Source organism: Doryrhamphus excisus, linkage group LG14 (genome assembly GCF_037039965.1).
Source record: "Doryrhamphus excisus strain RoL-2023G ecotype Guam linkage group LG14, RoL_Dexc_Guam_v1.1, whole genome shotgun sequence".
Lineage (NCBI taxonomy): Eukaryota > Metazoa > Chordata > Actinopteri > Syngnathiformes > Syngnathidae > Doryrhamphus > Doryrhamphus excisus.
The window spans coordinates 11,361,668-11,650,025 of NC_136370.1; the positions used below are offsets into that span (position 1 = coordinate 11,361,668).

At 40.6% G+C, this 288,358-nt stretch overlaps 6 protein-coding genes and 1 long non-coding RNA gene across 11 annotated transcripts; 2 read left to right on the plus strand and 5 right to left on the minus strand.

Annotated features, from left to right (window-relative positions):
* Window positions 1-2,768: 2,768 nt before the first annotated feature.
* Window positions 2,769-8,145, minus strand: qrsl1 (glutaminyl-tRNA amidotransferase subunit QRSL1). Its single transcript, XM_058090006.2, has 11 exons — window positions 7,986-8,145; window positions 7,625-7,784; window positions 7,165-7,263; window positions 6,976-7,072; window positions 6,069-6,230; window positions 5,820-5,995; window positions 5,486-5,598; window positions 4,638-4,830; window positions 4,368-4,485; window positions 3,432-3,637; window positions 2,769-3,171 (listed from the first exon to the last, which is right to left on the minus strand). Exons 1-11 carry the CDS (start codon window positions 8,007-8,009, stop codon window positions 2,960-2,962), a joined length of 1,560 nt encoding a protein of 519 aa, XP_057945989.2. The 5' UTR covers window positions 8,010-8,145; the 3' UTR covers window positions 2,769-2,959.
* On the plus strand, window positions 8,121-11,607 carry rtn4ip1 (reticulon 4 interacting protein 1). The gene is made up of 9 exons (XM_058090008.2): window positions 8,121-8,616; window positions 9,051-9,202; window positions 9,383-9,451; window positions 9,528-9,652; window positions 9,817-9,865; window positions 10,401-10,537; window positions 10,661-10,844; window positions 11,002-11,094; window positions 11,342-11,607. The coding sequence occupies exons 1-9, from the start codon at window positions 8,385-8,387 to the stop codon at window positions 11,465-11,467; spliced, it is 1,167 nt and encodes a 388-aa protein (XP_057945991.2). The 5' UTR covers window positions 8,121-8,384; the 3' UTR covers window positions 11,468-11,607.
* LOC144901681 (uncharacterized) lies at window positions 9,066-9,825 on the minus strand. The gene is made up of 3 exons (XR_013629732.1): window positions 9,517-9,825; window positions 9,373-9,436; window positions 9,066-9,183 (listed from the first exon to the last, which is right to left on the minus strand). It is a non-coding gene; the product is annotated as an uncharacterized LOC144901681 (long non-coding RNA).
* Window positions 11,608-12,817: 1,210 nt separating the features above from the next.
* Window positions 12,818-44,223, minus strand: crybg1a (crystallin beta-gamma domain containing 1a). Its single transcript, XM_078796342.1, has 23 exons — window positions 43,819-44,223; window positions 32,757-32,898; window positions 27,403-28,736; window positions 25,460-26,529; window positions 21,920-24,978; window positions 21,745-21,790; window positions 21,542-21,671; window positions 21,264-21,441; window positions 20,481-20,620; window positions 19,500-19,626; window positions 19,374-19,409; window positions 18,033-18,190; window positions 17,840-17,966; window positions 17,578-17,723; window positions 16,469-16,595; window positions 16,360-16,386; window positions 15,847-15,959; window positions 15,031-15,163; window positions 14,809-14,948; window positions 14,293-14,416; window positions 14,052-14,210; window positions 13,219-13,381; window positions 12,818-13,061 (listed from the first exon to the last, which is right to left on the minus strand). Exons 1-23 carry the CDS (start codon window positions 44,133-44,135, stop codon window positions 12,973-12,975), a joined length of 8,085 nt encoding a protein of 2,694 aa, XP_078652468.1. The 5' UTR covers window positions 44,136-44,223; the 3' UTR covers window positions 12,818-12,972.
* Window positions 44,224-47,537: 3,314 nt separating this feature from the next.
* On the plus strand, window positions 47,538-48,629 carry ccr6b (chemokine (C-C motif) receptor 6b). The gene has a single exon (XM_058090672.2). It carries the CDS (start codon window positions 47,538-47,540, stop codon window positions 48,627-48,629), a length of 1,092 nt encoding a protein of 363 aa, XP_057946655.2.
* Window positions 48,630-54,283: 5,654 nt separating this feature from the next.
* pxdn (peroxidasin) lies at window positions 54,284-92,731 on the minus strand. Of its 3 annotated transcripts, XM_058090952.2 has the most exons (24): window positions 92,414-92,731; window positions 83,562-83,633; window positions 82,897-82,968; window positions 79,201-79,272; window positions 76,883-76,954; window positions 75,022-75,093; window positions 74,382-74,551; window positions 72,426-72,543; window positions 72,104-72,273; window positions 70,588-70,860; window positions 70,148-70,423; window positions 68,124-68,236; window positions 66,345-66,501; window positions 65,726-65,834; window positions 63,846-64,003; window positions 62,043-63,049; window positions 61,060-61,324; window positions 60,828-60,984; window positions 60,610-60,744; window positions 60,265-60,473; window positions 58,761-58,872; window positions 58,553-58,685; window positions 57,634-57,747; window positions 54,284-56,383 (listed from the first exon to the last, which is right to left on the minus strand). In XM_058090952.2, the coding sequence occupies exons 1-24, from the start codon at window positions 92,599-92,601 to the stop codon at window positions 56,249-56,251; spliced, it is 4,359 nt and encodes a 1,452-aa protein (XP_057946935.2). In that variant the 5' UTR covers window positions 92,602-92,731; the 3' UTR covers window positions 54,284-56,248. The 3 variants fall into 3 exon arrangements, with proteins under 3 accessions (XP_057946935.2, XP_057946932.2, XP_057946934.2); XM_058090949.2 differs by having other exon boundaries at window positions 60,828-61,324; window positions 92,414-92,728; XM_058090951.2 differs by lacking the exon at window positions 79,201-79,272 and having other exon boundaries at window positions 60,828-61,324; window positions 92,414-92,728.
* A 4,756-nt stretch (window positions 92,732-97,487) lies between these two features.
* Window positions 97,488-231,963, minus strand: myt1lb (myelin transcription factor 1-like, b). Of its 3 annotated transcripts, XM_078796004.1 has the most exons (22): window positions 231,483-231,963; window positions 193,055-193,165; window positions 186,572-186,617; window positions 184,503-184,536; window positions 150,890-151,290; window positions 143,834-145,006; window positions 139,596-139,730; window positions 134,022-134,112; window positions 127,797-127,904; window positions 126,780-127,006; window positions 124,046-124,323; window positions 115,441-115,668; window positions 110,905-111,026; window positions 109,957-110,025; window positions 108,715-108,777; window positions 108,539-108,622; window positions 104,623-104,844; window positions 103,099-103,193; window positions 102,630-102,733; window positions 101,466-101,609; window positions 98,885-98,947; window positions 97,488-97,835 (listed from the first exon to the last, which is right to left on the minus strand). In XM_078796004.1, the coding sequence occupies exons 3-22, from the start codon at window positions 186,615-186,617 to the stop codon at window positions 97,698-97,700; spliced, it is 3,825 nt and encodes a 1,274-aa protein (XP_078652130.1). In that variant the 5' UTR covers window positions 193,055-193,165; window positions 231,483-231,963; the 3' UTR covers window positions 97,488-97,697. The 3 variants fall into 3 exon arrangements, with proteins under 3 accessions (XP_078652130.1, XP_078652132.1, XP_078652131.1); XM_078796006.1 differs by lacking the exon at window positions 115,441-115,668; XM_078796005.1 differs by lacking the exon at window positions 101,466-101,609 and having other exon boundaries at window positions 231,483-231,962.
* Between the last annotated feature and the right edge of the window lie 56,395 nt (window positions 231,964-288,358).

Sequence of the window (288,358 nt, forward strand, 5' to 3'; positions counted from 1 at the left end):
TCTATGCAGAGAAAACCAGTGGTGGATCTGCTTGAGTTGAGTTACCACATCCTGTACAGAGAACTCAGGAAACCGAAACCTATAGGATTTATTTCACATTTAAAAAAAAAAACCCATTGAGCTTCCGCATCCGTAAGAAAGTAAGTGTAATTTGTTTTCTTGCTTTGTAATCTAACTGACAAATGAGCAGGTGCAACACAATGGGACTTTTTTTAAACTTGTGAATAACCGTCTTAATTCTACATTATTCACTTGTCACAGTAAACGCTACATCACACACATAATTCATGTTACTCTCAACAGGGGTGATCGGTACTTAATCGGACTGATAATAGCGTGTTATTTATAGCCACAATGAGCTGGGATTTGGAAGTACGATCTTTTACCAAGAGAATGATGGAGATTCTTTTTTAATAAATATAATTTGTTTTCACTGCTGAACACAGAGAAAAGGTTTTATACACTTATTATTCCAGCAAGCATATTAAGGCCAATTATGGCTTCACACGGAGAAATGGGTTAGGGGTTATTTGTAGTGGGAGTCACCAGAGACGAGGTTGTAACACTTTATTTAGCACCTTTCCAGCTCACTAACTGGATGACTGGGCGAATTTCATCTGACACTTCCTATAAAAGGTAACTTCTCTGTGGCGGAATTACTGTAAAAAAAAAAAAAAACAAGACAAAAAGACAGAAAAAATACTGTATTTGTGTATTTAATTTGTGTTGGTCATATACCTATATTTGTCAAGAACTGCTTTATAAAAGCCAGTACTGTACTACTTTTGTGCTTTAACAACAATGATTCATGGTGTCGTTTGTGTTTGCCAGTTAAAGTCCATGATGTCCTGACATTCTGCACGGTGGCCACGGAGCTATGAGTTTGCATGTTCTCCCTGTGCGTGCGTGGGGTTACTCTACTCTGGGTACCCTGGTTCCTCCCACATTCCAAAAATATGCATGCTAGGTTAATGGGCAACTCCAAATTATCCATAGGTATGAAATGTGAGTGTGAATGGTTGTTTGTCTATATGTGCCCTGCGATGTGTATTCCGCCTCTTGCCCAAAGTCAGCTGGGATAGGCTCCAGGATGCGACCCTGAACTACGTTTTTTTTCCCCCTCTTAGGCTGTGATGAAAACATACATACATACATACAGTGAAGAAAATAAGTATTTGAACACCCTGCTATTTTGCTATTTCTCCCACTTAGAAATCATGGAGGGGTCTGAAATTTTCATCGTAGGTGCATGTCCACTGTGAGAGAGATAAACTAAAAAGAAAAATCCAGAAATCACAATGCATGATTTTTTAACAATTTATTTGTGTGATACAGCTGCAAATAAGTATTTGAACACCTGAGAAAATGAATGTTAATATTTGGTACAGTAGCCTTTGTTTGCTATTACAGAGGTCAAACGTTTCCTGTAGTTTTTCACCAGGTTTGCACACACTGCAGGAGGGATCTTGGCCCACTCCTCCACACAGATCTTCTCTAGATCAGTCAGGTTTCTGGGCTGTCGCTGAGAAACACGGAGTTTGAGCTCCCTCCAAAGATTTTCGATTGGGTTCAGGTCTGGAGACTGGCTGGGCCATGCTAGAACCTTGATATGCTTCTTACGGAGCCACTCCTTGGTTTTCCTGGCTGTGTGCTTCGGGTCGTTGTCGTGTTGGAAGACCCAGCCACGACCCATCTTCAATGCTCTGACAGAGGGAAGGAGGTTGTTCCCCAAAATCTCACAATACACGGCCCCAGTCATCCTCTCTTTAATGCAGTGCACTCGTCCTGTCCCATGTGCAGAAAAACACCCCCAAAGTATGATGCTACCACCCCCATGCTTCACAGTAGGGATGGTGTTCTTCGGATTGTACTCTTCATTCTTCTTCCTCCAAACACGCTTATTGGAATTATGACCAAAAAGTTCTATTTTGGTCTCATCTGACCATAAAACTTTCTCCCATGACTCCTCTGTATCATCCAAATGGTCATATGCAAACTTAAGACGGGCCTTGACATGTGCTGGTTTAAGCAGGGGAACCTTTCGTGCCATGCATGATTTCACATCATGACGTCTTAGTGTATTACCTACAGTAACCTTGGAAACGGTGGTCCCAGCTCTTTTCAGGTCATTGACCAAGTCCTGTCGTGTAGTTCTGGGCTGATTCCTCACCTTTCTTAGAATCATTGAGACCCCACGAGGTGATATCTTGCATGGGGCTCCACTCCGATTGAGATTGACCGTCATGTTTAGCTTCTTCCATTTTCTAATGATAGCTCCAACAGTGGACCTTTTTTCACCAAGCTGCTTGGTAATTGCTCCGTAGCCCTTTCCAGCCTTGTGGAGGTGTACAATTTTGTCTCTGGTGTCTTTGGACAGCTCTTTGGTCTTCGCCATGTTACAAGTTAAAGTCTTACTGATTGTATGGGGTGGACAGGTGTCTTTATGCAGCTAACGACCTCAAACAGGTGCATCTGATTCAGGATGATACATGGAGTGCAGGTGGACTTCTAATGGGCAGACTAACAGGTCTTTCAGGGTCAGAATTCTAGATGATACACAGGTGTTCAAATACTTATTTGCAGCTGTATCACACAAATAAATTGTTAAAAAATCATGCATTGTGATTTCTGGATTTTTCTTTTTAGTTTATCTCTCTCACAGTGGACATGCACCTACGATGAAAATTTCAGACCCCTCCATGATTTCTAAGTGGGAGAAATAGCAAAATAGCAGGGTGTTCAAATACTTATTTTCTTCACTGTACATACAATAAAAGTTTCTGATGGCTTTGTCTATGATTTTCTACCATCTCAGCTCCCAGACAGACACACATGTTGAGCTCAAATTTCAGTGGCTGGCTCATCTTTCACCCCTGCCCCCTAGTACTTGTAAAGCTTTCTTTTTATACTTAATTTCAACTTCATAACACAACAGTTTTTTTCTATTTGGACCATCTATTCATCTCTGTCCTCCTGCAAGGTTAAAAGTGAAACTCAAATCCTGCCTGTTGGATTCCTCAAAGTCACTGATGAAGGGAAACCCAACCCTCTGTTCGATCCACTGGGTGACATATAGTAGCTTCTTGTCTTGGAAGGCGGGGCCTATGAGCTGTAAACCAATGGGAAGGCCTCGTTTGGATAAGGAAGTTGGCACAGAAACCGCAGGGAGACCTAGAGTGGACAAAAAGTGAGCTGAAGTACAATTCATGGAAGGGCGATTAGGATCTTAATGGCCGTTACTGGTTTATTTGAAGAGTATTTAACGGAGTACAAACGTCTCAGTGAAGATAATTTCACATCCAACATTCCAACAGAGGAAACTAATAGTGAAGACAGGTATTGTCCCGATTAAAACTACTGACCGAAGAGTAAGATTCAGTGTTTATTCTGCATCTATTATTAAATACACGTACAACGTTCCTTTCTCTCACCTGCCATGTTGGCCGGCGTGGTGAAGACATCATCCTGCGAGCTGCGTGTTCGGTTGTCTTCTTGCATGAAGTCCGAATAACGTGTGGCGTCAGAGAGAGTGGTGGGTGTCAGCAGCACGTCAACACCCGAGCTGAACACGCGCTTGAAATCATCCGCTATTAGCCGACGAACCTTCTGGGCTTTCACAAAGTAGTGCTGGTAGCTCCTGAGAAAGCGGGAATCAAAAGGTTAGAATTGTGGAGACTATTAACAAAAAAAGACATGAAAGTGATGGAAAAGAGGAAAAGACTTTCCTATTTTAGCATTTATTAGCAGGGCTGATACAATGCTATTCACACTCAAGTACATCACTTTTGTTAGGCATTACACTGTTCTCAAATATCTTAATTTCTATTTTTCTATACACAAAATAAGAAAAAAAACAAATTAAGAATAAAGACAATAAATCGATCAATCAATAATAAATAAGTAAAATAATAATAAAACAGCAAATAAATCTGGGAGCAGCGTCGTAACTTAAACAACATGTTTGATGAGATGCTTTATCTTGATGTGTATTTTCCGTTTTATTCCAAATCATTTCCTGCATTTATTTGTACCCAGCGTCATAAGCCTTTAGCTTCATTGCTAATCCAAAGCAAAACAGGGCGGGGTAACAGGGTAGGGTAACAGTATGGGCGGGGCAAAATCATGTTAATTGTGTCCGGTGTGCACATGGCTTTAAGCTGTCATTTCAACATTAAAAACTTTGGTATCAAGGTGGGGGCCTCAAACTAGCGTCTTGCGGGCCGCATTTGGCCCGCGGGCCGCGAGTTTGAGACCCCTGATGTAAAATGTACATCTTGAGAGGACAACAAAAGCACTTTCGCTTGTAAAACACCCCATCCTCATCTTTCTTGGATAAGAAAATACAGAGAACGTTACTGTTATCTTACTGTTTGAGCAGGAAGTAGTTGCCAGATAATATTCTCCCTCGCACAGCATCATTGAAGCCCTCATGTCGGGTGGTAGCATACATGGCCTCAGTGGAGCTGTCTACTTGGCTACGGTGACCTTAACAAGGGTGGATAGGAATGCATGCTATCATGATCATTATAATTACAACCAAACATCTAGCTAGCAATATAAAATACGAAGCCCAAATACAGATTTCCTGTGCAATTCAATGTGTGTGGTGTATATATACGCCACGTTCTGGTTCTTACCGTACTGCAGCCCATCGAAACGGGCCATGTTAGATGCTACCTCAGCACAGCACAGGACGTGGTAACACGCAATGGAATATTGGCTGTGGGGGAGGGACACTTGCTCCACTCGTGCGCCTGCTTTCTCAAACATGTCAGCGACACGGCTCCACTGTGCGACAGTCTCCTCGGATAGTCCCGGGGCGTGGAACTCCTGGACCCAGAGGGGAAGAACACACGGTTTCATTAATATTAGGGGTGTCAAAAGATTAACACATGACAAAATATCTTGTTCAGAAAAACGGTCTCACAGGCACTAGGACTGGGACAATAATAATAATAAATAATAATAATAATAAATGAATGGTCACGGTGGTCTAGTGGTTAGCGCGCAGAGTTTGTGTGGAGTTTGCATGTTCTCCCCAAGCATGTGTGGGTTTTCTCCGTGTACTCCGGTTTCCTCCCACATTCCAAAAACATGCTAGGTTAATTGGCGACTCCAAATTGTCCATAGGTATGAATGTGAGTGTGAATGGTTGTTTGTCTATATGTGCCCTGTGATTGGCTGGCGACCAGTCCAGGGTGTACCCCGCCTCACGCCCGAAGACAGCTGGGATAGGCTCCAGCACCCCCGCTACCCTCGTGAGGAAAAAGCGGTAGAAAATGAATGAATAATAAATGAATGAAAATAATTTTGCCGGCTTCAGTATTGCCATGTTTTAAGTGCCAAAACCTCACATTCCTAAAGACTTGGTTATTATTCTCCTGCTATATTACAGAAAATGGGGTATGGTTGACATTTTTGTGAGAAAAGTCGCTTGGATTTGTATTTCATGACTTCCATGTTGGTATAACAAAATTGAACTAACCTTTGGAATACCAACACAGAGGTTTTTTACGTCAAAATCTTCCAGCAGTTCTGTCGGCGATGGAGGAGGAGGAACTGTTGTGGAGTCTCGTGTGTCGAGGCCTTGGAGGATATCTGTACAAGGTAAAGTAAAAAATCTGTGACATATATAATACATAACTCATAACCACATTGGGTAACTTTATATGTTGAAAAAGATATCACATCAATGAGAAAAAGCTACTGATAATGAATATTTTATCGTGAAATTTAATTAAAGTAAAGCATATTGTACTGATATGACCCTGGCTAATGTACCCAAGTCATATTATGCGTTAAAACAGTTCTTAAACTACCTAAGACAATGGCGGCATCACTGGCTGTGCGTGTCAGAATGCCTGGGACGTCAAAGGAGTTGACCAGCGGTATGAGGCCGTGTCTAGACAGCAGTCCGTAGGTTGGCTTCAAAGCCACAACCCCACAAAGCGCTCCTGGGTTACGAGTAGAACCACCTGTGTCCGACCCTAAAGCCCTGCCAGGAACACCATATTACAAATCGCTCTGATTCACTTTTAATCTTGAGACTGAACCAAGTAAAGCCTCACAGATAGCTGGTGAAGGAGGCCACCGCTGCAGCGCTTCCACCTGAACTTCCTCCGGTGATGACCCAGTCAGTGTCTGGTACCGCTCCTGTTCGCTCATGGTAGGGAGCAGCGTAGCTCCAGGGGTTCCTCACTGGTCCAAATACACCATCAGTACTGCCTGAACTGGGAAACAAAGACTGCTAAAATAAATAAGAGCATCTATCTGTGGCGTTTGGTTGCTACAAAAGCTTCAATGTAAGGAAAATAAACTTCTATAGCAGGGGTCTCAAACTCACGGCCCGCTAGTTTGAGGCCCCCGCCTTGATATGAAAGTTTAATTTGTTTTTTGATTTGCTTATTTATTTTTTCATCTTATTTTGTGTTGAAAAATAAAAATTAACATTAAACATTTATTTAATAATTTAATAATAAATAAAAATTAATTTGTTCATTTGTTTCATTTGTTTTTTGATTTGCTTATTTATTTTTCCATCTTATTTTGTCGAAAAATAAAAATTAACATTAAACATTTATTTAATAATAAATAAAAATTAATTTGTTCATTTGTTTCACTTGTTTCTTGATTTGCTTATTTATTTTCCATCTTATTTTGTGTCGAAAAATAAAAATTAACATTAAATATTTATTTAATAATTTAATAATAAATAAAATTTATTTATAATAATTTATAATAATTCATTATAATTTAATGTTTTATCAGAGCTTTTGCAAAGAACCAAAGCACTGAAAAAGTGGAGGGTATAGCAGAAGCATTGAAGACTATTATATTATATTATATTATATTATATATATATATATATATATATTTTTTTTTTAACCTGAGGCGGCCCAGACCCTAGCTCCAGTGGCCCCCAGGTAAATTGAGTTTGAGACCCCTGTTCTATAGAGAGTACAGCAAAGCTCATACCCCATAGCAAACTCATCCATGTTGGTCTTCCCAAGAAGAACAGCTCCTTGGTCCAAAAGCTTTTGCACCACTGTAGCATTGTACGGTGGCGTATAGTCTGAAACAAAAACAATCCCAACAATAGAGATCATTTAGTACAATTATATGATCAGACACATGAAATAAACTACATTATATGCATTTGTATACCTTTTAACATCATTGAAGCGCATGTTGTCTTGATGTTCTCTGTGCTGAAGTTGTCTTTGACTGCAAAAGGAACTCCATCCAGAGGTCCTTTTAGAGCACCTAAAGAACAGCCCACATGATTGTTATTAATGCGCACACAGACCTCGGTTAACAACACACCGCCATTAATTACTTAAATACTTGCTTTGGTAAATACAATATTTGCATATGTGGGGCTGAAAAATACACAGACGGTCAATGTTTCCCCCACGCTGCCTTCTCCACCTTTTGACCCAGTGTCAAAAAAAAAAGGAAAGTCATCACCATAGAAGCGAAACCAGACATAAAACAACATGCTCTGGCATGCCTGGTATTGTTGAACATGTTAAACTGACAATGATAAATTGCATTTTTGATTACTGTTTCATTTATGGTTTACAAAGGAACTTGGTACAATATGATACACAGATACTTCATTCACCTTGCTGGAGTCTGGTCTCCGCTTCTTGGGCCTGCTTCAGTGCCTGTTCCTCGGTAACCGTGATGTAAGCATTTAGATGTTCTGTTTGCTTGATCCGATTCAGGCACTTCCTACACAGCTCAATTGGAGAAATCTTTCCCTCTCTGAGTGCAACGGAAACCTAGAAAATAAAGTGAACTATCATTGTGGTAAAGTTATACTGTAATTGTAACTGGCCCATGAGGCAGAAAGTAAATATTTTGAATCATAGTTTGTGACAAAGTACATACAAATCCAGTACACACGTTGTATAACTAACATATATCGTAATCATAAAATGTAATTCATAAATGATAAACAACATTAAAAATAAAGCACTTACCTCTCGTAAAGTGAGGTTGAGCATATTTTCGATACTTGAAGGGACATAGTGTCAAATCAACAACCTTCATACGACGTGCGGCACCAGCGGGCTGCCATGTTTGTTTGAAAATTCCTGCAATGCAACAACGCTTTGTTCCATTGGCTCATGATTGAGCAATCTTGGTAACGATTGGTGGAGGGTCTGCGCTCGGGAACTTTCAGGAAGTGGTTGATTTTAGATGAGCAGGTCTTTTTGACAGGACGAATAGCTTAATTTTCGTTCTAGGTGTATTTGCGCGAAAGGAAAATGTTTACAGTAAGAAAGAAGTCGGGTGTTAAAAAACTGTGATTAATTTACAGGTTTAGTCGTCCACTTTCTAAAAGATATTTCATTCATGAATATTTTCTCACTTGAAACATGGCAGTGCGCAGGTTGTTTCGCCGCAACATTTCAACTTCGGCTTTTAGATTTTTCAGCACCTCCAGCTGCTGCAGGACTGTCATGCCTGCATGGGTGATTGATAAATATGGAGGCAATGATGTCTTACGACTGAGCAAAAATGCCAGTTTCCCAGTCATCAGCTACCCCAATGAGGTTATTGTCAAGGTGTTTGCTGCAGGACTCAACCCCATTGACGTTAGCATGAGAGGTGAGTTACAAGTTTTTGCTTTCAATATTCAAATATTGGCTGGCGACCTGTCCGGGTTTTACCCCTACTATCGGCAAAGTCAGCTGGGATAGGCTTCAGCATACTCCTGCGATCCTAATGAGGATAAGCGGCATCAAAAATGAATATTTGTAACGTGGCAGCAAAACAGTTTTGTCACTTCCGTCCACATGCCCGCCTTTTTTATAGCTGTCTCGGGCAATGCCTGTAACATAAGCTCCAAATCCCACATTATTTTAATACTCTGTAACAGGTATTACCTGAGACTATGAAAAGAGGGATTTGTGTGTTTTTTGACCTTGGGCAAAGGTAATATTACAACATTTTTCTCATAAATGTATTCTCATTAATTGCCTTCAAGAAAAGTCGGATTAAAAAAATGCTCCTCACTGAATACAGTACCTGTTCCATGCTAGGTGGTTATGGCGCTGCATCACTGTCTATGAAGAGAGACCCTCTGAACATCAATCAAGCGGGCACGGAGTTTCCCCTCATCCTGGGTAGGGATGTGTCTGGGGTCATCATGGAGTGTGGCCTGGATGTAAAGTACTTTAGAGAAAGGGATGAGGTATAAACAAAGTCATATGTTTATGATAAGACACCTAGTTTGTGATAAGGAATACATACTATATGAACCAGGGCCATATTGTTTTTTTAATCTACAAGATGAATCAGATTGATTCACTGGAATTGGTAAACACATCTTCCAGTTGTTGCTGTCCAATGAAAACCATGTACCTGTATTTAGGTGTGGGCTGCCATCCCACCATGGAAGCAGGGCAGCTTGGCTGAGTTTGTGGTCCTGAGTGCCAACGAGGTAAGGATCATGTTGACGATGTAACAGTAATGGTGTTTTGAAATAAGAGACGTGTGTGTTGGTACCTCACGGTCAGGTGTCCCTCAAGCCAAAGTCACTGAGCCACACAGAGGCTGCAGCCATCCCTTACGTGGCAACCACCGCCTGGTCGGCGCTCGTCAACACAGGAGGGCTCACTAAAGACAACTGTGCCAACAAGCGGTGAGTGAACCCAAACAGATATATATACTTCTTTGTGACTTTGTGATATTGTAGAAAAAGTGTATTAGTACTATGAACCTTTGCTCTCTCAGTATTGTCAGTGATAAAGATAAACAACAACAAAAAACAATGGCTTTTGTTTACCTTTTTCTTCTTCCTCACAGTATTTTGATCCTTGGAGGTTCCGGGGGAGTAGGAACATTTGCCATCCAGGTAAAGAAAGCTACTGATTGCTATATAGTCTTCCCTCGCTCCCTCATTCTATCGCATTAAAACAAAATTTATTAAATACTAAATGATCACTGTTTTGTGGTTGACTATGGCCTGTTACTAATCAAAAATAATAAGACTAGTTATATGTAGTATTCTAGTCGCTAGGCATCAGTAATGTTAAATTGATGACACATGGAGTCAGCCATGTCTTGTCCAACTTGACACAGCTCTCCTCCCATTCCGTGTGGAAATGGTACGTTTTTGGCTTTCACTTTTGTGACAAACGAGGGACGGCTGTACACGTTTTATTGGATGTAGTATATATCTGTACTGTACAGTGGATTTAGCAAAAACGAAGCACAAAGGATTGATACTATTTCAGTTTAAGTTGGAGTAAATTAACTCAAATTGAGCTATAAAATAATCTAAAATAAACCCTCAAAATAGGGTGGAATTGAACTCGGGTGTCCTTGCTGTGTGGCCTGTGTACTAACCTCTGGTCCATCATGCATAAATATTTGTATTTCATTCTAAGATGCTGAAGGCGTGGGGAGCCCATGTGACCGTCACATGCTCCCAGAATGCCGAGCGGTTAGTCAGGGACCTTGGAGCAGAACATGTAGTGGACTACACAAACGGACCTGTCGAGGTGCCACTTGCCGCACTGGAAAAGTGAGAGACTCCCATGAAAGCACACATATTCAAGAGAATTTGGCTCTTCCCTCTATTCTATTATCCCCCTCTGAAATGACCCCTCTCTTCATCCCCATCATCCTCCTCCTCGTCATCATGAAGGTTTGACCTGGTCCTGGATAATATCGGGGGCGACACCGAACGCTGGGCACTGAATCTGCTCAAGCCTTGGAGTGGTGCCAAGTATGTCACCCTGGTTACCCCCTTTCTCCAGAACACTGACACCCTGGGGGTCGCTGATGGGATGTTACAGACGGCTGCTACTGTGACCAGCAAGGCTCTGAAGGTAGGAAAAGGCTATTGTATTTTAATATAGACTTTTTTTTTACACACAACATGACGTTAAAAACATGTTAATACTATTTACAAACCTTGTTTCTTCACATAATACCTCAAAGAGTACCATTTTAGTTTAGTCTTTATGACTTTTGACTTTGTTACAGCACCTTGTTAAGGGGGTTCACTACCGCTGGGGATTCTTTGCACCAAGTGGTCCAGCATTGGATGAAATCAGGGATATGGTGGATGCAGGACAGGTATGAATCACTCACTTTGATTGCAACATACATAAAGAAAGATGTGGCATGGCAGTACCATTTGTCCATTCTGAGAGGCAAGCATATGATATTGTGCATAATAAAACATATACAAATTATAGATTACTCTGCTTGTTGTTCATATAAATTTGTAGTTACAGTCCAGATATTTTATTATGGATGCAAGTATTATATTTGTCAGTTTATGGATGCATGACTCACACTTCCTGTGTTGGCTCCTTGTCAGATCCACGCAGTAGTAGAAGAGACCTTCAATTTCTCACACGTTCGTCAGGCCTTCGAGAAGATGGAGAAGGGTCACGCCCGAGGAAAGACTGTAGTCCAAATTAAAACCGGGACAGACAATGTGTAGCACTAACAACGATGGATGAGGTCACTGAAGTCTCATCGTGTTTGACTTGACTGATGAAATTGTGTTAAAGACTATTTAAACTTGATATATGCTTGAAAATAAAACAGCAATTTGTATTTTTACCACTACACAGTCTATGATAGATTATTATACATTAGCATTGAGCAACAGTTTTAATTGCAGCTTCACATACATGGTGATAGTGCAACATCCACTGATCCAAAACTCATTAGTGGTGACCAGAGCCAGCTGACCCATTAGGCAAGGCTATATAGGCAAATGCTAAAGGCACGGTGGCCTCCAGGAGGCGCCAAAAATCAGGAAACAAATCCATGCATCCACTCTCACCCAGGTTGGGACATGGTTCTGACCTACAGTAAATACTAATACATTGTCATACAGTGTTACCTGGTGACTATACGCACAAATACACCTGTTATTCCCATCCATTTTCTATGGCGCGAATCCTCACTAGGGTGACAGGGGTATGATGGAGCCTATCCCAGTTGGCTTTTGGGCGAGAGGCGGGGTACACCTTTGACTGGTTGCCAGCCAATCACAGGGCACATATAGACAAACAACCATTCACACTCACATTCATACCTATGGACAATTTGGAGTCACCAATTAACCTAGCATGTTTTTGGAATGTGGGAGGAAACCCACGCACAGCGGAGAACATGCAAACTACAAGCAGAGAATCGAACCTAGGTCTTCCCGATCTCCAATATACTAACCACTCACTCATCGTGCGGCCACACCTGTTAAACATCCAGTATAAATAAAAAGGACTGTTTTCACCCACCACAGTTGCTGAAGCAAGCTTAATCTAATCTGTTGTTGAGGTGGCCACAGCATGGTTAGCTTGGTTTTTACACTGGATGTTCTTCCTGATGGAACCCTTTCATTTCTTCGTCTTGGGACCAGCACTGGACATCTCCAATGGCTGGGTGTTGGGGCTTTGGCAGGGAATCAAAGATGCATACTTTGCAGGAAATTGGGCATCGTTTTACATGCCTAAAATGATACAACAGAATAGAAAGAGTAGTGTCTTTTATGTTGACATATTTACAACAGATGAAAAGAGCATGACTTAAAATGAACAACCTTAAGCACAGTGAGTGTTAAAACTGTCAAAACAGTGTCAAAAACGGAACATGAATAGCAAATCTTAGGAGTGTAGACTTCATCACACCCATCAACATGAGGAAATAACACCGTGTATTGGAAAAGTACCATAAAGTAGAGAGAGGAGGTTTGCAGCATTGAACCAGGGCTGACAAGGCACTATACTGTATGAAATGAATATCTATAAGACTAAAAAAAACAAACAATACGCATCCAATCAAGTAGAAGTATTAAGTTAACATTTAATGAAAAACCAGAACACGGTGACCCTCCTTAACAAGGGTCCAAATGCTACAAGAGTGCAGAGTGTTTGTGCAAAGTTCCACTCAGAGCCTGTCTGAGTGGTGGGAGTCCACGCCAGAAAAGGGTCGCTCATGTCACAAGATCTCCAGTGTCCATCTTTGGTTTGTTTTTCCCTCCTCAAACGTGTTGAGGATCACTTGGTTCTTGTCGTACTGATGACCTCCTGTGACACACACCATAACTTTAGTATGTAAAGAATGTAATGAAAATATGCCATAGAAGGTCATGGAGTGTGCAACTATCTGTAGGGAAAATAATGATGCAAAGAAAAGCGATCCAAATCCATGTGAAAATGGTACATAAAGACAATGAAGTCTGACCTTTGACCTCTAAGACCAGGTCCGGTTGAAAGTGGCTGCGTACTAGACCATCTGAGGTGATGTTCCACAGCTGGTTGTCTTTGCCTCTCTCCGGTGACACACACAGTCGACTGCCTGCCATCACCACGTTGCCTGTGGTCTCCAGGCAACAGTCCTCTGCCAGCTGGAAGTAAATAGGAAGTAGTGCACTGAGGTAAGTTATTGACGATCTGATTCCTCAACTACATTGAGGCAAACTAGATTACTGTACACAAGTATGAAAAATATGGCCAACATCTGTTTTGTGGGTTTAACCATTTCTGGGACACCCGTTGCATCAGTACAAAAGACATCCGGCTGAAAAGGGAAAGACTAAAATAACTCTAATGCTATTTCCTGCTAACACAATGAAGTTTAAAAAGAAAATGCTTTTCCAATACACTTTCAAATATTGAATAATTGTGGGATTTTTGTTGTAGTGCTTGAAATGATCACTAGTTTGCAACAAATCTGACTAAATACTGTCATTAACAAAAATATTAAACATGCATAAACCTGTAGCTTAGTCATCACATCCATTGTTCTGGTTGATTGCAAAATACATGACTTTAATGAGATACATTAATTTTGCTTGTGCAACTTGAAAGTATGAAGACCTATTCTCTTTCAATAGCAAGTACTGGACTGAATCAACCAGTGGCACTGGAAAAGCTTGAAAAGTGCTTGAATTTGATTTGGCATTAGAATTTGTCTTTATGGAAATCTGCTAAGTCGAAGGTCTTGAGCTTTAACAGCATTGCTAGTCGTTGTCTAATATATGAATGTATATCATAGTGTATACTGTAGATATGCACCTTGCAGGTAAGCTGTCCATCACGATAAAGCCAGATTTGCTCCACACCATCCGTGTCCTCCACAGCATGCACCCTCATCAGCTGGATATCTTCCAGAGCCCCCATCAATGACATCACACATCCCGTCTCCTTATTCCGTAAGCGGATACAAATCTGTTTCTGTTGGTCAGAAGCATCAGCAACATTTAAAAAAAAAAAATTCAAATTATTTTCATCCAGAGAGCACTGCCTGCTTTCATACCTGCAATAAAGGACGCAGTGATCCGATTCCTTTCCACCCGCTGAACTTGCACCAGTCAACCACTTGTCCTGGCTGGAGCAGAAGCTGTCGACCGCGGTAGTTGCTGCCTTCATACAAAACCCACCTGTAAGATATATATACTAGCTTAAGATACTGGACTATGTGCGAATAGTGACAACTTTTTATTTAGCTGGGCTCCCCCATTAATAGTTCCTCACATATTCAGCACAATTATTACTTTTAATAAGCCAAGGCAGATGCTGCCATGCTTAAGCTCAGCTCGCACCATTTAACAGAATGTCATGGGGCCCTGTCAGAACCTTAGCAGGATCAGGAACATTAAAAATCCTTTGGAATGCTCTCCTTTACTGTTTCTCACCTTTGCAACAGATTTCAGATCCTCATATTTGTCAGTTAATGTATATACCAGTAAACAAGCAATCCTAATCCATACAATTGAAAACAACCTTCCAGTACATACAATATACGTACATAAAGAACTAGTTGAGTACGTACTTTCCTCCTTCCACCACCAGGGAGCGTATGTGAGCCTCCAAGCCTGCCTGGTGCAGGTTCACGGCCCCATTCGTCAGCACCGCCCTCCGCCCTCTACAACCTAACTTGCTGAACAGCAGAATGGAGGGCATGGACAACTCCTAAACAACAGAGCTTCATTACTCACATGAAGGATGACACAATCCTTCAACACACGTGCATGCAAACACACGCAGTACTCACATGCCCGGTGGTCTGCATGGAGCGGACCCTCATGTCTGAGGACAGGAAGCCCATGAACTCAGTGTCGGGGTATTCTCCTTCCTCAAGCAAGTACATGTTGTCAGTGAAGTTTTCTCCTTCATATGCAATCCAGCTGACAGAGTGAGACAAAGGTGCATTATTGTAATGAAGGTAAGAGTTTAGTTTATGCTCAACAACATTACAATAAGGAAGATACAATATTATGGTTACACTTGCAATTAATTGTACTGAATTGAAGGTTTTTAAGGTGTGAATCCCTGTCGGGCCATCCTTGTGTGGGGTGAGTGTGTGGGTTTCTTTACGTACTCAAACGTCCTCCCATATCCCAAAAATACATATGTTTGGTTAAATGGAGAATGTGATTATGTATGGTTGTTTGTCTCTATGTGTCATGTGACTGGCAACCAGTTCGTTCCAAAGTCCGCCGGGGTATGCCCCAGTTCACCTGTGACCTTGAAGAGGACAAACGATGTAGAAAATAAATGAATGAATGAATGCAAGTAAAGGTGGTCTGTTTGTCAACTGGTGTTTGACTCCAGTCTCTACTGGAGTAATACTGGTACTACTTCAGATACTATATGTTCATTTTGTCTGGGGATTTACCTGGTCAATACCATCTTTATGCTTAATGACGGTTCCAACAGTCAAGCGATTGAATGTTTAGCACATAGTGTAATCTTCCGTGGCACACTAAGCAGTAACTGGTTCTCTGGCAGGTGTTTTGTCTTTATAAGTCGTGATTTTCGTGTTTAATACAGACTGTATTAAAATTATTAAGATCTGTTGCTACAGTACCTGCCAGCCAAGACTTTACAGGACCTGGTCACAAAGTCCGCATCAAGTGTAGCCATACTGTCCTCCAGGACCACCAGCTTCCCCTGGAAGTTGGGCTCAGAAAACAGCTTCACCTGGACAGCAATACAGCACACAATTTAGGGGGGTGGTTACTTCCTATGCATGTGGACCACACTGATTTGAGCCTTGTACGATGCTCACACACCCCGGTGGATGAAACATACATGAAGACATTTTGGATAATTCTCAGCATTATGGGGACAATTCGGGTGAGGCCCTTTTCTGCTCTAGCATTCATCACAGTACACAAAAGCAACTGTAGAATTAAGAATACAGTAGAACATTGTGCGCCGTAAGGGACGTGTGACCTCACAAAGGTTCTTCTTGATGAATGGGGAAAAATTCCCACAGACTCCGAAATAGTGTAGAAAGAATAAAAGCTGCTATAGCTGCAACTTTCGATATGAATTTCATATTTTCTGATGCTGTAAAGGTCAGGAGAAGTCTGCATACCTTGAACTTTGACTCTATCCCTGTGTCCTGTAAAACAAGACAAGAGGAGAAATGATTACAATGACTGTAGGATTCTGAACAACTAAATCTGTCCAGGAGTTGATCTAACATTGAGGATTGGTTGGATGGATGCAATTTGGAAGGTCTTGGCGTCCCAGTCTTCTGGACATGTATACAGGCCTCTCTCCAGGATGTAGAGCTCACCGCTGAATCCAGGATTTTGAAATGCCACCCAACTGCCACAGAGGAAGGTTCACAATTAGTAGCATTATGAAGAAAACCCTCACTCTCGTAAAAAAGAAATACAGTGATCCCTTGTTTATCGCAGTTCTAGAGCCGACCCGAAGTGACTTTCTGAGAAGTTGGATTCCTGGTTTCTAAATTAAATAAGGTTTTAACATTATTAGAGCTCTCCAGACATGAAATAACACCCCTATAGTCACCTTTACACACGTATTACCCAATATAAATTGTCTTTCACTTGTCAGGAGCAACTGGGGGTTCAGTATCTTGCCCAAGGATACTTCGACATGGGAGACGATCACTACACCACCTGAGCCATGCCGCCTCAACGCCCCAATTTTGACTAATATCAGGCTGCATTCAACAACAAAACATCATAGCATATTTATTTAACATATTTACGCATATGTATTCATACAATAAAATAAATGTGTACGCCACCTTAGAATGATGAAGAAATAATAAGCTAAATTACACTCAGCCAAAGAAACAGATCACTTTGTTTAAAGAAATTAGAAAAATGTCAATAAAAAAAGTGTGATGTTGACAGTAGATGGCTTGGGTATCTGCAATATCGGGATTTCCTTTCCCATTGGTATCAACAATATTCAGCCTCAGGAGTAGAAACCTATTCTCATCTACAGGAGATAATGTCATGGGGAGATCAGTTACACTATCTTATTTTCACCTGCATCCTCAGGGGACGTTTGTGTGAACCATCAAGGTGTGTCAGGTATTCTCTCATGTCAGTGAAGAAACCTTTAGTCATGTTTGTAAGATGAGCGGCACACACCTCAAACGGTATGGCAGGTTTAAACACAAACTGATTTCTGTCCTACGACAGTGGACCATAAAGTGAAGGAGAGTCAATATGGTCTAGTTAGTATAATGGAAGACGGAAAGCTTTGTGTTCACAGTGTATATGACAATGTATAGAAATGTTCTTTGCCTCTCGTAAAACAAAGAGATACTCACACTCCACTCAGAACGTTGATAGACTGGGTTTTGGTACCCTGGCCGACCTCCTCCATATTGATAACGGGACCCATCAGGTCCACACTGAGGCCCAGTGCATCCATGTTGGGCTCACTGAACAATTTAATGTGCGGAGACAGGAAATCCTGTGGGAGATAACACAAAAAAGGGTGAATAAAATAACTAGAATTAAGAGAATAAATCAAGATGATGTAGTTTTTGTGATGTCGTTACAGAAAAAATTAGCAAAAATCAAGCTTACTGTACAAATGGGCCGCAGAGAGAGGAGACCATCCTCAGCTCCACCCCAGTCACTACAGTGAGGATACTCCCCTTCCTCCAGGATGTACTGTTGACCCTCAAAGTCTGCCTCTTGGTAGCCAACCCAGCTACCAAACACAAAACAATATTCAGGCATTGCAGACAAATCAGAATCCATGAACTCTAATACTCACAGACCACCGAGTATCTTGAGGGACCCCACTGCAGAGGTGGTCTTCTTAGTTTCACATCGACTGTCTGGTTCATCTCTCTCTTCCTCACTCAAGTTGTACAAGTCACCATCCACTTCTAAACACGCTCCCTCAAAATTAGGCTTCTCAAACAGTAGAGCCTGAAAAAGCCAAAAAGGAAGGAATGAACATGCTAGTCTGCTAGTTTACACAGTTCCATTTTCAATGGAAAACCTGAGCAGACAAACATGCAGTCGAACACACAACTACAAGTACTGGGTGGCAGTAGCAGTAATAACATCCCTCCTCCACAGTTTGCATTAATTTATCAAATATGTCAAAAAGTCATGTGTTCTTTAAATTTCAGTAAACCTGTACGGACAAGCAGCACAATTTAAGCCCCATGTTAATGATTCACAGCTTGAGAATTCTGCATGATCATGCTTCCTGTCAAATGTCTATTGCAACAGGTATGGTGCTCTAAAAATTAGGGATTATTGTAGTTTGTATGCATAATATTTATTATGTCATATAGAGAGTGAAACACATAGTTTAATGTAAACAGATAAACCCATGTTTATGGAATATGGCTCGCTATTAAAGATATTACTTTAAAGGTATGATAGTCAGCATATTCACATGTACAGGACAAGGATGTGAGAGTTTATGCTTGTTAAGTTACACAACCTGACTTGGATTGGATTGTCTTCATGATTGTCTTATATTTAACCACAAAGCAGAATTTATTACTAAATATACTATAAATGTTGGATTACAAGCTGCTACCTTTATCACACACTTTGGATCCTGTGATTCAACCAGTGACGCGGCTAAATTATGGCTAAAAGAACTACAGTTGCTATGATAATTAGAGCGCAGATTCAGCAAGTAGTGCAGTAGTGAAGTGGACACAAATATCATGTTTACGCAGTGATCATGTTTTAATCTGACAAATCTTTAGTATGTTTGATCAAGTGTAGAATTACTACTGATTGGTCCGTGGCAGCTGTTGCACTCTAATGAAAAAAAGTATATGTCTCATGCCTTGGAAATAAAGAGTGATGCTGGGAACACTTAGTGTAAGTAGTAGGATTGCAAGGTTTATAATGTGCCTTTCTGTGTAAATACCGTATTTTTCCGCATTTTCTCAAAAAGACGGTATCGCGTTTTACAATGTGGACATCTGCTGCTTATCGACATGTATGGCCTATATACTGTATGTATTTAATAAAATAAAACACTTATTTGGTGGTTGTGGGTTATATTTAGGTGCACTCCGAATTTATGGTTTTCGGCACAATCAAAACCGCGATGTGGTGACGGACAACTTCAATACAAACAAACCTTGACTTCTTTGGGATGTTCCACCCGTATTGCTCCCTGAAAAGAAACAGAAACAGCGATAGAATAAATACAATACACAAAATAACAACAATGTGAGACCATATATCACATATTTAATTGACTTACTATCCGGAGGGGCCTGAGTGAGCCAACAAACGGCTGAGGGAAACCCCAGGATTGAGGGCAGGGAAACTCGCCCACCTCCAGCACTCCTAAAAACCCTCCAAAGCCAGGGTCACTGTACACAAGCCAGCTAAACATACACAGACACAAGAGAAAGTATAAAATTACCAAGGTCAATATACGGCAGTAACTTTTGGTATCATCATTAAATCTGTCCAAACAAATGTACCATTAGTGTAGCAGGCATTAGAAGTGAAGAAACAAGGGTGGCCTAATAATGTTTTCTAAGACTATGGCAGTGTTGATCATGACTCTTTACTCCAGTCGTACTCGAAGTAGTAACAATGCTATGCTCAACCTGGTAGACCATAAACAGAATGATTTTCTTGCATTCAACCGTCTTCTTTCTCTTTGGGCTTTTCCCTTCAGGGGTCGCCACAGCAAATCGATCTCCTCCATCAAACACTGTCTTCTGCAGCTGTCTCTCTCATACCAACTACCCTCAAGTCCTCCTTCACTACATCCATAAACCTCCTCTTTGGTCTTCCTCTATACATCCTACCTCCTACCTCTAAATGTATATTTTATATTTAATATATTCACTATCTCTCTTCTGGCCATGTCTGAACCATCTCAGGCTGGCCTCTCTGACTTTATCTCCAAGGCCTCTAACATGTAATGTCCCTCGGATGTACTCGTTCCTGATCCTATCCATCCTGGTCACTCTCAATGAGAACATTAGCATCCTCATCTCTGCTCCCTCCAGTTCTGCTTCCTGTCTTTCCCTCAGTGACACTGTCTCTAGACCAGTGGCAAACAAATACAAAGCAAAAAACTAACTGAAAGAAAGAGTCTTTTTACAAAGCGGTTCTGTCTGTATTTTTCCAAATTGGCATGTGTGGGTAAATGTAAGTAAATAATGCATTAGTGAGAATTACACCCCCCAGTGAGACAGTTTCTGTTACGCAAGCGACATCAACTTACACTCCAGAATGGACCTTGATGGAACCAGTGGCCTGTGGGATCCTATAGGAGCCAATTTCCACTGTGTCGTCACAGTAAGATGACATCCTTCCCAAGCCATTAACTTCTGTGAACAGGTCGATTCTTGGTTTGCTGTAGTCCTGCAGCACATAGGATAATACATTGAATTTTCACACAGGAAGCTAACTAAACCTTAAATAGCAAAATTCAAGCAAACAAATGTTGTAATTGTCAACATGTAAAAGATGTTGAGGAATGAATTATCAGTAATACATATGGAGAAGGTTTAGAATTAAATAAGCTCTGCTTCTTCTTACTGCTTTTCAGACATGTTGTGATGTTCCTTGAATTGACTTATTAACCATGTCTGAAAGAAATATGTCTGTGCATAACACATGAATACCAAAACAAAATGTTATCTCCTTCATCCATATTGACAACTGTTTGGACATTTTTGAGGGTTGAATGCTTTAAAACTTGAGTTTACTAATTGTGTTCATAGTTAGACATGTACAAATTATCTATTTCAGAAAATGTCAAGTGAGAAGCATTGTTTGGTCAATGAGCATGCACAAAATAATATTGTTTTGTTATCGTGGCACATTTATCATACTGTAAAAAAAACTGAAATAAAAACCAGAAAACACCATATGAAAGATATTTCAAGGAATGCACTGCTAAAACAATTATTAATTATAATTTCTTTGTGAAATTTAAAGTGGTGAACCGTATGTACAATACGAATGCAGTGAGGCTGATTTGCATGTTTATATAGCAACTTACCTTTACTGCCAATCGAATAGAACCAATGATCATGGGTGTCGTTGACACAGGCTGACCCTTCTCATCCATGGTCATGGGGGCTCCATCGTCTGCCCACATGTTTACTATATGATCTGTTTGACCTTCCTCAAGGGCAATGACACGACCCTGGAAGCTCTTGTTTTCATACAGGAGCCAACTAAACAGAGAATTGCAAAAAAATGTATTTAATATGAGTACATAATAGATGAATCAACTTATGACCAAGAATTTAGCTATTTAGCCATTACACTGCTTACCATCCTCTGATGACTTGCACGAAGATGACAGGTGACAGTTTCATCGCTGTGGCATCCTCGACATCACAGCAGAGTTCATACACGTTGTCTCCAAACTCCTCATGCTCGTGTATGAACATCTGGATCACAACACATTACAACTTGAAATGACAGCACTGGTTTGATTATGTGTGGAGATAAATGTGATAAAAATCTATAGCAACATCTTACCTTTCCGGGTCTTTTGTGAAACCCTCTCTCCACACGTGTCTGGAAGAAAATGTCATAATATGAACACACAGCAGAGCCAAAGTTTTGAGGTTGTGTTCAACTGTTATGTATAAATAACACAATACAATCCTGAAGCAATGAGATTGAAGCACCCATTCAAATGCTCACCTTGGACTTTTTCTTTCGAGGAGGAGTCTTTGGGATGTATTTGCTGGGTGGAGGTAGCACAGCATTACTGACTTTAGGCATCAAAGTCTGATCCATAGCACCACGTCCGTCAGAATTCTGTGTTGTTTTGGGTGCCTCCGACAGGTCCTGGGCAACCTCACTCTGTCCCTCGTCTCGGAGGTTTTTCTCCTGATGATCAGTCAGTTTCATTTGTGGGAATGAAGGCAGAGGAGGCGCGGCGGGACAAAGTGTTGACTCACTGGCTGTACCATTACCACTACCCGCAGCAGCGCCTGCGCCTGCGCCTCTCCCCGTCGCACCCTTCCTATCTGATTCAAGTTCAGGAAAGGTTGTTTCCTGTTTTCCAAGCGAAGGCAAATTGTGCTGTTGTTTGGATGAAAAAGTGTCATTTGGGTCAGAGGCTACTTTTTCCTTTCTCGTCTTACTGGAGCGAGGGGAACTCAGTAAGCTAGAGAGGATTGATATCCTTTGTAGTCGGGATGTTGTCTTCCCAGGCTGCTCGCCATTGTTCTGCTCCATCTTTGCCCCCTGTTGGACTTCATCTTTTCCTTTTGTCTCATTTTCCTCATTACATGAGGATGTGGAATTGTTTGCTCCGTGGGGGCTTTCCAGGGTCCGCCCTTCCCGCTGAGCTGCTTTTTGTTTTAGCACCATTGCAGGAGAAGGGTCCTTTAAACCTTTTCCTTTCTTTTTCAAGCCAAACTGGAATTGTTCAGGGTCAAATGTTGTCTCAAAATGATCCTCCATAATGGGTGGCATAGCGAAAGGGGGAGATGGGGACTTCATACGGGGGTGCTTTTTAAGAGGCACCGAGAAAGGAATGCCTCCTGCTTTAGTGCTCCTGATGAAATCATCCAATTCATCATGCTCACTAGGCGAGGCATCAGGGCGCTTTCTGTTGCCCTTTTTGTGTTTGAGATGATGTTCCACGTCTAACCAGCTGGATGGCGTCTCCTTCTTTGTTTTCTTTTCATCATTTTGATCAGGCAAGGAATCCAATATTTTAGTGGATTTTGTTTTTTGATCTCCATCCTCCTGTTTGAGGTTCTGCTGGGCAGCCATCATCTTCTCACCCTCTTGGCTCAATATTTCCACTTTGATATCAGACACAGTATGTTCTATTTTACTGGTGGACAAACCATCTTGTGCCATGACGTCTGATTTAGCTTGAGTTACTTCTTCCATACTGTTATTTGATGGCTCTGATTCAGCAGCCGATCCCTTTGCTTGATCATCAATTTGATCTTGTTTTGCTACTTTACTCACAGACTTTGTGTCTTCTTTGTTGCAAACCTGAGTGATGGTTGTCCCATTGGAACTTTTCAACAATGTAGCCTTTGTTTCACTATCTTTAGTCAAATCAGGTGTCTTCATTTCAACATGACTGGGTTTCTCCCGATGGTCATTGTTACTCCTGGCTCCCTCAGCATTGGGTAAAGGTTCCAGTTGTTCTTTATCTGTTGCTTTCATCTGCTGCAGAGGTTCTGTAATCTCGCTTGGGGCCTCATCCTTCACAGAATCCTCAGTATGTTCTTTAGAATTCACCATCTTGATTGTACGATCACAGACTACTGCACTTATTTTATTTTGTTTCTGAGATTCACTCTTCTTCTCTTTCGGGGTGTTTACTGTTTGTGTTTTCTCTTCTGAAGCTGGCAGTACATTTTCCTGATCTGATGTTACATTACTTGATTCCTTTGGTTTCTTTGCATCGTCAGTGCTTAGGGTCTTGAGCTCACCGCTGGAGTCATCGGGCATCAATGAAGCATCATTCAGCTTTTCACTTGACTTGGATTCTTTCTCCTCTCTTTCAGATTCTTCTGCTTGTAAAATAGTCTCTTTGTCCAGATGACATTCAACATTCTTGGGGGCCTCACTAACAGCTTTAGTGTCTGTGTCTGTTGTCGCTGCTGATTTCTGGTGAACCTCTTCTTTACTTTTCTCTTCTCTTGCAGTACTTTTTATTGAACATATGGCAAGTGCTGAGAGGAACATGTTATTTTCTGGAACTTGCTTTTCAAATAATTCACAATTCTGCATTTTATTGGGAGTATTTAAAGAAATGGATGGTGTGGTTAAAACTGATTGATGGCCCTTTGATGCAGATTCCATGAGACAGACATTTGCATTTTCTTTAGATGTGACTGTAACTGATGGTTGGACGGAACCACCTTCTTGGTGAGACGTCGTAATGCTGTCACACTGAATTGTGTCACCCAAGACAGGTTTCACCGACTGTGGTTCTGAAGCCCCTTTTTCCTGATTAAACTCCACTTCTGCGTTAGTTGGAAGCTGGGCTGTCACTGAAATGAGTCCTTTGTCCTTTACATTTTTGGACATCTCTGGTGTTTGCAGTTCCAGGGTAGAACTGTCACCTTGTAGATGACATTGTACATTTTCAGACGATGTTTCCAATATCAGCTGTTGCGGGACATCATGTGCCTCTATCTGCCCGTTTGTCTTCGCACCGCGTGCCTCTTTGGCCAGCGATACATTAGCTGTCACTGCTCTTAGTGCTTTACCTTTGTTTTCAAGTTTTACTTCAACAATTGTTTTCTTTTTATCAAGGATTACTTGTTTTGAAATGTTTTCTTTAGGACTACTTGGGGCCTCTTCGGCCTCCTGCACCTCGGTCCCTTTCTCTTTGGTTTCATTGGTATCTGATTTACATGCCATTGTCTCACTGGGTTTTTCGTTTTGAGAGACAGACTTAACGTCACATGTACCATCAGTGGCACTGCCTTCAAAACAGCTTGTAACAATACTATCTGTTGGTTTGACAACAGTCTCTGTGTTTGGCAAATTGTCAGTTGGGGTATTTTGAAGTTGTTTGGATCTAACATTGTTGGAGCCCCTTTGGCTCCTTGTAGGGAGCTTGCTTGGAGATGAAGGAACAGAAGTGTTCGATGGAATCTTTAGGTGTTTTGTTTTGTGGTTAGAGTCTTCTTTATCTTGATTTGTGACAATCGGTGTGTCATTATTGTCAATGCTGAGGCTTGTCTTTGAGATGTTTCTCAAAGGTTTAAGTGATGGGATGCCTGTTGGGCGCACACACAAACACAAAAATCACCTTCACAAAATGACAATCTACCATACAGTTTTTGTGTAATCTTTCTTAATCTTTCTTAAAGCAACAATATTGATCCAAAGCCTCCTCAGTTTGCAAAATTTACGCTGTGTTCTGACTGAAATTCAGAGAAAAGACAAGATGATATCCAGTTTGTATATATTTTTGCACAAGAGCTTTTTTCCTTCTTATTCGGTACAGTATCATCAACTTTATTTCTGACACAGAACTTTCAAAACAAACACATCAACAAGACATCCCTTATGATATATAAGTTAAGACGCTAGTCTTTCCATAACCTATAGAAAATACATCTAAGTATATCTAAATGTTTTACTGATGTCTAATTAACTACTATTACCTAACCTGAGCATGAGTAAGAAGCTCTGGAAATACAGAAGCAATGTTAAAACTATATTGAATATAGTTTACCATGGTGGCAACTCTCATACCTTTCTTTGGACTTCCAGAAGGAGAAGGCGTCTCACTGGTAGGTCTTTCCACACGTGCTGGTTCTTGCTGTTCTGGGCACTTCTGGGCTTGTTTGTTCCTGTCCGAGTCCGCCTGAGGACATGTGACTTTTCTATGGTTGGCTTCACTCGTTTTAGGAACGTCATTGTTCAATTTTCTAGTCGGATATGAAACGGGCAGACGGCTTTTTGATATCAAGGAAGTATGTTTGTCATTTTTTTTGGAATCTAGATTTTGTCCATCCAGTGGCTGTCCCATTTTAATGTTCTCTTCTTGGTGTTCCTCCAAGCCGTTTACTAAGTTCACACACTCTGGGTGTTCAATAATGACGTCATCCTTTGTCTTTTCTTTCATTAAATGTTCTCTGTCACTCGACTGAGCTTTAACCCGATTTGCCTCATCAGAACTTGGCTTCTGGACACCTTTTGTTGTAGAAACCAGAGATTTCAATGATTCACTGGCTGTTCTAGCGATTTTTTGTAATTTGGAAGTGGCTGTGGAGTCAGGAGCAACTAGTGTTTTTTCTGCTGATACTGCTTTTATGTCACTGTCTGATATTTGCCTTTGGGGGATTTTAGACTTTGTGAGACCAGTGGTACATTTGTCTTTTAGTGGTGTTATCACCGAAACAGTTTTCCCATTGCTTTGTTGCTTCAGCGGTGGTATATCACTGGATGCAGCAACTTTAATGTCCTCTGTGGAGCCCTTGGCTTTTGTTGTCACATTTTTGGCCTTGCCTCCTGCTGCTGTTGCTAAGGGCCTTGCTACACTTCCAGTAGCACGCTGGCTCACCACTGTTACTTTATCTCCTGGTTTAGAGGTTGTTGCTTGGTTTGCTGCATGACCTCTTATCCTTGATGCTACATGTTGTGATTTTGCTCTATGCATATCTGGAGTTGCAGATGTATCCTCAAAATCAGATGTCTCAGAGTCCGTTTTTTCTTTCACTAAATGTCCAGGAGTATTTGAGTCTGCAGACTCATCTCTTGGTGCAAATGATGGAACATCTGCATGCTTGCTTTCCTCATTATTATTTTGAAGGTGTTGTAATCTGTAAGGAAATACAATGGAGTAAATGAATAGAAATGTGAAGATACATAACTGATGTTAGTATATTATACTAAAAGGGATTTGTGCTGTGCAAAAGACATGTTTGAGCCATTGCGCGCTCTTTTGCACTAGTGCCTGTATGAGACATGCTAAAATCATGAAGATATGAAGATTTTTTTTGCAAACAATACTTATTAATCAGAGAGACAATTTGTTAATAGTATACCAAATATATACAGCATATTTGGAATCGGCCTATAGCATGCTTGTCTAAAAAAATGAGTATTGGACATTACACAGTAAATCATTTTTACATTCATTATATTTGGTGCTGAGAGGTCTTGACCTTTGCAGATGAATACCCCTGAAGTGGCTTCAGCAAAAAAAAAATTATTTTTTCAGGCAAGACCATTTACTGTATAACCGAAGGTGCTCAGTCGCTTAAAAAGATGAGGGTGTAGTCTCAAAGACATTATTTTTTAAGTGTTGTAGATCAATATTAAATAATTCCTCTCAATAGCAATGCAAAAAGTGTGCAGACAGTATTGAGTAGTATATAATATGAAAATACTGTACATTGTAGACACAGGAATTGGTGACCTTTGTTTCCACTCAAGTTGCAGAGCAGGAAAGTTCTGGTCTGGTAATTATTGTTTTGAGGCATTTTAAGCAATGACTGTTTTACAAAATGTCGACACAACACAGTTAGACAGTCACTATATCAATATTTTAGCATCTCACTGTTCTCTAGCACATGGGAATCCTAAGATCAGGTTGCACGCAACCTTTTCTCTCGGTAGCTCCCCTGCATTCTATTTCTCTATTCAAAAGGGATTTTCAAAGCGAAACCACCAAAAATTGTAAAGACACTCACCGTTGTGTCTTTGTCGGCTCGGATGTCTTTGAAGCTGAATGCGTGCTGTTATCCTCCCCCGCCTGCTTGTCGGGGTGCAAACTTAGCTCAGGACTGACGGATGCTACACGGGCCACATCCTTGGACTTCGAAGGCAGATTCACAGTCTTACGTGTAACGCAAGCTCCTTTCGACTTTTGTTTGTCCTTAAAGGGGTGTTTCTTTGAGTCTGTGCCAGTGTCAGGCTCATCTGACTGGCTTAAAGTGGTTTGCAAATCCCTGGGGGTGGATGTCAAGGAGATGGACAATTCTGGCAAAGTTCTGGCGGGAAGTGAAGTCTGTGAAGGGGTGGACGGGCTGTTTGTGTCCTCCTGAGTAACTGACTCATCCTCAGGAAATACTGTGACAGGTATGGCCAGGACAGGAGGTGAAAGTGGTATGGAGCCCTCCTCCTCCCCTTTTTTCGTCCTATCCTCTTTGCTCATCTCCTCCCTCTCTTTTTTCTCCACCTCTTCCAGGTAAACTTCCACTAACATGGCCTTGTAGAGTTTAACAGGAGAATCACCAGGGGGTACCTGGTCTTTCTCCAGTGAAGGACTCTGTACTGAATTCTCACTCCCAGCATCTTGAGAACCAGAGATGAGTTGAGGCGTTGATGACTGAGAGCCCAAAGTTATGCCTTGGAGGGTCATGCTGTGGCTCTTTTCTCCAAATGTCACTTTTGTTTTATTTGTCCCTAAGGTTATGGATGTTAGATTCTGTGATTTAGGAGTCGAATCCTTGATTTTTAGCATTGGGGTATCACTTAAACGTTCTGCATTTTTCACAGTGATTTCCTCCAAATTCATCTGGAGCCTCTTGCTTACTTCCTCCACCACTGACTCTGTAAAGCCGACCTCTGAGCTTGAATCAGCACATGGCAAAGTGGTGGTTGCAAAGTCCAGGACAGTGGGGGTCACATTCCCTGAATTCCTTTGACTCCCGCCGCTGTTCACCCTGGACTCAGGAACCTCCCTTACACTGCTTCGGCTACTACTGATAGAATCCGCAAATGGAAAATCTCCTTCACCCGTCGACAGAGAACTCACGCTGGGACTAGAACTTTGGCTGAGCGTCTCCATTCCCGCTTGGAGTTCTGTCTCTGCTGGCTTACCATCCTTTCGGGAAGGCGTAGGAGTCTTCAAGCCATCTTGCTGTTGAAGTGAGGGTGACTGTGGAGACAAGGGCGACGCTGGAGAACCAGGACAACTTGCACTGACTGAGGTGTCTGAAATCTGGCTGCTTTTGCTCCTCCGTTTCTTGGGGTTGAAAAAGTGACTGAGACGATCCAACATCCCCTTTTTCTCCTCGGAATTCTGGAAAAATACACACAAGACGAACGCACAAGATAAAAGTCAGTGTCTTAGAACAGATCATTCAACATTAGGTCAACATCAATCTTATAACAAATTTTTATCCTATGTTTTGTCCTGTTTCAGGTAACAATAAACAGGAAATGTTTTTTGCATGATGATGAGATCCTCGACTCACCTTAGAACAGAAATATTTTTGGCTCCTTCCTTTTATTGTTGATACATGTGCAATCAAATTAAAACAGTCCAACAGTCAAGGTACAGTTCAGCACCATTCAACTATGCAGAGGTTTTGTTTTGAGTATTTATATTGATTGATTGAAAAGGATATTTAGTTTAACGCATTAATGCTTGTGGCTTGACCTACGATAATAAACAGAGCAGTATATTTGGACCTTTACGATTTGTGTTTTTATTTGGATAACCTATGCCAGCTGTCTTTGGGCAAGAGGACTGGTTGCCAGCCAATCACAGGGCACATACAGACAAACAACCATTCACACTCACATTCATACCTATGGACAATTTGGAGTTGCTAATTAACCTAGCATGCATGTAAACTCAGAGATGCCCAAGCGGTGATTGTGTGGCCAACTTGCTCACCCCTGCGCCACCGTGCGGCTAGGCGGCATATTGATATTTACTTTAAGCAAAATCATCGTTGATATAAATATACACTGTATTTGCGCTGTACGTCCCTCATCTCTGCATGCGGTGAAACAATTAAGTCAGCAAGGAATAAGCAGTAGCTGTTGGCTTTAAGATGCTTCAAATTCAGAGCACAAAACATATTTTTCCAATAAGGAGTAAAATGTTTACCTAAAAAATAACACTGTTCAATGTGTTTTGGGGTTGCTGACATTTCAAAATGTCCTCTTAAACCAGGTACTTCTTCATATTTTATTTTTTGTCATGAGCGGAGGATCTTAGCATATAGCAAACTGTATATATTTCTAAAAGAGAATGGTCTACTTTACTATTTTTAAGTAATTTTTTGTGTATGTGCATCTTACATGAGGATTTAAAACATCCTCATGTTAAGTTTTTACTGTAATAAAACAACTTGACACACAAATTTGTCTTTCATTGGTCTAAACTTCCTTTGTGGAAAAAAATATCAGTATATATTTTGTATATCCTTATTCAACCTAACTACATATATGGGGATATGACTTTTGGTCCATATGGCCCAGCCCTACAATCATTACTACAATTCCATTACTATGCATTTTCTCCAAAATATACAAAATACAATTCAACATCTAAAGATAGTAACCCAAGTGGGATGAATAATAAGTAACTCAGTGGACATAAAACATAATATAAAACTTGAAACAAGGCTCAAGGTTTACATTCCACCGTCAATGGTCAACACTTTAACACCAGCACTGACTTTCAAATGATTCAAAGCTCAGTTTTTGATAAGCATATAAAATACGGTCTTAATTTACATAAAGGTACTCCAGTAACAAATATAAATATGTGTGACAATGACAATGTATATCAACTGTCATTGTGCAAGTGAAAAGGTGACATAATCTTTTCATATCAAAGCAGTGTAGTGTAGCAGTGTATTGTAGCAGTGTACTGTCAGCGACAACAGCTGTGACTTCAAACGAGACAGTCAATGAGTTAGCGATCTCACAACATTTGTCAGATTATCCCCATTCAATGCAACCATTATAGTCCCATTTCTGACTGTGATCCATAGTCACAACCCAGTGAGAAAACATGAAGTTACATACCATTTCACTTCCTGCCACCAAGGGTAGAATGGTCCTCTACTGATTGTTATTCCTTCAGAATAATCCTTCACATTTTTGGCAAATATCAGTTTGCCCAAGTTATCATACTTCTAAGTGGAACTATCTGTACAGTGTATGTAGCCAATTGTGTCCGGTCCAAGTGACAACAGGTTTGTGGCTCCGTGAGCGGAGTGTCTGACTTGTGGGAATGGTCATTTGCATATGCAGAAGCACTGACAGTGTTATGAAGAGAGACGGTTGGAGCGGTTCACAAGTAATTCACAAGGCAGTCATATGAAAAGGGTGTGGACATGAAGGAAATGCCACAATTCTGAAGAGAAAAATCAATACAGAATAATGAACTAGACTGTTTATCAAGAGGCTTGTGACACTATCATGTGGCCCACAAAGCTAACACATTTGTGTTGATCTCTGAACAGGTAAGTCAAACACTGAACAAACCTATTTTTATACACCGGGGGTGTCTCAAGGGAGATTTCAGACCCCTGTTTGTTTGTTTTTCTATTGTCGTAGAAATACAATTTAAACAAAAATGAGAAAAAATGAAGTAAGAATCCAAATGTAAAGCAAAGAAGCTACTAATAACTATTAATAACTAATAACAATAAATGGAACAATTTCAATATATCTAAAGGTTAAAAAGATAAAGCTTCAACGCCTGATGTCTGACTTTAACACCAGTTGACTAAACAAACAGCACCTCGGGTTTCCAGTTCATGTTTAAATAGAATAAAACAGATAAAACCTGTGTGGCCTCCACTGGAGCTTCTTTGTGTCTCTCGCTACGCTACGTTTCATCGTTGACTAGAGTCTAGTATTAGTGAGAAAATATGTACAATCATAATAATCACAATAATAACACAGGTCACCGTTGTAGCCATAGCCTACAACAAGCTAAAACTCAACTCTGAACCCCCAACGCCACTTCCTGTCGACCATCGATTCTACTTCCCTACAAGGTAAACTGTCTTAAATGGCTTATTTTCTCTGATTATATGCACCTTATTGGTAATATGAATGTAAAGGTAACTATATGGGTGTTATTTCATGTCTGTGGTAATTCCATTTACTTTATAATGAAGTAACCACTTTTTCCCAGTCGGGTCTAGAACCAAATTGATCCCATTCAATCCTGCATGTTCATGGATAAAAATGCTATTTTTATTTGTATTGTTTTTGGTGTTTGAGTCAGCACTAACACCCGGACTTATAAACACAAGTCAACATCATTTAGGAGGAAGTACAAAATCATTACAGACTGCTTTATGCACTCCTTCCTTATCTGTCAGCAAAAGCCCTGCATCTAAGTAGTTGATAAGGCACGCACACGGGCCGCAAGGAGCTCATATTAACATTTATCTTGTGCACACCAGCCAAATCGTCCACACAACAACAGGTGGGATGTTGAGGGTTTTACTCCACAAACACAACGACAAGACTGCACCCACACACACCCACACACACCCACACTCAGTATAAACTGGCCTGAAGTTACACACAATACATGGAGTAAACTAAATCTCTACAGCAACAAATGTCAACAAGAGTAAAGACTTGTAAAAAAGTCATCCAAAGGCAAAGTTACCAGATTATTCCTTATAAACAACATACAGTAGCATGGAAAAGGTGGGATCAGGTCAGTGAGCAGGTTAGACAGGATCCTGTTGTAAAATAGCCCGGGGACAATGACATCCCACAGGATAATGCTCATCTTGACTTACACTGAACTATGATAGCCTGTTTACATGGCATCAATCAAGTCATGCATGTTAGCCACTGACCCCTGCATGTAGAACTCAGCAAAAGCTGTCTAAATGTCACAACAACACAAATTCTGAGGAACCAGCGCTGTATTATAGAAGAACAGCATCAGTACTCAAATTTGGGTGGTGGGTTGAATTGGACTGGGTTGGAGTTTGCTGAAACTATTAGACATGTCAATACATCACAGTTAGTCACAAAGTACACACTGTAAAGCATTGTTTTGAAGCATTGAAGCATTTGAAAATGTTTAATTTGTTGGTCATACTAAATTTGCATTTTAATTTATTCATCAAAATGAGTTCACTTAATCAAGTAGCTCACAATCATACATTTTCACTAATATTTCCATGCAGCAGATTCGACGTGTTATCACAAATCCTTCCTATCATAATTCAGTAACCTTATCTGCAAGCATCCACAAGTTACACCACACTTTCAGCCTCCAGGGTGAAGCGTGAAGAGATCATGCAGATGTTCTGCTATAATTACTGACCTTAAAGTATATAGATGGTGAGGTAGGGCTTCCCGGTTGAGTCATGTTGAAGTAGCTCATGGAGTTGGAGTCAGAATAAGGGTCCCAGTCTGACTCGGTCTGGAGAGAGCATGCCGTGGAAACACTCATCTGGTCGTAGCTCCTGGTAAAAGGCGGCAGGAAACAGAAAGGGAGGTGGAGGGGGGCAAAGGATATGAGGTCATTCGCTTTTCTTCGTTTCAATGTTCAGAGGATCTTTACAATGATCCCACACGGGCATTTCTCCAACTGTACAGTACATGGCGTTAAGTAATGATGAAAGTTCTGTATAGTGCACTGACCCATTTCATTGTTCTCCTACAAATGTAAAAACACTTGATGCAAGACACTTGATGGACAATGTTCAGCGCCAAGTAGCACGCCACGCTTACAGAGCAATTAGAGAACCTATGTGGATTCTGACCTGTGTGTGAAGTATGAGGAGTGTTTTTTTTTTAAACGGATCCTAATTTGCTGCCACAAAGCACCGATGCACAAACTACACCTAGAATCACTTAAACAAGATAACATCAATAAACCCCAATATTGAAACTAAATGTATACAGTGTTTAAGAAATATGATTTTGTAGTCCTACTACATAAGCCATACTCACGAGTACTAGCATATATTTTTGCATTGGGTTAGAGATTTATTTTGATGATTAAAATATGCTATTTCATGGCAAGCTATATACAAAAAGGTTTTGTTTTGTTATCAGTGCAAAACATTATTCAGGACTAGAACGGGAGTCAGTGCAATACTCAGTTTTCTCCACAAGGGGACAGAAGCAGATTGTTTTACACTGACATAGTAACTGACGTTGGATATTTTATTATGATCTTCAACAAATGATGTGTCATAACATGGATAGCTGGCCTTTAGGTGAGCTGACTAACAACTGGCAGTTATTATGTAAATAAATAAAAAGGTAATTAATTTGATCAGTCATATAAAACAAAATGTCCAAAACTGGAATCTTACTTGAGCGCAGATATTCTATCATATTTACATTCTTTGCTGGGGCTGAGCTGCAGACTGACCTGACCACACCTCACCTGATAGGAGCCTACATGGCTTTAAAAAAAACAAAACACACAAGCTCTACATACAGTAGATCCCCACTTTGTGCAAAGGGGATTGAAAACAAGCAATTGGTGAAAATCTGCAAGTGATTGTCGAGCCCCAAAATTCCCTCCAAACACTCATGCTATCATTGCTGACTCTATACAATGTGAAGGTAATGTAATGTAACCACTTGACTCATCAATGTAGCAATACTGACACCTACTGACCAGAATACTACATATAACTTCCATCCATCTGTTTTCTATGTCGCTTATCCTCACTAGGATGACAAGGGTATGTATGCTGGAGCCTATCCCAGCTGCCATAGGGCAAGAGTTGGGGTACACTCTGGACTGGTCACCAGCCAATCACAGGGCACATATAGACAAACAACCATTCACACTCACATTCATACCTACTTACAATTTGGAGCCAATTAACCTAGCATGTGTTTGGAATGCAGGAGGAAACCAGAGTACTCGGGGAGAATCCACGCATGCATGGGGAGAACACGCCAGCTTCCTGCAAAGATGCCCTAGCGGAGATCTCCTGTGTGGCCTCCATGCTGACAACTCGGCCACCGTGCAGCCTTACATACGTATAACTTGCTTTTCAATATTTTTTGACTAATAACAGGCCATAGTCAACCAAGAAACAGCTATCATTTGTTAATTTATTTTTGAGGGAGCAATGTTCAAACCGCAATGTTGCAAGGAATGACTGTAATAAGTTTCACTTTTCATGCATTTCACAGAAACTATGGTGCTTTCAAGCGCCACTAAACAAAGTGCGAAATCTTAACGCATCTCAGCAAAATATTTCCAGAGACGCCAAAGGACATAAAGTATGTAAAAAATGTGTTTTGCTGTACATTTTACCTATAATATCACATATATTTTGGTTGATACAAAGTCCATTACAATTACTATTATACAGTAGGTCTTCCACAATGTGGACTAACTGTTGATTAATGCCTCAGTAGCTAGTACTACAGTGTTAAAGTGTCCCTTTAGATACCTCCAACATGTGAATTGATTTATAGCTTGGCGTGGGATTTCACATGTCGTGGCGTCACTGCAGCAACGTATGGATGCACGCTTTGGTGTCACTCTGACTCATGCATTTATTTAGCACAGGTGCTGTATAACCGAGTTGATGGTTTCATTGGTCAGCAAACCATGAAGTAGTCTGATCTGAATTATATTTTGTAGTCATTTAGAAAATGAGAAGACGAGGCAGGGTAGAGATGAAGACAGCGTTTGAATTTTAAGTTCAAATAACCTGTTCCCTTCTATTTTCAAAGAAATCAGATCATTCTAAAAGTAAAACTAAAGTCGACATTATTCATGCACAGCTTAGGTGAACTGTAGCTTTTTGTCAACAAGCCAGCACAAACCAGCCCCGACTTGTCTGAACCTTGTTGCTACTGCACAGCCAACAAATGTTCTGTTAGCACATGATACATAAACTTCATATACAGTATAATGGTCACTGCTACGGTACTGACATACGAAGGCACCATATCGATACAGAAAATGTTCAGAGGGAAACGCTTGTCAAATTATTTCCCTTCATAGGATGAAGGGAGAAACTGAACAACAGACAAAAGGAATGAAGAATACAGGTTAAAGGCCAAGTCAGTGATGAAACGTTGCAATGCAATCCTTCTAGACTCCCAGTAACGTATGCATGACGTCATGCCACAAACATTATACAGTCAACTGTAAAAGGCTTCTATATTGTAACTGTTCTTTACTGCTACCTTTTCCTGTGAAAAGGCCTTTAATTGAATAAAAAACGGTGCGTCTTATAATCTCGTGCACCTTATGTGTGCACTGAGTTCTAAAATCAGTACAAATGTTGTTGTGCTACTTCGGTAAGCGCTCTGCTTGATTGACTATCGGACCATTTCAATACGTATGCTGGCAGCGATGACCAATGTTGGGCAAACCTGACATAGGACACTTTACAGTATTTACTGTATGTCTTTATGATGTCACAGCTTGTTCCATGGTTAATGACTAACTTGGAACTGCGTATGTAATGACAGCATTAAACCAAACTCGAAGGAGTGTAAAGCTTGGAAATGTTTCACACACATTTTCCATGTTCATACAACATTGGAAGATGAGGTAGAAATCTAATTTGACTGCTTAGGCCCAATAATGGTTATAACTTCCTGAATTACGTCTGATAAGAGAAGAAGGCCTCACGAGTGTGTGTTTACAAAGAGCCAACTGAGTGCTTGGGAGTGCTTGGAAACTGACAGTTTGCCAGATGCTGGGTGTGTCTGAAACATTCAGTCGACTGCAACCACTTCACCTCCCCTGGAACTAATACGCTTCAGGAGAGAGGAAAGTGAGCCAACATGCTTATAAAGGCAAAGAAAAACTTCTCTAGAATTGCACACTTTTGATAAAACCCAAACTATATCCCACTTGCAAGTAACTCTATCCAAAGAAGTATTGGACACAGTGGTAACTTACTGTGGTTAGTATAAATTCACTCCATGTTGTCTTCTTCATTCTTTCTATTCCAGGTGGGTGGGATAACGTCTCTCCAATGTGATCAGGGGTCAAACTGGTGTTGATATTAAAAATATGCTACTGGATAAGAACTGGAGCATCAGGACTAAAGGAGCAAGTATGATAAGAGAATGGTATGCAATGAATGCAATGTGCAATATGCAATGTATGCAAAGTGTTTTCAGACAATGTTGACACTGGGAATATTTTTCTAAATGTTGGTGTCTGTATGCAGAACTTTTCAAAAACATAAATAAAACCCTGTAATCATTCATAGATCCTTCTTGTGTCTATAGGCCCTGAGTATAAAGGCATTTTATACACTTTCGTGAATTAAGATTTTACTCCACAATCACAATTGGTATGTTAATTTGGGTCCCTGTCGGTGCAGGCTACTTTAAGATTAGATGGTTGTGGTGGTCTTCAAATCATTGCCAGTCAGTGACTGTAGATAACTAGTAATTGTATTTAATTTACTGTATACGTCCATCCATTTTCTATAGCTTTTCTTTATTAGAGTCACGGTCAGAGACAGGATACACCCTGGACCGTAGGACACATATACACCACCAACCATTCACACAATGGAAATTATAGTCTCCAAGTAGACAATCATGCATTTTTTTGCAATAACTAGTACCCAAAGAAAACGGCTTCACTCTAGCACGGTTTTTAATAAATATACCATACATTATTAACTAATGAATCAAACATGGGTCTTATATGTGTCTTAAATTGCTCATTTATTCTTGTGATGCCTTTCTACTTCACAGAAAATTCACTTATTTATATCTTAAATGGCTTATGTTAGAGGGCTCTAATGTTGTTAAACAACCATTTATAAATCCTACTTTGTGGAAATTCACTTTCACAATTGGGTCTGGAACCAATTAACTGTGATAAACCAGGGGTTGCTGTATATCAACAGAAGATCATTGGTTGAAAGTTGATTAATTGATCTATGAGTTTATAATTCTCTTCTGCTCACTATCACTCAACATGGGCGGACTTACACCCTTGACACTCCAGAGAAGCAGACAAAAATATATTTTCTTTTTTTTAAAAAAAGGTCAACATTTTTAGTTCAATGTGCAGTGAAAGCTGCTTCAGTTGTTGTACTGATGGCTGTCATTTAAAAAAAATGGAAATGCAAAGTGAAAGAAGCAAATCAGGAACAAATGTGTGTTGAGAATGCATACTATTTCGAGGGGTTTTCATTTCATTGTGTTGTCCAATGGTAATCTACAGTATTCCTGAATAAGAAGACCTTTCTTCTGCTACAAAAAACTCCTTATGTTCTGGCTTAATCTCACTTGAACCGTGTAAAAACAATAAGAAAAACACTCCTTTTGCAGACAGAGGTGTGTTTGTGTGAGAGCTGTTTGGCTCTGTAAGAGAATGGAATATGCAAACTTCCAAAGTAGGAACTGCCTGTCAGTAACGCAGTTCGATGATTCCCAATATGATGAGGCATGCCGCCCTGAAGCATGTCATCCCTATAGCCATGTTGACACATAGTTTAGTTAAAAAAATAAAAACAAAACAAGTTTATACAACTCCACATCATGCCATGTGGAAGGAAGAACATATCATACATGTTCCTTAGGCGTGGACCTTAGCTCAACTTGACCTCCTCAATCAACATAAAATTCCTAAGAAAGAAGCAATGCAAGTGGTTGCAAATGTACTCACAAGAAGTACAGTAATATGGCAGTATGTAAAATAATTCTAAGTTGGAAACTAAACTTGGGTGCTAATTCAACAGGACGAAACATGTCACGTCACATTTCACAACCTGCTCCCTGGAGCAGTGTCATCCGTCACAAGTAGGGTATTGTTTGCAGCCTTCCGTTCTTCTCAAACTTCAACAGAAGTGCAGTGCAAGTCTAAACAAATCCAATTACTAAGTGCTAATAATGAACAAACAAACAAACAAAACTCTCAAACTCTCAAAAAAGTACACGGTTGGATTTAGGACTGTGGGTATTTTGCCAGAAAAAAATAACAAACTCCGGGATTACAAATATCATTCCAATAAAAGGGATTTCCTGTTTGGGACGGGGGGTGGCAGGGAGGACTTTCCATCTTAGTGCAGACTTGCCAACATGGATGAATTTGTGGTTTGTGATGGTTTGTGGCAGTGGTGGAATGAAAACATACACAACAAATATGTGCATCCTCCTTAGATATGGCACCAATAAATGCCCATCCTGGTTGTCTTGGCCACCATCTATTATTTGATCCATCATTCATTCATTAATTTTCTATACCGCTTATCCTCACTAGCATCACGGGTATGCTGGAGCCTATCCCAGCTGTCTTTGGGCGAGAGACGGGGTACACCCTTGACTGGTCGCCAGCCAATCACAGTTGATAGAACCATGCAATACCACTATAGAGGAAGAAAGCACTTGCCCAGTGCTGGTCTAGGGTGACAACAAAATGGAATTCCTTCTGTAAAGTCATTTTGGAGTACACAACAAAAAATAGCAGGGAATGTTGACTGGGATGCATGAGTGCAAGTGGAAATATTCAGATATTATGTTGCCGTGTTGCAGCGATCTCTTAGTGTTGATCCACAACATAACTTAGCGTTCTTAATACAAATGCAATATTAACAAAACTTCATTTATCGACTAATTGAATCCTGTCTCAATCCGCATGAGAAATAATCATGAGGGAAAATTTGAAACAGGATAGAACAGAAATTATGATGCCCAGATATATGTTCTTCACAAAGAAAGATCCAAATCAAATGTCTTGACCTTTGTTTACATTCTGTTTCTACCTCTATGTAGGAAGTAAAGACGTTGTTTGGTTGGCTTCCAAGTCAAATCTATTATGACTCCTTGCTTCAAGACGCGCCAATTATACATTGTCAATGATCAACAAATTTTTGTAACGATTCCAAAAATAGACTTATCAAGCCCGTCCCCTGATGGATGTTGTTCCTTTGACTCAGTTTCTGATGTCACTGTTGTCTTTAGGTGAACCTATACTATTAACAGCTGTTGGTTTGAATTTCAGAAAGGCAGACAAGAAACCTGTCATGCGAGTACGATGCCAAACCCAATTTTGGGAGGCACATCAAGTGAATTTAACTGTGACTCACGCAGCAGACAGAACTAGGACGGCACACACACGGACACATACCTGAGGGGGATGATTAGAGGTGCCGCTTGGTTACTGACACAAGAAATAACCTCATACCAGACAGTAAAACGGGATTATAATTGCATAACTATGCACAATTATTTTCTTTTCTTTTCCTTTACATCTTGTTTTGTATTTACAGCTCCTGTTGGTTTACTTGTCTGAGGAAAAAAATCATTTGTAGAAACATTGTAGAAACAAAATTTCTGGAAAAATAAAACCAAAAAGCATAAAGTAACAAGAAAGTAACAAACACTTGCTGAACGTACGGACAAAGCCCCGTTAGTAAAGTGATTGCATGTGACATGATGTCAGTCAGTAGAATGTCAGGATAGATTCATATCTGTGGACCGCTGTCCTAATTTTTTTTTCACTGCTTCAATTTTTTTTCAGACGTACAGTATGTGATAGAACTGAAATTTTCCACCCTAAGGTTTTCAATGTATGTTTTCTTATTGTTTGTACTTTTCTTGGACAATTGCATGTTTTTGGAATGTGGGAGGAAACCGGAGTACCCGGAGAAAACCCGGAGAACATGCAAACTCCACACAGAGATGCCCGAGTGGGGAATCGACCGGGTCTCCTCGCTGTGCGCCTGCGCGCTTGTTTAATGTATCGAATCACACTTATTGTACTCTGAAAAAAGCATAAAATATACAAGTATATTTTTCCACTTTACAGCGTATTTAATTTAACGTGCTGGTTTTCATGGGCTGCTGAGTCAACATGTACAGGATAAAGCATATCATATCACCTGTACCACTGAAAGAAATGATGGCTGTTTAATTCCTATATGTGGCATGAATGGACAAGGAGAGAACACCAACCTGCACAAGCTTTTTGATAATACTGTCCTGGGGTACTGGCCAAGGTTACATACCAAGGATTCTCTTAAGCCTGCGATTACAGTGACTTTTGCTGAGAAGCGTAATAAGCTTGTATGATGTACAAAGGATTCAATAGGAATTGTAATAAATAATACAAATTAAAGCATGTAAAACCACCACCAAAATCACCTGTGAGAGTGTATCGTTGTCAGTCAATTAGGAAAACTGGGCTGTGGAATACTTTTGAAATAGTATATCTGTAGTAATAAGTATATCTGGACTTACATTGCATTGGTTTTAAAGTAAAATGAAATTCATTTAAATATTACCCCCACATCCTCCCAGATCCAATTTACGGCCTTCAGTAGAAAAACTTTGGACATCCCCGATCTAATCAGAAAAATTCCAAGAGGTTTTCCTTTAGTACTGCATAGTGTTTTACCGAGAGGTCACACCTCCAAGCACCAACATAGTCAAATACTCCAGGATTTAGAAGCTGAAACAGGTTGAAAGTGAAAGTGTTTATGTGCATAATGGACTGAGATCCCTGGAGGTTAGTGGTCTGAAGTGTAGTCCATGGTTACATGCACACATCTGTTCACGCCTACTCATTCATGTACTTAAGTTCTGTATTTAGACCCCTTTATTATTGTGTTAGCACCTTTTAAGCAAGAATAAAAGGGCTTGTCACTCATAATCACCTGATATTATTTGGCTTAGAAAATAATAAGATCTTGTGTGTTGTGAAATTAATTCACCCTGGTTTGTTCCGGCAGGTGTGAACACACCTTTGTGTGGTGTAGACCATTACAGGATTGTTTGTGAGATGAACATGACCCCCACAGTATTTAACTCAGCTATTATTATTCCCAGAAAGCTTTTGTAGACGCGTTTGCTTTCTATGTCAGAATGCGGTAGGGCAGGCAAACTACCAGTATGTGTTGCACACGTTAATGTAGGTATGCAAAATAGTCTAAATGACACTTGAACTTGTGCTTTCTTCCTGTAGTTATAATGTGTAGAACGCACAAAAATCATTAGTGAAGAAATAAAATCCTGTTTTGTACTTTTGCTAAAATTGGATGACTCATGTCAATAAATTCCTACTTGGTTTCAAATTCTTAAACATTGGTATTAATCAATAATACTTTCTCATGTGGCTTGCTGTAACTCATTCATTAATTCATTCATTTTCTACCGCTTTTTCCTCACGTTGAGCCTATCCCAGCTGTCTTTGGGCGAGAGGCGGGGTACACCCTGGACTGGTTGCCAGCCAATCACAGGGCACATATAGACAAACAACCATTCACACTCACATTCATACCTATGGTCACCAATTAACCTAGCATGTTTTTGGAATGTGGGAGGAAACCGGAGTACCCGGAGAAAACCCACACATGCACGGGGAGAACATGCAAACTCCACACAGAGATGGCCGAGGGTGGAATTGAACCCTGGTCTCCTAGCTGTGAGGTCTGCGCGCTAACCACACAACCACCGTGCCGCCTGCTTGCTGTAACTAATTTATCTAATCAAATAGCCCTGCGATTGGCTGGCGACCATACCTGCAACCCTAGAGAGAATAAGTGGTAGAAAATAAATGAATGAATGAATGGTTCTGTCTGCGCCACACTTAAGTGTACCTTATATAGCTTTCACCTACGCCTGTTACAAGTCTGTCATTTTGTTGGCTTTGATAAATTGACATGTGCATGCACATTTGTGTGTGAAAAAGGGACAACAGCCACAGCTTCAAGAAGCACCCCATAGCTATCTCACTTAGCCAAAGTCAAAACACATTTTCATCAAACTTCCAGCCAAACCCAGGAACGTATAGACTGGGCCCGAGTGCTTCAGATTCAGGCGAGTGTCCAGGTTCCCACTGACAAGCTGCCCAGCTCAGACAAAAGCTGTTGATCTTTGGCAATCTCTGGCATGAGGAGAAGGGAGAAACTAGCCCCGGGAAACCAAAACAAACCGTATTCTGCATTCCTCATCACCACATACAGGAATTACTACCTCATCATCATTCATTCATTTTCTACCGCTTTTTCCTCACGAGGGTCGCGGGGGTGCTGGAGCCTATCCCAGCTGTCTTCAGGCGAGAGGCGGGGTACACCCTGGACTGGTCGCCAGCCAATCACAGGGCACATATAGACAAACAACCATTCACACTCACATTCCCCGTGCAGCCTTTAATCAGTTTTGCCCATTTAAAATGTACATATCTTCTGAAATTGTGAATATTTATTTCATTCATTCATTCATTTTCTACCGCTTTTTCCTCACGAGGGTCGCGGGGGTGCTGGAGCCTATCCCAGCTGTCTTCAGGCGAGAGGCGGGGTACACCCTGGACTGGTCGCCAGCCAATCACAGGGCACATATAGACAAACAACCATTCACACTCACATTCACCGTGCAGCCTTTAATCAGTTTTGTCCATTTAAAAATGTAAATATCTTCTGAAATTGTGAATATTTATTTATATGTGAATATTTTTCATTTGACTATATTTGACAAAAGTCATCCATGAAAGCTATTGTGTTTGTGTTTATATAAAAATAAGCTATTCACACTGACCAATGCTTTTCTAATATATTACTCTAACTACCAAGCCCAGGCGGCATGGTATAAAGTGGTTAGCACACAGGCCACACAGCTCGGAGACCTTGGTTCGATTCCCCCCTCGGCCATCTCTGTGTGGAGTTTGCATGTTTAGCAAGGGCACTGAGTTGGAAGTGAGCCACTATCCTACCAATGGGCTTCAACAAAACATGTTTTACACATGGTTCAGTCCACAAACTGGGGGTTTGAAGGTTTGAGTCATAAGTCTTGTCCTGTCCGAGTAAGCTTGGGCAAGATACTGTCAGCAACCAGAGCAATCTAACCTGTGGCTTAGTAAGAAGTATTTTTTTTACAGCGATGCACGATGCCCTGACATGTGACAAGACGCACATTTGAGCATTCTGAATTAACATGGAGAATTAGCAATGGGGCTGCACAGTGGACTTGTGCATAACATGTCGGCCTCACAGTCAGAAGACCGATGGTTTGAATCTCATAAAACCCACCTGTTTTCTGAATTTTTGTTTGGATACATGTGCACCGGGAATGACTGGTGACCCATCTAGGGTGTACCACGCCCCACACCCAAAGTCAGCTGGGATGGACTCCAGCTCACTGACCATCCTAATAGGACAAGTGGTATATACTATGGAGGAACGGAATGAGCTATGCTTTCACTGCAAGAAATGAGAGGAAGAATAAAGAAATCAATAATAGTGTTCATTTCTGAGTATTCACACCAGTGGTTCTTAATGTGGGTCAAGAGGCTGCTGTCAGACATGATAACCAATAGTTTGTTATACATTGCTTATGACTGTATAGATAATGTATATTGATGGCATGTGACACCTCATATGACAACATAATCAATGCCACAACAGTCAATGAGGAAGAAGTTAGTGACTTACATGTTGCTGCTGAAGCTGTCCAGTTCATCAGGAAATAACTCATCTCCTCCTCTGTCTTCTTTCTGTTTGGATTTCTTGCGTTTTAACTTGAACGACAACATCCGCCTTCCCTTCTTTTCTTTTGGAGTAATAAGCAAACCATCACCCGGCAATGTGGTGCTGTCACCGGGGCTGACAACACCTGGGCTGACCGGTGAATTCTTGGTGGTGGTTGCTCCATCTTTGACTGAGTCCGCCCGCTTCAACCCCTTGGCGTCTTTATCTGGTGATTTTATCTTGAACAGATTCTTGACTTTTAAAGTGCTGGACTTACTCATGGTGAACTGAGGCAAGTTGCCCTACTTTGTCGGTTGGAGGAGTGAACTACTGGGCGAACCTGCGGGGCGGGTTACCGTTCACTTCTAAACAAGCAGAGAAGCTCCCGCTCCCCAACAGGTGAGCATGAAATGGGCGGAGGTGGAAAGAACTTCAGGCTGTAACCTTCAAAATAAAACCCAATTGCACAGACTTATTCCACTTCAAAGTACATGCAAAAACAGTAGCGGTGAATAAAACACGAGTTTAAACACATATTTTATCGAATAAATAATTACATTGTCATAAGTTAAATATTGTACCTGCCTTTATTCAGCCTACAAATATACGTTTCAGGATATGCTTTTATTCCGAAGGCAAATAGCTTCCTCCTTGACAGCGTGCCAAGGACAATAAATCCCTTAACAATTCAACAATTTTTTTTAACGCTCATAATCCCTGTAATTATTCTATACAACGTTTTGATTGCAAGGCTTTCATTTTAAATACCCGTATTGTTGGCTGTTTTTTTTTTGTTTTGTTCTGCCTTTATGGAACAGGATCTTTCTGTTTAAGTGTGAGATTATGAAAACAGGAGGCAGGGGAGTTATGTACAGTACAGTATTTCTACAATGTTTTTTTTCAAAGTGCAACGCTCACTTTATCAAGTCACTGTTGTAATAGCTTCATCTGCTGGTCATATTAGGGAAGCACTTCACCATACTTACTGTATGAATGTAATAACTCTTTCAGTTTTTCAAAGACTATTGGTGTTTGTTCTTTCAAAAGTTTTTGTTTTTTTTTCTGATTGGTTTCTCTGACTGTTTGCCCTCTTCTTGATTTCTTGTGTTTTTGCATGTTTGTCACACTTAAATGTTTCAGATCACCAAACGAATTTCAATATTAGTCAATAACAACACAGCTGAACACAAAATGCAGTTTTATTATTAAGGGGGGGGGGGGGGGCAAACAAACTTACATAACCCAGTGTGGAAAAAGTGCCCCCCCCCCCCCCCCCCCCCCACACACACACACATATAAAAATGCATTTAATTGAGATATATTAAAATCTATCAGTCTGGAAAATTTTAGAAAGCAATTTCTACAGTTTTGGGACTCCAGCAAACCACAGTAAGAGCATTATCTACAAATGGTGAAAACATGGAACACTGGTGAACCTTCCCAGGAGTGGCCGGCCAACATTTAATGATATAAAGTTTCACTTAAAAACTGTATTTGGTGTTGAGTTGCATTCTCTGTGACTAATATTTACATTTCTTTGATGATCCAAAACGTTTTTTTTGTATTTTGACATTTTGCATTCTCATCTCGCTGTTTCACTCCTGCTCCATTTTGGTGAGTTTTTTTCTTATTAGCAAGTTTATTAGCATCTAAATTCAACCTACTTGTCAGGTTATATTGTAAGTGTCAATACATAAAATAAGTTCTGTTTATAAATCAATGTCATTTTTGTGAAGTACCTCTTCTAAAGGGGGAAAAAAACACAGTACAAATGAGATCACAAGCAGGAAGATGAAATAATCCCTCCTTCCTTTTTGACTGCATGCTTAGATCTGTGATAATAATCTCTGCTGCTCGACTGTTTCTTCATAAACACCTGAGTGCGTTCACTGGTGTGTTCTTCATCATTGACATCTGATTCAGAAAACTTCACTGGGCAGGAGTCGGATGGATTCAGAAGGTATGTTCCAGAAAATAGAATCAAATGTAGTGATTTGAAATCGTTAGCAATCAAAACTAAGCATTATTAATCTGTTTCATTGTATTCTATTACTTTGTGGTGTGTACTGCAGGTAGTGTCAATGTATTTAAAATATTGATATATATGAAAAATTACAGAGCAACTAAAGGTACACAATTTGTTCTCAAAATGTGCATTGTATAAAAGACAGCTTCCTTTTTCACTTCACTTCTACATGACTATCTTTGTTAAACACTAAAATGAGAACTTGATGAACTTTCCTATCAGGCATGAATGTGTTATGGAAAAAAAAAAAAAGATGTTTGCACTATTAAAGAGGGAAGCAAACGCCACAGCTCTCTGAGTGGCACAGATGAAATTTTGTTGTAATGTTTAATATCAATATTATGCTTTTTGTGAATTTTGAGAATGAGATTTTTTTAGGCCACTATGTTTTTTTCTGACTTCTAAAAACCCTCACTGATTGCAATCATCAGCATCTAAGATCAAACAAGTCAAAGTCTAACAACCTGCAGTCGCTTACTTGACTCAAGGGACAAAACTGCGTCACACACAACCAGAGGAAGAGGCAATCTGGAACAGATTGTGGTTTGCAGGTTTTGCTGACAGAAGTATTGTTTTACCAGAAATATGCGGTATCACCCAACCTCTATATTGAGGCTTTGTAACCAATGGCCCTCAGAGGGATAAGTGAAGCCCAGAAAATTGTCATCATAGTGATAATGATTTTGTATGGAATTGAAATTATGTGGGTGGATATGCACAATTAATTATCAACAAATTGCTGCCATTGAAAACAAAATAACAGATTGTAGGTTCTTTGGTATGAATGGTTGTTTGTCTATATGTGCCCTGTGATTGGCTGGCGACCAGTCCAGGGTGTACCCCGCCTCTCGCCCAAAGACAGCTGGGATAGGCTCCAGCATAGCCCCGCGAATAGTGAGGATCATCCATAAAAAATGGATGGATGGGGGCTCTTTGATTCATTCATTCATTTTCTACCGCTTATCCTCACAAGGGTCGCGGGGGTGCTGGAGCCTATCCCAGCTGTTTTCGGGTGAGAGGCGGGGTACACCCTGAACTGGCTGCCAGCCAATCACAGGGCACATATAGACAAACAACCATTCATACCAAAGAACCTACAATCTGTTATTTTGTTTTCAATGGCAGTAATTTGTTGAAAATCAAACAACCATTCACACTCACATTCATACCTATGGACAATTTGTAGTCACCAATTAACCTAGCATGTTTTTGGAATGTGGGAGGAAACCGGAGTACCCGGAGAAAACCCACGCATGCACGGGGAGAACATGCAGACTCCACACAGAGATGGCCGAGGGTGGAATTGAACTAGGTTGAGCTAACCACTCATTCACCGTGCAGCAGGTTCTTTGATTATTAGTCGTAAAATACTGAATGGATTTCAATAATTGGTTTCAAAATGTCTGATGAAAACCAAATGATTCTTTATGTATAAGCAAATATTTTCATAGTTAGAGCATTGAATACCTGTTTGTAACCTTCTAAATACATTGTACCATTATTAGAGCCCTCAAGACATGAAATAACACCCCCATAGTCACTTTTACGCTCATATTACCCAATATAACCCCAAATTTTCCATGTATAGTATTGTACTAGTACTGTATATTGCACATATCTGCTGTTAAAAAGATTTTCTTCCACAGGGTTGACCATAATGTCTACAGAGTCTTCATACTACGATTACGATTATAACGGCACTAAAGATGATCCAGACATCAGGCTGTGCAACCTCGATCCAAACCCCACGGAAGTCATCACACAAACTTACATGCACTCCCTCATCTGCGCCTTCGGCCTGGTCGGCAACATTCTCGTCGTGATCACGTATATATTCTACAAAAGAAGCAAGACCATGACGGACGTCTACCTCGTCAATGTGGCCGTGGCGGACCTGACCTTTGTGCTGGCCTTGCCTTTCATCATATACAACGAGCAGCACCGTTGGATCATGGGTGCTGTGGTCTGCAAGGTGCTGAGGTCAGCCTACAGCATCAACCTGTACAGCGGGATGCTCCTGCTGGCGTGCATCAGCGGTGATCGTTACGTTGCTATCGTTCAGGCCAGGCGCTCTTTCGGGACCCGTTCCAGTTCTTTAATGTACAGTCGCGTCATCTGCTCGGTCGTGTGGGTTAGCGCTGCGGCGTTAACAGCGCCCACGCTCATCTACACCGAGTGCTTTGAAGAGACCAGTTTCGGGGCCGAGGCGGCGTCTGTTGTGTGTCAGCTATCTTTCAGTACCGATGAGACGGCAAAGTTAATCAAAGTGCTTATTCCCAGTCTTCAGATGGCCATCGGATTTCTGCTGCCCCTGTTGGTGATGATGTTCTGCTACTCCTGCATTACGTGCACGTTGATGCGAGCGCAGAGTACTCAGAGGCATAAAGCCATACGTGTAGTTTTAGTCGTGGTTGTCGTCTTTGTTATTTGTCACCTTCCGTACAATGTGGCTTTGCTCAACCACACACTGTCCCTTTTTACAATGAGGGGTTGTAAGGCGGAAATGCTAAAACTCCAAGTTCTGGGGATTTCTAAAAATATAGCCTACCTGCACTGCTGTCTTAATCCCATCCTCTATGCTTTCATTGGCTCCAAATTTAGGAGCCACTTCAGGCAAATAGCCATGGATTTATGGTGCTTTGGTAAAAAGTACATCTACTCGGCTCGCTCGTCACGTGCCATGTCAGATACCCGCATCTCAGGCTTTAAGTCTTCAGATAGATCCAACTTGTCATCGTTCAGTGTGTGATAACTTTATAAAAAAAAAAAATACAGGATGCATTATGTAGTTAAGTTTATGTGAAAGGGCAGCTAAATATATGTCAAAAAAGGTAATTACCTTGGTTAGTGTACGCCTCGGTTAGCGTGTTTATACGCCCGAATTTTGCCTCAGTTTACATATATTTTCCAGTTAGTGTACAATATGGAGTGTGACTACAACTGTGTTCTTAATGTATTTTAAAAAAAAAAATAATCACAAAATGCATAACGGGCGGCACGGTGGTTGAGTGGTTAGCGTGCAGACTTCACAACTAGGAGACCAGGGTTCAATTCCACCCTCGGCCATCTCTGTGTGGAGTTTGCATGTTCTCCCCGTGTATGCGTGGGTTTTCTCCGGGTACTCCGGTTTCCTCCCACATTCCAAAAACATGCTAGGTTAATTGGCGACTCCAAATTGTCCATAGGTATGAATGTGAGTGTGAATGGTTGTTTGTCTATATGTGCCCTGTGATTGGCTGGCCACCAGTCCAGGGTGTACCCCGCCTCTCGCCCATAGACAGCTAGGATAGGCTCCAGCATCCCCCGCGACCCTCGTGAGGAAAAAAGCGGTAGAAAATGAATGAATGAATGAAAAAGGTAATTACCTTGGTTAGTGTACGCCTCGGTTAGCGTGTTTATACGCCCAAATTTTGCCCCAGTTTACATATATTTTTCCAGTTAGTGTACAATATGGAGTGTGACTACAACTGTGTTCTTAATGTATTTTTAATTTTGTTTTTAAATCACAAAATGCATAACACTGTCGCCTGTCTATGACGTCATCAGCTGGTGGCTAGCTCTTTGCTAACTAGCACAGTTGCGCCACAAGTCTCTGCCTTTCTTTTCATTATGGCTGTAAAATAATACACAATGAAGCCATCGCTTTGATAAAGAAGATGAAAAGTTCAGATGTCCAATGGCACAAATTGTTTTGGTTCGAAGAAAAATTTTAAAGCTCTGAATTATTTTTAATTTAATATGTATGTTTTCTTATTGGTTTGTACTTTTCTTTCTTTGTATTGATGTTCTCAATAAATTGGTACTTCTATAATTATAACTACATAATAATGGCAATTTATGTAATGGTCCACCAATCTCGGTATGGCTATACTGTAAATAGCGTAATGGGAAAATGTATATTTTACAGGTATAACATAGGTGACGCATTATCTTATAGCCTTTTGGGCATACGTCACCCTTGTAATACCTCTTACTTCCACTAGATGTCCTCAGTAAGCTTTGTTGGTTACTTTTAGGTTTTTGACTTGCATTCAGTGTGTTTTATTTTGTCATAAATGAAAATATTATGCTCATAGATAGATCTAGCTATGTATGTGCCTTAATATCCTGCAAACCAAGCACTGTACTGTATTTAATATTGAATTAAACAGCACTGCCCCAAAAAAAACCCAATAATGGTGATTAATTATGTGGTATGAGGCACAAATCTGTCCATTGTCCATGGAACTAGCCCTCCGTGGATTTATGTGTATTTTTCTTCATGCATCAGTCCCCCCTATCTGTCCAGTCATAAGTCCAAACTATTATGCAGCCATCTATTTTGCCATGTGTTCACCCAGCCGTTCGTCCATCGTTCCACTGTCCAGTCCATGTCTACATGTGCGCATCCGTCTGTCAGTCCCTGCATGCCTTCGATTGGCCGGTACTGTATATTGATCCTTGCATGTGTCCGTCTATTCCATTTCCTGTTCATCCATGCATCTACGTCCTTGTGTCCACCTAAGCGTTCTTTGTTCATAAAGCCTTTCAGTCCAGATGTCCATTGTTCCATTTTTTTTTCAATCATATGTATGTTACTGGGCTGCACGGTGGTCGAGTGGTTAGCGCACAGACTTCACAGCTGGGAGACCAGGGTTCAATTCCACCCTCGGATATCTCTGTGTGGAGTTTGCATGTTCTCCCTGTGCATGCATGGATTTTCTCCGGGTACTCCGGTTTCCTCCCACATTCCAAAAACATGCTAGGTTAATTGGCGAAATCCAAATTGTCCATAGGTATGAATGTGAGTGTGAATGGTTGTTTGTCTATATGTGCCATGTGATTGGCTGGCGACCAGTCCAACGTGTACCCCGAAGACAGCTGGGATAGGCTCCAACACTGAATGAATGAATCTGTCCATTGGTTCATGTATCTAATTGTCCATCTAGCTATCCATATTTCATCCCTCTATCCGTGTCGATCTTCTGCCAGTTTCTCTATTCTTACAGTACATCCTCCCATGTATCCGACTTCCTGTCCACCCAATAGCCATCATCCATATGTCCCTTCTTTGTTCATCCATTCTTACAGGCGTATAATTGTCAAAAACGCCTATTCATCCTTTACTTGCATCTCTCCATCCAACCGTCCACTCATCCATTGGACATGTTTCCATCGAGCAATCACTTTGTGTCTGTACACCCGACCATCCATCTAGGAACTGTCCTGTCCTGTCCATAGTACATCCATGTATCCCTCGTCCGTCGCTAATCCAACCATTTTTGTTGCATCCACTTATTCTTCCATCCATGCACCTCAAACAATGTATTAATGCCTAGGATATACGTATATGATTGTTTGCATATCTTCATAGAATAACACCTTGCAAAGGAGCCTTTCACTTATGATTTAGACAAAAAACTCAGTTACTCAGATTAAAATGAACAAAGCATTATTAGAGCCCTGTAGACATGACAAAACACGACTATAGTCACATTTATACTTTTTTTATTTACAACATATTGCGCAACTGCAGGGTCTTGAGACACATGCTAACTCGCAAACTAGACTAGCAAGCGACCTAAACGGTAGCCTTCAAGTTATTTCCTTTAAACTTAAATAGCCAAAAACTTACCACTTCCACATGGATAGGGAGGATAACTATTAACAGTTATTTAACCTTTAACATGAACATTAATCAAACGTAATAATATTTTCTGGGTACATGATACCATACAGCATCCATATCAAACTTGCGCGGGCCGAACTAACATTAAACTTTTATATCAAGGCGGGGGCCTCAAACTAGTGTCCTGCGGGCCACATTTGGCCCGCGGGCCGCGTGTTTGAGACCCCTGATGTAAAGCTTGTAGCTGACCTAAGCGTTCACCTCTCTCATTGACTTCAACAAAGCATTGAACATGCAGTATGTTTGGATTTCGGCGTCTCAGCAAATCCCGGTCATTTAGAGAAGTAATTTGTCCGCGTTGTAGAAATGTAATCCTTTTTCGTGTCAAAGTGCTCGTGCATGGGAACATACATTCCTTCCCCGAGCCAGCTTGGTTCCCCCCCATTAGTTGGCTCATTTTAGGTCCAAAGCAGAGCTGATAAGGGCTCCTGGCAGCTAGAGGATTATCATGCTGGGTCAGACTGTACCCCGCTGCTCTCCACCAAGGAATGCAAAGCAACCAGTCGCTCGGTCACGCACTGACGAGTCAACCATCTGCCAGTCAGTCAATCAGCCAGCAAGGCCCTTTTCAGATTAATTCGATTTTTTTTATCAGCTAATATTATATGTGTGAAGTATTCTTTGTTTCTTTCTCTGTAAAAGATCCTTTTCTCCTTGCATCTGTTGACTGTCAGTGACAGGATATGCTCTGTTTTGGCTATTAAGATTAATGGATCTGGGAACAGACTTTGGTATTTTGATACTGAGCTGCCCCAAGGGGGACAAGGGGGGGTCAAATGTTGCACTCTGTTTGGTGCTGAATTACAGATGTAGATGGAATCAGTGAGACAAACAAACAACAAGACATGCTTGATGTTGGGTACTAGATTTAGGAATATCAAAAAAAATGACACGGGTTGCACGGCGGTCGATTGGTTAGCGCTCAGGCCTCACAGCTAGGAGACCTGAGTTCAATTCCACCCTCGGCCATCTGTGTGTGGAGTTTGCATGTTCTCCCCCGTGCATGCGTGGGTTTTCTCCGGGTTCTCCGGTTTCCTCCCGCATTCCAAAAACATGCTAGGTTAATTAGCGACTCCAAATTGTCCATAGGTATGAATGTGAGTGTGAATGGTTGTTTGTCTATATATGCCCTGTGATTGGCTGGCGACCAGTCCGGGGTGCCCGAAGACAGCTGGGATAGGCTCCAGCATACCCACGACCAAAGTGAGTATAAGCGGCATAGAAAATGGATGGATAGATGGAAAAAAATTAAAGGAGCCTATCCCAGCTGGAGCCTATCCCAGCTTGGCCTATTTGTAGTCGCCAATTAACCTAGCATGTTTTTTTTTGGAATGTGGGAGAAAACCCACGCATGCGCGGGGAGAACATGCAAACTCCACACAAAGATCACCAAGGGTGGAATTGAACTTGGGTCTCCTAGCTGTGAGGCCTGCACGCTAACCACTCCAACACCGTGCAGCCGAGAGAGGAAATGAAAGGTGAAATATATGACCTGATATGAATGATGCGCATCTGTGTGAAACATACCGCTAATAATTTTGGTTGGCTTTGTTTCCTGGAAGACAGTTTAACATGAAAAACACACACTGTTAAATGCATATGAGAATATTTGTCATATACACCCCTCATATCAACAATAGAATACTTGCATCTACCAAGCAGGACTTGTAAATCACCAGCAATCACATGCTTTATGGACTGTGTGAGTTTGTGTGTCAAGAGACATGAGCGTGAATTGTGCTTACATTTCTCCCACACACACACTCACACACACACACTCAGGGTCATGGCTGCAGTCCCAAGACGCATCAACCAATTCCCCGACTAGTGGGACATCGCTTGTAGCCGTCTTTCATTGGTCTAACTGTGGAAATAAGAATGATGTTCCACCTGTCAGTGGAAAGAAATTCCTTAAAGCTCACAACTTCGATGCCTCGATGAAATTCCCATATGTCATTAAAGTGGGAATTGGGATGATTCGGTTTAACAGCCTGGCTGCACTAGTTTGTCCTGACAATAAACAAAAGAGACTTTTTAAATGTGAAAAAAACACCACCTGCATTTGTGATTGTGTGTGTGTGTGGGGGGGGGGGGGGTGAAGAAGCACACATGGTGTGGAATAGACATAATACTCAGCAAAGGAGGTCTCTTGTTGTGGGGGTGATAATGTATTTTCCGGCCTGTTTAAGAGAGGAAGTTTTTTTTTATCTGCACAGCAACTGGAAACCTCATTTTCTGGCTGTTTTCCATCTCGGACCTTTGTCTCAGCCGTGGACCAAAGTTTAATTTCAGAGGTGTGGGGGACACAACCGGCTTGAGTTGGGGAAAGGGAGTGCAACCACAAACGCACAGACCCACAAATGCTACGTTGTGTTAAATGAACATGTGTACGACTAACAGAGTAAGAAAAACACCCACTTGCAAGCACCCTTTTAATGAGGCTGATGCAAATGGGAAAATATGTTGTCTTGCTGGAAATTACATAACGATCATGTTCGTTGAACACTTGGAAGGGGGACGGGGTTTACACAACACATTCACCGAAAATCTCAAGTCATCAAATTAAAGTCAGAGTCAAGTCCAGAGTCATTAATCCAAGACGAGTTGCAAGTCTTTGATGATATTGTCGAGTCTAAAGTCATCATAATTATGATTCGAGTCGACATAAAAATATTTTTTAAGCCTTCATAAGTCGTACATAAGAACCAAAAGACATTAAAAACTGAAATGTGGCTTATTTTTTATTATTACTGTTGAGAGGCATACATTACAGTGCAAACCATTCTTTGGCAAACATACAATACAAATGTCATGATAGGTACTAGTAGACTGCACTGACCACTAGTGAAAGGGACAGTGTTGGTAAGGCATGTTCAGTCTTGCAAAACAGTGCATTCCATTGACACTCGGGAGTTAGTTAAGACGGGAAAAAGGGTAAAAAAAAAAAAAAAAACAAAACAAACCAACACCATTTTTTTCCCAGGTAACAGACGTCACAGTGCTTTGGCACCCAACTTTGAAACTTGGTGCCAAATTGCATTTTGCTGTTAATGAGCTAAGGGGACGCACATTTTGGATTATGAATCAAAACACTACATTCAGTACAACTAACACATATCGCAGGTCTTGTGAGACTACATAGGGCCTATTTGCCGGTGCAGGTAAATATATATAACTGTAAACTCACAGTTTCATGTAAAAACCTGTCCTGAATGGAACATTCCAGATGGTATTATTTCGGTTTAATGACAGATGCTTGCTTTGGACGTTGCCGCATAAAGAAAAACAATGGAGGGGAACACTGCGGCTGCTTTGCAACAAAACAGGAAGACAAAAACAGGTTTTTTTTTTGTTTTACATAAGTGAGCTGGTGCATATGCCTTAATGAGCGTCAGTCACCTAATTTAATACATGTGTACAAGCAAGTCTGATCGCATGTGGTAAGACTATGGAGGAAACATGTTTTCATTGTCACTCTATCCCAATGGTCTGCAACCCTTCCCACCTCACATATGGCTTCCATTATGGCGGAATGAGGGTCATAGGGTTAAAGAAGCCTGCGCTAAGCAGCGTGTTCTGCTCAATGACGTAACGCAGCTGCGAACGGAGTTTGGGCAATTCTCTCGAAAGGGGACTCTCAACCGGGGGCAATACACCCACTTGAAGTGAACACATGATCAAACATTTCATGTCAATTTGGCAATAGAATGTATGCAATTTGTAATCCAGTGCTGCAGGCCCAAGGCAGTAAAGGAGAATAGTCAACAGTAATCATTGCAGTCCTTCAGTTATGAGTAGTGTGGACTAAAGACACCAAGATAAATATTGCCGTGGTAGATTGAACAGCACCACAGATGAAACCACACCTTTAACATGGTTTCATACGTATATATATATATATATATATATATATATATGTTTATAACTAACATTTGGCTTTTGTAGAAAATATTACAGGAAAATACTGGGACAAAGTTCACAATATGACGGTCGGCAGTAATCAGTAGATATCTCTTATTTTTTTTGCATTAGAATTTTCCATAGGGCTTCACATTATGTTCATTTGTATAAAAAAAGAACAAAAAAAATGCATTGTTATAACAAGAATAAAAGACATAAAGCACCTTAGATAAAAAGATCTAACTATTTATAAAAAGGCATTTACATCGAATAAAATGATCTTCTCAATTGTGATTTTGCATTAAAAAAAGGCAGATACCAAGTGGATATAGTTTGCTTTATGATACAAAAGGCAATACTTTGAAGGTATTTAGTGATTAATTCATTCATAACAAGGGGTAAAATAGCACCAGTTTTTGGCATCTCTAACCTGAGAAATGTTTGTGAGCAAACAAAAATGGCTGCCTCCTCTCAATCAACTTCCCTTTCCTGCAAGTTGATGGCAAAGCACCCTGTTATGTGACACCAAAAGGGGGCCAAATAGCCTAAATTGTTGCACTGCAAAGGGAGCATTCATCCGTCTCTCGGAGCAGAGGAGAGTCCCGGAGGAGGCAACAATAACAAAAATAACCAAACCCTCTCCCCTGTTCAAAAATGAATAAAAGTGAACAAAAAAAAAAATTGAGGCTATTGGGTGTTTTGAGGCTACTGGTGGCCACAGACACCTTCAAGAGTCTCCTCTCCGTGGCTGTCTGACTGTTTCAGACACTAAGAGTGGGATTGACGGCAGGTCCTGAGGCTTATTCATGGATGCTGTTTGCTTTTTGCCCCTCGGCTACATCAAGACACACGGGGCAGCAGGCGCCTTTTAGCTTGACAGGCTGTTTGCACCGAGCTGGCGGACAAGACTCCACAAAGCAGGTGACCCTGGCGTCCTGCGGCGACAAAGAAAGGGCAAACGGGTAGGTTACCTGATGAGATTAGACCGGATGAAAGGTTCCCTATGGTCACGACTGGGAACAAAAGAACTAGAGCGGGGAGTGGAACCTCAAAAGTTGAAAATCGGAGGAATCTAAGCAAGCACTTCTTGGGAAAAATATGTTTTAAAACAGTTTGAGGGCGGCACGGCGGTGGCGAGTGGTTAGCGCGCAGGCCTCACAGCTAGGAGACCAGGGTTCAATTCCACCCTCAGCCATCTCTGTGTGGAGTTTGGGTTAATTGGCGACTCCAAATTGTCCATAGGTATGAATGTGAGTGTGAATGGTTGTTTGTCTATATGTGCCCTGTGATTGGCTGTAGGATTCCTTATTTATAAATGTAATATTTTTGCAGCAAGAACATCTAAATCCTGTTCACAACCTTCGAAACATGGTTTCTAAACATTATTATAGCCCTCTAGGTATACAATAACATTCCTATAGTCATCTCTACACTCATATGTCTACTATATTGTGTAATAAGAGAAAATAAGCAATTTAAGACATAAAAATAAATGCTTTTGTGGAGGTTTATACTTCAAGGTCACTGATTGGCTCATTTCACTGTCAATCAAATAGGGATTCCTTCTCAGAGAGATCGTCCAATTGTCATGACGAAGACAAGCGCCCAGGCCAGCCCACTCCTCCATAGACCGCCCCATGGGTGGGACAAAACAAAGCCCAGCATTTAGCCAATGACCGTCCACCTTCGTGCAGTGGAACAACCCACCCCATCGGAGTCAGTATGAGAAGTTAAGTCGTCATGTCAGTTACCTGTGATAAGTCGCTGCTTCTGAAGGAAAGATGAAGGTATTCTAGAGCATATTTAGTCAATGAACTATACACAATTTAGGGGAAATCGAGCTTCCCTTGACAATCTTGGAGCAATCGCCACAGCTGTATTATCAACATGACAACCCACTACAATACAATATACCATAAAAGACATTACGTATATAGGACGGACAAAATGACCATGTTACCATTACAGTTTGGATACAAAGTCAGATACAGTAATGTCACAGCTTGAGTCACTATGGAATTAAAATCCCTTTCTGTTAATTGTAATGGCATCTCATCTATTTTTTCGTTTCAATATTGTTAACAATTTAGCTTTGGTGGAGGTCTGTGCTCTATTAAGTGACATTCTAATTATAAGTGGCCATTCGAATCTTGTTTAAATGGCCTATGCTGCATTCCTAACCTACCTTGCAATGACATTGTGTGCATGGGTCCTCTTTCCACTGCTCTCCATCCGTCCGCTCATGAAGGTTTCTGTCAGTGCAGTCAGTCTTGCTCAGACGGGCTTCCAGTCGTTTAATCTGAAAAATGTGACAGATGTGACTAAGAATTGGGCTACTAGTTTCTTGCATGGTTGTTGACTTAACTGCTGCCAGTAATGTATTTTAGATTAAAAAATATACATATTGTTAAGTATATATGTTAAGTACTTTGACCAGGCCCGTCAGAATCCAGAGAGCTGGCCCATGTCACATTCATGCTGTATTTTTTTTTTAGCTAATCAGACATTGTATCTTCAGGCACTTAACATGGGCTCCACTGACTTTCATAAAGCAGGTGAGAAACACGATGGAATTCAAGAAACATATCCTAGCAAAAGTATGAAAGCATAGCATCTACAAAAGGTAGGGACCTCTAACTTAAAACGTATACTATTATTTCTTAGCGGAATAATTAATTTGTTTTACTGATTAAATAAGCTTCAACACAGTTTTATGATGTTGCAATGAAAGTGTTTCTGTATACTGATATGCAGTTTGATGCATAACACTTTGCACAGCATAGTTCAGAGGCCTGCACTTACATAAAACTCTAGTCACTTAAAACACTTTTGCACTGATGCCATTATTCATTTACAGTGGCAGTGATAATGTACGTCTGTAGCCACAGCAGCCCTGGGGTAGACAGAAACTGCCAATTCAAGCCAACCAATTCAGACCACCAACCAGGCATTCATCCACATTTATACATTAGTGTAAGGGACGAAAGATAGACGCAAGGTGGGTGAAGTGTCTTGACCAAGTGCAACTTCCTCTACCTTCTTGTATGCCATACAGGTACTATGATTACCCAACCTACAGAATGTCAATCAATCCAGACACGTACCTGTCTTCGTAAACTTTTGATCGTCTTCTGCATGTCAGAGACAAAGTCCTGGAAGTCGTTGATTGAGGGTTCAGTGCTTTTTTTGGGAGTCACAGTGACATTGATGAGGCTTTCTCGGGTTTGCTCCATGGGACTGCAAAATGTTGAAAGAAATTTAAAAAAGAGCTACTCGGTGAACATGCGTGTTTACTTAGCAACCCAGGATTACCTGTTTTGTTTGATGTTGTCGATAGGTTTACTGTCCTTGTAGCTGTACTCTGCTGACCTGCGCCCCCTAAAGTGGTAGGACAGTGCGTTGAACTGACCCTTGGTTCTGCAATCTGGGGGGTGTCAAAAACAACAACACACACCACGGTTGACTTAAAGCAACAAACAATAACGGTTGTGCATAGCAGTATAACATTTTTTATATTTAGTATGTTTCAACCAGGTTCTTCTGCAAGTATTCATCAGAATAAGTATTTGGACATGTAAAGGAAGTGAAAGCCTGTCCTGTCTTGGTAGTGGGACGTTTGTCATCTTGAAGCACTTCGGGAGTCTGGAAAGACGGCATATAAATCCCATCCATTACTAGAATTACTATTATTTAATAATCCTATGAAATAATTTGTAAAATAGATATTTGTACAGCGCATCACAGGAAACCAAGACGAATATTCCCACTCTGTTTTGGCTTTATTCATCTACATTTTCATGGTGCCAAGCATTCTGTAGACATTCTTTAAATATTCTGATAAAGCTAAGGAAGGAAGCACCATTACCTGCAGTACGTTGTATTGCCCTTTTATGTAGCAGACGCCATTGTTTATACGACTATCTAGAGATAACAAGACTTCCTGTCCTGTTCTGATAGTGAGGCATGACCACACTAAGCCACTGGTACATACAGTGCAGAACAGATGTATTACACTGCCACCCAAATTAAGATTTATGTCAAATCTGCCCTGAATTAACCTTGGCAACAACAAAAACATGTTTTCTTTCTGGTGATTACGTTACCTTCCACGCTGCATGGAGACTGGCTAGTTGGCTGAGACAAACATGCCATGGCTGAGATCAAGTGGACATTTTTTTTTGTCGTCTTTTGTCTTTTGTCGTTTGTATTTCTTCTGCAATACGTTTGTAACACTTTCTTAAGATTAGAATAAGTAAATGATAAAGGCTATTTAGGAAAAAACAACAATTAGAATAGAATATAATTAGATAGACTCCCTTTATTGTCATTGCACAAAAACACAGTAGTGAAATTGCCAACGAAATGTCGTTGCCTGGCTCCCATATAATAACAGACACAAAAGAAGATAAGTAATAATAAATAATAATAATAATAATAATGTGGAGAATAAATAGATAGAATAGACACCAAATATGAACAACATAATGTAAAGTGCAGCGTGAACAGTAAATTGCCCAAATTTAAATAATTTAAATAAATAATAATAATGTAAGTAAAGGTCTTGCACTTCTTCGTCAAAGGGCTTTGCTCTGCAGAATTCGCCTGCTGACTATTTGATCAAAGGAGGGACGTTTTCCTGACCTCTCAGTGACCAGGGAACTGCATTATTCAGTAATAATGTAGTTTTCCAATGTAGTAATAAGTAAGGGCCGTCCGGATGATACTTTTTAAATATATTAATGGAAGTTATTTGTTTAAATATGGACCTAGCTGAATGAATATGGTTTTAAATTGAATCAGGTGTGATTTGCATTACCTTCGCAGCAGTCTTGCCACATGCGCAGGTCAATCTGTGGGATGTCATCGCAGCTGCCATAGCCATGCGGAACCTCTGCTACCCTGAAGATATCATGCTGGACTCGAGTGATGTTATCTCCGTTGTCACACAGTACCCGAGACAAAGAGGCCTGTTTCAACTGGGTCAGCTGGGCGGGAGTGAACACGCCCGGGTTTTCATACCAGAATCTGCACGTGATAGGGAAAGTAAATGGGAGGTGTCGTGCATAGCAACATCTAATAACTAAACTACAGTTTCCAGCAAATCTTGTCCACATTTAGGTTTGTTATTCTTTCACATTTTCAAAACAATATTTTTGTCTACCTGTCTCCATTTCGGAGGCGTTTGAACTGAGATGCCAGCAGACACATGAGGGTAGGTCCGAGTCTACTGCCGGGAACCAGGTCTTCAGCCATCAGGGCAGGGAACAGGTCGACATTCAGTGGAGTTCCATACAACCTATCACACAGTAAACAATGTGTAAAGGTATAAATAGATAAATCCACAGATTATTGGGTTACATTGAAAGTTTATAAATTCACCTCTGCAATTTTTCTCTGACACTGGGATTCTTAATTTCGTTCCTCAAATCCTCAAAGCTCTGAGCGGATGTCAAGTTACAGAACGTCCTGTAATCATTATATGGTGGTATGCCATGATCTCTTCCACGTTGTATGTTCATGGCTGCCAGGTCCAACGCTACAGCGTGGGCCATAGAAAACAACCTCTCTGTCAGCTCTGTATTGAGTAGCTGCGAGGAGACTCGCATTTTACCCGCCACGCCAAAGAGCCCGCGAAGCAGTGGGTCAATGCCACCCTCGTTCACGATGCGAAAGGGGGAGAAGAAGGCCCGGTGCAGGGAGATGTGACCTTGGGGAATGGGCTGGAAGTCCTCATCCAACCTGTAGAGTATCGGGTTAATGAGGGTGTGCCCGAAGCGGAATGCCGCAGTGGCGAAAGCATTGAGGATGCCCGCGTTAATATTGGGGTCATAACCTGTGTACGGCCCAATCATCTTCATGCCTGCCTCGCCTAGGATCTAGAAGACAGAAAGAAGACTCATCAGCTGTGCTACTGGTATCAGATACAGTGGAACCTTGGTTTTTCTACTCTCTATTTGTACTTGAGGGTTGAGTTCAACAAAAAATATTGGTTACTGTGCGGCCAAAGAATGTGTCTTACAAACTAGTCGAGTGTCCCAAAAAAACGTTAAAACATTGTTGATGGTGGTTCCATTAAATTGAATTGAGTACAAAATACAAAGGTACAGTAGAATCAGAGTAGTATAATGTTGTAATGTACAACTGTTGCAATAGGTAGGAGTAAAGGTAGGAACCACTAACAGGTCGCGGGGGAACGGTTTCAGGTTTAAGGGAGACACACTCTTTAATGTTCAATCCCCTCCCCTTCTCGCCATGTTCATCAATAAATCTATCAAATTCAGTGATGTTATATGTTAATTTATCCATTTTATTTGTCATTATATGTGTATTTTGCATAGTTTTCTGCATGTAGAACTACAGTCTGATCATTCTCTGTAAAACGTTTGTTTGTGTTAATATTATTGGGTGTCTGATTAAACAGATTAGACGATTTCTTATGGGTAAAATTATTTGGTGTTTGTACGCTTGGGTTTTCCTCTGACCTTTTGGAATGGATTAATGACGAAAACCGAGGTTCCGCTGTACTGCATGACTGTTTTCATTGGATGAAGCCAAACAACAAAGCATACAACAGCAAAAGAAAGGAACTGTTACCTTTGGCAACCAGTGACTATATGTGATGTGTTGCATCTGGGCTCCTAGTATCTTCCTGGACTCATGGTAGATGGTGTCTCCATCCCAATGGGGGTTTAGCCTCAGTAGTTCTGTGGCTATGCGGTTGTGTTCCCTGAACCACACTGTGTGCATGGCGGTCAGACCCAGCTGCTCATTGGCTCGGTGGTCTCCGGCCAAGAAGCATGGAATTGGACTCTCGTTTTCATCCCTCATGCACTCGGTGGGTGGTCCAGTGGCAAAAGGAAGCAGTGGTTTCCCCGTGCGTTGGATAATCCCTTGTCGGAGTAAACCCCTCTGGCTGGCCAAATCCCGGATTTCCTCAGATTCATGTCGTGAACTACCGTATACGTTTGAGGCGTCGATGTAAGAAGTGAGCTGGTTAATTTGCTCCCTTGGGTACACGCTGTTCATTAGGAGGGATGTCATCCCACTGCCACACACGGGGCTGGAGCGCACAAAAAACATGCAGCGAGCGCCGCTTCGTAGCTGCCGCGCATCATTGGGAGGGAACTGGATGGGGAAACACGGTGGGTCATTGGTGCACACCTGCGTGCACAGCTGGCCGTCTGAGAAGCGAGACTGGCTGAGGGCCGCCACAGTGGAGTCCAAGTCATGGTCCAGAAACTGACCCCATTGCATCAGCATGTGGGTGTACTGCTCATCGGGAGTAATGGTCTCTGTTCCAATCATGGTGGTGGACACCAGCCTCGGCAGTGGCAGCCTGTAGCCATTGTGTGCCTGCTCAGTGGCTCCCCTTGGTAGGTTAAATCCATTATCGTAGACAGATTTCAAGAGTCGCTCAAAGTGGGTGAGCGAGGCACCCCACATGGGGTGCTGAAGGTTGTTGCAAGTGCCGTCGTGGGTGCGGTATTTCTGGTGGAAGCAAATATCTGAGCAGTTGTTGAAACGGCGGTGGGCCGTGCAGCCGGACAGGTTGGCGATCACGTCAAGAAAGTGTGGCGATACCAAGTCGTTGTAGCGAAATTCTGTGGGAACAGAAAAGATTTCTTGCCTATTACATCAATTATTGAACAATCATTCCATTTTTTTGTAGATCATGTAGATTCAGGTCTCGGTATTTGTGTTGAGTGATTTACAAGTCAATTTGTTAGTTTACCAATACGACCATGAACATGTTGACGTGTTATGACTAATTCCTTCATTTGATTTACTGCTTGTTTGGTTATTCTAGCTTGGTCTACACCAGAGGTCTCAAATCAATGTGTGTTTGTGGCACAGTTCAGCAAAGTCTGGGTGAGGCATTCATCCGTCTATGTCTGTTTTGTGATCTCAATTATAATAAATAAATATGTGACAAAAAGTAAAACATGCTAACGTGTCCTGTTCTCATCTCTGATTGTAAGTTAAATGCCTCAAAACCAAGTTCCTCATTAGTTCCTAAGAGAAGGTGGTGCACCGATGCAAACTCCATCCACAGGCAACTACTGCAGTAATATGGCAGTAAAGAGCTACAAGTAACAGTAGAACTATGAATGCAGTATTTCATAAAGGAACCAGCAACAGAAAAAACCCTTGTCAATTGACACAAACAGAAAGAGGCCACAGAAAGATGAAGGGTGATGAAGGTTATCGACTGTAGGACCCATGCATTAATAACACAACAACATGCACCCCATATTGTACAATAACCAGAGAATGCATGCAAACCAAACATTTTGGTGTAAATTTTTGACGTTTACCAAAAAAAACATGCTAACCACTGTACATGTATTGTTGCACCCCTCATAATTACTGCAGTCTGTTTGGTTTCATGAGACTCACCAGTGCCATTGGTGTCAACCATAAGACCCTGGTTGACGTGGTTCTGGATGAGAAGCAGAGTCTGCTCAAAGATCTCGCCAGCTCGAGCCTGCTCCACCGTGTAGGGGTCACGAGGATAACGAAAAAGAGCGAGGAGCTCACCTGGAGTACGGGGCTGACTAGAGGGAGAGATGTGAGAGAGGATGGAGAGAGGAGTCAATGTCGAAAAACAGGCAAGGCTAAATCTTATGTCTGAGAAGAAAATGCCTATTGGAAGTATAGAATGACAGCAGCGCTTACTGGCTTAGTGGCTTACTTCCAACAATAAACTGTTTTCAATGCATTTCTGCCGATACCAAACATTCGCTAGTTGTATCATACAGCACTTTGAGTTTCTGTTCAAAGGCAGCCTAAAATACATTTAGTTCTGATGGCCGGCTACACAGATGTATGGATGTTCTTCATGGTTACAGCAACAAGGGCACTATATAAGGGCATTCGATGTATTGTTTTCCAGAGTCAGTGTTTCTTCATTCAAAAACAAAACAGCAGTCTGTTAAACTGTGATTGCCATTAAAGACAGATGGAAATTCCCTTGTCTCATTTTTAGGTCGGTGGTTTGTGCTGCGTGTGTATTTCTGTTCTTCGTGCTTATGTGTTTGTCCTCTGCATCGTGTGTGCATGCCTCGGCCGAGTACAGCACCATATGTGCATGCCAAGATCAACACAACTGCTTACCAAATCTTTCAACAGGATGGAAACACTTATGAACTCCACTGAACCTGCCAACAGTGACTGAGATTGCTTCTTCTTTATCATCTCCACAATGATTAACTATGGCCAGATGAGAAAAGTGGTAACCTTGATGATGATTAAACTCACTGATTATGTTATGTTTTGAAGAGGATACTGTATGCCAGTATATTATTTGAATTATGACTCAAACTAAGGATATGCACCTTAGATGCTGCAAGACTTATATTATTATGAATCTTCACAGGGTCAAATATTTCATCATACACTCCACAAAAAGTAACAACTGTCCTGATCTTAAATGGTGCAATTATAATTATAATAAGACATATCTTCATTTACTGTCTATTTAGTGCCATGTATCATACTGAGGGGGGTTTCTAATATTCCGACCCTTGTTGTAATGCAGTCAGTATCAAAAAGTCAAATCATTAAAACTTCTCAGTATGCAACCAGGCTACACTGCAGTTTTCAGCCAAGCAAACCAAAACCGCAAAACTAAATATAGTGTTAAGTACATTTTTTGACAGCGCCTTAACCTTTTAAGCACCAGAGTCTTTTCAAGAAAATATTACTATTTCAAACGGTTGTAGGTTGAAAAAGTTTAGAGATAAACTACTATACTGTAAATGAGAAAAAATCATCAGTATGATCCAAAGTTTGTTATGGGATCTGATTTGCATATTATTCTTTCTTTCCCCACCATAGCGGTGTTTTGACCACCTTTGCTACATGCATTGTACGTTGTCTTTTAGGAGAAACACATGGATCCTATGAGATGTCCCATTCTGCGACCAAGAACATGGCGAAATGTGCTGCTGTGTGGACTGTCACGAAGGGCAAACGCACTGCCGCCAGCAGCCGTGCGGTCCCATCCATGTATGGCACTTCAAACTCATTAAACTCCTTAACTTTGCATATAAACACACCCACAAGTGCTGCTCATATATAGTAAATGTATAAAGATGTCTACCACCTCCTGGTGTAAAACAGTAACTAGATAAGGCATTATGGCGTGTTAAATTCAGCAATGCTGCTTGTCGCAATTTTGCAACTTTGGCGCTTAAAGGGTTAACACTGGATGTTATGAAATACATGTGTACCTGAAGTTCTGGAAGCTCATGTTGCATGAGTCTCTGACAGCTTACCCATCAAACAGACGTCTCCTTGTAGACTCGATGGCGCTGTCCACATTACGGATTGCCTGCTCAATGGATGTGCTCACAAAGGTGTCACCCTCTCTGCTTACTGCTGGAACTGTTGTTGCAAGAGAAAGAGAGATAGTGGATAGAGGACAATGCATGACTGGTGTTAATAACATGTACTGGAATGCAAAAAGTCAAGACACTGCGTGCAACTTCACAATCACAACATGCAAAAACAAACAAAAAAAAGTCACGTTCTCAAGCACGCAATTGAATTATTTGTTTTAGTGCAACCATCAGTCACTTATCAGTGCCATTTATTATGTTACATGACTTTATCTGCAAAGTCTGGCTCGCTACTTTGTTTGGTAATAGAAGATGACGTGGATCTGACTATTGCCGAGATTCATGTGGGTGAATTCTATTTTATTCTATTAAAACTAAAACTAAAGTTGGACCAGGATGCTTCACTCTGTGGAGAACATGACAGAAATAAGCACCATCTGAAAATATCTATTTTCCTTCATTTTTAATTCTGGTTACATTTTAATATTTAGCAAGTTTAGACGCTGTTTTTCCCTACTTTTCGACATGATAAAAAAAATAAAATTAAGAGTTCTACCTGTGACCGTTAGCACCATGCTAGCAACCTGATAGCCAATGGGATTGCGGGCTACACACTCGTAGCGGCCGGCATCAGCGGTGCCCACATCCTTCACCTCTAAAAAGCCATCAGTGCTGATGTGGAATTTACCACTCTCTGTCACCTGCACGCCGTCCTGGGAGAAAGACAGGGTGGAGTTGGTCAGGTCAGACAGAGGGTAGAAGTCATGACCTTAGTATAGGGGTAATGCATGGATTTGACCCAATATATCTCAAAGAACAAAACAACAGTATTTTTGCTCTGATAATGTCATATAATTGTCAGAATTGAATGATATATTATTTATGGGCAAAGAACTAGTATAGAAAAACAATGATGGGACTGTAGTAGGAGTGAAATTAATGGGTTAGATTAAAATGTGACGATGTTTCTCGTTTAGAGAACAGCTGTCTTGCAGGAACAGCTCATCTGTAATTCTATTAAACTGTGAACTATGCCATTTCTACTATAAATTATAATACATTTAATATAGAAGTGGCAGTGCGCAACAAAGGATTAGAGTCGTATATTCAGTGCTTTACGCACACTTATAAACCTTGCAACCCAACCTACCTTGGTGTTCCCAGCGCCAACCGTCCAACAGCTGTGGCGATGCTGTAGTAGTTCTACACTTGATCAAACTTACTTAAGATTTGTCAGATCAAAACACAATTGCTGTGTAAGACGTCTATCAAAACATGCGGTACCAGCGTCTAATTCACCACTTCTTGGTACAGCACTCTCAGCACCATGGGAACTTTAGTTCTTTTCGCGTAAATGTAAAGCTGATGTACTGCAAACTATTATATATATGTCTTTCAAAAACTACCCGTCAATATAAATGATTAGTAGTAGCGACAACTGTCATCATTATATTTTAACTTAACAGTTATCTTAATTGGGCGGCACGGCGGTCTAGTGGTTAGCGCGCAGACCTCACAGCTAGGAGACCAGGGTTCAATTCCACCCTCGGCCATCTCTGTGTGGGAGTTTGCATGTTCTCCCCGTGCATGCGTGGGTTTTCTCCGGGTACTCCGGTTTCCTCCCACATTCCAAAAACATATTAGCAACTCCAAATTGTCCATAGGTATGAATGGTTGTTTGTCTATATGTGCCCTGTGATTGGCTGGCGACCAGTCCAGGGTGTACCCTGCCTCTCGCCCGAAGACAGCTGGGATAGGCTCCAGCACCCCTGCGACCCTCGTGAGGAAAAGCGGTAGAAAATGAATGAATGAATGAGTTAACTTAGTTAAGATAACAGTTAACTTAACAGCATCATTCTTAGGTTAGGCACACAAAGTTATAAAGCATTTCAAAATAAATACTATGTGTCCTGTCCTAGATTTTGTCACTGTATAGTCTACTGAGAACTAATGTTAAAATATAGTTTCGTCCCATGAACCCTCTATTGTGTATCGTCTTGTCTCGTGAGCTGAGTGTATAGCGACACAGCCAGTAGATACTATCATGCTCTAATGGCCTTTGACCTCAGCTTTATCAGACATATTGTTTTACAAGCTGTTTTACCGATTCGATTTTGGACAGCTACTTTTTCCATCACATTCCCAATTATTAAAACCTCCTGCTAAAAAAAAGGACAAAAAATCCTATATAAATAACAGTAAAGGGTTTTAATGATGGTTACAATTATATACCTACAATTATAGACACAAAATAACCATGCCCCAGGCCCTGTCCTCACTTGCACAATGTCATGACCCCTCACGGCCTCATAAAACACGACTTTTAACATCTCACCTTGTTCCAGGTGAGGACAGGTTGTGGCTGGCCCTGAGCGCTGCAGGGAATCTGGACGTCCTGGCCAGACTCCACCGTCACATCCCTTGGAGCATTTGTGAAAACAGGCGTTACTGAATGAGTTAAAACATACACACACACATGCGCATGTGTTAATGATTATAGGCCATTACAGTACAGGTAGAGTGCATTTTGCAATCAATCAATGGAGACAGAAAAAAACAGGAAGTATGCTGTCCTGCTTATGCTCAGAGAACATGCCACATTTTACACAATTTACATTGTTCTGCTGTTTCATGGGCGCAGAACAACATTTAGCACTTAAATTTGGAGTTTAACTATATCTGTGTCGCCAAGATTACACAAATACCAATATACTGATTTCATGTGTATTGTGCCCTCTCAAAAGGCACCCACAAATAGTGAGCTAGATACAGTTTACAGGATTATTTACAAGTTTACGAGTTGCGCTTCAGGCCAACGATAATTTTGGTGAAGATCTGGATACACACAGGAATATTTTCACCTCTAATTACATCACCCATAGTAATTAGTGACCTTTAGCTAACCGTACAGAAATTTACTGCATGTTCATTATCCCCTATGACCCACAAAGTCATAGTCAAAACACATAATACGCATAATCTTTATTAAAAGGCATCTTGAAAATGTATTTTAAATTCAAAAGTGTACCTAAATAGAGTCTTTACTATATAAAATGTTATTAATATTGCAAACTTTGGACTGTATTTAAAAAAAAGTTCAAAGGTTGAAAGGGGGCTAATCATTTTGACCTATACCGTAGGTTACTAACTAACTTGCAAAAAGACATTTATACAAATTTGGCAGTTGTCAAGTGCATTAAAGAGTGGTTTGACACACTGCCTAACAATGCAATTGGAATTTATTGCAATTTATTAACTATAATAAAGTAAAAAATCCAGAAGTAAATATCCAAATCTGCACCTTGTGGCACACTGCAGATAAATATAACATATGTTGGTTACCACTTGACTACATCTAATTCAAGCACACACACACGCAGACACGCACACACAACAACAGTATTGAGCATTGTTACAGAATGACTCACTGTGTTGTACTGTCTGAGAGTAGAAATGACACTAAAAGCCGAGGGGTTTGGTGGAAGACTATGACTATTTCCCCCCAATCACTGCATTTAAACTCCTCCAGGGTTCTAACGCTGCAGCTGGGAACCACCTGGCCCTGGGAAAATTCTGCTAATGTTTCACAAAAAAGATTCTGATCTTGACTAATAACTAATTCCTAATACCGCTAATACTGTAAGAAGTTGATTCCTGCTTTCAGTGGAAAGCCATGGATTATAACGCACTATGCATGTCAGTCCAAAGTAGTATACCACAGTTGTCGCACACTGTCACCATGGTCGTGACCTTGTTTATAATTTTAACAGAGTGAAGCCATTACACAACATATACTTTGAGCCATGTTAACAGTCATTACTACATGGAAAAACATGGAGTCATCTCAGGATTATAGACTGCCATGCTTTCCTGTATAATGTCAAGCCTGTAATTTTAGCACCCCCCACTGCCACAATGCACCTCCCAACACACACACACACACACACACACACACACGCACACTACAACCATCTGCATGCAAGAAATCTTCAAACACACAACACAGAATGAATTACAGCAGAGTGAACCTCCCAAACAATAATATTTCTTTCAGCATGTACATACATTGTTGCGGTTTAATAGCAACACACGAGTTAATTAGTTGTTAATAGAGTGATTCCACCATATTGACATTACGGCACCTAACTTTGCCTTTTGACAAACATGCATTCATAATTCATCCCTCTCATAGTAAGTGTGGCATATCAAGATGCTGATAAGACAGTATTATTGCACAGATGTGGCTTAAGTTGTCCACAATAAAATGCCACTCCAAAAGTTGTGTTTACATTTAACCATTTTAGCCTTCAACCAACTTTCCACCAACCTTTACTTTGATGCTCCATCCAGTGCACTCACCTCTCTGTTGGATGCTGAGCTGCACGGCGGTACGCACAGTCCCAACTGGGCTAATTGCCTGGCACTCGTACTGACCCTCATCGTGGGCGGCCACACGAGTGATACGAAGAGTACCCGTTGACAGGACAGAGTGACGGCGGTCCAAAGGTAACGGGCTGCCCCCACGTGTCCAAGCAATAACCGGCTGGGGGTAACCTGTCGCCTCGCAGGGGAAGTCCACTGTATGCCCTTCAAGGACCGACTGATCCTGTGGTGTGACTGTAAATTGTGGTATAGCTGGGGACCCGGGAGAAATAGCAGTGAATCATTTGAACAAATGTAGCTCATAAGTGATTTGTGTGCAATAGAAGCAGTGTGAAGGGGGCTATTTCTCAATTGAAAAAAGGTAAAGAAAGGTCTTAATGGGAAAAACATTTGGTAATAGAGATATTGAGACCTACCTTGGACGATAATATAGGCTGTGGCGTGAATAGTATCAACATTATTGGAGGCAAAACAGGTGTACTGTCCCCCATCTGCCTGGACCACATTTTGAATGTAAAGCCCTCCAGAGGGTGTGATGTTGATACGAGCGTCATTTGGAAGGGGTGTCCGGTCTCCTTTGGTCCAGGAGATCCGGGGTTGTGGCTGGCCTGTAGCACTGCACTCCAAAGTCACACTCTCACCCACAAGCACCTCCGTGTTCTGGGGCTGAATCACAAAACTTGGTCGTGCTGGATAAGCAGAGGGAGAAGGGGAGCTGTTAATAGTTTCATACAAAATGCAGCTGATCTGCACCATAAGCAATTGTAAAGTTTGCTTGGCTCAACTCAAGCAACTCACTGAATAAATTACATTAAAAAACATACCGGCAGTGCTCCTCTTACTTCTCTCTGGCAATCTATGTAGTCCGTGACAACGCAACTCATAGTACAATACAAATTTGCTCTTACCATTTAACATTCACAATATACTTTTCTTTGTACATTTCTGCTCAATATTTGTTCCTGCTTGTGGCTCCACATCCACTGCTGCATTTCCTCAAACTACAGTGTGGGCCAAGGGTCAAATACGACGTGCACACATTAACTGTGAGTAAAAAAACTGAATATGAATAGTTACATTTTCAAATGTTATTGTTAATGGAATAAAATAATCTCTCTGCAAGGATTTTAAAAAATTCTAAAAATTCTCATCTAATCTAGTATCTTCTATCTTACAAGAAGAATTAGCTACACAATATCTGCCAGTTCATGGATGCTTGATTCCGGACAGCATATCATTATGTTTTATCTTTCATGCAACTTTGCTGATTAAAAACTTCTAATCTGTACCACAGATTGCAGTACTTGTCCTTATTTGGTCAGTGATTACAGTAGTGTCTGTGCAAAAATGTATACAGCGAGTAGCCTGGTGTTTATGACCATCACAACACAGGAAACACACAACCAACATCTGCTCTGCAGTGCTGGCCCTCGCCTCGATGACCCAAGAATCATTCGGAGACAATAGTGGTGAAAACAATATACACTGGTGCCAGCAGAATGTATTAGTGGATGTATGTTTGAATTTATAACAAATAAATAAGTTTGATGATTATGTTGTGCATTAAAAGTCTTTAATTTTCATTTATATTGTTGGCTAAATGAGAGCTGGTCATCTCATCTCATCACACGTACTGGTGGGTGGAAAAATAGCAGGTAGTGTTTCTACTCCATGACAGAACGCTCATGCTATGCGTTTCACCACTGCTTTATGGTCAAACAACAGCAGCATTGTAGTCTTACATGAACCTATAACCATCAAACTCATCAAATTTTGAGGGTCCAGGGTAGATAGATTACCAACTGTAATTACTAACTAACTGTGTTAAATAGTCTACCGAATGCATTACTTGTCTGTGGCTGCAACTGAAATTTCCCGACTGTATTAACATACACGAGTTGTCAAATCAGAACATTCAAAGCAGTCACTTACATGGAGCTCCGAAATATCGCAGCGTGACCTGTGAGGTCTTGACCTCCCCTGCCACATTTTTGGCCATGCACTGGTAGACTCCCTGGTCAGTCTCTCTTGTGTTCTGAATCATGAGCGTCCCATCCTCTAGCAGGTTTAGACGACTGTCATCTTGCATGTTAAGAGCATTGCTGATGGCACAGAGATAAACAACACAGACAATAGTGACAATTCTTACTTGCGGTGAATTTAAGTAGTTGTGATTGATCAGTGTAACACATATGGTAAGCTGTATCACTAAAGACAACAACAGGCAAAAAAGAAGTATAAATGAGTATCTTACTTGTTCCGGAGCCAGATAATCTGTGGTTTAGGGTTGCCCTCAGCCCTGCAGGTGAAATAGACTGTGTTTCCTGATGTCACGTCCACATCCTGGGGCTCTGAGGTGATCCTGGGCACCTCTGCAAAGATTTTGGTAATAGAAGGTTTGAGTATAATTATGCAGAGGTATGAATGCATGTCTGTGCATATGTACTTTTCCTATCTCACTGCCAGAGCCCTGGATTTTTACCACCACTCGGAGACAGTAATACAATCACAGTAAAGAAAGATCTTACTTCTTGGGGGAAGAATTTTGCCAACATTTTTGCCAGAATTCAACCATCCACTCCAAGCAACATTAACAATTGATCTTAAAATTGCCTGGATAATTTCTTAGGCCCTCTAAGCCCTTAGTCCACATCTTAACCCAATAAAGTATCTGGCATATTTATTATATGGCAAAGTAAGGTGAATTAATTATAAAGAGAGTGGCTGTTTTAACAGCTGATCTGCTTGCTGTGCATTGTTCCGAGAGAGGAGTGTAGAATGACATCCATCAAAGAGGAATTCCTCTGGTGACTTGCAACAGACAGAAACGAGAGATAGCGGTCATACAATCACTAAGGAAACGCAGGTTGAGGATTAAGAGTGTTTGGGCTACACAACACACCAGGGGTCTCAAACTTGCAGCCCACAAGACCATGTTTTGTGGGCCTCTAGGCACTTCAGCTTGCTTAACAATAGCCAACATGACTGGGGGTCACTCGATAGAACACTACCTATGCGCATGGTGCAAAAATAAAAAATGGCAGGTACTCTAAATTGAGTCTGAGGTGCTCTGATCAATCAGACACCGATTGGTATATCAGTGGAAAAAAAGCATTGTATCGATATCGGCCGATACTTGCTTTGTAATGCCGATCCCATCGGCCGATCAGTTCCGCCCCCACTGCAGCATCCAGCATAAGCATGTCTGCCATGTGTTAGTCTTCCTGTCTTTGTGAGAGTAATAAAGTTTTGCCTTGGTGACCCCTAATATAGCCAGTGACAGATTTAAACATTTACACTTTATCTATGTGATGGGTATTGGTATCAGGGGATTTCACTCATAGATGATCTGGATCAGTATAGGCAGCATAAAACCCTAACCTTGTTTTTAAATACCACATTTAACACAAATTCATTGCACATTTCATTGCACTTCAAGCTGTGTGTGAATATACCTGTTGTTTGTATTGCAACATTTTCAATATTCATTTCAATTAATTTCCTTTTCTTAATCCCATAATTCCACTACTAGATGGCATTAATTGTGAGCTATACTGAATGGCTAGTCGTGATGTGATGAATAGTTCAGGAGTCAAATTCCTCAATGACATTTTTCCCAGACCATAGACACAGCTGGTGTTATATGAAGTGTGAAGCAGCTGGATGTTTGACTAACTCAGACACAAAGACTGGATGCACCTGTGTGTGTGTGTGTGTGTATATGAGTAAGACGAGGTGACTTATGGCATGGCTGCCATCTGCAAAGACAAAGTCTAGAGGGGATTTACTGTATAATCTGTCTGCTTATTGTTTGTACGCATGTACACCTGTGTGCCTTGATGTTTGAACTACTTAGTTGGAAACAGGTTTCACCAACCTGATAATGATTATCAGCTTATAAAGACTTCATGGACACTTCATTCCAGCACACCTGCACAATATAATGAGTTCAAAGCCTTTTGACGCCGTCAATTCAAATCTTTTAACAATATGTTTATTTTGGTGGATGTTTTACTGTGCTGCATTACACACGTAAAGGGATTTGAAACATTTGGTAATGACAGGAGCTAACGTATCATTATTTCGGTCACAGTTTCTGATACTGAATCAATGGAAATTGAACCAAAGAAATTGTCAAGTGAATATGCAGACAGAAAATTCAATGACATTCCTAGAATGGCATACACATTTGCAGGTTTTGTCTCCGTACCGCAGCTGAGTTCCTCGGCAGTTAGCGTGGCCACTGATCTTCCCTGAAGGCGGGTCGGGTAGTCGCACGTGGCGGCAGCTTGGGCATTTCCTGACTCTGCGTACTGCTTCAGCAGGTCAGCCAGCCACAGCAACTCACAGTCACAGTTCAACGCATTGGAATCCAGGCGCCTTAATGCAAAGTGTACACAAAGAAAATATGAAACAAGTGCAATTGTAGAGTTCTCTGAAAACCAAACTGCTATAAAATTGTGATGTCAAGATTATTCAGACCAAGTACCAGGAATTTCTACTTAGCCTCAACTCAAGAGAGAAACTGGTTTGACACCATAACAGATGGCATTCACGTAACAGCAAAACCATTGTTGAACCACTGATGAAATCTAACTTCAAGCTGAATTAAATGGAACTAAAACGTAGCCAGATGTGAAAGAAGCCAAACCAATGAATTAATGTGCTTACGTGAAACACACTTTGATCACGTTAAGAGTCTAGCAGGGTGAACACTGATGCCCTTTGACTTAATGCAATGAGCATGTATGAAATCTACCTTCATGTTTATTATTATGAAATATCGTTGTTTAATTACTCCATTTGATCTTTAAGTGTGCAGGGTATCGGCATGGAGCTTTTCCACTTACAGTCGTTTCATGGCCTGTAGATTAGAGAAGGTTCCTGGGACTAGCTGGGTGATTCTGTTGTTGTGCAAAAACCTGAAGAGAAACCAGCAAATGTATCAGACGGAGGTAAATCAAGTCTCGAGTCAAGGGTCAAGTAAAGATGTGCAAGTCCAAGTCACGTCTCAAGTCAAGGCAAGACAGGAATAAAGTCTGAAGTTCTATAAGTCGTAAGCACTACAGTATATATTTAATATATATATGTAGTTTAAGTTGGAGTGATGTAGAGCTACATTGCATTACACAAATAATAAATTATCATATGTTTGTTTATCATATTATAATACGTTTTGTAATTTCCGCTGTGAGTTCCTGTTTGGGACTCTTTGTATTGTCATTTCCTATTTGGCGTGGCTTTCATGGCTTTCAGTGTCAGCTGGATTTGATGAGCTGTGCTTCTATTGAGTTTCGCTGGGTCTAAAGCTAGTGGTTGGTTTGTATTGTTTGCTTATAAACGTTCCTGCTACTTATGCTTGTGTCATGAGGACTCCTGGCTTTCCGTTCAATTTGCTACAAATCGTATTGCTATTCCTGCGGCCAAGCTACTAAGCTTGCTTTGTGTGACCTGTGAGCTGTCAGTTCCTTGTTTGCAATTTTGACTTTTGTCGAGTTTTTGCTAAGCGCCTGTTTTTTTTTCTAACGCAATCTTAATATTCTGTTTATAATAAAAACTGCTATAATTGACCGCCCAATATTGACATGATTTACATTGATGTAAATTGTGCACATATACCTAATGAAGATGAATGTACAATAAATGTAAACGATTTGTCAGTCTTTACTTTTTCTCGACCTCCGTGAACCATGTTAATTCATCACATTAAATATTATACAGATTTATTGCTGTATTGGAGCCTAGTTTACTATTGGCAGATGTTTCATCTGCATGTAATGATTAAAAAGGCAACACTGTGTTTCAATCCATGATTGCAGTTTGTTGAGCCTCGTGATGATGGAGGCCAGGATGTGTTGTCACTCTTCGGCCTAATCCAAGACTTGCATGCTGTAATCTCTTCTACTTCCTCTCTTTTTTTTCCCAGGCTGATTGTCCCAAAAGAATATTTTTGGAAGCAGCAAAACTAATTGGCTAAGAATGCCTCTCAATATTTCCTGACAGCCGTTGAACAAGTAAACTACAGAGTGGAAAAAGAACCCCACTTACATCCCACAGCTTTGACGAAACAAATTAAACTTCAGGAGACTAAATATCAGCCAGGACGTAACTTCTTCAACCATATTTCATTAATGTTTGTCTTTGCTTGCTTGAAGAAGAGATAAAGCACAGTCGTTGCTTCATGGCGGGCCGGCAGAGAGACATGTGGCTGCTGTGATTTATTGCTGCATTCTGCGGCCCATTCCCCCAAGTCAAGTGTTCAGACATCTTTTCCAAGGTCAAAATCAAGATTTCAAGACAATTTTCATGCATTTCTAGCCCATATGAAAACACAGACACCGAGAGGTGCAATTATAATGTACACAAATGCATGGTCATAGACAACTACAACAAATAGCGACACATGTAATTGCATTGTTTAATAAATTGTACCATACTAACGGAACTTCTCCTTTATCTGACTATTTGTCAAGTTTGATATCACTTATTAATTGTAATCATACAATTTGATGTCAGTTATTAATTATTCAGATGGTGGTGTTTGTGAGTGGTAAATACTAATGTTGTGCACATCATCCAAAACATCCTAAAGTAGACCATTGTGTGAGCTACTATAAGTCTACAATTCCAGCTGGGGGATTCCATAAATATTTTCCACATGGCATATGATACTTAGGGCTTTGCTGAAAGAACTGACAAGCCTGAACTTACAGTCGTTCAAGCTTTGGTAGATGACTGAAAGATTCTGGTTCCAGTGAGTCGATGTTGTTGAAATGGAGGTACCTGAAAAAGAACACATTATAGACAAAATGGTGCATTAGGAGTCCCTATCAAGCTAAATTACAAATAAACATCTATTACATTTCGTGTTCAGTGCACTTTTTGAAAGCTAAATGAAATGTAAAACAACTGAAGATTACAAAACAAAAAACATCCACCAAATACACCTGATCTGAAACAACATGAATCATGTCTGTAAAGATAAATTAGGTTGAAAAAGGTTGGGTATCTGCTTATATGAAAGAGGTAACTGAAACCCATAGCAGCTCCTGAAGCAAAGAGAGCAGCTTATGTAGAAATTGATGCAATATCATACTAAATGGCTCATTCTATAACATTTTGAGGAGACAATTTCTGATGTTTTATAAATTACATTGTATATCCAATAGTATGCACAGTATGTGTTGCCTAAAATGTGTTCTTAAAGCGAAAAACACTTGCCAACAGTAAACCAATTGCCTTAAATCTCACTGTTAGCAGCCGATTTCTGTGAAAAAAAATAATGTGATTGGCATATGCATTTCAAAGCCGATGTCTGCTGTGTCCCGTAAGGTTTCCAACAAAATAAAGCGTCTTGTACAGAGCTTGACACAGGCTACATCAATCCATGCCACTGCATTTTTGTTGAAAAGCTTTGCCCGAGCTGTCACTGCTTGTGTTTTGCATTGGCCGTTGTTCGCTGGCTCGCTAGCAGATAGCTAGAGTTATCAGTCTAGCTTTTGGTCTTTGTGACTTTTCACCGCAGCTACATTTTGTTTTTAACACAAACAAGCCATGCGGTTAGTTTGGAGTTTGTTCTTGCCCCACGGGGAAAGCCACAAGTGGGCATCACGTTCATGGGAAACATACTAACTTTTTCAAGTGTGACTGAACAACTTGTTGTCATTATACTAATTATCTCTTGTCCTCAAAACACTATTTGTGTGTGGTTGTTTAATGAACATAAACACATAGTGTGCCTAATTATCACAGCTTCAACTTTTAGTTGTTTGGAATTGTCCAACAGCGCCCCTGACCAATACCATTCATTATAAATAAATTGAAAAATGTTCCATTAATCAATGTGATTGGTATCAACCATTCTCACTCATGGATAATTGGTATTGGTAAAGGAATCAACAGCATTAAAACACCCCGACTGTTAAGAGATTGACCTACAACTTTCATTGCATCAAAAATGGCTTTACTCCAGTATAGCTTTTGCAACGAGTGTGTGGTCTTCTTTGCATTCCTTTTTCAGGCCCATATTTTGCCCACATTTGGGATGTGCGGTCATGCTTTGTTCAGATTAATGCTGGCGGGTCATGTAGGAATGTGCCTATGAATCAGCTCATTCCCTCAAATAAAGTACAGTATGTGAAGTAAAGCTTTGGCATCTGCTGCCTTGTGGGATGTCGTCAACATTTTTGAGAGCATGCAATCTGGCTCCGAACTTGTCACCTGCTTATGAAACCTTACATTATTACGCCACAATTCAAAACATCTGTCAGGCATGGTGCCTGATGTTGGGAATCGGATTTAGTGAATTAGCCATTTGTTCTCCGTTAATGCGGCTAAGTCAAGTCACAGATTACAGCAAGCCTGAGGAAATTTGTGTTAATAAACCACACTGACTTTTCATTACGGTCAAAGAAAAATATCAGTATACACCATTAGGGATTTTTCTTGTCAAATGCACAATGTTATCCAGCAAACGCTGAACTTTTCAATATACTAAAGGATTCTCAAAAAACAGCATGATAAGCAGTGGGAGAGTGGTCTTCAGTAGCAAGACAAATGCTCCAGCTCAACACTATGATGGCACTATCAGCAGCACAAACATCATGCTACAAGCTTCGCAGGGGGTGTTGGGCTGGGACGGGGGTGTTGCTGCATATCTGTCGTCCAGGTTAAAAGACATGCGAGTCATGCGAAAAGTGTCAAAGTGGGTCAGCGCGTCATACAAGGGTGGGTGCACACATGGCATGCATGGTGGAGGAGGGAAGGTGAGTAGCGGCGCGAATAAAGGAGGAATAACTACAGTGTGTACACGAATGAGTAGCGCTATCATGATACCTGTGAAAGGCCTGCATATCTTGTCATGGATTTACTCATGAACATGTCGGCCTTTACATTCTTCATGACTTTTGGGCAGCAGCTGTTTTTTGGGGGGGGGGGGAGGGGGTAGCGGGCACGGCAAGACAGTAGGCGGGAGGAGTAGCAGTAGGGAGGATAATGGAAAAGGTGGCGAAAAAAAATTGGTCACTTACAGTTGCTCAAGAGAGACAAGCCCCTTAAACGCTTGTCTGTCAATTGATTGGATTTCATTCTTGTACAAATAGCTGAAAGGAGAGATAACCAGTAACATTAGTAATACACTCACACATCTGGATCATCTGAATTCCGCCTGATGGTTAAGAAAAGATGGCAGATCAAACAAAAAGGCTGCAGTTCTACAAGTGAGGTTGGCCTTGTGCAGTATTATAAACGAGGCCTTCTGAGGCTGTTTTCAATTTGCACATACGTCTGTACTTGGAGAGGCGTTGCAGGAAATTAACCAAACTGGCTCAAATTCACTTCTTTTACTTTTTACCTCTTTTTAGACCACAGAGCAATGAAACACACTTTGCACACTCCCAAAATTGTAGTGAGCTGTGGAAAACTTGAATAATCACTGTATTTGCAAGCTGTTAATGGTCACAATACATTTGTGAAAAACATTACAACACTAAGTATCAATTAGCCACATCCCTCTATAGGTTTGAATCTCCACCAGACATGCGTGTGGTGTTTGCATGTTCTCCCCGTGCATGTGTGGGTTTTCTCTGGGTTCTCCGCCTTTGACCTACATTCCAAAAATATGCATTTTAGGTTAATTGGCAACTCTAAATTGTCCATAGGTATGAATGTGAGTGTGAATGGTTGTTTGTCTATATGTGCCCTGTGATTGGCTGGCGACCAGTCCAGGGTGTACCCCGCCTCTCGCCCAAAGACAGCTGGGATAGGCTCCAGCACCCCCCGCGACCATAATGAGGATTAAGCGGCATAGAAAATAAATGGTTGGCTCTATAGTGCTTGGGACCATATTTGGTGGAAAAAAACAAAACAACTCAGTTACAATGGATGCCACTTGACTCACTATGAGAGAGCTTCTGTTGGTTCATCTGTGTTTCATGTTTTTGTAACAAAAACTCTATAACCATTTTGTGAAAACAACATGTGACTTAACTGAATCCAATGTATTAAAAGGTGTCACGAGACACTGCAAGAAAGAGATAAGATTTTAACATCAATGCACTTTTAAGAAAACTAAAAATACATGACAATATACTGCAATCTACTAATTTAATTTCTCCTACATTACACTCTTGTACATTCCACCCACAGAGACAAAGAGACTGTATGACTGACAAAAGGTCACTCCGTGACTCACTCCGTTCATGCGGTTGTTCTGTGGAAACGAATGCACAGCGTGAACCTTCTTCCTGCCTTTTTGGAGGCGAAAAACGAGGACAACAGACACACATACACATGGCGATATATAAAGGCTGGCAAAATTGTCAAGTTAATATTCATTTATTGTATGATTAATTAAATAATTCACTATCGTCCCAGGCCCATGAGACTTTTTCTGAACAAAAAGTCTTGACAATTTCTTGGAGCTATGGCATAAAATAATAAATTGAAAGATTTCTAAAAACAAAAAAAGCTGCACAAGTAAATACGAAAGAAAAGAAAAGAACCGTAATGCAACGACTGTAAAAGACCCAATTCAAATTTGAACTGTGTCTTGGGAACTGTGTCTTGGCTGTGCTCTGTGACAACAACCCTCTTGACATATGGATGTTCCCCATCCATCCTACATGCCAAAAGAAATATGATACAAGAAAAACAATGGCTTACAGCTGTCTGTCCTTTCATGTCATGTCTTTATTTTGCACTTTCCACAATAGCACTCATGACGACAGATGCGTATCTCGACGCTGCACACGTGATGTAACGCATGGAAAAATAAACACCCTTTAATCATTGCAAAGGTGTGTGTGTGTGTGTGTTATCCATGCTATCAGGTTTCAGCTCAGATTGGAGGGAACAAAAAATGTTGAGTGATATGCATATTGAGATAAGTCTTCCATTTTCTATGCCGCTTATGCTCATTAGGGTCATGGGTTAGCTGGAGCCTATTCCAGCTGACTTTGAGTGGGAGGGCACATATAGACAAACAACCATTTACACTCACATTCATACCCATGAAGGTTTTAGAGGCTCCACTTACCTGGGGAAAACCATGCACACATGGGGGACATGCAAATTCCACACAAGAGATGCCCAAACAAAGAGTCACACCCTATGTCCTCCTGACTGTGCGGCCAACATGATAACCACTATTCCATGGCGCGGTATCCTACTACAGTGAATTAAACACAACGTGTTCAGTCATTTGACCTTTTCAGAATTACAGTGAAAAACGATAAACTGATTAATTGACCTTCTGTTTGTTTTGTGTTGATGTTTGGAGTTCCATTACAGCTGAACATAAGTGACCACACTGTTGTACATATATAGCACAAACTACACAACCATTACTAATGTTACAAGATTCAGACTCCAAGTAACAATAGTTTAACTTTACACGACTAATAATGACAATTTAAAAACTATTCCAACCTGTCTGTACGAACAACACCTTAAAAAAGGCATAAGATTTTCAACGACCAACAAAACATACAATCTACCCATTGCCTGGTTTTTGGCGGCGACAACCAATTACTTTGGTGTAATTTAGGCATAAGATCCAACTTACCCCAGGACTGGACTTACATCACAGTCTAAGAAACTCATTCTGAACCTGAGGACCGCCTGTATTAATACTAAGTTAAGTATTGATGGTGGAGGAACAGCCGTAGACCAGTAGGTGAGCTAGAGGTAAAGGTAGAGGTAGAGGGGTAACACTTCACACTAATCCCAAAGGTTTTAAACTGTGCTTTGAAGAGAGACCTGATCTATCATTGACACAGCTCGTAAAATGCCACAATACTGAGGAGTGAGGACATACTGTATGGTAGGACGGAACATGTACTGACATGCTGAAGGGTCACTGAGCTAAAAGGAGAGGGAGGGGGAAAAAAAAAAACCTTCCATGAAATCCTCAATCCGCTTAACTTTATTTATTCAATATATTAGATGCTGGGTGGGAGGGTGAAGTCCTTCCTACAATTGCAGGTCAAGACTTACTGATAAGTATGAGCGGGGGCTGGTCAACTGTCTAATTTGCATAATTGACAATGATGTATGAATAATGTACGTGGTAGAAGAGCGGAATAAGGCTGCTGGAGAGACAAAAATGGACTAAAAAAATATGAGACATAAACAAATATAAATGCACTCTTATGTTCTTTCTATTTGGGTTGTTTGTTATGTGAAAAAAACTCTGCTATCAGACCATAAAAAGTGACTAGAACACTTGCGTATAAGGCGTGTTTAGAAGCGGAGTTACGATGCATACGGCCACCTAATGTATGGAGTTGTTACAACAAGCGACATTTGCAGACAGTCTCACTATAATGTGCCCATGAGCAAGGGTGAGCGGGTACTGCCATATCTATTTGTGAGGGTCAAAATTTTTTTGCGGGGGGCCATATGGGAAACACTACAGTTGGTGTTTTTATTTAATACTCAATCTACTTGGGTATTATGTAGTAATATGTCATATGTCAACATGATGCTCACTAAGAAAAAAAGGAAGACTGGTGATAACAAAAGTGCACTTAACTGACACAAACACCTCCTCCATGTCATTTGGACAAAGTAGTCAATTTTTTTTACCGACTAAGCTCTTCAGCAGTCATCCATCACTCTCTTTCATTGCAAGTTTGGCAGTTTTTTGTTTTTTTTTGGCTACCTTGTCGCCAACACACATCACATGACCTGTAAGCAAACATGAAACTGATATAACGCCAACTTACAGATACTTGAGATTTTCCAGATCTTCAAACGCCCCCCTGGGGATCCTTCGTATATGATTGTTGTTAAGGAGGCTGCAAAAAACAAAATATAAAGTTATTTTTGAATTAGTTCATTTTACTGCATGGGGTATGTTTTCTGATGAATCCTAATCTGGCCACTGTATGTGTCGGCCACATATTGATCACTATTCAAGGGGGAAAAAAGCTTGTAGCTAAGAAAATTGTTATATATTGTTATATATTTTATAATTTGACAATTGCATTCATTGGCAAATTCCTTCCTTGTTTTTCATTTTATTTTTTATTACATTGTGTTTGCTGTCTGCACGAAAAATGAAACAAACCATTTATTTAAATGTAATATTTAATCTGTTACAAGCCAATCCAAATTTGCAGAGATTGAGTAAGCCATTAAACTGGACAGACACCATTAAGTTGACAATGTCCATTTGTGCATCTGGGCATTAATAGTCTTCTCTGTGGAAGTGGAAACATGAATTCTTCCACCATTACAACGCCGGCCTACATGTGTGAAAGTAGAACAGCCAGAGCAAGCATTGTGTGTTTCCAGGGAACTCATTTGGGAAAGTTTACATACAGCATTTCTGATTTTATATATTTGTAAACAGAAAACATGACAAGTTTACCTGCAAAACTAAACTTACAGTGTGTTGAGGTTCTTTAATCGACTAAAAGATCCAGGTTGTAAATCCTTGATTTTGTTGAATCTCAGGTCCCTGCAGAGCAAAAGAAAGTAGACAATGAATTCCGGAAAAACACAAAGACAATAAAAAGATATTGTTAAGTAGGAAAACACCCATCTGCGGGAACTATAGTCCACAAATGACCTGCTATGGAATGATCCTCGAGGATAATGGACAACATTACTCATCTCAGAAAAATTCTCTTGTCAAGGTACAAGTCAAGTACATTTATATAACTTTTGCCCAAAACATAATAACCACAAGGCTTGTCATAACTGTCCCTCTTGTTGAACCCCTAATTCAAAAAATGTGTGTAAAGACAGCGTCGGGGCCTGAAATTCTGTTAATCATCGGTGCTCCCAAAACAAATCCAATGAAATAATGAGTTCTTAAAAGGATACTTTTTTCGACATGAAGTTGTATAATATCTCCATCATACTTAACATACTTCACTGACCATTCGAAAATGTCATACAGCAATTGTGATGACAATTTTCTCCATTAAAATGTAATCAAACACACTTATATAAGTCTATTAAATAACACACAGGCAAGCTAATGCAATCTATTGGGTTGTGTTTATGCAGCAGCTCATTTCATTGTACACACAATAGACAAAACAAAATAAATACATTTATGGTTTTTTTGGTCTCTAGTATTTCTGAAATAATATGGGCCCAATAACAAAATCAACTGACTTCATAGCCAGTCAAATGTTTATAGTTCACTCTCTCTGTACAAGCCCCTACACATATGGATCCAATCCGAGTGAGACCAACTTTTTCATGTGCTGACTTGTTTCATATAGAGCAAGTGTAGAGATCCAGACTAGATGTAGATACTTTAGTTTGGACTCTTCAACAGCTACGTATATGAACAGTGTTATTTCTAGAGAGTATATTTTCTTTTGCATAGTACCATATCAACCAATGCCACAACCATTTCATCAGATTACAGCACTTCGAAAATGTCAAACTGTCAAATACGTTGTTAATAAAGATGAGGGTCCTCTGTGGGAAGGGTAAGGATCACTATGGGGTGAAGAGGACCACCACCCTTAGGAAAACAAGGCGACAGGCCCAAAATGTGGAGTGCACTTTCCGGGCATGCTGAGGCAGTGGCTGTCCCGCCTACCAGCCTCCAGCTGTGAGGGAAGAAAGCATGCACAGAACTACATGCTGGTTCAAGCAGCACCAACCTAAGACAGTCTTCAAGGCCTAAGCACTATTTCTGGTGAGGAATCTACCTTAAGGATAGGATAGGGTTCCTGAATAAGATGAAGCAGCGGGATTACATGCATGATTAAACAGAAGATTTTAATCAGCATGCAAGGCATATATGCATTGTTCTTGTTACTTTGTCGTGTAAAATTAAGCTTTACACTATCACTACTTACTACAACAGAACACAATAATAGTGTAAATACCGTGTTTGACATGATACAGCGTCTCAAGGGACACACAAAGGCAACTGAATTTTATCCTCCAACCTGCATCTGAAGCTTCCAGAGGCAAAACTTAAAGGTCCAAATGATTAAATTGTCTGGTGATGAGGAATAGAGGCCATCAAAGGTTCAAGTTTACTTTCACAGCCAACCTATCCTTGTATATTACTGTCCCCAAAATATGCCTCCTCACAGTGCATTCTGGGACATTCTCCGTTTTAAAACAATTAATGACACACAAATATACAAACATAATCAGAGATTGCTAAATCTTAAATATGTTTTTGTGATAACAGGTCTGTGGTGACTATTATTGGGTTGACAAATACAGTATGTCAGGTAAAAATAACTAAGAACAGACAAAACAAATCAGCTCCATATGAGTCTGATATTTGCGATTTGAATGAATTTGTTAAAAGTCAAGGTGCAAGGTGTCATGAGCAGCCACTAATTAAGACTGAATCCACAGCACATCTTTTTGTTGCAGTCAGTAGTGCACTCCATTTTGTCTCAGTTGCTTAAAAACATTTAGAATCCTCAATAAACTATGTACAGTCGATTATTACAAACAAAGTAGGTGATGTAGGGTTAGTATATCAATCACAGACTCTCTACTGCCAAGCAGTGGAATGTAACATAATTCTGAAGCTGTTGAAAAATGTATGTATGTTGTTGCTTGAAGGGAATAGACAGACTGGATCGGCAGGGATATTATTTGTCACAAGTGATGTCAATGAAACATTAGGACATGTTTGTAAAAATGTTGTTTTTGATCTCGAGTGACTGTGTGTCCTTGTAGAAAAGGCTGAATCAGGTCAGTGTGTTGTCTGCAGCAGCAGGGAGTGTTTAAGGCATCAGCTGTCTGTGATGGGAGGGAAGGAGAGACTCATTTGGCAGGAGTGAACTCGAAGTCTTGGTGCTATGACATTAGACCAAATATATCCCGTGAGTGCATGCATGCTCGCAGGGAGTGAAAAGTATAATCTGATCATGTCGGCATGCAGAATAACATTACACGTTCATCACTTCATAAGTAAAACTTTTGGATCTGCTAAGACAACTGCTGTTATTATCATTTTTTCTGAAACACATGACATGGGAAAGGGGGCTAATATAGTAAGTATCACAATTAGTTATAGGGTTGTTGCTATTGGGCTGATTTTTGCTCCAGAACATATTTATTGTGTGCCGCTTTGCCACTGTGAACTCTGACACACTATTCTGACCTCAGCTCAAACAAAAGGCCTGAAAGTGAACATTTTTCTCCATCAGTCATGAGCAAACCTCGTAAATTAGACAACAAAAGCCTCAGTACCGTATAGAGAAAAACCATGACCAGATCCAATGTTTTAATACAGCTCTGCTTCTTACTCGAAAAGAATAGTTTTCAATAGTTTTCCCCATTCCAATTAAAGGGCCTCTGTACTGCTAGAGTGTATAGGGTCAACATATTTTGGGTCTTCCACATGTCAAAAGATAATGAGAATGTCCTATTTAGCCTGGGCAACCCTAGCAATCTGATTGCAGAGCTTTGGGAACACTGCATCTTTATTGAATGAAAACAGAGGTCTAGTGAGTTCACAAGGGTGATTTAGGGACGGTTTATTCGACTTGCATACAGAGAATTAGAGTACTTATTGGTCAATGTGTTTAACGTGGCAGCAAAGCTACACAGCGGTGTCGTTAAAAACTGAAGGGAATACCAATAAATCTGTACTAGCAAGTTTGGGAGGCCTGAATTTACAGTAATAATCATTCATTGGTTGTACCCTAAACCAATGTGAAGAAACCTGGGCTCTTGCTCTGACTGAGAATAAATAGGTTGATAATTATGACTTGTGGTGATGTAACAAAAGGGCATGCATTGATTTAACTGTAATCCAGCAGTCTCGTCAAATTCCACATCCACGCTCCCACTACAACTGAATGCACAAAAAATAATTCATAATTCAACTTTACATAAATTAAAGTATGCTACTTAATGCAGTAATGATAGTATAATGGTAAAATAAAGACATTTAATCAGTATAAAACAATTCAAGTCATGCACCGAGTAATGGGAGACAAAATGGGCACAAGGCGGAGGCTGCATTAAACAGCTGCAAGGAGATCAAATCCAAGGTCACTTACAGTACTGGTAATCTTGTACATGTGAATGATGCATTCTTGTTTACTTTATAGTCAGTCACAGACAATGACTGCCATCATCCATCATTTTTCAGTGTTGCACGGAAGGCGGAGCCTATTCCAGTTGACTACGAAAGGCAGACTACACCCTGGGCTGCTCAGTAAATTGAGGGGGGAATGTGAGGGGGAATTGATCCCACTTGAGCCGCGCCACACTGCCAGTGGCTTAAAGTGGAACTGCACTTTTTTTGCCCATTGTTCACAATCCCTATGTGAAACTTGAACACATATTTCTTTCCCTTTTCTGTGCATTATAACACAAGAAAACAAGTTAATACAATGTTGTCATTGGGATACATCTATTTTGACTATGAAAAATCCTCTAACAACATTGCAACGTTTGATATATATATACTGTGATCATGTATTAACACGTACACTGATGATAACATGTAATAGCTGCAGTATCCTGCCATATTTTGATCATTTAAAACACCTGGCTGACCGCTTGCCTCAGCCTCATTCACAGACAGAAGAGTGGATACATACCCCTCAATTTCACTGCAACGACTTAACAAGATTCTCGTTTGCCGTCAGCATTTTTTACCTGAGGACTGGAGCACACATCTTGCGCTGGATGACACAGCTGTCCCAATGAAAGCGGATTCATTAGGCATCATTAGAGTGTATATGCGCTAAAACGTTTTCACAGTACGGACAGGTTCGGCATTGCTAATGGAGTGCATGCAAAGAATCAAACAGTCTGGAGTTCACAGATGGACCTTACGTTATATGGTATATGTGGATAAGCAGCATTGCAGAAGAAGTACTTGACTGGACCCAGACAGTGAGTAAAAGTGGATGCTGCCTAGCCTACATCGTACATCTGAATACCATGTGTTGACCTCTCCTTCTTTGTTTGTGGTCAAGAAACACGTTTGTGACACATACCCAAGTACTCTTTACCACAGACTGTGTGGGGCCAGGGTTGTGTGACTCATGAATACCTAAACACGAACATTGACTAAAAGAAGAAACGGAATCATTTAAAAGAGAAACAAAAAGGGAATAAATAAAACCAACCTAAAGATGAAGAATTCAGTTTATTCAGTGATGTGAAATGAGATCGGGAATTTGGTGAATTTGTTTATCCGTAACTTAGGAATTTTTGAAAAGATAATTTATGTAGTTTAGCTTTTCTAAAGATGCAAGCATCAGACAGAAGTGGTTGGAGTTTATGATTCCCGACCAGCAAGAGAAAAATACAGCACATAGGACTGTTTTGTGAAGTTATTGGACTATACGAAGCTGGACTATCGGACGCCTTTCCAATGTTACCTGGCCGAGAGAAGAGGATATCGATATACGATACACATCCCCATATGTTTTCACAAACAGAGTTTAGACAAAAGTCAAAGCCAAATATGTGTGCAAAGTTTTATTAAAATGTAAACAACATTATGGAAAAATAGCCGCTGAAATAAAATTGTGAATCATCGATAAGTAAACATAGAAAAAGTGAATCTAATGTTCAATCTTGAGCGCAATCATGCTGCATTCGCGGTATTCTCTCTTCACCCGGTTTAGCATCATCTCACGTTCCTCATGACTTGATGGTAAACATGGTTGATACCGCCTTTTTCCAGCAACCTTTATACCATCTTTTTTGCTGTTGACTCCCGCAATGCAGCCTCTCCTCCTTCATATTGCTGCAGGGATTTATGTGTAGGGAAAGCTAACAGTTGCTCGCAAATGTAAACAATGGAGTAAGCGGCAAGCTACAAACAGAATATTCATTATAATCGATGTATTACACTGCAATGAAGCGTTATCACCGTCTTTTGAAATAAAGTGAAAGTTTGACATTGAAGATTTCTATTCAAAAGAAGATGGTAATAGTTGGCTACATTGTGGCTGGAGGGAGCAGTGTAGTTTCTTTCAACAACTACCTTGAGTCTAATCTCACTGTGCAAATGAGCAAAGCTTTGGGGATTTCTGGCTTTGCATTCCATAATGCTGCAGAGACTGAGTGGTTCACAAAGCCTGACTGCAGCAAAATCCAAACAATGGAACTCCACTTTCCCTCCCTGACTCAGTGTTACTCGGTCACTGATTTGGGCCAGCAAGTGGACTGAGGGACATTCACATTAATTGCATAGTCACACTTGGCCATTCAAACCGTGCTTGGGCACCTAAAGTTGTTTGGCTAGTGTAAGCACTCACTTGCCACACTTCCCCCTTCTCTGGCATGACTGGTGGTGGTGGGCCAGGGCCTGATGCGGTAAGTCTTGCATGCACACACGCCCATGTACAATATATCCGAGTCAATGACTGTGAGGTAATCGCTGTTCACAAATCATAAATAGTAACCACCAACTTAACAGAAATGAATAGAGAGACCTTAAAGACTCCTCCCACCGGTTATAAATGACAGCCACCTAGCATAATAGGTGGATTATAACTGAATGACAGACTGACAGACCCAAATTAATCCACAAAGTCTGCAAATGGACCAAAGCCCAAAACCTCAGTTGAAAAAAATATGAAACACAAATTTGAATAGCAACCTAGTAAGATTCCTAATGCAACTACTGATGCACACTAATGTACAAATCCACAACTTACAGGAAGGTAATTTCATCTGCAGCCCAGCAAAAAAAACCTCTATCCAATATAATTTCAGAAAAAGGCATTCTTGAGATGTGTTACTATAGCGAGGAATCATAATTTACTATCATGCCTAGAGTCCGTTGAGAAAACAGCTGAAAAACACATGGCTGTCAGAAAAAAATCTGGAGAAAAATCAGTCTCTTGGTCCAAGTCCACTGCTGACTGATTTTGGCAAGCCAACATATTTTACAACAGGATAAAACACAAGTTTGAAGAGATTGCCTGACAGCGCCTTAATGAATTAAATACTGAAAATGACCACTGATAATAATGATTTTCTGGATTGATACAGCCACACAAACTATGTAAATACCTCTACTATCTATCATGCTACAGAGTACCTTATGCATCCATTCATTCAGTTTAACAGTTCATTTTTTTAATTTTATTTATAAATAAATGAACCAGCTACATGTGGGTATAAACTTCACATCACTACAGTAACGTCATTTATTGTGATTGATTGGTTCCAGATCTGACCGTTTAACATGAGAATACAGCATTCTAACTACATTTATTGGTCAGAAAAATGTAAAAAGTAAACCAATTGTTCCCCTGCATAGGGTCGTGTTGACTGTTATATTACAGCAATGGCGGAATGGCCAAGGAGCCATGTCTTGACCTGATGACAGACAGGTGAGGGAAGGCTACAACTTCAAAGCTCCCAAGCATGAAAGCATGTAGGAAATGACAGCGAGCACTTAGGTGGGATCAGCTGCGCAACAGTTTTAGACATCCTGCAAGAACACCTAAACAATCCTCTCATTGCTGTGGCAAAGGACGGGGAGGGGTGGGGTGTGGGGTGTGCCTGGGTTGAATGATGGGTCCACTTCAAGGCTGTTGTGGGCCGACCCCATATGTTAAAGGACAAGGCCATTTTCTGCAAAGTGGCTGCTGTGGTTCAAGCGGACTAAGATGCCCCTTTGTCCTCCAATTCCCCCTATTCCCAAGATGAATGTAGCTATTAATAGGTCACTGCATCGACAAGTAGATTACAGAGCCAATTCCACACAAAGGCACCAATGTATCTGAGGGTTTGCTTGATTGGCGGCTGTATTGCCTGTTGGATGAAAAAAGGAGCCATTGAGCTGGGTGCAAAGCATCGAAATCAGAAACAGGAGTTCAGTGGAAGTAAATTTTTGCCCCCTCGGGCCCAGTTTCCATGAATGTGCCTCATTATTAAACTTATTCTACTTTAAAGGGGTAAGTTCAGATTTTTTTACATAAAGTTTTATGACATTCCCATCAGCAGTGTAGTACATCATTTTTAACTTACAAGCAATTGGTCCCGTGAGCCCAGTTTTGGTCGGATTTCCGTGACAAGGAACCTAGTTCCGCTTAGTTGCTGTGTATTCTTGTGTATGACATATGGAAAAATATGGAACAACGAGTGTATACCCAGTAAGAATGAGGGTTACCTCCACAAGTCACTGTCGATACGACACGAGCCATGCATTTATTTCAGCAAAAATAAATAAATACATAGTATGGCTCAATTTTTGTCTCTCAAAGTTCAGATGTTTTGACATTCTCTGGTTATACCACACTCACATAAATTCCTTGAAAACTTATTTTTGAGCTTAACAGTTTGGTTTATAAACACCACACACCCCCGACTGCATGCATGCGGGTTAAGAATACGCTGCCATGCATAGATACCGAGGAAGGAGAACATTGCCCCCCGCCCTTCATCATGTATCCCAAACACAGTGGCAGCACACATAAGAAAGGGAAAGTCAACTTCCGAAGTGAAACCAGACGTTGCAAAAAGGCTAAGAAAGGGACAAAAACACCAATCAACATGTGCTGCCAACTACGTAACCATTATCAAAGATAAGGATCATATCCTTAGACATATTAAAGGATCTTGTCCATGTATTCTATGTACGATAAACTGATAATTTAGGTACTACAGTGTGTCATAGGAAAGGAACTCATTTGTAAACTGAGGACCTACTCCACTATAAATGCCGACTATAAACCCCTGCAGGGTTATTTATTGAACTTGTCAAGGGAAAAAAAAACACTATGAACCTAGTTACAAGCCATTTTACCCTTCAAAAGGTACAATGATGTACATTTGCTTCTGAGAAAGTACAACATCCAGGACAAATTCACAAGTGTCTGGCACTTCATTACATCATCACAGATGTGATGTCAATTGAACACAACAGGTAAGTACAAAACAATGTTTCCATTGCACGAACATGGATGTTCAAAACTTCCAGTTCCATTTAAAGCGCCTTCATAAGTTTGACCTCCACACAGGACTTGCACCTTCCACTTCCACCTTCCTTTGAGCAGCTGTGTGACCCTAAAAGCCTTGACCATTAACCTCTCCAGCCAAAAGCTAAGCTAGGCAGGTGTTGCTAGAAACTTCTTGGGATATATTGGAAAATATCCCAAACACTCCACAAAAGCCTTTGTTTGCATTTCGGCGTGATTGAAGTTAAAGTTAAGACTGAAGTTAAAGACACTGTGCAAGGTTAACAGATGGATGGGAATGTAGAAAAAAGTTCCCAAATCTGTTCCTGTTAAGAGTCGAGGGAAATACAAAGAGGGGGCTACTTACAGAATGGTGGTCTGAGGAGAGACAGCCGGTACAGTTTCCAAGTTCAGATGCATACATCGCACGGTGGTTCGGAAACATAAACACCGACTCGGACAAGAGAGAACCGAATATGGTCCGCTAGCGAGCAAAAGCCAAGCCGAGACGAGGAAGAGGCGAGGAGAGAGGAGCTGGGCAGCCCGCAGCGCCATTGCTAGCAGTGAGCCGAGCAGCACCCGAGCAGGCGAGCAACAGCACAGCCACTGCTGCCGCTCACGCGCCAAAGCGTGCACGCGCGGGTCTGGAAGGCCAAGCAGTCAAAGACACAGTGTGTGTTTTCAATCATACAACCGTACAAGCACTCAGGTATGTACGAGGGAGGATAACTCTCTTCCTGTCTTTTTTTTATTAAGATAAATTATTTGCCATTCCTTCTAAACCGTCACAAGATTTAAAAATTAGCTAGCTAAAAAAATGTATTCAGTCTTCCTTTACTGTCACTTGTTGCTGGGCAGATCTGACTGGCATCATTATGACCTCCCTATTGGGCAATTTAAGAAAATGTAGCCCGCCAGTCACACCTACGAGATTTTATGATTGGTCATTAAAACATAAGCAAGTTCGGTATACTCGACAAAACTATCAACTTTGTTTTTGCTCCCATTTTTCACGAGATGAACTCAAAGATGTGAAATATTTTTATGTACATAAAAGGCCTATTGATCACAAATCCATCTTTATCTGTTAGTGAGCATTCATAATCTATGATTCACCCACCTCACAGGTGAAGCATATCAAAATGCTGATTAGACACCATGAAGTGTGCCATGACAAGCGACTAGGGTCCGCAAACCAGTCAGTATCTGCTGTTACCACCATTTGCCCCAAATACCATATTGTACACCAATTGGATGATATATTCGGTGAATATGTTAAAGATTTAGTGGCCATTGATGGTGGTGGGGCTACGGTACGGGCAGGAGAATATTATGGACAACATGCACAGAGATCCTAAAGTCCATTATTTTTTACCTTAAGCTGCAGCTTGATAATGCACAGCCCCATGTTGCAAGGATCTGTACACAATTCCCAAGGGCAGAAAACATGGCGCCTTCCAAAAAATGATTAAGGGTCCAAAATTAAAGTAAACTTCTGGCCAAAGCATCCATCCGTTTTCTTTAGTTTATCTTGTTCAGCGTTGCTAGGAGCTGGAGCCTATCCCAACTGACTTTGGGTACACTACATACACCTTGAACTGGTTGGCGGTCTATCCCAGGGCCCGTACAGACTGTAAAACCATTCACACCGTCACCATTTAATTCCTGGTAAGCGTGTTTGACAACTGTATGTAGCCAGCACCAAATCTTTTATTGATGCAATACAAAACTTTGGCTTGGCTATTATGTAATTTGTCATTTTCAATTTCAGCACAAACTAGCACTATTTAACCTACAAATGGGATCCAAATAAATGACATAAAAGACATTTAAGTAATATGACTTTGCAAAATACAAAACCAACTGGCAACACACCCCTGCTGCACAGTATGGGATTACATTTGCATTGTTTATTTGTCCATCCTGTTTTCCAAACTTGTTGTTGGGATCCAACCGTGCTCTGATCTCAGTGAAGAACAGGAAACATCTGTGACTGTACTGCCGCTGACCCAATTGTGTGCATTGCAACACAGACACAAATAAACACATTTACGTCCCTTTGTTGGAAGCACAGACATCAATATGTCTCTAAACAAAGTCAAATATCCTGTTCTTTTTGTAGAATGCATTTCTGTACAATTGCTTTCATGATGGTCAAGCTAGGCTTTTAATTCAAACCACGATACGATGCAATAATGCATTATGGCACTCATATGTTATTTATTAGGATGCTCTGACATGTTACAGTCTATCTATACTGCTTACTCCATAGCTGCTTAATCATAACATTAAACAATTCACAAAAAACACTTCAGGTGGCCCTTCGTTTACATTGTGCGGTTACGAGAACGCGCTCATAAATTAATAAAAAATGTAATGTTTGTCTGTAAACACCAGAATCACTAAAAAATTGAAATGGGAGGAAAAAAGGTTTTCCTATCAGACATGCAGGCAAGGCACGCAGAACCACCACAGGGATAAAAGTGACACACTGTTGTTATTAATCTTCTTATTACTGTATTTTATACAGTATGTCAATGTGTTCTTTGTACTGTGCCGCGAGAAATCGTCAGAAGTGCCGTCAGGAATTAATGAATATCATTATTTTTAATGAACATTTATTATTATTTCCTGCAGATATTATGTCATTGTCGAGTGTCCGTAGTGTAAAGACTGGCAGTGCAATGTAATATTCGTCCGTGTGGCAACACGTAGCTGATTGCCTCGTTCCTTTTCAATAGACTTAGTGATGCACGTGAGGTGGTTAGTGTTGTGCCGCGAGATTTTTCCAATGTAAAAAACGTGCCGTGGCTCAAAATAAGGTTGAAAAACACTGACCTACAGGTTAATTTAGGTATCGCTATATATATGAATAGGTGTAGTTATTCTTCTATTCAATAGGAGCTGACATCATGATATATGTTTAATCATCATCATGTAATTTTAAATGATAGAGGGGCCACCTTGAGTTGTCTAGTTTGAGTTTGCTGCCATCTGCTGGTGAATCTGTATATTGACCAAAAATGCATTGTGAACAATTGCAGATACCATGAACTCTAACCCCGTTGGGGCTGTGAGATTAGATGCATCGTCAGTGTGATGATCTTCCGGGATGCCCTACACAGTAATCATTTCCACATCATTCTGGAATTCTTTGTTTGAGTTACAATGTGTTGCCAAGTATGAAAAAAAAACCCCAAAACAAACAAAAACAAACCAAGAACATGAGGCAATTTACAGGCCTCTGGCAACACATTTTTTCTTTATTCAGAGATAAGATGTGTCAACATCCAGCATGACAAAAATTGTACAAAGTTCACGATTTATAAATGAAATATCACAGCAACTTGTGATCTCACACATTTATAGCAAAATTAAAATGTCAACAAATCCATGCTGTGTCGTACAAAAATAAATCAAACTTCAGTTCCACAGAGAGCACAATAGTTTATACAAAATCCAGTCTTTGTTAATGGTCACTGAAACCCATCTCCAAATGAAACGGTGTAAATAAAATAATAAACTCTGATGATCTCCACAATATGTTTTTTTTTTAAATGAAAAGTCATCATTCTAAATATGTGACACCCTTTGTCGCGTTCCATATAGATAGTCATAGATCACTTTTCAAATTGTGTTATTTATGTACCAACATCAGAAGAGCAATTTGTGCTTTAATAATCCCTTTTTCCATTTTGACTGATAATGAGAATTAATCCAAAAAACTTGTACTAGCTATTACTCTACTGAAGCATCACTATATTGGCAAAAAGCTGCAGACACGATGCTGTGGGGAAAAAGGCGAATGCAGTCATGGATGATTCACGGGAGAGAGAGAGTGAGTCCCGGAAGAGGACGGCAAAGTTCATTCAATGAGATTCAGCTGCATTCGCTCTGGACAAGGCAAATTCTGATGACTGCTAACAACTAGAACAGGAGAATGGTGGGGTGCATACAGTCACGCAGGGTGTGTGATGCTGGATTGTATCACCCCTCAAAGGTCTTGTTTTTTTAACCAGGCCTTTGTTTTCTTCTGCTTTTTTTTTTTCAAACTTTGAATTGATTGACTATACTTAATTCCTTTGTACAGTGATTAGATATAAAGTGCTGCTGGGGGATAACTTTATCTTCCTAAACATAGCAAAAATGAACATTGATAATGTTTTTACAATAGCCTACAGTACTGCTATGATTATAGTCATCCTCTTCCCTGTTCTTCCTTTTTCAGTGGTACTAAATCCACACAGTGGCTCCAAACAGTTAGTTACTCCAATCGTGTGCCAAAGAGGTCACCTGGAAAATTGCACAACGCCGTTTCTAAGGATAATATCTTCAAGGACAAGTGCAAATAGTCTACTGGCACATAAGTGGGGACAGTGACCCTGTAAGTCCCGCTTTCTATAAATACTCTTTACAAAACCCTCCTTTTTGTCTCTCGGGTACTGCTTTTAGTTCTGTAAGAACATCAAAACATGGAAACGAAGGTGTCCCTGTGCAAAATCTTACAGAAAAAAAATGTGGAACGTATTTCCTTTCACTTCTACAACTCAGTAGTCAGGTTTCCTCTGCTTTTTTAAAAACATTTTGTATTAAAAGATTTGTATAAAAATCAATATTTTACATAGGTTATATTAAAAAGATTAGTGTTGCCTCGCTTTGCTTATAAACAAGAAATTGCATATACCCTACATTTTTTTTTTCACTTTGCAGATTGTATCTTGTAACTACAATAAAGAAATGATTTACGTTTTATATTGCTGAGATATTTCTTGATTCTAGCAACACAGGTCGGATTTTGATTTGATTGTGATGTCATCATTGGATCATTGTCATTACACAACATTTGTGTTGGAGATTTTGATGTCAACTTACATGCTGTTCCCATTCCAATTCATTTGCTCTCCTAAATAATGGGATTTCCACCATCGGGTTTCCGTGTAATGATGTTTACAATATAACTGCTCATACATACATTCATACACACGTCCGGTCAGTTTCCTCTGCAGATTCATTTACAGCACCAATTAAAAATTCCCCCATTTCAGCTACACATTTTTTTTTTGAGATGAAAAGAAACCACATTTGTCAAGCATTGTCAAAAAATAAAGCAATTTGCAAGCCAGTTCTTGCCCTTGAACACTCTACAAGCAAGACATAGAAGAAAACAGAAAAGCTAAAATCACCCCTTGAGGTGAAATATTATTATAGTCTCCTCCTCATGTTTTTGTCATTTTGTATCACTGTCCAGCTCAGCTTTTGTTTTTTTTTTCATCTAAAATGTGGTCAAGCAATAAAAAGAACGCATGTTCAGTTGGAATCAGCTTACTGTTCAGTAATATACACTAAAATGTGCATATGTGAGCAGCTAGAAACATTACATGACGCTATGTCAGCTCATATGAAAACGTACAAAATGTGAATGTCCTCAAAAACTATTTTGCTGTTTTTTTGTTCTTCCTTGAAGCAAGACCCCAAAAAGAAAAGGATTCGTCTCAATGTCTCTCGCTAAGCATAATACCTCTCTTTTTCTTAAAGAATTCAGAATATATTACACTATACATGATCGGTAACGGTGATGCACCAAGGAGAATGAAACCTTCATTGTCTCACATCTTGCAAGGATCATCAGGAAGCTCCTTTCATCCAAAATGTTACACTTGGATCCCTTGGACCGTCTGCTTGATGTTGTCCAACAAGGCTTTGTTTTCCGGACTGTGGTATTGGTCCTGGGCTGTGTACATGTCCGTTAGAGAGGTCACATAGGCATCAAAGTTCTGTTCGATTGGTTCCTGAAGGTCCAAAAACATGAGCTGTTAGAGGAAATTATTCAAATCAACATGAAGATTACTACACTACAGTACACACTAATGTACTAACAAAGCAGCAAGGAGTAGAATTGACGTTGGATGAAAAAGAGATAAAACTTTCTATGCACAAGTTTCCGGTGGTGGCACATAACCAAGGATGTTTAACTTCATTGTGCATTTGAAGCAGCATCACACAAAACATCCATCCATTTTCTGTACCGCTTATCCTCACGAGGGTTGCGGGTATGCTGGAGCCTACCCCAGCTGTCTTAGGGCAAGAGGCGGCGTACACCCTGGACTGGTTGCCAGCCAATCACAGGACACATATAGACAAACAACCATTCACACTCACATTCATACCTATGGACAATTTGGAGTCGCCAATTAACCTAGCATGTTTTTTTTGGAATGTGGGAGGAAAACCGGAGTACCCGGAGAAAACCCACGCATGCACGGGGAGAACATGCAAACTCCACACAGAGATGGCCGAGGGTGGAATCGAACCCTGGTCCTCCTAGCTGTGAGGTCTGCGCGCTAACCGTGGCCGCCCAAATGAAATCAATTAAAAGGAAAAACAAATACTAAGAAAGCCCCTCCCTCCCACCCTCCATACTGCACACACACACACAATCACACACAGTAGTGTCCTAGGTGTGTAGCCTGCGCCCTAACCCCTTTGTCCACCATGCAGCCATCACACAGAACAGCATGATGGCTTCCACCACACCAGAAGGCAAATCAGCAACCCTATTGGTCCCTTAGAAGGCTGTCCCAAATATATGCAGTGAGTACAAGTCATTTGATATATCAGAAAAAAAAGGATGATTTATTGTGCTTGATGACCAACCCCTGTCGCTGTTGACATTACTGGGGGGATAAATTGGAGAATTTACAAGACATGGCATTCAAAGATCATACATGTATTATCATGACATTTCAATGTTCAAACTTTTTTGTATCAATTGAATAAAAGGGATATTCTGTTTGTATTATGAACACATGGGAATAAAAAGCAATGAATGAAGGCTCACCTGCTGGTGGAGCTGTAAGCAGCTGTTAGTCCGAAGAAGAGGCTCTTTGTGTGCCAGTGGCTTCTGTAGAAAGAGAACGTCATTTACACTTTACTCATTAGAAATCATCTACTAATGTACATAGAATTTTGTCACTCACATTCACTACAATGAACAAACAAATTGTTTATATATATATATATTTTTTTTAAATATATCAATGAATGTTATATGAATGTGAGTGTGAATGGTTGTTTGTCTATGTGTGCCCTGTGATTGGCTGGCGACCAGTCCAGGGTGTACCCCGCCTCTCACCCCAAGACAGCTGGGATAGGCTCCAGCACCCCCGTGACCCTCGTTGGGAAAAAGTGGTAGAAAATGAATGAATGAATGAATGTTATATGAATGTGAGTGTGAATGGTTGTTTGTCTATATGTGCCCTGTGATTGGCTGGCGACCAGTCCAGGGTGTACCCCGCCTCTTGCCCCAAGACAGCTGGGATAGGCTCCAGCACCCTCGCAACCCTCGTGAGGAAAAAGCGGTAGATAATGAATGAATGAATGAATGACTGAATGAATGAATGAATGAATGAATGAATGAATGTTATATGAATGTGAGTGTGAATGGTTGTTTGTCTATATGTGCCCTGTGATTGGCTGGTGACCAGTCCAGGGTGTACCCCGCCTCTCGCCCCAAGACAGCTGGGATAGGCTCCAGCACCCCCGCGACCCTCGTTGGGAAAAAGCGGTAGAAAATGAATGAATGAATGAATGTTATATGAATGTGAGTGTGAATGGTTGTTTGTCTATATGTGCCCTGTGATTGGCTGGCGACCAGTCCAGGGTGTACCCCGCCTCTTGCCCCAAGACAGCTGGGATAGGCTCCAGCACCCTCGCAACCCTCGTGAGGAAAAAGCGGTAGATAATGAATGAATGAATGAATGAATGAATGTTATATGAATGTGAGTGTGAATGGTTGTTTGTCTATATGTGCCCTGTGATTGGCTGGTGACCAGTCCAGGGTGTACCCCGCCTCTCGCCCCAAGACAGCTGGGATAGGCTCCAGCACCCCCGCGACCCTCGTTGGGAAAAAGCGGTAGAAAATGAATGAATGAATGAATGTTATATGAATGTGAGTGTGAATGGTTGTTTGTCTATATGTGCCCTGTGATTGGCTGGCGACCAGTCCAGGGTGTACCCCGCCTCTTGCCCCAAGACAGCTGGGATAGGCTCCAGCACCCTCGTGAGGAAAAAGCGGTAGATAATGAATGAATGAATTAATAAATGATATGTGTCTAGACGTCTTTCAACAATATTCCACCAGGCTTGTAGTTCACGATAAACCAAGCTATGGTTAGCATCATGATTTTATTCCAGAAGGTCTGACTCTAACCAAAATGGATGTTAACCGAATCAATTTTTCCCATAAGAAGTCATGTGAATACAATTAATTTTGTTCCAGAAAACCAAAATATTAACCAAAAACAAACAAAAAAAACACAGCTAGGAGACCAGGGTTCAATTCCACCCTCAGCCATCTCTGTGTGGAGTTTGCATGTTCTCCCCGTGCATGCGTGGGTTTTCTCCGGGTACTCCGGTTTCCTCCCACATTCCAAAAACATGCTAGGTTAATTGGTGACTCCAAATTGTCCATAGGTATGAATGTGAGTGTGAATGGTTGTTTGTCTATATGTGCCCTGTGATTGGCTGGCGACCAGTCCAGGGTGTACCCCGCCTCTCGCCCGAAGACAGCTGGGATAGGCTCCAGCACCCCGCGACCCTCGTGAGGAAAAAGCGGTAGAAAATGAATGAATAATAAGATCATTACATGGTTTGTCTGGTATCAGGCCTTCGATCTTGGGCTGATACTGACACTCGGGGGCATGATACCTGGCCTGATACCAGGCAAACCATGTGATAACCTATAAGCATAACTCCCCATCCACCTAAAAAAATGTATACAGTGACAGAGGAAAATAATAATAAGGTCAGTTGCTCATTGATTAAAAAAATAATAAAAATGATCTCGCACATGCACAGTGCCACTTACAATACACAGAAGTTTTGTTGCAACAGGAAGCAGTTACAACCAAGCACAGACGCCGGATAGCCTTATAGGATGATTCTAAGTATATTCTTGTGTATTATTCTTAAAAAAAAACACTTTGTCAACATCTATCTTACGACAATACACTGGTTGTGTATGAATCTGTGTTGAATGTGTCACAACTAAATCCTCATCACACAATATATTCCATAGAAAATTGAAATGTTATGTGAATGCTGAGAGACGGTATATCCTTAGCATGTAAAGATGCCCCTAGTGTTGTATTTGATTGGTTGCTTAATGCGAATTTTATTTTTGAAAATAGCAGCATCACTTGCTTAATAATAGATCATAAGGTAATAAGCACAATAAAAAAAAAAAGCAATAAAACACATGGATGATAATGATATGCTCCAGCATCGGTGTGAATGTGTTTGCTCTCAGCATTCTCACAATCACGCCTCACATCTGTGCCTCGGTGTGTGTCATCTGTGGGTAAAACACGCAATGACTATGAACTGCAACTGTCTGGCTTGCTGCTCCTTGAGGCCCTTACCATATGGGGGAGCTGGGCATTAGCTAAACTGTTAACCAGTGACTGGCTGAGGTTGGCCAGCTCATGCAGGAGAGAGTCATTTTGCTGTTCAATCACCTTGTTTTCCTCCTCCATGGACTTCAAGTTGGACTCCATGGTTGTGATCTGAGGAGAAAAGACCTAGGATGCTTACAGTGGACGTGAACACCATCACGGTACAGGTGGTCCTCGTGTTATGTAATGGTTCCCTTCATCGACGGTGATGTAAGGCGAGTTTTGATGTAAAAACAGAGGGCCGCAAAAATGACAAGCCGTTTTATGAATATGAACTTTCTTTTTTCCCCAATTTTTGCCGTTTTTTTTCATTCATTCATTCATTCATTCATTCATTTTCTACCGCTTTTTCCTCACAATGAGCCTATCCCAACTGTCTCCGGGCGAGAGGCGGGGTACACCCTGGACTGGCCGCCAGCCAATCACAGGGCACATATAGACAAACAACCATTCACACTCACATTCATACCTATGGACAATTTGGAGTCACCAATTAACCTAGCATGTTTTTTTTGGAATGTGGGAGGAAACCGGAGTACCCGGAGAAAACCCACGCATGCACGGGGAGAACATGCAAACTCCACACAGAGATGGCCGAGGGTGGAATTGAACCCTGGTCTCCTAGCTGTGAGGTCTGCGCGCTAAACACTCATCCACCGTGCAGCCCGCTGTTTTTTTTTTTTTTGCTGCTTAAAAAAAAAAATCCAAATATTTCAACATTATTCTTCAATAGTCTTTGTATATTTTCTTCTCCCAATATTAGGACTTTATTTCCATAATATTAGAAAGTTTTTCACAATTAAAACTTTATTTTATTTTGTTTTTTTGTCATAATATTACAGCTTTAAACAACATAATTTTCTTTAATTTTTAAAATCTTTGGTACTAAAATAAAATGACTTTTCCTCATAATATTACTTTTTAAATTGCAATTTTTTTGGGTAATTTTTTTTACTTTATTCTCATAAAATTACTGCTGTTTTTTTAATTTCTGCAATCTTACTGATGATCGTGAATACTGCACATTGCACATTCTTCCGCTGAAACTAGTTCCCTCATGAATCTCGAGGACCACCTCTGTACGTCAGTCAGTCAGTCAAAAAGATTGATGTTTACGTATCAACGTGTTACCTGCGTTCTGAGTTTGATCATGTCTGCTTCCACTTGTGAATTTGATTCACTTAAATCTTTGATTTCTTCATCCAGTTGTTTGAGCTCCTCCTCGTGATCCAAGCCTGCAGAGCGAGTCACACACATATTGTAGCTAAGGTCTCAAATAAATGACAGTACACTTCATATTTGATAGCGATGGTTAAAATGACTGTTAATGGGCTGCAGCTATGAATTATGAAGGACATCGGGAATCAGTCTTCATGTCTGTGAGATATTTGACACAGATCATTTTAGTCAATTAAAAGAAGAAAAAATCTCACTGACACTTTATTCTGATGATCTTTTCACATCATTTATGAACTTCTACAATTCATCAAATATTAAAATTAAGTGTTAATAAATCATTTAGATTCCTCTCTAAACGGAAGTTGATTTACACAACAATTGCCATCGTCCATGTTGTGTAGTAAGTACAGGTTACGGTTACCATTGCCGCTGCGGTGCTGCTTTATTGTGAGCATGTCCACTCCAGAGAGCCTGGCTTTCCTCATCGCAGACGTGGCACGTGGGCAGCCTGACAGGCTGGAAGAAGCATTTAGAAATAGAGCATTATTTTGACAGTGATAGAACTTTTAGGATTTGCATGTGCACAACTCGGATTATAAAAATATCAACATGTGGAGTTGGCATGTTGAGTTATTAATGCTATTATCCTCACATTCATTATTATATAAATATAGAATTGATTTTTTTTGCTCTTTACAAAAGAGCATTCATTCATTCATTCATTCATTTTCTACCGCTTTTTCCTCACGAGGGTCGCAGGGGTGCTGGAGCCTATCCCAGCTGACTTCAGGCGAGAGGCAGGGTACACCCTGGACTGGTTGCCAGCCAATCACAGGGCACATATAGACAAACAACCATTCACACTCACATTCATACCTATTTATACAATTTGGAGTCGCCAGTTAACTTAGCATGTTTTTGGGTTGTGGGTAGAAGTACCAACGTGGGAAACCCATGCACGCACAGGGAGAACATGCAAACTCCATCAAGATATGTCCAAATTTAAAATAGTTTACTACCGCTATGGGTTATTTTCATTGTTTCCTAAGGAAAATGTTGTCTTCTACACTTTATACACTTGGATGATACCCAAAATTTAAAAAAGAAGTCAAAATTGATCCAAAAGAACCCATCATCTCCTGACCTTTACTTCTAAAATGGCTCATCCTACATGTAGAGGCAGGTTTTTAAATGGCATATTTAATTTTTGCCCAAAAACATCAGATTTTTTTCATGTATTGCCAACGGTTGGCTTAAATGCTGTGAGCTATTGTATTGTCCACTGTTGTGTTGTATATCATCATATAGTTTTACATCATGGCAATACATTTTTGTAAATAAAATACACATGCTAATAAAACTGAGGTTGCATGGTGGACAAGGCCATACAGCTAGAAGACCTGGGTTCCATTCCCCCTATCTCTGTGTGGAGTTTGCATGTTCTCCCCGTGCATGCGTGGGTTTTCTCCAGGTACTCCGGTTTCCTCCCACATTCCAAAAACATGCTAGGTTAATTGGTGACTCCAAATTGTCCATAGGTATGAATGTGAGTGTGAATGGTTGTTTGTCTATATGTGCCCTGTGATTGGCTGACAACCAGTCCAGGCTTTTGCTCTAAGACAGCTGGGATAGGCTCCAGCATGCCCCAAGACCCTCATCAGGATAAGCGGTATAGAAAATGGATGGATGCTAATAAACTGAACTTGTAATTGATGTATTGAGTCATGTACTGTACGATTTATGTACTGCATTATGTACTGCATTATCATGTACACTGTACTGCATGATAATGAGAAGTAACTACCTGTCTGGTACATGCACAACTTAAGGTACTGCTCTTGTATTAGCTTATGCAGGCATATTTAATATTGCAGCTGGTGTGTTTGTATCTACACTATGCAATATCAGCATATATAGAGTATACTGTATATACATTGGTTAGTACCTGCGGTGTGTCAGAAAGCTGCCACTGACGTGACCTGATCCGTCGCATCCTGGTGTGGGACAGGACATCCCCTCCGTTTTGCCAGACTTCCATGTGAACTGGATGCCGTTCAGGTAGCCATCTTTTTGTCTCTTTGCTGCTATCGGGCATCCTGATGCACTTCTGTGAGATGCATACTTCCCTGTCACATGACCTTGACCGTCACAACCAGGAACTGGACACCTGAGTAGAGAGTCAAACATGGGAGGACACGTGCTTAGTATTTGATTTAGATTGTTTATTGATCCGTGGCACATTCCTCTACATGGTGGAGCTTTTTTTCCCTCACACGGAGTACCGTATATTGCACTCACTTCTTTTTTTTTTTTTTTAACAAAAATGTTGTATGATCAGCCCCATTTTGCACAAAAAACTGCTAAAAATGCAATGAGTCACAGAGTCATTACAGATGCCAAACACACACAAAATAGATGATGCGGATGATAACTTCAGGCTCAAAGAGGCATAATTTGTGTCTGCAAATCAAAACATATTGGTCTGCCATCCACTTAAAAGCTTCAAAGACGTTTATAGACAATTTGTCTGCAGTTGGGAGTTTAGTGTGGTATTATATTTTTTAATTACCTTGACTCTTTCTAGTATAGAATGATTGATTTAATATTGTAAAGCCGCTGATCTATGCAAGTGTAGACTGCATTAGGTGGGATCATTTTGAAGTAAATCATCGTGACAGTACATTATTATGCTAAACTCTTCACATAGTATTTTTAATTAAAGAATACAGAATTTGACAGGTTATGTTCAGTTTTTTTTCCCAGCAGGGGATTTAAAGCAATGAAAGTGCACCTGTACTTTTTTTTTTTTTTTTTTTTTTTAATCCTCATTGCTTCCCTGTGAAGGTGTAGCCTCATTACAAATGTAGGAAAGAACCACTGCTCTCTGTCTTGTCCTTGTCTTGTATTCTGAGGTCACAGAAGACTATTATTTAAATATCTACAAGGAACCCTTTTTCAATAAAAAAAAAGGTACTTCATGTGCATTTTTGAGATGAACACATGCAACTTCAATCATCGAAATAAGTCGGGCTTTCTTGAAGATTATTCATTCATTCATTTTCTACCGCTTTTCCTCACGAGGGTCGCAGGGGGTGCTGGAGCCTATCCCAGCTGTCTTTGGGCGAGAGGCGGGGTACACCCTGGACTGGTCGCCAGCCAATCACAGGGCACATATAGACAAACAACCATTCACACTCACATTCATACCTATGGACAATTTGGAGTGGCCAATTAACCTAGCATGTTTTTGGAAGGAGAAAACCCACGCATGCACGGGGAGAACATGCAAACTCCACACAGAGATGGCCGAGGGTGGAATTAAACCCAGGTTTCCTAGCTGCGAGGTCTGCGCACTAACCACTAGACCGCCGTGCCGCCCAAGACGGATTATATTCTGGGTTTATATGGGACATTTTAAACTTATGTTTGAGCCTGAACAAACAATGGAATGAGCCTTACAGGTGTTATTATAATGTTACTATTTCCATTCCATTATATTCCACCTATCCGAGTGAGGACAGCAGTCTCTGTAGGGACGTCTAGACTTCCTGGTCCCCTGCTACCTCTTCCCAGTTTCACCGGGAGGACCTCAAAGTTCCCGGGCCAACTGTGAGACATAATCCCTCCTTGGTCTTCTCCCCGGCTGGGCATGCCCTGAACATTAGATGCCCGAGCCACCTCAACTGGCTCCCCTCTCGGCTGTACTTTGAGCTCCTCCCGGATGACTGAGTCCAGCCACCCTATGGAGGAAACTCATTTCAGCTTCTTGTATCCGCAATCTCATTCTTTCGATCCTGACCAAAGCTCATGACCAAAGGTGGAGGGTGGGAACATAGATCGACCGGTAAATTGAGAGCTTTGGCTTTTGGCTCAGCTCTCGCTTCACTACGAGGGTCTGGTACAGCGAGCGCATTACTGCAGACCCGTCTGTCGACTTCACGCTCCACTCTGAAACCCTGGGACCCTTGAAGGTTATTATAGTCTTGTAAAAACTAGGTTTAGTATAGTTTAAAAAATGTAACTACATTAACTACATTGGTGTCTGAAAATCTAAACACTCATGAGAACAGCACAGTGCAGCAAATCACAAGAAAGGAGACAAACACAAAGTTCATATTAGTTCATAGTTCTGTGTGCATCATATGAACAAATATGATTTATGATTAAGTACTGCATTAATATTGCATTCATTCATATTTGGTGCTACATGAGCTACACTCCAAATTGTCCATAGGTATGAATGTGAGTGTGAATGGTTGTTTGTCTATATGTGCTCTGTGATTGGCTGGCGACCAGTCCAGGGTGTACCCCGCCTCTCGCCCGAAGACAGCTGGGATAGGCTCCAGCCCCCCCGTGACCCTCGTGAGGAAAAGCGGTAGAAAATGAATGAATGAGTTTTGCCTTTTAGTTAGTGGCTGCAATAATTCATTCAATTATGCTTGTTGTGATGTAGTTTCATACACAAATTGAATAATACAAGCATATTTATATTATAGAATATGTTCTAATACTATGTGAGAGTAGTCCAGAAAATACAGTATACAGACCATACCTTCCCCCATATCAATTAAAGGGGATATGCTCTTTTGTAAAGAGCAAAAAAAAATCAATTCTATATTTATATAATAATGAATTACATGGTGAGAAATCGGGCGAGTGGTTAGCGCGCAGACCTCACAGCTAAGAGACCAGGGTTCAATTCCACCCTCGGCCATCTCTGTGTGGAGTTTGCATGTTCTCCCCCGTGCATGCGTGGGTTTTCTCCGGGTACTCCGGTTTCCTCCCACATTCCAAAAACATGCTAGGTTAATTAGCAACTCCAAATTGTCCATAGGTATGAATGTGAGTGTGAATGGTTGTTTGTCTATATGTGCCCTGTGATTGGCTGGCCACCAGTCCAGGGTGTACCCCGCCTCTCGCCTGAAGACAGCTGGGATAGGCTCCAGCACCCCCCGCGACCCTCGTGAGGAAGAAGCGGTAGAAAATGAATGAATGAATGAATGAATGCTCTTTTGTAAAGAGCAAAAAAAAATCAATTCTATATTTATATAATAATGAATTACATGGTGAGAAATCATGTCGAGTGGTTAGCACGCAGACCTCACAGCTAGGAGACCAGGGTTCAATTCCACCCTCGGCGACTCCAAATTGTCCATACGTATGAATGTGAGTGTGAATGGTTGTTTGTCTATATGTGCCCTGTGATTGGCTGGCGACCAGTCCAGACAGCTGTGATAGCTGGGATAGGCTCCAGCACCCCCGCGACCCTCGTGAGGAAAAAGCGGTAGAAAATGAATGAATAAATGAATGGTGAGAAATCATTGGTGATTTCAGATCACATGTCTGAAGATACTGTAAAACATTTAGGAACCAAAGGTCTAAATATTGGAAGCCCCCTGTATCCAGTATATTTCCATGTCAGCTAATCATTGTGACAGTAATACTTGTACAGTAATACATCACCCCCAGAATCCACCAGAACATTTACTTTGAGAATGACCCAAGTGTGTTGTTTGTGTTCTGCACCACCAGAGAAATCAATTTCGCTGCAGGAGGAGCTCCGAGAGCCCACTGAGGGATTTAGGTAACGTTCCAATCAATCTCTCCCTGCCTCTCATGCTTGCCAGTCACTCTCTCCCCTCCCTGTGGCTCTGCGGGAGCTCACCAGATACTGCAGAATCTTCACCTCACTTAACCGCAACATCCTCAAGTCTTGCAAGCGACTTTATGTCTCCTCAAGTTTGCTTCATCCCCGCGTAACAATGTATTGTACTGTTGATTCTCGACTGTTATCTCGTTTCTCACGGGACAAGTCAAACGCACGCTGGACATTTTAGGAAGGGGGATCATCCTTGCCATACCTGATAGGCTCCTGGTCTTCCTTGTTCTCTTTACTGTGGATGATCTTTATCCCGCTTTTCCTGGCCCGCGGACAACCTGAGAGACTGCAGAACACGTTGTTACAAATGGAAAATAGGATACTTTTTTTTTTTTTTTTTTTGATATTGTGTGATTCTGTGATGCAGAAGTAGTGTACCTTCTGTGAGAGGCGTAGTTGCCAGTGATATGTCCCGAACCATCGCACCCTGGTGTCGGGCACCTGGGGCAGAAAACACAACAAGGGCTCAGGGTCTAGTATCTTCGTAATAATGGACCCAAAAGTTTAAAAAAATGCCATACAGTATATATTAGATATGACGACAGTCGAAAATTGTTTGTAAAGTACCAATAAAAAGCAGAAGTCCCTTTACAATTTAAAAGCAATATAATGATCAGATTATTGCATTGTGCGGCTTTACTCTTTACAAAATATATTAATTAATAAATCATCACAGTTTTGTGGTTGACTACAGCCTATTATTAGTAAAAACGTACACATTTATGACCTAAATAAGCATTGTCAAGCATAAAAACTACTAAATGAAGGAAGGAACTTTCCCAATGCAAACATGTGAGTCTTATTTTCTATTATTGTGTCTACTGTATTGTGTTCCATGAATATTAAAGTGACTATTATTTCATGTTTAGGGCTCTAATAATGATAAAACCTGAATTTAGAATGTCCTAAACAGGTTTTGTGCTGTAATTATGATGATATCACATTTATAAAAAAAGGAATCCTACTTTGCGGAAATTCACTTATTGGGTTGGGAACCAATGACATGACCGATTATTATGTAGAGGAATGTACTGGAACTTCAGCACATTTAAAAGTAAAAAAAAACTGCAAAAATTAGGGAAAAAAAACACAATTAAGGCACATTATAAAGATAAAAAAGCTGACATGTTGATAGTAATAACTAATAAATCAATATTTAACTTTAAATTAACCTATTTATCACATTAATTACAGATTACAAATTAATAATGATTAATCACCATTTGCAACAATGTCTGGAATATTCCCATTTTTTATGTATTTCATTAAATTTCATCAAATTACAGGACATGATCATATTTGTATGTATTCACAGCTCCTAATGAAGGGAACATTTCAATAAAGCTAAAAAATACTACACGCTTTAACAGTAGCATAACATAGGAATCACATTTTAAGATTAAGCATTTTTTTGCTCATGTTTTTTGCGATGTTTGGAGTGTCCCATTTTGCACGACTGCGGTAAGAATGACGGACAGTGGCCCTCATGCATCTTTTTTTCAATATGCAGGCCTCAGTGGAAAAAAAAAATCTAAATCTAAGTCTTCTTATTGTCTTCTTTGTAACAAGGATATCATGAAGAACAGTAAAAAAAAAACATGAATCATCTTCACGCCTTACTTGAGCTCTTGTGCGTTGTTGGCCAGCATGCTTCGAATACTTTTATCAGCTAATGGACAACCTGAGAGACTGAAAAATATACAATGATAAGAAACCCCAACAAATGTAAGACCAAACAAACAAATAAACCTGAGAATGCAAAAAAAAAAAGCCATGGCGTGCAAGGGAGCTGATTGTAAATGAAAGCAACTTTGTGTTGTTGTGTTGTACTTACTTAAAATAGTAACCTGACATATAAAGTATCATATTTTATTTTAAATATTGCTGACTTGATGGAAAAAAGTGACATGAAATCAAGTTCCAGAAGCAAGTCACATGCAAAAAACTTAAATCTTGTCTAAATGATCCATAGTGACTGTGAGAGGGAGGTCATGATGCCGTTGTTGACATTTCCAGTCTTTACTTATAATCTAACTCTTCTAAATCGTAAATAGGGATTAACGTTTGACAGCATAGTCGAGGTAAGCTGAAAACAATAAATTGAAGTCGACTTAGGATCCACCAGGAGAAAAGGAAGTCACACCTTCGATGTGAGGCGAAATTGCTCGTCAAGTGACCACTTCCATCACACCCCGGTGTGGGACATCTGTCGCCGGAAAAATATACAGATTTATAAGCCCAAAGCGAAGGAGAAAGCAAATGTAAACTTTTCATTGTTTTTTTTTTTTTGCTTTTCATTGTTTCCAGTTTAGCTTCACTGTCTGTGATTCATCTTGTGGTGGAGACGCTGGTTCCTTAGATCATCTACGTATACTTTGGATGAGCAGCTCTCATTGTGGAACTAATGAACAAAGAGCGTTTGAATCAAATGAAACAGCATGCACACAGCACACAGGACGGGGGAGAGTAAGGAAGATGTGAATGGAGCTGGGATGGTGGGATGGTGGGATGGTGGGATGCAGGTGTGAACGGGTGTCCGAGGTCATGCGGTTGTAGGCGGGCTCTTACGTTATCAGGTCCTTCTTACTCTCCTTGCACTGGGTAAATTTAGGCTTGGGACTAGGCATGTTAACATCGGTGGTGTAAGAGCGGTCCTCCAGCAGGTCTTGGAAGGGGTCCAGGTCATCCGGCTGAAAACGAGTGGAAGGGAGCCAAAAAAGAGGGTGGGAAGACGAGAAGAGAGGATGTCAGAAGAACAGTTGAGCACGCTTAAGACATAAAAAATAATGATACACAGTATGTTATTCTTTTTATATGCAACACGAAAGGCCTTGTGGTTAGGATGTTTTTTTTAGTACTGTAGTTTATGGAAAAAATTTTTGTTGGCCTCGCAGTCACGAGTTAGTGGGTGGGCTAGAATTTCCATTGACGCATTTCTGTGTGGACTGTGTAGGCACTATGGCTTACCCCCACATTCCAAAAGCATGCGTGTTATGTTCATTGTAGACTAAATTGTCCATAGGTGTGATGGACTGCATGGTGACCAGTCCTGGGTGTACCCCACTCCCCGACCAAAATCATTTGGGTAGGCATAGAGGAGTCAATCTTCACACTCAGATTCTGCAAACCCATCAATCCATCCATCCATTTTCCTCTGCTTATCCGGGGCAGCAGTCTCAGTTGGGAAGCCCAGACTTCCCGGTCCCCGGCCACCTCCTCCAGCTCCACCGGGAGGACACCAAGGCGTTCCCAGGCCAGCTGTGAGACATAATCCCTCCAGCGTGTCCTAGGTCTTCCCCGGGGCCTTCTCCCGGCTGGGCATGTCCGGAACACCTCACCAGGGAGGCGACCGGATGCCCGAGCCACCTCAACTGACTCCTCTCAATGTGAAGGAGAAGCGGCTGCAAGCCTTTCATCTTATAAATTATATGCTTGTTTTTTTGTGGAGGAGTGGTTAGCATGTATGCCACACATAGGGAAGACCTGGGTTCGAATCTTCGCTTGGGCATCTCTGTGTGGATGTTCTTTCCGGGTACTCCGGTTTCCTCCCACATTCCAAAAACATGCTAGGTTAATTGGTGACTCCAAATTGTCCATAGGTATGAATGTGAGTGTGAATGGTTGTTTGTCTATATATGTGCCCTGTGATTGGCTGGCGACCAGTCCAAGGTGTACCACACCTCTTGCCAGAAGTCAGCTTGGACCCTAGTGAGGATAAGCGGCATAGAAAATAAATCCCTTTCCAGCCCCAGGGCACACACCCAAGTCCATCCATCCATCTTCTTCACCACTTATCCTGTTCACAGAATTAAGCTGCTGATCCCAACTGGCTTCAGGTGAGAAGCGAGCTCCACGCTGGATTGATCACCAGTCAACCAAAAGTCTGACACATACACACAACAACTATTCAATACGAAGGGCGGCTGTAAGTGTTTAGTTAACGAAACAGACATGGTTTTGGTCTGTGTGAGTGGGAGTACCTGGAGTAAACCCAAGCCAGAATATGGAGAACATGTAAAAATCCATAGAGACACAACATCTATGCACAATGCTTTGGTATTTAGTGCAATCAATTGAACAGTGCAATCAATTGTCATACCCAACTCCATTGTAAAAATGGTGTCATACAGGTTCATTGTACATCAACGTAGATATGTTTTCTACCCATACTCTAAACCAGGGGTCTCAAACACGCGGCCCGCGGGCCATATGTGGCCCACAGGACACTAGTTTGAGGCCCCCGCCTTGATATGAAAGTTTAATGTTAGTGCGGCCCGCGCAAGTTTGATATGGATGCTGTATGGTATCATGTACCCAGAAAAAATTATTACGTTTGATTAATGTTCATGTTAAAGGTTAAATAACTGTTAATAGTTATCCTCCCTATCTGTGTGGAAGTGGTAAGTTTTTGGCGATTTAAGTTTAAAGGAAATAACTTGAAGGCTACCGTTTAGGTCGCTAGCTCTCTAGTTTGCAAGTTAGCATGTGTCTCAAGACCCTGCAGTTGCGCAATATGTTGTAAATAAAAAGAGTATAAATGTGACTATAGTCGTGTTTTGTCATGTCTACAGGGCTCTAATAATGCTTTGTTCATTTTAATCTGAAAAAAATAATTTGTCTACCCACCAACTATATGTGGTTTCTTAACTTTTTATTATTTGCCGTTTTATTGTTATTATTATATTTATTTATTTATTACTGATTGATTGATTTTCTTTATTCTTGATTTGTTTATTTATTTTTCATCTTATTTTGTGCAGAAAAATAAAAAGTAAGATATTTGAGAACAGTGGAATGTTTTATCAGAGCTTTTATTGTAGAAAATCGAAACCAAAGCAAAGTTAATTCATTTTTCTGTTTTTAATAAATGCGTTTTTTTTAAAACCCAGTCTCGCCCAGACCCTAGCTCCAGTGGCCCCCAAGTAAATTGAGTTTGAGACCCCTGCTCTAAACACAGGACAAGAAAGGGAGTTGGCCGCCTTGTTGTTGTAATACCCTTTTCCACCACTAGATGACAATACCACGTCGTATCAGCCTGCTTTAAAGTGCATAAATGAGGCTGCGTCTTGTCTGCAGTGTGTGCAACCAGGGCAGTTGATGCAACCTCCCCCCCCCCCCTTTCTCCTTTCTTCCACGCCTGCAGTGTAAGTACAGTTCTGCTTATGAAGAGACAGGTCCAGAAATGACCCTAAATTACTACCTAAGCTGCATATGAGTGTGTGTAGCTGGGTCATGCAGCTCTTTCCAATTAAAGGAGGGAAAGTGCTGAGAGGAAGACAGGAAGGAGAATGACACATGGGCAGGCACGCACAACAAAAAAGTAGGCTAGCTTGGGATCTCACATACACACCCAAAAAAGATAAGACACACACTCATGCATGTACCATCTCTCTCTTTTTCTCTTTCTCGTACGCACACACACACACACACACACACACACTGGGGTGTCTGTGCACATCGACAGATGCACCCAGCAGTGGTGCATTGATTTCCAGCAGTTCTTTGATGAGATGAGCTATTCCGACTATCTCCCAAGGTGCTACTTTGCATAATTCATCTCAAAGAAGAGCAAAATGTAGAAAAAAAAGCACCGATGTGGGCAGCATAACACAAAGTGATACCTGAACAAACTGTAACGCTGACATCAATTAACCTTCAGGTTCATTAGGCCATCTCAGAAAGTATCGACTAGGACTTCCTGAGTGGCTTTCGAACATACGACTAAGCCAGACAGGGAGGCAAGAGACCCAGAAGACAATCAGACACCAATGCAAATGTTTGAGAAGGAGACACAATGTGGGGATCTGTGCTGTGGAAGTGGGGGTGGGTGGGGGGGGTTGAGATCAGACGCAGACAGCCTTGAGTGATGCATGCCAACCGCAATGTCTGAATCCACCTCCATAACATTGAAGAATATTTCATAGCTCTTCATTATTGTTGCTATTTCAACATTTGTATTGTTATGGAGAAACCAATTAGGATTACAAAAGCTCTCGTTCTCCCTGCTCCTTTTCAGACATGTAAAGTGCTGTGAAGTGGATCTCTACAATTTGCAGATTTTAATAGAAAATTAATTTTTACACTAATCTGCTGTTGATCACAGTTAATCGTGTCCAGACCTGACCATGAGGTAGAGTATAGAAAGCATGTTTATGACCTCCGAAATATGTTTTAATAATGTAATAATATCCTAATTCAGTGGTCTCAAACACGCGGCCCATGGGCCAAATGTGGCCCGCAGGACACTTTTGAGGCCCCCGCCTTGATATGAAAGTTTAATGTTTGATATGGATGCTGTATGGTATCATGTACCCAGAAAAAATTATTACGTTTGATTAATGTTCATATTAAAGGTTAAATAACTGTTAATAGTTATCCTCCCTATACGTGTGGAAGTGGTAAGTTTTTGGCTATTTAAGTTTAAAGGAAATAACTTGAAGGCGAGTTAGCATTTGTCTCGAGACCCCGCAGTTGCGCAATATGTTGTAAATGAAAAGAGTATAAATGTGACTATAGTCGTGTTTTGTCATGTCTACAGGGCTCTAATAATGCTTTGTTCATTTTAATCTGAAAAAAATAATTTGTCTACCCTCCAACTATATGTGGTTTCTTAAGTTTTTATTATTTGCCGTTTTATTATTATTATTATATTTATTTATTTATTACTGATTGATTGATTTTCTTTATTCTTGATTTGTTTATTTATTTTTCATCTTTTTTTGTGCAGAAAAATAAAAATTAAGATATTTGAGAACAGTGGAATGTTTTATCAGAGCTTTTCTTGTAGAAAATCGAAACCAAAGCAAAGTTTATTCATTTTTCAGTTTTTAATAAATGGGTTTTTTTTGTTTTTTTTTGGGAAAACCTGATGCGGCCCAGTCTCGACCAGACCTTAGCTCCAGTGGCCCCCAAGTACATTGAGTTTGAGACCCCTGCCCTAATTAATATTACCATTGCCATTACCAGACTAAATCAAAGACATGAATAAAATTATTGGGAAAATTCACTCATTAGTGATGGTGGGGAATAAAAAAATAACTACATCATCTAATTTAATGATTTATACGACATATATAATTGTCTCCACTAATTTGCCTCCTTTACCTCTTTGTCGTCCTCATCTATGTGTTTGATCTTGGTGTAGTCTACCGGCAGGTCCCAGCAGTCGGCAGCGTCCCCCATTCCGTAGCAGCGGGAGCCCAGCAAGGCCGCTTGCCTCTGCGGGGACATGGGCTCTAGAGGGGTGAGCACCGAGTCCCCAGCGCTGCTGCACAGACGCTTGCTCATACTCAGGTCCAATGTACCGTTCTCGTCAACATCCAGGCCGGGACTCTGGATGTGATGATTGGTGGGGGGGTAAAGTGAGGTTGATGTGGGTTGAAATGCATGTGTGTGTGTGTGTGTGTTGAGTTTGGGGTTTTCAGTCCAAGGATTGAAGAACAAAAGGAGGCATCAGCATGTAGGGGTGTAGGGGAAGGGAGAAAAGAAAGAGAGAGAGAGAGAGAAGGTTTGGGATTAAATAACAGCCAAACATTTTGGATTCAGAGCTGGACTAAGCAATAGCTGAACTGAAGAGAAATACAAAGAAAAGCAGTTCAGCTCCAACATTCTGTCCGGAATAACACAGCATGTACAGTAACAATGCTACTGTATGCCCTTGAGAGGGACAAAAGTAGAAGAGGTCATCAGTGCTCAAGGACGAGTGCATCCCTCTGTGAGCGTCTCGTTTCTCACTGTCTCTCTCTTTTTTTCCTTCCAGCCTGCTACATGGTGTGTTACAAGTGCTTTTGTGTGAGTGTGCATGCACAACTCGTGTGTCGCGTGTCTGTGACTCTAATGTGAGTGGACACGGTGGGAGGGGGGAGGTGGAGGGGTTAGGGGCCAAGGGTTAGGGGTTGGATTTGAGAGCTGTTGATGGGCAGCAATGGCTGCAAACCTCAAAATAGAGACGCAAACCACCGTGTGTTCCAATATACAAAGTGGGCCGCATTTTGGTTCCTATTCTCACCGCTCCATCCATTGACGGTTATATGACACACGACATAGATCATCTTCTATTCGATGTTTATTTTGAAATGGTTATTTATAGGCAAAACTGTTGTAATTGTTACAATATTAACCCTCGAAAAACCTAACAGGAATATCATGGTTTTATTGAGTGGAATTATAATTATCATTAAAGATACTATTGATGAAGTACAGGAACTCTGGAAACAGTCGATACCTTTTTGTTAATTAGTGTGATAAGAACCTTGAACGCCCTCTGTTTTTGCTTCGAACACATACCAGCTGCAAAGCAAGAATCAAGGCTATAGGTATGGGGCCAAATGACTGTGAATTTTCTTTCTCTTTGGGCTTTTCCCTTCAGGGGTCGCCACAGCAAATCAACCGCCTCCATCCAACCCTGTCTTCTGCATCTGTTTCCCTCACACCAACTACCCTCATGTCCTTCACTACATCCATAAGCCTCCTCTTTGGTCTTCCTCTACGCCTCCTACCTGGCAGATCTACACGCAGCATCCTTCTACCAATATATTCACTATCTCGCCTCTGGACATGTTCGATCCATCAGGTAATGTCCCTCTGATGTACTTGTTCTTGATCCTATCCATCCTGGTCACTCCCAATGTGAACCTTAGCATCCTCATCTCTGCTGCCCTCAGTTCTGATTCCTGTCTTTTCGTCAGTGGTACTGTCTCTAGACTAAACAACATGGCTGGTCTCATCACAGTTTGGTAGACCTTTACTTTCATTTTAGCTGAAACTCTTCTATTACACATCACACCTGACACTTTTCCCCACCCGTTCCATCCTGCCTGCACATGCTTCTTTTCACAAGCTCCATTGTTCTGAACTGTTGACCCCAAGTACTTAAAATTCGCCACCTTCTGTATCTCTTCTTCCCGTAACCTCACTCTTCCACTTGGGTCCCTCTCATCCACACACATATACCTCCGTCTTTGTGCAGCTAATCTTCATTCCTCTCCTTTCCAGGGCAAACCTCCACTCATCTAACACCTCATCCACCTGTTTCCTACTCTCACTACAAATCCCAATGTCACCATCCAAATTACTCTGTGAATAAAGTTGATAAATTAATATCTAAATGGTCTTTCACTTTGACACTGTTAGCACATTTACCTACTGATGACGCAGCATCAGGAGCAACTGGGGGTTCAGTATCTTGCCCAAGGATACTTCGACATGATCACGGGAGAATGGAGAATCGAACCCACAACCTTCAGGTTAGGAGAGACGACCACTATACCTACTGAGCCACATACTGTATGTGGTAAATACGCAGTGTAGGAATTCCTTTAAAAATAATGCTCACTTTCTGTTGAAGTGTTTACACGAGTGCAGAACTGAATTGCACCATCATTTATAATATTTTCACCCCCCTCTCATGTAACTGTGGTTAACAATCATTTATTTATTTTTTACCGCTTATCCACACAAAGGTTGCGGGGGTTGTGGAGCCTATCCCGGCTGTCCCAACCATTCCCACTCACATTCATACCTATGGACAATTTGGAGTTGCCAATTAACCTAGCATGTTTTTGGAATGTGGGAGGAAACCGGAGTACCCGGAGAAAACCCACGCATGCACGGGGAGAACATGCAAGCTCCACACAGAGGGTGGAATCGAACTTGGGTCTCCTAGCTGTGAGGCCTGTGCGCTAACCACTCTCTACATCGTGCAGCCGGTTACCAATCAATTGATACAATGAATTATTCTTATACATGTATATTATACATTATATTAAACATTAGACTATTTTCTACAAATTGCATCTGTAACATGGCGGTATGTTATGGAGTGTCTATCCACGGTTCTTTAGATACTGTATAAAGATTATGTTATGGACGCTTGTGTGTCCTTGCTATTATTAATCACTAGGAGTCTTGATTCCCATTTCTCTTGTCCTCTCATCCTTCACCTCTTCCCTTTTGTCCCCTTTCAAAAGTAATAACGCTGATACTAGCTGACAGTGTCCCCTGGGCTGCATGGGTTCTCCTGGTGTTCTTTGGAAATACTGTACCTCCTTGTCAGTAATTACCGTGCATACTTGCAACTGTCATAATAAACTGGTGAAGGTAAGAGAGGTTGCACCATTCTACCTTTATTTACATTTGTTGTTTTGACCTTTGCTACCAAGTCAAAGACCCGAAAGAGAGCAGCTGCTTGTCGATGTGTATAGCAGGTTAACCAATAAATTTATTTCAGGTCTGTCGGATCTGGAGCAGTTCTTGTCAGGGAAATAAACCTTATCTTAAGCCGTAGGCTGGAAACTGTGCATGTTAGTAAAACTGTCACAAATATTTTCTCAGCATTCTAACAAGTACTGTAACAGTGGTTAACACCGGCCCTGCGCAGCTTCAAACTCTTATAAAACACTTATATGAGTCATGCACCGCGCAGATTTTCCAAACGGAATTTGTTCTCCATTAGCTAGATTATCAACGTTAACGCCATAAATGGTGTCTTGAAAAGTTTTTCCCCCCACATAAACCATTCATTCATTCATTTTCTACCGCTTTTTCCTCACGACGGGTGTCTTCGAGCGAGAGGCGGGGTGGACTGGTCGCCAGCCAATCACAGGGCACATATAGACAAACAACCATTCACACTCACATTCATACCTATGGACAATTTGCATGTTTTTGGAATGTGGGAGGAAACCGGAATACCGGTAGTAGTAGAACATGCAAACTCCACACAGAGATGGCCGAGGGTGGAATTGACCCCTGGTCTTTTAGCTGTGAGGTCTGCGCCCTAAACCACTAGACCACCGTGCCGCTCCACATAAACCAGTTGCAAATAATGTTCTTCAAACGTCTTAAAGAACATAAACAAACAGGACCTTAAAGAGGACCTCAAATTGCTTAATTTCTTGCGACTTTGCATTTCTTGGCTGTTGATAAGCAATCCAGTGTACAACGGTTCCATTCTCAAGGACAGTAATAGCTTCAGTGTTGAGTGTTGTTTGATTTCTCCTCCAATTTTGGATCAACATTTACTATAAAAGTGATCGTTTATAATTATCAGATTAGATTAAACTCCAGGGCCCTTCTCTTCAGGTGGACGATAATTATTGGGCCAATATGACGGAATTATGACATACTGATAAATCTGACAACATTAAAAATAACTGATAACTGATAATTAAAAAAATTACGCTCCAATGAGGTGAGATTACCCACACAATGTAGGTGACCATAACATTTCTTTCAGGTCTGTTGGTGTTTTATTCATGCTGGTACCAAAAACTCATACAATGGTTTGTACATACATATAGATAATTATCACATACTACAGTATTAATTGGACCTGTACCCTAATGATACTGTGTCAAAGCCCAGGGCAGTGATACTGATAAAATATAGAGTTTAACCATGTCCAGTATCAGCCCCCGTAGCTGTCCACTCAGAGCACGCTGCTCTGGTATCGTGCCCGTGAAACAACCAATCAGAGAACAGCGCACGAGTGCTCACCAAAAAACCCAAACTTGATTAATGGAACTTTAATTGTCAGACATTGATAAGATAAGACATAAAATATTATTTATATATAATATTATTTTTGCAATTGTTGTGTTTACACTGTTTAGATATAATACATGTAATAAACTGAAAATTTTCTGCAAACAAAATGGTCTTTTGATTAAATAGTACGTGATAATAAGCTCATGATTAAATAGTATGTGATAATAAGATCATCACATGGTTTGTCTGGTATCAAGCCCAGTATCATGCCTCCAAGTGTCAGTATCAGCCCGAGACCGAATGATATAAATATCATCCGTAACTATTTGCACTTTTGGTCACATGATCTTCGCTTCACTTTTCCCAACGCTCCACCAGTAAAAAAAGAAATATGATAAATGTATACATGTTGAAATATACCCATTTAAATGAAAGCAATTCATCACAGCTGTAAGTCAGTTGAAGAGGAAGACTTAGCGATAAAGAATAAAGATTAAACCAACAAGGAAGCAAGAATAGATTAGTACGTGTGTGAAAGTGCATTGATACTCAGAAAGGAGAACGTTTGCCACGAGCTGAGGTGCTAAGATGAAAGAGGATGAGGAGTAGAGAAGGAAAAAAAAAAAAAGCCCTGTGAAGTCTCCTGTCTTCCCTTCATGCCCCGGGAGCATCCTGCCTGTCTCGCCCTAACGTAGGACAGACAATGAAATGATTTAGGACCACAGGAAGTCCTGACTGCTTCAGGCGTTTGTTCCTGCCAACTTTATTCCGTTCCACTTTTCTGTGGAAGTACGTTGCTTTTGGCTTCTTTTCCACTTCCCTAGCTTCTATCCTACTCTTTATTTTCACTGCAGTTGTATCTCCTGCGCGGCATCTTGTTCTCACGCCTTCTCTTCTACATTGTAACATTTAGAAAACTCCCACATAATAAAAAAAAAAAAAAAACTCTATTGCTGGCTTACTTTATCATCAATTCCATCACAGACTGTGCCGTCAACATTAGCATTAAGCCAGCATTAGCCCGCCGCTGTGCGCTCCCTCCCTCGCTTTCTTGCGCCTCCATTTTCCTGCTCGGCATCTCGGTGCAGATAATACAGGAACAGCATCACCTTATCTCCTCAGAAATGACACACTGGGCTCATGCCGTGTCAAACGACGTTCCGTCCTGCTCCTATCTGATTCCCAGACTGGAAAAAAAAAACTGCCCTGCTGAGCCCCGAGTGTTAGACGCAGCCCTGGGTCTTTGATGGAAAGTGTGTGTGTGTGTGTGTGTGTGTGTCTATCAGGCGTGTTCAAGTGAAGTCTCCCTATCTTTGTCAGGTTTCTCAGCCAGTACTTGTCTAATGACAGAAGAATAGAGATTATCTATTGGCGGACATGACTGTGATTACTACAGGAAGCTGGAGCTTATCCTGGTTTAGATGCCGTAGCTGTGGGGTCATACCAGGGTACATTTTTGACATCCCTTCAGAAGCACATCTGGTTGCCTGAATCAGTCCGAATTAGGAAGTCTCTCCAATATTTATCCATTTCTATACCGCTTGTTCTCATTAGAGCTGAAGCCTATCCCAGATGAGGGAAATTTTGGTGAGATGCGGGATACACCCTGTGGGCAATTTAGAGTCCCCTTAAGGGGACCCGCCCCATTATTTGAGAAGCACTGAGATAAGCACATGTAATTGAGCTATTGGGTGGAAGTCAAAATACCCAAATAAAAAATAATAAAAAATCTCCAGTGTGTGATGTATACCAACCAATATAACATATGAAGAGCTTGCAACCAAAAGGCGCTAAATCCATTGACTGATTTCGAGAAAATCAATTATTTTTAATTACGCACATATCAATCTATTTGGTCATCAAGTCTATATTGCAAATGAAAGAGCTATCAATATAGGTCATAAAAATGCATGCTATAAAAATCCTGCACACACCATGTATTTTATATATATTTTTAATTATTTTTTTTTCGGATTTAGCGCCTTTTGGCTGAAATGATGGATTTAGCGCCTTTTGGCTGAAATAAATTTGAAGTCACCTTTAACTTCTTCAATGGCATTGAATGGCATTCTTACAAGAATGTAAGGTGCGTTAATGTGCTATGCTAATAAAATAATTACAACACAGAAGCCATTCTCAACATACAATCCAAAATAATAATTAGTAATTAAATTAATAAAAATTTTATTAAAAGCAGTGCTCATATTTGACTGCACCATGAAGGTGACAGTGACAAAAATCATCTCATTACAAACTCTTTATTTTATGTTTTTTAGTACTAGTAAAATTATGTTTCTCATGAAAGTTGGAGGTGTCAAGGTAGAGACATGCCTTTTATGGCATAAAAAAAACTTCCATGTTACAGAATACTGTAAAAACACAATTTGTGTTCTCCTGAATTGCATAACATACTGTAACTATCATACGTGTACTTAATGTACACAAACAAAACAGGATGCGCACTGATACTGGCTTTCTGTATGTGCAGTGCCAGTTGTATTCTTCTCTCTGATTGGTCAGATTGTCAATAGATGGGAAACTTGGGCCAATCAGAATAAAGAATAAAGAAAGGGATTTAGCTCCTTTTGGTTGAAATCTGAAATGGAAATAGCGCCTTTTGGTTGAAAGCATAAATTTCATATCACTTTTTTTCATATTTTTTAAAATGATTTCAAGACCAAAATATGTGATTTGAATACACATGACAGAGGTCTATTAAGCTCATGAAAAACATGCAACTTAGTGAAAATTGGATTTAGCGCCTTTTGGTTGCAAGCTCTTCATATAATAAGGGGCGGATATTTAAGATGAGATTGCCGCTAACTTCTCTTTTCGGCCTTATGAGTCAACCCTGACTACCATATGAATGCGCTCACTGACTTGGATCATGTCAGCTGCATTAAACATATTTTTATGCTCTGCTGAATGAATGAATGAATTTGTCTGGAGGAGATGGACGGAGGATTACATATACAACCTCACTAGGAAGATGTGAGAGGCAGTCAGTGTTTTGAATACCAATTCTCAAGTAAAGACGTTCAAGTCCAAATTAAATCTCAAGTCAACACAAAAGAGGTCAAGCCAAGTCCAAGTCCAAAAATTTTTTGAGTCCTTACGAGTCATAAGTAGGGATGCTCCATCAGGGTTTTATGGTGCCGATTCAGATCATCCATGAGTGAAACCGCCCCATACTGATCACATGGATAAGACGTTTTTTTATTTAATTATTAAGTGCACTGACGTGGAGTTTGCATGTTCTCTCCGTGCATGCGTGGGTTTTCTCCGGGTACTCCGGTTTCCTCCCACATTCCAAAAACATGCTAGGTTAATTGGCCACTCCAAATTGTCCATAGGTATGAATGTGAGTGTGAATGGTTGTTTGTCTATATGTGCCCTGTGATTGGCTGGCGACCAGTCCAGGGTGTACCCTGCCTCTTGCCCAAAGACAGCTGGGATAGGCTCCAGCACCCCCTGCGACCCTCGTGAGGAAAAGAAGTAGAAAATGAATGAATGAATGAATGAAAGTGTACTGACCAGAGGCTGAAAGTCAGAACAATCCCAAGGTCCCCTAATTGCCCAGGGGGGCAAATGCAAATTTTCCTCAGTAGAAATTTAGTATCTTCCTAAAAATGGATTAACAACGGTCAACACACTCACGGAAAATCTATTTTTAAGTCAAGACCGAGTGATGTCCCCAATCATTGATGTCCATGGAACAAGTCATTGGTGACATTGACAAGTCGTATATTGTCAATGGTGACAGGGTAGCAACAAGCAAAGTAAGTACATCTCTGCCCTGGCTGCTCAGTAAAATATGAGGAAAGCGACAATAGGACAATGAATGAAAAAGCAGCACCAAAATTTTAGAATTCCTGCTTTGAGTACACACACACTATTATCTACACTATCTACTACACTATTTGTTTATAGCGACTAATGTTAGCTATCATTAAGTGTCGTAACAGCATGCCTGCAAATTGTTGGTCGCTTGTCTGAGGCCAGTGAGTAACCGCCATGAAGACCATTAATTTTTTTTTTTTTTATAGTTTAATGCATGTTCAAATGTTGTTAGGCTATTTCAAATGAAATAAAACCATATAGTTTAAACCGCTATTGCTAACCATCAAACAGGACTATTGTCATTTTCCCTCTATCTACTGCAAGTTGTTGATGCCCCACCATGAAACAACACGCCCCATTCTCAGATTATTTAGCTTCCTACCTGCGAGCACAGATCCTGGGGCTTGCCCCCCATTCCATGAGGCATCTCTCGACAGCGCGTAGACAGGTTGAGGATGGCCGTAGCGGCCATGTGTGCGGCCTCCATGTCGTGGCTGTAGTCGAAGCTGCTCTTGCTGCAGGTGCTGCTGGCACTGCTGCCTCCACCTCCTCCCATACCCCCTCCTCCACCTCCACAACTCAGGCTACTGCTGCTACTGCTGGGAGCATAGGTGCTGGTGGTGCTGCTGGCCGAGCTGGAGTTCTTGCAGTAACGCTTGGCTGGAGGACACATTTGCATTAAGCGACATATTGAAAAACATAGTCTAATATCATTTCATATACAATATAACAAAGAAGTAGAAAAGTATTGGCTTTCTAACCAATAATAAGACAACTACTGCGATACACAATACAAATTACCGTGCCAAAATGTTGCATGTGATTGAGCGATTCTTCAAGAGGTGTGATATTAAATTAGTGGTATTTAAAGAAGACCTCACAGCTAGGAGACCAGGGTTCAATCCCACCCTTGGCCATCTCTGTGTGGAGTTTGCATGTTCTCCCCGTGCATGCGTGGGTTTTCTCCGGGTACTCCGGTTTCCTCCCACATTCCAAAAACATGCTAGGTTAATTGGTGACTCCAAATTGTCCATAGGTATGAATGTGAGTGTGAATGGTTGTTTGTCTATATGTGCCCTGTGATTGGCTGGCGACCAGTCCAGCACCCCCGCGACCCTCATGAGGAAAAGCGGTAGAAAATGAATGAATGAATGAATGAATGAAAGAAGACACCATTCCACATGACATACCTCTCTCAGACATTCCTAACACGATACCGATAAAGTGCTTGATTATTTTCTATGATAATACTTTAATGAGTGGCAAACATTAATGCGCATTACACTATTGCATTAAGTGCAATGCTGTTTTCTTCCTCTAACTATATTAAATGATTATGAATAAAAAAAAATAGCCTTGGTTAAAGGATTGGTACATAAATGAAAAGTCCACAAAACATCCTTGTGCTTTTAATGTGGGCACTTGACTCAAAAACAGGAGTCATTTATAAAGAATGTATGTACACTTAAAACACTTGAATTGAGCTCTGCATAAATTGAAACTTCACTGGTTTGAAAGCTGTTTACGTATATTAAGCGTGAAGGTGTTTTATACAAAACAACAGTACCAACTTAGCCCGTGCAAGGCTTGTTTGGAGTAGATCAGATTGTCCTCCCAGATTTGGTGCTTAGGAAGACGCTCGCATTGGTGATCATGGTCCAAGATTAAACCAGCCTGTTTTACCAGGTTGCCACTCAATTCAAGCAGACGAAAGTGATATGTGAGCACAGACAAGGCGGCAGTATCATGGTGACTTTACAGCAGCTTGGGAGTGGCCTTGGAAGGAAAATGAGTTGGCCGCATTATGGTTGTCTCTTGGCTTTCCATCTTTTGATCAAAATATTTCTATTCTCTACTGAAGTTGAACCAATTTCAACAATTTAAGACTTTTGTTTTCCAAAAATCACTGTTGTTTTTTTTATCAGTGCATTAGAACGCAGGCATACGGATGTATGGCTTTGAATAGTATATCATGGCTGGAATGCTGAAACACCTTCAATGGAAACCTAAGCTGTCATAAGTTCATACTTTCAAATTTTATTCTCAAGGCTGACAGCCAAATTTATGGAACGATGAGCGTACCCGTTTCAGTACTGTGTACTGCTCTACGGCATGTTGAGTGAGCTGCCAAACCGATAAAAATGGACATTCAAAGTACAATTTCGGCACTGTTTAAATTCCAACTAAACCTCTTTGAGTACGATGATGTAACGTCAAAGCTAAGGGTCCGCGTGCTCACAAAATATGTGAGAAATGACTTGACTTGACACTTGACTTGCTATTCTGATTAAGTACTGCAGGTTTTTTGATTAATTCATTCATTTTCTACTGCTTATCCTCACAAGGGTTGCGGGAATGCTGGAGCCTATCCCAGCTGTCTTCAGGCGAGAAGCAGGGTACACCCTGGATTGGTCGCCAGCCAATCACAGGGCACATATAGACAAACAACCATTCACACTCACATTCATATCTATGGACAATTTGGAATTGCCAATTAACCTAGCATGTTTTTGGAAACCGGAGTTCCCGGAGAAAACCCCACGGGGAGAACATGCAAACTCCACACAAACATGGCCGAAGATGGAATTGAAATCGGGTCTCCTAGCTGTGAGGTCTGCGTGCTAACCACTTGTCCACAGTGCAGTCTTAGTACTGCAGGTGTCAGTCCAAAAAGAAACCACAATATTTGCCGTTTTCCATTCTTCACATACTGTATATACGTAAAAGCTCAGTAAGGAAAAACGCTTGGAGTTTGGAAACTGAACTGTGTGTGATTACCGTCCACTGAATCGGTGTTGAAACGGCCGTAATTCAATGCTAAAAACGGACCACAGCCAGTCTAGCGCCAACATACCAAAGTTAATTTACTATACTCCAGTATCGCAATGGATAGATGCTGAAACGTGAGATTTCTTCAGTCACATATTTCGGCACTCCACCAAAAATTCTGCTCTATACAAATTGTCTAGTGTATAAATGACCATAAAGGTAATTATTTAAGAGAAGTGACAGTTTAGCACTGATTATTGGTTGAAATGCTTCAACATCCAGTTTTCTAGCTACAACAAGGCAAGTTCCAATATGGTAACCAAGATATGAAATTTGTTATATGTTACCATCATATCCTTTAGGGGAGGTATCCCTTTGCCCGTGAACTTTGGGTGCGATGGCCCGTTTCCCGTACACTTGGTGGTTGTTGTTGCCCTCGAAGGCGCTGTAGTCAAAGCTGGTTTTGGAGTACTTCTCCAGCTCCTTGGCCAGGTTGGATCGAGGCGTGCTGGTGGAGACATTGTTCTTGTCACCATACTGAGGATAGTCCAGTTGTTTGACAAAGCACATAGGCCTGGAAAATAAATGACGAGGGGGTGGAAGTTGGACCGAGCCACTGAACATCGCCCAAGGGAGGGGGAGGAAATTTGGCTGAAAGTGGGCAGACTCAAAGGAAAGCGCAGACTGTTGGCAATAGTCCAGGACTGAAATATGGAGGTTGATGCTGGTAAATGGAGGGCTGTTTCCAGGGACAGGATATTCCCGCCATGTGCCATTGCATGTGTATTTTGTCTTATCTTGCTGCAAAACAAAAGCTGTGACAATGTTTTTATCATTTCATATCCTTACATTTGCAGCCTCAAACCATAACAAGGAATAGATGAAGTGGAAGTTCTTATCCTGTTTATGTTGAGTCAGATTTAAATATGAAATTTACGATTAACTGTGACATCGGAGCATTTTCATGATCTACATTCAAACACGCACAAAAAAAAAAAAAAGTGCTTCAGTATGATAAATGTGACCGATTTCGTTACGGTGATAAAGACGTTTGTCTTCAATACTAAGGAGACAAATGAAAAGGCAGTCTCTTGAAAGAATTCACTGGAGAACATTTACATAAAACATAAAGGGTTTCAACAGCTTGAAGAAATGTGAGGAAGGAAAAGAACAAAACATTCAGACATACGATAACATGTAAATTTAACTAACGTGGAGACCCTTCATATTATATTAGGTACAACTCAGAACATGCCTCAAACAATCCATCAGACGACACAACAAGGGCCAACATTTGATGCCGACAGTTCTGGCACCAGCGTTGTTTGGACGCCACCTCGTGAGGTTGTAAGTGAAAGGTCTACCTTAAGACTCGGTCAGAAGCCTGGTTGGGTTTAGAGCCATCACAGCCCTGGTGTTTCTCCTGGGCTTTGGCCAGCTTCTCTGCTGCAGCAATGGGACATCCGGACAAACTGAAATACCAACAAAAAGGTGATGTCAGTGGCATAGCAAAAAAAAAAAAAACAATTTTGTTATGTGACATGTTGTCATGAGCTGAATGTGCAAACACGAGTGCACACGTCAGCCAAGCAATCCCAGTGTCGACCAGTTTTTAAAAGTACCTACAGGTGGTCTTCAGGTTACATTCAAGTTCTGTTCCTAGACTGTCATTAAGTCAAGTTTTGGTGTAAGTCGGATCTAAATTACAGTCATCCGTCTCCATTTCATGCTTTGAATTCTGTGGCTTCCCTCTATGGGGTCTGGTTCGTGGTTGAATATGGCCTATTATTAGTCAAAAAGATGCATAATTAAGCACATTTTACATATTATTTGCCTGAATTGAGAATTTTCAAGCATTAAAATGGGTAAATGAGCTAAAATACAAATATAAGGCATTCAGAAGAGGCATTCAAAGACATTGTGAGATGTTATATTCTGCACTAGTTACTAAGTGAAAGTAATGTTACATTGATGAGACAATGGTACTGTGCGGAACAGGAAGTTATGCTACTTTAAGTAAGTCTATATTATGTCATATTTTCTCTTATTATGTCTACTAGATTTACTAAAGGTGATTATTAATTCATGTCTAGAAGGCTCTAATAATATAAACAAAAAATTGGATATAATATAACAGGATGTATACTTGTACATATACAGGATATATATACTTTTATACATTTCCAAAGTGAGCGATAAAATTATTTTATCTTTTTATTTGTGTTTATTTAGACTACACATACAATCAATTAATTCAATTAATTAGTTACCACCGTTAACACGCTATATTTGACAGCCCTAAAAAACATAGTTCAAAGTTGTAAATAGGTTTTCTATGCTGTAACTATTAAAATATATTTCTTATTATTAGTCATAATAATAATAATATAATCAATAATAAATATTTTTTATAGAATTGATGGGAGCACCAAATGACAAAACATGGAATGGCATACCAAACCAGTGACCCCCTAATTCAATGTGCAGGCATAAATGTGATATTCCTTATTACTACTCCATAACTTGTTAAGCATGTTTGAAACAAATCAACCATACCATACCATAATAATCAAATCAAAGGTGTTTGTGAAGCTCACAATACTTGTCAGCTTAGATATATTCATATGGATAAATATGCATTGTACAGTATATGCATTTTGCAACAGAATTTGCTTCCATATAATGAATGGACTAACGTACTGGGCGACCCGGTGTCGACAATTTCAGTTTGTTGCAGCAAAAGATCCCCTGCTCCGACCTGGTCTGTTCTCAGTGCGGGCGAAGCGCACCCTGAGCAGTGGTAAATTGGCTGACAGGCGCACAGAGCACACACCAAAACCTCACAGGCAGGTTTTCAGAGTGTTGGGTACATTTCAATGCAATAAACAATCATAGCAACCTCTACTTAATGTAACTGTCTGAACCACCGTGCGCTTGTACTTTTTTGTATTAATTGTCCCATCACATCTGATGTCACATCAAAGACACAATGGCGCATCTCATCTCATGAATCTCATTCAAAAAGAAAAAAAAAAAGGAAAAAACAGAGAGACGCTTGTTGAACGCTGGTAAGTCAGTCGGTGTCTTAAGATTTTAGCTAATCTTTATCAAGGCCGGTTCTAGGCACCACCATCAAAAGTTATCCTATTTGACAAAGACATAGCATGAATGCAGGTGGATCACAAGCATGATGCCTGGATTAGCCTGCTGCTGTGTTTAAGCGACTGTCAGGAACAGAGGTGGTCTACATTGTGATGTGCATTGTGGCCTCTGATGTGCAGTCCAATGGGCCCTGCGCATTTAAAGGCATTTGATTGGTGATTACACTCGGTTGTGTTAAACCCTCTCACGCCTTCTCTCCTTCTCCTATGGTGGGAGAGATGGAGGTGTGGGTGCGTTGCGCTGCGCTGGACTGCGGCGCTCACAGACATTTTGACAGCCCTAATTTGTATGCATTTTTTTCAGGCAAACTTTTGTGAGGTCAAAGTTGCAATCCCTGTTGTAGTTCACAGGGTTGAGGTGAGAGATGTGAGGTTCTTCCATTATGTGGCGCAATCATGTTCAGACAGAAAAGGGCTTTGAAAGATGGGGCCATGTCCAAACCCTGATAGAATAAATCAAAAAGAGGTACGTTTCAGGACTGTTTTTCCATATAGCGTACCTCCCGAGTGGACACACTCTGAAATATACCTGCTATGGACTGAAATAGAATCAAATCTCCTGACAACTAACTGACCAAACGTGACAAGAGCCCATGCTGATCCTTAACCTCCATTTTCCTCTGCACTGGTTTGTCCAATGTGGCGTGTCAGGCCTCACAAAAATGCTCTTTGACAGTGTCCCGAAGCCAGTATGGAGCTGTGTGCTCACCAGAACCTGTTATGTGTGTCTTTGTAGGGACCGTGTATCAGTTATGTTGCAGCAAAAGTGAAAGTTTATGACACGTGTGCATGCGTGTGCCTATTTGGCGCCCGAGCCGTGTCACTGAGCACAGCATGGGGGGCACTGCGGTCTTCGCAGGTCTGCACCTTTGTTGTCACCCTGGCTGAGTGGCAGAAAGGTGCTAATAGCTGCTGCGATGCTTTAACTCCCTGAGCATCTGCCGTGGGTGACACTCCTCTTTCACTGTAACCTCGCCCCATCTGACAGCATGGCTATTTTAGTTTCTCCCTTCAAAATCGCACCTGATAGATATTTTTTTTTCTCCCCCGCCGTCAGGGGCTGATGAATGATTAACACTGTAGCATGTGTGAGCTGATGCATTCTAATCAGTCTCATTTAAAATATGGGATCGTAAACTAGCGGAACAACTTGAACAAGAGCACTCACAGGAAGCCGAGGCATAAATAGATGTCAGCTATGCAATCAATTGGTGAACATTTGGCTGCATCGTTGAATTTTAATAGTTTCAATTTTTTTTTCGGAATCAGAGGCAATAAAATGGACTGTAATAAGTGCCTATTTAAGCACAACAAGATAATCTGATTTGATGTTAAAAAGGGATTTTCTGGTTCGGATTTGGATTTAATGTGGTTTGACGCCACAGTTTAGGATGTTTACAGAAACAATCGGTTTGTTTATTTGTCAGGTATTTTTCAGGTTTCAGGTCTCAGCCAATCCTCACCTTAAGCTCTTCTGTCTTTCCTCCGTCGTGATAGCTATCAAACTGTTCTACATGACAAATGGTGTGAAGACGGCATCTACTCAACTCTGCATTTACTCATTTGTAATGTAATGTAAGAATGTGTAGACCAGGGGTCTCAAACACGCGGCCCACGGGCCAAATGTGGCCTGCAGGACACTAGTTTGAAGCCCCCGCCTTGATATGAAAGTTTAATGTTAGTGCGGCCCGCGCAAGTTTGATATGGATGCTGTATGGTATCATGTACCCAGAAAATGTTAAAGGTTCATGTTAAAGGTTAAATAACTGTTAATAGTTATCCTCCCTATCCGTGTGGAAGTGGTAAGTTTTTGGCTATTTAAGTTTAAAGGAAATAACTTGAAAGCTACCGTTTAGGTTGCTAGCTCTCTAGTTTGCGAGTTAGCATGTGTCTCAAGACCCTGCAGTTGCGCAATATGTTGTAAATAAAAAGAGTATAAATGTGACTATAGTCGTGTTTTGTCATGTCTACAGGGCTCTAATAATGCTTTGTTAATTTGAATCTGAAAAAAATAATTTGTCTACCCACCAACTATATGTGGTTTCTTAACTTTTTATTATTTGCTGTATTATTATTATTATTATTATTATTATTATTATTATTATTATTATTATTATTATTATTATTATTATTATTATTATTATTATTATTATTATTATTATATTTATTGCTGATTGATTGATTTTCTTTATTCTTGATTTGTTTATTTATTTTTCATCTTATTTTGTGTAGAAAAATAAAAAGTAAGATATTTGAGAACAGTGGAATGTTTTATCAGAGCTTCTCTTGTGGAAAATTGGAACCAAAGCGAAGTTTAAATTTTTTTTTTTTTTTTTTTTGGAAAACCTGATGCGGCCCAGTCTCACCCAGACCTGAGCTCCAGTGGCCCCCAAGTAAATTGAGTTTGAGACCCCTGGTGTAGACTGTCAAAAAATACTATATATATACTGTTCCCAGCAGTCCGGAATAGTGTATCAAGCTTTCTTGTTACTGTTCAGTCTTGTTACCAAATTACTCTCTTCTATATATTTTTTAATAACCTAGTCATGCCTTATGGATTCTTTTTTCATACCAGGTCAACAGTGTCTTGCATTTGAGAATTGCATTTTTCAAACTGCCCGTTTTTGGGCAGGATTTTGGTTATCATCAGTATTGTTCGTAACAAACGTGTATTTTACCCTTGACTCTTGTGGCATTAATAAAAGATGTGGACGGACTAGTCCCGGCATCGCTTGTTTATTCAGCCATCTTGGCTCAAACACCAAGTACCATATTTGGCCTCCTCAGTTGGCAAACTCAATGACAATGTTACACAAACTTGTCCGTTTGCCCGCATATCGTTCTGCGGACTCCAGTGCTCAAACAAAGAATCCCACACATTGGTGACTCAATCTTGCCGTGTTATTAATACACTTGGTGAGTCCAACTGTGTTTGCAACGTGTCTTTATGACAAAAACAAGTTATTATCCTCCAGCATCTATAATGTCGTCAGTGGTTGACTGTGTAGTTCTTTGCTAACTAACGTGGTTATACTCTGCTTTTTTTTTTTTTTTAAAAGAAATCACAACTACAAAATAACCTAAAATGGAGCCGGGCGAAGTTGCCAGTGTCAGCATTGATGAGAACAGTAGTGAATTAAAAAAAGGAGCTTGTTGCTCCCTCATTGCTGCGTCATTGCCGTCAGAGTCTTCATGTGTATTTTATCCCTTTATCTCATCATTTCTATACATTTTAAATTGTTTTCTGCTTGTATGATTATAATTGTTGAATATTATTACCACAAAGTTGGGTGTTTGGAACCGATTATTTGAATTTATTTAGAATGTTGCACACAAATACGAAAACAAATATCTAGAGACAAAATGATGGCCAATAAAAACAACACAACTTTAGTGACGGTCCAAGCGAATAGGGTACAGTAATCAAGACATTAAAAGAAGAAAAAAAAAGAATAAGTGATTTTAAATGTGTATTTATCCCTTTATCTCATCATTTCTATACATTTTAAATTGTTTTCTGCTTGTATGATTATAATTGTTGAATATTATTACCACAAAGTTGGGTGTTTGGAACCGATTATTTGAATTTATTTAGTATGTTGCACACAAATACGAAAACAAATATCGAGAGACAAAATGAGGCCAATAAAAACAACACAACTTTAGTGACGGTCCAAGCGAATAGGGTACAGTAATCAAGACATTAAAAAAAGAAAAAAAAGAATAAGTGATTGATTTTAAATGTGTATTTATCTCTTTATCTCATCATTTCTATACATTTTAAATTGTTTTCTGCTTGTATGATTATAATTGTTGAATATTATTACCACAAAGTTGGGTGTTTGGAACCGATTATTTGAATTTATTTAGAATGTTGCACACAAATACGAAAACAAATATCGAGAGACAAAATGATGGCCAATAAAAACAACACAACTTTAGTGACGGTCCAAGCGAATAGGGTACAGTAATCAAGACATTAAAAAAAGAAAAAAAAGAATAAGTGATTGATTTTAAATGTGTATTTATCTCTTTATCTCATCATTTCTATACATTTTAAATTGTTTTCTGCTTGTATGATTATAATTGTTGAATATTATTACCACAAAGTTGGGTGTTTGGAACCGATTATTTGAATTTATTTAGAATGTTGCACACAAATACGAAAACAAATATCGAGAGACAAAATGATGGCCAATAAAAACAACACAACTTTAGTGACGGTCCAAGCGAATACAATCAGTAATCAAGACATTAAAAGAAGATAAAAAAAGATGAAAAGAGGTACAAAAAAATGGAGGCAGGCAGAAATAAAAATGTAAAAAAAAAAAAAAATCATCTCATGTCCATATAAAACTGAAGAAAAGTCCCACAGTGAAAAAGGAGACACAGACCAAGCCTGTTTCATCTGTGCAGGCTGTCACTTACCTTCTGTGGGAGTTTCTGTTGCTATTGACATGGCCGCGTCCGGTGCAGCCAGGCGTAGGACACTTAAGAACGTTCTCATACATAGCCACAACTTCATAGCGACAGGAGACAGGAGTGAGAAACACGGAAGGTTAGGAGCCCCTCGCAAACCACGCGTGAGTTCTATTAGTGTGTGAGCTTGGCATTATAAACATCATTAAGAAATGAGCCTGCGTGAACCCAAATGACCTCTTCTTCATTTTAATGAACGCTAGTTTGAAAGGGCAGGCAAGGTTTCCCACCATATTGCTTCCACTTATCCGAGCCTTTCAAATTAATATTCATGCAATAGGCACGGTCATGAATAAAAAGGAGCCATTTAGGTTCAGCAGGACACAGAAATGGAAGAGGGAATTGGGGGCCATGCGGAAAGCAGACTCAACCAACAGCACACAATCATGCAAAACACACATGTTGGAATCAATAGAAGACGCAGACACCCCTTGATAGAGTGCTCTTTGTTATCGCGGCCATGTTGTTAGCGTCGATGGCCGTAGTCTTCAATACCATTTACCATTAAAACAGTCCATAACTGTCTCACATCCCTGTGGCAAGCAGCCAATTAGATTAATGATCTATGGATGTCTGAGAGGAGCTGTCGAGCACTGCAGGCTGGGGCGCAGGAAAGGGTCGTCTCAACGCCGTGGCATGCAGGGCCAAACCCCATCGGCATCAGCTTCATCATTATCACCCCCTTAAACTTTCACCTCTCATCATTCTCTTTCCTTTACATACTAATTGGTGTTCGGTGCAGGTAATTGGAAAAAGCCTGCCACCTCAACCTGCCACAAGCCAATACATTATGCATATCCTAGTTTAGTCCTGCCCTCTGCAAAGAGACAGGAAATTGAAGCAACGCACAATAGTCTTTAGGAAGAACAAAATGTGAACGAGAGGGAAGCCAGGGATGCACGCCATTAGTACAAATAAATGCATTTTGTGTTCTAGATTGCATTACAAAACACACGCATTCTTACATTTTACTGAGAAAGGGAAAAGCTACAATGAGCAAAGAGCGACGGGAATTAATGAATTTGAGATATAATTTAATTGTCATTTTTCACATTTCCCAAGGAGCTGTCTGGCTGCACTGTGTGATTTCCCAATTAAATGAAACCACTGCATTAATAAAACATAATCTATCCGGCACAGCAACTGTGTTAACAGTGAGAGAGCATAACCTGCAGCTGAATCTGCCCTGCAGGCGATCACTTGCATGACATGTTGTCATCTTTACCTTGAAACTAGTCAAAACAAGAACTCATACTGTTGGTATGAGACCATTGGCCGCATATGGACAGGACTTCAGTGACTGACTGACGAGGGAAGACTAAAGTGTGTGCATGTGTGTGTCAGACTCCGGCATCCTTGAGGAAGAGCATGCACACTCATTGCCATAGGCTGTTAAATAGGTTTTTAAAAATAATGCAATTCATATAGAGATATGAATTTACATATGAATACATATGGGGCCGCATGATGGAGTGGTTAGCATGTAGGCCAAGGAGAAGATCTGGGTTTGATTTTTCTCTTGGACATCTCTCCCACATTCCAAAAACATGCTAGGTTAATTGGCCACCCCAAATTGTCCATAGGTATGAATGTGAGTGTGAATGGTTGTTTGTCTATATGTGCCCTGTGATTGGCTGGGATAGGCTCCAGCATACCCGCGACCTTAATGAGGATAAGCGGCTGGAATGGATATTGAAGTTTCCCTTCTTATATATAACAGGGAATGTTTGTTTTCCATAAAATAAGACTATTCAAGTACTGTTAAAAAATCCCTCTTATTAATTCCAGCTGAAATGTCCCATGAATAATATTACCAAAATGAATAATACTTGAATCACAGTAACAGAATTAAGGCACCTATTGAGGCTTACTTAGAATAGGTGCTGATTCAAATGTACTGTATAAGTTGCATCAGTCAAAAAATGCATCATGAAAGTCCCATTAGACCAAGGGGTCCCCAACTTTTTCCAGTGAGGGGCACATAACTTTTCCCTCCTCTGATGGGAGGGGTGGGGGGCAGTGTGGGTGATCAGTTAGTTTGTTCACGTTCTATGACTGGGGCAAAGTGAGGTTGTAGTAACGTGGCTCACAATAGGGGTTACCATTTCCGGTTCTATGACAGAAACTGCACCCTGTCAGAAATGTACGCACTTTATCTAAGGGTACAGTTTGACACCGGTTGTACTGCCTCAAAACAGCTGAAGGGAGTAGTGGTTGGGGGGTATGCATATCTCTGGTAGCGTATTGTTCAAAGGGTCGGGTCAAATTTGGAAGCGGGCCATGTCCGGCCCCCGGGCCTTAGTTTCAGGACCCCTGCACTAGACTAAATTGCATTACTAAATGCATTACTGTATCATTACTGACACCTAGTGACCAGTGTAGAATTCTACATATCACATCTTTGAATGTGTCTTCCAAATTCCCTGTATTTGTATTTTAGTTAATCTACCCATTTCCATGCTTGAAAGTCCTAATTCAATCACAAAACAGCATCATTTAATAATATATATTTGAAAAAACGTGATAGAGTGAAATTTTAAACGCTGAGGAGTGAGGGATCACTGAAATATATTTTCATATAGTGACCAGCCGAACAATGAAAAAAGTGTGACTTACAGTCCAGAAAATGTGATATATTTGTCCTTTGTGTTTCCAACAGTTTGGTATCTTATTGTGCTATATGAGAGCAAAATGCAAATAGCTATCTGTATGTCTATTTCTAACATCCTGATCACTTTTTGTAATAATTCCTACAATTCCTATCTCATTAGATGTATATGTTTTATAGTCCTATACACTCAAAAAAAACCTCCCTACCAACAAAAACAAGAAAATCCCTTCAGCAACATTCTTGCCAAATACTACTGGTGTCGCCTGAGCACCGTAAATGTCAAGTGCTCTAAATTGTGTGTTTTGTGAGAACCTTTGTGTGAGTTAAACGTTTGCTCCACGGAACAAGTGTCATCGGTGACACGTTAGTCTTTACAAGCCTTTCTGTAATGGTAACTAATTTCTCTGCTATTATTAAAACCCACTTTTATTATTCTGATTGCCATCTTTGTCATGACAGGTCCTATCTTGATTTTCACGAGGATACTAATAAAATGCATAAAATGTCTTTTATTGAGAAGTTTGACCAAGGTAAGTGAGGCTAAATAGCCCAGGCAAACTCCTGCTATTCATTCAAGGCTAATGTTTATTGCCACTTCACTTGATCTGCAATTGTGAGATATGATACAAGCCTTTCCACTTGGTGGAACCTAATTGAGCAGGCGATACAAATAAAAGAAAGAGTTTGTGGCACGAGTGGCTGGGGGGGAAAGGGCTCGGTGTTATCAAGGTCTGCACTTAAAAATGAAATGTTATAATGAATTGATGGGAACAGAGAAATAAACAACAGCGCCCAGTTAAATGCATGATACTGGACTGAGACCAAGCTCACATGAGAAATCTGAGAGAATTCCATTGAAAATTTCCACTGATTGAGTGAAAATGTTTCAGTCCAATCCTGTGGGTGACGGTAATGTGAACTGCAAAGAGGGTGGAAGCTACCTTGTCATCGTTTGACCCTAATTGCTGGGTTGCAACCACGTGACCTGGATGCAGTTCCAGTGTTCTGATGAATATGTCCACATAATGAATATATCCGCATAAACACTCTATCTTTGTACAATGTTTGGCAAATTCATGCGAATAACAGCTGGGATAGGCTCCAGCACCAGGAAAAAGCGGTAGAAAATGAATGAATGAATGAACAGTGCCTGTCGTTGAAATGATTTGCTCCAGTTAGTATGTGAGTGTGCATGGTGTGTTGCATAAGGACATGAAATAGTTGAAAACAACGCAATCAAACAGTGGTTAAAGCCTTTCTCTTGCGTTTTGAGTTCTTACACCAAATCAATCTACAAGAAAACATTCTTATCATTGCTTTGCTGTGCTGTTTTTCAATGGGTGTGTCACCTATAAATATGAATTGGTCGTAAATAGCGCAATCACGGCCCTGTTAAATTGCTACCATGTAGCCGGGAGTTGACGTGGCTAGTCCATATTTGCTACTTGATTGTATTCCTCTGCCAGAACACCAGTTTATTTGTTTTAAACAGGTGTGTGGGTCAGGGTTGACCCCTTCTTCTATATGTTATGTTATGTTATGTTATGCTATGCTATGCTATGCTATGCTATGCTATGCTATGTTATGTTATGTTATGTTATGTTATGTTATGTTATGTTATGTTATGTTATGCTAAGCTATGCTATGCTATGCTATGTTATGCAATGCTATGCTATGCTATGCTATGCTATGCTATGCTATGTTATGCGATGCTATGCTATGCTATGCATCTCTGTGTGGAGTTTGCATGTTCTCCCTGTGCATTCATGGGTTTTCTCCGGGTACTCCGGTTTCCTCCCACATTCCAAAAACATGCTAGGTTAATTGGTGACTCCAAATTGTCCATAGGTATGAATGTGAGTGTGAATGGTTGTTTGTCTATATGTGCCCTGTGATTGGCTGGTGACCAGTCCAGGGTGTACTCCGCCTCTCGCCCAAAGACAGCTGGGATAGGCTCCAGCACCCCCGCGATCCTCGTGAGGAAAAAGCGGTAAATAATTAATGAATGAATGAATGTTATGTTATATGTTATGTTATGTTATGTTATCTTATGTACCCCGCCTCTCGCCCGAAGACAGCTGGGATAGGCTCCAGCACCCCCGCGATCCTCGTGAGGAAAAAGCGGTAGATAATTAATGAATGAATTAATGTTATGTTATATGTTATGTTATGTTATCTTATGTACCCCGCCTCTCGCCCGAAGACAGCTGGGATAGGCTCCAGCACCCCCGTGACCCTCCTGAGGAAAAGCGGTAGAAAATGAATGAATGAAAGTTATGTTATATGTTATGTTATATGTATGTCGTCAATCAAAATTTTTGAACTTTTTCCATTCATAATTGGCTATCTTATTAAAAAACACTTTCCGAATGAATCCCTGTATGATTTCATCATGGGGGAACACGCCCAGCTACGAATATGCTTGTTTGACCCCCAAGCATTTGACAAAGTGATGATTGCAACCGGATGTACTACCCCGTTATGTCGTTGCTGTGCAATCCTGCTACACAATATCGAATATCGCTAAGAAAGCCAATATCGAGCATCTCTATCCTTTTATCCTTCAGTCATACATGGTCACAAGCAATGAATTCAAAAGGGATGGACGTGATCAGCAACACTCTACCTCTCTGCATTGTTGCTATTCACACATCAAGTCCTCATTTCATACCTCATCACCACGGCACACTAAGCAGGCAATCAGCAAGAAAACTATAGCCCCATGCAAAAGGTCACTAGAGAAGTGCAGCTGCAGGCCATCACTGAATCATCAAACACAGCCCGGCAAAGACACAGACGCACGGAGCAAGCTCAATAGCGATCACAGGGAGACATGCAGGGGCGTCATGGAAGGTGAAGGCCGCAGGTTGAGTAAATCATTGTTGGTACTGGTGTGAGAACCAATGGCTTACTTTCAGGTGGGACCCTGTCTTTGTGCGGACAGCCCGACAGGCTCCGATGGTGGGGGTACAAGCCCGTTACGTGACCCGTGCCATCGCAGCCCGGTGTCGGACAGCGACTCTCCTTCTTGTCTGCTCGGGAAGCATCTGCGGGAAAAGAGAGTTTTGCAGAGCTAAACCTCGATTTTCCAAGAATTTCCTACTATCTTGTCAGGAATGTTCTGCAAAATTTTCCCTCGGTTTGTGCACATGGTTTTGGTTTTTCATGCAGTACAATGGATTTACATTATTTCCTATGTGAAAAATGCTTTGGTTTTTGTTCGGTTTTGAATATCAATATCAAACTGTGCAAAATCTTTAAGTCATTACATTTTTTGCACTTGCAATACCTGATAACTGATCATATATGTTTTTCTTTTTTACAAAGCGGCTGAATAATATAATGTATCATCAACATATACAATAAATATGCAACCGTTTGAGTGACTGGTATCGGAGCAATATGGGGGTTGGGTGGTATCTGATATTACAGACTGATGTGCTGATTAAAAGCTTGAAACTCTGCAGATCCTACGGCGCCAAGTGACAACCCCACGAAACCCCAGAGGACATGACGTACGAACAAAGAAGAAAAAAAATAATCAAGTGATGAGCTGGTTTACGAAGAGGTGACATGCAGCACACCCACTCATTCCCCCAAATAAAATCTATAGATGGTACTTTGAGGGCGCTGCATGTTGTCATGCTGTTTTTTTCTCCCCCCGCCCATTCAGTCTAGCTTTCGTACAAAACATCGTTTTCATCATGTTGATAGCGGTGTGGCTTCTTAAGAATAGATTCTTTTGAGGTTCGGGCTGTTAGCATGAGATAAAATAGTAATAACGACATGCACTCATACACATATATGATGCATGTGTGTTTCCCCGCCTTGTCTGAGTGGGAGCAGCTGAGTGGAAGGCATATTAGAAGGAAGGGATATTGATTGTGGCTGAGGAGGGGCTGCGTTTTGCATAGCAAATGGCCCCATTACCATACCATCTCTGGATAATTAATGTGCAGTCAGTAGGCTTGTTGTTCTTTATCGGTCATTCTGATATTCCTCTATTCTCATCTTAACCTCATGCTATTTTTGCTCAACCACGTTTCTCTCTGACCAGTCTTTTTTACCACCTCGCTCCTCGCTTCATTGTGCTGTCTTTTATAAATCGCGCACAGGAACCCAAGTGAGCGATTGTCTGCTACTATCGTCTATCTGCTATCTAGATTATTATCAGCCCTCCGCTCTTTATTCCAACATCATTCAAGCATGCAGTCCACTGACGACTCTGGAAATTAACATTTGTGTGGCATTTACGTTACGGTATATACCTGCTGTGAATTGTGTGGCATTTAAGGCATAATATCCTCCTGCTGTGAATTTGCATGCTCTTATTTGTGGCTCTTGTCTGAATAGCTATTGTGTGGGGAGAAATAAGTTAGCCTAATTAGGTCCAAATATGGCTGAAGCGAGTGTTGCATTCAAACCACCTTGAATAGCACTGTTCTTGTACTACGGTCCGTGCAGCACAAAGCACGGTTGTGTTTCTCTTTCTGTGGGATCACTGACCAGCTGAACTTAAAAGTAGTATGTAAAGCATAGTAAAGGAACGTATGAATTAATTCTCTGCAAAGACTGCAAGCCTCCCTCCTTTCCTAAATGCTGAAAAGTTGGTTTAAAAATAGGCGGCTTTACCCCAAGCTGCATCCCAGGGATGAAATGTGCGGTCCTAACAGGCCGTGCAGATTGCCATTACTTATGCCTGACAAGCCTACCCTCTGATGTTTCCATGCTGGCCTATTTTAACAACATAAGCTGCTGCTGCTCCCGAGATTCAAATTTTCAAATTCGCTGCAAAAAAAAAAGATTGTCCTAGGGTTATGTTCAAGTACCCAAAATGCACACGGGCTTTCTGCTGTCTGCGGTGCAGGATGGACACTAAGAAATGCCAGGAAAAATTTTTCAAACACATCTACAGTATATGATCATTTCCAGCACGAATTACTGGACTATGGGCGACTACTTTTTTTTTTTACACGCTTTGAACGTCAAGAAGTAGTGAATTTCTGAAGTGGACTCTAATATCACGTTACGGAGTATTATTCAGACATTGTGTTTTGATGTGACAGATCAAGTTTGAACAGGTGTAGGATTACTACAGTTTCTGCTTGGACTCCGGGAACTTTTAAACGGAAAAAAAAGCATCTCATGTCTCATCAACCTCGAGTGCAGGTATGCATTGCAAGGTTTCTGTGTAAATATCCCATATTTAAGAGGAAAAAAGACAAACTGAACAAAATGACTGAATCATAAATACAAAAAGTTACCAGGCAAAATAATTATTTTGTTATTTTTTTAATAACCTTCAAATATGTAAATGAGTGCAGGTATGCATTGCAAGGTTTATAGACTGTCTTTCTGTGTAAATATCCCATATTTAAGAGGAAAAAAAGACTAAACAAAATGACTAAATCATAAATACAATAAGTTACCAGGCAAAATAATTATTTTGTTATTTTTTGAATAACCTTCAAATATGTAAATGAGTGCAGGTATGCATTGCAAGGTTTATAGACTGTCTTTCTGTGTAAATATCCCAGTTTTAAGAGGGAAAAAAGACTAAACAAAATGACTAAATCATAAATACAATAAGTTACCAAGCAAAATAATTATTTTGTTATTTTTTGAATAACCTTCAAATATGTAAATGAGTGCAGGTATGCATTGCAAGGTTTATAGACTGTCTTTCTGTGTAAATATCCCAGTTTTAAGAGGGAAAAAAGACTAAACAAAATGACTAAATCATAAATACAATAAGTTACCAAGCAAATAATTATTTTGTTATTTTTTGAATAACCTTCAAATATGTAAATGAGTGCAGGTATGCATTGCAAGGTTTATAGACTGTCTTTCTGTGTAAATATCCCATATTTAAGAGGAAAAAAGACCAAACAAAATGACTAAATCATAAATACAATAAGTTACCAGGCAAAATATTTATTTTGTTATTTTTTGAATAACCTTCAAATATGTAAAATAATTTGGATTTAGCTTGTGAGAAATGTTTTATGAGGTTAGGGCTGAGCAAGCTGAGCTTGTGACTTGCAGTTCCTGTGTAGTAGAAGTGAAACATATCGATATCAGTGCATTATAATGTGCAAACATGTCATAATGGCAATGCTACTGTACATGTTTGAAATAGTCATTACCCGGAAAACAATAACAGCGTTAGTTATTTTTAACACTATTACCCCCAACCCTGCTGATTACTTCATGTTCTTCCACTTCTTCTGATTTTGGATTATTGAGCATATGAATCAAGTCTAATAATAAATGTTTGATATAGCTCTTGCACTGAATCATATGATATATCATATCATATGCCCATAATTTACATTGCATTGTATGTTCAGCTTAGAGTGCAGTGTTAGTTCTCAGGCAGTATTTAAGATTACATTCTGTTACTTAGTATACAGAAAACGCATTGATATTAATTTCATAAACATTGTGACTGTTAGAAAGCCCATAATTTACATTGCATTGCATGTTCGGCTTAGAGTGTCGTTTGTCCTACGGTCTTCAGCGGTCAGTAAACGCACCACAGTGCGGGACGTTTTTTCGGTTGAACAATATATCGATCTCTGAGCCTTATTGCGCCTCATACATCATATCACCAGGTTGATGCTGTGCGTGAATGCATAAAGGTGAGTTTTTTGGCTTATTGTGGGAGCTGTGGAGTAGTTTGGGCACCCTTTTCACAAAGTTAGGCTCCCTTTTCTTCGGTGCTAATATCAGCATTTAAGCTAACTATGACTAACGGTTATTCTAGTGAGTGTCAGGTTTGCTTGGTTTCTTTGTTGAATTTCTGTGTGTAGCGTGCCTTTATCTCATCATTATACTTGTGTAATATGAGTTACATTACGTTACTTATCATTTATTGTGTATTTGTCTTTGTATGTATGTCTCATCAGTACCACATCATAACCTAAATAAAATCACCAAAAGAGGACAACCTTCCGTGTTCTTTGATTTGAACACATCTCCTATACCTTTGACCGCTCCAAACAAGTGCATCCTGGGAGACGATCTCACAACCCGAGAAGCCTCTCCGCTATATATGACATTATGCAGGTGCATCTAATGTTTACAGGAAATATGCTTGCCATACAAGCTGTTCCATGGCGTGTTTCTGTGTTTAAAGTTCAGTCCTCACCTTTATGATAGAAAAGCTTCTTCATGCCATCAGGGAGTCGTCCTTTTCGTTCAACACCGTAGGTGTGCCGTGGGCCATGGTCGTCATGGCTATATCTCACCCCGTCTCTCCTGGCTGCCTCTGCCTCCATTTTATCCCGCATTGCCTTCGCACGCTGGGACTCTAGCGCAATGGCCTTTTCCAACAAGGACAGGTTGCCCTTTGTCATGTCAAACACTTCCTCAGACCTGTCTGACGTCACCGAGGCCGTGTCCTCGTCAAAGTCCCGGTGGTGAAAGCGGTCTCCCTGCGCACAACTGGAGAAAGACTTGGACCGCGGGCTCAGCTGCTCCTCCAGCTTCAAAAGATTGTCCATGTCGGAATAGTTCCTGTCGAACGCTCGCCTGTCTTCCTGGCTATGCTGGAACTCCCCATAGCCGTGATGTTGGGGTTGTTGGTTTGGGTCCCCGCACTGGTAATGATTCTGCTGGAATGAGCCATTGCGGTCTGCAGACTTGGTTTCGCTAAGTTTCCGTGCAAGGTCAAAGCATTGATTCCGTAAGCACTCCAGACTGCTTAGACACACTTCCTCGTCGCTGTTCTCTAATTGTCCGTGACCGGTGGTCTTCCCCTGTCCGTTACCACCAATGTGCAGATTTCCGCCATTGTGGGAACAATCATTCTTGTCTCTGTTCTCAACCATGCCGTCCTCATAGTCCTGTCCGTCTAGATTGTCCGACAACACCGCCCCGTGACCTTGTGCCAAGAGTTTGAGCGAGTCTACGGTCTCCCGAACCACGTCGCTATGAACGTCCAAACTCAGATCACCCTTTTGCGTTTCATTAACCTCTTCCTCCTCTTCCTCCTCTTCCTCCTCATCCTCCTCTTCATCTTCCTCTTCTTCCTCCTCATCATCCTCCTCTTCTTCTTCCTCTTCCTCCTCCTCCTCTTCCTCTTCCTCCTCCTCTTCAGCACTGTGAGAAGAGTTGCTGTTCATCTCCGACTCCGTCATGGCCCGGTTGGCGGCGTCTTCTGCGATCTTGCCCAGGTTGAGCAGCGACTTGGCCACAAGCTCGTCGTAGTTCTCATACTCGTCATTGTTGTTGTCGTCCTTCTCCCCAGTTGGACAAGATTTGGCTTCACCGCTTCCAACGTTGCACTCCACACCCTCACCGCAACTCATCAGGTCTTCCTCTGTTTGTACAAAAAGAACAGTTTGTAATTCATTCTGCAACAGGCTGCAATAGGTGGCCGAACTTCTCCTGTCAGTAATTAACAGCTCTCAATCCTGGAGCGCTTGCAGTCTTCACCTTTTATATTTCTCATGTGAACCAACCACACCTGAAGCATTCATTGTATGTGCCACTTCCTGCAGAGAACATAAGTTATACATGCACATTTGGAGGCTCACGGGCCAAAAAACACACAAACTTTATATAAAAAAGCATCTTTTTTGAAGATGTTGCAATTTCATGGATGGATTTGTTTATAACAGGGGTCTCAAACACGCGGCACGCGCGCCAAATGTGGCCCGCAGGACGCTAGTTTAGGCCCCCCAGTTTGCGAGTTAGCATGTGTCTCAAGACTGGTTTATAATTTTCTGTCAAAACTGTTCTTGGATATTCATGACCAAATGAGTGTCTTGTTTCATTGTGACATATATCGGTAACAGGAGCGGAAAAGAAGTCTCAGTAATGAGATCACTATCCTGCTTACGTTGTTTTCACTGTCCGTTTCATAGGAGCAGATCCTTTCACATGTTCAAGGATACCATCTTGGCCTGATGTGAGTACGCCTAAACAAACTGACTGCAGGGAAAACAACCTTCTATGCAGAGGTAACAGCACTAAGGAGTAAGAAAAAATATCAACAGATCAAACCGGCACACATATTCCACACACACACACACACACACACACACACACACACACACACCACTTAAAGAAGAGCAATATTGCTGATCCATGGCTGAAGACCTTAGAAGGACCAGTCACGAATGACCAGGCACATATTTTGACAGCACAAGTCTCCTAATAGCAGCCTCCTGCACTGGTGGGGTTTAATTTTCGATGCTATGACACACGGCACAGGGAAGCAATTAGAGGAGCAATCACAGTACACAAAAGGGATGTGGAAGTGAAACAGATTAAGGGAGGAAACGGGGACACTATCCTGCCGTGAATTGGCTTTGGATTAGCTACAGAGATGTACGAGCCACAGAGGAACACAGCAGAAGCTCCAGGATGTCACCTCTATTACGTCTATGTGATTGGAATCTACAATGCGGAACCGCTGTCTTAGGGCGAACGTGAAGCATAATAATGATGTGTACAGAATGATTTCTCTCTTTTTTTTGCAGTTCTTTGGGAAAATATTGCCAATTATAATGCTGAAAGGACTAATATTTTAATCAGGTCAATGATATTACGATTGCAAAGCTCAGTGCTCTATTGTGGCTAACGTATAAAAGAATTTCCGGTAAAAATGGTAAGTAAGCAGCCACCATCTGGAGCTGGAAAGGCTGTTGACAGGCAGAGGAAACGATGCACTGTCTTTGTGTTCAAGCCTGGTCTGTGGCTTGTAATGAACCAGTTCTCAGTGATGTTTTCTTGTGAAAACATCACTGCAAAAAAAATAAGAGCATGGCAAGAAAATAAGAGCATGGCTGCAGAGGCGCCACATCAACACTTTGGGTGGGTAGGGCTGAGCGTCAAACAGGGATAACACACTTCCCCCTCAGAGCCTCACTCTTAATTGGACTTGAAGGCACTGTCAGGTCCAATCGTGATGCGGGGGTGCAAAGCAGAATCTGCTGGAGAGAAACCTGCCAAATCTGGTGTTCGACACGTCAACGAGAACGGGGGGTCGACGGGGCTTTGGCAGGGGGGCAACATATGGGCCAGAAGTCTCTCTAAAAACTTGCTATATTTATTTTTTATTTTATTTTACAGGACAGGCCCCAATAGTTTGACTATTTTGGCACATTTACAACTTTGAACATTGTTTCCCGCAAGGCTTAATTGACCATAACACATGTGCATGGCATTTTTTATGGATGCTCTTAGTATACAGTGAAGAAAATAAGTATTTGAACACCCTGCTATTTTGCTATTTCTCCCACTTAGAAATCATGGAGGGGTCTGAAATTTTCATCGTAGGTGCATGTCCACTGTGAGAGAGATAAACTAAAAAGAAAAATCCAGAAATCACAATGCATGATTTTTTAACAATTTATTTGTGTGATACAGCTGCTAATAAGTATTTGAACACCTGAGAAAATGAATGTTAATATTTGGTACAGTAGCCTTTGTTTGCTATTACAGAGGTCAAACGTTTCCTGTAGTTTTTCACCAGGTTTGCACACACTGCAGGAGGGATCTTGGCCCACTCCTCCACACAGATCTTCTCTAGATCAGTCAGGTTTCTGGGCTGTCGCTGAGAAACACGGAGTTTGAGCTCCCTCCAAAGATTTTCGATTGGGTTCAGGTCTGGAGACTGGCTGGGCCATGCTAGAACCTTGATATGCTTCTTACGGAGCCACTCCTTGGTTTTCCTGGCTGTGTGCTTCGGGTCGTTGTCGTGTTGGAAGACCCAGCCACGACCCATCTTCAATGCTCTGACAGAGGGAAGGAGGTTGTTCCCCAAAATCTCACAATACACGGCCCCAGTCATCCTCTCTTTAATGCAGTGCACTCGTCCTGTCCCATGTGCAGAAAAACACCCCCAAAGCATGATGCTACCACCCCCATGCTTCACAGTAGGGATGGTGTTCTTCGGATTGTACTCTTCATTCTTCTTCCTCCAAACACGCTTATTGGAATTATGACCAAAAAGTTCTATTTTGGTCTCATCTGACCATAAAACTTTCTCCCATGACTCCTCTGTATCATCCAAATGGTCATATGCAAACTTAAGACGGGCCTTGACATGTGCTGGTTTAAGCAGGGGAACCTTTCGTGCCATGCATGATTTCACATCATGACGTCTTAGTGTATTACCTACAGTAACCTTGGAAACGGTGGTCCCAGCTCTTTTCAGGTCATTGACCAAGTCCTGTCGTGTAGTTCTGGGCTGATTCCTCACCTTTCTTAGAATCATTGAGACCCCACGAGGTGATATCTTGCATGGGGCTCCACTCCGATTGAGATTGACCGTCATGTTTAGCTTCTTCCATTTTCTAATGATAGCTCCAACAGTGGACCTTTTTTCACCAAGCTGCTCGGTAATTGCTCCGTAGCCCTTTCCAGCCTTGTGGAGGTGTACAATTTTGTCTCTGGTGTCTTTGGACAGCTCTTTGGTCTTCGCCATGTTACAAGTTAAAGTCTTACTGATTGTATGGGGTGGACAGGTGTCTTTATGCAGCTAACGACCTCAAACAGGTGCATCTGATTCAGGATGATACATGGAGTGCAGGTGGACTTCTAATGGGCAGACTAACAGGTCTTTCAGGGTCAGAATTCTAGATGATACACAGGTGTTCAAATACTTATTTGCAGCTGTATCACACAAATAAATTGTTAAAAAATCATGCATTGTGATTTCTGGATTTTTCTTTTTAGTTTATTTCTCTCACAGTGGACATGCACCTACGATGAAAATTTCAGACCCCTCCATGATTTCTAAGTGGGAGAAATAGCAAAATAGCAGGGTGTTCAAATACTTATTTTCTTCACTGTATCTGTACATTATCACATACTACAGTATTAATTGGCCCTGAAAAGGCCGAAATGATACTGTGTCAAAGCCCAGGGCAGTGATACTGATAAAATATAGAGTTTAACCATGTCCAGTATCAGCCCCCGGAGCTGTCCACTCAGAGCGCGCTGCTCTGGTATCGTGCCCGTGAAACAACCAATCAGAGAACAGTGCACGAGCGTGAACATACAGCGTTTGTTTTGTCACTGTAACTATAAATATTCCTAGTGCTTCTCCAGTCACCAAAAAACCCAAACTTGATTAATGGAACTTTAATTGTCAGACATTGATAAGATAAGACTGTTGATAAAATATTATTGTTTAAATATTTTTGCAATTATTGTGTTTACACTGTTTAGATATAATACATGTAATAAACTGAAAATTTTCTGGAAACAAAATGGTCTTTTGATTAAATAGTACGTGATAATAAGCTCATGATTAAATAGTATGTGATAATAAGATTATCACATGGTTTGTCTGGTATCAGGCCAGGTATCATGCCCCCTGGCATAACCTATAATTATCAAATAGGTGAAATTGGGGTCCCATGATAATGTGTTAATGAGTAAAGGTGGACAGGTACTGTTGAGTTCCGGTACACAAAGTCATCAGATGGACTCAGCAACTTTAACTGTGACCATAATAGCTCATTTGTTTAGCAGTCAGATGCTATTTACCAAATAAACACAGCTATAATGATATCAGAACATCAATAAAATCTCACATAAACTTCGGAGAATCCATTAATGTTTTAAATATACAGTATCTATCCAGAAAGAATGGCCCGCAAGAAGAGAGTGAAATGTGGCAGCAGATGGAGGGGGGCAAGTCATTCCACTGGCATGACTCTGTGGTGTAAATGTGGGGCTTCCCAAGCCATGGCGACAGAAAATTTGTGTTTCTTATGCAGTATGAGTAGCATGCAGTGTTACCATCAGTGGAAAGGCTTTAGATGTATAAGGAGGAGGAAATTGCATCACAACAAATTGAAGAATTGTTCGTGCTAACAAACTCTGCAGTGATAGAAACTTTTTTCCACCTCCACAAAATAAGCTAGAAAAGTATATGTATTTGTATATGAACAAAACATGGAATATAGGCTAATACTTTACTTGTTCATATGCTTGTTCTTTTTTCAGTTGTTTCAGTAAAAGTCAGTGTCCTATTGCATCATTTTGGAGTGGGCCTGTTGCATCTCGGTAGTGGCGTGAGGCACTGTGTCACCAGAAAAACAATTCTTCTGCGTAGCTTAGTTCATATACAGGTCAGTTATATAAATAAAACATTTTTTGTGGTTTTTGGCAGGGGGTTTTGGGGCTTTATTGTCAAAATGGTTGTGTAACACTTAACACTGAACTCCCAATATCACTTCCTTTTCATATGTTCATTCATTCATTCATTTTCTACCGCTTTTTTTCTCACGACGGTCGCAGGGGGTGCTGGAGCCTATCCCAGCTGTCTTCGGGCGAGAGGTGGGGTACACCCTGGACTGGTCGCCAGCCAATCACAGGGCACATATAGACAAACAACCATTCACACTCACATTCATACCTATAGACAATTTGGAGTCGCCAATTAACCTAGCATGTTTTTGGAATGTGGGAGGAAACCGGAGTACCCGGAGAAAACCCACGCATGCACGGGGAGAACATGCAAACTCCACACAGAGATGGCCGAGGGTGGACCTTTCCATATGTCCAGAACATATTTATTGCAACACACATGAGCACTTATTCATGTCTGAAATGGCTTATTTACTCTAATTTGATCTACTATATTAGGTAGTAGAAGTCTAAAGGTTACTATAGGGGTGTTAGCTAATAATGTAAAAAAAAACATTTAGTAGGTCAAACAGGTTTTCTGTGCTCAAGTATCAAAATATTTCATTTCTAAATAAGGAATCAACTTTGTGGAATTGCACTGTGATTGGCTGGCGACCAGTCCAGGGTGTACCCCCTCAGCTGGGATAGGCTCCAGCACTCCCTTGCGACTCTCGTGAGGATAAGCGGTAGAAAATGAATGAATGAATGAACTTTGTGGAATTCACTTATCATATATCGTATCTGGATATAATTAACCGCGATTAATGAGGGATTAGTGCATAAATAAAATGTATGACTGACTCAATGAATGAATCATTTCATCAAAAGTATCAAAGGAATTGGCTGTAACATGCTGTTCTTCCAGCATGTTACAGATCTCATTCCTCATTCCATTGCATAACACAATCAATGTTTGAACATCATGTCGACCAGCCCCGAAGTACTTCACACGGCTCATCAAATATGTACATGATTCATGAATATGCAAACTTTTTTTTAGTCATTTGAATTACGGTGTGTTTTATTCTGGTGTGAATTTGCAATTTGAAAGCATTACCTGGCCCTTGCTCTCCTTCCTCTTCCTCTTCGTAGTCCACATCCGCCACGGCCTCCTCCTCGTCTTCCTCCTCCACCCTCTCCTCCTCCTCTTCCTCCACCTCTACCTCGTCCTCTTCCTCGCCCTCCTCTCTCTCCAGCTCTCCTTCCTCATGCTCCATTTGCTCCTCGTTGTAGTCCATATAGCCTTCAACCTCTTCCAATTCGTCCTCCTCCTCTTCCTCTAGCGCTCCCTCTCCCTCCTCCTCCCTGTCGTCCATCTCGTCGGTCCCGTCCGTCTCGTAGCACTCCTCCATTGTGGAGTTGTCCATGTCATCTAGGTAGGTGCTCCTCTTGGGGGAGGTCTCCAGGGTTTGTCTGTCTAGACTCTTTCTCTTCTTGGCCACAGGGCATCCATACACACTGCAAAAGAGAGATAAGGTAGTGCCGCCATTAGCAGTGAGCCTCACCTGGACATAAATGTTCACTTTCTCTGAGGGCCTCTTTGTCCAGGTGCTGTGCTTGACGCACAGTCAAACCTGTTTTAGATGATGTTGTAAACTCCTGTTCCTCACACCTCAGGGTGTGTTCAATCAACATTGCATTCGGCATAGTTTGCTAAATTCTTAATCAATTAAGTTATTATTGTTACAATCAGTGTAAATTACGAATGAATACATAATTCATAAATGGTTACATGTTATTATGTTTTTCATTAGTGCAGGTTAAGCCAATCAATGTTGCCGTAGCAGAGTGAAATGCCTTTTTCTGACCCACATCAAAAAGACATAGACATAGACTTTCTTTATTGTCATTGCACAATAACACAGCAGTGAAATTGACAACGAAATGTTGGCTCCCGTGTAATAATAAGTAATAAATAATAATGTGGAGAATAAATAGACAACATCAAATATGAACAACAATGTACAGCGTAAACAGTAATTTGTACAAATAATTTAAATAATTTAGAATAAATAACAATAATGTAAAGTTTTGGTTGTGCATGTGGGCAGGTAGAGGCTTATTTGGCATTGAGCAGTCTGATGGAAAAAAGGAAAAGAACAATAAAAAGGGGAAAAGTCAACATCAAGTCCCATTCATTGAATGTATTAGCGGCAGCAGGAGCACAAAATCCTAAATATGATCATCTGTGTATTTGCCGTGGCTATTGACCACATGCTTAAACTATTTCACTTATCAACGTTCACCTGATAAGTGCCACCTGGGCATGTCAACTTTGAAACGTGTTTTTCTATTTGTACTTTCACTAAAATAGTGTGCATGTGTAAGACTGTGTGCACATATCTGGCACATTTCGACAAAAGCAACCCACACAGTCAGAATTATGATGAGCCCTGAGTGTTTTGGCCATCAAATAAAGCCTCTTCCCAAGCTTGGAGCTAAACACGCTTTGGGCACGTTCACTGGGCTGTGAAATATCCCTGGCTGCTATTTTACAAACGCTCACACAACCTCTGGATATTTCCCCTGGCTGACTTTACTTTTACATGAAAAAATGACTGAACTGAATGAAAAGCAAAGTGATCAATGTACTTTTTTAAAAATGTTATTTGTGCTAGAGTATTTTTTGATGCGGGTGACACTGTCAACAGTAATGACAAGCTGTCAATGAAGTGTGATGAGGTTGATGTCTGGTGAGGTACTGACTCCGTTGGAGTAATGCAGGTTGCTCATTAAGAAGAGAAATATTCACTTTTTTTTAGAAACTGAAAAACTGCCTGGTGACCAGTCCTGAGTGTACCCACTCAAAGAATACTGGGATAGGCTCCAGCATGACCTTAGTGAGGTCAAGTGGTTTAGAAAAGAAATGAAGCCCGCAACCCTTGTGAGAATAAGTGGTAGAAAATGAATGAATGAATGAACGAACTAATCAATGAATCAATGAATCAATGAATGAATGAATGAAGGAAAAAACAAAAGTCGGATCAGTTTTGTCTGAAAGTCCAGTTTGTAAACATTTTTGATTTTTCATTCAAACATTCAGCAGATTTTTACATTTGACTTGCAACTAGTGACCAAAAAAGGCTAGGAGACCCGAGTTCGATTCCACCCTCTGTGTGGAGTTTACATGTTCTCCCTGTGCATGCATGGGTTTTCTCCGAGTACTCCAGTTTCCTCCCACATTCCAAAAACATGTAGGTTAATTGGCGACTCCAAATTGTCCATAGGTATGAATGTGAGTGTGAATGGTTGTTTGTCTACATGTGCCCTGTGATTGGCTGGCAACCAGTCTAGGGTGTACACTGCTTCTTGCCCGAAGACAGCTGGGATAGGCTCCAGCACCCCTGTGACCCTCGTGAGGACAAGCAGTAGAAAATGAATGACATAAATGCCTTAACACATTGAAATGAAAACATATATGGTGTAGGTGGTTCTCCACTGAACCGCAGCAATGTTACAACATCTATTTTTATCAAAGAGTGTACACATGTCATCATGACACATACTCCTACAAACTGGCAAAAAATGACAATTTTTTCAGTGTGTCAGGTTCAAATTTGATGATTCAAATCAAGCCTAAGATGACCAATTACTCCAGCGCCCTTTTTGCATTTATTTGGGGTTGTAATTAAAACAACTACAATGTTAATGATTCAACCTTTTTATTAAATAGGTGCATTGACTACAATGAAAGGTAATGAATTGTCTGCCCTTAAAGTGTTTAGGAGGCAGCTGGATGCAATTTTTAAGAGAAACAAACACTATTCTTTATAGGGACACCGATACTGTTGGGCATCCAATTCTGAAAATAAATGGAAATGTTAATTATTACAATTATATTAAGTGGGTAGTTCGAAATGATTTTCTTCTGTTAAAAAGAAATGGGCTTTGTGAGATGACTAACAATGAAGTCTTAGTACTATAATGGGACTAACACCATTGTCTAGATGTTGTTATTGTTAAGGGAATATCAAATTCCCCTATGGAGCAGAAATGGCTTTGGTGGAAGCAGTGAAAGACTGAAGATTGATTGTAAAAAGTCTAACAAGGTGACAACTCTCCCTGACATCAGGCTAATGTCTGGTTTCACTGACTTGACTCTTTGCTCTAAGCGCCTGAACCCCCCGTGGAATGTTTTGGAACTGTCCTGCCGACATTGGTGATGAGGAGTTATCTGTCTTTCACTTCTTACCCTTCCTCAGATGTCCATCAGTCAGTCAGGGTCCAGTCAGCTGGCAGGCTCAATCTCACCCTGCCCAGGGATTCCTTAATGGTCTGACCCCCTGCTCTCCTCTGCAACCAGGGGCCCTATTTCATTAATCCAAACCCACATGGAAACTCATTCCCTGCCTGACAGCCAGCCTGTTCCCTCAGGGATTGCATGAGGGTCTGCACGACGGTGAGGGTGTGAGCGTGTGCGTGAGCGCGCCGCAGCGCTGTGATCAATAGTGTTTTCAAGCAAACACCTCAAAATCACATTAAAATGCCACTCATCGCCACCTCGCCGTCCCACGGCCCTCCAAATAAATCAAGGGCATGTCCCAGCAGTATAGCTGTAACCAGGAACGGAGAACAGGTGAGTGGGCTGGGCGAGGAGGGTTAGAATGTGGAAGGATGTAAACATAAAACATAAACAGGGTCTTTCCAGTCCCTCTCTGGTCCACATGTCTGATAAGTAAATGTCAATTTGACATCTAAATCACCTAAATTTGAAGAAATGAGCTAGGAACAGAAACAAATAAACCCACACCAATCGGTGGAAGTAACAATGGTTCCAATCAGGGTTTTATACTGCTGATACCGCTTCTTCCCTTCAGGGGTCGCCACAGCAAATCAATCTCCTCCATCCAACCCTGTCTTCTGCATCTGTCTCTCTCACACCAACTACCCTCATGTCCTCCTTCATTACATCCATAAACCTCCTCTTTGGTCTTCCTCTATGCCTCCTAACTGGCAGCTCTAAACGCAGCATCCTTCTGATCCTATCCATCCTGGTCACTCCCAATTAGAACCTCAGCATCCTCATCTCTGCTACCTCCGACAACATGGCTGATCTCACCACAGTTTTGTTCATTCATTCATTCATTTTCTACTGCTTTTTCCTCACGAGGATTGCTGGGGTGCTGTAGCCTATCCCAGCTGTCTTTGGACGAGAGGCGGGGTAAAACCTGGACTGGTCGCCAGCCAATCACAGGGCACATATAGACAAACAACCATTCACACTCATACATACCACAGTTTTGTATACATTTTCATTTTTCATTTCATTCATTATTCATTCATTAATTATGCTGCACCAGGGTTCAATTCCACCCTCGGCCATCTCTGTGTGGAGTTTGCATGTTCTCCCCGTGCATGCGTGGGTTTTCTCCGGGTACTCCGGTTTCTCCCACATTCCAAAAACATGCTAGGTTAATTGGAGAATCCAAATTGTCCATAGGTATGAATGTGAGTGTGAATGGTTGTTTGTCTATATGTGCCCTGTGATTGGCTGGCGACCAGTCCAGGGTGTACCCCGCCTCTCGCCCGAAGACAGCTGGGATAGGCTCCAGCACCCCCCGCGACCCTCGTGAGGAAAGAGCAGTAGAAAATGAATGAATAATTATGCCGCCCATACCGAGCCTGATAATCCATGGCGTTTTAAAGCAAGCATCGCCCGATATCAATACCATTCTTTTTTTTCACTGATATCGGCCGATACCGAGAACTCCTAGTATTATTAATAACTGAATCTCTCTTTAAAAAAAGAAGCAATAATAAATGCTTTGCCACCTCAGCTCATGGAAAGCAAATCATGAATACTAGATAGCATACAAGAAACATGCAGCAGACTTTCCACCTACAACACTCAGCATCTTCCACATATTTCTGGCTGTTGCTGATCCCGCTGCGTGTAAGCTACCGCAGGACATCTTATGTAAATGATTTTTAAATCCCGCTGTTTAGAGGCGTTGCCTACAGGACAGGACAACTTGAGTCTCAGATGTCCTCTCGTGTCTGTGCTGTCAGCTTGTTATGAAAGTGGGAGAGGAGTGTTTGCCCGGATGCTCCCAAACCCCATGATGACTAAGCCACAGGAAGCCTCCGCAGCTCCACCATCCCACATTGCCTGACGCTGTCACCGGGTGACCTTGGATGCAACATTCTTCATCACGACCACTGGAGATCAGTCATGCCACTTGGCAATTAAAATGCGGGTGGCATTTAAATCAACAACAAACGCAACAAAAACATGGCATTCATTATATGCATAGAATTTAAGGATATCAATTTCAGAAATATGGGCCATTATTTTAAAAACAATAATATCCAGTCCGGAAACATATTTTTGTAGTACTACTTTTCTTTGTTATTAGCATATTAGCTCTTAAACTCGTCCACAAAGCAAATACAAAATGTGAGCGAGTGAGACCTCCCACACTGACACAAACATGTTTTTTTATTTTATTCATTTATTAGTGAAATCTTTCAGGCCTCTAAGGTTTGTAACACAACGTAATACAAAAGCTATGCTGGTAGCAGTGATGCGAGGTCAGGGGATAATTAAAAAGAAACACACACACACACACACACACTGTTTTTTAAATTTTCTGAAGCAAAAAATCCCTGAATTTGCACTTTCCCTGATCAAATACAAGGCAGCAACCTCAGATGAGGCTCTCCAATCCACTCCACTCCACGCACTGAGCCTAACCTCTGAGTACAAAAACTGGGTTGGATGGCTTGTGACCATTTGTTGGTCAGAATCTTGCCAATAATATTGCAGAAACATTTATTACGTTTGTTATTGTTAAGTTATTATACATGTAATAAACAATTCAATCATTTCAGCTTATCCTCACGAGGGTCGCAGGGATGCCTGTCTTTGGGCGATAGGCGGAGTACACCCTGGACTGGTGGCCAGCCAATCACAGGGCCCATATAGACAAACAACCATTCACACTCACATTCATACCTATGGACAATTTGGAGTCACCAATTAACCTAGCATGTTTTTGGAATGTGGGAGGAAACCGGAGTACCCGGCGAAAACCCACGCATGCACGGGGAGAACATGCAAACTCCACACAGAGATGGCTTAGGGTGGAATTGAACTTGGGTCTCCTAGCTGTGAGGCCTGCGTGTTAACCACTTATCCAACATGCAGCAGTAAGAAACAACTATTCTTGCTAATTGGACAAAAAAATACAGACAAATGTCTTACAGCAAGGCGCAGCGCACTCCTCACTATAGTGAGGAACAGCGTATACCAACTTATTAGTTTTATTGAAATACACAAATGCTAGCGTAAATGTGTCAGCAAGAGTCAGCAACAAGTCAAAGGGACAAGGGACGAGTGTATGAACGTTAAAAAAAAGGATTAGATGTGTCACCAGCCATCTTTCATCACCGACGATCAAAAACCGTAAATCAAATTATCTTGCCCCATTGTCGTTATCCTACAAATTTTGTCCTCTGGAAAATCCTCAAGGAGGACTATGCAGTACAAGAGGTAGCAATCAAAGAAGAAAAGAACTTCACGTCACAAAATGACCACTTCATATTTTATGGAGTGGACATCCTCAGCATTATGGGATGGAACAAATTGTATCGCACTGTCAGAAAGTGGCCCTTACATGCAGAAATAACACTTCTGGAGAGGAAAGCCCATTTTGTGGCGCATTAATGCGAGGTTGGAGAGAGGCAAGGCAGGAGACGAAGGGCTCCCATTTGGCTAATTTTGGGTGACAGCTGAGCGACTGTTGGAATGCGACAGCGTTGCATGGCACCTTTATTAGCAGTCATATTAGCGGCTGTTCTCAGCAGGGGCAAAAGCTTTAGCCAGTCATTAGCATCACACGCTATTTGTCTGCATGACATAGACAGAAATGAGGCAGCCTCGTCCTCCTTCTCCTCTTCTCACTGCAGCCCCCCCCCCTCCCCTGTAATCCTCCACTCCTGTCACATAACTTTCACACCCACCATATTCCTCCTCTCATCCTCATCACCTCACCTGCCCCCTTTCCTCCATTGCACCTGTTTCCGTAAATATTCAAGTGTATACATCACCCAAATCTTATCTCTCCCATAACCTTAGCTCATTGTTGAACACAGAAGACAGACGGAATGCACCACGTCTGGTTGTGCCCTCTATCCAGCAGTAGGATCTATAGACACGTGTGGCAGAGCACCGTCTCCATGGTGATAGCCTCCAGAAATCCATGAGGGATTGGCTATCCTCACAGTCAGCCAGCAAGGAAAAATGGGAGCGAAAGTCAGACAGGAAAGTATTCTATATGTCTGCAGTTTGCTGCAAAATTGGGGGAGTTGAACACAGATTAAAGACTGCACTGGATCTTTAGGCAAACTATATCTGTAATGGTGATACACATTACACATTGTTATTATTACTGCTAACATGCATTTTTTACACTATGTCACATAGACACGGTCAACTATTCTTTGTTATATCGGTACTATGTTTTGTCGAGTCATGTTGTACTGATCTGATGCTCGGATTTCATGCATATATTGCACATACAGTAATCCACTTTGCTCATTTAAGGCTTCACATCATATTTTAAAGAAATATATCATTGCTGTTCCATAGTTGAATATGGACTATTATTAGTCGAAAAATATGCACATGTAAGCAAATTGCACATTTTTTTTGGCATAAATTCATTCATTCATTTTCTACCGCTTTTTCCGCGGGGTGCTGGAGCCTATCCCAGCTGACTGCGGGCGAGAGGCGGGGTACACCCTGGACTGGTCGCCAGCCAATCACAGGGCACATATAGACAAACAACCATTCACACTCACATTCATACCTATGGACAATTTGGAGTCACCAATTAACCTAGCATGTTTTTGGAATGTGGGAGGAAACTGGAGTACCCGGAGTAAACCCACACACGCACGGGGAGAACATAAATTAAGCATTAAAATACAAATAAAGCATTCATGAGGCATCATTGTGAATACATGTAGTCTTTTACACTGGTCACTAGGTGTCAGTAATGTTTTCCATGTTCTAACTACACAAATATTTGATGCATAAAAAAGGAGTTCTTGACGGAAATTAATTTTCGGTCAGGTCTGGAACCAATCAACCACAATAAACGAGCTGTTACTGTATGATGGGACACATTTCTTTATATTACATTGACAACTGGACTAGCACATCGTATGTACAGTGTAGTTTGATCGAATCCCGACTGGCAAGACCTTAATATTAGCCACTGCTCCACTCTGCACCAATTCAATTAACTAAACTAGTGAAAACAAAAAAAAATTAATTCTATATCTGTATTGAAATGTAATGCTTTATTGCCACACTGCTACACATTTTCATGAAAATTAGTTGGGGTGATCCAAAAAAACAAATGTAAAAATGTAAAATCTAAATGTAAATCAATTATAAAGTTATTCTATTTAATTTGTAGTAGTCTATAATCTGAGAAACTAAGGAACATTACGTATACTGACGGTCATTTTTATTGTTACATTTGGATAAAATCATGAAAAAACGATTGAAAATCAATGTCTTCTGAAGAGTTGGAAACACGACTTGTCTTTGTGTGTGTGTGTGTGTGTGAATGTTCACGCAGAGAGGATCATTTCAGAGCTGTCAGGCTTCTCCCGCGAGCAGGGGAGAACAAAAGACAGAGTCTTGGTGCAGGAGGCTCAGCGCATGGCAGACGCCTGCAATTTGGGGCGTTTTCTGGCGGCTCAGGCTGCAGCTCACATCTCAGCTGCCGAGGCTCATTCTTCAATACACAACAGCACGGCTGTCAGCTTCTCCTAAAACTCGTAAAATATTACGGTGGTCGCTTTCGCTGTCTAAATAATCCCTCATCCATGCAACTTAAAAGACGTTTTAGAGGCACTTCTGGGTGGAATTTACATGTCCACCTGGGTCTTATCAATATAAGCGTTGTTTAATTATAGTTTCTTCATGTTTGGATAACGACAACAAACAACTGAGATGTCTCGACTACATTTTTATTTTATGCTAACACAGCACGTGTGACGTAAACGGAACTGAGAGGAATCCGTACCCGGCAGCAGGCTGTTCAGCTCAGTGGTTCGATAAGCCTGTAGTTGCCCATTCAACAGCACATCTCCAACATTTGCAGCCTGCAGCTAATGAGCCCTGTCTCAGCTTTAGGAAAAGACTCCTCCATTGCCTGTCACTGCCAGTGTCTTTATACCATAAAGTCAGCCCAGTTTGAACCCCCAAACCACATGAACTACAGGAAAATCTGGAGTCGGGCAACTCATGCCATCAATGCTGACTTCTTCTTAGTTTTCATTCCTTTTCCTTGCACAACCCTGACAACTCAGGCGCTTCCTTCAATCTTTTTTTTTTTTTTTTTTTTACCTCACTCTTGGTGGCAAACGCCTCCTCACAGCCTGTTTGTGCACCTTGCTGATACTGTTCCCATCAAGGAGCTGCAGTTTAGTGGCTAGGCAATGTAGCGGCTGGTGAGGCTTCATGTTGGGATGAAGCAGAGGCCGTTAAAGATGGGATGACAGAGATTCAGGTCTGCTCAAGTAGTGGAATCTCTTATGGCAGCAGCAGTAGAATAAAAATAGGAGGATGGAGATTGCATCATGTTTTCAAGAAAGGGACAAATCATTATAGTTTATTAAAAGTGTGCATTGTTGACAACGTATAAAAAACTATGCACAAACAAACAACCTTTTCAAGAGTTAGTTGCAGTCCTGCTGTGATTCAAGTATGGTACAACACATGCCAGGTTATATATTCATATCTACATACAATACACCGTTATGCATTCTATTGTACCATTATGCATATCATTTGGATAGCATTACAATTCACAACTATGGAGGTTTTCCCACCAAACAAATGGGATTTCATCAAATGAAATTGCAGTACAAAGCAGAAACATGGCAATTTATGACGCAGTGGTTTTATATGGCAGACTTTCATGCAACTGGGACAGGCTTGATTCTTGGTAGCACACAGTCACATCCTCCATATTTGTATTTTGCAGTAGGGTTATGGGATGGTGACACTCATACTGCTTGATGTACTGCCGCTGAACATTATGTACTGATTAACTTTTTACTATTGTTCATAATGGAATTAATTTTATAGCAGTCAACTGATTAAAAAGGAGATTAATCACAGATTAATCATGGTTTCAAATGAATTAATCACGATTTATCACCATTTGTACCTATGTCTGAAATAAGCCAATTTTTTAAATGTATTTTATTCACAGAAAGATAAATGACAGAGCGGGATGATATGTTTGTATGTACTATCGTTCCTCGCCAATCTGCGGTTGTAATTTCATAATTAGAGTGTAATTTCATGTTTTTTCCAAAATATAATAATTAATAAATCATGGTGTTTCCTGGTTGAATACGGCTTAATATTAGTTAAAACACATTAAAGCAAATTTGACGTATTATTATTTTTTAACTTAGTCTAAATTAAGCATAACAATGGGGAAATTAACTAAAATACATATTGAAGGCATTCAGAAGATGTATTACAGATACAGTAATATTACTGTAGTGTTGGGTGAGACACAGAAGCATCGGACTTGATCGCTGGGACAACAAGCTCTTATTGCAAGTTTGAATTAACTCACAACAAGCACATTAATACCTAAAATGGGCTACTGTTGAAGCCGTAACCCACACCAAGCTAAAATTCAACTCTGAGCCCCTCCCCACTCAGCTCCTTTCGCATGTTTACAGCAACACAAACAAACATATGTCTTATTTGTGCATTATTTTCTGTTATAATGTCTTCTATATGTTGGGTAATACAAGTGTAAAAGTGATTGCAGGGGTGTTATTTAATGTCTTCACTTATCACGCTCAGGTCTGGAAACCATGAACTGCAATAAACGAGTGATTACTGTATATTAATCATTTTCCCAGAAGACAAAGTGTAGTGACACATTTGTTTGCCTTTCCAACATCAAATTATCAATCAGAAAATCTTCAACCAATCTGTGAGTCACAACCAAGTCTATGAAATGAGAAAGGCAGGTTTTTGACATGTATCATGTACACGCTAGTCTTTTTGCAGCATTTGGTTGCTGGGTTTTCAAGCACGAGTAAAGCTCATTGGGAAATGAAATAGAATGAATAGTGTAATTCAGTTATCTGTCGTCCTGCAGCTTCATGACTGGATTAGCAAGGTAAGGAGTCTTCCCCACCAACGCAATGACTTCAATCAATCACCCTCCACTCGCACACCACAAAGAAGCCGGCCAGTTCGCTGCTAACCCACCGGCCATTTTGGAAGCAAAAAAGAAAAAAAACAAAGCGCTCCCCTCCCTAAATAAGATGCATTGTATGCAGTCATGGCGGTTGTTTACTTGTAAAACCCCAGAGAGAAGCATGAATACATGAATTAATTCAATTCTCAAATATAGGAAATACTTTACTCTTAATTTTATTAATTAATTAATAACTTTTATTTTTATTAATTCTTAAATATAAATTTCTGCCTCATTATTTGCACTATTTCCTCACTATTATAAGCAGTAGCGCTAAATGCTGGATCCAACCAGATAGTCAATCTCACCATTATCTAACATGAACGAATTAATAACTACCGTAATGAATAAGGTACCTTTATTTTTTGTTCATATTGTATCGGCGTTGATCTTCTATTCTGTGTATATTTTGAATGTTTTTTGTCACAGTTTCCCAAGATTTAAACCTAAACAAAAGGACACAAAAAGCTAACCGGAATATTGTGTTTTATTTTTTATTTTTTTCGTGGCAATAATAACTGATGATAACTGAAATTGCCTCCTGTGCAATGATTTCTGCTACACAGAACAATATTGATCAAGTACACAGACTTTGGAAATCCATTAACAATGTCTACTTTTCCTCTTGCCACTACACACGTGTGTTAATTAGTGTCGGAAGCACCTCGAATGCCTCCTGTTTTTGCTTCTGACACACGCCAGCTGCAAAGCGAGAAACTAGGCTATAGGTATGGGGCTAAATTACTCTAAGTGAATAAAACATTAAGTCAATTATTTAATAATCTCTAAAAATCATGTGGTGTCCAAATCATCACTGACATGAATGTTTTGTGATTGCAAGGTTTTATTTGCCACAAAAAAAGAAAAAAAAATCAAGTTTTGAGTGCGTCTCAACTTTTCAGGTTTTTAGTCAGCAGGTTTGGAACATTTCATATAAGTTTAATGGCTTTCAGTTATTGGTGTCTCCACAAATGCCTGAGGCTAAAAGCTACAGACCAGCACAGTACTGGAGGGGATGGACATGAGCCTTTTTTTTAATAATATAAACACAAATATGGAATAAATGTTTGCCTTTCTGCTGAATTGCATTTCTCGCAATGTGTTTGTCATTTCAGTATTGCACTGTGATCTCCTGTGTGTGCTGTTTACTAGGCTCCGTCTCCCCAGTAGAGGAGCGAGGCACTTTGACATTGATGTAATTTAGTTGGCAGCTGCTCTGAGGACAGGTCTGGCCGGGGGTTTTAGGAGGTCCAGGGGTCGAAAGTTGGGATCTGAAAAGCCCGGAGCAAGCCCTGAGCATCTGACCACCCCCTCACCCTCCCCATCCCCCCTCCACAGTACCCCTTGTGCCCGCATCCCCCTGGCACGCTCCACACTCACAGCACATGATCTGTTATTCCCTCTGATGTCTCTCCTCCGGGAGGTGCGTGGAAAAAATAGAAGAGGTTGGAGAGAAAAAAAAAAAAAAAGCACAAACACCACCTGTTTATCTGACGCCGGGAAGTGTTGGAAAGGTAGGCTTGTCATTATATGCAAACGAGGCGAATACGAGGTAAAAATTACAAAGGCAAAAATAAACAAATGGCATCTGAGATGAAAGCATGCAGAAGTGGGGGGGGGGGGGGGGGGGGCACATGCATGCCACTGTAAATGTTGCCTTCTATTAGAAGTGTTTTTAGTCCATGATGCTTTGCAGGCTTATACCTCATGACAAGAAAACGCTATACGTAACAGTACATGTGACAGTGACATTTACACTTTTCTGCTATTATGAGTGATCACACTTATTAAAGGAGACAATCACTTCCCAGTTCCACCGTATTGATGACAAAGTAACAATAGTATTGCAAGTGAGATGAATGAACTCCCAAGGCGCCCCGGGCGAGACGGTCTGAAGTTAATGACAGAAGTGACACATCCAACCAACACACTGCTTCTTTTTGCTTAATATAAAGCTCCCCCATTAAATATGGAAATGTGCATTCCGGTGACAGATACCACACAGAGGGGGGTTGATGGCATAGACGGTGTGTTTTTGGCAGAGGAAGTGGCACATTTTGATTAATGCGACCTTATCTGGTTGTGCACATGGAGGCAGAAGGGGAGCTTGGTGGGGGTGGATGGCTGCTTCTTCCCCCTTTTTTTTCCCCATCCTCTGTTTGGAATGGGTTCACTCGTTTGCTCTGCCTCTCTGACTGTTCTCCATTTTCATAGGATATACATACTGTACATGTACTGTATATACAGTATGTAGTCACAACATTGTTGCAGTCATTGCAGTCAAATGAGGTGCAGCTTTTCTAGCCATTGCATATATGGGCAATTCCACTCCAGGTGGGGGAAAGAAAAAAAAGTATATTTACTAATTATCAGCGCTCACTAAATCTTTATCATCAGGTCAGCACATGGCAGGCGGGCGCCCTCTACAGTTGTAATACCCCCAAACATCCACCACGTGATGTGGATGAAACCAAGCAGGTTTTGAAGGGGAACGGATGCCCATGGACCGCACACTTAATGGGTAATATCATATCATATTAATTGTATTGGCTGCACGGCGGTCGAGTGGTTCACAGCTAGGAGACTGGAGTTCAATTCCACCCTCGGCCATCTCTGTGTGGAGTTTGCATGTCCCTGTGCATGCGTGGGTTTTCCCCGGGTACTCCGGTTTCCACCCACATTCCAAAAACATGCTAGGTTAATTAGCGACTCCAAATTGTCCAAAGATATGAATGTGAGTGTGAATGGTTGTTTGCCTATATGTGCCCTGTGATTGGCTGGCGACCAGTCCAGGGTGTAGCCCGCCTTGCACCCGAAGACAGCTGGGATAGCCTCCAGCACCTCCCGCGACCTTTGTGAGGATAAACGGTAGAAAATGAATGAATGAATGGATTGTATTACATACCAAAGATGAAGGTATGGCGCTATAGCATCACTTTATGTACGCTACATTATGGAATGTATATGATCATGGCGTCATTCAAGTCAGAACCGCCACTGTGTAAGTGCGCTACATCATATTGAGATCTTTCTGATCTCAAAATAGCCGAAATTGATACACCAATGCTTATATATTTACTTGTGACTTTTGCCAGAGATATGAGTAGGGGCAATAACAAAAAATAATGCCACACTTTATCTTTAAATCCCTTCTTCTTTCTCTGAAAAAAAGACATTTACTGTACTTGTTTCTGTTAAAATGTTCACATCACCTTCCTTTATTCCCAAATAATCCTTTTACGTCTCCTATTCTGTCTTCCTTATCCGAGCCAAAAAGTGAGGTGTACCAGACTCTCACCCCCCCTCGCGTCGTCACCACCTGGCCCACTTCCAATGCTTTTAGTGAGAGCTATCTGTCAAGCCATGAATAATACAAGCCCAAGGCTGGCACTAGCTGGCTAGCCAGCTATGTGGAATCCAAATGAGGTATACAGCAGGAGGAGAACACTTGACTTTTAGCTTGCTTCTGCGCTGTCCCTATCAAGACAGGCAATTACTCAGCCCACAGCCTCAGCTGCAACCATAAAGCACGTGGACACACACACACACACACACACATATTGCACTGCATGTATAAGCAGGCATAACATACACTGCCCATCTCCTGATCCAAAAGGTTCTGCATGCAGGGAAGAAATGCTCTTAATGCCATGCATGAAGAAATATGTTGCTATTTCATCATTGATCGTTTAGAAGTGAAAGTGGTGGCAAATGCATGTTCTCACTGTGCTTGCCTGTGTTTTAATGAGCCCCTTTCTGTCACTGCGGCTGCACAAAGTGGATGTCGAGCTGGCTAAAATCATGTTATATTGCTGTGCCAGCAATGGTACTGTTGTCTGGTTGGCCTGGTTGCATTTGGGCTAGAAGTCTGTATAGTGTTAGCACTTTTATTGTATCAAATTATTCAATCAATGCCAGGTTTAAGCATGATGCTTACATTAAAAGTAGTGATGGCCCCTGTACTTTTCACCTCATGGTGTCCAGCAGTGTTATGTTTTTTTTTTAATGTGGTCCTTCACATTATGACTTTCAAGCTGTTGATTGCCCTCAAGTTGACTTCTTTTTACACTTGTATGACTAAATGCTCAAGCCTGGTCTTAATAAAGGTTTTAAACAAGGCCAAAACACCAATTTACCCTGGAAGAGATTATTTACATACAATACAATACAATACAAGACATACAATACATACAAAAAAAGTATTTGTACTGGAGTTTTTGTGTCAAACAACGTACCTGCTTTGTTCTGTGTGTTCTGTGTGTTCTGAAACTGATATTGTATCAATGTAGCAATGAATAAATTCCCATTTATTCCAATTTATATTCATCACAAAACAATATCAGTGAATGTTATTATTGTGTTATTATAGTAAACATTTCTCTTTCTTTGATTTGCTTTGGTTTCCATTCAACAAGACTCACCAAACACAGCGATGGATGCACAATCTCAGTCTCGTTGCATGGAAACCTTCTCGGCATGAGGTTTTAGCCAAGATGGCTGCAGTTCAGAAAACTTGCCGCTGGGTTATTTACAGTGCGGTCTGAGGGCTGTTTATGGCCCACAACTGCTTTTTTATTGGCACTCACACACATTCTATAAATACGATGAGACAAGAAAACTAAACAAAAACAGAAAAAAAGAAACAAAAGAGCAGTCCTTTTACAAGAGAATAATATGTACATTTTTTATTCATTCATTCATTCATTTTCTACGTCTTATCCTCACGAGGGTCGCGGGGGTGCTGGAGCCTATCCCAGCTGTCTTCGAGCAAAAGGTGGGGTACACCCTGGACTGGTCACCAGCCAATCACAGGGCACATATAGACAAACAACCATTCACACTCACATTCATACCTATGGACAATTTGGAGTCACCAATTAACCTAGCATGTTTTTGGAATGTGGGAGGAAACCGGAGTATCCGGAGAAAACCCACGCATGCACGGGGAGAACATGCAAACTCCACACAGAGATGGAATTGAACTCGGGTCTCCAAGCTGTGAGACCTGCACGCTAACCACAGTTTTGATTAATTTGTAAATTTGTTTGGGAAAATGGGCGGAACGGCAGACGAGTGGTTAGCGCGCAGACCTCACAGCTAGGAGACCAGGGTTCAATTACACCCTCGGCCATCTCTGTGTGGAGTTTGCATGTTCTCCCCGTGCATGCGTGGGTTTTCTCCGGGTACTCCGGTTTCCTCCCACATTCCAAAAACATGCTAGGTTAATTGGTGACTCCAAATTGAATTGAATATGAATGTGAGTGTGAATGGTTGTTTGTCTATATGTGACCTGTGATTGGCTAGCGAGCAGTCCAGGGTGTACCCTGCCTCTCGCCCGAAGACAGCTGGGATAGGCTCCAGCACCCCAGGCGACCCTCGTGAGGAAAAAGCGGTAGAAAATGAATGAATGAATGTTTGGGAAAATGTAATATTTACATATATGTCTCAATATTGGTTTGGTTTAAAAAATATACAGCTGGAACTCCCCATCTTTTTTTTTTACTGTCCATGCATTTTTCAGTATGCAGCCCTCACTAGAAAATGTTTGGACATCCCATCCTTAGAAGTACAGTGTGTAGCTCTGGAGTAATGTCACACGATTCCCTATCTTTTGATTAACGGCAACCACAGCACCCACCTTTATCACACTCCTTCCACAGGCTATGGCGGAATTCTAAGAGGGCCATAACATGTATCAAACATATGACACGTGTGTGCTGGTGTAATTAGCTTTACACTGAGGCATCCTTGGCTGACAGCGTTAACCCATCCATCATTGCTGCTAATCATTCACTGGTAGAGTGCGGCATGTAATTACACATTGCTAAGCAACAGCAAGAATTCACAGGTAAAAATAGTCGCTTAAAGAAACACCTGCATGTGTTTGACATGTAGAGTGTATGCATGTGTGTGCGTGTGTTCATACCACCGTGTATTGCGGTAATGAGATCTAGTTAGCGATGCTCCAGAGTGTCTTATTAACAAATAATAACAGCAGTCCTTTGTTTTTTTTTTTAACCTCTTCGCCCATCTATTATTCACACCTCACAGATTTACCCATGATTCATTTATAGCAGCATCTCGTGCAATCTACAGTACAACTTGCATCACCCAAAACACGCAAGGAAGTAGCATAGTCTCACGGTGCAAAATCTACTAGAAAAGAGTTAACAGTAATACTCCAATCTGCAGTAACAAGATTCCTATACAGTCTAATTCCATCTGGATGTGTACACAGACTGTGAAGAAGAAACTGAACCTGATGAGTTGGATCTTGCAGATTTCTGAGATGGGGCAATTTTGCCATTCAACCCCCCCCCCCCCCCCCCCACCTGTGGTGAGCCAGCATGGCGCCCTGCGTACTTCAGTTTGATTCTCTCTATGCTGAAATTTCCACCTTGGAGAGAAAACCACTCAGCTGGGAATGCTGTTCTACATGTGAAGTAGGCTGTGTGCGTGTGAGGGCTTATGTGTTACAGTATGTGTGTGTATGTGTGTGTGTGTGTGTGTGGCCTGCATGTCTGCGTTTGTGTCTGCACACGTCCTAGTCATGAATGTACCGTACGTGTGAATGCGTGCGTGTTGTGTGCTGCCCTTTTTCCTCTCTAACCCTCTCTTGCCTGCAGGTGGAGAGCCTGTTCTGAAGGCACTGCTCCAGTCGAGGGCACTTCAAGCCAAGCTGGCAACACTTTAGCCAGACAGAGGTAAACCTACAGTGTACCATCCTCAGTGAACCATGACACAGCCATAAGTCATTTGATGCAGCCTCGCACACATAGAGCATCCATGTCCATACCCACGTATTCTGGACTAATGGCAGAGCCATTAATAACATTAAACTCACAAGAGTAGATGAAGACCAAAAAGGCGGGCTTGTTCGCACCACCAAAGCGACAAATTCACATTGTAGAGTGGAGCCTTGGTTTTCATTCATTCCAAAAACTAAAACGTATAACAACCAAATCCATTTTAGATCCCCATTCGAATCTGTCCCATAAACCCCAGAATATTAGCACCAACTACATTTCATAGAGTATAATTCTAAAGTAAAATACAGTGGAACCTTGGTTAGTGTCATTAATCCGTTCCTGATGTTTAGACTCTAACCCAGGGGTCTCAAACTCAATTTACATGGGGGCCACTGTAGCTAGGGTCTGGGTGAGACTGGGCCGCATTAGGTTTTCCAAAAAAAAAACAAAAAAACGCATTTATTAAAAACAAAAAAAATTAAAAAAATTCGCTTTGGTTCTAATTTTCTACAACAAAAGCTCTGATAAAACATTCCACTGTTCTCAAATATCTTACTTTTTATTTTTCTACACAAAATAAGACAGACGAAAAACAAATAAACAAATCAAGAATAACGAAAATCAATCAGTAATAAATAAATAAATATAATAATAACAATAAAACGGCAAATAATAAAAACTTAAGAAACCACATATTGGTGGGTAGACAAATTATTTTTTTTCAGATTAAAATTAACAAAGCATTATTAGAGCCTTGTAGACATGACAAAACACGTCTATAGTCACATTTATACTCTTTATTTACAACATATTGCGCAACTGCAGGGTCTTGAGACACATGCTAACTCGCAAACCTAAACGGTAGCCTTCAAATTATTTCCTTTAAACTTAAATAGCCAAAAACTTACCACTTCCACATGGATAGGGAGGATAACTATTAACAGTTATTTAACCTTTAACATGAACATTAATCAAACGTAATAATTTTTTCTGGGTACATGATACCATACAGCATCCATATCAAACTTGCGCGGGCCGCACTAACATTAAACTGTCATATCAAGGCGGGGGCCTCAAACTAGTGTCCTGCGGGCCACATTTGGCCCGCGGGCTGCGTGTTTGAGACCCCTGCTCTAACCAAAACAAATGCAAACTGAATCATGGTGGAGGAGTTTGCGTGTTGAAGTTATTAGAGGCTTTTATGCCTGTGGTAGCATCAGAAACTACGATGGGAGACAAACAACCGGGCGAGGAAAATCTTTCCTCAGAGGAGGGGTCAAAGGGGTCAAGTGCAGAGTGAGCTGCAGCCCGATCTTTGGCAACATAAAGCAGGTCTCAGGGTGTGGAATGTCACCTCTCTGGTGAGGTAAAAAGCTTGAGCTGGTGTGCAAGGTGTAGAAGTTCCGTCTAGAAATAGTCGAATTCACCTTGACACACGGCAAGGACTCTGGAACCAGTCCTCTCGAGAGGTGTTGGACTTTATTCCACTCTGGCGTTGCCAGCGGTTAAGAGTGACGGGTGGGGCGGCAATGAGAGGGTAGTCTTCCTTCTGCCTTCGCGTGGGGTTACAGGTCCTAATTGTTGCAATGAAGCACCAAACAGCAACATGTACACTCTTAAAAATGCTGGGTTATTTTTTTTTGACCCAATCGCTGGGTTGAGCCTGTTGGGTCATTTAATTGGGTAATTTTTATTGAATTGGGTATTCTGAGAACCCAATTCGCTGGGTTATCTCTGTTGGTTGCTAAGTTATTTGCTGCTGGGTTGTGATTTCCATTATTTTGTGCTGGGTTATTTTGGACAACCCAAAGCGTTGGGTAGAATTTTGGGCATGCGCAACAAAGCACCGCCCACAAACTTACTTCATTTGGACCGCACATTTCATCTGAGGAGATGAATTTCAGCACGGAACAAAGTTTGTTACATGCCCACTATTGTTTTACCGTAGAATTCACTTTATAGTATTATAGAAATCTTCATAAAGTTGTTAAAATGTAAGTTCGTGAAGCACTGTTGAGTACTAGCTTCAGGAATGGATCTGTAACCTTAGCAAACTTCCATTCTCTCCAATTCGCTGGCGAGATATGTTGTTGAAATTACAAGAGACATGCACTATGTGTGATATTTATGAGGACAACGTCAGTTATCTCGTCAATTTGCCATTTTATGTGATATCAAGTTAAAGAATCTCGTGAATTTATACAAGCGTGCTGGTGAATCAGTGTTTTTTTTTTAAGCTAGACCGCTGCATGCTAGCGGGCTTCCGTTAGCCACCGATAGTCCACTGTATACTAATCAGTTTGAACTAGTTGGGGGCGCGAATTCGACGGCAGTTTTGTAAGTCGCAAGCTGAAAATGACCAATATCTTTAAAAGTAATCGCTAGTGAAGTATACTGGGACTTTACAGAGAAGTGTGAAAACATGGCGAGAAATATGGCGCTGATGTATTCTCAGTATGTTGCATTGTAAAAGTCCAAATGTTTGATTGTGTCCAGTTAGTTTAGTTTCAGAATGTGAAATTCTCCTATATTCAATAGTCTTTCTAGATGTAATTTTGAAAGGATATCTAACAGAATCCATTCACCATTCAATGGTTTCATTGTGAAGTTCCTTCTGGACCAAATATGGACCATAAGAGGATTTTCCGTTTCAGTTGCATGTCAGATATTATGCCTTTATGCAGCACAATATGTACACGGCAGCCATCTGTCACCGCCGTGCCCACTTCCTGCTGCTGTTGAGCTCTTATGCTGCACATAGCCTGAGATCAGGAAACCTGTGCCACTCTGCTGGTTGCTTGTTGCTCTCATATCAGTCTGAGTGCTTTGAGAGCACGAGCGAGTAGAGATGACTGTGTGTTTGTGTGTGGGTGTGTGTGTGTGTGTGTGTGAGATAGAGAGAGTGCGCGAGCAAGAGAGAGAGAGAGGTGGACTAAATAGCATCCTAACTGTCAGGATGGCATTTAAGAAGCTCTCCTTTTGCACTCCAATTGTTGCAGACCTATTTTCCCAGTGTGTGTGAATAGGTATATTTGTGTGGTCCCTACCCTGCGTGTGTTTCTACTGATGTATTTCGCAATTCCTGCAATCGTCTCCATGCTCCGATGTGACTCGCCCTCTGCCTCTCCGCTCTCATCATTTTCTCATTCATCATGCTTCCCTTCCTGTCCTCTTGCTAGAGGTCTTTGAAAATGTGTAATTTAGCTCCTGCTGTTCTCTAATTTTTGCCTTAGTCAGTAGGAGGGCTATCCCCTTGACACCATGGATACAATCTGTCAATCATTTTCCCTGCCTGGAAATGGCGTTCAAAGTGAGAGTAATTATTAAATCTGCCCTGTGTGGGTTGAACCGAACGCCCTCTTTGTTTGGCACAGAGGGAAATATGAATTCAGTGGCAAGGCCACTTGGATTTGCGAGGCTTTTATTATTGCAAAGAACAAGGTGAACACTCGCCTCGCCTAACCTTTGGTCTCATTTAATCTCTCTGCCTTTCATTCATTTTTTGTCCTCATCCCTCGGATCCGACTCAGATATTGTGCAAAAGTGTCAAGCACGACATCAGATTTGAAAAGATTTCCTTGTGTGGTCATGACAGCAAAACACATGCCAATTAAAAATAACATTGAGAAGGAATATTTCCTGTGTGCTCCAAAGTGGAAATATTTAATGTTTTTTTTTAATGCCGCTATTGTGAGATCATTCAAACCTGCACTAAAAGTCTGTTGTTCTGGCAATCAAGTCAGGTGGCTGTGTGTCTCTCTGAACATTACAGTAACGTTACTGACACCTAGTGACCAGCGTAGAATACTACATTATGTCAATGTCTTTGAATGCCTTAAGTACTATTTTAGTCCAACTCTTTTAGCCAATTTGATGATTTAAAATGCTCAATTTAGACACAAACACATAACACCTGCTTAAAGGGACCTATTATATTAATTTCTCGGCCCTTTGTATTGAGTTGTGGACTCCTATAGAGCAGCTACACACAATAACCAGCACAGAAAGCTTTATAGTTCTTCCAGAATCTGCACCTATTCCAAAAGCACATTGTTTAACACGGGAATGCAACATTCTAACTATATTTATAGGTCATACTAGTGGAAAAAGCTTTATAGGGCCCCTTTAAAAGGTTTTCAGAGGTTTTCCAGGACCGGAGGATGAGGAGCAAGTGACGTTTGTGTACATGATAAGTTCCCACGTGGAGGGTATAGTCCATTCCAATGCTTTCTCAATTGTTATGGTCCATGTCTGGATTAATTTCTGTTTTTTGTTGTATATTTTTTGATATCATGCCGGTTGTTGTGTTGACGGCTTTTGCTGGGACACTGGAAGAGAAGGAGTAAGCTTGCCCACATTTCCAAAAGATGCTATTTGCATCGTCAGATGCGTCTGTATTTCTGCAAATTTCGAGGGACATATCATTTTGATGCTGAAAATGAAAGTAAAAGGTTAAGAATCCATGACATGTTCAACCATGGAAAAACGTGCCAAGGTGCCAGTAAGTCAATTCACATTTATTCTAATGTATAATAGCCAGCTTAGTGCTGAGCTAATGAGGTGGTGATTTGTAACTGCTTGGTTATGACGCGCTAGGCAGCTAAAATGGTATTGTTATCGCATGTAACAATAAATTCAAAAGGGTCGTCTTTGATTGCAGCGTCAGCACAAATCTTGGAATAATTTGAATAATATGGGTTTTCATGGCAAATTACTAGCTAAACAACGACTGCTGTCATCCGCCTTCAACTCTATCCGGTGTAGATAGACATAACTGATAGCTGTCAGTGGCAACTTTAGTCAACACCACATAATATACACAAGGTTTCAATACATTCATTTGTTATTGTTTTTTTTCCAAGTTATTTTTAGTGTCATGAGCACTATAAAATAAGTAACTAAACACTGGGAAATGTAATGAGAGTTAAGGAGGAGCCATGGGTTTGGTGATCTTTTTATGTTGGAAACATGGAAAATCTAAAAAGTCAGGGTTAAACACAGCATAATAGTTGTATAATAGACTAAATATGAGAGTTTTTTTTCATAACACAAACTTTGATAAGAGTGGGAAGTGGCCCATCTGTAGAATAGAAAAGTGTCCAAAACCAGTCATATTGTGGAGGCAGGTGGATGCAAGGTAGGCAAGAACTGAAACTTGCTGACATTTCTTAAAAACACAACACTAAACACAGAAACTAGCAAAAGTTGACACAACAAAATTGACAAAAATCGAATTGAACACTGATTTTAGTTAGATTAATTGCTGCTAGGAAGAACGTCGATGAAATATTGACAGGAGGAGCAGACCAAGGCTAATGCTAACACTATAAAAGTGAGGAGGGAAAGAAAACACTAATTTGAATGGTTTAGCTTGCATGTACTATACTGTACTGTAATAATCATATTACATATTACATATTCCAATAATCGTAATAATCATTTTGCCTCGTCGCCCACTCAAGAAAAATAATCGGGAGCTGCATAACATAAGTCATGTAGTCTACTTTGAACTAAATTACTACTTTCCAGGAATTTTTTTTATATTATTTATATTTCTCACCACATATCCAGCATACAGCAACATTGTTGGCAGAGAAGACAAAGGAATCTGTCCATGCAAATTGATAGAATGGTAATGGACATGGGATGCAATGAATGGACATAATACGAAATGGACTTTACCGGATACTGAACTCGGATCATAACATTGCAGAAATTTTAGTAGTGGACAAGCAATGCATGATGAAGATTCTGACTTACAACCAGCATATACTTTCCATAGACCAGATGCACATCAACTAGCTATTTGTGGCATACTGTACACGTGTAAGACTTTAGCCATGTATGTTAAGGCATGTCTGTTCAACTTTAGAACTGTACTTTAAAAAATGTTTTCGTAGCATTAAAAAAATACTCAAGCTCTATGAAGAAAGCCACAACAAGGAGCCTGAAGAGCTGCTGGTCTAAGCTCTCAACATAAAGAAATACTGGTAGAAATCTAACCATCGTTCATGGAGTAAACAACATGTTTACTCTAAAGTCCATCCTAAGTTTCCATTATCTATAGAGGATTTAAGGAGGATTTTATAAAGGATTTTATAAAGGATTTAATCATTTTACATTCTTATTCTCAATGTTGCTTTCAAAATGCGTAACAAGGTTACCGGTGCGACCCCGCCCTGCACTCGCCAGGGCTTCACAAGGTCAACTGATCCCCACTAAATCAGAGTTGAGCGACACGAGCCAACGAGTTGACAGCTCGGGCTTTCAGTCCAGTCTTCATAAAGCGCCAGGCTGCGAGGTTTACCAACTTACTATAGCACAGCCACACCAGCTGGCATCCATTACAAATGAATATTGATTTTAATCCATCCGTCCATTTTATATGCCGCTTGTTTTCACTGGAGTGGTGAGTTATGCTGGAGCCTATTCCAGCTGATTTATGGGAGAGTGGTGAGGTACATACTAGACTGGTTGCCAGCCAATTGCAGAGCACATATAGACAAAGAAACAATCACACTATTGATTTTAATGACTTTTAGAATTTGGACTTCATCATAATCCTATCATTAAGATTCTGTCTTGGTACTGTCGGTTAAACAATAACTGTAATGTCCTTGGTTACATTTTGCATAGCGTTTTATATTAATGCTGTGGTCACCCGGACGTTGGAGCCTACACCAGCTGATATGCTGATCTAATTAGCAAAAAAACATTCTGTGTGAGGAAACAGGAATACACGAAATCCACACAATCAGTGGGAGAACATTTGTGTATTTTGGCAGAACCAGACAGGAGACTGCCGAGACGCTCATGTACTAAAGTTTAAACAGCAAACCACAAAAAAAGCTTGATCAAGGACATCAATTCCCGAGATGCCTTACGCCAACATTTGCTTCGAACTTCCCTCGCCGTTTCTAATTAACATCAGTGACAGCTGCTTGCAGACAGGCGCCCACTAAATCGCTTATATGCACTAATCTGCAATGCAATGCCAACCAAGCCCTTGTTAGAACAGACACATGAATGACCTGCTAGCCTTTGGTCAATCAACAGATAAGTCTGAATTAATAAGGTGTCCCCTTTCCTTGGATGACTTACTAGGTGCAACCTTTACATGAAGGGAAAGTTGTTGTTGCCATGGTGACAGGGACAGCATGTAAGCATATAAGATAAACCTCGTCTTTGATTAGAAATGTAAATTCTCTTTCTTGTGTGTAATATGTGGAATGTCAGATTATTTGAGGGGGTGGGGGGTAAATACTAGTAGAGATACCAAGCGTAGTATCAGTATCGCATACAAGTGTGATGCGTTTCTGCGTTTATAGATCTGTAGATTTGAATGGGAAAAAATAGTTAATGCTTTTTTTGGTATTTATTCTACACAATGCTGCACAGTGGTGAGTGGTTCGCGCGCAGGCCACACAGCTAGGAGACCTGGGTTCGATATGCATGTTCTCCCCGTGCATGCGTGGGTTTTCTCCGGGTACTTTGGTTTCCTCCCACATTCCAAAAACATGCTAGGTTAATTGGCGACTCCAAATTGTCCATAGGTATGAATGTGAGTGTGAATGGTTTTTTTGGCTGGCCACCAGTCCAGGGAGTACCCCGCCTCTTGTCTGAAAACAGCTGGGATAGGCTCCAGCATGCCTGTGACCCTTGATGGATGGATTTTACACTATTGACTTTAGTTTTTTATTTTTTATTTCCTGCATATTTGAGATTTGGCACTTTATTTGGCGGTCCTTGAAGGCACCATAATTGTTGGCATCAATGATAATCTTACATTATCATTCATAGTGGTGAGCAGCATTACATTTTATACTTTAAATGCATTTTAAGCGTGCGAGGCATCTGTAGGGCTTAAACCTGGATTGTGTTGCAAGGAATGTCAATTAAAGAGAGAAGGGGAGGGGAGTCACTTTTTATTGCAAATGTTGATACAAAAATCCAACGACAACATAGTAAAGATAGCAGGAGGGTTTGGGTGGATTAGCACAGTTTTGTGCTAAAGGTTGGGAAGAACAGAGCACTGTATGCCAAGAGGGATTCTAGTTCTGCGGCGCCTCTACAGTATTGTGAGCAAAAGAAAGGAGAGCAAGGCGGCGGAGGAAACAGGGTGGCGGTAAAGTCGGTGTCTAAAACCGACAGGAGAAAATGGAGGAGGCTAATTAACATATTAACGACCCCACCTTCCTACAGCTTCTGTTGGATAGTCCAAACACTTTGATAAGTATGCAAATGAGAGCAGCACCATCTGAAGGGGGAATAAGCACCGGAGACAGACGACAGAGACGGGAGGGGTAGCGACAAAAAAGGAAAATATGAAGGAAGGAAGGGAGGAAGGAAAGAGAAAGGGAGGAAGTAATAGAAAGAAGGCAGCAGTAATACCAAGACGAACACACACACGAGAAAGAAAGAAAAAAAGGGCACACCAAAAGCAGAAGGAGTCTCGGGGGCTCTAATGAGCTGCTCACAATGTTTGTTTTATTTGCCTTTAATTATCTGGTGTGCGCTGTGGGCCAACGTGTGCGTGCACATGCATGTGATACATATTAGCTGGCGCACGTGCAAGGGGAGAATGCGAGAAAAGACCTTCACTCTTGTATTCTCCTGCTCCTGCTCGGATCGATACGCCAGCAAACCCTGCAGTGATGTGGAATGGCCGTGGGGGCTCAGGCCAGCGGGCATGCAGGCTTGGCGGAGGGGTGCAGAGGTGGGTGGCATTGAGCTGCGACCCAGAGCAGACAGGAGCAAGTAATTATAGCTCAGGATGATCTCTCCCGTTGTGTGCGCAATACAGATGAGGGAAAGCAGGTGTTTCTCAATGGTGAAACAATAGGAATGAAAAAGAGAGGAGTGAGGGTACATTAATGTGTGTGTGTGTGTGTGTGTGTGTTGGAAGAGACACTTGTATTAACAGCCAGACTAGGGATTCACCTACACGTTCATCACATTCCACAATTATGTTGAATAATTAAAATGTTTCATTAACTTGATTATTTCCTGTTCGACCATGTTTCAGTCCTGACACCGGCAATTAAAGCCCGGCTGCGCCACTGCCTCTCTCGGCCGGTCTGCGGTAGAGGACAACCTTGTGTCTTTTGTGTGAAAGCACGAATCTGACAGGGGGAAAAATGGGTGTGGAGGGGGGGGCTTTGCTGTTATCCTCCATACTTAGCTGTTCTCACAGCACACACCGGGACTGACAAGAAAATCTTAGCGATTAGGCTGCAATTATGAAAAGCTGCATTTCCATGGGATTTTTTTTTTCTTCTTTGGAGGTTTACCTCTACAAGCCGCATTTCAGACATTCACATAACATTGGTGTCCAATGACATTATGACCACTTGCAACCCATGCAAGAACATTTGTTATTGTTTTTACAAAAGAAAGGCAGTTCCTAAGACAAAGCTCTAAGCAGTGCTGTACATTTTCGTAATATTGTCCGCGGCACAGTGGTGCACATGCCACACAGCTAAGAAACCGGGTTTGATTCCCCCGCTCGTTTATATGTTCAATGCATGTGTCGGTTTTCTCCGGGCACTCCGGTTTCCTCCCACATTCCAAAAACATGCTAGGTTAATTGGCGACTCCAAATTGTCCATAGGTATGAATGTGAGTGTGAATGGTTGTTTGTCTATATGTGCCCTGTGATTGGCTGGCGACCAGTCCAGGGTGTACCCCGCCTCTCACCGGAAGACAGCTGGGATAGGCTCAGAGTGCCCTCAGTTAGGTGACGCCAGTTTCTGTTTGTCAGCATGTTGCCAATAATATAATTTTGCAGAGTAATAACTATATAGCATTCATTGTTACATACAATTAGCATTTGCTATCAACAATACAGATGTACAAGAAATTAAAATTATTATGCAAAAGTCAACGCACCCGAAGTCAAGACCAACATATTAAAAATGTTTCAACAATGGACACATTTTCCAATTCTTCATGCAATAATAGTTTAAAAAACAAAAGTGTAGAAACACTAATTTCTGTAGTGGAATTCATGACATGGAGCAAAACCCTCAAAGCCTTTTTTCCCCACATAACTAACTGCTACAAGTGATCTGATCAAGTTTGTTAGTTCATCCATAATCAGAATAATAACGATAAATTGCATCTCTACACTACGGGGAAGCAAGAGTGACTCAGGATAGGGGAGCTTAATGTCAGCTGACTGATGTCACATGACATCTACAATATGACGTTTACGCGATGAACCCAAGCTACCTTGGCGATCTACCAGTAGCTTGCGATTGAGGTAATGAGCACCCCTATTCATAGAGAGGAAAATCCAGCTGGAAAGCAGCAAGTCAAATAAATATATTTTATGTTCTGCTGAATGAAAGAATGAATATGACTATATACTTAGATGAAAACTTTATTTTTTATAAAAATTAATTATTCTCTTGATGAGCAAACTGTATTGACATCACTGACTGAGTGCGGTTATACAGTGCAAACTAGAACCACAATAATAAACAATCAAATGAATAACCTCATGACAATGTCAATCAACAATCATAAACTTCGTCAGTCGGTCTTTTAATGAAATTGCAAGCTGTGATAACAGTCGGCATATTTATCTGCAGATTCCGTTGGCCATTGAGCCAGTCAAAACAGAGATTCAAAGCAGCCGCCAGTGATAGATCCTGTGCTTTGTTTGAATGTGATACAGCCAGAAGTGCACTTGCTCAAACAGGTAACATCTAACACAAAAATATCTTCACAAATCTTGGTCTTTGTTCCAAATCAGGGGAATTCTCCTCCATGCATTAACACCATAATTAGCAAAAGCTGTCCCAGTTACATAAGATGGCTCTTTTTGTCTTTTGAAATTGGATTAGCAAAGGAGAAACCATTTCTTTCAAAAAAGAGGGGTGCCGTGTGTGGGGTGGAAGCGTTCGGAAGGAATTTTCTTCCTGCTGCATCGAACACAAATGCAGTCCTCCCCTGATGAGCTCATGCACTGTCGTTATACACCCCAATGAACGTGATTAGCATGGCAGACTGTAAATATGCAAATGACCAAAGAGACGTGGAGGGGAATGTGTGCTCTGATCAGTCGAGCCCCCCCCTCCTCTCGTCCTCTCTGCACTCTGAGTTTGAAAGCCTTGACGGGGGTTTATTCGGATGGGGTATCAGTTGAAACTATCTTTATTTTTTTTTCTTTCATATAAGAGATTCAACCATGTAATTGGACCTCTGAATGGGAAGAGATACTTTCACCTCCAGTGTCTGCTGGCTGTTGTCAACTGCCAGACACTCAACCCCCCCCATCGCCACCCGACCCCCACAAGCTCTCATTCAGCTGCTTTAAGCGACATTATGCTGGCGTGGTTTTCGTCCACTTAGCCTTCTAGCCCTTTCTAACGAGCCTTTGGTAGGATATCCGAAAGAAGTACAACACCCCGCCAATCAAAGACAACATCATTTCAGGGCTACTTAAAAAACATTGTTGATGTTATTCCGCAGTCAGCATAATATAATAGGAAAGTGCAATACAAATACAATGTATTATTACAATTAAGCAAACTGTGGTGATAATGCAAAAATGTATCCTTTTGCGTGCCTAATATCAACTATTTTCAGCAAAATAAGCCAACCACATTTCTCTATACAGTCGTCCCTCATTTATCACAATGAATTGGTTCCACACCCGGCCGCGATAAGTGAATTTATGTGAAGTAGGATTCCTTGTTTACAAATGGAATATTTTCCTAGTTAGATCAGAGAAAACCCATTGAAGACTTTCTATATATATATATATATTGCATATTTAGAGCTATAGTAACTTTTCAACTTGACATATAGATATATTGTCACAACCATAATCTTAATGCTACGTTCACACCAACGCCGAATCGATGGCGAATTAAATCGGCGAGCAAAGCGGCGGCAAAGCGTAACAAAGCTTAATGAAAGCGTAAAGACCGTAATACAGCGTAAGGGTGGAATTGAACTTGTGTCTCCTCGCTGTAACCACTCGCCCGCCTTGCAGCCAGTTTTGGAACCATTGTTCTACAAATCATGTGAATGCTTCGTTTGAGCACTAATAATTTTCCAAATCATACAAAAACCAAACAAAATCAAACAAAAACTGAGGTTACAATGTAATGTGATTTATTGTAAGTGATCTCAATACATTTTAACACAATCCCTTTTCATCTGCCATGAGTACAAGCATACTATGGTCATATTCCCACTCAATTCTATGTTAGTGTATGCAACATATGAACACAGTCTACATATGTAAACATCCTAAAAGCCATAAGCAGCAATCTTTATGACCCAAGCCAGGCTGCTCTACCGAAAGTCAAATGTGTTCGTCCTGAGGACTATCAGCTCTCGGGAGAGAGGGGCCATCGAGCCACATTATCGACATTATAGACGCCTCAGCCTCGAGATAGGCCTCATATTGATCCCCTGATTAATTACTATCTGCAGGCAGCAGAAGAGTGAGCAAGAAGGATCAGTGAGGGAGGAGCCACTGAAATGGCAATGGAGGTAGAGTGCAGGGGATGGCGCGAAGGGAAGCGAGAGGAGGGAGAGTCCACCTATACTATCTATGGGTATCAGCTAAAGGCAACACAGTAGTAATCTTCCAGGTGCAATATTATTTATTGATATAAATAGGCAGGAACCTTATCTTTGCTGCAGCCTCCTAACACATAGTCAAGGACAAATAAAATTCACACATTGTCGGGGTGGAAAGAACTTGCAAAGACAAGTAGAGGACACTGAAATAAACAGTTTGGAGCTCCACCGCAGATTATTCCTTATACTGTGTAATTAATGATTAATATAAGGGAGACTATAAAAATAATACATACAACATGTTAATTCTTTGACTAACTGACCCGCTATGGCAACTAGTGTGGATTCGTGGGCTGAGTGACTAACATTAATAAACTACAGTACACACACCCTGTGGGCTGCATGCCTCTTTCTCCCGAGAGACTGTGCTGCACTATGTGGAACATAAGCAAATAAACTGTGACAAAGGCTCTCTTAAGCCCTTTAATCGGCGGGTACATTTTAATGGCAAGTAGGTGAGGAAGAGGGCATTGTGTAGGATTTGTGTTTCTGAACACTCACTCGCTGTTCTAACTGTGTAGCATGCAATGTACTATTTACAAACACTAAATATTTCAAATTAGACTTCAAAACATATACAGTGCAACACATGGTCGTGATTACAGTTCCAATATGAGCACTAAAGGGCTTTGTGGTCAGAAATCTGAATGTATAATTCATATCAGTCTTTCTTTTATTTGGTTCAATATGTTGAAATGTGATATTCCTAAAAAAAAAAGTCAAAAGTCTGAGCGAAAGGTCTTCAGGCTGTCTTCAGGCGAGAGGCGGGGTACACCCTGGACTGGTCGCCAGCCAATCACAGGGCACATATAGACAAACAACCATTCACACTCACATTCATACATATGGACAATTTGGAGTTGCCAATTAACCTAGCATGTTTTTGGAATGTGGGAGGAAACCGGAGTACCCGGAGTACCCGGAGTACCCGGAGTACCCGGAGAACCCGGAGAACCCCCCCCCCACACACACACACTGGGAGAACATGCAAACTTCACACAGAGATGCCAAACAGAGAACCGAATCCAGGTCTTCCCAATCATCTTCCCGATCTCCACACCAACCTTAAACACAACTCTGAACTCCCGAAGTCACTGTCTGTCCGCCCCCTCACTAAGTTTTCCTCGCACTGGAACACATTTACAGCAGCACACACAAGCACAATAAGAACAACCCTATGAGTTATTGTACTACATTAATGAGACAATAGCCACTGCAGGAAGTACTGTACAGAACAGGAAGTAAACAAAAGAACAGCAAGGAACTCTCCTTGTGCTGCATAGAGGCAGTTGTTGTCACTTGAGCAGACGAGGAGCAAGTACAAGCTACGGCCACATACATATGTGTGTAATATTTTGCTCCGACTGCATGAATACATACAATAGCTGAAAACAAGATGGGAGCTTATCTTCAGTGTCAAACATAACATGCGCACCAAATCAGTCTGCATGTATACATTATTTAATGTGTCCACCGTTTCACCGCCCTGTCTGGCACTGTTTTTAGCCAGCTTTCTGGGCTGCAAGAAGCCCTTGAACCTGCCATCATTCTCTGTGGAGTATCGCTGGACATTTTTCCAGGTGTAACACCTGGCAGTTTTAGTCGGAGTGTTGCCCTGGAGTTCAGAAGAGCTCGGGTGGATAGGGGCCAAGGACACATTGGCTGTCTGCCTTTGGGTCACCATAGGGCAGCAGGGACAGTCGGGTAGACCGAGGTGCGTGGAGACCCAGATGCAGGATTGTGTCAAGAATGCGATCGTTTCACAAATTCCAATACATGTTGCAGACGTTTCCCGTCTTTGCGATTTCGCAACACAACAACCTTTGTAATAAACACTATGTGTTCATGTTCATTAAACAACACAAATAGTGTTTTGAGGACAAGACATAATTAGTATCATGACTCCAAGATAGTATAGTTGTTCAGTTTGTGCTTTCCCCCATGGGACAAAAAAGAGCTCCAAACTAACTGTATTGTTTGTTTTAAAAACAAAATGTCACTGTGGTAAAAATTCACATTTGAAGTACAAAAACCAAAAGCTAGGCAGATAGAACCTCAGTTAGCGTATGCCCTGATTAGCATATTTTTTGGTTTACATATTTTTTTTTGCCTCAGTTTGCATGCATTTCCCGTGTAGTGCACAATATGACATGTGTCTCATGTTATTAGTATACTGGGTAAGCCTAACTGTGATCTTACGTACATGGAAACATAAACCAGGGGTCAGCTTTGTCGCCCGTCTATGATATCATGAGCGGTTGACTCTGTGGTTCTTTGCTAACACACACACACACACAAGTCTCCTTATTACAGATTATGTTTTATTGCTAATTGGAAAAAATTATTTGGTTAAAGTATGGTTCGGTCTGAGACGGACCTTCTGGAACGCATTAATGACTTTAACCAAGGTTCCACTGTATTCTGTAAAAAACTACAATGCAGTCCACAATGTTTAACAAAGAACCGTGTCTGTAATGAGAGAAAAACTTTTTCAGTTCCAAATAAAATCTTGAAATGGCAAATGAATATGAAAGAATGAATATGTTCCACCTTCCACCCACTCAACAAGATCTTTAAGGCTGTGGGCGTCAATAGGGAGAAGGAGTTGTGCTGCATGGCTAATGAATTGATAATTGGCTATCACTTTTAACATTATCAAGTAGATGAGACAAAAAGTGAATAATTTAGGTTGTCTATTTGGAACATTAAAAGTGGAGAAAACCCTCTTGCTAAATATTTCATACGGTGCAATTGTAGTAACGAGATGGAAGTCAGACTTTTTCCATTTTTGTTGTTCATCTTTTGTGACAATTAAAAAGCCCAAGGTGCAAAACTATTCAAACATTTCCCTTTATGATTTGCTACTAAAAAGAGAGTTTCTTGTATATTTGGTGATAAAACAACGATTAGAGAGTTGGCGTAGAGCCTGGTTGAACAAGATGTCTGAGTGTTTTCAGCTCAGCATGAACACAACATGCTGAGCTGTGGATGTGAGTGCAGGTTTCTTACTGTGTGGTGGCTTGTACGAGTGTCTGTGTCAAGCATGGAGTGGAAATACTTTTGAAATTCAACTGACCTGAATAGCTCTGTTAATGCTGGATCCACGGGCACTGAGAGGGTGAAAGAGAAACATTGGTTAAGAAGGAAGAAAAGATGTCTGATCTCTTTCCTATAAAATATAAAACAGAAACCTGCTGAATATTGAATCAATGGGACCTTTTGCCTATGTAATGCAATGAACCAAATTCATGTTGGTGAAAATATTTGTGTGCGCATATCCAAAATAGTTTGTGCATATTTTCTAATATACCAACCAAAGCAAGCACTTTTTGAACTTTTTTTTTCTTTGCACATACACTAGATCCTTGCACAAATGCAATGTTTTTTTTCAACCAAAATTTACCTTTTTCTCATCTCAATCACAATGAGTTGGTAATAACATATATTTGTATGGGTAAAATGGACAAAAGCCCACACATTTTAAATATAAATGTGTTCATGGTTCACTAATAATGGTTTTTCGTCAAATGTTTAAATGTGGGACTCTGTTTGGCAGTCATTGAATGCACCGTTGTCTGTTGTGAGACAGAAACGTTTGTTTGGCTACTGAAGCACTAGCTAGGTTAACATTTGCAGAACCTTCATAATTATATATTTTATAACAAAACTACTATGTGAGGCATATTTAGGTCTCAAACCTGTTTTTTTGTTGTGAGTGACCAATGGCAATTAAAGAGAAAACGGGAAGGTTTGGGAACTGAATGTAGTGTTATAACAGAGGAGAACTTCATGTCAAAATAACAGGAGGGTTTCAGGGGGGAGGGCCATGTGTCAAAAATACGCATTTTTATAAACAGTTTTCCGCCATTGGGATCAACTATTGTGGTATTGAAATATTGTGGTGGTATTATTGTATTATTGCTCTCTCGCTATCTTGTGTTTATTCAGAAATGCATTAATTAATAAATGATCACAGTTTCGTGGTAGACTACAGTCTGTTACTCAAAACATATTGAAATACAAGTAAATAGGCAGTACTGCAGTCACTAGGTGGCAGTAGAGACACACAACATGGACGCAAAAACATAAAGTTGCATTATATTACTTTAACACAGCAGGCAGCCATGGCATGTACAACATAATAGAGTGAAGAAAGTTATCCTTCTAGTCAGTGTGGAAGTGGTAGATTTTTGGCTTAGGTTTAGAAGAAAAAAAATTCAATGTTAAATGGTTAGCTCTCTAGCTTGCTGTTGGCACATCCATAAGAGTTGTAAACAATGAATAATAGGAGAATATTGTACTTATGTACAATATAAAACAGATCCCAAGAGTTGAATATAAAGTTGACATACTACTAAACAAAACAAAGTCATAAAAGGGTCCATGTAGATAACAGCAGCTATATCTCACACAGGAGATCAAGCTAAAAACACAAAAACATGTTTGTCTCCTGAAAACTACACTTTGGGAAAAAAAATGAGTGATTGAATACATTTGGTTAAAAAAAACAATAAGTGACTTTTTCTGGTTTGTAGTAAATAATAATCAACAATTAACATAAATTAAAGGATGGGGATGAAGTGTTTAAAATACATCATTCTGGACACACAGATAGTCTTGGAACCGTTTCTGGTCTCCTTTGACTGACGAGCTGGGGCTCAACCAGGGGTCATGTGATCGCCACCGCCACCGATTTAGCGCTTGATTTAGTTGGTGTTAGAACAAGGGTCAGTTCTTTATTTCTCAGTCTGTCAAAGATGTTTGACACCCTCTTTTTTTAAAGTGAGGGGACATAAAGAATGCATCAAAAAGTCCTCTAATTCTAATTTTTCCTCTGTAAGCGTACCAAAGTCACATGGGTAGTTGCAGTAATTGAGTATGCTGTTAGTTGGACAATTTCCCTTTGGACTATGTATTGTTTTGTGCATGTTTTGACAGTATTTGATGTGTAACACAGATTTAAAGTGTGTTTGTGTGGTCTAGATGGAAAAAAAAGGAGGTGTGGATGCACAGTGACACAAGCAACTGAAGTGTGACAGTCTGCGAGAAGTGCGGCGGTGTGTGTAAAATCTATATGTGCCAGTGTGTTTGGCTGTTGGGGGAGTGAAGGTCACCCTGAATGGCTGTGTGTATCAGTGCGGATACCTTTGGAGCGTGTGCGATGGCGCTTATCGTCTGCATCCACCTCCATCTGCAGAGAAGGCACAAACAAGCTGTTAAGCACCGACTGCAGACAGCATCACTAAATTAGCTTTCATTTAGATACACGTTCTTTCCGATTCACAGCGCTCTCGTACGTTTGTCCAGGATGGGATGGGGTGGGTGTGACTGAAAACATCTGGGTTTTGTCATCTTAAATCACATTATACATTTTTGTAAATGTCATCAATAACATGATTTGGCTGCAGTCGTCCAAAAACAGAAAATAGAAACATTCAACTCAACAATAAAAAAGGGGCTTCCTAAGAACTTGGGTCTTTATGCTTTTTATCCCCATTGTTGCTGTTATTTTCTTATTAATTAATTTAAAACTGTCAACTCTCTTCTTAAATAATATTCAGGATTTTTTCCTCACCATACTATGACTTAATATTCATAATATTTTGACTGTAATTCCATAATTTCCCCCAAATTACAAGTTTATTTTTGAGTTTCTGATAAGATAATGACTTTAACAAAATATTTTTTTCTTCAATATTTCAACTTATTTTTCCACACAACATAAAAAATGTATTTGACTAAAATTGCAACTTTTATCTCATTAGATTACAACTTTTTTTCTCTTAATATTTTGGCTAAATTCATATAAAATTACTGCTGATTTTTCCTTCCTTTTTACTGTAGTTATTTAAAAAAAAAATAAAGAAATAAAAATGCAATAAAGAATCCAAAAATGGACATCCAGGTGGCATCCAACAAGCAAGATACAGCTTTTCTTCCTGTCACTCACACACAACAATGACCATGAAAACTTGTCTCAAAGTTTGTTAACAGCAGCATTATGATCGTCAGCTTTAGGATCATATTAGGGTTATTGTGACCAATGAAGCAGAGTCATCAAGCAGCTACAAAGTACTGTATAATACCCTTTTCTTGCTGCTTTTTCACTTATAATAGCTCATGATAATAATAAAAATAAGATACATTTATTTGTAAGACATTATTTTGAGTTTAATTATTACATTTGGAAATAATTATAATGACTAACCCTCATGTATATGTATATGTACATACTGTTTAGGTATGTAAACTATTGTAAACATGTACATTCATTCATAACAATCAATCATTTGAGCATCTATTAATAGGTACTCATCCATTCATAGGCTTCCATTGGCTTGTTATGATCAGCGTCTTCGTCTTTATTTATCGCACATCCAACTTTGTATTCACTCTAGACCCAATCAAAAGTTAGCATGCCTTTACCTTCAAAAGCCCAAGAAAGTGCACCCTAACATTTAACTGGTACTGTCCTTTCACATGCATGTCAAGATATCCTGTATGATTGATTCCCAGCTCTATGCCAAGTATGTTTGGCGATTTGTGCTGCAGTATGAAGGTCTCCCCCACTTCCCAACAACACATAAATTGTTTAAGGGTCTGAACACCTCTGAACTCATATTTTTAGATGTTCCTAAATATTCATGCCGGCTGGGTTTAGAAGATAACAGGGGCCACGACCCTGTTTGGATGTCTCTTTTATTAAACATGATTTATTAATACTACACTTAGGCCACTGTCGAGCCCTTCAATCTTAATGGTCTGTTTCTTTATGAATGCCCATAAATGTTTCAACGGGAGGAAAATAAAATGATGAAAGGCAAGGATACCTTGTAAATATTAGCAGGTAAGTTGGGACGGAATGACCTCAAGTCTTTTTTGGGTTGGAGGATGAGAGGATAAATATGTCGCTGGACAAATGACAGATGATGATGAGCAACTGCCCAGTCAGAAAACTCTTCCATACTGTGCAGCCTACATGTAGAAAAGTTAGGACGGTGACATTGGGAAAACTTTCTGCTGGTGAGCCGCTTAGAGCACAGAACATAACTTCCCTACAGCAGGATGACATTTCCTTAAGATTTAAAAAAAAAATATTGATGTAATTATTGCTGAGGCTTTGCAAAGACTGCCCATAATGTCAACCCTTTATAACAATCACTGTGCTTTTGTAACTAATTATAATTATACTAATTATCGTTAGGTGTCAAGGGCCACATACTGAAAAATGAAAGAATGCAGGGGCCTCTTTAATATTTTGTACACCAACACATTTAGATATGCTCAAATGTTACATCTGGAAAAAATGGATTCCAGCTTTGTGATATATTGTAGGTTATTAGTATGAACTTTGTATTTGCTCCGTTTTTTCTTCCAGTTTTTTATTTTCCAAATATTTAAATTTTTCATTTAATTTTTTTTTATATTATGACATTATTCCCATAATAATTTTCAAGTTTTCTCTTGTAAAAAATGTGTTTTGATTGTTAGAATACCCCTTTTATTAAATTAATATTTGTACATTATCAAAAAATTCAGCTGTTTTTTTTAAATTACTGCTGTTTTTTTCTTCTTCAAAATTTTTGTCTCGTAATTATGATTTTATTTTGATTTTTAAAATGTTTTTTCTCAAAATGTTACTTAAAATTTCTTTAATATTACAGCTTTATGCTAGTAAAATTAAAATGTTTTTCCTTATAATATTACAATGTTTCTTTTGTAAAATTAAAAAATCTTTACTGTTGTTGTTGGTTTTGTTTATTTTTAAAATAGATTTTTTTTAGAGTGTATTGAAAAATCCAACCAAAAAAACGGCCGGTTTATGTGGTTTCTGTAAGTTTAAAATCCTAGAGTTGTGAGTGAACAAACGTGCTGAAATTATCCAAAACACTCGCAGGATGCGGTTTCAAACACAGCTTGCGCCAAGAGTGAGCACAGCGTCAACAGTGAGCAAATGCATTATCTAAATAAAACAGCACAACAATCACGTCAGCAGTGGAAGCCTTGTCGACTCCTGGTTGCCTTCCTTAAACCTCCTCATGAGATTTGGAGCCTGGAAGCATGCTTGGCAGCCCAGCTCAACACGTTGGAGAAGCCTATATATGCCGTTTTGTTTTTTTTTTTTTAATCGCTTGATCGAGTGATGCAAAATTAACACAAAATTCTGTACATCTCTTTGATTCCAGGCTCAATTATTCTGATTAAAGAAATGTAGAAAGCACATATTTTTATGAGGAAGTATGTTTTTCAAATGCCTCACATCTGGAAATAAAGGTTTAATTGTTGGTATAAAAATGTCACATTTATACTTGTGTTTGATTTTTTTTATATATCCAAATGGACATTTTCATTAACAAAAAATATATATTTTGGAATTTTTGATTTACATTTTTGGTCAAATTCTGTGTATTTTCACCAATTCAGTTTTTTACCAATATCTGAATGTGGTCCTCAAGATACAGAATACCATTTCATGATGTTTCGTGGGTTACATACAAACTTATAGTTTCAACAATAGTTGAAAATGTGATCTTACAAAGCATAAGGAAAGAAAAGTCATCACCATGGAAGTGAAAATGAACATCATAAAATGGCGATGTTTTATTGATCGTCTATTGCAGTTATCGTTAAGAACAGAGATAATTTCCTTGAACATGTTAAAGGATCTGCTGCTATGAAAGCGTGTTTTGAAAGTTATAATCAAGCAGTGGTCTTATTATAGAGGCTAGAATACCAAAATCATCATCAACATTATGTTGATTTAGGAGAGTGATAAAAGATTGTTTTATTAATTCCCTTGCCTTTTCTACTCCCAGTAAACTACAAGAATAAAGGTATAGGAAATGTTCTGTTATAACTGCATCATTTAATTCTTGTATTTATCTTTTTGTTATTTATTTTGTTCTGTATGTGGTATGTGACTAACTTAAGTGTTCATTCATTTAGATATAATTTAGGTATACTATCCGAATTAGACCAAAACTTGATTTACATTCTAATTTAGGAAGCGGTTTGTAAACCAAGGACTACCTTTTCTTAGTGAAGCTTCATTTGAAAGTAGAGCACATGGCAACAACAAAAAAACAACCAATATAATACGGCAGCAAAATTAGTTAGGTAAGAATCTAACTAAAAATAATAATTTGATAACAAAAAACAATAACAATATTATTATCTCTGAAAAATGGTAAGGAAACAGACTCAAATACAGCACTGACATCCTGTTTACGTGGTTGAGTGTGCTTTGAATTTTGGTAATGATGGGGGATGGGATGAGAAAGCATCCGTCAAAACATGTCACACAGTTATCAGTTTCTCTTTGTTTCACCTTCAACTTTTGGAAGAATGTGTTTTACACATATGGCAACCAACCCCACCCTCACACACACAAAGTCATTCACTCTCACACATTGGTATTCCATCCAGTGCAGCACTACAGAGCCACCAAACCTGCACCGGCATTATCGAATTTCTCTGCAAATAGCCACGCCATGCATCATCTAGTGACAGAAAACGTGTGCCAACCCAATGCTAAGTGCATCTGAATTAGTGTGAAAGGCTGTGGAGATCTGCACGTCTGAGTGGGCACTGAGAGAGAGTGAACGGCCAGAGTGAAGAGAACGACTAAGGAAGATGGAGACAGAAATCTGGTGAGGAAAAAAACGGTCTTGGCGTGTGAAGTCTTTTTTTTTTTTTTGAACACGTAGAGCTGCAATCAGAATGTCATCAGACCAACTCATTATGTGGTAATAACATCTGTGCTTGTCATATACAATCGTTCCTCGACATTTTCTGGTTCAAATTTGTGGCTTCACTCAACCACAATTATATCAAAATATATAAATTCATGAATCATGCTGTTTCTAGAATACGACAATTGTTAGTCAAAACATATGCATTGTTCAGCTAATATATTATATATATGTAGCCTAATTAGGCAGTTTCAAGCATAAAATTAAAAAATTATTTCACACTACTTCCTGTCCGCCACTCACTCTGCACCCTCAAGGAACACATTTATAGCAACACACACAAGTACAAGTCTTATTATGTCTTCTACATTATGTAATACAAGTGTAAAGGTGACTAGGGGGTTGTTAGTATATGTCCAGAGGGCTCTAATAATGTTAAAACCTTAATTTGAAGGTCGTAAACAGGATTTCTATGCTCTATGAAGGGATTATTGTATTGCTATACAATTGACTTGCACATTGAAATTGAGCTTCATAGATGCAACATTAAAAGTGGAATTATTCCTGAGGTTGTACAGTACAACATGTGATGTCTTTAAAGTCACACAAAAAGACATGTAAAGGATTAACTCTACAAGAGTGATTAACCGTACTTTTTCTTTAGCTTTTTGGATCCCTCCTAGAGGTGTGGACTCGAGTCACGTGACTTAATTTTTATGAAAAAAGGCTCGAAAGCATTGCAACTTGACTTGGACTTTAGTCTGATGACTACAAAAAAATCTAAATTTCAAACCTATGACTCGGGACTTGACTCGACCTGACTTGAGACTTGAATTGGACATGCACATTTTTACTTGAAACTTGAGTGAGACTCGCAAAACCAAGACCTTCTCTCACCTCTTTTTCCTCTTGCGATGATGTTACAGAAAGGTACCAGTGAGGGCAAAGATGAATATGTGATGATGACCATAGAACAGGAAATGGAGCAAAACAGCCAACCTTTTGTTCCAATTGCTTGTTTTGCAGCTTATCATCTGCTTCCTTTTCCTGATCATCCATCCTGTACGTCCAGTACTCCTTCCACATATGCTAGCTCCTTTCCCATGTCGTTTTGGTTACAGTATTACATTTCATCAATCACCGTTTTTCCGTGTCTTCTTAGAGTGCCTCTTTTTGCATCATTTTTATTTAGATGCTTTGGTTATCATATGATATTGAAAGCATTGGGAGTATAATGTAAGGTTCTGAACTCAGGGATCGGCAATGGTGTTTGTCTGCTAGTAGGAAGTTCTAGAGTAACACAGTCGACCATGTATGTTTAAGTCGACTTCAGCGTGCACTTTTTAATAATAACAACAACAAAAACATAGTGGACCGGGACTGTCTTAAGTGGGTTCCACTGCAGTTCCATCAAATGTAATCACATTCAAATTAAATATGCAATGACGAATCGGGTAGGGTGGCACGGTGGATGAGTGGTTAGCGCGCAGACCTCACAGCTCGGAGACCAGGGTCAATTCCACCCTTTGCATGTTCTCCCCGTGCATGCGTGGGTTTTCTCCGGGTACTCCGGTTTCCTCCCACATTCCAAAAACATGCTAGGTTAATTGGCGACTCCAAATTGTCCATAGGTATGAATGTGAGTGTGAATGGTTGTTTGTCTATATGTGCCCTGTGATTGGCTGGCCACCAGTCCAGGGTGTACCCCGCCTCTCGCCCGAAGACAGCTGGGATAGGCTCCAGCACCCCGCGACCCTCGTGAGGAAAAGCGGTAGAAAATGAATGAATGAATGACGAATCAGGTTTCAGTTTTTTATGTGACTCATTGCCATTGTATAGTATGTGTAGCAACTTATATGATAAGTTTTAATGACAAGATGTGTCAATGTAAACAATATTGGAATGTATTTAGGTGTACAGAAGGGTTTGCATCTACCTGCAATGGTTTGGGGTTGAGACAGTTCTTCCAGACCTCTGCTTCCACCTTGACCTCCTGGCTTTTTTCTTGGAGAGGAAATGCTCACCACGTCTCCTCCAGATTCATTTTCTACAAGGAATAAAGAAGATGGAGAACACACACCATTAAAATCATGCCCATAACAATCCTAATTCACACGAGGCGTCTGATATTTCCTTTTTCTCCTTTGACTCCAGCTCATGAATAGTCATATAGCATCAGCTATGCGGCGCACGCCGGAGCCGATGCAGATTTCCGCCATGGAGACGGCCGCTTGTCATGTGCGATAGGCTTTGGCAACATGTGGTAATTAGCTAGATCTATCATCTTCTGCAGGAAGTGGGGACAAATATAGCTAATGATCCGTGCCTGCCTCCATGATTTTTCTTCTCAGCTCCCCATCCTTCGCAGAGTTGCAGAAGGAAAGGAAATGGAATGGGAGGGTGGGAAAAGTAGTCCCTCTCCGTCAAAAAAAAAGGTCAAATTAGATACAAATAAATGAAGACAGAGATATGAGAGGATATAAAGATGTTCCTTGAACACTGCCTGTCTCTTCCCTTCCCTCTGATGCTGCTAATTAAACATTGAGAGAAAACAGATGCTGCATACACATTTTTAAAAAAATGACAGCCACTTTTGGGAGGGTGCAGACTGCCCATCACACACACACATACACACACACACACAGTCACAGCCCATCTCAAAGTAGCTCCAATCAAAACAATCATTGGTCCCTCAGGACAAACACAACCGTGGGCATGCAGTGAGTGTGCAGACTTCCTGTTGTGTGTTATGTAAAAGGAGCGGTGGCGGTTACATGCTTAAGTGGACTTTACTTTGGACCAGTAGGGGGTTGCATTTGTGCTTTTCATCACACACACACACACACACAAATACATCCATTTATTGTCAGATCCCCTTGTACTGTGAATACTAATCAAACAAGGCAACAAATGAAACAATGGACTGCATTGTCTTATACAGAATTGTCACATTGTGTATTCCATTGCAGAAACCACCACTGTAGTGTACCCCATTTATTCTGACGATTGTTATTTTTGAAAACTTGGCAGTATTTATAATGACAAAGAAAAGGCAACTTCCATAAATGCATCCGTGTTAATTTGTTATGCAGGTGTAACTTCAATATTTTTGTTCATATTCTGTCTATAACACACACATACACACACACACACATACACACAGTGGCCTCTTGGTCATTATAATCAGGGTGTAAGTGATGGCTCTGTCCTCTGATGAAGGTCTTCATGTGGAGGCTGATAAATCACAGCTCTCTGACTCTTCATCAGGACACATCCCACATTCCCCTGGTGTGTGTTCCCATGTGTGTGTGTGTGTGTGTGTGGAAACCAGAATGTGGGGGGGGGGGGGGGGGATTTCACAAAAGAAGCCAGTGTGAAAGAAACACAATAGAAATGGGTAAAATACAACCTGCCGCAGCTTGTGTGCAATGTGTGCAAGGTATTCTGGTCATGGAGTTGAGGCGCTTGTGTGCTAGTTTCAGTACCAAGGACAGCGACAGACGTGGCGCAGGGAGGGAATAATAGACCTCCAGCTGCAATGGGGGCACACCCACAGAGAAGGCACACACACACACACACACACACGCACAAAGACACACAATACTGTGCAATCGCACACATGAAGGCAGTTATAGAACACACATGCACAAGCTAATCTCATCCTTTCCTTTTGTCACAAAGAAAGACGGGATTCCACAAGCGTGTGTGCGTGTGTGTGTGTTCCTGGAAGATTGAGAAGCAGCGTGTCTGTCCTGTGCTAGCCTACCCGTGCGATCAAAGCCAGGATATGCACCACAAACAGCCAGGAAAGACCGGCTGCTCCATCAGCCACAAACATGCACTAACACACGACAATGAAAAAGCCTTTCTGTATGGGGGATGTTTGGAGATGTAATGTCTGCTGTCACATTTCCTTTGACACATATTGTACATGACAGGAGTTTAAAACCCCTCTCTCAAAGACACTCACAGAAATCATACCCATTATTTAAAGAAAACGTACATGCGACACTTGAGGACAATAGGGTAGGGAGGAATGCTTTATTCATGTGATGGGTATGGGCACACACACACACACACACATACACGCACATACACAGACACGCACACACCAAACCTCGTCTCCAGGCTCTGATGGAGAACGAAGCTGCCTGACCTACATTCTGGCAGATATGTATACAGGCAGGCATAGAGGAGATGAAATCTCCCTCTCTCTCTCTCTCTCTCTCTCTCTCTCTCTCTTTCTCTGTTCTATATCCTGTGTTCTCTTTGTGCACCACACACACCCTGCACACACACTTACAAATGATTTCTTAGCCTGAATGTCATCATGTTCCAGATGAAACTGGCAATTTTCAGAGCAGCTACATGTGTTTGATGGATTTCCGGCCGAGTTGAAGGTTAGATTTGTGTATCTCTTTCTCTGTTGCATATCAAAGATCTCCTGAGTTGTGTGCACGTCATTTCATTTTCACACCCAAAAAGCACTAAGAGACAAAAGCCAAAGATGGGACATCTGTGTACAAATTCAAGTGTATTATTAGTAGATGTTTGCTGGACTTCCCCCCGTATGGGCACATTTGTGTCTTTGTGTCATCACACTGTGCCCTTTCAATCAATGGCTCCACTGGACTGGACAGCAAAGCACAGACTCAAAAAAAAAAAAAAAAAAAGAGCAAAGAGTACACACACATGCAGGGTATTTAAGGTTTATTACCCCTCAAATCCCCTTGCATGGATCTCCTAATAGAGTGAGAGTGCAGAGCTTGGCTGGGGGAAGATCCTTTACAATGATTCATATTTTGGCTATTTTGGGGAGATCTCTCTGAATGTTTACTCAGAAGTTCCCCGCACACAGACAGTATCAAAATAAAAAGTGCATCTCCTGAACAAATACTGATACAGCAGAAACCAAAGGAACTGTCTCTTTGTGGAAACAAATCTCAGAGTCAGAACAAAAGCTTCAAGAATTGGACTGATGTTCCATAATGTTCTGACCTTAATGTTGACAAAGCTAAAGATACATTTTTCCATTATACTAATATAACAGCTGGTGCAATATTCACTTGTATATGACTCAGTAGTGATAGTTTTACTCCTTATGACTATAAAACTGCAGCTAGTGATAATTTTGGTAATCGAGTAATCCATCCATCCATTTTCTATGGGTATGCTTGAACCTTCATCATCCAATAATCTATTGATTATTGTGTTGGATCAATCAGGTCATTGGACAAAACATACTTTATAGCAAGGGTCCTCAATTATACGTATTTGACCAAGGGTCAGAATTTTGTGAGGCAGACACTGTGAGAACCAAATGGTATACTTCTCTGGATAGATTGAATGTTTACAATGAAAAGCAAAATTTGTTCTCAATCAGAAATCACTTCACACTCTTTATTGCTCTCTGGTTCTACCATATCTTACTTATTGTGAGGAAATATGGGGTAATAACTATAAAAGAAATGTTCACTTGCTAAATGTACTGCAAAAAAGGGTAGTAAGGATAATTCATAATGCCGCCTACAGAGAACATACTTAATTCTAAAATCACAAATACTTAAACTTGCTGATATAGTTCATCTTCAAACAATTAAAATAATGCATAAGGCTAAAAATAACCAATTACCGAAAAATGTCATCACTTCTCTACAAGAGATACAAGAGATGAATGCCATTTCAGTATGTGGAATCAAACTATGGAATGGATTGACCAAGACCCTCAAACAATGCACAACGATGAGCCAATTCAAGAAACAATACAAGCAGTTGATGTTTGCTAAATACAAGGATGAAGAGTCTTGAACCAGTCATGATGTGCTATACAGATCACTATATTGATAGTTACTATGGTACCCATTATGTTATTGTATGGTCATATCACCTCATACTTCGGTACGTGATAAAAAAATACATATAAATAAAATAAAAAAAACTATATTAGGAAAGCAGGAAGTGAACAAATGTAACAGTTACTGATTGTAAAAGTACCAGATCGAGGGGTAGGATTTAATAAGCTTTGCTTCTTCCTACTCCTTTTGGACATGTGGAACTGTGAACTGATTATGTGATGCATTCAATTGTAATCTGATGCATGTTCAAATGAAATAAAGCCATTACCATTATGTAATAGGGCTATTGAAAATGTTTAATCAAACGGATGCGACCCAATGTTTTATCATGTGTATGTTTAGGCAAATAGATAGACCATTACCGCTATTATTTTTTCATACATATGCAAACCATCAACAATGGAATTTCAGTTCTAATATGAGCACCTTAACAATGGAAAATGTAAGTGAAAAGAAACCTAAAAGCCTAAACTCAAATACAAAAAATAGTTACAGTAGCCGTTGTTGCTCTGTAAGTACTAATGCTTTCTGGTAATGTGCCGCAGTATCGGTGTAGTGATGTTGTGGAATGCCAGCTCTGACAATACAAACATCGCAACCACGTTGTCTGTCTCTGAGTGAAATGATCCCAAACTTTTGACAGCTTCTGTCGTTTCCTTCGGGCCCCGCTCCTCTCTATCCTCTTCGTCACTGTTTTCTTTTGAGCCACCCATGTCTATTGCCACCAGTGAATATTGTCCACAGCGGCACGGCGGTCGAATGGTTAGCGCGCAGACCTCACGGCTAGGAGACCAGGGTTCAATTCCACCCTCGGCCATCTCTATGTGGAGTTTGCATGTTCTCCCCATGCATGTGTGGGTTTTCTCCGGGTACTCCGGTTTCCTCCCACATTCCAAAAACATGCTAGGTTAATTGGCGATTCCAAATTGTCCATAGGTATGAATGTGAGTGTGAATGGTTGTTTGTCTATATGTGCCCTGTGATTGGCTGGCGACCCCGCCTCTCGCTCAAAAACACCTGTGTCGACACGCCCGCGACCCTCGTGAGGAAAAAGCGGTAGAAAATGAATGAATGAATGAATATTGTCCCGATCCGATGTATTCTACAATGTTTTTCAATACACTATATAAATACAATGTAAATCCCTATCCCTTAAATACTTCCAAATTATACAGTACATTATATAATCCTAATTAGATACTGTTATTACGCAATTACTCAATTAAGTAATCCAATGAGCTCCAACACAAAAAGCCGAAACATGGAATTTTTTTTTTTTTTTACCTTTGCCCATCATCCACAATCCTTATGTGTCTGTTTGTCCTGGATATGTTCTGGATAGCAGTTTTTCACTATGAATGCAGGTAATAGGGATTCACCTGTTTTTCCTAGAAACAATGCTTCATTTACATACATTCATTCACTTAATATTAATCAAGCTATACCGACATTGTTATTGTAGGAGCTAACACATAGGAACTGCTTTCCTGGTGTAGTGACACAGCACCTTGCGCCAATGTTGCACCATTTCTCCTTGCCCACGCAGCTTCGAAAACCCGTAGCTCATCCTCCAAAAGCCACTTTCATTATTAGTTTGAGTTAGTTTTTATGATGGATGCTCTTTCTGATGTAACTGTCCGATTTATCTGATCATGGGACAAGAGCTGGAGAGCTGCAGAGGCTGGGTGTTGGAAGACTGACCTGGAATGGAACATGTGACATGGAGAAGAACACCAGCAGGTCCCGGTGCTCCCTTCGGCAGCTAAGTACGGTCAGCAAAATAAGAGACACATCCCTAAGTGTGTAAAACTTGGTTGTTCTTAAAGGGGACCTAATATGCACATTTACAGCTCTTTGTATCAAGTTGTGGACTCCTCTAGACCTTTCTATATCTTCCAGAATCTGTACCTGTTCCAGCTGTATTTCTTTGGCTTTCCAAAATGGTCAGTTTTAATTAATTTAGTTAATTTAGTTAGTTAATTTTAGCACGCCCACCTCGCTGTGATTGGTCACACTCTGTGCTAACACAGTGAAATTTTGCAGCAGAACCGAGGAGGTCAAGTCTACAGCTTGTACTCCGGAACGCCCATATAAGGAAGTCCGGATCACTGTGATGTCACAGGAGAATACAACATTCTAACAACATTTAGAGGTAGAGATTTAAGATAGAGTTAGTCTAACATAAGTCATCATAATGTTAGGTTTTTGTACTGAGCCAACACTGCGGGAAAAGAATCCAGCTCAGGCTCATTGCCAGGATACCAGAGCATTTTTTAATGCAGCAATATCCAGCTATAATATCACTTTAAATTCACTTTTTAAATCAAACTGTCTCATACCAAAAAGGTGATTCTTTGTTGGGCTGCATGACACAGAGGTGAAAGAAGCTAGCCAGCAATGAAGTGGACTAGGTCTTTATGACCAAAGAGGAAAATTGAGCCAAAGTAAAAAAGCCAATTTCTGATCTGTTTTTCTATTAAAAGAACGCGAGCGATAAAAGTGACTGTAGGCATGCTTAACCTGCTGGGCTGCACTGCTGTGACACATAAACATGACAGAATCCACAACTAAACCTTACTAATGCCGACTGCAGTGTGGTGAGCTCAACTTAACTGTACAACATGATGGAAACATGGCTTTAAAACACACGCATCCACAGAATACATTCTAGCCCTGACCTTTCATACCCCCTCCTACCCTGTTCAGGTTTGGGAAAGTGGCGAGAAATGACATAGAGTGGAGTGTGGCTGCAATTACCCACAGTGGGATAATCACCAGCATAATGCAGTGTGAACCTGCTGCCACGGAGACGGCAGAATACTCAGGTGAGGAGAGAAGCCAGACAGCAATCAGACCAGCATGAAGAGGAGGAAAAGGGAGAGAGCGAGAGCAAAATACCATTCCTTTAATTTCCAAGGGAGAGCCAGGGCCTTAATTACTTGATGAGTCTCCCTTCTCTCTCACTCCATCCCGATCTCCATTTCCCTTTGCTCTGTGTCTTCAAAAAGGTGTGTGTGAGAGAGTGTGTATGTGGGGCTGATTATCAGACTGGGAAGCCTCCAAGTGAATATTGCAAGCGTGTGTGTGTGTGAGGGAGGGGTGACATCAAGGTCACTGAGCCTTGACTTGGAACAGCAATAAGGACAACACAGAAGAAAACCAAACGATGCTGTACATGCTATACATTGTTAGACCTGCAGCCATATGAGAGCAATCAAGATTTCTTTCACACCGCCTGTGATATTTAGCATGTCAGCAATTCTACGCTGTCTTATATACAAGGGAGCATTATGTGAGAACATGTTCATCAATTTGGATATATCTTAGACCCTCCCATATATATCTATGAATGATGTGCAACTGGTGTTACCAAAGAATAAAATAAAATAAAATAAAATAACTGTACCAAATGGATTGGCTTAAAAAAAATAAAAAAAAAAAGGATTATATATATATATATTATATTATATATATTATACTTCTATCCAGCAGTGCCTGGAGACACCCCACATGATCATAACAACCAGCGGACGCTAACATGCCAGCAAGTCGGAAAAAGACGTCAACAGCTGTGTGCGAAAGTTACTATGTGGGTGTTATTTTATGTCTGGGGGCTCTAATAATGTTAAAACATACAGTATTTACAAGGTCTGAAACAGGTTTTCTAGTTCTAACTACAATCTGGAACCAATTCATTGTCAGAAAAAAGGGATGATTAGGTAGAATCCAATATTCTTTAATACAAGAGTTGTTTCAATATTCTACCAATACAAAAATTGTGGTGTTCTAGTGTGTGTATCATAATGTTTGTTTCTCCAGCACTATACGATGTTAACATTCATTCATTCATTCATTTTCTACCACTTATCCTCACAAGGGTCGCAATGGTGCTGGAGCCTATCCCAGCTGTCTTCGAGTGAGAGGCGGGGTACACCCTGGACTGGTCACCAGCCAATCACAGTGCACATATAGACAAACAACCATTCACACTCACATTCATACTTATGGACAATTTGGAGTCGCCAATTAACCTAGCATGTTTTTTGGAATGTGGGAGGAAACCGGAGTACCCGGAGAAAACCCACGCATGCACGGGGAGAACATGCAAACTCCACACAGAGATGGCCGATGGTGGAATCGACCTTGGATCTCCTAGCTCTGACGCCTGTGCGCTAACCACTTGTCTGCCATGAAAAGGAGGAATAAAGGGATTTAAAAAATAATTAAGAAGTATACAATTTTTTTTAGCTATTATTATAGATGTTACATATATTTTATCATTTGATCATTGGTGCTTTCACAATGGGTTGTTTGTTTTTTTGGATCGCCTTTGACCGTTTTAGTCAAGGAAACAGCAGCATCATTACTGGTGATCAATTAAGGCCTAAATTACATTAATTATTATGTAATAACATCTTTAAACTGGTCATATTTGTACAACGGTTGCAGTTTAGAAACTTTGAACTGATTAATTTCTAGTCCAGTACATTTTAGACACATCATGCGGTCATCCATAGAAACCTAGCCTCCAAAGTACCTTAAAGGAAATTCATGGAGAGAGATGATGCCAACAGAGGACCAGTCACCAGCGAGTGTGACTCTCCAGCTGGCAGCCTGTCAGCATCCACATGCTCAGAGACAGTCATGTGATGCTCATGCATGTAGCAGCTAGACAATAAGTAGACGCACAGAGTCACTTTACTGTGGTCTGATGCATTTTGTCTTTGCTCTGATTGAATGGAAACTGGTAAATATATGACATGGGTGCTGCTCCTAAATTGATTCATTTCTTCAGCCTCTATCCTACTGTATGTCTACATAGCAGTTCTGTGTTGGTCGCACAAATTATATTAAAATCTGCAGTTTAAGTTCTAAATTCTGACCATTTTTAATTTGCATTATAAACGAACGATCGTTGACATGACGACTGACACTTCCTCCTCGCTCTCACCATCCCCCCTGAGCCTCGCCGGCCAGGTTCTGGCCGGTGCTTCTGCCATTAGCTATCAGTCATCGGCTTGCAGGACGATTGACTGCATTAATTAATTGATTTTCTTTTGTCTTTATTACCTGCATGAATGGACTGGAAAGCGAAAGTGCCATTTTTTTTTTTACTTGATTACTTGATTATTTTCACTATGGTCGTGGATATGTTGGAGCCTTTCCCAGCTGTCTTTGGGCAAGAGGTGGAGTACACCCCAGACTGGTCCATGACAATAATCAAAAATTTAAAAAGCCCATGGTCACGCAATATGAAAAAAAAATCAACCCAGAGAATCACAATCTAAATTTTTACGCAAGAAAGTCATTGCTCACATTTTACCCAGAATAGTGCAATATTTATGAACACATGCACTTGTTTGTTTGCATGATCACTCATGTCTAAATATATTGAGCTTTTGTTCTTCCTTCCTCGGGTTCCCCCCTCCCCTTCCCAAAATGTAACTCACTATAGCTCCTTTTACTCACTCCTTCTCAAAGACTTCACAAGTGGTGGCGGGTGGTTGAGAGAGTGTGAATAATAAAACTGGGCCCCCTAGAACACCAAAACTACACATGTCAAAATATTTTTTTTTGTACGAATCATTTCAATTTCCGTTGTTGGTGGATTCAAGGAAAAAAAAAATGTGCATCCGTGTGTACAGGTGTCCTGCATGTTGTCAGCAGGGTTTGCATTATGTAGCATCACAGACTAACCGCAAGCAACAAGAAGCACGAGTCATTTAAATCAATGCATTAATGTTGGTTTTATGCAGCACATTGTGATCTGATTTAATGTATAAGCCACCCGAGTCTGCACACATTTATTCCCTTCTTCTTTCCACCCACATCACTATAGTCGTGTCGACCCAGAATACCAATGATACAGGCAGCAGATAGATAGGGAGGGCTGCCTGTCACATGACCCTATTTGTCCTGAGGCTTTACCCAAGGATGACAACACGGCCAAGCGTGCTCACACACACACATACAAAAAAAGGTACCCACAACTTTTGCAATGCCGTATGTCAGCATAGGCGATGCATCCACACAAAAACAGGAGCACGCAAACCCACAGCATCATAGTCATTAACATTCAGTTTCACACACACACAGTATTCACTGCAGGGGGGGCGAGCCAGAGAGGAGGAGAGACAGAAAAAGAGAAAACACCCAGCTACTGTACACACATGCGTCTGTCTAGTTCTCTGCCACACATGCAAAGCACAGCCGAAGAGTAAGTAGGGAAAAACACTCGCCAAATTGCTTCCATTTAAAATGCAGCTATAGACACACACACACACACACATATAGTATATATATATGCACAAATGTCTTCCTGTGGGGAGGAACCCCACCCCTGTTCTTCGCACAAACACATTCGTCACTGACAAGGCACTACACAGTCACTGGGTATCCTGTGGCACCAAAAATAGCAACGTAATAGACAATGTCCCTTTGCACTATATCCTCAAATTCAGGAATTAGAGATTGAGTGCGTTTCAATTTGAGTGAATTACGGAGGAATTCAAATTAGCTCCTGGATAGCAAGAGGGAATTTACTGTCTCTTCCCCACAGGAAACTGTCAACATACAAGAAAAAAATGTGTTTGAAATTCAACATTTTGCAACTTTATTCATTTGTAGTGCTAATTCCACAAGTTCTCAAGATGGTATATATTTTTTTAAAAGCAAACTTCAAATATAGAAGCTATGGTATGCAGAAACCTACACTATGCATTCATTCATTTTTTCATGAAAAAAAATCAAAGATTGTCCGAACATGATCGTCCCTGAGTGTTTAATAAGGTTGACTACATTTCCACTAAGTTCATGCTCTACATGATAGTTTTATGCACCATCAAGCATGTCGGTTTGTCGAGTGCAGTAGCAGCTGATGTGTTCAAGAAACATGTAAAAACACATCTGTCATGTGGTGTTCATAAACATTTTATTGCTCTACACGCCAGTGACCATACGATAGTCTAATTAGCCGTTGCGTGCATTAATGCGGGCTAGCCGTATTTAAAGGCAGTGTTGGTGGTGAGCAAACCCAGGACATGTTTTCACATATTGTCCTGACGATACAGTAAATGTCCTGGTTTTCATCGTCGTTCATTGTGTTGCCAAACAAAAACATATGCAACATAAGTTAATCCTCTTACGCTTGCCTAGTTAAAGTCTCTTGTGAATGTCAAAATTCCCAATTTTGTGCGACATTAGATGTCACATTTTCCCCCCAAAATATTGGTTATATTCGAAAACTTAACAAGCATTTGACCTCAGTCCGAGTGGTTAGCACGCAGACCTCACAGCTAGGAAACCAGGGTTCAATTCCACCCTAAGCCATCTCTGTGTGGAGTTTGCATGTTCTCCCCGTGCATGCGTGGGTTTTCTCCGGGTACTCCGGTTTCCTCCCACATTCCAAAAACATGCTAGGTTAATTGGCGACTCCAAATTGTCTATAGGTATGAATGTGAGTGTGAATGGTTGTTTGTCTATATGTGCCCTGTGATTGGCTGGCGACCAGTCCAGGGTGTACCCCGCCTCTCGCCTGAAGACAGCTGGGATAGGCTCCAGCACCCTTGCGACCCTCGTGAGGATAAGTGGTAGAAAATGAATGAATGAATGTTAACATAGTGTAGTACTGGAGAAGCATAAACATTATGACACATTTGTCGATCACACTAGAACACCATAATTTTTGTATTGGTAGAATATACAAAACAACTCTTGTATTGAATAATATTGAGTTCTATATAATTCTTATAATCCCGCTTTTCTCACAGTGAATCGGTTCCCTTGTGAGAAAAAGCGGTAGAAAATGAATGAATGGATGACCTCAGTCTATGTGTTGCTCTATTTTATGAATTAGTTTTCTGTTTTTTTGGAATTGTATCTTTGGTTTTATAGCATTTTGTAGTATAACAATTAGGGGTGCAACAATTACACAAATTATTTGAGTACTTGGATTACAAAAAATAGTTGAGGATTTTCTTCTGCCTCAAGGAATCGCTTTTGTTGCCAACATACGTACTTACGTCACCCACGCAGATGAATATTTAAGCGGAGGTGTGGGAGATATGGACAGAAAACGTGGCTAAACAGCAAGTTGAACACAATGAGGTGTATGTATGCATTGTAAAGGCCGCCACACACGGTAGACGACAAGCGACTGCGATTGGTGAAACTCATCGCCCACATGTAGCAAACCATGCACACGGGAGGCGACGGGCACCTCTGAACACTCTGACACAGACGCCAATTGCCTGACCCTGACAAATATCCACAAAGGTAGGGGTGGCCAAAGGAAACATCTGCGGTTCATGGCTCATTTGATATAACATCACATCAAAAATACCAACGACCAATAATTACATAGGGCTTTGTATTTAATGTATGACTACGTCATTAGAAACGTCCGATATAATCAGCCGATTTTGGCAAAATAATGACATATGAGTTCACACTACTATTGTGTGGCGCAGCGCCCAAGTGTTGACATGCTCCTCATTGCAACAAGCTTGCTAGCTCAGTATGTCCGCGGTTAGGAATTATTTCTAAATGATTATATATATATATATATATATATATGTGTCTTGCCTTGCAGAGAAATAGCTTATTCTGCAATGAAATGTGATCGTTTAAAAAAAAAAAAAAAAAGTTTTTTCTATGACTTACATTGGATATCACAGCATTTGTCTAGCAGTAACATTTTCTGAAATGCATCCATCGGCATCGCTTTGGAGTGATCGCGTAATGTGCAGCTTCATCTAATTGATATCAAACAATATTGATATATCAGATAAGCCAGTATAGCCTCTCTGATAACTTCCTTAATAAGCCATTATGAGAAGAAATGATCAATAGTAATAAAGACACCTTGATGTGGACTGAAGGATGCGGGCATGCTGGAGCCTATCCTAGCTGTCTTCGGACGGGAGGTGGGATACACCCTGGACTGGTCGCCAGCCAATCACAGGGCACATATAGACAAACAACCATTCACACTCACATTCATACCTATGGACAATTTGGAGTCGCCAATTAAGTCCCCGGAGAAAACCCACACATACACGAGTAGAACATGCAAACTCCACACAGAGATGCCAAAGTGGGAAATCGAACCCGGGTCTCCTAGCTGTGTGGCCAGCGTACTAACCACTTTAACACCGTGCAGCCTTGTTATGCACATACAAACCCAATTCATTCAATGAATAACTTGGCGTGACGGCACTAAAACAATGACCTGCTATATCAATATGAACCCGCTGTAAATGCAAAATGTGTGAACATTGTGTGCATTTATTGTGCTTATGTTTCTTTTGTGTACAGCCGCATTGTTCCCGTCGCCTACTCCGCATACTATACGTGACATAACACCTGTTGTGAAATATGTATAAGTGCATTTTTGGAACCTTTTCAGCAAACTTGTTAGTTTGCTATCACCCTGCGTATTGCAGCTACATCGAGGTGACAGCTCCTGGAAAGGTGGAATATTTTTATGCAAATGGTTGTGAGAGCCAACATCAGGGTCTGAACGAAGCTCACGTTAGAAAATACGCAACATATTTCTTGTGGGATGCATAAAATATGTTTTTTTTACAATTATGTTTCAGCCAGTTCTTACAAAGAATAATAACGTAAATACGTTCACAGTTTGGAAAAGTGATAGGATATACCATTATACTGTTTATTCAAGGAATGAGTTGTGAGATGAGATGTACATTTCCATGGGATGCGTTTTGGCTGCTTGTGTGCAGCTGCCTGTGTGTACATGTATGTGTATGTGTGTGTGTGTTAATGTGTGAGCAGGCTCAGGTGGATTGTGAACTCGGCAGATGGAGCAGCTTTGCAGCCTGCAGCAAAACACTCCGTGTCTCTCTCACACACACACACACACACACACACACACATCATTAACCTTGTGTAACAGTAGTTCTAAAACACATCTCAATTCCAGTATCCTAATACTGCAGATATCAAAATAGACATCTACTTGTATAGTGACCTAACCAATCATGAGATGGCAAGTGACAGTCTGGTTTCTCATTTCCATGAAATAAATGTCAACTTTCTTGAAGTCTTTTTGCTAAAAGTCTCCTCCCAGACTCGTCTTCCAGTCCAGCTGGAGGATGGGCGGCAGTGGAAGCATGGAGCAATAAAGGGATGAAGGGATGGGAGAGGGAAGCAGTGAGGAGCTTCTCTGTCCCTGAGGAGAATCTTCTGCCAGCCCGGTGCCACACAGATCAACAGTCAGCCAGCCAGCCGTGCACTGACCTCATCCTCTCTCTCTCTCTCTCTCTCGCTCTGCATCTCTATTTCAGTCTCCCTCTACCTCGCTCTCCCTCTCCGCCAGAGGCACTCGCTGTCCCTGCATCTCCTTACGCCAACTGCCTGTCCCGCTACCAGTGGGGCACGTCTGCAGCTCCGCTTTTCCTGTCTTTGGTCCAGCCAGCCTGTCTCTCTCTCTCTCTCTCTCTCTCTCCTTTATCCCTCTGCTTTTGTGTCTGTGTCTCTGTCCATCTGCACGTCCACCTGCCAACAGCTCGTTCTGGCCAATCGTTCTTCTGCCGGAAAGGGGCCAGGCTGTCCGCCGCTCTGCCAATCTGCCCCACTATCCTGCCTGTCTATTCATCATCTGTTTGTTTTCCCGCCCATCTATCTGCCTGTTTACCTGCCTGTGTGCCCATCTGTTCTTGGTCTGTGTCAAGGTGCTTTAGAAAAGTGTAAACATGAACTCTTCACCCCATTTTATACTCTTCATCGCTCACTTGACAGTATACTGACATGACTAAAACCAGAAGTAGCATCTTCATTCATTCATTCATTTTCTTTTTCCTCACGAGGGTCGCGGGAATGCTGGAGCCTATCCCAGCTGTCTTCGGGCGAGAGGCGGGGTACACCCTGGACTTGTTCGCCAGCCAAATCACAGGGCACATATAGACAAACAACCATTCACACTCACAAAAATTAAAACATATACAGGTGGTCGTCCCATAAACTAATACATTTATTGATGAAAATTGTTTTATTTAATTTCATTTTTTTCATTAATTGGTCTGTAAAAACCAGATTCGAGAAACAGCAGCAGTCCTGCACAATACGCTCCACACCCTGCACAATTATGCAGTGTGTACCGGCTCAACCACAGTGAGGAAGAATAACATTGATTATCAGCTAACATTATGCACTTCAATGAGTCTCCAAAAAAGGCAGCGCGTCCCCCCCCCCCAAAAAAAAGAAAGGCATCACCATGGAAGTGAAAATGAGCACTAAAACTCCATTACAGTCATAGAAACAGAACATGTTGGTAACCCAAGGACCGCCTACAAAAGGAGCGCTTTGCCTTAAATGCATACACTAAAAACAATCTGGTCAAAATACATAATTTTGGTCTCCGTCGCCGAGAAGAACCCCAGAGAATGTACAGTCATCTCTTTTGTTTATTAATATATTTTTGAAAAATCGTGACAAAGTCAGAAAATTCAAGTTGCGAAGATTTTAATGACAGTTAGCCTCTAAAGCATTGATTCTGTAGTGTTAATTGGTCCCAAATTGATCATTTATTCACTACAAACAATAGTAATGGGCAGAACAACTATAGGCTCCTTGACCAGATAGTAATACATGTATTCAGTATACAGTACACAGTGGTACCTCGCTTAACGTATGCCTCAGTTAGCATATTTTTTTCAGTTTAAAATAACAAATGAATGCAAAAATATTGACAAGATTCACTTCCAAAATTCTACGTCATTATGAGGGACTTGAATAAATGTAAAGAAATAGTTCCGAAAATTATTTTTATTTTTAATGATGTAACTTCATGTTAATGTCTCACCGCTCCTAGTTCCAACACCCATGCACTCCTCAGAACATCCTGACACAGCAATTTCACCATGAACCTTCTTAATCTCCTACGTCAGAGGTAGGGAACCTATGGCTCGGGAGCCAGGTAGGGCTCTTTTGATGACACTATCTGGCTCTCAAGCATTTCTTACCACAATAAAAATGTATTTTTGCTAACATTTTAAAGTAAACCATCACAGAAATGACTGTTAAAAATAATAATAATATTAAAAATCAACAACTTTTTTATGCATTTTAATTCGTCCATCTATTTTCTACTGCAATACGGCCGACCATATCCATCTTTCCTGATATTTTCCAGGTCAAACACCAAAACTCGATTATTACTGGGTAATGCGGTAGTCTACCTCGGTCATTGAGATGTCAACATGTAAATATAAACTTTTCTCCTTTAGTCAAATAGTCACCTAGCTAAAGCTGCAGAACCAAGCCTTCTGGCAAAGATGGCCAAAAGAATGAAATATACTGAGTATGGTGCAAAATTATGCAGCAGCAGAAGTTGTATTAATGGCAACAAGTATTTGATTTATTATTAGACACTGCGCTGCTCACAAAAGTTTGCTGGCCACACCCCATTGGCGTGCGGTAGTGTGCCTGGTCTACACAATTAGAGCCCATTATATCTAAAACTGTTGGTCTTACATAAAAATGCACACATTTTATTGCATTCAATGTTTAAAAAATGTATATGGCTCTCACAGATACACATTTTTAAATATCTGGCCTTCATGGCTCTCTTAGCCAAAAAGGTTCCCGACCCCTGTCCTACGTGAATCATTTGATTAGCAAAGTATTAACTACTGTTGGACAAAATCCTTGGAATTGCCACAAATGTGCCACATGGAGAAAAACTGGAGCAATGTTTACAGCTTTAAACAAATGTCATGAGGTCATGTTTTGCGCACGTGCATCACTTTCCAAACATATTGTATTCACAAGTCCTATTTTTGTGGTATTATAAATGACCCCATAAAAGATTGGGGATCATACACTGCAAGGAGAATGTAGCCCTTGTGACATTTTTAATTGGTGGAGTTCCATCAGACCTATTATGCTTTTTCCACTTTTTTGACCTATAAATGTAGTTAGAATATTGTATTCTCGTGTTAAACGATGCCAAAGTTTCAAATAATGAGGTTTTGCATTTGGAAGTGAGCCCTAAAAAAAAGTTAGGGGATGGCTCAAAATGCTCAGTTTCAAAAGGCGTGGTAAAACTGTGCCTTTGTGATGTCACAGAAGGGCAGACTTCCTTAAATGGGTGTGTCTGTAAGCCAGATAAGCTTTAAGTTTTTTTGTGATGTCAGATTGTCAGCACTCAGTAAACACAGACCTATGTATCCGGAAGTCCTTGGTAGCACTTGGGAATGTGTGAAGTGAGCGTACCTGGAGGTGGGCTGTGGAAAATCAATGGAAAATGCTGCACAAAGAGGTGCAGAATCTGAATGATCTGGAAAGATTTATGTGCTGGTTATTGTGTGTAGCTGCTCTATAGGAGTCCACAACGCAACACAAAATGGCCAAAATTGAGCATAATAGGTTCCCATTAAGCTTGGGAAACACTGCAGCAAAGCATTGCCTCTTGGCAGACAATATATTTATATTTAACGTGTCTATACGCCAATACCTGGAGCTCTCCGCATCTTCAGACACTCAGTCTCCAAGCCAGCTTCCTGTTAATACTCATTCTGTCTCATTCACAGCTCTCTGTGGCTTAAGGTAGATGCTCGCTCAACTGAAAAAGGTTTTCTCTCCTTTACTGCTCCTATCCTGTCTGACCATCTCTCCTGTGTCCACTCCTGCTATTCTCACCACAACAGGAGAGCGAGGGCGCTTTTGCTCGGCTCGTCTCAACTAAAGGCTGCAATGTGCTGCCTTGCTCGCTTAGTCAAGGGCAACTCTAATGGAGCTAGAACAAAAGAAGACGGGAGCAAAGAAGGAAAGCGAGACAGATGGAGGGGAAGCAAGCTTGCATGTTGCGAGGTTCTTTGAAATTATGCATATTTCTAAATAATAATAATAGTCTTTAGCGCTCTTTTGAATGGCATTGACTTTTAACCCGACAGCGCTGTCCACAGGTGGGGGAGGGGGGGAAATATTGCAGTATTATTCACTTTGTACTGCTTCACAAACTAAAATAAAAAACAATGTGCCACATTGAGGAATTAATTTGTAAATAACAATACATAAGACATCGGACGGTAAACAAGAAGAAGGGGGGGGGGTTGTTTACCATAATTTACCATTAAATAAGGAAAAAATATGGCTGATGGTAGATAGTAGAGTAATAATTTCCCTACTTTTTGAAGTTGTGAGTCAATTCATTCATTTTCTACCGCTAATCCTCATGAGGGTCGCGGGGGGGTTGGGGGGTGCTGGAGCCTATCCCAGCTGTCTTTGGGCGAGAAGCGGGGTACACCCTGGACTGATATATTGTCACACAAATTATTGCTGATAAACTATATTATTCATTCATTCATTTTCTACCGCTTATCCTCACAAGGGTCGCGGAGGGTGCTGGAGCCGATCCCAGCTGTCTTCGGGCGAGAGGCGGGGTACACCCTGGACTGACATATTGTCACACAAATTATTGCTGATAAACTATATTAATGTCAACATCATTTTGAGACAAAATTAACTGCTAATGTAGTCATAATCCATACATCCATACATTTTCTATGCCGCTTATCCTCACGAGGATCGCAGGGGGTATGCTGGAGCCTATCCCAGCAGTCTAGGATAGGACTGGTTGCCAGCCAATCACAGGGCACATATAGACAAACAACCATTCACACTCACATTCATACCTATGGACAATTTGGAGTCACTAATTAACCTAGCATGTTTTTGGAATGTGGGAGGAAACCGGAGTACCCGGAGAAAACATGTAAAACCCCAAACGGAGATGACTGAGGTTGTTTTCTTTTGTTGTTTTGTCTTACGTAAGATTCTGTGATTATATGTGTGGAAAAAAAAAACAAAAAAAAACAACTTATTGAATTGGTAACTGCTATGGTGTGAAGAAGGGGTAGGATTTAATAAGCTTTGCTTCTTCCTGCTCCTTTTCAGACATATGTAGTAATGAGGTGTTGTGTGTATGCATGTATGTATATATATATATATATATATATATATATATATATATATTGTAAGTGCATATGTGAGAAAGAATAATGTAACATAGTATGCATGTCTGAAATAAATTAAGAAGAAGAAGAGGTTGGTATCGAACTCGGGTTTCTTAGCCATTTGGCCTGGACGCTAACCACTCATCCATGAGTCAATTCAGACTAGACTAAATAGCATTTAGTGATGTTAAATATGTCCATTTATTTCTATGTTGCCATTGCCTGAAGTTTAATCACAGAATATAAATGGTTATGCTGTTTTAAAACAGATTATTATTATTTTGTTATACAGTTATTATGTATTTTGTAGTACGGTTGTCTGTGGGTTGATCACAGCTTTTGTCCTGAGTCAATGTTAAAGCAATAGGGACCAAAGGCCCTATTTTCTGGTATAAAATGTGCTCTACTTTGTTTAATATTTGGACTAATGAAGTGAATGAGGTATCAAATTAAAGTTCAAGACGCAGGTGATCACAGACCTGATTTTACATTGCTAAATATTAGGACTGCTTTCTACCATTTAGCTGTAGCTGCAAATTCTTTTTGTATTTGACATGCTTTAATATTCTAGAATTGCTATTCTCCACGTAATACAGAAATAGTGCATTCCCTTTGTAACATGTCTCGTATCAAGAACCTCTCCCATGAAACAATATGAAGAGCAGAGTGAAACCCGTCTCCCCCGTTGCCGTTCTTCTTTCCGACACCTCGGTGTGTGTTTGCAGTTGTTCCCACATGAAGCGCACCGCTTGCTATATGTGCACATTCAAAGTCCTCTGCAGCCAGATAGCTAATCCCTGATGTGGGTTGGCCCAGTTAGTGGTTCCCTGCTTTTTGGAAGGGAATGCAAAAGCGAGAGAAGGGTTGGGGAGGGGTGTGTGGGTATCCCTCTTTTTAGAATGATAAACCTGGCCCATGTTGCTGCTGAACTGATGGATGTTATCTGTGTCAGCCTTTGTTTCTGTGCCTCCTCCAAAACACAGTCAGTCATTTTATTCTCTGTTGCTTTGCTTCTCTGTCCCCCCCTGCAACCATTGCAAACGTGCCATGTAGTGTTTTAAGGGATGCCTAATTGAAACCACAGTGATTAGCTTCTACTTTTAGGAAATAACTAAATAAATCAATAAATAACCCCCATTATATGCATGCATCCTCATCTTTCTTTTCCATGCTGGCTCGATGCCTTTTCATCCTCTGAAACGAGATGAAAGCAAGCAAGCTGTTGTCCGTTTGGGGAGGAAAGGGTCCTTTCCAAGCCCACTAATAACCACCAATTATTGAGGTGTACCAATAAGAATGAAAAAAACATAAAAAGGGCCATCTTGATGGTAAAGATTTGTCAAGGGAATGTTTTTTTTTTTAAACATCATATAGAATTGAATGGATTAGCAGTTAAGAACCTAAACCACAACTGTCAACAAAGAGAATGAGCATATAGCAGCTGGCTAGCTGGGGATTTTATTTAAAAATGTCCATGGCAACGCTTTGTACTAAGGTGGATCCCTCCTGAGGGCCGCATATCATGTGACTGTGCCAGGAAAGATGCACCCAAACATGGGGGGCTCAGGGAGACGCAGGCAGGCTGTGGGAACCATGGATGTAATTAGTTGCCCTGTGCTTGACGCCCACACATCGGCAAATAGGCTCCCAGGCGCCTTGGCTAGGGTACACAGTCGTACGCTACGGTATCAGCAAGTATATTATACAAAAATAATGTAATACTTTAGAATAGAATGGCACTCGGTTGGTAAAAATCTAAATGCAGAGAAGCTGGGACTTGAACATGTTGAAACAGACAAATCCTGGACCTCCGCTTTTATTCCGATTTGCACAAATGCATCACTGCTGTGCAAAACGACACAAAAATCTGTATTTTACTCCGTAAACCCAAGAACTAAATTAACAAATATGTGTGGAAAAACAGCATATCAGATTTTTGCCAAGGGAACCTTTGTTTTCATAGAATAGAATCTAAATTCAGTGCATCGTACGTTCCTCCTAGCTCATGACATCTAGCATTACACACAAATTATCATTATTATTGTTATTATTAACATTCATGATTAAAAGCAAAAGTATGAAAATGCATTAGCAAAAACAGCACCACTTTAGAAAAGGAAAAAAAGTTATTATAGACTAATGCATGATACATCAAATTGATGAATCAGGACCTTAAAGGGGACCTACTATGCTCTTTCCACTTTTCTGACCTATAAATGTAGTTAGAATGTTGTATTCTCGTGTTAAATGATGCCAAAGTTTCAAATCATGAGGTTTGCGCATTTGGAAGTGAGCCGTGAAAGAAGTTTGGGATGGCTCAAAACGATCGGTTTCAAAAAGGCATGCTTAAACCGTGCCTTTGTGATGTCACAGAGGGGAGGACCTCCTTAAATGGGCGTGTCTGTAAGCCAGATAGGCTTTCTACCCTCTTTTTGTAGGAACCACCAAATCCAAAGAAATACAGCTGAATAGGTGCAGATTCTGGAAGAACTATAAAGCGTTATATGCTGGTTATCATGTGTAGCTGCTCTATAGGAGTCCACAACTCAATACAAAGGGCTAGAAAATGAGCATAATAGGTCCCCTTTAAGGCTTCAGTAAAATTGATGTTGATGATTCGATGTTGTCATAGACAAGAAACGCAATAGAAATTGATATATTCAGATTTCATTCACGCCTCGGTCATATTTGAGAAAAATCTGACCAAAAAAAAAGCACATGCCCTGAGACATGACATGAGCGAGTACACAAATGCATTTATTTTGTTATTCTGTAAAACAAGTATAAAAATGTGTGACATATTTAATATATTTTATATATTTTTTTATATATTTTTATTTTTTAAACTGTGTTTAACAATAGAACATGATTTTATCCACTTCATTTTACGCAGCAGTTGATGTGTGTGCGTGCATCTTATACCGCTCATGAGAAAAATAAAACATTCATGATGTTTCCTGGGCTTCATGTACATTGATTTTGACGTTAATGTACACATCATTTTACATGCAATATATTATTGTATTTTTTTCAGGCTCTTGATTGGCCAAAATATGGATGACAGCTTGTGACATGTTTATGCGGACATACATTTTTACTCTATTCGTGTAGCTGGACATTTTTTTTTTTTAACACCGGGATGCAAGACGTTATTTATTTATTTTTTATGTTTTTCGTGTGAACAAAGCCTGAGCTTGTTAGCATCCCGTTAAAAGCAAACAATGGTAATTCAAGAGAGACGGGTTGCATTATTGCAGACAGGAAAAATGTACTTCAGGCTGACCAATCACAACCTTAAATGTTGACGTTCTACACTATCATGACTACAGAAGGATTTTGCCACATGAAACAAATGTTGACATACAGTAGTTACCCCTTTTTTTTTTACATTTTTCATTACTAAAACCAGAATGGAGAAGATGGAGGGAGTGGCATGGCCTTGAGAACCATCGTGTTGTGGTCCATTTTTTTGTTTTTCTGATTTTACTACATTTGGTTTTGATATTATGCCAGCTCTTTTGCTCGAAAACTCAAGCAGACGGAGTAAGTATCCTACAGATGTGTAAGATTCCTTGATATTGTATTTTGGCCCATTTTGATTTTCTTACCAGAGAATGCTATTTTTTTTTCAACCCAAACTGAGGGGAAAAAAAAAGTTTAAAAAAAAAACATGGTGGCAGTAGATACACCCACATTTTTTCCACTACATATATTTTACAAATCTTAGTGTAATAGTGTAAATTTTCATTCAAAATTTAATTCCAGGGCGGCACGGCGGTCTAGTGGTTAGCGCGCAGACCTCACAGCTAGGAGACCAGGGTTCAATTCCACCCTCGGCCATCTATGGGTTTTCTCCGGGTACTCCGGTTTCCTCCCAAATTCCAAAAACATGCTAGGTTAATTGGCGACTCCAAATTGTCCATAGCTATGAATGTGAGTGTGAATGGTTGTTTGTCTATATGTGCCCTGTGATTGGCTGGCGACCAGTCCAGGGTGTACCCCGCCTCTCGCCCGAAGACAGCTGCGCCCGCGACCCCCGTGAGGAAAAAGCGGTAGAAAATGAATTTAATTCCATCCATTCCCCTCTACTTATCCGGGTCTGGGCCGTGGTGCCAAGAGTCTCAGTACAGAAATCCAGACTTAAAATAAAAAGGCAAATTTTGGTGTACATTTTTTATGTTAACCGGGGGCATATGCTAACTGAGGTTTTACTGTGCATTGTTTGTGTATCAAAACAAATATTTAAACACACATGCCTATCACACTGTGATCAAATAAGAACATAAAAAAGCTATTAAAAAAGAAAAAAAAACAAACTTTCCAAGCACAGAGCAAGCTATCTGCACAGCAGAGGCTGGCTCCACAAGAGCAGAACACACTGGTGCGCTGGCTTTTGACCATGGTTATTTTAATCAGTCTTTTTCACACTTCATTGGGAATTCATCGCCCCCTCCTCCCTTCAAACATTGTTTGGGAGAGTTATCAGCGGCAGGCAGCATATCCGGTAATTATACATGCAAGGTAACGGAGGGAGCCCGGCAGAGAATTTCAGCCAAATGCATGTGCGGCAGAGAATCACTGGAGGGTACAGCTGCTTCACAATGCTTGGTCTGTGGCAGCCATAATTGAAGAGTGACGTCTGAGAGCATGCAGAGAGGGAATTGTTTGCTACATGTGATGTGAAAGAGGTTCAAGCATAAAATTCACCAATTCAATGAATCGTATTGGCCGAGGTTTTACTGTATGTGTAGAACGTGGCTGCTACACAAAACACATAAAGCAAAAGGAGAGTGTTTGAGGGCACTGGAATCAGGTTGGAAGCTTAATGTGAAGAGTAGATCTCAACATTTTTGATGGTTCAACATGTTTGTTTACTGTCTAAGTAAGAGGCCAGCTGTTAATGGAGGCTGCACACACACACACACACACACACACACACACACACACACATCGGAGAAAAAGCACAAAAACACATCAACAAACGCACACTATCTAAAACCACCAGTCAGACAGGATCCTCTGGGGAACATAGCGCAGGCATAACAGTGACTCATCCAAACGGTCACAGAACACACACACACACACACACACACACACAGTAGCATGGCAGCCAGGCTGTCAAATAACATCAGAACCAAGCCTATGGAGTACTGTTGACAGGTGTGGCCCGCCAGTCACGCAAATACACACACACGCACATATACCAGTCAGCCATGTCCTCCAACCCAGTGACAGAGAACCACATCCACAGCTCATTATGTACCCCATAGGTTGACTATATATATAAATGTGTGTGTGTGTGTGTTTGTTATAGGGGCTGCAAGTTGGTCAAAGCCTGTTTTTTCTTGCAGAAGAGTAACATGCTTCTCCAGTCGTGTCTTGGTTAACATCATTAATCCATTCAGAGAAAGACTGAAACCAAAACGGACTCTAACCAAAGCAAATTTTCCTATAGAAAATGATGTAAATCCAAGTAATCCGTTCCAGACACCCACAAACACATTTTATAGACAATATTTATAGTTTTACATGTATGAATGAGGCAAAAAATTATTACAAATGACAAATGTCATTTGATGACAAAGTTTTTTGGCAGTAAAAAAAAAGTCACAAAACCATCAACTGACAAAATGACACAAAACAAATACATTATTGTCAGACTTATGCGTGATCTGAAGATATGTATGCATGTGTGTGTGCATTGCAGCCGATGGCAGAGCCTCCACTGAGCCATGCCGCTAAAATTACGATGGTCTTCATAATTCAGAGTTCTTGCATCTTTGTCTCGGTCGGGTCAATCGCCTTTGTCTTTTGTGTGGCCATTGTATTTTCTTAGGTCGTGTACCTCTTTTGAGCGCAGGAAATCTGATAAAAATTCCTTTAAAATGTGCCTTGCCCAATTACATGCAAGTTTCACGAAATGTAGTCTTTGGTCCGTAAGCCAAGATGGTGGTGTCAACAAACCGGCCGGTATTTTGGATGCTAAATAAGCAGGCGAATGCAAGCCAAGGCAAAATCTTAACAAAAATTTTGGATGTTAACCAAAAGACACTCACAAAAGCAAACCTTAACTGAGGTACAGTTGTATACAGCAAATAATCAACAAATGAACAAAGACCAAATGTGTGTGTATGTGTGTTTGAGCTATACACTACAGTACATATGTATGTATGTATGATGTGCTAATGTATCCCTTGCTCATGGAAGGAGTATGACTAATGTGAGCAGAAGCAATCAAACTGATGTCAATGTATGCAAAGGAATCTGCGGTATATACAGTACAGCATATGTATGTGTGGGAGTGAGGCTGTGAGACTTGATAGGCAAAAGTGAGTCAGTACCAGCGTAGCCCACAGGTACAAAGTCACCTAATTTACATGGAAACATGGTGTGTGGTATAGCACACACACACACACACACACACACGCACAGAACCATGGTGATGTACTAAACTGTGCATATGGCAGAAAAGCTCCGAATGAGCTTTCTACTGGTTTTCCACCTGCATAAACTGTCACTGTTCAATCTTAATTAGAATACCGTATGCTGAAAAAGGTGGAACAAATCATTTTATTATTATTAGGGGAGCGTGCAGGCACGTGCGATGCATTCAAACACACGAGCAGATGGGCAAGCACAATTTCACATGCATGCAGGCAACCACACAACAGCCACCCACACCCTAGCACATTAACGCACTTCAGAACACACACCCACAGAATGCAATGCAACCCACTCTCGTGCCTCTAAGCAGTCTAGTCCAGCTACTACAAAGTCCACCAAGAGGTCTTTGCAGATCAAATAATCATGCCTTCCATCTGTTTCCATTTCTCTGCATTAGCTTTGTTGAAGCGCCCTACAGGCCGCGTTAAGAAGCACTCCTGCCGTGGGTAAAATAATGATTGCGCTCTCAAAGCCCTACTTCTCATTATCTCCATCCACAGCCAGTGCAACAACAGGGAGGAGACAAAACAAAACTGTTTGTAGGTCTGTAAAGTCTTTGTTCCGTTCTGTCATCTTAGGTTTGATTCTATATAGGGCTTGCAATGTGTTTTTATCATATTAAAGTTCATGTATGAAATAGCCGTTGAGGTTAAACTCATCCCTCTTCTTCTTTGGGATTTTCCCTTCAGGGGTCACTACAGCAATGAAAAGTGATCATAATAAAAAAGACTTATTAAATGTATAATTGAAGCAAATTATATCATATTGCAAAAAATATTCATATAGTAAAACAATCTTCTTCTTTCTCTTTGGGCTTTTCCCTTCAGGGGTCGCCACAGCAAATCAATCTCCTCCATCCAACCCTGTCTTCTGCATCTGTCTCTCTCACACCAACTACCCTCATGTCCTCCTTCACTACATCCATAAACCTCCTCTTTGGTCTTCCTCTACGCCTCCTACCTGGCACGCAGCATCTCAGAATGTACTCCTTCCTGATCCTATCCATCCTGGTCACTCCCAATGAGAACCTCAGCATCCTCATCTCTGCTACCTCCAGTTTTGCTTCCTGTCTTTTCCTCAGTGGTGCTGTCTCTAGACCAAACTAGATCAAATTCATCCCTCTATGGTTTGTATACAATATGGTAGGTGTCTGAGAAAGCATGTAAAAAGATCTGAACAGTTTCAAATCAATCCTTTTAGTGTACAGAAATGTACTATATACCAGTGAAGATCAAATTAAAAAACTGCCAATATTCCCAGGTCAGGCTGATATGAAAAGTTCAACAGACTGCAAAATGCATGAACAAGATGAACTCTCCAAAACTCCTACACTAATAATAATATAATAATAAATTTGTATTTATATTGCACTTTACATTACAGAAATCTCAAAGTGCTACAAAGAAAGCATAAAACAACACAACACAACAAAAGGTATATATAAAAAAAAAAAGGCTAAGAAAAGGCCTTTGTAAAAAGGTAAGTATTTAGGCTCCTTGGGCAATATCATGGCAGGACTACAGAAAGATCTTACCATATGAAACAATGTGTTCCAAAAGTAAAGCTGTAGGTAGTAATAGATCATATAATATGACAATGACAAGAAGGAATGGCTCGGAAAAAAGAAGTGGAAAGTTCTGGAGTGGAAAGTCTGGATTCTGCCTGAATCTTTATTCAAGTGAGCACTTTAAGTGATTTAAAAATGAGAAAATTGAGCATTGTTTTTCACCCATAGAAAGCTCCCTGGTTTTCATGTTGTTTTCACCTCTAAATCCAATATGCAAGGACAATCCATATCCTACCCAACCTGAAAAAGGAGCACAAACATCCAAAAAATCATAATGTACATGGAACACCACTAAGGATCATGGCAATACTAATTATAACAGAGGCTGCATTTGAATTATTCTTCCAATAGGGACGGCATTTGTGAACCGACGTCATCCGACTTCCAATGCAGAATGAGTTTCATGAATTGGGACATGCAGTGGATGCCATTGGCGGACTACTGTAGTCAGTCTCATGAAGCAATGGTGCCCAAACAGTAGCATGGCTAGTCATTATGGTACCTTTAACAATAAATGGTACTGACTCAAATTGGAGTTTTGGGGTGAATGGGGTTTTAGTATGTACACAGATATAGACAATAGAGCTACAATGTGGAAAGTAAAGATATTCATTAAATCACCAACTTCCTCTATAGCGAGGAGGGGTAATGATATCTAGCCTACGAGATGATGTGCCATCTTGCTATTGAGCTAAGGAAGGGGTTGGGGTTTGTGTGTGTGGAAGGAAAAAGGGATGGGGTGTTTAGATCCTGTTATGCAAGATGGAAATGAGCAAAGCCATGCTTTGCTGTAGCCGTGCTATTTTGGAGCAGCTCATATCAGAAAATGCTGGGACGAGCAGGAAAATTAGGTCACTTACATGAGCAGGGAAGTAGCTTGGTCGGGGGAAGCGAGGGGCAGCAAGGGTTGAGACTAAAGAGCTAAAATGTGTAGCCTTTTTTTTCCATTCAAGGCTGGGGTACACAGGTTTGCGCGGCGTGTACGACACGGGAGACGTTTTAAATGAGACCTTAGCAAATGACCTGAATACATTCCTACAATGGAAATCCTCTTTCACTCCATCCGATTCCTACTTTTTGCAGCAGATCACACCACACACTTTGGCTTTCTTGTCTGTGTGCGGAGACTGATGCTGACACACAAGTCTGATTCATTATGCATGGGAAGCGGGGTGCAATCGGGGAGGGTATAAGAAACTGTTACATCCGCCTTGCTAACAATAAATATGTGATCCATCCCCCTCATTAACCGCTGAACTAAGATGAAAAATGAAGGGAAAACTTGCACTAACCCCGGAACAGTCATTTGAACTCATCATCAAGCAGGATGGGAAATTCTTGTCATACAGAAAACAGCGTGGCAATCACGATGCATGGTGGCAGTAAAGCAAAATGGCTCAGGAGGAGGCGGGGGGGAGAGAGAAAGCGAGATGCACAGGAATCTGGGAGACAGTCCGGCTGAGATAAAGTAGCTTGACAGAGGGAGCAAAGGGAGGACAGGCAAGGAGAGGGTACATGAGGATAATAGTGTGCGTGCCTGTGTGTAAGTGTTGGTGTCTTGAAGGGACTTAACATGAAGGCTCAGAGGTGCCTTGTCAGTGGTTTTTGTCTGAGGAGGTCTCCAGGAGGCTGGTGGATTTGCTCCAGTTTGAGTCATCTCTCCTTTTTGTCGTACTTTAACGTACGCGGACAACGTGGGCACTGAATATACTCGCAGGTGACATCATTAGGTACAACACAAAATTTACCTTCATAGACGCAAATGCTCAGTTTTGACGCAGAAGTTGAGTTTTATACTACAATAATAAGCAGGACATTGAAAATGATTAAGTTTTCCTATATTTTCTAAATTTATAATTTTTAGTGACATTATTTGGCAACAACTACAATAATAAACTGATGAAAATGATTGTTTTTCTCTATTTTCTAAATTAGCTCATATTATATTACATATAGGAGACAATGATAAATCATAATTTAATGTATTGTATTATTATTTTATATATTGTTTTACTGTATGTGGTGATACCAGCCATGTTGTTTGGTCTAGAGACAGCACCACTGAGGAAAAGACAGGAAGCAGAACCGGAGGTAGCAGAGATGAGGATGCTGAGGTTCTCATTGGGAGTGACCAGGATGGATAGGATCAGGAAGGAGTGCATCAGAGGGACATTACATGTTAGAGACCTTGGAGATAAAGTCAGAGAGGTCAGACTGAGATGGTTCGGACATGTCCAGAGGAAAGATAGTGAATATATTGGTAGAAGGATGCTGCGTTTAGATCTGCCAGGTCGGAGGCGTAGAGGAAGACCAAAGAGGAGGTTTATGGATGTAGTGAAGGAGGACATGAGGGTAGTTGGTGTGAGAAAGACAGATGCAGAAGACAGGGTTGCATGGAGGAGATTGATTTGCTTTAGCGACCCCTGAAGGGAAAAGCCCACAGAGAAAGAAGATTGTGTTACTGTATTAATATTTTTTACAATCTACAGTATATAATATGATATAATTTGCTTCAATTATACATCTTTTTTTATTACGGATCACCTTTCATTGCTGATTGGCAGGGTTGAACATGGAGTCGTTTGACTGGAATAGAATAAAACACATTTCATTGTCAATGTTGAAGAAATAATGAAAAGCAGTTTAGCAGCATATTAGAAAGAGGTTATAAACCCGGATGATAACATGGAAGCTGCCATCTCATTAATGCGTGTACTGTTTAGACAGCGGTGATCAAAAGCGAGAAATATTATATCTTTTGTAAACGGCAATCTCATTAGATTGGGCAGGTGCCTCGGGTACAGTAGTTATGACAACTATATTACAGTATGATTTAAGATGAAAACGAGATAAGACAATCAGCAATATTTGATGATGCCAGTTAGTACCTGAAAAGAGCATCCTGTCAAATTCACACCACAATGTAACTCTTGCTACTTTAAAAGTAGCAGTGCAATCAAACTTTCAGATCGTTGAGGATGCAACAGTAACGCAATTAATATATTCTTTAGAAAAAACTTCATAGTTCAAACTTCACTTTAAATCACCGTTTGTCACACAGACTGTGCCTGTCAATGTTTATATGTCATCCCTCTGTCTGAACGTGCGCCAAATGTGGCAAACCTTTAGGCCGACTTGCATGTTTTTTTGTGCATGTGTACTCACGCCGCCTCATTATAACGTTGGATTTTCCACGCGTGTGCATGCATGTGTGTGTCGGAGGAGCCGTCAGTCCTAAAGAGGGGCTGTGCTGCTGTCATGCAATGACACCTCTCATTTGCTGCTGTCCTGTGAAGCGAAGCTGAAGGCAGAGGTCAGGCCACCCTCACAGAGACGCTGCAGCTCAGAGCACATCATGTCTGCCTGGCTGCCTCCTCCCAACGCTGTCATATAGGACTCACACACATATAACACACACACACACACACACACACACACACACACTTGCAGGCTCATGCTTGACCAAAAGTCCTACACTGGCTTATTTTTGGGAGAATCTCATTCTTCAAACCTGTATGTAAGAAAATGCCAAAGACATCATTATATGTGAAAATAATGTGAATTTTCTTTTTTCATTGGTGTAACACACCCGTAGATCATATTAATCTGCATTCTGTGTTAGTAGAAGAGCATTCATGAACTCATGAATTCATGAAAAATTCTCACCAGCAACGACTAGCGTTGTTGTTTTAATGACCTTATCACAAACATTCCCTTTGACGTTGTAAAAGAGGAAATAGAACAAAAACTGCAAGCATGTCTGGGGTAAATTCCAGGCAAGATTTATTTTCTTATTATATTCAATAAATTATTTTTTATACCGCTTAACCAGCTGGAGCCTATCCCAGCTGTCTTTCGACGAGAGGCGGGGTACAGCCAATCATAGGGCACATATAGACAAACAACCATTCACACTCACATTCATACCTATGGACAATTTGGAGTCATTTATTGTTATTGTTATTGTAAAGTTAACCTCATAATGCATCGGCTTCAGCTTGGGCATGGTTCAGTTCATTGCACACCATAGAGGTTTGATGCAAATACAGTATATCGTACTGTAAAATACTAGATACATGTTTTCTGTACACAATTTGTGACTATGACGTATTTTTTGTGTGTCTTTTGTGATGTATTGTCAGCAACTGACTATGACAGAACACAATATTACTAAGTTGTATGGTGATAGTACATATTGCTGTTGTCAAAGTGGATTTGTAAATGACCCTGTTCCATACTAATTGCAGTGTACAGTCATCTCTCGCTACTTTGTGGTTTAAATTCCGTGGCTTCACTGAAAGCACATATTTTTCAGAAATATATTCCAGGGTTTAATACAACCTATTATTAGTCCAAACATATGCATATTTAAGCACAAACATGGCTAAATTAACTAAAACAGAAATATAAGGCATTCAAAAAAAATGTATTGAAACTAATGTAATGTTCTACACTGATCACTAGGTGTCAGTAATGTTACTGTTATGCTAGGCGAGACACTCATTTGATTTATCGCACAACAGGCACAATAATCCCTACAAAAAAAAAAATGTTAACCTTTTCAAACAAGGGCTAATGTTGCTGTAGTAACCCCCGCCAAGCTGAACCTCAACCCTCAACCCCTGCTGTCACTTTCACTCAGCTCCCCTAGGGAATTTTAGAGCATAAACATTTGGTATTGGAGGCAGCCATATTTCAGTATCAATCCAGACATGACTACCATCTGACCTCCTGGCTCATGTAGACCGGGTATCGGTGCTGACCAATGTAGTACGCCATCATCAGATAGTGTAATATTGCTGACATGTGACGGATAATAAAGATTAGGAGTGACAAATCTGATTTACAGAGGTGATCTTGACCTCTCAGATTCTCTTTCTGCATAATGGATGCTTGTCTGTTGATCATCGATCATCAGATTTATTTTCCTTTTTCCCCACCTTTTTATTTTCTTTCTCTCCGCTGTGCTTGACATCATTTTAACCCAAAGAGACACAAGGGCCTATTTTGGATTCCCTTTTTACGTCATACATGTTTTGTTTTTCTGGTCCAATCAGCTTGCTAGCATGATTTGTGTTTTTTTTCCCCTCTCAAATTCAGTGAATTGAAAGGACAGTGGAAAACAGTACATTACCAAACAGGCTTTTGCAGGGTTCAACAAAGAATGAAATGACCACCTTTTTTTTTTTTTTTTTAATCATCATTTGAATCGCCAACCTTTTGGTCATAGTAAATCAAAAGTAAATGACAGCAACTCAAGCAGTCTCAAGGTCAGCGCTTTGATGATACCATGGCGCCACTCAAAACAGCTACGCGGGTGCATTTTACAACAATCTTCAAGACGCCTTTGTGTCTCCAATGGGAAAAGGCCAAACCAGGTTATGAAAATCCTTATTTACAGCTGCCTGGCTGTGTGAAGTAGGTCACAGCAGCTTCTGAAATGGAACAAATCCCCTCACACACTCTTTAATAGTTTTCTTTTCAACTGCCTTACATTGGCACCAGGGGCAATGACACAAAAACAGTGTTTCCACTCTACTATTTAGTAGACATTTTGGATCTAAATCATGTAAATGAAACCACTGAGCATTACTGTACCAAAAAAAAAAACAAACACACACAGGTCAGATATATTCAGCTAATAATCATCTGCAGAGGGTTTGAATTCAAGGGCAAAGTAATTGGCTACAACATCGGGTACATACATCTCCATCATAATGCGATCAGACACATGAAGGACACCACATGCTTTTTGCATGTTTGTTTTAAAAGGAAACATTATGGTGTCAAACAGGTGTTTGATTTGTGATTATGTCCATCATGCAAAAAAAAGTTTTCCCCCTAAAATGTTGTGCAAACAAAAACCATACACATATCTTCAGATGAAGGCATTACCACCAGGATGTAAACGATAAAAAGTAATGATGGGTCGTTTGGCTCTTTGAAGTGAACAATAAATCCGGTTCTTTGAGGTGAACCATGCAAATTTTGGGCAAACAAAAACCATACACATATCTACAGATGGAGGCATTACCACCAGGATGTAAACGCTAAAAAGTAGGGATGGGTCATTTGGCTCTTTGAAGTGAACAATAAAGCCGGTTCTTTGAGGTGAACCATGCAAATTTTGGGCAAACAAAAACCATACGCATATCTACAGATAGAGGCATTACCACCAGGATTTAAACACTAAAAAGTAGTGATGGGTCATTTGGCTCTTTGAAGTGAACAATAAATCTGGTTCTTTGAGGTGAACCATGCAAATTTTGGGTAAACAAAAACCATACACATACCTACAGATGGATGCATTACCACCAGGATGTAAACGCTAAAAAGTAGTGATGCGTCGTTTGGCTCTTTGAAGTGAACAATGAATCCGGTTCTTTGAGGTGAACCATGCCATTTTTTTCCTCATCTGTTTTTGTATTAAAGTTGCATCTGATTGGTCAAAATGTGTGGTGCCTTGTGTGTTGACAATCAGCAAAATGGGGTAGGGACACAAACACACATTGTTACGTTTGTAGCTTGCCTATCGCTCCATTGTTTACACTCGGGAGAAACTGTTAGCTTTGAGTACCCCTTTGCTACGCAGAGCGATCAGAGATTCCTGCAGAGATACGGAGGAAGAGAGGCTGCATAACGGGAGTGAAGAGCGAAAAAGACGATATAAAAGGTTGCGGTGTAAACCAGCTTTACCGAACGTGAGATGGAAGCGCTAACGGTGCTAACCCAGTTGCAGAGATTACAGTGAGTGTAGCATGATTGAACATTAAAACTTGTTATGTATTTATTTAAAAAGAGAATAGACTTTTATTTCAGCTGCTATTTTTCTATACCAGTGTTTGTATTTTTCTTTTAATAAAACTTTGCATGCATATTTTGCTTTGAATTTTGAACTCACATTGTGGAAAAAATATTAGGATTTATATATAGATATTCAACCTAAATATATTGGGATATGAGTTTTGGCCCATATAGGCCAGCCTTATATCAGCCATGCTGCCAAATGCAAAAACCCAACGCTCAACTTTTTAAATTCAAAGTTTGCACTCACACACATTGTGCAGGTGTACCTAATATTGTGACGAGTGAGGGTACATCTCCCAGTGGCTGAGAGCCTTGTCCCTGAGGGTGATGGATGCTGGTGGGAGGCTGTTATGCCACAAGGTGAAAGTGTCCATTTATCAGACCCACTTCCACCACCGTGGCTTTCCCATTACCAGCGCACTTCATGCAGCCTGATTGGATTTTAATTGGCCTGCCCGCCAGGAGATAGATCATGTTTTCCCCGAGGAGAGTCACGGAACTCTGTGTGTGTGTGTGTGTGTGTGTGTGGAGGTGGACTCCCATGCTATCTCTGGAGGGATACCCACATAAGAATTCACATCTGACCACCGATGTCGGATGCAAAGTGTCTTGTTACTTTTTGGCCTGCAACAAACAACGCGGTTATGATCCAAGATGTGCATGCCTGATCTTTCTGGATGGGATTTCATGCTATGAGCTAATATAAGAGGAAAGCACAGACCTCCAATGCCAAACAATACACAATAAAACAGAAAGAAAGGTGCACTTTTAGATCTCCTGAAAAAATGCACACATATTCATTGAGAAATTAAGGATTTTCTATCTTGCAATAATATTAAAGTGATTGATTACTGGATTTGAGCTTTTGTTCATCAAATATAACTGCTTCTTCACTGGCCCACACCCCAAGACTATACCACACTTTATGGAGCAGCAGCCATGAAAACACAACTATTTTGGCTACAGAATGTAATGTATTGATGTAATCAATTATAAATATAGCTAGGTTTTCCAGCTCATTTAAAAGGAGAACATTGTAGCTACTGCAGGGTGAGTGCATAACAGTATAAATATTTTAAAAAGCTCAATTAATTGGTGAATGTGGCAAAAATTAATAGCTGCTATACATCAAGCGTCGCGGCGAGATTTGTGTGAAGGACACGAGCGCAGGAACATCTCACACTGAGCAGACATCAGTATTGACATTGTGTCTGCTCAAATGGATCAATCCTGACTCTGCCCTTGCCCGACCACGTCATTGAGAAGATTGGAAGAGCAAGCCGATTCCCAGGTGTCTTCTCGGAGGTTCACAGGGATGTGTGTTTACGTAGCAACCAGCAACAGACATATACACTCACTGGACACGACTATAGGTACAGTTACGCAGTATATTTACATGTGTTATATTTAAATATGAGCAAATGATGCATTCAATAGGTACGGTATGCAGCCATCATGCAGCGCTAACTTTTGAATATGCTGCAAACGCCATATTCCGCCCCCTTTTGTCTTTGAGCATGTAAGCCACGCTGCATGTCCCACGCCACACACACGTGGACTAGCCATGCACCACTGCTATACATGTTACTGTGCGTAACAGCCATGAGTGGAAGCCATCCCACGCTGGCAAACGTCAACATTCTTTAAATCCAGCATCAAAAATTGCAGTGAGGTGAACACAACTTAATAAATGATATTTACTGGAATTACATCAGGCAAGCAGTGTGGAATACCCAGGCACGGCTTGGAGAAATACCTTCACCACTCGCTAGCCGGGACAACCCAGTAGCCTGAGGACATTGGCGCAGTGTACCACCACTACCTGCTTTAGAGGGACATGGAGATGGAACCAGGCTAAAGGCTATTAATATACAGTGATTGTGATTCCATTTGTCCTATTATTTATCTTCCATGATCATTCATTTGTGGTGAGTCCCTATTTAAAATGCATTAATAGGCCTATGTGGCTTATTTAGGGGCTCAAAACTGGATTTTGCTTATGTGCATTTACCTTAGTTGCGAGTGAACAATGGCAACTGAAAAGAAATGGGGAGGATCCTGGAGCTGAATCCAGTCTAATAACTACCACAGTAACTTTTACTGATGTCAATTTCCCAGCAGAAGAGTTTGGATGGGGAGGAGCGAACCGTGTGACCAAAACAGACACTTTTAAGGGCGTCTCCATTATACATGTCAACCACTCATTCATTCATTCATTTTCTACCGCTTATCCTCATGAGGGTTGCGGGGGTGCCGGAGCCTATCCCAACTGTCTTTGGACGAGAGGCGGGATACACCCTGGACTGGTCGCCAGCCAATCACAGAGCACATATAGACAAACAACCATTCACACTCACATTCATACCTATGGACAATTTAGACTTTCTTTATTGTCATTGCACAATAACACAGCAGAGAAATTGCCAACAAAATGCCGTTGCCTGGCTCTCGTGTAATAATAAATAATAATGTGGAGAATAAATAGATGACATCAAATATGAACAATGTACAAATAATTAAATAATTTAGAATAAATTTGGAGTCGCCAATTAACCTAGCATGTTTTTGGAATGTGGGAGGAAACCGGAGAAAACTTACGCATGCACAGCGAGAACATACAAACCCCACACAGAGATGGCCGAGGGTGGAACTGAACCTGATGCTCAACCATATTTATTTATATTTATGGTTATATTTGTGCAGTAGCGCTATGTTAGCCAATTAGAAGAAGAATGCCCAGAAAAGACACAATAACAATGGTAAATAGAAGAGCTTGTCAACAACAAGCAGCTTACAGCAGCCATACAGTCGGGAGGGTAATAGTATAAAACTCGTAACCACACTGAAAAAGTACATATTGGCGACCATCTCGGTAAACACTTGAAAGTTTGGTTGTACTTCACCTCGAAAGATGAGGACTCCACCTGCAACAAGTGCTTGAAGGTGATATTGCGCAACTAACATTGTGTAACTTCATTTTGCTCAATTAACGAGCCAAATGAAGTAAGTATGGAAAGTGTGACTGTAAAATCCTACCTTTTTTGCTGTATTGATACTATGAACTTTGTTTCGTATTGTTGAATTTACTATACTTATTATTTGATATATATTATTTGTTTAAATTACTAGTGAATCTAAAAATATAAGGAAGTACACTGCTTAAGCACTCAAACAGTTTCAAAAGTACTTATTTGGCACCGATATGGGTTAATATGTAAATGAGTAATAGTGGTATCTTTATGCAGGAAATGTATCCATCATGTAGGAAAGCTAATACATGCATGTAACATCCAGCAAAGAAGAACCAGCAAACGCCACCACCTGCTGCCGGTGGCATGCAGGGTATCCCCAAGAGGCTTTTTGCAGCCCATTCATTAGTCTGCAGTGGAAGACGGGAACCACTTTTCCTGCCACACAAGACGGGAGTGAACACCGTCACTCATCCAAATACATTATCCGTTTTCCCAGCTTCTATCCATGTCAAATATTTGTATGAAAATATTAATGCAGAATTCCAACGCCTAACGTGGAGAGTCAAGGACAGCGATGGCACATATTGCAGTGCATCAGGACATTTGTTGTTCCCTCCAGCTCTAACCAGACAGCTGTGATAGTGAGTGGCCTGGGAGAGTTGAGGGTACATGGAGAGAAGGAAAGAGATGAGAGATGGTTGAGGTGGGGAGGGGTGGAGGGTTCCCGCTGTAATGTTGCTCTCAGTACAAGGAGGGTAGCGTGATTTCCCTCTCTAATTTAATCACATTGGCCTGTCTTCCTGTCTGCCGTTTGCTCAGCAAAGCATAGCAGGCCCTGTGGAGGCGCTACACAAATACATATCGGCTATCCTCCTTGAGAAGTAAGACATTACCCAGAGGTGCAAAACCCTAAAGAACACACCGAGTCAGCTGTCCCCACATGGTGACTGTGCTGAGTGGAAAGAACCTGGACTAAAACAATACCATTAGTTTTTTAACAACGTTAAAAGGTAAAATGAATCAAGTATACCTACGCTAACTCGTCATAAACTCTACTCAACATTAAAAGAGCACAAAAACAATCCTCTATTATTGTAATGCATGAGCAATTATAGTTTATGTAAAACACAAGCAGCTCACTTTGTTTATCTTTGCAGAATATAACATGTTGCAGCGCATCAGCCTTCTGCCGTGTGTGTACAGTATACACCTCCCTCAGGAGCACAACAGTCACACAACAACATCTGCATTGTCCTTTTCCGTGGAACACAAAGCAGAAAACATGGTAGTATATGTGGGAAAGCATTGTATTGCTTTTCTCTTTGTTTACAGACATATTTCTATGTCTTTATTCCTATACTTTTAATCATTCTCTGGTACTCACAGCTCCTTGCATGCTACTAAACAATGCCCTTTCACAACCTCAGATTTGACCAATAAAAACATACAGTTCTGCAGAAAAGAAAAACCTTTCCATGCATTACATCTGCATCCATTCAACCTCAGTACAAAAGACAAAACTTTGAGAACAAAGTAACTTCTAAATCCATATTATTCATTGTGATCGTCAACGTGCCCCTGAAGAAACTGACTGACACAACACTGGAACTAATAACACAACTAACTTAGCCATGTGTTACTTTTAGCAATACACAATAAATATCTCTGTTTATTTACCTACAAAGTCGTCACATCATTCATCCAGAAGAACAGACAGCATAAAAGAGTAGAAGTTACCTACCAACTGCGGTCTTCTCTTTAAACTTTTCTCCAAAATGCACTTCCTCTCCTTGCTGACAGTCTTCCCTTTACTTCTCCCCCAATTCATTTACTGTGCTCACTGCAAACTTCTGCTCTCGCACTGCATGCAAATCATTTTTTTTTACGACTTCAATGTGAGAAGAATGTGAGAAGAAGGCAAAGTGGAAGGAGACAGAATGACAGAGTGGTGGAGGAGTGGAGATAATGGTTGGAAGGCGGGCGACCAATGGGCCTGGAGCCTAATGGAAAAAGGGAATCAGGACACACCAATGAGGCAAAGCCTGGAGAGAGGGAGCCGGGGAGAGCAAGTGAGAAAGTGAGAGAGTAGAGGAAGCAGGGATGGAGAGAGCGCAGTTGGGAGGAGACGGTGTCAAGCAGACCGAGAAAGAGGCTGAGGAAGCGAGAGAGCGTACTGAGAGATGAGAGCTGCGTGTAGCCAATGGAGAGATGCAAGCATGAAGAAAGGCAGGGAAAAGGAAGGAAGGAAGGAAGGAAGGAGGGAGTGGACTTACCCGGCTCCTGTTAGTTGCATCCTTCATACACTGCCTGGTAGACTCCACAAACACAAACACCCTCCCCAACGATAGAGGCGCACGCCACGCTGCCGCCGAGACTAACCAATAGCTGAAACAACAAAGGGAAGGACTGCCAAAGCCGACTGGTATACCCTAAAGCAATTCTGGCTTTGTGTGTGTGTGTGTGTTGGGGGGGTGTATGTATATGTGTGTGTCAGGGAGAGAGAGTCGGAGTGTGTGTGAGCATGTGTTTGCTCTGAGGAGGAGGCGTGATGGGAGAAGAAACCCCAGATGCTCTCTCTCCTTTCTCAAGCTGAACTGCTTTGCTTCCCCTTCCCCTTCCCTCTCGGAGTATCTGCTTCTCTCTGTACACTCTGCAATGTGCATGTATGTCCTCCAACACTCAATATGTTCCCTCCCTCCTTCCTTCCTTCCCTCCTTCCTTCCTTCACTTCATTCGCTCTCTTGCTCCTCTGCCTGCTAATGTGCTCTCCCTTCCCCTTCTGCCTCTTATACATATATTTAGGGCTGCAGACTGTCTGCTCCCAGAGTCTCTTCTTCCCATGGGCCCTAGGAGGAGATGGAGGGATGAAGGGAGGGATAGAGCGGCACACAAGAACTAATGGGGGGGTGGGCTTGGGTATTTAATTCTGATTTGACTCTACAGTTATGGTGTTATTTTCCTGGCATGGCTACATTTGGATTTGAATATGATATATTCCTACTTTAACAACTGACTGGCTAACAATTCCCTTTGAAAAAGGCTAACCCATAGCTAACACAACAGTACAGTTAATTCACATTCAAATTTTCAGTACTATGACGTCCTACTTTAAGATGTACAGTAAATGGCCTTTCATACAGTTATATTTACCTACTGATTACGCAGCATCAGGACCAACTGGGGGTCCGTATCTTACTCAAGGATACTTCAACATGGTCACAGGAGGATGGAGGATCGAGCTAGCAACCTTCAGGCTGAGAGACAACCATTTTACCACGTGAACTATGCCGCTCAAGACTATCAAAATGTAAATTAAAAATGTTTCTACACTTTTTTTTTTTTTTTTTTTTTTTTTTTAAATGGTGTCATTTTGAATCTGTAACAGATTGTTTCTATTTCCAGTATCTACCTTGTGGAAACGGTTTTATGGGAATTACTGCTTCTAGAAAAATGTTATGTACCATGATCTTCTTAAAGTGCCTGCTTAAACTGTTGACATAGGTGTACGATGATTTTCGTATTGTACGATCATTTCACTCTCTGTATGATGTAAAATCTATCATTCCAAAAATCCCCTAAATAATTATTAAATAATGTAATACATTTGTCATTCCAGTGCAGGGCTATTAGTAAACAAAAATAGGATACATCCCACACTGCGCTTGATATTGTACATTGTGTCACGTGTCTCTTGACTGCCAGGCGGGGGTGTTTTATAAGCTATACTAAACACGGTCTTGTGTCTAATGTTTTACTGTAGCAGATGGTCCATGAGCATTGTCAAATCAAGCATGGATGATAATTTTCCTCAGAATACCATCATTTTAAGATTGCGGTATGATAATTCGTTATTTTCCCATCTGGCAACGCTGATGTCGGCATGTGTTGCAGAAGTGTTAAACTTCATCATTACTGCTCAGCATAATTTTTTAAAGCATATTCCAGAATCAAATTGCATGATGAGTACTATATATTTGTACATGTTGGCAGGTCAGCATTGAAATGAAGCCCCTCCCCCCCAAGGAGGCCCGGCACATATTGAAATAAAATATAAATACAAATATGCACAAATGGAGAAAAACAATAACGGCAATGGTTAGTTTCTCTTTGGGTTATGTCGACAACCGCTTATATCGAAACCATATGTGATGATTTCCACAATGATCCACATACACGTACTGTATATAACTGTAGTAGCATCCCCGAGTTATTGTCATAATGAATTAAATCATTCATTTTCCGACACTGGAAGAGGAGACTTTGCAGCAGCTGCCTGTTTATCGGGAAAAACTCCTATAGTTTCATCCTTTTAAGATAAGATATTCAAATAAATTCATGTTTACACATAAGTATTCAGAATAACATTCAACATTGTGAGTCTATATTTTGCTGTATACATGTATATTAGGCATACTGTTTTGATCTTCCCCCATGACAGAAAACCAATCAAATGGCATGCCGCAGTATTTTCGAACAGAACAAAAACAAACACAGCTATTTGCAACAATGCTGCCAGGCTGTTGAGGAAGACGTGATAACTACTCTGGTGGGTTGGGACACAGACGCCTTCTGGGCATCCGATATTAGTCATTTCCACTTCTTATATAGCTATGTTAATGCCAATTCAGCACAATTAATTCATTCCTAAACCAATAAACAAGCTCTATGAATTAAGCAAAGACAAATAAACAATTGCATTATTATAAACTGTAGTACACTGTGCAGGTTTTGTTGGGTACTATTGACACATACAATCGCATGATATCAAAATATGCATCAAAAGTGCAAAAAATGAAGATGAAAGAGCTCAGTCGCTATAAGATAGGGCTTCATTTAAAATTAACATGTTTATCTTAAACAGGGCGCAGACCTCACAGCTAGGAGACCAGGGTTCAATTCCACCCTCTGCCATCTCTGTGTGGAGTTTGCATGTTCTCCCCGTGCATGCGTGGGTTTTCTCCGGGTACTCCAGTTTCCTCCCACATTCCAAAAAAAGGCTAGGTTAATTGGCGACTCCAAATTGTCCATAGGTATGAATGTGAGTGTGAATGGTTGTTTGTCTATATGTGCCCTGTGATTGGCTGGTGACCAGTCCAGGGTGTACCCCGCCTCTCGCCTGAAGACAGCTGGGATAGGCTCCAGCACCCCCGTGACCCTCGTGAGGAAAAAGCGGTAGAAAATGAATGAATGAATCTTAAACAGGCCCATAATTGTTTTTGGCTACATTTGCCCCTGCCACTCCTTTCACAGGTCATCATGAAGTTTGGTGGATGTTCAAAAAAAGTCAGCAGAACACACAGGAAATGGGTCAGTTGGGTCTCTTCAGGGCATAGACCAGGGGTTGTATTTTGACCAAAAGAGCACTTATCGGCACAGCACTTATGGATACTAAACAGATGGTTGGTGAACAGATTTAGGCCGCATCTTACTATGTGGGAGCTGCCTTTGATCACTCAGGAAGCGGATCCACCAGTAAGCGTATAATGACGCCATCAATGACACTCTCTGCTGCTTTTTATCTCTCCGATTTGAAAATATTCCCAACATAATGACAGTGCCCCGTGATCTACATTGTATAAATTCATTTTCTACCTTTAACAGTTTGTATCCTCGCATTTATACACGGCATGACTCCAATGTAAATAGAATCCAAATTGTAAATCCTTCTTAAATTCTCTACCGCTTTTTCCTGACGAGGGTCGCACGGGGTGCTGGAGCCTATCCCAGCTGTCTTCGAGAGGCGGGGTACACCCTGGACTGGCCGCCAGCCAATCACAGGGCACATATAGACAAACAACCATTCACACTCACATTCATACCTATGGACAATTTGGAGTCGCTAATTAACCTAGCATGTTTTTGGAATGTGGGAGGAAACCGGAGTACCCGGAGAAAACCCACGCATGAACGGGGAGAACATGCAAACTCCACACAGAGAGGGTGGAATTGAACCCTGGTCTCCTAGCTGTGAGGTCTGCGCGCTAACCCGCCCTAGTTCAAATCAAGTGAGTATAAATAGTCCTTATCGGTATGACAATAGTTAGTCATTTGAACCACATGGGACCAGAAAAGAAAGGTTAGTAAGTGCTGATGGACAGCTCCTGCCGCTGAACTTCATCATCATGGTGAAACAGACGGACAAAGACCAATAGAAATCACTAATGAGAAGACTCATTAAGACACCGTGGAATCCAACAAATGAGCGCTTTTGCTCTTCCAGAGGAATAATGTCTTCCGTGGGTTATTTTCCATAAATTTACAATCACCAAGTCATGATTGATATATTTTGGTTTTAATATATTTTGTTATTGTTTGGAATATATATTTTATACATATGTAAATGACCTAAAAAAGCATTAAATCATGATTTTTTTATGGAAATTTGCTGAACTTGCTTAAAGACTTATACAAACCCAGCAAAACAGTGTATATACAGTAGATAATGCAAGACAAGCTGTGATAGGGAGGGACAGCCTGGAAGACTGATATTGTTGAGGTTAGAGGTGTTGTGGTTGCAGAGTAAAAAAAACAATTTGCAGGAAAGAGCCAGGGAGGGAAAGGAGGAAGAGAAAGTGCAATGTGGGACTCGAGATGATAGCGTGGGAGAAGGTGAAGGCTTGCTGTTCAGTAGGACTGAGGGAGACGAACGGGTATGAGAAAAGGGAGGAAGGCTGAGGAAGAGTGATACCTTAAGGGAGGAAAGGCTGCATTGCTGGTGCAATGGAAGGAAGAGCAAGGAGGAAGAACAAGCTTTAACCTTACATTATGGTTTGCTTTAATATGTGTGTGTGTTACAGAGAGAGGCTTTGAAACAACAGCGCACACACCCACACGCAGACCCTTTGGGAATACACTCACTCTCACACACACACACACAATCTTCAAGGGATTATCGCACTGACCTGACCCTATTTTTTTAAAATCAATTTATTAAAGTCCAAAAGCCCCAAAATTTAAAAAAAAATAAGTTAAATCATTTTTATTTATAACATTTTATTAATTTCTTAGATGTATAAAGTAAGAACTGTCCGTCGCATTGGATGTGTTACTCAGATTTCACAAAAAGAGTGACAAAATGTTGATAAGACATACAATACATAAGACATTCATTAATTTTCTACCGCTTTTCCTCACAAGGGTCGCGGGGGGTGCTGGAGCCTATCCCAACTGTCTTTGGGTGAGAGGCGGGGTACACCCTGGACTGGTCGCCAGCCAATCACAGGGCACATATAGACAAACCACCATTCACACTACATAAGACATCATCATTTAAATCAATACATGATAATTGGGTCTACAAAATGAGATTAACGTTACCTGGAAAAAAGGTATAATTAAATTTTTTTATTTTTTTGAAAATACTCGTCTGCACTCTGTATGTATGCTACCGGCCCCGCCTCCACCCACCGAGACAAACAGTATGTATGAGTGAAAATAAAGGGCTCACTCCCTTCATGCCGTTGTTCTATAGAGCAAATGCACCAAGAAAGCAGTTAGTGAAAGCTCCAGCTTCCTGTTTGGAAATGAGAGACGAGGAAATCAGACATGCGTGCACATGGTAACATATTAAAAACAGATAGTGCCCGTCCAGCAGTTTGTCAGTTGATTGTTTGTCCTTCTCTACTTCAATTTCAACACCAAAATTACTCTTCCTCGCCCTCTTTGCCATGATTTTAGAGAGAGAAAAAGTCCATTCATGCATTCTTAAAAGGAATTGCAGCTAAGAGGGAGAAATTAAACAGGATTTTTTTTAATACAACTCACCAATCAACACAAAAACATAATAGGCCGATTAATTGATTATTAACATAATCATTTGTTGCAGCCTTAGATTTTTATCAATTGCAATAAAAGTGTTAGACTTAGCTCAGGAAACATGATCATTTTCATACGTGTTATGATATTCTAAATTATTTAAATTATTTGTACAAATTACTGTTTACGCTGTACATTGTTGTTCATATTTGATGTAATCTATTTATTCTCCACATTATTATTTATTATTACACGGGAGCCAGGCAACGACATTTCGTTGGCAATTTCACTGCTGTGTTATTGTGCAATGACAATAAAGAAAGTCTATGTCTATAAACAATATTCAAAGTTGTTCTTGGGTTTTATATAAATATGGTTATGTAACTAGCAAGTAAAGCTGACAGGAAGCTGCAACATTTCAAAAGCTGGAAAAAAATAAATGGCCTAAATTACATACTCTGACAAAATTTTAATACAATAAAATAAAAAAATAAAAAATCAGTGCCGTACAAGGATGCGGAGGGCCCCAATGACTGGGTTTGCCGTCGGCCTCCAAATGACTAAATACCCCTTAATGGCTGCAGTCATCAGCATGGTTGACCGTGTGACATTACATTACAGTACTATCCATTTTCTATACCGCTTATTCTACAGTAATATTATCGTTTATGTTTTTTTTTTCTTTTACTATTAGATGTTCTTTGACTATAATGATACATACTCTTGTCAGTAGGTGTGCTAGCTGCGTAATTCATATAGCTGGTAGAAGTTTACGGGGACTAATGACCTCCGTTTCTGTAATATCCTGACCGAGACACAGTAAAAATATGCAATTACAGACTCACTCCACAGTGTCTGCCAACTCCGAAATGTCAAACAAAGTTACCAAGTAGCCTCTGGTAACTTAAAATAGGAGTGACTTACATTGACTGCGTGGGCTAAACCAAGAACGCAAAAGTGAAGTAATGTGAATTTGTATTTGTTTTTTTCCCCTACAAGTTGTGAAAGGTTATATGTCAGGTGTGACATTTGTAGTGAGGATTTATATCCAATACAGTATATTTCTCTACTGTATTAATATTTTAGTATCTTTCTGACAAAATATCATTTTTTGCGTAAATAAATGATCAACACAGAAGTGCACACTGTTGTGGAAATCTATGCATTCATATTAAAAATTCCTGCGTGCAGTCATAAAAGTGGGTGCCCACACACACACGCGCACACACATTATGCAAATTCAGCAGAACAAAGGCATGGCATGGGTATAAACAAGAGGGCATACATAAACATTACATGTCCATGGATTATGCAGGCACATGAACACACCCAAGCTCCAACAGACACACAGACACACACATCCTATGATCCTATGTACGTTATTTCTATAGGTAAGAGCATGCATCATTTCACACACATACCCCCCCCCTCTCTCTTTAGCCCCCAAATCCATGGCATATGACCTTCTGTGGGACAGATAAAGAATCTGCTTATCAGTCATGCAAATGAGGCTGAATTCATTTTCCACAACAGATGGCCCCATAGATAATGATGATGGAGGAGAGAAAATTAAATGTCTCTCGCTCTGTGACTATGGCAACCGTGCCTCTGCGGCATAATATCAATAATAAGTGTGCCGCATAATAAGGTTGTCAGTCCTGTGAATCAAACCTTCCCGTGATGGGACAGGGCAAGTGGGGTGATGCCACAATGAAAGTTGAGTTGGCTCTGTCAGACTCTTTGGGAGGTAGAGGTTGTGCCATTTTGGTGAATGGGGTTGGAAAATGTGGGTTGCCAGATTAAATGATGCGTGAATGTACCTGTGGCACGTGAATGAGTTGTACTTTATTTTACTGTATTTGACAAAGTCCCTATAACGTACTTCACCAATTGCACTCAAAGAGGACAAATACATTGTGCCACTGGGCAAGGCACTTCACCCAACTTGCCTTTAGTGCTGCCCACACTGGTGTATGAATGTGAATGAATGTTTGGCGGTGGTCGGAGACGCCATAGGTGCAAATTGGCAGCCATATTCCCATCAGTCCATCACCAGGCAGCTGTGGATGCAGATGCAGATGTAGATAACCACCATGCGATCACCACCACCGGTGTGTGAGTGAGGCGTGAATGAAAATTGGTACCTTGAGAAATGTTATATCAAATCTAATCTAAGGCTGGGTGAGATATATATATATAATATATATAAATAATTCATTCATTCATTCATTTTCTGCCACTTTTCCTCACAAGGGTCACGGGGGTGCTGGAGCCTATCCCAGCTGTCTTCGGGCGAGAGGCGGTGTACACCCTGGACTGGTCGCCAGCCAATCACAGGGCACATATAGACAAACAACCATTCACACTCACATTCATACGTATGGACAATTTGGAGTCGCCAATTAACCTAGCATGTTTTTGGAATGTGGGAGGAAACCGGAGTACCCGGAGAAAACCCACGCATGCATGGGGAGAACATGCAAACTCCACACAGAGATGGCCGAGGGTGGAATTGAACCCTGGTCTCCTAGCTGTGAGGTCTGCGCGCTAACCACTCGACCACCGTGCTGCCCATTATTATTATTAAAACCCTATATATTATTAATGGCACTTTGAATGCATATAGATGTGATGAGATCCCAAGGCCAATTGGTGTGCCATTCATCCACGACCATCACCTAATGTTACAACATGACATTACACGGCCCCTTGTATATATTTATAGTTTTGGTTGAAACCTTGATTCATCCATCATGTCCAAATCTCCACCAGACGCCCTCAGCCTGCATGCAGTACTACAAGGCAAGCAGGTAGGTGGTGTATTCCTAAGGCATACAAAAAAAAAAAAAACTGGGCAAAGTTTCCAATAATTGAAAAGGCACTGCCAAGGGTTCTGAAAAGCATCCAACACATCACCAATACCAGACTCTCTGCTGACAAGTCTATCCATTTGTAAGTAGTGCCCGTGGAGAGCATGCAGCATGAGAGTATGCTTCTCTCCCTGCCACAGTGTGTCCTTGTGCCCTCAGGTGGCGCTTTAGAATCTAGTGTCCAGATCCAGCAAGAAAAGTAACACTTTTTTCCCCCTACGTCAGTTTCACTGCTGAACTCTAACTACCAATGCCAAATGTATTTACGGTAATATTTTATTCATTCATTCATTCATTCATTCATTTTCTTCCGCTTATCCTCACAAGGCGAGAGGCGGGGTACACCCTGGACTGGTCGCCAGCCAATCACAGGGCACATATAGACAAACAACCATTCACACTCACGTTCATACCTATGGACAATTTGGAGTCGCTAATTAACCTAGCATGTTTTTGGAATATGGGAGGAAACCGGAGTACCCGGAGAAGTAATATTTTATATCTTACTATTTATTCAATGTAATATTATATTATTATCGATATAATTGTCCTGTAATGTGCCAAATTTTTAGATCAATTTCATTCATATTGCTGTTTAATAGGTGTGGTATCATGTCACCTTCTTTCTATCTTTGTCTAGCTTGTCGGTCATTGTTCCTCCATCACTCTTCCTCTCTTCCTCTCTCTCTCTTGCCTCACTGTGCAGTCTCGCCCCCTCTCCCTCCTCTGTGTCTGCCTGCCAGACGCTCTCAATATAGCACCGCTCATAAACACACAGACGGAGCGGAAGATGCAGCTAGAGAGTGAGAGAAAGGCTCCTGTGACAGTAATAAAAATGAGTGAGGGGCAGGAGAGGGATGGAAATTGGGGATGAGCAAGTGGGAGGACAGAAGGAGGCAGGAGAGGACACACTCTTCTGTAGCGAAGCCTGAAGTGTGAGTCACTGAGATGGTGAGAAATGATGAGAGGGATGAAGCAAGCATGGATGAGAGTTAAAACAACAGGATAGACAGTGGGACAGGGAAAAGAAAGGTATGTGACGGAAAAAAAAAAAAAATCCTATAAGTGGTAAAGAGCGGTTCAGAGGAGAGAGTGGGGGTGGGTGGGAGAAGAAGAAGAAGAAGATATCAGGGCATCTCAGTGAGGTTGCTGTCCTGTTTTAACCACTTTAACACATGCTGTTAAGCGCCAAAACGTGATTTCATACTAAAGAACGATGACTCCTCTGCTATGATAACAAAAGTAGCTGCATGGCGCTCAAGTTCAATCTAACTTATTTTAATGCGTGAAACCTGCTGCCATAATGACATATGCACATCTCGCTACATAGTAACACTTGTACTGAAAAATTAGACATAAGAGCGAAACTCAAGTCTTTCCCATCTTGTGCCCAAAGTCAGTTCTCAGCTCGGAGTTAACGTCAATGACTCAGGACTGACTCAGATTTGAGATACTTGAGATTTTCAACGTGTGTATCGAGTAAAAGTATTCAGCTAGTATGTAATTTCCAGCAAGACACCAAATGTTCCCACGGAAACGGCCTCATTGAATGCAGCTAATGTCCATTCAGGTTTAAAAAGAAAAAAAAAAAACGAGATGGTGGCTTATACTTCTTGTGAGTACCAGACTGCCTTAGAACGGCAGTGATTAACATCGGGATATGTCACGGAATAAAATATGCATTTGCAAATCACGAGGTCAAGGTATTTTATTTGGTAAACACTTAAAAGTGCTTATTACTTGTAAAGCCTCAAAAATGTCAACTCGATAGGAGGGATTAAAGACTTGACACTTGCAGAACACCGACTTTCTCTCACCTCTGGTAACTGGTAAACAGTCATCATCGGTATACTCACGCTATATATAGCTGCATAATGCAACCAAATATGTAGTATATACAGTATACACACATAAGTATACATTGTTAAGTAACAATGTTAAGCCACAAGTGAGAAAAATGTTAACACAAAACATCTTTTTCCAATGGATGAAACAATTCTAAATCCATACAAATGATGCATAAAAGCAAAAAATTAACAATACTAACAGGCTATTAATAGTATTCCTCACCTAGTCAGGAAATCTGGAAGATCTGGGTTCCTATCTCCGTTTGTACGTCTGTGTGGGTATTCTCCTGGTACTCTGGCTTCCATATTATTCCAAAAATATGCATGTTAAGCAAATTGGAGACTCTAGATTGTCTAAAAAAAGTTATGATTGTGAGTGTGAATGGTTGTTTGTCTATATGTGCCTACATGTGTCACGTCGCTGCAGCAGCAGTATCCACAATAGAGCAGTAACATATGACAATGCTCCCACTCCCAGCTGAATTAAATAACCCCAAATTTAAATTGGCAGCAGGTGTGTGAGACCAGCAAAATAAAGCAGACCGAAGACCAGAACAAAGCAACACAGGAAGTGTAAAAGAATAAGAGCAGGAAGCCAGAACTACGGCGTAAAAGGGTCACTCGGGCAATATGATGAGTATGGGGTGTACCCTGCCTCTTGCTCCAAGTTAGTTGGGATAGGCTCCAGCATACGCTTATGGCTCTAATGAGGACAAGCGGCATAGAAAATGAATAAATGAATGGCATGAAAAGAAAAATAAAACAAAATCTTCAAAGATAATTTTCCGGATTTTAGCTGTTTGTATTTATTTTGGATACCATGTGTCTTCATTACGGTCACAAGTGAGCTAGAGCCTACTCCAGCTGGCTTACACCCCAGACTGGTCATTAGTCAATCACAGCCACACACCTATGAATAATTTAGAGTCTCCAATTAACATGCAAGTTTTGGATGTGGAAGGAAGGTTTTGAGACTTCTACAAGATTGTAACTTTTATGTCTAAATTCTGATTTTTTAAAAATTCAACCAAAATGAAATCCACAGTTTTTACTTACCCAATGGCAAAAAAAGATATGTGCAATATCACATACTTCTCAATTCATCAAAATCTCCTCGTTATTTTGATACCAAGAACATCTATGTAGACCTGTAGACACAGTGAAAAACTGTATTTGGCTTTTCTTTTTCAGAAACATGGTGTAGGGGTCAAGGGGTTTAGTCTAACATGCAAACTCCACACTGACGTCTGAGCTGAGGTTCAAACCCAGAACCAACTGTCTGTGAGACAGACGTGCTCGCCACATGGCAGCCATGCTGTCAACTACAAAATATATTTTTAAAAAGAATGAGTGGAAAATGTGTCACATCTTATGCTGTATGTGCTTATTCTGTTCTTATTCTTATTCCCGGTTCTGCAACTTACTTCCTTGATGTAGCTTTATGTTTTCCATATTAAAGATATTTGGACCTTTGACCATCGCCTCCAGTCTCAGCTTCCAGGGTTCATGTTTCACTCTGAATTACAACATAACAATATGGCGGGGTACACCCTGAACTGGTCGCCAGCCAATCACAGGGCACATATAGACAAACAACCATTCACACTCACATTCATACCTATGGACAATTTGGAGTCACCAATTAACCTAGCATGTTTTTGGAATGTGGGAGGAAACCGGAGTGCCCGGAGAAAACCCACGCATGCACGATGAGAACATGCAAACTCCACACAGAGATGGCCGAGGGAATTGGAATTGAACCCTGGTCTCCTAGCTGTGAGGTCTGCGCGCTAACCACTTGTCCGCCGTGCCGCCCACATTCCCAAATTGTTCCACAATAATGAAGTAGCTAACTTAATGATTATATATGTTTTAATCCCAATCGGTAAGGTTTTGTTGTGCTATAGCGTTTTTGTATCCTTGTTAAAACATATTGCTGTACCTACCAACAGAAGATTTATTTATTAAGTTAGCAAGCAAGCTAAGATGACACATGCAGGAGACATGCATGACTGACAACAAATCAGGATGCACAAAATGGTTCATACGTAATTTAAAAAGAAGGACTAAAAAAATTCCACCAAAGGTGAACCGCAATATAGCAAGGGAACAGTGTATATAAGAAAAGTACTGAAATTCTTCCAAGAGTCCTTTAAAACTACGGCCAGTCTCAGTGCATTTCAACCAAACAATATGTCCAAACCCATGTAACATACATGTGTTGATTTAGACGATTGCTTCCAACTTCCCATTAACCTTCACAGGCTTGTAAGACAAGGAGGTGCGAATGGCAGAGAGAGTGAGAGAACACAAGATAGTAATTACCGGCTACATGCTGTCTGGCAATCATAGCCTTTTTCCTCCTTCCTCGTTTTTTTCCCCACATGCTCCTCCCGCCTTCTTTATATCCCGCCGTTTCTTCCGCTCTGTCACTGTTGCTCTCACAGGGAGTCCAAGCAGGAATGAGAAGGTGAGGTGTGGATTTGATCACGGCGGCCCACTGTGCTGCTATCAAGGTAGATATACATGTTAGATATGGAGCATCTCACTGCTGAAAATCGCAAAGGCGATAATTACAACAGTCACAGTTTTTGCTAATGTGTGGCTCGGTCCAGTCTTGGCATCAGTAAGATGGAAATATATTAAGAAAAAACCTTCCCTGGCAATGCACAGACTGGAAGTTGTAACAGCTTCAGGCAGCATTAGCAAGATGAGGAGCTGTAGTGAGGTCGTTTGCAAATGAAACGGCTCTTTGAGACGGTTGTGCGAAGAGAAGAAGCCATCATTAAAAAAAAAAATCAACTTTAGTTTCTGTAATAGCCACACGTCTGCACGGTGGTCAAGTGGTTAGCGCGCAGACCTCACAGCTAGGAGACCAGGGTTCAATTCCACCCTCGGCCATCTCAGTGTGGAGTTTGCATGTTCTCCCTGTACATGTGTGGGTTTTCTAGGTTAATTGGCGACTCCAAATTGTCCATAGGTATGAATGTGAGTGTGAATGGTTGTTTGTCTATATGTGCCCTGTGATTGGCTGCCGACCAGTCCATTGTGTACCCTGCCTCTCACCCGAAGTCAGCTGGGATAGGCTCCCACATACCCTAGTGAGAATAACCGGTGTAGAAAATGTATGGATGAATGCCAAAGTCAGCAATTACCTCTCCCACAATGTCTGTGCTTCTTTTTTTCTAGTTTATTGCCTCCTTGCTCCTCTTTCCACATTCTCTATCTCGATCACATTCTCAAATGTTCTTTTTTGCATGAGCTGCTTCACTGGAGTTCACTTTATTGATCCCTTGCAATATAAAGGAATTCATCAAGCTATAGGTGCGATTGCTTACTAGATGTAAACAATAGTTGACAAGGTGTAAATAAATGGTCATTTCGGTCATGGTCATTTTGTACCAATGTGCACCATTTTCTGTCACGTATGTATGTAAACAGAATGCAAACAGTGTTAAAACTAGTCTTCATGCTTTTCAGACTTCCCATAAATAGATAAATAAATGACACGTATGTATTTCCACGGCAAATTGTGGCAGTCAAAATGCATGTAAGTGTAAACACAGCTTAACACAGCTAATTCTGGATAAAAGATTGTCTGCACTATGAAGTGGTAACCAGTCAATCACAGGGCACGGATTAACCACTTCCACAAACCCGGAGAGGACATGCAGTTGGTGCAAACGTTTGCAGTGATTGACTAGCATTTAATTGACAGTGTTTCCCGTCATTTCTGTACTTTTGAGTGAATGCTGAATGTTTTGACAATGTTGGACAACTTCTCAGGTTTTTGCCACATTGTTGTCGTTTAAATGTACTGTACTGCAGAAGGACTGTATTAGAACGTTAAAATCTTGGATTATTGCTGTATATGAAGGAGTGGAGTTTTTTTGTCGGTAAGAAAGCCTCCTGTTTGTGCTTAGCATCGTGAGCCGAGACAGAAGGTTGTCAGGGGGTGGCCGAGGCGCTGCTGTGTTTTCTGCTGCAGAGTTTTGAGAAAGTGAAGGGCACGTTTGTCTTTGCAGCTGCAGTGGAGGTTAGCTCTCTGTGTGACGTCGGACATATCCACCCGCATGGAGGACGAATCCAGGGATCTACAGCCCAGCATGCGGCTTGCAGCTCTCCAAACAAACTGTGATTCACCGGAGACTGTTAATGAGCTTATTGAATAGAACCATGAGTCTGTCAGCTGTTCCTGCTTTGTGTAGCTTATAGAGTCCTAAACTGTGTATGCGTTTGACCTATTTGAAAACTTCTAAATGCATATACATTTGGTAAAAATGTGCCCTATTATTCAAGGCTAGTAGGATGTAGAATATTGTCTTAATGCACGGGTCTCAAACTCAATTTACTTGGGGGCCACTGGAGCTAGGCTCTGGGTGAGACTGGGCCGCATCAGGTTTTCCAAAAAAAAAAAAAAAAAAGCTCTGATAAAACATTCCACAGTTCTCAAATATCTTACTTTTTATTTTTCTATACATAATAAGATGAAAAATAAAGAAACAAATCAAGAAAGCAAATCAATCAATCAGTAATAAATAAATAAATATAATAATAATAATAAAACGTCAAATTATAAAAAATTAAGAAACCACATATAGTTGGTGGGTAGACAAATTATTTTTTTCAGATTAAAATGAACAAAGCATTATTAGAGCCCTGTAGACATGACAAAACACGACTATAGTCACATTTATACTCTTTTTATTTACAAAATATTGCGCAACTGCAGGGTCTTGAGACACATGCTAACTCGCAAACTAGAGAGCTAGCGACCTAAACGGTAGCCTTCAAGTTATTTCCTTTAAACTTAAATAGCCAAAAACTTACCACTTCCACACGGATAGGGAGGATAACTATTAACACTTATTTAACCTTTAACATGAACATTATTCATTCATTCATTCATTTTTCCTCACGAGGGTTGCGGGGGTGCTGGAGCCTATCCCAGCTGTCTTTGGGCGAGAGGTGGGGACATGAACATTAATCAAACGTAATAATTTTTTCTGGGTACATGATACCATACAGCATCCATATCAAACTTGCGTATGCCGCACGAATATTAAAATTTCATATCAAGGCGGGGGCCTCAAACTAGTGTCATGCGGGCCACATTTGGCCCGTGGGCCGCATTTTTGAGACCCCTGTCTTAATGCAAGACTGATCACGCCAACTGTTTTTCTTCTTGTCTGAGTGAAAAGATGACTACGAATCACTGATTGAAAATAAAACCATGGAAAAACAAATGCTTGGTATGGTAGTCATATCACACCCACTCATCACTAATCACAAATCATTTGCCAATCTACTACTTTAATCAACTTCTTGCTTCTCAACTTCTTGGGACTTGCTTTTACTCCACATAAATGTTTGGGTTTTTTTTTTAACTTTCTGAAAGCCTTCAGAAACCCCTGCTGCTACGTTGGGTTAACAAAACACTTTTCAGGCTGACTAACTCTAAAAAGGTACCATAAACAGCATTGAAATTCAGCAGCCTGGTGAAAGTTTGTTGAGTGTCCATGTAAAAAAAACAAGATAAAAAAATATGCTGCTAGAGCTGTTGTATATTTAGATGAATTCAGTATAACAATTTACAATTAATAGGCTAATGTAGTCGCTATGTAATCATTGTCTAATAATCTATGAAATACAGTAGATAGATAGGGAAGTTAGATATCAGTGTTAGTCGGCTAGTGCTGGAGCCTATCCCAGCTGTCTTCCGGCGAGAGGCGGGGTACACCCTGGACTGGTCGCCAGCCAATCACAGGGCACATATAGACAAACAACCATTCACACTCACATTCATACCTATGGACAATTTGGATTGGCCAATTAACCTAGCATGTTTTTGGAATGTGGGAGGAAACCGGAGTACCCGGAGAAAACCCACATGCAAACTCCACCAGAGATGGCCAAGGGTGGAATTGACCCCTGGTCTTCCAGCTGTGAGGTCTGCGCGCAAACCACTCCACCACCATGCCGCCCGATGTCACAGTTACTAAGAAAAAAAGTAATTAAAAAGTACCTTAGTTACTTTACATATTACTTTATTTTGAAAGTAACAAAGTTACATTATTAGGTACTTTTTCAGTTTCTTAACAGTAGCTGCCTGCAACATCAGCAATGTTTTTAAAGTTAAACTTGAAGTTGGCTTTCTTGTTTGTTTCTTTCGGCTTTATTCTTACGGGGTCACAGCAGTGAATCTTTTTGATCAGAATACAGATTTTTGGCTTGAGCCCTTTATATTCCGGATGCTCTTCCTGATGAATACCGATGGTATGATAGCGACAACCAACAATAACATGGCCAATATTTACGTGTAGTAGCAAATGATTTAATATTTAATTAAGCACAAGTTATGTTACTGTGAAAATCAATTATTATGCTTAATTATTTACAGTACATTATAAGCTTTTATCGGCCTCAGGTGTTGTAGCTTCTCCTACCCGTTCATTTCAAGTCTGGTAACTTGGTTTCTAGGGCTGTACACCCCTTACCCACCGAAAAACCTAAGGGTGAGGAATACGATTGGGATTCACTCCTAAGCCACAGAACATGAACATGAAGGGCAACATACCAAAAAAATAAATTACAAACATAAACAAATCATAAAAAAAAAGAACAACCCCTTAATTTTATCCCTGTGGTCATCCTACCTTCTACGTTCCTCCCAGATCTTCTTGAAACAGTGCACAGACTCCATGACCCCTCTCACATTCACAGTTAGTCTTAATGATGGTCGCACCAGTCGAGCAGTTCGGACCAAAAGAGCTGCCAGTTTTGGTGGGCCATTGAACTCTTTATGATATTAATTTCCAGCTACGTTATTGTTCCTTAGTGTGGATGCATAGGCACAATATTGAGACAAGCAACATAGCTGAATTTAACAAGCCATTTCTGCAAATATGGTGCCTCATGTAGGTAATACAGTAAACCTCGGATATATCGGAAATTTGCTCAAACGGACAGATAAAAAAGAACCAATTTTTCTGTAATGCATTTCCAATAAAAATTCATTGCATATATATATATATTTTATAACGGATTTCGCCTATTTCGGACAAAATCTCCAGTCCAGTTCCAATTTCCCTCGCATATATCGGATGGCCGCATCGTGGCCTTTGATCCATCTTTGATCCATGTTCACAGCCAAAGATGAAGATTATAACATCTTTGAATGAATTACAGACATGTACATGAGCATGTACAACGAAATAAAAAAATAATTTCTCAAATCTGTAGAAATGCCTTCTTGTTGCTATTAGGGAGGTTTAGAAACCAAACAATAAACGTAAGTGCAAACGATAATGACGTCACAGGCTATTGAAATGTATGGGAACTTGCCGACTTGTCCATTTTTTTTTTATTTCGTTGTACATGCTTATGTACATGTCTGTAATTCATACAAATATGTTATAATCTTCAGCTTTGGCTGTGAACATGGATCAAAGAAAGTTCCCCCATGGCATTGCACGTCCGTGTAATGAATGTGGCGGACATTTTCCGGTATACGCATATAACGGATTTCGCTTATATCGGACAAAACCAGTGGGAACAATTGAATCCGATATATCCGAGGTTTACTGTACTTTATACCAGGAGATGAGACCAGATTTTAAGTTCATAGACTTTGAAGCCGCTTGTGCGTGCGGTGTGCGATATCGCTAGATTTGGTATCAATACAGCGTTTATAAGTAAATACAAACAGTCGTCAGATAGATAGAAAAACTGTCAAAATTGAAAAAAACAAAGCGTTAATTCGCCTGGCATGAGGTACAAACTCCATTGTCATGCTCCTGTGTTGTGTTTATGGACCATAATTAACATTGTTAAACCGAGGACCACCAGGATTCGTTTGTTTTCTGTTGATGATACAGAGCACGAGGAGGTTTATTGTATATACTGTATATAAAATTCTCCTCTGTTACACCTCTGTATTGTTATGCTGCTGTTGTTAGAGATTTCTCAAGAGAATTTATTATTGCTGGACAGGCCTGCTGCTTGGTGCGAATGCATGTGTGGAGTTTGTGTTTAATGACTTCTCCGCCGCTACCTTATTGTCTTTACTTTGCTCTCTCACCCATGTGTTCCTACTTCAACATACTGTTAAATTAACACCTCTCTAACGGTGTCATTCATCCAACTGTGGCAGTTAATCTGTTCAGTTAATCATCCATCCATTCTTTCCCAACTTTTCTCCCTTAGCCTGCAAACATTTAGGCTCCTTCGCTCTGTACCCATCTCTATATGGGCTACACACACACACACACACATGCACACACACTCACACACACACACAAGGGAGCAATTAATGACACCCTTACAGCCACTCCTGCCATTGCTGTTGGAGGAAGTCATATTTCACATATAAAGGCAGAGCGTAGGCTTCTGTTAGGAGAGTCTGAGTCACTGCATTGCGTGTAGATACTAGGTATGCGTGTAAGTACAGCGTGTAGTACATATTCATCAAATCATGTTATACTATATGGTCCCATAACCTGCACCAATGTCCTTACATGTGTTCTGTGTTTAATCTCTAACATGTATGTTGCACACGTTTGTTTTGGCTGCTGTGCAGACGTCTGTGTGTGTGTGTGTGTGTGTGTGTGTGTGTGTGTGTGCCTGGGCCACAGACAGACAGGAGAGCTGATTGGCCGTCTCCCTCTCCAGACATCTGACGAGGCATTCTGTCGGAGCGCATTCTCACTCGGCGGTGGTTCACCTCGTTTCCTCTGAGGCACATTAACATGTATGTACATGTGCCAAGAACATGTCAAGGAAACCCAGCACACGCTATGTGTATGTATGTATACAATAGCCTGTATAGAGCCTCTTGTGGTTTATTGTAGGGAGTATGCCTGTTTTAAGAAGGAGTCATTGAATAACACAAAAATTAATTTCAAGAAAAAAAAGCGGTCATGCTACACATACTGAGTAGCATAAGTGACTGAAGCTGTCTTGTCAAATGCACCGTGTACATTGCGAAATAAGATGGATGGATGGATGGATGGGTGGGTGGGTTCGGTTTTTGGGTGGATGGATGGATGGATGGATGAATGGCCGGACGGATGGATGGAGGGATGGATGGATGGATTTGCGGTTGGGTCGGTGGGTGGGTGGATGGATGGATGGATGGATGGATGGATGGACGGACGGATGGAGAGATGGATGAATGGATGAATACCAAATGAGGATTTTCTTTCATCACGACTACAGATAATAATAAGTGCTCGTGTCCTGTAAAAATGCATTATTTATTATTTTTGGCTTCTTACTTTGTCCCACTCTGTTTGAAACCTTTTCTTTAGTTTAATATAAGTAAATTAAAGGCTAACCAGTTAGCTCGCTAGCATGCTATGCTTAAAAGCTGTGGTCGTCTCCTGTGTCCCTACAGGGGCTACAAGGCTCTAATATTGTTTTAAAAAGTATTTAGAAATTCATAAATAGGTTTTCTGTGCGCTTAACCATGAAAATATTACATTTATTAATACTTTCTTTCTTTCTTTTCTTAATTTATTTCAGACATGCATACTATGTTACATTATTCTTTCTCACATATACACTTACAATATCTATTTATATATATATATATATATACATATATATACATATACATGCACAAATATATACATACATATACATACACACATATCTACATACATATATATACACATATACGTACACATACATGCATACACACAACACCTCATTACTACACATGTCTGAAAAGGAGCAGGAAGAAGCAAAGCTTATTAAATCCTACCCCTTCTCCACGCCATAGCAGTTACCAATTCAATAAGTTTTGTTTTTTTTCACACATATAATCACAGAATCTTACATAAGACAAACAACAAAAGAAGAGTGGGAACATCGGACACCCCAGCAAAACCCCAGAACATTGCTGAAGCCCACCACCAACCCCGCCAGTCAACCCACCTGGCCCCGACCCCCCTATACTGAATTCTACATCTCAGAAATTCACTGTTACGATTGTGTCTGGAACCAATTAACTGTAATAAACAAAGGATGACTGTAGAACAATTATGATTATATATATGAAATATATAACACTTCTTTGTTATATACTGAAATTATAAGACAGCGTTGAGTATCTAGTCTGTATACGGTCAGATTTTTGGTCATCAAAATATGGTCACCCTCAGCATTGACTGAGTGTATGTTTCCCTGTGTGTAGTACTACTGTACAAATATGTGAATGTGAATATGTGTGAATATACTGTTCATGCATGCATACAAACTTGGCTTTGTTTCTTGGCAACAAGCGAGGTCAGGTCATTGGCAGGAGTGCCAGACGGCTGCAGGGACAAAAACAAAAGTTGGCACATATTCTTGACAGAGGTAAGAATAAGCAGATCAGGAATGTGTGTGTGTGTGTGTGTGCATTGGTATAAGATTTTGGTATATTGGATATTGGTATATATTTGTGAATCCATCCAGTAAAGAGATCGTGAGGACATTTGCATAAGGTAAAGGCCAGTGTTAAAAAAAACATCATGTATCTGGACCAGATACATGATGATTTTTGTATGAGTTTTGTATGATTAATAATAAGAAACTATAAGCTATACGCACAATACCTGGATCCACAATACATATATCTAATATATCAATGATGTGCACTTCTGTTTTACTGATGAACCAAAACATGAACTTCACTTAAAGCTTGATTGGCAAAACTTAACAATATTTGATCGGATTTATTGCTCAGAGGATAAAAATGGAGGCGAGAAAGTCAACAGTCAGTTACGTTAAATCACGGGTGTCAAACTCGTTTTCAATGAGGGCCACATAGCAGTTACGGCTGCCCTCAGAGGGCCACTTAGCTGTCAGTATAAATGAATAGAAATATAAATATCACATTATTACTCAGTTGCCCATGCATTTGGTTATTATATCTTTAGTAACAAACCGATAGAGAAGTGAAGGGAAAATGTCAAGGTGACAACAGATAGTGGTATTCATTTTTGATAACAAAAAAAGGCCTGGCATATCGAGTTGCACGATCAGATAATAATACATTTTAGGAGACGCTAGGCAGAAGAATTTTTCCGTTGAAATGCGGAATCAAACATTTAAAAAAACATTTCATCTTGTGTCCAGTGCTTATATAAATTGTATTATACTCCAAAAAAACTAGAAAAAGTTATTTTATTTTTATGTGATTAACTGGCAATCATCATTGATTTATTTATAACTGGCAATTATCATTCATTTTGTGATTAATCTTTATAAATGATGCATTTAGTGATGGGAATTCCGGCTCTTTTAAGGGAAACAGTTCTTTTCTCCCAAACAGTTCTCTGATCGGGCGGCACGGCGGACGAGTGGTTAGTCCGCAGACCTCACAGTTAGGAGACCAGGATTCAATTCCACCCTTGGTGTTTGCATGTTCTCCCCAGGTTTTCTCCGGGTTCTCCGGTTTCCTCCCACATTCTCTCCAAATTGTCCATATGTATGAATGTGAGTGTGAATGGTTGTTTGTCTATATGTGCCCTGTGATTGGCTGGCCACTAGTCCACCCCGCATCTCACATGGGATAGGCTCCAGCACCCTCGTGAGGAAAAAAACGGTAGAAAATGAGTTCTCAGATCTCTTTACGTAAAATGAATTTAGAATATAATTTCTTTCAAACTTATTGTTTATGTGGCTTCATTCATATGCTCAAGATTGAAACTGAAAAATATGTATATATCACAAAAACAAAGAACCAAAGGTAACAGTTCTTTAGTGAATATGAGGGCACTCGGAAACAGAGTGCCTCTGCTTTTGTGCCTCACCATTCCTCCTCTCCTTCCTCCACCTTCTGCACCACATAGTTTGACCAATCACGTGCGGCTTTAACAGAAAAAAGACAAGAAAAAAACGGTTTGTTCACTTCAAAGATCCGACTCTTGTAGTTAATGTAAGAAACCCATCTGCAGGTCTGTTAAATTATTAATTATTTTTTTTAAGTTAGCATAGCAGTTTTAAAGACGTTTTTATACATTTTTCTCAAGCGGCTGTAGAAATCGCTAGTAAATTGTGAAAACTTGAAGGTGTGTACCAGTATGTGTGTGGGTTTGTGCTTGCACATTTTTGTGTTCATTGTTGCAGTAATACAGGTGTAAACATCCACTCCGCTGGTTATTTACAGGAGTTGACCAAATTTTTTGTCCATCTGTTTATAGACAAACACAATACTACAGCGCACATGTTCCAAACACACACACCCGAAAAAAAAAAAACACACACAGTTCTTGAAGGGCAGCCAAACCACAAGAAAAGGCTGCATGCTCGCAAGTGGATCAAGTGGGTATACTAGTATACACTGTGTGTGTCCCTGCTTGTAACCAAACCAGGGCAATGCTATTTATACATTTCAGCACCGATGGCCTCAAGCCCCCTCACTCATTCACACACACACACACACACACACACACACAACAAGAACAATATGTTAAACAACAGCAGGTATGGATGGTGTCCAAATGTCCACGTGTGAAAACAACAACCACAATAAGAGTTCGGTGTTAATTGAGTACAATGCACAGCACTGAGAGCGGTAGCAGCAGTTGATTGCAGGTACGCCGTTGAAAGATGTTGATGTGTTTATTTCTCCTTTCCCCTTTCAGCAACACCTGTGGTTGTCAACACAAAGGTGATAATTATTCACTTCTTTTTCGAGCTCACTGAAATTCCTCTACACAAATAAAATCACGAGAATGAGACACATTGTAGATGATCTCTGTTCATACTGCCGCTTGACAGGTTTGTATTCCATTTTTTTTTTAATGTAGTTATTTTTGATTACATACCTCTACAACTGTGGAAACTACAACCACACTAATAAACATTCTGTTAAATTCATACTTTTTGCATATACAGTACATCTCAAGTGTGTATACGTGTCGATGTCGTCAGTAAGCACATATGAAGGTTTTGGGTTATTAAAAATGATCGATATTTGCACTAAATATGACACAGAAATAACAAAGGCAAGCTGTGTTGTTGCATACTGTACCGCAGGGGTCTCAAACTCAATTTACCTGGGGGCCACCGGAGCTAGGTTCTGGGTGAAGCTGGGCCGCATCAGGTTTTCAAAAAAAACAAAAAAAAAAACGCATTTATTAAAAACTGGAAAAAAAATCAATAAATAATCTTCAAAGCTATACCCTACACTTTTGGTTCCGGTTTTCCACACCAAAATATCTGATAAAACATTCCACTGTTCTCAAATATCTTAATTTTTATTTTTCTATACACAAAATAAAATAAAAAATAAATTGATTAAATTAAGAATAAAGACAATAAATCAATCAATCAGTAATAAATAAGTAAAATAATAATAAAACAGCAAGTAAGAAACCACATACAGTTGGTAGAGAAATTATTTTTTCAGATTCAAATCTACAGTTATTTAACCTTTAACATGAACATTAATGAAACTTAATAATTTGACCCAATTAGCAAGTTAGCATCGTACTCAGTTCCATCTGGGAGCAGCGTCGTAACTTTAACAACATGTTTGATGAGATGCTTTATCTTGACGTGTATTTTCCGTTTTATTCCAAATCATTTCCTGCATTTATTTGTACCCAGCGTCATAAGCCTTTAGCTTCATTGCTAATCCAAAGCAAAACAAGGCGGGGTAACAGTGTAGGGTAACAGTATGGGCGGGGCAAAATCATGTTAATTGTGTCCGGTGTGCACACGGCTTTAAGCTGTCATTTCAACATTAAACTTTGGTATCAAGGTAGGGGCCTCAAACTAGCATCTCACGGGCCGCATTTGGCCCGCGAGCCGTGAGTTTGAGACCCCTGCTGTACAGTATTTCTATTAAAACTTTGTATGAAAAAACCCTTATTAAGGACTTTTATAACTTTGCAAACAAGAACTTGGGTTTTGAGGACTCCACATCAAGGTTTGAGAGTTGGTTAATTATTTACGTTTTGGGGATTTGAGAATGGTCCTTGCGACCAAAAATGTCGACAACATTTTAATAAATCAACACAGGGGTTAGAAGTGTGTGACCTTTTTCTCTGTGACTTGTTTTAAGTCCCCAGAAAGGACACCCCCCCCCTCAAGTGTGACACTGTAAGCAGATTTATGGCACACATAAGACAAGATCAGAAAGTAATGATTTTTTTCATTAATCTCATTCCAGGTGATTCCTCAGGTTACGTTCCTAGATTGTGATGCCAGTCGAGTTTTAGTGTAAGTTGGAATTTATCTCCTTGTAACAGTGCACTGAATCCATGACCCCTCTAGCATTTGTTAGCATTCAATAATGTTTATATTTAATTGCGACAGAAGAGTAGCTAATATTGGTGGTATTTTCTCCGATCTCTGAGCTTTTCATGATGTTCATTTTCACTTTCCTGTTGATGGCTTACCTCTGGTACACTGGTGCAATAATGAGGTATAAAAGGCTAACTAATAAGCAGTGTTATTCTTCCTCAGTGTGGCTTTATTTTTCCGGCCAGCATGAGGCACGCCTGTATTCTTGTGCTGCGTGTGGAATATATTCAGCCAGCGCACGCTTTATCTAGTTCTTGAGTGAGCCTTATGTTTACAGAACAAAATTATGTTTATAATTCATTCATGGGAGCGTGTTTGTAATCACGAAATGTTGTACAGTTGTCCCTCACCACATAGCGGTTTGAATTTTTGGCTCACATATCATAAATTCATGTAAAAAGTGTTTTTCCCCTCCTTTTTTTTTTCCACACTGAAATGTTTCAGATCATAAAAAAAATTTAATATTAGTCAATGAAAATTACTCAATTTTAAATTTTTAATTTATCTATTAAGAGAGAAAGAAATCCAGACCTACTGTACATGACCATGTGTGAAAACGGGATTGGCTCCTGGTTAAAAAATAACTGAAATTAATCTTGATCCATCAGTCTGGAAAGTGGTATAAATCCATTTCTAAAGCTTCGGGACTCCAGCAAACCACAGTGAGAGCCATTGTCCACAAATGGCAAAAAACGTGGAACAGCAGGGAACCTTCCCAGGAGTGGTCGAGCAAACAAAATGACCCCAAGAGCGCAGTGACGACTCCTCCAAGAGGTCACAAAAGACCCCACAACAATATCCAAAGAATTGCAGGTCTCAGTTGTCTTAGTTAAGGTCAGTGTTTTGGACTCCACCATAAGAAGGACAATGGGCGAAAACGGCGTGCACGGTAGAGTTTCAAAACAAAAACCACTGCTTAAGAAAAATAACATTAAGGCTTGTCTCAATTTTCCTTCACAATCCCCAAAATCTTTGGGAAAATACTTTGTGGTCTAACGACACATAAGTTGAAGGTTTTTACATCTGGTGTAAAAGTAACATTGCATTTCAGAAAAATAACATCATACCAACAGAAAAATATGTTGTTGCTAGGGGTGACCCAACCACTTATTAGGTTTAGCAGGTTTTGATCCCTTAATAATAAAAAATATTCTTTAAATTGTACCGTTGTACTACATGTTCTTATTACACATAAGCCAATATGAAGTTTGGTCCAATTTGTTGTAATTTGGTCCTGATTTGAAAAGTTTCAGATCCAAACCCAACTCTTGTATCAAAATTTGATCTTGATACCCACTTTGTGAAGTAAAGACTACTAAATATGGGAGGGAATCCACAATATTATTTGAGCTTACTAAAACGGTGTGGTCACATCAAATTTAGCAAATTGGGAAGTTGGCACCGTGACGTCACATATTCACATGACATCTTTTGTACTGAACATTCATCATCATCATTCATCTCACCGCCTTTAAAATACTTTAAAAATTGGCATATTCCAAGCATAATCACGAATGGCAATTAATCATGATTAATTAATTTGAAGATGGATTAATTGTCTTGAGTAAGACACAACCAAAATCTCTAACAAGCATAATAACAAATGGTGATTAATCACAATTAATTAATTTGGAAATTGATTAATTGTCTTGAATAAGACACAACCAAAATCTCTTACAAACATAATAACAAATGGTGATTAATCATGATTAATTAATTTAGAAATTGATTAATTGTCTTGAAAAAGACACAACGAAAATCTCTTACAAACATAATAACAAATGGTGATTAATCCCGATTAATTAATTTGGAAATTGATTAATTGTCTTGAATAAGACACAACCAAAATCTCTGTGTTGTCTTGGCATTTATGTATGTTATATAGCATAAATGTTATATAGCAAATGTAGAATACATATAGTATGTCAATTACTTTTACACAGCTCAAGATTACACTAAATGATTTTGTTCCTCTTAGCAACAATAATTCTTAAAAAGACCATTTATGATGTTATAATCATTAAGTTAACACAGTGCATTAGAGAAGCGCTACATTGTCCCTAAAGATTTTCCTTTGGTGGTGGCAACAACCTTGAATCATCTGCTCTCCTGCTCAGATGAAAGCAACGCTAAGGTGACTTGCAGCAACTTTTGTCAGATGGCCCTCATTTTTTTTTTTTCTTCAAAAAAGCGTGAAAGTGAAACGACCCACTGAGGTACTGCTGAGAAATATGAAGAATGTTACAATGCACACAACCCTGACTGGAGATGAAATTCCCCTTTTGATCTGATTAGAGTCCATACAACAGATGCTTCATTAGCTGCATCATCATTCAGTACAAGACACAGTCATGTAAAAACAGCCCATGGAGTTCACATGAGTGGCATGGTGATAGGTAACTCTTTGTCTCCTGAATCGCTACACACAAAAGTAGAACACTTAGGCTGTTGTTAAAGTCCAAAATAAGATTACATTTCTCATACAACTCAATGCACTTTAACAGACAAAAGCCACGTAGACGTGGACCTAAATATTCCGCTTGTATTCGGTTTATTTACTCAAACTGAAAGAATTTAACCTTTATATACACCTCATTCCGAAAAAGAAAAGTGCCAATCCGAATGGACATTTAATTGGTTTCACAGGTATGGAATATTCCTTTCCCCAAACCTATTGAGGTATCATGTATCCACTCCGATGGAAAGTTGTCAGGATGCGTTCTTTCAGCACATGCTCAGATAGAACGCAATACGTAGCTAGAGGCGTTCCTCGGTTTTAACAATGGCGACGAGCAATCAGCAATGAACTGCTACGGAAAGTTGCTGCTTTTAAAAAAGCGTACCAACTGTTTAACTATTAACTGTGATACACAAACTGTCGTCCTCCATCTTTGATGTTTACGTTATACTGCACATGCCCCATTGACTATTCTGTTTGATTTTAGTGGTGCATGTAGACTTCGTAAAGACATAAAACCCCTCATGGAACCGTGGCTACTGTAACTTAAAGGGGACATATTATGCTTTTCCGACTTTCCTGACAATGAATGTTGTCATGTCATGTCAAAGCGTCAGAAAATTCATTCATTCATTCATTTTCTACCACTTATCCACACGCCAGCCAATCACAGGGCACATATAGACAAACAACCATTCACACTCACATTCATACCTATGGACAATTTGGAGTCGCCAATTAACCTAGCATGTTTTTGGAATGTGGGAGGAAACCGGAGTACCCGGAGAAAACCCACGCATGCACGGGGAGAACATGCAAACTCCACAAAGAGATGCCCCAGGGTGGAATCGAACTCAGGTTTCCTAGCTGTGAGGCCTGTGCGCTAACTACTTGTTTGCCATGCAGCCCGCATCAGAAAGTAGCTTTCAAATAAGTTTTGGATGGCTCGCCATGCTTGTTTTACAGAATATTTTCTACTGACATCAGTTCAACCAGGACAGCCAGACCTAAGTATCCGGAAGTGTGACCAATCACAGGAGAGTGAGCGAACCTAGAGGAGGGCCAGGGGTGTTAGTAAATTAAAGAGACGGTTTGGGTCGGAAGCAGGAAGTCCATGGAAACACAGCAGAAATAGGTGCAGAATCTGGAAGATGAAGAAAGCTTTCTGTGCTGGTTATTGTATGTAGCTGCTCTATAGGAGTCCACAACTCAATACAAACGGCTGCAAATTACCATAATATGCTTTAAGGCTGTTTAGATGAATCACCACAACCTTTAGTAGACACCTTTAGGGGACTAAGAATCACATGTCACAAGAACATTGGATCGTGATTGGTTGAAAAGCGCGGCTGACATTAACAAAAGTGAGACTTGTCATGAATCAGTTGTCTAATGATGTGTCACATGTGAGGTGTGTGTCGTAAATATTATGTCAGTTTGACTTCCAATAGTATTCTTAGCTATTAAAAAAATATCCATAATCAATAACTGTTTCATCATAATAGTGTCCATTAAAACGGAAAGATTATGATTCTTTTATTGGAACTCATAGGATCATGCATGGGTACCTATTATTTTGACTACTATTTTGATTGTGTGTTTTATGGTGAGGGTGAGTCACATTTTGGGTGCCGGAGTGATTACTTTCACACAGAAAATTCCCAAATCGGTCAGGAATATTCCATAAATCAGTGAGTATACAGTCAATAACCACCAAACTGTCAAATGTGGCCTTATTAGTTTGCATGTTTACAGGACGTCCTGCCACTTTTGCTTCGTAGCGTTCTACATGCGCCAAGTGAACATCCGAGTTTGTTTTCATTGTCATTTGTTTGCTTGTTTGTTTGTGTATTCACTTTGTTCTGCAGCTGAGCTAACAAGGCCCTAGTTCTGCCCAGGTCAGTGGTAGAGTCCAATTAAAGCGTGTGATCAGCCAGAACACTTTAATGATGGTTGTGCTGGTGTCGAAGTTGAGCAGCTTTCACATAGAGGGAGAGAAGGGTAGCATGCTGTGTGATGGTGTCTGCAGCATGCCAGTGTTGTGCCTCAGTAGCTCTGCTGCAAGACGGTAGCCAGAAGAAATTAGCCCTCCTTGGTGTCTGTCAGGAAGAGGAGAATACCAGTCGGCTACTGTAGCTGTCTGCAGTAATGTTAACTCATGGTACTATTTGACACTACTCTGTTTTTGAGAGGTTTTTTTCCATTATTATTATTCTCAATTTCACTCAGTCTTGAAACCTTTCCGGTATTATTACACATATGTCATCTCTTTACTTTGTTCAGTGAAAACAGAGTGTCACAGTTCGGCAGGTAGAAAGGCAAGGTGCAGGTAAAAGCTTGGCTTTATTTCCGAAACAGCAAATGCAACACGTAAAAATGATCAATGCACCAACAAAGGGAAGACGCACCGGGCTGAACTAAATACAATCCACAAATTACTAATAGGTGCGTGAGGGAGAGAAAGTAAGTGACGGAACACAGGAAGTAATACAAAATAAGAGCATGAGAGTAGGAACTAAGGCTGACAAAGTGAAAATAAAAATTGTCACATAAGCAATGTTGCGGATTGTGACACAGAGTATGACATCTTTGACCAGCTGCAATAAAGAAACGGTTTTACATACTCAGTCGGGATGCGTCCATCGATCGGCCACCAATTAGTATTGTCCGATTTCTGTAAAAATTCATTTATTCATTTTCTACCGCTTTTTCCTTACGAGGGTCACGGGGTTGCTGGAGCCTATCCCAGCTGTCTTCAGGCAAGAGGCGGGGTACACCCTGGACTGGTCGCCAGCCAATCACAGGGCACATATAGACAAACAACCATTCACACTCACATTCATACCTATGGACAATTTGGAGTCACCAATTAACCTAGCATGTTTTTGGAATGTGGGAGGAAACCGGAGTACCCGGAGAAAACCCACGCATGCACGGGGAGAACATGCAAACTCCACACAGAGATGGCCGAGGGCTGTGAGGTCTGCGCACTAACCACTGGAACACCGTGCCGCCTGTAAAATAACAATCTAAATTATTATAATCTGTTATGGTTTTTTTTATGAAGTAATCAAATACACCTCACAGCTAGGAGACCAGTGTTCAATTCCACCCTCGGCCATCTCTGTTTGGAGTTTGCATGTTCTCCCCGTGCATGCGTGGGTTTTCTCCGGGTACTCCGGTTTCCTCCCACATTCCAAAAAAACATGCTAGATTAATTGGCAACTCCAAATTGTCCATAGGTATGAATGTGAGTGTGAATGGTTGTTTGTCTATATGTTCCCTGTGATTGGCAATACACAATTGGCAACACAATATACATATAACATATACTACAGTATGTCGTTTGCCTAATAGTAGCAGTCATTATCTGTCACAAACAAATGTTTGATTTAATCCTGTGTGCATAACAAATTTGTTTTGAAATATCTACACACAAACATTATTAGCTACGCTGTACATTGTAATGATCTGTGGTTCCAGTATTGCATTGCTTTGTCTCACCGATGTGTGTGCATTTTAGTGGCGGTGGGCCTGTGTGTGTGTGTGTGTGTCTGAGTGTGCGCATGTATAGATTCAGACCCGTATCTCTCCGCAGTGGGCGGTGTCTGTTGTGGAGCTCCCTAATGGTAGCCCAGCTGGAGTCAGGCACTTGCAAGGGCAGCCAAGGTCACAGTCACTGCATCCTAAGACCCATCATTTGGCAAAGCATTCCAGCCTGCAGTGTGCTGTGCTCATGTGTTGCACGGCTCTGTCGGGGGTCAGCTTGCTTATAGGTGGCACTGATCCAAAAAAATAAGAAAAAGTTGAATAAAGATATAAACGTGACATTCTAGGAGTGGAATGTGTTGTAGATATTGTTGTAGATAGCAAAGAGTTGCAGCAAAAAAGCCTTGCTAAAAATTTAAGATGTTGTTTTCTAATAAATTTGCTTATTATATCACTTTTTCCACTTCAGTGTATGAGAAATAACATACATTCAGTATCATATTTTAATGATTTCAATAAATGTTTGTACTTTATATGAGTAAATAAATTCATTTTAATTCAAAGGTTTTGAAAATATTTTTTCTACCTTTTTTATGTACTTCAGTGTCCCACAGTGTAGTTAACAGTTGTTTAGTTATTGTACTATATACTATGTTCAGTTAATTTGTACACATAAACAATGATGAATAAATTATATTGTACACAATACTCTATTGCAATTTAAGGTCTGTTAAGTTATTTTTTCCACAGTTTACTACTTTTCAAAGCTAGAGGACGGACCCTTGTTCCAATTCCTTGTGAAACTCAACACTGTGTTCTGCAACGCATTGTTAGTTTACACACGTGTAATAATACACGGCACCTCCTGCTGATAATGATGATGATGATGATGAAAAACAGTATTTGGTGTAGGTAATTAGGTAAATGCCTCTGTAGTATATTATACAGTATTTTATGCTTACTAGATGTGCCAGAAAGAAGCCCGCCATGACATGACACCTGTGAAAGCGGTTAGTCTTTGTTGTCTTTGTCTTTGATGATATCTTCTGCAAGGATAGCTATGTTTATTTCAATCAGACGGTCCTAAACCAGACGTGAACATAGCCCTGCTGCCATTGGTTTGATGTCTGAAAGTTCTAAGTAAGCGCTTCCAGTTCTCTCCAACTGTGTGAACATGTGGTGCTTGCACACCAGTCGTGCGTGCATGGTCCTCTCTTGTGATCTTACCGTACAGCCTGCAGGACGTTGAACACAGGGCATTTCAAATGGAATGATAAAGATGACCCAGGTACTTCCTCCAAAATCAAACCACAGACATGTAGTAGTTTGTAAAAAAAAAAAAAAGATGGTAACATTCATTCATTTATTTTCTACTGGTTATCCTCATGAGGGTTGTGGGGGTGCTGGAGCCTATTCCAGCTGTATTTGGGCGAGAGGCGGTGTACACCCTGGACTGGTCGCCTGCCAATCACAGGGCACATATAGACAAACAACCATTCACACTCACATTCATACCTATGGACAATTTGGAGTCGCCAATTAACCTAGCATGTTTTTGGAATGTGGGAGGAAACCGGAGTACACGGAGAAAACCCACGCATGCACGGGGGAGAACATGCAAACTCCACACAGAGATGGCCGAGGGTGGAATTGAACTCAGGTCTCCTAGCTGTGAGGCCTGCGTGCTAACCACTTGTCCACCATGCAGCAAGATGGTAACTCTTCTGCTTAAATAAGTTATTTTTAAAACAACATTATCAGTCTTATACGGTGCCTAAAATGTAGTATTCAGTTATGTGCCATCAAATAAGTCACTGCTGGCCTTAAATGACTGATCAGCCATCAGTTAATCAATCAATGTATCTATTGTTTTTGTCATGTTATTAGATAAATATTGATTCTGGTGTTTTTCCAGATTATATCATAGTGATAATATTTGTATTTGTATAATGGTGATGTGACATCGGTGGTATTGAGAGTGGATTGGGTCACTTAGTTCCCTTAGTATACTACTGTTAGTAGTAATGGCATTTTCAGGGCCACACAATGGCATGTTCTTCCTGGGTGGTTTCCTCCGGGTAAATTAGAGACTCAAAATTATCCATGGTATGACTCCGAGTGTGAACGATTTGGTCTCTCTGTGCCCTGTGAGTAAAAACCAAAGGTGTATTCCACCTTCTCTCCAAAGTCAGCTGGGTTTAGTTTCCAGCTGACATGTGAACCCTAATGAGGATAATCAGTATAGAATATTTTTCGACATTATATCCCGCAATGTTGGCTCAAGTTCACAGCACACAAGCCCGTTAAAGATCAACGGACAGGAACGACAGCTCTGTTATGGTCCAAATCCTCCTGCATAATGACGTGCAAGTGCACGGGTATGTGTCGGCATGTAAACAGGAGTCTTAGATTGTGTAAATGTCTTGGCTTATGTTCATCCATGCAGAAACAAGTATGCATACATTGCATTTATTTTATAGGGGGAGGGGGGGGGCGCTTGAGGCTTCCTGTGGGCTGATAACATTTCAGGTGTTCATCAGTCCCCAGGGATCATACCCATGAAATCATCAAAGAAGAACTTTAAAAAAATAATCTATGTGTGAGCTGGCTGTCGTTAATTGAGACTAATTATGTAAACTAAATGAGATTAAGCTGAATTAAATGTTTGATTGGCAGCAAAAAACAAAAAAAAACACATCTGCAATTCAGTTTATATTTGACAAATCTGGGGGTCCAAGTCTGTGTCACCCCAACATTAAATTATTGAGTTTGTAGTACTCTTTTTTTAAATTGTTAATATGTTCATAGCTTGATAAGAACACAGTGATACCAACACACACACACACACACTGGAGAGCCACTAATTATACATTACGGTGGCATCAGCCCCGCTCCAGATCTGGTTCATGTATGCGATCCCAAGGTAGACTGAAGCAACCATCGGCGTGTGTTTATCTCACCGTCAGCACGCCTGTGGGCTTTGAAACATTTCCGTGTTCGTCTTTCTGCTTTCCATCGGAACACATTTATGCAAGGTGAGCACTTTCTATTGCCAGCAAGCATGGAATCTGCACTGATCAAACAACTGTTGGCATGCAGGCATAAGAACCGTGTATGACTCGAAACAGAAATTACATTCTCAAAACTCCAAGATCATTTGGCAAAACAGGCTCACAGTTCAACATCATAGCCCAAAACTCATGTGTCAAAACTAAATTATTTTCTCATATAAGACAGTCAGTGCCAAAATGCATCATCCCTTATCATCTTTTTGGCATCGTCTAAGCACTGTAAGTCTAAATGTTAGCCCAGTCCTGACAAACATTACTGTACTAGGTTTTTTTGTTTTTTGTCTAGCTAACACAATACAATTGAGTATAAAACCTACAAAAACTCATGCCACGGAAATTGCAACCATTTTTATTCACACATAAGTAACTTCCATCATCTCTGTGTGGAGTTTGCATGTTCTCCCTTGTGCATGCATGGGTTTTCTCCGGGTACTCCGGTTTCCTCCCACATTCCAAAAACATGCTAGGTTAATTGGCGACTCCAAATTGTCCATAGGTATGAATGTGAGTGTGAATGGTGGTTTGTCTATATGTGTCCTGTGATTGGCTGGCGACCAGTCCAGGGTGTACCCCGCCTCTCGCCCGAAGACAGCTGGGATAGGCTCCAGCACCCCCCGCGACCCTCGTGAGGAAAAGCGGTAGAAAATTAATGAATGAATGAACTTCAGTTTGAACCGCCGCCATGCAGTGTATGGCTTTTTCGACATATTTTTCAAAAGACAAGTATAGGGTGTTAACAACATATAGTAATCCCTTGTTCTTTGTGGTTAATTGGTTCCAGATCCCACAGTGATGAGTGAATTTCTGCACAGTAGGATTCCTTATTTATAAATGTTATATTTTTGCAGCAAGAACATCTAAATCCTGTTCACAACCTTTGAAATACGGTTTCTAAACATTATTATAGTCCTCTAGGTATAAAATAGCATCCCTATAGTCATCTCTACACTCTATATTATGTCTACTATATTGTGTAATAAGAGAAAATAAGCCATTTAAGACATAAAAATAAATGCTTTTGTGTAACGTCCATACATTCCATTGAAAAGAAAATATATACAGCGTCATTTATTCATCCATCCATTTTCCATACCGCTTATCCTCACAAGGGTCGCGAGCATGCTGGAGCCTATCCCAGCTGTCTTCAGGCAAGAGGCGGGGTACACCCTGGGCTGGTCACCAGCCAATCACAGGGCACATATAGACAAACAACCATTCACACTCACATTCATACCTATGGACAATTTGGAGTCGCCAATTAACCTAGCATGTTTTTGGAATGTGGCCGGAAACCCACGCACACACGTGGAGAACATTCAAACTCCACACAGAGATGCCTGAGCAGGGAATCCTACTTTAATCTAAATACAAAAAGCCTACTTAAAGCTGAAGTTTCTGAACAAAGATTTATTCACAGGTCGATGTCCTCACCCTCTTGGCCATTCTCGTCCATGTCATAGCATATATTATCCCTTGTCGCATGTCAAAACCATCCCCTAGACTGATCTCCTGTAATATCCTCACAAGCAGCGTCCATTGCATGGAGCAGGGACCTCTGATCTTGAGCCCCATGCTCATACACTCTCCACCTCCAAGCGGAGAAAAACCTCTCAATAGGATTAAAGAAAGGAGAGTAAGGTGGGAGGAAACCATGAACATCCTTGTTTTATTTCATACTACAGTATATGGTATTCATGGTATTATGTTCCTGACTTATTTTGCCATTTGAATAGACTATTTTGCATAGGAATCAATTTATCAGTTTAGATCAACAAGATATAATCACTTGGAAATTGTGCTAAATAAAGGCTACCTGTGTTTATTCATTTGCAAAGATTTACAAGATATTTGTAATTTAATTAAATTAATAAGAAACTCAATTCGGTAGTGAACAATTTTGGAGGTTTGGAGGTTTGTCCATGTTTTTTTTCTGTTTTGAGAAATGATGAAAAAGAGTGAATCACATACTGGGGAACAGTATTAGATGGTCTGACACATATAGGAAGCTAAAAGGGAATAAATGTGTCAAAAAAAACTTGTGAAAATGTCTACTGTATTCTTTTCAAATACTTTATGAATACACTAATTTGTCACGTTACAAACAACAATGATCAAAACAAGATGGAGGAGGGGTGCCATGTGAAACCTTGCCTCGGGCGCCACGTTGGCTCGGTCTGGCTCTGATCAAATGTCTGAGAGTCCAATCAAGCCAACAGGAGCAAAATAGAAAGTAGATATCTACCGATATAGTCATTTTCTACATTGATAGCGCTGAAAAACTGTGTACTTTAAAGTACTTTGATTTTATTGTGATTCTGCTTACTTCACCCTCATTTCCTGTGGATGTTCGTTTTTTTCTCAAGTGTGTCATTTTCACTTACCAATGTCAAAAAAAACAAAAAAAAAAACAAAAAAATACTTATTCATCATGGATGCTGTTAATTCTTACCATTCTCTCAGTGAGTCTCCTTCTGTGGCCTTGGGAAAATTAATCCTTCTTTAAGTTTGACAGTGTGCCGAAAATATCAAAGCGAGTATTGCCTTGACGCATCCAAACATGCACTCTCCTCCATTGTCCATTAATGGCTGCGCTTAATGCGTAATTCTTCTCCCCCTTGTACAGTTTTGCTTTCTCTCTTGCGTTGGTCCTGTTGTTTCCTCACTGGTGCGATACAGTTTACATCTGTGACTGCAACGCCCACCGATATCATTATTTTTTATCATATAAATGTTCTCACAAGCTGCCCCCTGAGTCACAGCCCGAACCGCTCTATGTCAACAATGTGCCGCCTCCACGTTTATGCACGTCACCTCAGTCAGACTGCTCGTGTTGCTCTTCTGTCAGGGACTTTGCACTAATGTGCTTGACAAAAAATGGTACCCTATCAGTTACAGTTAATGTGTGACATTACCAAATATGTCTAGGTTCACATGTACGTATATTGAGGCATACGATACAACAATCTATTGCCTGTTCGTAGTTCGAATTTTGCAGCTTCACTCTATCACACTTGTTCAGAAATACAGCATATTCATTCATAAATCATGAAGAATTAGTGGTTGAATGGCTATTATTAGACAAAACATTTGCATTTTAAGCACATTTTTGCTTATATTAAGCATCAAAAAGGCTCACTGAACTTACATACAATAAGAAGGCATTGAAAAGACATATTGGGAGGCACGGCGGTTGAGTGGTTAGCGCGCAGAACTCACAGCTAGGAGACCTGAGTTCAATACCTGTGTGGAGTTTGCATGTTCTCCCCGTGCATGCGTGGGTTTTCTCCGGGTACTCCGTTTTTTTCCCACATTCCAAAAACATGCTAGGTTAATTGGTGACTCCAAATTGTCCATAGGTATGAATGTGAGTTTTAAATTATTTGTACAAATTACTGTTTACACTGTACATTGTTGTTCATATTTGATGTAATCGATTTATTCTCCCCATTATTATTTATTATTTATTATTATACGGGAGCCAGGCAACGACATTTTGTTGGCACTGCTGTGTTATTGTGCAATGACAATAAAGAAAGTCTATGTCTATATTAGTGTCTATCAGCAATCATTAGGCAACTGACTTTTTATATGTTGCCTTTGTGTTATTTGTGCGGTTGGTTTTGTTCATTCATTCATTCATTTTCTACTGCTTATCCTCACGAGGGTCGCGGGGGGTGCTGGAGCCTATCCCAGCTGTCTTCGGGCGAGAGGCGGGGTACACCCTGGACTGGTCGCCAGCCAATCACAGGGCACATATAGACAAACCACCATTCACACTCACATTCATACCTATGGACAATTTGGAGTCGCCAATTAACCTAGCATGTTTTTGGAATGTGGGAAGAAAACCCGGAGTATCCGGAGAAAACCCACGCATGCACAGGGAGAACATGCAAACAGAGATGGCAGAGGGTGGAATTGAACTCTGGTCTCCTAGCTGTGTGGCCTGCGTGCTAACCACTCGTTACCATGCAGCCCCGGAATGAAAATGACCTCGATAATTTTGCCGGCTTCGGTACATTACCATGTGTTTTCCTTTTTATTGTCTTTTTTTTTTTACTTTTTTCTAACCAAATCAAATTTGATTGACAAGAAATAATGTAAATCCAACTAGGCCACAAATATTAACACAAAACATGTTTTCCTAGTTTAACATAATAATAATTTGAACTGCATCTAAATACATATAAATAAATGACATGGTTAATTAACATTTGAGGTTAGTTTTATCTTCACTGAAGACGTCATTCTTGATGTGACTGAAAACAGGAAGTAGGTGGTGGTGGCTGATCTCGCGGCCACATTGATGAGATGTGAGCCACAATGAAAGTAAAAGGAAACTTCACTCTTAATTTATGTATTTGCATGTAAAACTATCATGATAAAACTACAAAGGCGTGTATTTTGTTAATATTTTTGAGAGTCAACCACTGATGACATATAGTATTGGACGGGTAACTTCACTAATGGCATTATGCAACACTAAAGCTCTTCAACACTAAACCTAAGTGCTTCTTATTTGAAGTTCAAATTTCTCTGCAGCTTCAGTGATATGAACAACATTTTATTTTAGCACAATTCAGAAGTTCAGTTGTAACGTCTTGGCTTAAAGGGCAGTGGGTTGAGTCCCAATGGAAATATAGGAGGGATGCTATGCTGCTTCTCCTAATGAACCCCCAGACTTTCCAGGGGCATGTGGGGTAGTGTGCGTACACTTTCCGTGTGAAGTGGGTTCATGGGAGAACACCATTACTCTCTTCACACAAGACTAAACACAGGTCACTTTTGCGATGGACGTTACTGTCTTTTTAGTTGAATAATAATGTCGACTCACTGAGTACTGAGCAGCCAGGACAGCAATGTTTGTAGCACTTTTATATACGCAACACTATAACTGTGGGCCAGTGTTTTCTATTGGCCTGTGGCACATTGTTGAAATAAAATTGTATCCAAATAAACAACAAACATTGGGAAAATAGAGCAAAATGTAAATATAATCTGAAATATTCACACTAATAACTAAGAATATTTAATAATTTGCCTTAAAAATATATATCTAGAGTTATTTTAGCCTTTTTACGACATGCATTAAAGTATCAAAGTGGTGTTTGATTTTCAGTGTGTGGCCCACAGTGGAAAATGTTTGGAAATCCGTACTTTGGAGGCAAACTGTTAAGAGTGTTTGAACAGAAGAACCTTTCAGTCATAATAAAATAAGTCTTCATATTCAATAACAGTAATAAAGCAGGAATGAAAATATAATCCCAAAAGTGTAGCGCATGGGCAATACAGTTGAGCAAAGTGTTGTAAACAAAGAGTAATAGGACTGTAAAAGTGACAATAGGGGTGTTATTTCATGTCCGTGGGGCTCTAAAAATGGTAAAAATTATATTTAGAAAGGTTTTCTATGCTCTCCATCACACTACCACCACCATATTTTACTGTTGCTGTGATGTTCTTTTTATAAAATGCTATTTTCAGAAGTTTGAAAATATTCAATGTATTGATATCGACTCCTAACTCACAGAAATTGAAATGATTAAAATGATCACATTAGATCACAAACCTTAGGAATAGGAGGTTTCACTGTGCATCGGACTAAAACTCTAAGGGATTAAAATAGAATATATATTATAATATTACATGAGGGTTTTGGAGACATTACATCTCAATATCTGTTACACATAAAAGAAAAAAGGACGAGCTAGATGGAAGACGGAAGAAAGGAGAAATCTCTTTATGCGTTGGCCAGGCAGACAAGCATGGAAGAAGGGATTTGGACTGAGCACTGGTCCACATCCCCGCCTGTTAGACTGACACAGCAACAACCCTGCCACTGGCCTAATCCCCCAAATCATCCCCCTACCACAGGAGCTGGGATTGAAGGGGGGGATTGTGCATGCTGAGTGCAGGAGGAGGATAGCTTAATAGATGAGAAAGTGAAAGGGCATATTGTATATTGCTCATATAAAATAAAGCATGACAAAGATGAGGTGAATGTTTTACATTAGCTGTCAACACTAGCCTTAAGAGAGAGTGTAAAGACGGACAAAGAAGAGGAATGGAAAGATGCGTTTCAGGAGAGAATGAAACAAAGAGATTGGGAGGGAGGGGGGGCTTTTAGCTGGTGTTTCAGCTCCGTCCAACGGCGGCGGGTCTTTGGCGCTAATGAGTGTGGCTGCTCTCAGGAGTGTGTTTGTGCAAGAGACACAGAGCGTGTGGATGCTGTGCTGGTGGGGGGTGGGTGAGGGTCTCTGGAAGCTGGGTGTTTGCCCGCCGATGCCAAACCGGCCATGATGCATCCTCTTTTATCCCTTCAGTCCCCCCCCCACCACCTCCCCTTGCTCATTAGTATGATTGAATACCGTCCTCCCTCTTTCATCTGCTATTTGCCAGGGCCATTGACCATACATTTCCTTTCTTTTTTTTTTTTGACCATACATTTCCAATCGCACTGCAGCATGCACATACTGCCAAGATCCCCCCCGCCCCAAAAAAAAAAAAAAAAAGCCTGCGTCTGGCTTCCTCTCCACTTTGGTTTGGCCTTGTTCCCGACATCCAAAGAGCTGCAGGTTGTGGCCTTAAGTCTTTTTACTATCTCTCCATGAAAAAAAAGACTTTAAGGACCCGGTGTTGTTTTCCTCAATAGCCCTCTCGACTTGCTCCATTCATTCAAACCCCTCCCCTTCACGCTTTCACAGGCTCTACTGAAATCAAGTTCACCATTGATTGTTAAAGGGCAATCAATATAGCTTTCCTTGTGTGCATGGAAGTTATAGAGTCTGCATGGTCAGAGGCGTATAAACGTATCAATATGTTATTTGGCTTGAGAAGGCTGTGGGCACTAATACACCCTGGTACAATCAGTATGCTCCTTGAGTTTCTGTTTTGTGGTTTATTTCACAATAGCTAGTCAGTAAACATCTGCTTGATGGGAACCATACCTGTTTAGACAGGTATGCCTTATACAATATCTACTGAATCTGAGTACACTCCTCACATTTCAGCAACCATTTTTATTGCACTTCTCAAGGGACAATACTATAGATTTGGAATAATATAGTGACCTGCGATTGGCTTTCGACCAGTCCAGGGTGTACCCCGCCTCTCGCCCGAAGACAGCTAAGATAGGCTCCAGCACCCCTGCAACCCTCGTGAAGATAAGCGGTAGAAAATGAATGAATGAATGAATGAAACTAATATAGTATATACATTTCGGAGTAGTCAGAGTACAGCTTTCAGTTCCACTGAAATTTAATTAATACATAACATATTTATTTCAACTGTATAATTTTTTTCTATATTTAATTATTTTAATTTTATATATTTATATATTTTTATGGGCGGCATTTTCTCCGGGTACTCCGGTTTCCTCCTGCATTCCAAAAACATGCTAGGTTAATTTGCGACTTCAAATTGTCCATAGGTATGAATGTGAGTGTGCATGGTTGTTTGTCTATATGTGCCCTGTGATTGGCTGGCGACCAGTCCAGGGTGTACCCCGCCTCTCGCCCGAAGACGGCTGGGATAGGCTCCAGCACCCCCGCGACCCTCATGAGGAAAAAGCGGTAGAAAATGAATGAATGAATTGTTTTGTTTTGTTTTAAACTTCATTTTTATCCTTATTTTTTAAATGTTAAGTAACCCATATTTGTGTCTGCATTTTGCACAAGGGGGCGCATTCATGGGAAATGCTCAAAGGGTGCACATCACTGAAGAGCACCAAGTCAACTTGAGACAGGAGAGACTAAAAAGAGCCACCTAGCAGGTTGCCACAATAATTGAAGCAGCAGAATTAGATGATAAAATGGTACAATAGCATGTAGGCCACACAGTCATGAGATCGGGAAGACCTGGATTTGATTCTCCGCTTGGGCATCTCTGTGTGGAGTTTGCATGTAAATGAGAAGCTGTTGATCTTACCAGGTAAAATAATAGTGAAATAAATATAATAAAAATATTGTTCATCAGATCAAATCTCATCAGAAAACCTGTTTTCTGTGATCCAATTATGGTGAGCTTTTTTTTAGGCTTCTGCCGGGCAAAGCAGACTGCGAGTGTTGACTTAAATGCACTTAACAACAGAGTGAGGACAAGAAAAGAAGTGCATAGAATTTGGTATGACTTTGCACGCATACACAGTCACACACGGAGTCGCTCCCCTCCACCCTCAGACGAGGGCCCTCTTTAAAAATTCATTCAGTCAATAATGACCCTTCACCCTCCCAGCCTCTCTTAGGAGCCTGCATAGCTGCCACCCACACAGCCTCTCTATCTCTCTCCATCTCGGAGAACTAGCTCACTAACCCGTGCATGCACACTTTTCTTCGTCCTTCCGGCCCCAAAACCCCGAGAATCCACACATGACTTTTCTTTGCAATGTAACATCATTATTTAGGTGAGCATTTTCAGGCTCAAATGTTTGTTCCAATGCACCCGTTTGTCACTCTATTAGGTACAACTTGCTATTGCACAGATTCATTGGTGGAGATTTGAATTTGAACTTTATTGTCACGATAGCATCACACGCGCATTCTCGGCCACCACATTGCAAAGTTGTTCTGTTACAGTGAGATCCGGTGACTTTGAGTACACTCAACTAATTCTTAACATCAAATAATGGCACATTATCAGAAGCTGACCTTACAAGATGACAATACTGAAGTGTGATGTTATGTTTAGAAGATGCTCAGTTAATTCTAAGGTGCCCAAAATGTTCATACAAGACAGGCTGGATTGTTTATGTCATCACGGAATGGAATGGCCTTTATTGTCATTATACAAGATGTACAACGAGATTGGAGATTGGAGATTGGAGTATATAAAAGTAGAGTAAAAAAGACAATTTAACAAGATATATACAAGATATATACAAGATATCCAAATATGCACATAGTATTGCACAGGAGCATATGCAGGAGCAGACATATTGCAGATATATTAATTTTAGTGCAAAGATAAATGGGTCATAGTGCAAATAATGACTGGTGTATACTGGTGAGTAAAGTCACATATGTGTGTATTGTATTGGGTTGTTAAATAAATAAATATGATTGAGGTCGTAACAGAGGCAGTGATGGAAATATTGCACATTTGTATTGTGCTAATGACCGGGTACGTTGTATGTCTGGGGTCAACTTTTCTTTTAATTCCAGTTATTTAGCTCTCATATCAGTCTGTCCTTTCTCCTAAGACCTGATCCATCAACTGTCACAAAGATGTAAACCCGAGAGATGTGAAAATTGTGTGTGAAAATCCAAGTCGATCCTGAGGAAAAACCTGCCTGTCACTAATACCCTCCCACCTTTTTTCCCCATTCCAGTGCTTGGCTTGAACTTGTAGTGTTGGCTGCCTGCTATCGCTTCACACCCTTCCTTTCATCCGTATGACGGTCATGCAACTAGCCAACAAGGTCTCTGACTGAGGTAATGAACCGTCAATTGTGTGTGACTACAATGGCAGCGTATATGTTGGAGCCTATGTTCCCAAAGTGGATTACGCGTACCCCAGGGATAAGCAAATTGTACATAAATAAAATAAAAAACGGCATGACTCCATCGGTGTCTGAAAGCCTTACACTCAGAGTTACACAGTGCACTTGGTTACATCGCCGTGTGAATAATTTGGTGGCGCAATGAAACGACACAAAGTTGTTCATTGTGTGCATTATGTGAACACATTAGTAGGTTTGATGATTATGTTGTGCATTTACAGTATTTTACCTTGCATACTTTTATATTGTGAGCTAAACGAGAGCTTAGGTCTTTATATGTGGTGTTGTGACCAATTTGTGCATTTTCATCATTTGTTTTTGACTGCACGCACTAATATACGTATGTGCAGTTGAAAATGAGCCACATGATTTTTTTTTGTCATGATTAAGGCCAGAAAAACTATACAGACCATTGGCTCTAATTTTGTAGACCAGACGCAGGTGTGCAAGTCAGTATCTCCTCATTCTCCTTGAGGAAAAATTAACAATAAATTAAACGATGATGAAGCCAGATTTTAACAACCAATGTTATATTAAACTTTGCTTTTAGTTGTTGTTAATTATTAGTTGTCTAATCGGTCACTTTCTCTGTTTCCAGAAAGTCTGCGCTGAGTGTTGGCTCATTTGCATACTAACAGTGATTGGTTTCTGATTATTTAGGTCATCCAGTGGCATCCTTCTGTTACTTGAGCATTGAATGTGTTAGTTTTGGCCTTAGTATTGAGTTGTGGACTCTTATAGAGCAGCTAAACACAATAACCTACACATAAGCCTTTGTAGATCATCCCGAATCTGCACCTATTCCACCTGTACTTCCCTGGCTTTCCAAAATGAACTGTTTATTCCACCCATGACCCGCCTCCGGAGATACCTACTTTGCTGTGATTGGTCACACTCCCAAGTGCTCGTGAGAACTTCCAGACTATTGCCCAACCCCAATTTATAATTTTTGTTCATATAGGAGTTGATAAATGAACCCTTTGGAGAGCTACTTGAATAGTGGTTAGGAGCTACTGGTAGCTCATGAGCTACTGGCTGGAGACCCCAGATTTACTGTATCGTGTATGAACTCAAAGAGTGGTAACGTAGGTCTGTGTTTCTTCACAAGACTACTCGTGTTTTAAAAAACTCGGGTAGATTCATCAATTGTGGTGGAAAAGGCTATTAGCAAATCCAGACATTGTGAGTTTGTAATTTGCATATATGCTGGTAAGATGCTCCCTGCATACACACTCGATAATGCTACAAAGACAATTGCTTCCGTACCCAAAATAAGCACAGTTAGGACACTGATAAATTATTACTTACAGCTTGAACCTCTGACCCTTCAAAATGACAAAGTAATGTTGAAAAGGCATCGGGCGGATAGTCCAGCTTCGCCCAGTCCCATATTTTTCTCTTGCTGGTCGGAATCTGCCACTCCAACCACGTCTGCCTGATGTTTGCCTTTTTAGGCAAGTTAGCATCCCCTCAAAACTCAAAAAATATTTCCTGGAAGCCATTGCCCTGTGCTAATCTTCAACAAACAGCAGAGCTGGGTGAAGGCAAGCCTACAGTTAGTACCCGGACATGCCCATATAATAAAATGTTGGAAAAAAAAACAAAGCTATCCAAACTTTTTTCAGGGCTCAATTCCAAATGCACTGACGTCATTATCTGAAACTTTGGCATATTTTAACACGATTATGCAATATACTAACCATTCATAGGTCAGAAAAATGGAAAAAACAAAGTAGATCTGCACATAAAATGTGGATACAATGACTAACCGATAAGCAATAAAACAAAAAGTAGACATGACTAAACTAAGAAAAGAAATTACAAAACAAATGAGTCAGAAAGACACTGAAGGTAAAACTGTAACAAAAAAACCACCAAGCATAGAAAAGGCAATGAAGAATAAAGATTAGCAAAAGCAACTACTCGCACAAGTCAAACCAGAATGAATAATGTCATGGGTCGGCAACCTTTACTATCAAAAGAGTTTTTTGCCCCCTTGCCGGTGACAATTGGCTGGAGCTGCAAACATAAGTACAGTATGCATAAGTGACAGTAGCTTTGCAAAGGGAGCCACGATGACAAGAAATTAGCGTGGTGTTTTCCTGCCACGATAAGGTGCATCCAAAGGGATCCTCCCCTAGGAAAGGCTGGTACAGGCGTGGTAAAACAGTGTCATGGCAGGATTTTCCAAACCATATACTGTATTCATTCATTCATTCATTTTCTACCGCTTTTTCTCACGAGGGTCGCGGGGGGTGCTGGAGCCTATCCCAGCTGTCTTCGGGCGAGAGGCGGGGTACACCCTGGACACAGGGCACATATAGACAAACAACCATTCACACTCACATTCATACCTATGGACAATTTGGAGTCACCAATTAACCTAGCATGTTTTTGGAATGTGGGAGGAAACCGGAGTACCCGAAGAAAACCCACGCATGCACAGGGAGAACATGCAAACTCCACACAGAGATGGCTGAGGGTGGGAATTGAACTCTGGTCTAATAGCTGTGAGGTCTGTGCGCTAACCACTAGACCGCCGTGCCGCCCCATATACTGTATATTTAATTAAAATCCTCCCTCATTGGGGTTGACACCGTACCTTCATAAATCCACATGAAGCCAGAAAGCATCGGGGAATTCTGACTTAAAACACATTCTTCACCTTTGACTCCACCTGTGTCTATTCCCATTATCACCCATTACTAGCATTCCCATTTCCAATGGAGGTCCCCCAGTGGTAGCTGCGCTCCCTGTATGCACAGCAGGACACCGCCTCTCCTCGCCATCCCTGCCTCCCTCTATTCATCCATCATGAGTGTGCTGCTAAATGAAGCAGAGCGCGTCGCCTTTGACCCCTTTCAATGAGCCATTAGGTCTTCCAGGGGTGCAACACTCCTGCGGTCCAGAGGGGAGCGATTTGGAGCAACCCTTTCGCATCAGTAATGTCCCAGAGCATTCAGGGTGCATTAAGCCTGTGGACATCCCCTCCATCTAGACTGTTCTCTCTTCCCCTTTGCCTTGAGGCATCATCTCTCTCTCTGCATTCATTTATTCTCTTCTGTCTGCAATGGTGACGGTGAACTGAGAATAAGAGAGAAAAAAACACATGAATTAAAAGCGGTTGTCACTATCTAACCCATTTATTGTTGTTGCGGCAGCCAGGAGAAAACGCTCGGCGGATGTAATAGCTGTCTTAAATCAATTTAACATAACCCCCAAATGCAAATGCATCAAATAAATGAAAGCAGAGAAACATAACGGTTACATAGGGGTTACTTTAAATCAATTCCAATTCAATTTATGGGTGCTAGACTTAAATTGGAGGCAGAAAAACCAATAAGGTATGTTTCCTGTTGGGGAAGACAACATGAATATTGTACATTGTATAACATTCCCATGATGGGTTTAGTTGATGGTGAAGTCATGGCTACTGGCTGGAGACCCCTGGGGATTAACAATGGCTTTTTTTTTGACTGATTTCCAAATGACACTGGACATTTATGTCAGTTTTTTTCAGAAACTCACATACAGCTAACATATTGTGACTGGAAGCATATTCTTGTTCTATGTGAAGTATTTCCATAATGCCTCATATTAACTCACTAGCAAGATCTCAGTATATAGACTGGTCATATATCTCATCTCGTTTCACATTATCTACATACTGTATTGTATAATTTTTTTGTGAGAAAAACTGTTGATTTTGTTAATCCTTGGGTTGTTTATATTTTTTCTTTTTCTATATTGTGTATTTTGTATTGCTTAACTGACTCTCTACTCTTGCTGCTGTGCAATGCAAATTTCCCCACTGAGGGACGAATAAAGGCATATCTTATCTTATATAAACGTGGAGACAACCACACTTCCATGTAGGTAACAATAATAATAATAACATCAAAACAACATTCTTTCTCTGATCTGGGCGTGTAGGAACGGAATCGTCCTTGCTGAATTGTGCACTACACACACAAAGTTGTTTCATCCTGGCCAATTTGCTTCCCAATTTATAGCCAATATGACAAGAAGCCAAGGTTTCTAATCGCAATGTCTGTGACAGGATAATGATGGAATGTATTATTTATTGATATTTTCTTTGGTGACAATACCACTGTAGCTCTCACTTTAACTATCTTGCTTATCTTGCAATTGTATTATTCTTTTGAACGTTATTGTTTTAGGAAAGAAAACGTTTTAGTTAAGTGACCCCACAAGTTAGACGTAACTACTTTCTTTAACACCAAAAACCGTCCAGAACTTGGCTTACGGGACAAAGTCAGGGAACGTCGCAGTCATACAACTTCTACTAATCAGTAACTCCTCTGTGTGTATTCACTACGTAAATGTGCATAATGAAGAGTAAACAGGTCAAAATAACACCATGGGACCTGGAAATGTCCTCAAGGGAATATTTGAATCATGATGTGCTGCATGTTGTTTTGGTCTCACTCAGTTGACCACCAGTCCATCCCACCCTCAATATCCTCCTCCTGCTGTCCATCCATCCACTCGTCTTGCTCCATCAATCAGTGCATTTATTCCTCCATCCATGCTCTAAGCCCTTAACAGTTCCTCCATTATTCCCTCCCTTCCTCGGGTCGATTCACCTTCTCCATCTATCTACGCTTCCTCTAGCCATTCCTCATCCTGCTTATCCATCCATTCTTCTTGTCGACTTCTCTCTGGCTCATTTGGGATGTGACAAGTTGGAGATAAAGCTTGACCAATGCAGGTGAAAGTGATTTTAAACAGTAGAGTCGGTCAAGTACATTAAATACATTAGAAGATATTTGATGTTCTCTGCAGTATATGACAATTTTTTTGTGAAATTATTTTACAAGAAATGTATCCTGAGGGAATACTGCATATTAGTGTAGTGAATACTGCATTTCTGTATTAGTTGTGTTGATTTTACCTTTTTGCTTACAGTATTATTTAACTTAAATATGGTTAAACACTCCATTGAGTTTATTACATAAATTAGGAATTTATTTAGATTTTTTTAAATGTGTGTTTTAACAGTTCCCCGTTAAAGTCACCAAAGAATATTAATTATTATATGATATTATTGTATGAAAAGTTTTTAAAAAGCTGGTTTTTCCTTTCTGTGGAAAAACAGCCCCACCCCTTCAGGAAGAGGACAATACTGCAGCGCCTTTCTTAGACATTTATTAGTATTTTATTATCCGATTAGCAAGAATATTGATGTCACACTTACATTAAATACATTTTACATTTATGTATAATAAATGTTTCTGCAACATTATATCATTTGCGACATGCTGATGAATACAAACTGGCAGGCACCGTCATCCAACTCAGTGCACTCACTGAGTGCACTCAGACGGTAGCTTGGGCAATCGCAGAAGCCTGTTTTTATTTAAGAAAATGTTTTTTTGAGTTCTAACTATTGGAATCATAGAGAAAAAAACATGTAGAATTTATTTCAATGGACAGTATCTTCATTCCTGAAGACGTATCTTCGTGGATGTATACATTCTTACCCGATCTAACCTTTTTTAACTGAATGGAATGTGAAGTTCAAACCACCAAAAAAATATATATTGCCGCCATATGAGTGAGAATGGACTATTTGGTAGTGTAATAGTTCACACAGACGACTTCGGTTCGATTCTAACTTAATGAGCTTCACCATGCTGCATGTACGACTGACACTTGAAAGTCCAATGAACAATTAATTGAATTAAAATATCACACATACATGCCGAACAAAAGAGAATAGATGCCTTTTGATTTGGCTGTAGGTTTTTCAAATCTAAATAAGATTCCTTCTGAGGAATAATCATTCCCACCCAAATACAATTATCTGACAAGCACACAATCAGGCGGCTTCCTCTACTCTATATCTCTTGGTCCATAGCACAGTAAGAGTAACAAACAAAGTGTCTATGTCTCCAGCATGCAATTGAATCATCGTTTGTAATTTGCTAGGTTTTAATCAAGGCACATAATTGCTGCTTATAATGCCACATTAGCACTCATACCCTAAATTATGATTGCAGAGGCAAATTATGATTATTTCCGTTGCCTTGATCTTACCTCTCGCTGCAGGGTTCATCACATCTACTTATAGCTGCAAGCAATGGCATGACAACAGCTCTCACAACGAGCCATTTTCTATCCCGTTCCACAGGTTTCTACATTCTTAACAAATGCGCCACGGCAGCACCACACAGAGTGAGGATAGCGGTGGATGAATGTGGCAATCAGTGCTTGGTGGCTACGAAAGAGTCATAGAGGCTGATTGCACGGTGGGGAGCTGCAGAGCAGAGCTCTTCAGATTCTCTCCATGCTCCGAATAACAAGCTCCATCGCCCAGAGTGTGAAACAACAGACTGCTAATTGGAATCAGCACGGCTCTCCCTAAGCTTATTCGAACATCTTCTGGGCTGCCTGGCTCGTGATAACGTAGGTAAAGTATGGGGGTGTACAGCTGTTTTTGGTGTATGATGCTGATTTCCACAGTGGCACGTGTATTAATGATGCATGGTACCTGAACACACCTCACTGACAAAGAATTCCATCTATTTTATGATCTATTGTCAAACACTACATTCATTGTAGCTTCTCTGCTTTGAGGCTGTTCTCATGCTTTCATGCAAAAAAAAAAAACAATAACATGCCATAACCCTCCATAACTCTGATATTTTGCCCTTTCTTCATGCCGCCCAAGACAATTCAGAATGTTTATACATCAAGCATTAAAAGCACTGGCAGAATGTAAGCACTTTATAATAAGACACAAAAAATCAAAGCAAGCTTAAATCAAATCAAATAAAACAGATAAAATAAATACAATACAGAAAATGGTTTCCAAAAACATAAAAAATAAACCCTCTCCGGTACTGCAGATTACAGTGATAATATTCGCACTTGAGGCACAGCAATGCCATATTTAGGGTGTATTGCTGCAGGGGGTTTTCTTAACTTGCACAGGCTCTGTGATGCACAGGCACAGTGACACTCATGTTGAAGAAAAATTGTGCAATTTGTATATTTTACCAAATTATCGTGGCACCATGTTATTGTGTTCCTTTTGTTTATACCTCTATATATTGATCTGCATTATAACTAACAATGACGGAACATAAATAAAAAAACAATTTCTTTCTTTGCCCGACCTAAATCAAAGTCAATGTATGTCTTATGATGTAATAATGCAAATGGTAACACCAATTTAGGAATAGGTCATGTTAGTAAAGTAAAGACCATGATTTAAAATGATTACTTTGTAAAGGTTGGTTACATTCATTTGGTAAGACAAACTGGTTGTAACTGGGAAAAGAACATCCACAGTAACAATTCAAGTGGGTGTGACTAAACAGCTGAGTAGCTGTAATAAATCCATTTATCAGTCAGGGTAAATGCAACTGTCTTCCTAACATAACAGGATATAGTTTAGAAAAAGGTCACATCGTCTGATGAGTCCTGGTTGACCCTGTTCTAAAGTGATGGTCACCATCAATAATTAGACCCCCATCTTCTTGACCTTTATCATGTTTTTTCCCCCTCTTAGATATTTACACGATACTGTATATGTATGTGAATGCCTGGGCCTTAACCTTATTGAACATTTGGAGTGTGCCTTTGTTTACCTGTGCAATATTCACAATATAAAATAGCTGTTAAGACCGATTGTGTACATAGAAAACGTTTTCGATTTTCAGTTGAGCAAAAAAATGGTAGCAAAGGTGTTGTGTTTATATCGTAAGTATAATTTTTACTCTATGAAAATGAGAGAAAATGCCAACTGCAACTGTTGCCACTTGACATCGATATTGACTCAGACAATGGTGGCAGGGAACCCGTCGTGTTTGAAGGCAAAATTGAGGACTTTGATGGATTTGTCAGAAACGATTCATTAAAAAAGTGTAGTGAGTGTACGTATTGTTAAACAGTGGAATAAATAGGTGGCACGGCGGCACGGCGGTCGAGTGGTTAGCGCGCAGACCTTACAGCTGGGAGACCAGGGTTCAGAAAAAGCGGTAGAAAATGAATGAATGAAAAATTCATTGTTTTGTTTCTATTGTCTTCCGTGCTTGGGGGAACCATTTTGTTGGGGTTGGGATTCGCTGCATTTACGAGTGTGACTTGATGTTGAACAATAAAATAAAGTTTGCTCCTTCATTCAACACTGTGTCTCAAACTCCTGTTCTTTAGCGTTACACCTGGCTTCTTTAGCGCCCTGTATGGTTACGGACAATACGGTCATTTCTCAATTACATGTCATGTTTGTTTGAATTTGAATGTAAATTTTGCATATTAAAAAGCATTTTAGATTTTTTTGTGCAACGAGTGTAGTAACACAAAAAAAAAACAAGGGTTGCAAGCCCTCCAAACATAACATCCTCTCGTCCTCTTCCCTCTTTGCAAAACTAGGTAAAGGTGATGTTAAATGTTAATTTCTCCATATGTCGTGTTTGTGGCATCATTTTTTTAATGTAAAACTGTGCATGTTAAAAAGGCTTTTACTGCCCCATGAGTGCAATAACAGTCAAAAAAAGAGATTGCCTTCCAAGCATAATCTCCTCTCCTCCCCCTCCCTTTTTGCAAAATCTGGTAAAAGTGATGTTAAATGTTCAGTTGTCCATTAATTTGTTATTTGTAAACTATAATTATTGTCTATAAAAAAAAAAACATTGGGTGCCTGGAATGGATTCATTGTATTGGTTTCCGTCGGACCTTCTGGAACAGATTAACCAAGGCACTACTCTTAGTATTTCCTGTCATACTGAAATGAGAATGAACTTCGCTGCCAGTGAATCTAATGTTGGGTCTTCATAACACACTTCCCCACATAGCACACTTCTCTATCTTCATGGGTAAAGGATCCGATTACATATTCTTCCTCTTCCATGAGCAACAGCTAACATTTCTTTTGTTCAGCCTGCGCTTGTGCATCAGCAGCTTGGAGAACATACTGTTCCTGCACTGCAAACAAAGACCGATCCTCCCAGCATGATGAACACTGACCCTCACATCCAATGGTAACATACACAGTTGTGCATGTATGGTATATATTATATTATAGTATATAATATAATACAATATACATATTGTAAAAGAAAAACTGTTGTATAGAGTGGCTCAGAGCTCAACCTTGTGATTGTTTTGTTGCCACATGTAGTGGAGAGGATGATATATTACCCGATTTGATGGTGTCTCAGTTAACCATATGATCATTTCTCAAAATCTTACCATGTGTGCATGGGTTGTTGTGCTGCAAACGAATAAGAAGGGAGGGGTGGTGCGGCATGATGGCCTTTGTGGTTCCATATCCAAATACGTGGTCATGTGAATGTGATTTCTTTTTGCACATGGCATGGAATGAGTGTTATAGGGTGTATTTTCAAGGATATGTGTGAATCACACTCCAGCTGCCAATGGAGAAGCTAGCTAAGGATGCCAATGTGTGTGCGCTCGTGTGTCTGAGTGAGACTGCCCCTAACAAGCTATTATGATCTTATTGATTCCTCATTAAAGCCCCCGGCTAAAAATACAGCCTTGTGTTGCCGTTGAGGGACGCCGTGCGTGTGTCATCCACCTGAAGAGCGGAGATGTGAACTCTGCACGTGTTGCCATGCACGCCCCCACACGGTTTCAAATACAAAGCATACACCTGGCACGCAACTCTGTGCACATACCTGTAGGCACTCATAGCGTCTTCCCAACCGTTGCACTTTGCCACTAAGTCCTCCCTTCTGTATGATGTGTGCATGTACCCCTCCTTGTTTTTCTCATGCCCCCCACCCCGTCCCCTGCCTCACCCCTTTTTAATTAAAGCATGCAGCGGGTGTGAAATTAACTCTCTCCTACACCAGGCCTGACAGCTCTGAGTGGGAGGAGGGAAAATGAGACGCCTTTGTCTCTGCACATAATTAGAGAGATGGAGGGAAACTGAAGGAGGCAGAAAGAGAGAAGAGCAGCCCGATGGCATTAAAGAAAGACGAAAGACATGAGGGGCAGATAGGTGGAGGACTGGAAAATGATGGCAGGAAAGAGAATTTGGTAAAAGAGTATATAGAGGGCTACTGTATTTGTATTCTCTGGTGCCAACGGATCATTTCCAAAATCCACTACTTCTCTGCCCTATAGCGAGCTAAGACAAACCACAGAACAAGGGAGAAACAGAGCTGCAGAGGGAGGAAGGAAGGAAAAGAAGGGAGGAGGTAGCGGGAGTACTAGTGACTTGCTTGATAGATGGTACAATTTGGGAAAGGAGAGAGGCAGGCAGTCTTATGAGTTTAAGAATTGATGAAGACAAAATGGGCCTGGGTAGCGGGGGTAATAACTTGCGGGGCTTTACACTGCTCCTTATGGGTCGTGTCCCGACTCGGCCTGCCTCTGATGGACACTTTCCCTCTCTTCCGCCGTCTGGCTGCACCTCCTCTTTGCTGCTGAAAGGGGAAAGGGGAGGAGCCATTGTTATTTTGAAGAGGAAAAAGGGCTGGGCACAGTGGAAAGTGAATGAAATGCACCATCATAGATATTAACTGGTACTTTCTACTCCAGATTTTTTTTATTTTTATTCTTTGTTCATTCTTTCTCTTAGAAGTAGCAAGTTTGCCTAATTTTGTCTCACTGTCACATGTTATGCAAGCTTGGCCAATTGCAACTTCACTCTATCATGGTTATTGAAAAACATATGAATTAATAAATCATTGTTATTTTTGATGGGAGATTGTTGTTTACATCCATTTATTAGTCAGCAAATGTGCATACATAAGTAATTTTTATATAATGTTTTTGCCTAAATTAAGTATTTTCAAGCATAAAAATGGCTATATTAACTAAAATACAAAAACAAGGCATTCAAAAGACGCATGTGATCATATCTTGTATTCTACACTAGTCACGATGTGTCAGTATTGTGACATACAAGCACCAGACTTGATTGCCAAAACAACTCCCTTTTATTGCAGGTATGATAATACGGCTGTAACCCACACTAAGCAAAAACTATGAACCCCCCGACACCACTTCTTGTCTTCCGAGCTCATTTTTGCAGTTTCTTTCAAGCATTTTTTTTCATGTTGTTTGTGAATGATCTCCGGTGATACAATGATACACACATCTGATTCCAGTCACTGCAAATTAAATCCAAACATTCATGCCATACACTCTCTTTGTCAACCCCTGACAAACAAAACCTGAAATTTCTAGAGTGGGCAAGGCAAGGCAAGAACTATTTTGACTAAAAAGCCCTCTATAAAAAACTCTAAGTAAAAGTGTCCCATCCCGCCCAGTCAGAGAATAATATTGCTGTGTGCTACGCAGATCAGGCTACAGTGAAACATACACACACACAACAGTGACTTACAATGTGCAATTGTACATTGGGATGCCGACTGGTGGAATAGCATCAATAGTATCTTTCTGCACAAGACGTTTGTTCCCTGTTGAGCTGGTAAATTCAAAATAATCCTCAGGTTTAAGAAAATCATTCAGAACAAACAAGCTTTTTGCTGAGTCTTTGTAGCGATGTTGTTGGGTCTATGTTGAGCGCTGTTTTCCTTCAGTCTGTCCTGTTGTTTTGTTAGAATTTGGCTTATTGTCACAACCTTCAACAATACATGTGCGAGACATGATTTATAACCTAGTGTTAACTTTTCAAAACTTACAACACAGTACCAGCATCATTAGGGAGCTGCGTTATTCTGCCAGAAATACAGTATAACAATAACAATATCGCTGTAGCTTGGTTAATGTACAGGTCAGTTGGACAATTAAGTAGTTTCTGTAGAATTAAAAACATCTATATGATTTTCAACAAAACATATCGAGGCAAATTCAGTTTGGCATCGTTGATTTAATCAGGCACTTAAACTGTCCAAAGTGTAAAAGGAGGCCTGTCAGAGTGTCAGAGCTGGGCTACAACCGTCTGCCATTGATCACAGTGTCTGTCCAGGTCCACACTGTGCCCTTTTTGTCATGTTTACAGCATTTCACCAGCTGTCAACATCCTCCAATCCTTGCCAATAGCCTCCTGTCTAAGGTGTCCATCAAAAAAAACAAATCCTAGCTCCACCCACTTCCCTCCATTACTTGCACACCAAAACCCAGGCGGTCTCAGCAGGGCCAGACAGCCCGCCTCAACCCGTGGCTCCAGCTATCGATTGGTTCTTACGGTAATGGGCATCTGTCTCTCTATTGTCTAATTGGCTAAGTGATGGGATTGATCCTCAGATTGTTGGCTAAGTTCATTTGCTGTGGCTGCCATCGAGGCCAGCGAGTGGACAGCGTTGCATGTTTAGAGCTGCTGGGAGCAGTGGAAGTCATTCCACGTAATGGCTCCGTAAATGATCAAGTGGAAGCCACGGTGGGTGGGGCTGGATGCATTAGTGCCGGTGGACGCGATGAGAATGTTGATTACTGTTCATCATGACCATCTCTACGAGATAGGCAGTCATAGTAGGGGTGTTTTTTTAAAGCCAGATGTATGCTTTAAAAATAACATTCTATCTGCTATGTACTGTAGACGGCCATGTTTTTGAATGACAGGTCATAAAATATTAAAGTATTTTTTATTTCCACTAAGAAAAGAACATGAGTAGGAAACAGTATGTATCTATAGACATCTGTGTGTTGTTTGGCAGCTAATTATTTGTCAGGATTATGCAAATATAATGTATTCAATCTTTACTGCAACCTTGCGTAGAATTGGCATATGATGACAAAAAAACCTCATAAATCTTGGTGCCCATCCTGAAAAACGCGCCAACCAAGGAATTTACTATTATACTTATGAGGTAAATGGAACAGCACTTCCTAGACTAGACTAGACTTTGTAAACAAGGAAGTAGCCTCATTATTAATAAATATCCATCCATTTGCTGCCGCTTACCCCGTTCAGGGTCGCAGGTTGCTGAGGCCTATCCCAGCTGAAATCTGGACTGGTTGTTATCAGAATCAGAATCAGAATGCCCTTTATTGTCATTTTACATATAGTAGAATGTAATTGCAGCAGCTCCATTTTCAGTGCAAGACAGTATGACAGTACAAAATATAGAAATTTGAAAAATAAGTAATAAATAAAGAAGGATTTGCATTGTCGAGGACTCTAGGAAAGAAACAGTTTTTTAGTCTGTTTGTCCGTGTCCTGATACATCTGTATCGCCTCCCAGAAGGTTGTCGCCGAAACAACTGTGAGGCGGGGTGAGAAAAGGCCTGGATGATGCTGAGAGCTCTGCTGACGCACCAGGAGTTGTAGAGGTCTGCCAGGGAGGGGAAAGGGCAGCCGATGATCTTCTGTGCTGATTTGACTGTCCTGTGCAGCCTCTCTTTGATGATGGCTGAGGTATTTTGAGTCCAGGTC

Excerpts from the sequence above, each read along its gene's own strand:
- qrsl1 (XM_058090006.2), bottom strand. The coding sequence starts at position 8,009 with ATGCTCAACCTCACTTTACGAGAG. Across the intron at positions 4,486-4,637 it reads TTTCGATGGGCTGCAGTACG|GTCACCGTAGCCAAGTAGAC; the intron begins GTAAGAACCAGA and ends ACCCTTGTTAAG. Across the intron at positions 3,638-4,367 it reads AACTACTTCCTGCTCAAACA|GAGCTACCAGCACTACTTTG; the intron begins GTAAGATAACAG and ends CCGCTTTCTCAG.
- rtn4ip1 (XM_058090008.2), top strand. The coding sequence starts at position 8,385 with ATGGCAGTGCGCAGGTTGTTTCGCCGCAACATTTCAACTTCGGCTTTT. Across the intron at positions 8,617-9,050 it reads CATTGACGTTAGCATGAGAG|GTGGTTATGGCGCTGCATCA; the intron begins GTGAGTTACAAG and ends GTTCCATGCTAG. Across the intron at positions 9,866-10,400 it reads TAGGAACATTTGCCATCCAG|ATGCTGAAGGCGTGGGGAGC; the intron begins GTAAAGAAAGCT and ends TTTCATTCTAAG.
- crybg1a (XM_078796342.1), bottom strand. The coding sequence starts at position 44,135 with ATGAGTAAGTCCAGCACTTTAAAAGTCAAGAATCTGTTCAAGATAAAA. Across the intron at positions 18,191-19,373 it reads AACATCCCAAAGAAGTCAAG|GCTCTACTGTTTGAGAAGCC; the intron begins GTTTGTTTGTAT and ends TGGCTTTTTCAG. Across the intron at positions 14,417-14,808 it reads CTGGTGGTGGAAGGAGGAAA|GTGGGTTTTGTATGAAGGCA; the intron begins GTACGTACTCAA and ends TATATCTTACAG.
- ccr6b (XM_058090672.2), top strand. The coding sequence starts at position 47,538 with ATGTCTACAGAGTCTTCATACTACGATTACGATTATAACGGCACTAAA.
- pxdn (XM_058090949.2), bottom strand. The coding sequence starts at position 92,601 with ATGGCGCTGCGGGCTGCCCAGCTCCTCTCTCCTCGCCTCTTCCTCGTC. Across the intron at positions 70,424-70,587 it reads AGCCTATATTATCGTCCAAG|CTATACCACAATTTACAGTC; the intron begins GTAGGTCTCAAT and ends CCGGGTCCCCAG. Across the intron at positions 64,004-65,725 it reads AGGAGACGTCTGTTTGATGG|TCAGCCCCGTACTCCAGGTG; the intron begins GTAAGCTGTCAG and ends CTCTCCCTCTAG.
- myt1lb (XM_078796004.1), bottom strand. The coding sequence starts at position 186,617 with ATGGAGGTGGATGCAGACGATAAGCGCCATCGCACACGCTCCAAAG. Across the intron at positions 108,778-109,956 it reads AACAACGCACAAGAGCTCAA|GTGCCCGACACCAGGGTGCG; the intron begins GTAAGGCGTGAA and ends TTTCTGCCCCAG. Across the intron at positions 98,948-101,465 it reads ATGCCCAGCTCCCCCATATG|AAGCCACTGGCACACAAAGA; the intron begins GTAAGGGCCTCA and ends CTCTTTCTACAG.